The sequence below is a fragment of the Epinephelus fuscoguttatus genome, linkage group LG20 (assembly GCF_011397635.1).
Source record: "Epinephelus fuscoguttatus linkage group LG20, E.fuscoguttatus.final_Chr_v1".
NCBI lineage: Eukaryota > Metazoa > Chordata > Actinopteri > Perciformes > Serranidae > Epinephelus > Epinephelus fuscoguttatus.
In genome coordinates this window covers 39,220,530-39,491,378 of record NC_064771.1, presented here as the reverse complement: position 1 = coordinate 39,491,378, position 270,849 = coordinate 39,220,530, and the positions used below count along the sequence as shown (strand labels likewise).

The window sequence follows — 270,849 nt, the reverse complement described above, 5'->3', positions numbered from 1 at the left end:
CTCACCTGGACCTGCAGGTGTTTGTCCACCTGTCACATCACAGAGGATCAAACTCCGGCTGACGCCACACAGTTCGTGTTCTCAGCAGACTGATGGAGACTGAACATGTCTGAACGACGTCATCAGTTTCAGAGTCGACGTCCGGACTCTGTCTCCTGCAGGAGGCGCTGTCAGTTTGTGACAGTTCATGTACAAAATGTTAAAGAGCTGAGTGGTTATTAAATACACCCTCAGCCAATCACATCCTGACCCTGACACACCTCAGCCAATCACATCCTGACTCTGACACAGCTCAGCCAATCACATCCTGACCCTGACACACCTCAGCCAATCACATCCTGACTCTGACACAGCTCAGCCAATCACATCCTGACTCTGACACAGCTCAGCCAATCACATCCTGACCCTGACACACCTCAGCCAATCACATCCTGACTCTGACACAGCTCAGCCAATCACATCCTGACTCTGACACATCTCAGCCAATCACATCCTGACCCTGACACACCTCAGCCAATCACATCCTGACTCTGACACACCTCAGCCAATCACATCCTGACCCTGACACACCTCAGCCAATCACATCCTGACTCTGACACAGCTCAGCCAATCACATCCTGACTCTGACACAGCTCAGCCAATCACACAAAGCGTGGCATCAAACAGTAAAAAGTTCATGAACACGTAGACACGCGTTTTGGTTAAATAGTGACTGATCAAAGTATTTTTAATGTCATTGTTTTATTTCTGTGTGTCGGCCGCGGCTGCTCTGCTGAGTGACATCATCAATGACATCAGAGTCTAAGAGACATTTTCCACCAAAACTGTTCTTCTCCAAACACAAAAACACAAAACAGTCAGATACAGTCTGAGCTCTGCCGGAGCCGCCACGAAGACACGCATGTAGTTTAATGTTGACACGTGTTCGTGTGTTTCCTGTTTTAGTGTTTTTTAAACATCACTGCTAAACCTTCACATCAACGTCAGCTCAGCGTCGGAGCAGCAAACAGAAACCAGACGTCATTTGGAGTTTGGTCATAGTGTTGTCATGTTGTTTATTATTTTGTTGTGTTGTTGTCATGTTGTTGTTTAATGGTGCCATGTGGTTGTCATGTTGTCATGTTGTTGTCTGTTGTCATGTTGTTTGTAGTTTTCATGTTGTCATGTTGTTGCCATGTTGTCATGTTGTAGTCATGTTGTTCTTTGTTGTTGTCATGTTGTTGTTTGTTGTTGGCATGTTATTTTTTGTTGATGTCCAGTTGTTGACATGTTTGCTGCCATGTTGTTGTCATGTTGTTTGTTGTGTGGTAGTCATGCTATTGATATGTTGTCATGTTGTTGGTTGTTGTTGTCATGTTGTCGTTTGTTGTTGTCATGTTGTTGTTAGTTGTTGTCATGTTGTTGTTTGATGTTTCCATGTTGCTGCCATGTTGCTGTCATGTTATTTGTTGTGTGGTTGTCATGTTATTGTTATGTTGTCATGTTGTTCTTTGTTACTGTCATGTTGTTGTCATGTTTCCATGTTGTTGTCATGTTGTTGTTGATGTGTTGTTGTCATGTTGTGATGTTGTTGTCATGTTATTGTAATGTTGTTTGTTGTCATGTTGTTTGATGTTTCCATGTTGTTGTTAGTTGTTGTCATGTTGTTTGTTCTTTTCATGTTGTTGTTATTACGTTGTTGACATGTTTATAAATAAAATTGATTGATTGATTGATTGATTGTTAGTTGTTTTCATGTTGTTGTGTTGTTGTCATGTTGTTGTTGTAATTAGTCATGTTGTTGTCATGTGTTTGTCATGTGGTATTTGGTTGTTGTCATGTTGTTTGTTGTCATGTTGTTGTGTTGTTGTTCTTTGTTTTTCTCATGTTGTTGTTTGTTGTTGTCATGTTGTAGTTGTTGTTGTTGTTGTGATGTTGCCGTGTTTTGTTAGTTGTTTTCATACAGTTGTGTTGTTTTCATGTTGTTTGTCGTTGTCATGTTGTTGTTTGTTGTCGTGTTTTTGTCCATTGTTGTCATGTTGTTGTTTGTTGTCTTGTTGCTGTCATGTTGTTGTTTGATGTCATGCTGCTGTTGTGTTGTTGTTAGTTGTTTTCTTGTTGTTGTCATGTTGTGCTGATGCCATGTTGTTGTTTGTTGTCATGTTGTTTGTTGTCATATTGTCACATTGTTTGTTGTTGTGTTGTTGTTGTCATGTTTTTGTTTTTGTTGTTTGTTGTTGTCGTCATGTTGCAGTGTTGTTGCCATGTTGTTGTTGTGCCGTGTCATGTTGTCATGTTGTTGTCATGTTTTTGTTGTGTTGTGTTCATATTGTTGTTTTCATGTTGTTGTTATGTTGCTGTAATGTTATTGTCATGTTGTTGTTTGTTGTCTCCATGTCAGTGTTTTTTTGTTGTTGTCATGTTGTTTTCGTGTTGTTGTAATGTAGTTGTCATGTTGTTGTTAGTTGTTTTCATGCTGTTGTGTTGTTGTCATGTTGTCATAATTAGTCATGTTGTCATGTGTTTGTCATGTTGTATTTGGTTGTTGTCATGTTGTTGTTTGTTGTCGTGTTATTGTTATGTTGTTCTGTTGTTGGCATGTTTTTGTCGTGTCATTGTCATGTTGTTGTCATGTTGTTGTTTGTTGTTGTCATGATATTGTTGTGTTGTTGTCTAGTTGTTGTCAAGTTGTCATTGTGTTGTTTTCATATTGTCTTGTTGTTGTCGAGTTGTTGTCACGTTGTCATGTAGTTGTCACATTGTTGTCGTGTTGTTGTTGTCATGTTGTTTTTAGTCATGTTGTTGTGTTGTCATGTTGTTGTCATGCTGTTGTTTCTCTGCATGCTGCAGTGATTCAACAACATGCTGCTGGACTTGGCGGTGTCTCCACATCACCTGACCGTCACCTGTCTCTTTATGGCTCTCTGCAGATCGACCTTTAAAGAGTTCTGTGCTCGTTACCGTGGTGACCAGCGGTTTGATGCCCTCAATAGGAAGAAGGAACAGGAAGTACTCTTTCATCACTACATCACATCCTTAAAGAAACGAGACAAAGAGAACCGAGCCAGACTCAGGAAGATGAGATGAGAACACTGTTCTACAAACTATCTCAGAACCCTACAGAACCATCTAGAACCTTTGTAGAACCCATTCGGGACCTTCCAACACCTTTCAGGACCTTCCAACACCTTCCAGATCTTAAAAAGAAAGTAAACTCTCTTATTCGACCATGATGAGCAGAACCTGTGCTGGTTCTCACTGATGACTCCTGGTTTCAAACTACTGGCTCTGTTAGAGCAACCAAACAAGAACCACAGAGACCAGACTGGATCATATGGGAGAACCAGAACCACAGAGACCAGACTGGATCACATGGGAGAACATCTCCCACTGGAGGATCTGAGTCGTTCTGACTTTTTGTTTGTGGTTATAAAGATTTAAAGATTTTCAAGGACCAACAGCATCCGACTGGTTTGTGGATTCTGGACTGTGGTGGACTGACGTCATCTGGACCTGCTGAACTGATCCAGAACTTGACTGAATCCGACTTAGATGTTTGGAGATCTGAGCCGAGTTGAACTGGTTAAACTGGACTTCAAAGAGAAGTAGAGCACAAAAAAGAGACGTCTGTTTATCTGTCTGTTTGTCCTCTGGCCCCACTGGACCAGTTAATCAACCAATCAATCAATCAACCTTCATTTGTAAAGCAAGTCTCAAACAGGTTAATGATTAATAAGTGACGAGCTGATCAAACACTGAAATAACAGGAAGATGAGCAGACACCAGAAACTAAAAACAATTAAATAAGATCAATAAAAATGATTTAAAATAAAAAAAAAAATACAGACAGCAACAGATAAATTAACCTCTGACCTCTGACAGTAAACCATCATGTGTTCAGAATAATAACAGATTACATTAGGCTAGAAATAGGCATCATGGCAGGGTGTACAATTTCTCCATTAGCATTTACTATGGCAATGGAAGTAATCATCAGGGCTTCCAAGTGGGTGGTAGGTGGGGAGAGACGGCAGAACGGGTTGCATTTTCCACCAGTTAGGGCTTACATGGATGACATGACACTGGTGACCACAACAATGCCATGTACAAAGAGGCTACTAGTTAAATAAGAACCTCAAGTGGGCCAGCATGAAGATGAAGCCTAGTAAATCTAGAAGCATCTCAATACGTAGAGGGAAGTTAAGTGATAGGAAGTTTGTCATAGATGATGAGGAAATCCCAACAATTAGGGAAAAGCCAGTAAAGAGCTTAGGTAGGTGGTACAATGTGGAGTTGAATGATGAGGAACAGGTGGTGAAATTTAGGAAAGATGTGGCAGAAGGATTGGATAGAATAGATAAATCAGAACTTCCAAGAAAGTTGAAGTTGTGGTGTTTGCAGTTTGGGCTATATCCTAGGTTAATGTGGCCACTGTCAATTTATGAAATTCCAATATCCATAGTGGAGAGAATTGAAAGGTCGGTTAGCTCATATATTAGGAAGTGGTTGGGTGCTCCTAGGTGCCTAAGTAGTGTTGCATTGTATGGAAAAGGGATACTTCAGCTGCCAGTATCTAGTTTAACAGAGGAATTTAAATGTACCAAGGTCAGGACAGAGCTCTTGTTATCTGGGAGTAAGGACGTGGTAGTTAGGAGTGTGGTTCCAAATCCAACCAAAGGGAGGAAGTAGAACCCAAGATCGGCAGTTCAGGAGGCAGAGGCAGCTCTTAGGCATGCAGAGATTGTAGGTAATGTTCAGTTTGGCCGGGGAGGCCTGGGGCTTGGCTCAGGCAAACTGGTATGGAATAAAGCAGGTCTCAAAGATAAAAGAAAGCTGGTCATGGAACAGATACGTAGACAGGAGGAGATAGTAAGGGGTGCAAAGGTAGTGGCCCAGGCTAAGCAGGGACAGTGGTTGAATTGGGAAAGTGTAGAGAAGAGGAAGCTTAGTTGGAGGGACCTGTGGAGTATGGAGGAGAATCGTATTAGATTCCTGGTAGGGGCTACATATGATGTGTTATCAGCCCCCCAGAACCTAAAACTGTGGGTAAATGAGGACCCATCATGCCCATTGTGTTCAGGTACTGCAACCTTAAAGTATATTTTGTCAGGCTGTAAAGTTAGCTTGTCACAAGGCCGATATACATAGCGACTTAACCAGGTGTTGAAATGTTTAGCTGCAGGTATCGAAGGGAAATGAAGACAGGTGAATTCAGAAGGTGTTAAGGATAGGAGTTTAGTAATTCAGTTTGTCCGTGAGGGAGAGAAACACAGACGAGATAAGTTAGTAATGAGGCAAGGGTGTGGCCGCCTAGAAGGTGCTTGTGATTGGGAAATGCAAGTAGATTTAGGGGGAAAGCTTGTTGTTCTCCAGGAAATAGTTTGTACCGGGCAGAGGCCTGACTTAGTGTTGTGGTCAGTGAGTCAACAGATAGTTTATTTCATTGAGCTGACAGTTCCTTGGGAAGACTCAGTGGAAGAAGCCTATGAAAGAAAAAAGGTTAGATATGCAGACTTAGGAGCAGAAGCTGAGCAGCGAGGCTGGAAGACTAGGATTTGTCCAGTGGAAGTGGGGTGTAGGGGATTCATAGCAAGATCAGCTGTCTCGCTCCTGGGGGAACTCAGAGTGCAGGGACAGAGTTTCAGGAAGACAGTGAGGGAAATGTCAGATGAAGCAGTCAGGTGTAGCCAGTTTATCTATAAGAGAAGAAATAATGTCAGCTGGGGGCCAGCAGGGGGAACTACTAAACAGGGCACATAACTCCTTGAGATCAGGTGGAGAGATCCACTTCCTCTCAGGAGAAATCCAGGAAGAGGAAGTTTTAAGTGTGGGAGTGGCCTATTTTAATCCATTTTGTTTGAGGCCATGCGGCAAGGTGAGTGTGTTTGCTGATCCTGAGACTTTATCGATCTCCTTTAACTTTAGCTTACATTGTAGTTATGCTATGTAGCGTGTGAAACAGAGTATGGTGAATGTGCTAGGAAAGGTAGTATCAGCACTGTCTCTACCTGGAGCTCGCATGTACGGAGCCTGGTTTTGGTTGAAGGTGGCAGTGCTGTTTGGGCTGAGAAAGCCATGTGTAAGTAAGGTAAAGGAGGTTGTTGGGTTGGTGTGGGGAGCAATGAGACCTGGCATTAGGGGAGTGTCTCTGGGACGCCAGAGATCACTGTCTAGCCTCCTGGAGGTGTCGTGGGACCAACTAGATGAAACACTGGTGAAAGGAGGTTCCCACCTGATGACCCCAAAGACATGTTAGTTATCACTGCTCACTGGTCTGTATAGTTAAGCCTTGCCATAATAGCTTATCATAGGGCTTAGGAGGTTATTCACTGAGTGCTGATCCTTTCTCCAGAGCACAAACTTCTTGTGTTTATTTGAACTACAAACAAAAACAGTTTATGAGAAATCAACTGCAACCGGAAAAAAAAAAAAAAAACCAATTCGACGGTATAATTGATTATGATACATTCTAAATTGATTGAGTGGTGTCAGTCATGTGACAGTGGTGTCAGTCATGTGACAGATCTCTTCTTCCTCAGTCGACAGAATTAGTTTCATTTTTAAAAAAAACCGTCACAGTGAAACAAACAGAAAACATAAAATCAGCTCAGAGAAAGGAAGTAAAATAAAAACAGAAACGTTCACACACACACGTTCACGCTGAGGTCACAGAAACAGAGACATTCACACACACACGTTCACACTGAGGTCACAGAAACAGAGACGTTCACACACACGTTCACACTGAGGTCACAGAAACAGAGACGTTCACACACACGTTCACGCTGAGGTCACAGAAACAGAGACGTTCACACACACGTTCACGCTGAGGTCACAGAAACAGAGACGTTCACACACACGTTCACGCTGAGGTCACAGAAACAGAGACGTTCACACAAACATTCACACTGAGGTCACAGAAACAGAGACATTCACACACACACGTTCACGCTGAGGTCACAGAAACAGAGACATTCACACACACGTGCACACTGAGGTCACAGAAACAGAGACATTCACACACACGTGCACACTGAGGTCACAGAAACAGAGACGTTCACACACACGTGCACACTGAGGTCACAGAAACAGAGACATTCACACACACACGTTCACGCTGAGGTCACAGAAACAGAGACATTCACACACACGTTCACGCTGAGGTCACAGAAACAGAGACATTCACACACACACGTTCACGCTGAGGTCACAGAAACAGAGACATTCACACACACGTGCACACTGAGGTCACAGAAACAGAGACATTCACACACACGTGCACACTGAGGTCACAGAAACAGAGACATTCACACACACACGTTCACGCTGAGGTCACAGAAACAGAGACATTCACACACACGTTCACGCTGAGGTCACAGAAACAGAGACATTCACACACACGTTCACGCTGAGGTCACAGAAACAGAGACGTTCACACAAACATTCACACTGAGGTCACAGAAACAGAGACATTCACACACACGTTCACGCTGAGGTCACAGAAACAGAGACATTCACACACACGTGCACACTGAGGTCACAGAAACAGAGACATTCACACACACACGTTCACACTGAGGTCACAGAAACAGAGACATTCACACACACGTGCAGCACACTGAGGTCACAGAACAGAGACATTCACACACACGTGCACACTGAGGTCACAGAAACAGAGACATTCACACACACGTTCACACTGAGGTCACAGAAACAGAGACATTCACACACACGTGCACACTGAGGTCACTGAAACAGAGACATTCACACACACACTTTCACACTGAGGTCACAGAAACAGAGACATTCACACACACGTTCACACTGAGGTCACAGAAACAGAGACATTCACACACACTTTCACACTGAGGTCACAGAAACAGAGACGTTCACACACACGTGCACACTGAGGTCACAGAAACAGAGACGTTCACACACACCGTGCACACTGAGGTCACAGAAACAGAGACATTCACACACACGTTCACACTGAGGTCACAGAAACAGAGACGTTCACACACACGTGCACACTGAGGTCCCAGAAACAGAGACGTTCACACACACGTGCACACTGAGGTCACTGAAACAGAGACATTCACACACCGTGCACACTGAGGTCACAGAAACAGAGACGTTCACACACACGTTCACACTGAGGTCACAGAAACAGAGACGTTCACACACACCGTTCACACTGAGGTCACTGAAACAGAGACATTCACACACACGTTCACACTGAGGTCACAGAAACAGAGACGTTCACACACCGTGCACACTGAGGTCACAGAAACAGAGACGTTCACACGCACGTGCACACTGAGGTCACAGAAACAGAGACGTTCACACACACGTGCACACTGAGGTCACAGAAACAGAGACGTTCACACTGCACCTTCCAATTGTGCTGCAGTAAAACCTGCAGCAGGTTTTAAAAAGACTTGTTCTTATCTGGACCAGAGAAGGCTCATCAGAACTTTATGAAGTGGTGGAGCTGAGACAGGAGAAAAGGACAGCATGGGACAGGAGAACAGGAAAACATGGGACAGGAGAACAGAAGAACATGGAACAGGAGAACAGAAGAACAGGAGAACGTGGGACAGGAGAACAGGAGAACGTGGGACAGGAGAACAGAAAAACATGGGACAGGAGAACAGAAGAACAGGAGAACATGGGACAGGAGAACGTGGGACAGGAGAACAGGAGAACGTGGGACAGGAGACCAGTAGAACATGAGACACGAGAACAGAAGACCATGGGACAGGAGAAAATGAGAACGTGGGACAGGAGAACATGGGACAGGAGAAAAGGAGAACGTGGGACTGGAGACCAGTAGAACATGAGACAGGAGAACAGAAGAACGTGGGACAGGAGAACAGAAGAAAAGGAGAACGTGAGACAGAATTTCTTGTTGTAAGATGTGTCCCTGTATCAGCAGACTGAGGCAGCAGAATTAAAATCAGTGGGAGTCTCAACCACTGCTCCTGAATCGTCACGTTTATCACGTGTAGCCAAGGAAGTGGATTTAAAATAGTCCCAGACCAGATCAAGGTCAGCCGTGTGTGAAACACCAAGGTCACTGTTAAACACACAAAACATCAGGACGATGGTTTGTTCTCATAAATCTATATAACCTGGTTTACTCTCAGAGATCTTTCAGTCGCTCACAGACAACCTGTGTTTGTTAAAATCAGATCGAGTCGTGTCTAGTCCCGTGTCCAGATTCACTCAGTCATTAGAGTCACATGTGTCCTTTAGTGAGGATGAGGATGATGATGATGACCACTCCCAGTTGAGGTCTCCGAGTAAACCAGCTTAGAGTTTGTCCAGTAATGAGTCAGCAAGTGAGGCTGAAGGTAGGCAGTAACAGCCGTTCTCTAACATGAGAGCACTTTAATTCAGATTTATCATGAAATGGATCCTCCTCCTGTTTTTTAATGTGTGGGCGGTTCTAAAGACATCTTAGATCCATCAGTGTTGATCATGTGACTGCTGATTTTCAGCATCACTCAGACTCTTATCTTATTAACCAGCCTGTACACAGTGACGTCTCTCATAGGAGAACGTTCTATCTGTCAAACCACGATCTTATTTTATTAACCAGACTGTACGCAGTGACGTCTCTCAGAGGAGAACGTTCTATGAGTCAAACCACGATCTTATTCTATTAACCAGACTGTACGCAGTGACGTCTCTCAGAGGAGAACGTTCTATCTGTCAAACCACGTTCTTATTTTATTAACCAGACTGTACGCAGTGACGTCTCTCAGAGGAGAACGTTCTATCAGTCAAACCACAATCTTATTTTATAAACCAGCCTGTACGCAGTGACGTCTATCAGAGGAGAACGTTCTATCAGTCAAACCACAATCTTATTTTATAAACCAGCCTGTACGCAGTGACGTCTATCAGAGGAGAACATTCTATCAGAGTCGTCCCATGTTCTTATTTTATTAACCAGCCTGTACGCAGTGACGTCTATCAGAGGAGAACGTTCTATCTGTCAAACCACGTTCTTATTTTATTAACCAGACTGTACGCAGTGACGTCTCTCAGAGGAGAACGTTCTATCAGTCAAACCACAATCTTATTTTATAAACCAGCCTGTACGCAGTGACGTCTATCAGAGGAGAACATTCTATCAGTCAAACCACAATCTTATTTTATAAACCAGCCTGTACGCAGTGACGTCTATCAGAGGAGAACATTCTATCAGAGTCGTCCCATGTTCTTATGTTATTAACCAGCCTGTACGCAGTGACGTCTGTTGTGGAAATTCTTAACCGATTCTCTGCTGCTGGTGAAGAATGAAAAAGAGACTTCTGCCGGCCGACAAAGTTTTTATTCTCTCAGCTGAGAAAAGGTCAATCAACATGTGAGCGAGCGGTCAAGATGAAGAAAGACCCTGAGCAGGGGGAGAGCTAAGCATTTATACCTGGAGACCGCCCCTCAGTGGCCTGGGAGCGTCCTTCAGGGGTCTTCACAAAGGTCTTTGAACAAGTTGCTCTTTGTTACCTTTTGGTCTGCTGTAGGGACCAGCATCCCCCCCCCCCCCCAGGGTGTTGTTTCACACTTGGGGCATCCTGCAGGGTTTTACATGTCATTGTGAGAGCAAGAAGTCTAGACACAATACACAAAATGGATGTATGCTGTGGAGACCAGCATTCCCCCCAGGGTGATTTTCCACACCCGGGGCATCCTGCAGGATTTTACACGTCATTGTGAAAGTAAGAGGTCTAGACACAATATGCAAGATGGGGACGTTAAATTTACAATCACAATTCCCCTTTTGATTATCTATTAATCAGTAATAATAAACACAACAGTGATTAAAAAAAACAACAAAAAAAAACCATAAAGCAAATATTACAAAGGTTGGTCACAACTTGAATATCCGACACATTAGTTCACGTGGATTTAAAATGCATCATCATAGCAGTTGTTCAGAGGGGAAGGGAGATACAATGTCAATAACAGTAAAGGAAGGAATAAAAATAATAATCATCAAAAGGGAGGTAAAATAAAACAAAAGTAAAGAAAACAAAAAGAAAGAAAAGAAATGTTTACCAAATGTCATCATCAAATTCAGAGTCTGAGCTGGAGTAGTGAGGCAGATCAGGGACAGGAACTGAAATTGAAATTTGGTGGTCACTATTAACGCTCGCATGGACATACGTGGAGGATTGAATTATCTTCCTGGTAAGTACAGTAGGCAGCCATTTCAACACACAGGGAGTTATGGTGCAGAGTAAAAGAAAATAATTACCGGTACAATCATTGTTAGGAACCATGATGACCATTCTTGACCCCAAACCTTCAACCAAGAGAACCATGAATCATCTGCAGCTGGTGGGGCCTAATGGCATCTTGCATGTGTTTGATAATGTTGGTGATGTTCTCGTATTCATCAGGAACATAGAAACAACAGGAGGCATTAAGTATCTTGCAAACACCTCCTTTTTCAGCAAAGATGATATCAAGAGCAAGTCTGTGTTGAATAACTGCTGTTCTAATTGCAAACATTTCAGTGTTGACTAAAGTAAGAGCTGCTTCAGTTCGGTTTGCCAGAGAGAGAACAGACCAGGCCAGTCCATTAATTTTGTTCAGGGCTGCAGCGGTTCCCCCTCCTAAAAATAGAGACCAGCCAACATTGGCATTGGGGGAAGTCCAAGGATCAGCCAAAACATAACCGTCATATTTTGAGGGGACGCCAGTGATATCTCTGCGATCTCGAAAATGTGTGGTGGACTGAATGTTAGTGATAGTGGGAACCTTCTTAAGGAAGACTGTTGTATCTGTGGTAACTATTGATGGGTGGCAACAGCCAGACCATTGAAACTGAGGTGGCAAACCATGATAAGCTTTTCCACCGCAAGACCACATTATTCCCGGTTGGGATGAAAGATGTTTAAATGGACACGCAAATCTTGTCAGTGTGTTATTAGGCCACCTATGGGAGCAATTAGTTGATGCCGTGGTGTTTACAAATATTTTAGTTTGACAGCTTGACTGTCCTAGATGAGGCCCTAATGATGATGCCGAACAAACACAGGTCTCTGCATGTTGTAAGGGAACATCAAATGCCATGTTACTGGGGTTGAGGAGTCAGTGCAGGTGATATTGGGGTGTGCTGTAACTGAGACATTTTCCCTTAGTTGTTGGCCAGCAATCAGTAAAGTCATCATTCCCAGAGGGACAGTACATTTGCCATGTTCTTCTCTGCCCCAAGGTTCCTTCGTGTGACCTTGTGACACAATTTTTGCCGTGAGTGGTCTGGCTTGCCATCTGGTTGTCAGAGAATGACAAACCCAACAGTCACCAGGGATCTTCAGTTCCTTTTGTGTAAAAGGGCTAAGGCACATGCATTGTTGTCGTTGCACTGCCTGAGGGCTTGCTGCACTGTGTTCCCTCTGTGGTCCATGACGTTTAAATTGTCTGGGTGGTGGCTATCTATTTCAGGAGTTGGTGGGATGGACTTAACATTTGGCAACATGTTAAGTGGAGCGTCATGTGAGTGCGGTGGCCCATTGACCACGATCCTGAGTTGCCTGTACATATCGGAGTTTGGATATTCGATTCCACACCAATATGTACCTGCATCAGTTGGTCTGACATTAGAGATGACGATGCGTGCTCCGTTGGAATGTGGGATTTGGTCATGTTGAAACGAGTCTTTGTTTGGGGCAAGGATTTTGCTCGTGGCTGCCACAACCAAATGCCAATCGCGCGGTCCACAGGGATCTCTGCACAGGTATTTGTCATATTCGGCATAATATGCACGAATTTGACCAAATCGCAGACTTTCAGGATAGATGTTGCAAGTGAATGTTGCACTCTGCCCTTCAGTCAGGGTGACAGTCTTGGCGGGATCATATGTGTAGGCTTCTATCAACATCGCTGAGCATGATAGGAGCAGGATCAGGTGGTGCATGATGTGATTCGATGGGATGAGAAGGTTGTTGTAGTTGGTTTCCCACGTCTAGCTGGTGTCTGCTGCATTCACGGAGTTGTCCCTTGTTGTTCTCTCTGTGTTCGCCCGCTCGCCACGCCGCCACGTCCACGCCGTCCGGGTTGGCAGTTGAATTCCTCCGTCGGCTCAGGGATCCTCCTGCAGTGGCTGGCGTGGACCCACGTTGCTCTCTCAGCGACCTTTACAGCAGTGTGCGTTGTCAGGAGTATCTGGAATGGACCTCGCCACCGCCTGGAGTGCCAGTGCTTCCTTCTCAGGTCCTTTATCACCACCCAATCACCGGGCTGGAAATCATGGAGTGGGGTGGAGGCTGGTGATGGGAGGGCTGCTTTCACCTGCTGAGAGATGAGAGAGAGAGAGGATGATAAGTTTTTGCAATACTGTAACATGTCATCCTCACAAAGGCCAGTGGAGGGGAGTGGTCTGGTTACAGGCTCTACTCCTAGGGATGGAGGTCTGCCAAAAAGAATTTCAAAAGGACTCATGTTTACTCTGGACCTTTTCCTCATTCTCATGTGTAATAGAGCAATAGGCAGAGCTTTAGTCCATGGCAGTCCTGTTTCCTCACAACATTTGGCTAATTTGGATTTCAGGGTGCCATTTTCCGCTCGACAGCTCCTCCACTGGCAGCGTGATATGAACAATGTTGTCTGAGATCAATTGCAAGGAATTTACTGATTTGGGTTATTGGAATTAACAAAGTGTGAACCATTGTCACTGCTCAATCTTGTTGGTATTCCCATCTGGGAATTATTTCAGTTAACAGAGCCTTTGCTACCACTTGGCTGCTTTGATGTTTTGCTGGAAAAGCTTCAACCCATTTTGACCACATGTCAACCATCACCAGGCAGTGTTTCTTCCTTCTGCTGGTGACAGTTCTATGAAATCCATCATTATATGTTCGAACGGCCTGTTTGGTGGTGGGTGTGCAGCGTGTGTCATTGTTTTGTTCTTACCTGCATTATGTGTCACACAAACCATACATGATTGGCAAAACTTCTGTGCGTAAGCTGAAAAACCTTTGGTGAACCAATGTTGAGTCAGGGCATCCAACATTCCCCCTTTTGACACATGATCCATTCCATGTGTCAGCTTTGCAAAATGGGGAAAGAAGTGTTTAGGCAGGCAGGGTTTGTTATCGGGCCCCACCAAACGCCCTCCTCTTTCTGCATGGCACCACAGCGTTTCCACAGCGTCTTTTCCTGTGGTGTGGCAAAGGACTGCAGTGCTGTGAGGAGCTGGGAATAGAGACTGGGGTTGAAACAAATGAAGGATTAAAGTTGGCGGGTTGGAGTGCAGCTCTTTTGGCAGCGGCATCAGCTCTTGCGTTTCCTAGAGAGACGGAGTCTGAGTTGTTAGTGTGAGCAAGACATTTGCAAACAGCAATTGATTTTGGGAGCAGGATTGCATTCAGAAGATCTGCAACCTTGTCATGATGGAGAATGGGTTTTCCGTCAGATTTTAAGAATTGTCTGTGTTTCCACAGAGTACCAAAATCATGCACAACGCCAAATGCATATCTAGAATCAGTGTAGATAGTTACTGTCTTGTTGTGTGCCAGTTTGCATGCCTCTGTTAATGCTATTAGTTCTGCCGCCTGTGCAGAATAGTGAGAGGGGAGTGAATCTGAGACAAGAGTTTCATGGTTAGTGACAACAGCAAATCCAACCTTGTTGTCCAGTTTGTGGATCACGTGAAGCAGATCCATCTACAAAAGAACCAGATCTGGGTTGATTAGTGGAGTTTCTTGTAGATCTGGTCTTGGAGAGCAAACCTGTTGGAGGACGGTTACGCAGTTATGTTCCTCTCCATCATCTGGTGTGGGAAAGAGAGTGGCAGGATTTAACACATTACATCTTTTGACAGTGATGTTAGGCATTTCTAGAAGTACCGTGTTATATCGTAACCACCGTGCTGTGGAAAGATGGGAAGTTTTTTGTTCAAGCAGAATCATGGACACAGCGTGTGGAACTAGGAGAGTTACATCAGAATAGCCCACAATGTCTCTGGATGCCATAATTGCTTTCTCCGCGGCAGCCACAGCTCTGATGCATCTTGGGAGGCCCGCTGCCACAGGGTCCAGCTTAGAAGAAAAGTAAGCTACAGGACGTAGCTTGTTCCCGTGATCCTGCAGCAGAACAGAAGTCATACACCCATTCTTCTCATCTACAGTTTGAGTAAAAGGCCTAGTTGGGTCAGGCAGACCCAAAGTCGGAGCGGTTTGTAAAGCAAACTTCAGCTTAGTGAAAGATTGTTCAGCCTCAAGAGTCCATGTGATCTTATCCTGTGACTGTAGATTTTTTTTATGAATGAGGGAAGAGAGTGGGGCTTCAAGAATGCTGTAGTTCGAATAAACTGTCTGCAATAAGAACACATGCCAAGAAATGACATCATCTGTTTCTTTGTGATGGGCTTGGGAAGGTTTTGAATCGCCTCGATCCTCTTTGGTGAAAGCATCTTACCTTCAGAAGTGATGACATGACCTAGGAAAATGACCTTCTCCTGGACAAACTGAAGTTTAGACAGGCTTGCCTTGTGGCCATTGCTTGCCAGACGTTTCAAGAGTTTGACCGTGTCCACTTCACATTGCTCTCTGGTCGGACTGCAGATCATGAGGTCATCGACATACTGTAACAGGGCAGTGCCTTGAGAGAGAACAAGAGATTCAAGACTCTGTCTGAGAGCTTCATTGTAGATGGTGGGACTTTCACAATAGCCTTGACATAGACGAGTAAATGTGTAGCCTCGCCCATTGAAGTTAAAAGCGAACCAGAATTGGCTTTCTGGATGGACAGGAACACTAAAGAAAGCATTAGAAAGGTCCACCACTGAAAAGAATTTTGCATTAGATGGAACTTGAGACAAGATGGTGTAAGGATTCGAACGCTTTGGGGCTCTGGGTTGGACTGCTGCATTCACTGCTTGTAGATCTTGAACAAAGCGCCACTCCGTCGGTTGGTCCTTATCTCTGATCTTTTTCACAGGGAACAGAGGTGTGCGCACTGGAGAGTTGTCGCAAGGAACAATTACTCCTGCTGCTTTAAGAGACTCGAACACTGGTGTTATACCATCAATGGCTTCTTGCTTAAGTGGATATTGAGCTTTGCAAGGTCTGAAGTCTGATTTTGGAGTAATGACAACAGGTTCACAGTTTTTTATGAGGCCAACGTCATACTTACTGACAGCCCACAGTGTCTTTGGGACTTCCTGTAGGGCTGTAATAGCTGCTGCTTGTTCTTCAGACATAAAGGAAAAACATTTAGAAGTGCTTTGAGGTACCAGCTGGATTTTTCTTTGAGTGTGCACAACAGATGTTAAACTTTTATAGTAGCACTGCAGTGTTGGTGAAAAGAAAATAGATCGATCAGATGTTTCTTGCCAATCGGCTGCGCTGACATGCTTTTACGAATGGGCCCAAATCATCCCAGTTATCTGATGTGTGTTTTGTGAGTGCGATGTGTGGCACGGAATGATTTAGAGTGTACACATCACACTGAGCTGGTGTGAGGAGGACTGATATAGCGCATTTATGTTGTGTCCAATAAATGTGTATTAGTGTAAGTTCATCAAATTTGTCTCTTAACCAGTTTTCCTCATATGGTTCATCAAGTCCTGATGACACATGAGAGGTGCAGTGAAGGTCCTCTGGTGTCATGCAGTCTGTTGCATCTGTTAAGACCCTCTTTCTGGCTTCTGTAACAAGCTCAAAGGCAGTTAAAGGTTGCAATTTCCATTGATATGCATACTGCAGGTCTAAGGTGTGGTTAACAAAAAGGTGTGAGAAATTTGGCTCTAGGTCAGATAGTCTGTAGACCTTCACGCCTGCTGGTGTTGAGATCAGACAAAGGCCCAATTTGCACATTAAGTCTCTGCCCATCAGATTGATGGGACAGACTTCAGAAAGTAAAAATGCATGCTTGAAGTTGGTATGTGGTCCATCCTCACATTTAAGTGGGACAGTGATGTTTTCTCTAATTGTCTGACCTGATGAACCAACAGAATACACATGATTCCCACTCAATTTTGGTTTTGTAGTGAGCTGTAAGGCTCTTATCACAGAATGCGTAGCACCTGAGTCAACCAAGAAGACAACATTTTGTTCTGAAATGGTCAATGTGTGTTGTGGAAATCTTTTGAAATGATCAGATGTGTACTGAACATATGTTAAAGCAATTGCATGTGTGTTGGCTGAGCTCTGAATGGATTGTGAGTTAATCTGCCCAGTATGTGTGTGTGGTGCAGTACCTTCCCCCGATCTCACAGGTTGGTTGGGCTTGTCAGCAGGAGTCCATCCCTCTCTGGCAACCCCTGACCTTCGTCAATCTGAAGCTCCTTCTGAATTTTGTGATGAACGTGCCGGGCAGTTACGTCTCCAATGTCCAACTTGTCCACAGTGATGACAGACATCGTTGGGGGAAATGCTGGATCTTTTTTCCAGTTCTTGCCCTGGTCGCGCTTCTCTCTTTTGTGTCCGTGTCCTCGGGCTGTATTGTACATGGTTACTGCTGCCATGTGAAGCTCTTTTGTGTTGTCTCTTCCTTTTTCTTCTTCTTTGAGATTATTTGGTCATGGGCATGTATGGCGTTCACGGAGTTCTGACAGGCGTGCATCATTCCAACCAATGCACGAACTTTTAACAGCTGAGGCAACTTCTGGTTTAAGCCCGCTCAGAAAATAATTGCTGAGGTGAATTTCACACCTGGAGTATTGCTTGATACGTCAGACTGTTCAAGGCCACTGTATGTGCTGAATATTTCCGTCAGGCGAGTGAGATATTCGTCAGGGTTTTCACCATCTCTCTGTTTGCAGGCGGTGATCCTCTCCATGTGGATTTTGACAGGGAAAACTTGAGTAAATGCTTCACAGATACGAGTGACAAACTCTCTATACTGAGCATTTGATTCATCTTCCCAGGTGATGTGCTTACACCGAATGTCAGCCTCTGGGAATTTTCCAGATATTTTCTTCCAGTCTGTGGGTTTCATTTTGGTGATTAATAGTCTCTTTAGTTCGTTTGCAGTTGGTTTAAACTCCTGGCAAACGTGGAGAATTCCTCAGCAAATTGTTTACCTGATGCTGCGGGGTTGGGCAGGTGTTGTGAGGCTGCCGTGATGTCGGCGGAGGTCCAGGCCCGGAAAACCAATGTTGCTCCTTGTGGTCCAGACACTTCAACCATGGGCATGTTGAAGGCTGCATCTTGATTGGGATTGCGAGTCTGTGTGCAATCGGAGATGAAAGACCTTCTATTGAGTTTTGTGGGGAAACAGGCGCATCAGGATGAGCTGCTCTTGAGTTGGTGTTCTGCTGTGTTCTGCTGTCCGCTTGTTCTTCTCCGCTGGGTGTTGTAGAGCAGTATGGTGGTGGGGCTGAAGGGGAGCTGCCGTCGAGGTCTGGGTCAAGCTTCAAAGCCAACTGTGGATTCAGAGAAGAAGAGATCTGAGTCTTTTGTTCTTTTGAGTGTGAATCTAGCATTTCGTCTGTTTCTTTTTTCACACATAAAAAAGGCAGCTGCTTCATCACTGTCTTTCTATTACGACTTTCTGCTTCCTCCTTCCACATTTTTAAACATTCCATTTGGCTTTCCATTAACTCTAATTTCCTTATAGAAATTTTTCTTTTGCTTCTCATTAGTTGCTCTTTTCCTTAAGTTTCGTTTCTAATGTTGTTACGTTTTTTACACTGAAGGATCCCCCTACTGGGAATTCAAACTCAGTTGTCCAGACATTTAAGTATTTTAAACTTTTATCCCCATATTTCCTTCTCATTACATCCACAACCGGACCCTCCAGAGGCCGAGCCTCAACGGAGTTTCTACTCCCATCCCGAGTGAGGAGACCGTGCACGGCAAACAACACAGACGTCTCTGTGAGGATCGTTTCGTTTCTAAGGCACAAACAATTTAAAGCCCACATCCAACTGGGACTGGAACCCAAGGATGTTTCACACAGTTAACTGGGACTTTCACCCAAAACTGCTTCACAAGGATTCCAACTGGGACTTTCACCCAAGGATTCCTACGGTCAGGGCGCTTAACCCTGACGTCACGGTTGTGGATAAAATAAAGAATGAAAATATTATGTCGAATTAAACCCCTAATTTTTGGAAAGAAAGAATTTAAAAGTCAATGTTTCAGTGCTCACCAGATGAATTTTCGCTAAATTGAGTTCGTGGAATCCCAGCGACGATCTGGGGCGTTTGCAGTCAGTCCTCCCTTCTCAGAAGAGGACTTGAGGTTGGAGGCTGGAAATCTTTTCCTTTCCAGGATGGCCTGTCACTGTCCGCGTCCCGTCCCAGACGATCGCTCGAGGGATCCCACTTCTGACACCAAATTGTTGTGGAAATTCTTAACCGATTCTCTGCTGCTGGTGAAGAATGAAAAAGAGACTTCTGCCGGCCGACAAAGTTTTTATTCTCTCAGCTGAGAAAAGGTCAATCAACATGTGAGCGAGCGGTCAAGATGAAGAAAGACCCTGAGCAGGGGGAGAGCTAAGCATTTATACCTGGAGACCGCCCCTCAGTGGCCTGGGAGCGTCCTTCAGGGGTCTTCACAAAGGTCTTTGAACAAGTTGCTCTTTGTTACCTTTTGGTCTGCTGTAGGGACCAGCATCCCCCCCCCCCCCCAGGGTGTTGTTTCACACTTGGGGCATCCTGCAGGGTTTTACATGTCATTGTGAGAGCAAGAAGTCTAGACACAATACACAAAATGGATGTATGCTGTGGAGACCAGCATTCCCCCCAGGGTGATTTTCCACACCCGGGGCATCCTGCAGGATTTTACACGTCATTGTGAAAGTAAGAGGTCTAGACACAATATGCAAGATGGGGACGTTAAATTTACAATCACACGTCTCTCAGAGGAGAACGTTCTATCAGAGTCGTCCCATGTTCTTATTTTATTAACCAGCCTGTACGCAGTGACGTCTCTCAGAGGAGAACGTTCTATCAGTCGACCCATGTTCTTATTTCATTAACCAGACTGTACGCAGTGACGTCTCTCAGAGGAGAACGTTCTATCAGTCAAACCACAATCTTATTTTATAAACCAGCCTGTACGCAGTGACGTCTATCAGAGGAGAACGTTCTATCAGTCAAACCACAATCTTATTTTATAAACCAGCCTGTACGCAGTGACGTCTATCAGAGGAGAACATTCTATCAGAGTCTTCCCATGTTCTTATGTTATTAACCAGCCTGTACGCAGTGACGTCTCTCAGAGGAGAACGTTCTATCAGAGTCGTCCCATGTTCTTATTTTATTAACCAGCCTGTACGCAGTGACGTCTCTCAGAGGAGAACGTTCTATCAGTCGACCCATGTTCTTATTTCATTAACCAGACTGTACGCAGTGACGTCTCTCAGAGGAGAACGTTCTATCAGTCAAACCACAATCTTATTTTATAAACCAGCCTGTACGCAGTGACGTCTATCAGAGGAGAACGTTCTATCAGTCAAACCACAATCTTATTTTATAAACCAGCCTGTACGCAGTGACGTCTATCAGAGGAGAACGTTCTATCAGAGTCGTCCCATGTTCTTATTTTATTAACCATCCTGTACGCAGTGACGTCTATCAGAGGAGAACGTTCTATCAGAGTCGACCCATGTTCTTATTTTATTAACCATCCTGTACGCAGTAACGTCTCTCAGAGGAGAACGTTCTATCAGAATCGACCCATGTTCTTATTTTATTAACCAGCCTCTACGCAGTGACGTCTCTCAGAGGAGAACGTTCTATCAGTCGACCCATGTTCTTATTTTATTAACCAGCCTCTACGCAGTGACGTCTCTCAGAGGAGAACGTTCTATCAGTCAAACCACGTTCTTATTTTATTAACCAGACTGTACGCAATGACGTCTCTCAGAGGAGAACGTTCTATCAGTCAAACCACGTTCTTATTTTATTAACCAGACTGTACGCAATGACGTCTATCAGAGGAGAACGTTCTATCAGAGTCGTCCCATGTTCTTATTTTATTAACCATCCTGTACGCAGTAACGTCTCTCAGAGGAGAACGTTCTATCAGAATCGACCCATGTTCTTATTTTATTAACCAGCCTCTACGCAGTGACGTCTCTCAGAGGAGAACGTTCTATCAGTCAAACCACGTTCTTATTTTATTAACCAGACTGGGCGCAGTAACGTCTCTCAGAGGAGAACGTTCTATCAGTCAAACCACGTTCTTATTTTATTAACCAGCCTGTACGCAGTGACGTCTCTCAGAGGAGAACGTTCTATCAGTCGATCCATGTTCTTATGTTATTAACCAGCCTCTACGCAGTGACATCTATCAGAGGAGAACGTTCTATCAGAGTCGACCCATGTTCTTATTTTATTAACCAGCCTCTACGCAGTGACGTCTCTCAGAGGAGAACGTTCTATCAGTCAAACCACGTTCTTATTTTATTAACCAGACTGTACGCAATGACGTCTCTCAGAGGAGAACGTTCTATCAGTCAAACCACGTTCTTATGTTATTAACCAGACTGTACGCAGTGACGTCTCTCAGAGGAGAACGTTCTATCAGTCAAACCACGTTCTTATTTTATTAGCCAGCCTGTACGCAGTGACATCTCTCAGAGGAGAATGTTCTATCAGTCAAACCACATTCTTATTTTATAAACCAGCCTGTACGCAGTAACATCTCTCAGAGGAGAACGTTCTATCAGAGTCGACCCATGTTCTTATTTTATTAACCAGACTGCACGCAGTGACATCTCTCAGAGGAGAACGTTCTATCAGAGTCGACCCATGTTCTTATTTTATTAACCAGACTGTATGCAGTGACGTCTCTCAGAGGAGAACGTTCTATCAGAGTCGACCCATGTTCTTATTTTATTAACCAGACTGTACGCAGTGACGTCTCTCAGAGGAGAATGTTCTATCAGTCAAACCACGTTCTTATGTTATTAACCAGACTGTGCGCAGTAACATCTCTCAGAGGAGAACATTCTATCAGAGTCGACCCATGTTCTTATTTTATTAACCAGACTGTACGCAATGACGTCTCTCAGAGGAGAACGTTCTATCAGAGTCGATCCATGTTCTTATTTTATTAACCAGTCTGTACGCAGTGACGTCTCTCAGAGGAGAACGTTCTATCAGTCAAACCACGTTCTTATTTTATTAACCAGACCGTACGCAATGACGTCTCTCAGAGGAGAACGTTCTATCAGTCAAACCACGTTCTTATGTTATTAACCAGACTGCACGCAGTGACGTCTCTCAGAGGAGAACGTTCTATCAGTCAAACCACGATCTTATTCTATTAACCAGACTGTACGCAGTGACGTCTCCCAGAGGAGAACGTTCTATCAGTCAAACCACGTTTTTATGTTATTAACCAGCCTGTACGCAGTGACGTCTCTCAGAGGAGAACGTTCTATCAGAGGAGAACGTTCTATCAGAGTCGACCCATGTTCTTATGTTATTAACCAGACTGTACCCAGTGACGTCTCCCAGAGGAGAACGTTCTATCAGTCAAACCACGTTTTTATGTTATTAACCAGACTGTACGCAGTGACGTCTCTCAGAGGAGAACGTTCTATCAGAGTCGACCCACGTTCTTATTTTATTAACCAGCCTGTATGCAGTGACGTCTCTCAGAGGAGAACGTTCTATCAGTCAAACCACGTTCTTATGTTATTAACCAGACTGTACGCAGTAACATCTCTCAGAGGAGAACGTTCTATCAGAGTCGACCCATGTTCTTATTTTAATAACCAGACTGTACGCAGTGACGTCTCTCAGAGGAGAACGTTCTATCAGTCAAACCACGTTCTTATGTTATTAACCAGACTGTACGCAGTAACATCTCTCAGAGGAGAACGTTCTATCAGAGTCGACCCATGTTCTTATTTTATTAATCAGACTGTACGCAGTGACGTCTCTCAGAGGAGAACGTTCTACCAGAGTCGACCCACGTTTTTATGTTATTAACCAGACTGTACGCAGTGACGTCTCTCAGAGGAGAACGTTCTATCAGAGTCGACCCATGTTCTTATTTTATTAACCAGACTGCACGCAGTGACGTCTCTCAGAGGAGAACGTTCTATCAGTCAAACCACGTTCTTATGTTATTAACCAGACTGTACGCAGTAACATCTCTCAGAGGAGAACGTTCTACCAGAGTCGACCCATGTTCTTATTTTATTAACCAGCCTGTACGCAGTAACATCTCTCAGAGGAGAACGTTCTATCAGAGTCGACCCATGTTCTTATTTTAATAACCAGACTGTACGCAGTGACGTCTCTCAGAGGAGAACGTTCTATCAGTCAAACCACGTTCTTATGTTATTAACCAGACTGTACGCAGTGACGTCTCTCAGAGGAGAACGTTCTATCAGAGTCGACCCACGTTCTTATTTTATTAACCAGACTGCACGCAGTGACGTCTCTCAGAGGAGAACGTTCTATCAGTCAAACCACGTTCTTATGTTATTAACCAGACTGTACGCAGTAACATCTCTCAGAGGAGAACGTTCTATCAGAGTCGACCCATGTTCTTATTTTATTAACCAGACTGCACGCAGTGACGTCTCTCTGAGGAGAACATTCTATCAGAGTCGACCCATGTTCTTATTTTATTAACCAGACTGTACGCAGTGACGTCTCTCAGAGGAGAACGTTCTATCAGTCAAACCACGTTCTTATGTTATTAACCAGACTGTACGCAGTGACGTCTCTCAGAGGAGAACGTTCTATCAGAGTCGACCCACGTTCTTATTTTATTAACCAGCCTGTATGCAGTGACGTCTCTCAGAGGAGAACGTTCTACCAGAGTCGACCCACGTTTTTATGTTATTAACCAGACTGTACGCAGTGACGTCTCTCAGAGGAGAACGTTCTATCAGAGTCGACCCACGTTCTTATTTTATTAACCAGCCTGTATGCAGTGACGTCTCTCAGAGGAGAACGTTCTACCAGAGTCGACCCACGTTCTTATTTTATTAATCAGACTGTACGCAGTGACGTCTCTCAGAGGAGAACGTTCTACCAGAGTCGACCCATGTTCTTATTTTATTAATCAGACTGTACGCAGTGACGTCTCTCAGAGGAGAACGTTCTACCAGAGTCGACCCATGTTCTTATTTCATTAATCAGACTGTACGCAGTGACATCTCTCAGTCACATGTTAAAGTTCTTTAACCGTTTAAACTCTGTGCAGTTTGATGCCAAAGATAAAGGCTCAGACAAACAATGGAAAGTTCTACTGACTCAGTCACAGCTCAGTTGTTGAACGTGTTTCCTGTCTGCGGTGTAGAAATGTACAAATCATTTAGTTGACAAACAGAGACGGTCCTTAGATTTATATCTTTGACCTGCCATGACAGATGAGAACACAGAACATGACGGCAGCCGTCACTATGGACATGACTGTCACTGTCATTTAGACATTTCCAGGGCGATGACTGAAACTGACCTGAGGCCTGTTTGATGACAGTGAACACATCACAGAACATACAACTGAAACCAACGTAGACTCTGTGACTCCAGAGGGTGGACGGGTTCCGCCAGGTTCAGAACATCAGACTGTGAAGCTCCTTCAGTTATTGACTGATTGAATGACTGATTGATTGACTGATTGAAATGCACCCTGCGAGTGGTAGTTGTCTTCTTTCCTTCTTTATGTCCAGAGACGTCTTGTAGTTTCGTGTTCTTATCAAAGAACAGATATTTTAAAACTCAGAGAACATGAGAACATGAAGCAGACTGTTACTGCAGGAACATGAAAGAACCCACAGAGAACATGAGAACATGAAGCAGACTGTTACTGCGGGAACATGACAGAACCCACAGAGAACATGAAGCAGACTGTTACTGCAGGAACATGAAAGAACCCACAGAGAACATGAGAACATGAAGCAGACTGTTACTGCAGAAACATGACAGAACCCACAGAGAACATGAAGCAGACTGTTACTGCAGGAACATGAAAGAATCCACAGAGAACATGAAGCAGACTGTTACTGCAGGAACATGAAAGAATCCACAGAGAACATGAGAACATGAAGCAGACTGTTAGTGCAGGAACATGACAGAACCCACAGAGAACATGAGAACATGAGGCAGACTGTTACTGCAGGAACATGACAGAACCCACAGAGAACGTGAGAACATGAAGCAGATTGTTACTGCAGGAACATGAAAGAATCCTCAGAGAACATGAAGCAGACTGTTACTGCAGGAACAGGACAGAACCCACAGAGAACATGAGAACATGAAGCAGACTGTTACTGCAGGAACATGACAGAACCCACAGAGAACATGAAGCAGACTGTTACTGCAGGAACATGAAAGAACGCACAGAGAACTTGAGAACATGAAGCAGACTGTTACTGCGGGAACATGACAGAACCCACAGAGAACATGAAGCAGACTGTTACTGCAGGAACATGAAAGAACCCACAGAGAACATGAGAACATGAAGCAGACTGTTACTGCGGGAACATGACAGAACCCACAGAGAACATGAAGCAGACTGTTACTGCAGGAACATGAAAGAACCCACAGAGAACATGAGAACATGAAGCAGACTGTTACTGCAGAAACATGACAGAACCCACAGAGAACATGAAGCAGACTGTTACTGCAGGAACAGGAAAGAACCCACAGAGAACATGAGAACATGAAGCAGACTGTTACTGCAGGAACATGAAAGAACCCACAGAGAACATGAAGCAGACTGTTACTGCAGGAACAGGAAAGAACCCACAGAGAACATGAGAACATGAAGCAGACTGTTACTGCAGGAACAGGAAAGAACCCACAGAGAACATGAGAATATGAAGCAGACTGTTACTGCAGGAACATGAAAGAACCCACAGAGAACATGAGAACATGAAGCAGACTGTTACTGCAGGAACAGGAAAGAACCCACAGAGAACATGAGAATATGAAGCAGACTGTTACTGCAGGAACAGGAAAGAACCCACAGAGAACACGAGAACATGAAGCAGACTGTTACTGCAGAAACATGACAGAACCCACAGAGAACATGAAGCAGACTGTTACTGCAGGAACAGGAAAGAACCCACAGAGAACATGAGAACATGAAGCAGACTGTTACTGCAGGAACATGAAAGAACCCACAGAGAACATGAGAACATGAAGCAGACTGTAGGAACATGAAGCGTTGATGGACAGACTCCGGCCCCTCATCAGCTGACCTCTTTCATGTCTGACGTGTTGTTTTTATGTTTGTTTTTCACAATGCTGCTGTAAACAATATATTTTTGACATGATGTAAACCCCGCCCCCTCACCTGTTAGCAACATGATAAGCTGTGATTGGACACGCTGTGTGTCCAGGTGTTCTGACTGGATGTTTTTTAGTGTCCTGACTTCTCATTGGACAGTGTCTATGTGTTGAGATGACCTTTGTGCTCTGACGTATCATTGGCTGTTGTTCATGACGTGTTTTAATTAAACTGTTCTTCAAACACACCTATGTTGTTGTTGTTGTTGTTGTTGTTTACAAGTGAACTTCCTGTCTCAGGACATCTCCTCAGGTACCACTGCGACCTGCACTGATGGTGCATGACAGAAAGGTGTAGAGGAAGTTTGAGAGCTAATCTACTGCGAGTGTGTGGGTTCACCTGTTCCTCATCACCCTCAGTCAGTACATTTACCTCGGCCTCGCAGACACTCGTTACCAGATTGTTCTTAGCCACTTATGCAAGACTCTCACTTTATGCCGGACTGACTTCCTGTTGTCGATCCTGCCGGTCTCTGACCTGCCTGCTTCATCTGATCCCCCCTAAACACACCAGACTTCTGCCCCCGACCACCAGATCTGCTTCCATGTCCTTGTTTCCTGTTTGTCTGAGGCTGCTTGGTGTTTCAACCTGAATATGACCCCACAGTGTGAGTCTTCCAGTCTGCTTACCTGTGGTTTCCCGGTTCCAGAAATTTTCATCATGTCACCACATGCGCCAGTGTGTGAGCTGTGTCCTGTGAGTTCCCATCTGCTGGCTTCTCAATCCTTTGCCTGACCTTAACCCCTCATCTGGCCTCAACCCTTCCCCTGGACACGACCTTTCCCTTGGACATGACCCTTCCCCTGGCCTCAACCCTTCCCCTGGACACGACCTTTCCCTTGGACATGACCCTTCCCCTGGACACGACCCTTCCCTTGGACACAACCCTTATCCTGGCCTCAACCCTTCCCCTGGACACGACCTTTCCCTTGGACATGACCCTTCCCCTGGACACGACCCTTCCCTTGGACACAACCCTTATCCTGGCCTCAACCCTTCCCCTGGACACGACCCTTCCCTTGGACACAACCCTTATCCTGGCCTCAACCCTTCCCCTGGACACGACCCTTCCCTTGGACACAACCCTTATCCTGGACACAACCCTTCCCTTGGACACAACCCTTATCCTGGCCTCAACCCTTCCCTTGGACACAACCCTTCCCTTGGACACAACCCTTATCCTGGCCTCAACCCTTCCCTTGGACACAACCCTTCCCTTGGACACGACCCTTATCCTGGCCTCCACCATTCACTTGGCCTCCATCCTTTGCCTGGTCTTGAATCTTCGCCTGGTCTTGACCCTTTTGCTGTCCCCTGCAGGTTCTTCTGCTTGGACTGAGGACTTCCCAGGTTCTGGATCTTTTGCCTCCTTGACAAGTCCCCTGGCAGCTCCTCTACGGTGCCGTTGCCTGTTATTGAACTGAACTGTGTTTGCTGTCAGACTAACGCTACCACTCACCTGCCCGACCTCTTGGTTTCAGTCTGCCTGCCAAACCTGTTGGGCTGCCATGAACAGTGTGCAGAGACTCTGCTGAGTGCTGAACCGCTCTGTGATCTGCTTCCTGTCCCTGCTGTGTGACATCAGTAAACATCATCACCACCTGTTCCTGGTCTGCTGCCTTTAGATCCACCTGATAAACATCTCAGTATGTCATGTGACTTTCACCTGGCAGGTGGTAGCAGTCCCTCCACAGTCTCCTGTAGCCAGTGTGGGTGGAGTCATCTATAAAAAGAGGAAGTACATGAAGCAACGGTGCAGAAAACACCAACTTTGACTTCCTGTGACTTTTACTTTGAAGGGGGAGCTGATGGACGTCTGATCACAGGATCACGACCTCCAGCCACATCACAGGAAGTACAATGGGGTGATAACCAATCACAGAAACAGACAGACAGTCTCTCTCTGTCTCTCTGTAATCACAGTAATTCAGCCACCAGTTGTCTTTCGTCTGTTTCCATGGAAACCTGAGATCATGATAGGAGAAACAATTATGGGTTGTTAGAGGAAACACACACACACACACAGACACACACATTAAATCCAAGAATATCGTCCAACAAACAAAACACGACACTTTGTCTGTCTGTCTGTCTGTCTGTCTGTTGTATTGTATCTGAAACAGTGTTTTGCTCCTCCTGTCTTTGTCCACGTCTTCATGTCCTCAGAGTGGAGATTTTAAACAGGAAGTTCACTGACAGGAAGATTTTAAACTGGAAGTTCACTGACAGGAAGATTTTAAACAGGGGGTTCATCCCAATATCCCTCCTCGACTCCTCCATCCTCTGTCATCGATGACTTGACTGGGAAATTGATCGAGACTCACATCTTGTAGGACGTCTCAATACGTTAAATGCACTCGGAGGAATCGAGGAGTCTAGGAGAGAGGAGACTTTCAGAGGAGAGGGAAGTGAGGATACACGAGAAGAGTCTTTTACCGACCGACACACCTCCTCATTGGATATTATTGATTGGACAGCTGATCAGACTGATCTGATCTGAACATCAGTTTCATACAGAGTGAAGACAGAGTGAAGAGATTAAACTCAGTGTGTCACTGACAAGTTTGATATTTGATTTGTTTTCTGATTCATCAAAAAGAAACTAACGATTTTCTGTCAGAGAGCCTGTCTGTCTGTCTGTCAGCAGAAACACTTTAAAGGGATAGTGCACCCAAAAATGTAAATTCAGCCATTATCTACTCACCCATATGCCGAGGGAGGCTCAGGTGAAGTTTTAGAGTCCTCACATCACTTGCAGAGATCCAAGGGGAGAGGAGGTAGCAACACAACTCCACCTAATGGAGGCTGACGGCGCCCCAGATTCAAAACTCTGGGTTGCGTTTGACTGTGCAGGACAGGTAACGTTATGTTTAGTTTGCTTCTAATATAACATATAACGTTATATGACAACACAGCATCAGTTGCTAACGGCTAACGTTAGCCTACTGTAGCGTAGCCTCTGAAACATTAACGTTATCTTCCTTGTGTGTTTCCACTTCCTAGTGACGTTAACACTACTATCTAACGTTAGCACTGTAACCTTATTATAAAACTCATCAGTCATCACTCCAGGGTGGCGTTTGACTGTCTTGGTTGTAACGTTACACTCACTCTCCTCTTCCGTGTATCTAACGTTACCATGACAACGCCTACATCTAGCTAATGAGGACGTAATGGAGGAGGGGGGAGTAGGACTGTGGAGGGAGGTGGAGTTGCAGGAGGAGGGGGGAGTAGGACTTTGGAGGGAGGTGGAGTTGCAGGAGGAGGAGGATGGGACTTTGGAGGGAGACGGGAGTTGTGGATGTTCAATTTTTTTCTAAGTGCTTTGTGAAATGCAAGAAAGGTAAGAGTAGCTTTGATTAATTAAATAATAAACTTTAGACTTCAGATCAGTTTGTTCAGATGATACAAACCTTTATTGATTAGCTCTGGTTTCAGACAGACGGAGCGTGTTGTCGTGTGTCACATGTTCTGTGATCATCTTTTATTAAGTTATTAAGTGTAATAAATCACAGTTCATTCAAATTCTTAAAGTTTAAAATATACTGTTGTTTCAATTTTTGTCATATTAAAGAAGGACAGAGCTTTTTGAACTTTAACCGTTTTAAAGTAACAACAATTAATAATAATAATTAATTTTAATATTCACAAGTATTTTTACATATTTATTGTTTGACTCATTAAAATGTTCCAATGTCTGTTCTGATCCTGGATCAGTTTCTGTCAGATTTGAGTCTGTATCAGTGTGGTGTCCTCTGTGATGAGGACAGACGAGACTATGTCTGTGTCTGAGCAGATTAAAGACAGTCCTCGGGATGAGACACGGAGACGGTTCAGTGTCCTCGGGATGAGACACAGAGACGGTTCAGTGTCCTCAGGATGAGACACGGAGACGGTTCAGTGTCCTCGGGATGAGATACATAGACGGTTCAGTGTCTTCAGGATGAGACACGGAGACGGTTCAGTGTCCTCGGGATGAGACACAGAGACGGTTCAGTGTCTTCAGGATGAGACACGGAGACGGTTCAGTGTCCTCGGATGAGACACGGAGACGGTTCAGTGTCCTCGGATGAGACACGGAGACGGTTCAGTGTCCCCGGGAAGAGACACGGAGACGGTTCAGTGTCCTCGGGATGAGACACAGAGACGGTTCAGTGTCCTCGGGATGAGACACGGAGACGGTTCAGTGTCTTCAGGATGAGACACGGAGACGGTTCAGTGTCCTCGGATGAGACACGGAGACGGTTCAGTGTCCTCGGATGAGACACGGAGACGGTTCAGTGTCCCCGGGAAGAGACACGGAGACGGTTCAGTGTCCTCGGGATGAGACACGGAGACGGTTCAGTGTCCTCGGGATGAGACACGGAGACGGTTCAGTGTCCCCGGGAAGAGACACGGAGACGAGACACGGAGACGGTTCAGTGTCCCCGGGAAGAGACACGGAGACGGTTCAGTGTCCTCGGGATGAGACACGGAGACGGTTCAGTGTACTCGGGATGAGACATGGAGATGGTGATGATGGTGATGATGATGATGAAGATGATGATGATGATGAAGCTCTTTAACAACAGTAACATGCAGATAGAAGATGAAGACGTCCACCTGAGACAGACTGAGACACTCTGTGAGACACAGCTGATTATTATCAGTGTCTGTGGTCAGTATGATGTGTCAGGGCTTCAGAGACATGAGGATGATGGTGTGATGATGATGATGATGATGATGATGAGTGTCCAGCAGAGGGAGACAGAGCTCAGCTGGTTCAGCTCTGTGTCTCACTGAAGGATGCTGGGAAGAGGAGGAGGAGGAGGATGAGGATGACGCCAGCAGAGGCTGCAGAGATGCTAACAGCATCGACACACAAACACACACTGACATGAGCTAACTGCTAACAGAGAGACACAGAGACAGACAGAGACAGAGGGACAGACAGAGGGACAGACAGAGACAGAGGGACAGACAGAGGGACAGACAGAGACAGAGGGACAGACAGGGGGACAGACAGGCTGGAGGGAGGCTGATGCCGACAGCACACACAGAAACACACACACATTAAGCTGCAGTGAAGCTAGCTACTAGTTAGCATGCTCAGGTTAGGAAGCTAACCTACTGACACACACACACACACACACACACACACACACACACACATGCACGCACACACGCACGCACACACACAAACAGCAATGCAGTGTCCGAGGCTTCCTATTGGACGGTGAGTGATCTACATCTTTTCATGTGTGTGTGTTCAGTTAGGCCTTAACTGTCAGTGTGTGTGTGTGTGTGTGTGTGTGTGTGTGTGTGTGTCTGTTTCTGTGTCTGTGTCTGTGTGTCTGTCTGTCTCTGTGTCTGTGTCTGTGTGTGTGTGTGTCTGTTTTTGTGTGTGTGTCTGTGTGTGTGTCTGTTTCTGTCTCTGTGTCTGTGTGTGTGTCTGTTTCTGTGTCTTGTGTCTGCGTGTTGATGGTGTTGCCACAGAAACAGTCATGTTGTGCTGCTGTGCGGTGTGTCAGTTGCTGTGGCAGCGTCAGGTCACCTGTCAGAGGTTCACCTGTCCTGCATCAGTTTTATCAGGAGGCGTGTCCACAGAGGGCAACTACTACAACTACTGTTACTGCAACTACCGCTGCAACTACTGTTACTACAACTACTGTGACTGCAACTACTGTTACTGCAACTACTGTTACTGCAACTACTGTTACTACAACTACTGTGACTGCAACTACCGCTGCAACTACTGTTACTACAACTACTGTGACTGCAACTACTGTTACTGCAACTACTGTTACTACAACTACTGTGACTGCAACTACTGTTACTACAACTACTGTGACTGCAACTACCGCTGCAACTACTGTTACTACAACTACTGTGACTGCAACTACTGTTACTGCAACTACTGTTACTACAACTACTGTGACTGCAACTACCGCTGCAACTACTGTTACTACAACTACTGTGACTGCAACTACTGTTACTGCAACTACTGTTACTACAATTACTGTTACTGCAACTACTGTTACTGCAACTGCTATTACTGCAACTACTGTTACTGCAACTAGCTACAGTTACTGCAACTACTGTTACTGCAACCTAATTACCTCAACTGCTAAAACTGCAACTACTGTTACTGCAACTACTGTTACTGCAATTACTATTACTACTGCAACTACTGTTACTGCAACTAGCTACTGTTACTGCAACTACTGTTACTTCAACTGCTAAAACTGCAACTACTGTTACTGCAACTGCCATTACTGCATCTACTGTTACTACAACTACTGTTACTGCAACTAGCTACAGTTACTGCAACTACTGTTACTGCAACTAGCTACAGTTACTGCAACTACTGTGACTGCAACTACTGTTACTGCAACTACTGTTACTACAACTACTGTGACTGCAACTACCGCTGCAACTACTGTTACTACAACTACTGTGACTGCAACTACTGTTACTGCAACTACTGTTACTACAACTACTGTGACTGCAACTACCGCTGCAACTACTGTTACTACAACTACTGTGACTGCAACTACTGTTACTGCAATTACTGTTACTACAATTACTGTTACTGCAACTACTGTTACTGCAACTGCTATTACTGCAACTACTGTTACTGCAACTAGCTACAGTTACTGCAACTACTGTTACTGCAACTAATTACCTCAACTGCTAAAACTGCAACTACTGTTACTGCAACTACTGTTACTGCAATTACTATTACTACTGCAACTACTGTTACTGCAACTAGCTACTGTTACTGCAACTACTGTTACTTCAACTGCTAAAACTGCAACTACTGTTACTGCAACTGCCATTACTGCATCTACTGTTACTACAACTACTGTTACTTCAACTGCTAAAACTGCAACTACTGTTGCTGTGACTAGCTACTGTTACTGCAACTACTGTTACTTCAACTGCTAAAACAGCGACTACTGTTACTGCAACTAGCTACTGTTACTGCAACTACTGTTACTGCAACTACTGTTACTTCAACTGCTAAAACAGCGACTACTGTTACTGCAACTAGCTACTGTTACTGCAACTACTGTTACTTCAATTACTATTACTACTGCAACTACTGTTACTGCAACTACTACTGCAACTACTGTTACTGCAACTACTGATACTGCTGAGGCACCTCAACACACTAACACTGCTCCTGACACTGTCAGTACTATTAACTGTAGTGTTGCATTGTACTCATAGTGTTGTTGTTGTTGTTGTTATTGTACTCATAGTGTTGTTGTTGTTGTTGTTGTTGTCCTCATAGTGTTGTTGTTGTTGTTGTTGTCGTCATAGTGTTGTTGTACTCATAGTGTTGTTGTTGTTTTTGTTGTTGTACTCATAGTGTTGTTATTGTTCTCACAGTTGTTGTTGTTGTTGTTGTTGTTGTAGTACTCATAGTGTTTTTGTCCTCATAGTGTTGTTGTTGTTGTTGTTGTTGTTGTCCTCATAGTGTTGTTGTTGTTGTTGTTGTTGTTGTTGTCGTCATAGTGTTGTTGTACTCATAGTGTTGTTGTTGTTTTTGTTGTTGTACTCATAGTGTTGTTATTGTTCTCAGAGTTGTTGTTGTTGTTGTTGTTGTTGTTGTTGTTGTTGTCCTCTTAGTCTTGCTGTCGTTGTTGTTGTTATTGTACTCATAGTGGTGGCGTTGTTGTCCTCATAGTGGTGGCGTTGTTGTCCTCATAGTGGTGGTGTTGTTGTCCTCATAGTGGTGGTGTTGTTGTCCTCATAGTGGTGGTGTTGTTGTCCTCATAGTGGTGGTGTTGTTGTCCTCATAGTGGTGGCGTTGTTGTCCTCATAGTGGTGGTGTTGTTGTCCTCATAGTGGTGGTGTTGTTGTCCTCATAGTGGTGGCATTGTTGTCCTCATAGTGGTGGTGTTGTTGTCCTCATAGTGGTGGTATTGTTGTCCTCATAGTGGTGGTGTTGTTGTCCTCATAGTGGTGGTGTTGTCCTCATAGTGGTGGTATTGTTGTCCTCATAGTGGTGGTATTGTTGTACTCATAGTGGTGGTGTTGTCCTCATAGTGGTGGTATTGTTGTACTCATAGTGGTGGTATTGTTGTCCTCATAGTGGTGGTGTTGTTGTACTCATAGTGGTGTTGTTGTCCTCATAGTGGTGGTGTTGTTGTCCTCATAGTGGTGTTGTTGTCCTCATAGTGGTGGTGTTGTTGTACTCATAGTGGTGGTGTTGTCCTCATAGTGGTGGTATTGTTGTCCTCATAGTGGTGGTATTGTTGTACTCATAGTGGTGGTGTTGTCCTCATAGTGGTGGTATTGTTGTACTCATAGTGGTGGTATTGTTGTCCTCATAGTGGTGGTATTGTTGTCCTCATAGTGGTGGTATTGTTGTACTCATAGTGGTGGTGTTGTCCTCATAGTGGTGGTATTGTTGTACTCATAGTGGTGGTATTGTTGTCCTCATAGTGGTGGTGTTGTCCTCATAGTGGTGGTATTGTTGTCCTCATAGTGGTGGTATTGTTGTCCTCATAGTGGTGGTATTGTTGTACTCATAGTGGTGGTGTTGTCCTCATAGTGGTGGTATTGTTGTACTCATGGTGGTGGTATTGTTGTACTCATGGTGGTGGTATTGTTGTACTCATAGTGGTGGTGTTGTACTCATAGTGGTGGTATTGTTGTACTCATAGTGGTGGTATTGTTGTACTCATGGTGGTGGTATTGTTGTACTCATAGTGGTGGTGTTGTTGTACTCATAGTGGTGGTGTTGTCCTCATAGTGGTGGTTTTGTTGTACTCATAGTGGTGGTATTGTTGTCTTCATAGTGGTGGTGTTGTTGTCCTCATAGTGGTGGTGTTGTTGTCCTCATAGTGGTGGTATTGTTGTACTCATAGTGGTGGTGGTGTTGTTGTCCTCATAGTGGTGGTATTCTTGTACTCATGGTGGTGGTATTGTTGTCCTCATAGTGGTGGTGTTGTTGTACTCATAGTGGTGGTGTTGTTGTCCTCATAGTGGTGGTATTGTTGTACTCATAGTGGTGGTGTTGTTGTCCTCATAGTGGTGGTATTCTTGTACTCATGGTGGTGGTATTGTTGTCCTCATAGTGGTGGTGTTGTTGTACTCATAGTGGTGGTGTTGTTGTCCTCATAGTGGTGGTATTGTTGTACTCATAGTGGTGGTGTTGTTGTACTCATAGTGGTGGTATTGTTGTACTCATAGTGGTGGTATTGTTGTCCTCATAGTGGTGGTGTTGTTGTCCTCATAGTGGTGGTGTTGTTGTACTCATAGTGGTGGTGTTGTTGTACTCATAGTGGTGGTATTGTTGTCCTCATAGTGGTGGTATTGTTGTCCTCATAGTGGTGGTATTGTTGTACTCATAGTGGTGGTGGTGTTGTTGTCCTCATAGTGGTGGTATTGTTGTACTCATAGTGGTGGTGTTGTTGTACTCATAGTGGTGGTGTTGTTGTATTCATAGTGGTGGTATTGTTGTACTCATAGTGGTGGTGTTGTTGTATTCATAGTGGTGGTATTGTTGTACTCATAGTGGTGGTATTGTTGTCCTCATAGTGGTGGTGTTGTTGTACTCATAGTGGTGGTTTTGTTGTACTCATAGTGGTGGTTTTGTTGTACTCATAGTGGTGGTATTGTTGTACTCATAGTGGTGGTGTTGTTGTATTCATAGTGGTGGTATTGTTGTACTCATAGTGGTGGTATTGTTGTACTCATAGTGGTGGTATTGTTGTCCTCATAGTGGTGGTGTTGTTGTACTCATAGTGGTGGTTTTGTTGTACTCATAGTGGTGGTTTTGTTGTCCTCATAGTGGTGGTATTGTTGTACTCATAGTGGTGGTATTGTTGTACTCATGGTGGTGGTTTTGTTGTACTCATAGTGGTGGTTTTGTTGTACTCATAGTGGTGGTATTGTTGTATTCATAGTGGTGGTGTTGTTGTCCTCATAGTGGTGGTATTGTTGTACTCATAATGGTGGTATTGTTGTCCTCATAGTGGTGGTTTTGTTGTACTCATAGTGGTGGTTTTGTTGTCCTCATAGTGGTGGTATTGTTGTCCTCATAGTGGTGGTATTGTTGTACTCATAGTGGTGGTTTTGTTGTGCTCATAGTGGTGTTGTTGTTGTCCTCATAGTGGTGGTGTTGTTGTACTCATAGTGGTGGTGTTGTTGTCCTCATAGTGGTGGTATTGTTGTACTCATAGTGGTGGTATTGTTGTCCTCATAGTGGTGGTTTTGTTGTACTCATAGTGGTGGTATTGTTGTACTCATAGTGGTGGTTTTGTTGTACTCATAGTGGTGGTTTTGTTGTACTCATAGTGGTGGTGTTGTTGTACTCATAGTGGTGGTGTTGTTGTCCTCATAGTGGTGGTATTGTTGTCCTCATAGTGGTGGTATTGTTGTACTCATAGTGGTGGTTTTGTTGTACTCATAGTGGTGGTTTTGTTGTACTCATAGTGGTGGTATTGTTGTACTCATAGTGGTGGTATTGTTGTACTCATAGTGGTGGTTTTGTTGTACTCATAGTGGTGGTATTGTTGTGCTCATAGTGGTGTTGTTGTTGTCCTCATAGTGGTGGTATTGTTGTCCTCATAGTGGTGGTATTGTTGTATTCATAGTGGTGGTGTTGTTGTCCTCATGGTGGTGGTGTTGTTGTACTCATAGTGGTGGTATTGTTGTCCTCATAGTGGTGGTGTTGTTGTCCTCATAGTGGTGGTATTGTTGTCCTCATAGTGGTGGTGTTGTTGTCCTCATAGTGGTGGTGTTGTTGTACTCATAGTGGTGGTATTGTTGTACTCATAGTGGTGGTATTGTTGTACTCATAGTGGTGGTATTGTTGTACTCATAGTGGTGGTATTGTTGTCCTCATAGTGGTGGTATTGTTGTACTCATAGTGGTGGTATTGTTGTCCTCATAGTGGTGGTGTTGTTGTCCTCATAGTGGTGGTGTTGTTGTACTCATAGTGGTGGTATTGTTGTACTCATAGTGGTGGTGTTGTTGTACTCATAGTGGTGGTATTGTTGTCCTCATAGTGGTGGTGTTGTTGTCCTCATAGTGGTGGTATTGTTGTACTCATAGTGGTGGTATTGTTGTCCTCATAGTGGTGGTATTGTTGTCCTCATAGTGGTGGTATTGTTGTACTCATAGTGGTGGTATTGTTGTATTCATAGTGGTGGTATTGTTGTACTCATAGTGGTGGTATTGTTGTACTCATAGTGGTGGTATTGTTGTACTCATAGTGGTGGTGTTGTTGTCCTCATAGTGGTGGTATTGTTGTACTCATAGTGGTGGTATTGTTGTATTCATAGTGGTGGTGTTGTTGTCCTCATAGTGGTGGTATTGTTGTACTCATAATGGTGGTATTGTTGTATTCATAGTGGTGGTATTGTTGTACTCATAGTGGTGGTATTGTTGTATTCATAGTGGTGGTATTGTTGTGCTCATAGTGGTGGTGTTGTTGTCCTCATAGTGGTGTTGTTGCACTCATAGTGGTGGTGTTGTTGTACTCATAGTGGTGGCGTTGTTGTCCTCATAGTGGTGGTGTTGTTGTCCTCATAGTGGTGTTGTTGTACTCATAGTGGTGGTGTTGTTGTCCTCATAGTGGTGGTGTTGTTGTACTCATAGTGGTGGTATTGTTGTCCTCATAGTGGTGTTGTTGTTGTCCTCATAGTGTTATTGTTGTTGTACTCATAGTGGTGGTATTGTTGTGCTCATAGTGGTGGTGTTGTTGTGCTCATAGTGTTGTTGTTGTACTCATAGTGGTGGTGTTGTTGTCCTCATAGTGGTGTTGTTGTTGTCCTCATAGTGTTATTGTTGTTGTACTCATAGAGATGGTGTTGTTGTGCCTCATAGTGGTGTTGTTGGAGTCATAGTGGTGGTGTTGTTGTGCTCATAGTGGTGTTGTTGTTGTCCTCATAGTGTTATTGTTGTTGTACTCATAGAGATGGTGTTGTTGTGCTCATAGTGTTGTTGTTGTTGTCCTCATAGTGGTGGTGTTGTTGTGCTCATAGTGTTGTTGTTGTACTCATAGTGGTGGTGTTGTTGTGCTCATAGTGGTGGAGTTGTTGTCCTCATAGTGGTGTTGTTGTACTCACAGTGTTGTTGTTTTACTCATAGTGTTGTTGTACGCATTGTGTTTTTTTTTGTTGCACTCAGTGTTGTTGTTTAACTCATAGTGTTGTTGTTATTGTTGTTTTACTCATAGTGTTGTTGTTGTTGTTGTTTTTGTTGTACTCATAGTGTTGTTGTACTCATAGTGGTGTTTTTGTTGTACTCATAGTGTTGTACTCATAGTGGTGTTTTTGTTGTACTCATAGTGGTGTTTTTGTTGTACTCATAGTGTTGTTGTACTCAGTGTTGTTGTACTCATAGTGGTGTTTTTGTTGTACTCATAGTGTTGTTGTACTCATATTGGTGTTTTTGTTGTACTCATAGTGTTGTTGTACTCATAGTGTTGTTGTACTCATATTGGTGTTTTTGTTGTACTCATAGTGTTGTTGTACTCATAGTGGTGTTGTACTTGCTGTACCATAGTGTTGGTTGCATAGTGTGCTGTACCCCAGTGTTGCATTCATAGTGGTGTTTTGTTGTACTCACAGTGCTTGGTCTGCACTCATAGTGGTGGCTGGTTGTAAAATTCAGTGGTGGTGTTGTTCTGTGGTGGCTGTTGTCCCCAGTGGTGGCATTGTTGTCCTCATAGTGGTGGTATGTTGTACTCATAGTGGTGGATTTGTACTCATAGTGGTGGTTTTGTTGTACTCATAGTGGTGGTATTGTTGTACTCATAGTGGTGGTATTGTTGTACTCATAGTGGTGGTTTTGTTGTACTCATAGTGGTGGTATTGTTGTGCTCATAGTGGTGTTGTTGTTGTCCTCATAGTGGTGGTATTGTTGTCCTCATAGTGGTGGTATTGTTGTATTCATAGTGGTGGTGTTGTTGTCCTCATGGTGGTGGTGTTGTTGTACTCATAGTGGTGGTATTGTTGTCCTCATAGTGGTGGTGTTGTTGTCCTCATAGTGGTGGTATTGTTGTCCTCATAGTGGTGGTGTTGTTGTCCTCATAGTGGTGGTATTGTTGTACTCATAGTGGTGGTATTGTTGTATTCATAGTGGTGGTGTTGTTGTCCTCATAGTGGTGGTATTGTTGTACTCATAATGGTGGTATTGTTGTATTCATAGTGGTGGTATTGTTGTACTCATAGTGGTGGTATTGTTGTATTCATAGTGGTGGTATTGTTGTGCTCATAGTGGTGGTGTTGTTGTCCTCATAGTGGTGTTGTTGCACTCATAGTGGTGGTGTTGTTGTACTCATAGTGGTGGCGTTGTTGTCCTCATAGTGGTGGTGTTGTTGTCCTCATAGTGGTGTTGTTGTACTCATAGTGGTGGTGTTGTTGTATTCATAGTGGTGGTGTTGTTGTACTCATAGTGGTGGTATTGTTGTCCCTCAGTGGTGTTGTTGTTGTCCTCATAGTGTTATTGTTGTTGTACTCATAGTGGTGGTATTGTTGTGCTCATAGTGGTGGTGTTGTTGTGCTCATAGTGTTGTTGTTGTACTCATAGTGGTGGTGTTGTTGTCCTCATAGTGGTGTTGTTGTTGTCCTCATAGTGTTATTGTTGTTGTACTCATAGAGATGGTGTTGTTGTGCTCATAGTGTTGTTGTTGTACTCATAGTGGTGGTGTTGTTGTGCTCATAGTGGTGTTGTTGTTGTCCTCATAGTGTTATTGTTGTTGTACTCATAGAGATGGTGTTGTTGTGCTCATAGTGTTGTTGTTGTTGTCCTCATAGTGGTGGTGTTGTTGTGCTCATAGTGTTGTTGTTGTACTCATAGTGGTGGTGTTGTTGTGCTCATAGTGGTGGAGTTGTTGTCCTCATAGTGGTGTTGTTGTACTCACAGTGTTGTTGTTTTACTCATAGTGTTGTTGTACGCATTGTGTTTTTTTTTGTTGCACTCAGTGTTGTTGTTTAACTCATAGTGTTGTTGTTATTGTTGTTTTACTCATAGTGTTGTTGTTGTTGTTGTTGTTTTTGTTGTACTCATAGTGTTGTTGTACTCATAGTGGTGTTTTTGTTGTACTCATAGTGTTGTACTCATAGTGGTGTTTTTGTTGTACTCATAGTGGTGTTTTTGTTGTACTCATAGTGTTGTTGTACTCAGTGTTGTTGTACTCATAGTGGTGTTTTTGTTGTACTCATAGTGTTGTTGTACTCATATTGGTGTTTTTGTTGTACTCATAGTGTTGTTGTACTCATAGTGTTGTTGTACTCATATTGGTGTTTTTGTTGTACTCATAGTGTTGTTGTACTCATAGTGGTGTTGTACTCATATTGGTGTTTTTGTTGTACTCATAGTGTTGTTGTACTCATAGTGGTGTTGTATTCATAGTGGTGTTTTTGTTGTACTCATAGTGTTGTTGTTGTTGTTGTACTCATAGTGTTGTTGTACTCATAGGGTTGTTGTTGTTGTTGTTGTTTTACTCATAGTGTTGTTGTTGTTGTTGTTGTTGTTGTTGTTCTACTCATAGTGTTGTTGTTGTTCTACTCATAGTGTTGTTGTTTTACTCATAGTGTTGTTGTACGCATTGTGTTTTTTTTGTTGCACTCAGTGTTGTTGTTTTCCTCATAGTGTTGTTGTTGTTACTGTTTCACTCATAGTGTCCTTGTACTCATAGTGTTGTTGTTGTTGTCGTTGTTTTTGTTGTTGTTGTTGTTGTTATTGTTGTTTTACTCATAATGTTGTTGTACTCATAGTGGTGTTGTTGTTTCACTCATAGTGTTGTTGTACTCATAGTGGTGTTTTTGTTGTCTTCATAGTGTTGTTGTACTCATATTGTTCTACTCAGTGTTGTTGTTGTTGTTGTTGTTGTTGTACTCTTGGTGTTGTTTGACGCATAGTATTGTTGTACTCATAGTGTTGCTGTACCCATGGTGTTGTACTCATAGTGTTGTTGTTCTTGTAGTATTTTCTGTTACAGTACTGTTATAAAGCTGTATGTTTGTCCTGAAGTGAAGCTGACCTCAGATCTGTCCATCAACAGGAAGTAACAACTCAGACATGAAATAGGGTTCTGGTTTATTAAAACTGAATTGAGAGGCGGTCTGCAGACAACGTGAGTTTAATATACTGAAGTAACAACAACAACTTTATCTGTCATTATATCAGCAACCATACAATAACACGTCAAACTCCCTGTGGAGCACAAAACACGTCAACAAATACATAAAAAATTAAAAAAATAACTAAGTAAAAACAAGACACAACAAGAAAATAATTGGCACAACAATAATAAAATAATGTGTGTGTGTGTGTGTGTGTGTGTGTGTGTGTGTGTGTGTGTGTGTGTGTGTGTGGTCACACACATTGTAGTTATTGATCAATCAATCAATCAATCAATTTTATTTATAAAGCCCAATATCACAAATCACAATTTGCCTCACAGGGCTTTACAGCATACGACATCCCTCTGTCCTTATGACCCTCACAGCTGATCAGGAAAAACTCCCCAAAAAACCCTTTAACGGGGAAAAAACGGTAGAAACCTCAGGAAGAGCAACTGAGGAGGGATCCCTCTTCCAGGACGGACAGACGTGCAATAGATGTTCATTCAACAGCTCTCAGGTAGACTCAGGTGTCTCAGGTGTTTCTTCATCTGGTTTTGCAGGTTTTTATGGTGTGTAGCGCCTCCCAGAGGACAGACGTGTAAACACCAGATGTCCAACGTGAGAAGCATCTAACAGGAATTGTTAATGTTGTTTCCTACAGGCAGCAGTGTGGATGTCTTTCAGGTTGTGGAGTTGTGTGTTCAGTTCAGTTCTGATGTTTTGTAGGAATGTTTTGTCTGGAGCTGTACAGCTGACACACACTGAGCCCTGAGCAGGACGCTGCACTGCCGCTTGTAGCCATCTTAGTCTGATGAACGCGAAATAAACCGTACTGCAGCAGTCAGCAGGATTCATTAACTCTGTCATCACAACAGCTGAGAGGGAAAACAGTTTTTCCAGGAGACCTCCCGATTTGTCCGAGGACAAAATGAGGACTTCAAATGAACTTCAAATGGCTTTGAAAATGAATGTTTAGGGTGGTTTTAGGACAGGTTCACTCATGGCCATAGGCAGCAGTGTTAAGCCAGGCAGGGGAAAGACAAACTCTCTTAAAATTAGCAATCATCACTATTTTGGTCCAGCCACTCTATTTCATCATAAACAACCCAGAAATGGGGATCAAAGTGCAAAATACCGGTCTTCTCCTTTAAAGAAAATTAGAACACAGACATGAAACACATTTTAAGATTTAATGTGACCTAAACTTTCATTAGATATCTTAAGACACACAGCTGTCACACATAGAAAACAGTCGATATTTGTCTCTGTTAATTCTGACCAAAACAATTTAAGGTAACTGAACTCTAACCATGGATCAGATGATTTTTTTTTTTTTTTTTTAAATTTTTCCCCGTTAAAGGGTTTTTTGGGGAGTTTTTCCTGATCAGCTGTGAGGGTCATAAGGACAGAGGGATGTCGTATGCTGTAAAGCCCTGTGAGGCAAATTGTGATTTGTGATATTGGGCTTTATAAATAAAATTGATTGATTGATTGATTGATTGATTGATTGATTGATGATTTAAGGTAACCAAACTCTAACCACAGATTAGACTATTTAAGGTGACCAAACTCTGATCTGTGGTTAGAGTTCTGTCACTTTAAATCGTCTGATCTGTGGTTAGACAATTTAAGGTAACCAAACTCTAACCACAGATCAGATTGTTGTGGTAGGTGATGTCACAGTGACTGAGGTGTGTGTTCATGGTTGTGTATTTGTGTGTTGACAGGTCCAGATGTAGTCAAACTTCAGATTGACAGACAGCTCTTTGGGGGGGCAGAGCCTTCAGGTGGTGGTGATGTCAAAGAGAGGAGCAGGGGTGCGTGGGAAGGGGGAGCGACCTGATGCCATGGCAACTCTTCAAGCAGCCAATGAGGAGCTGAGAGCCAAACTGACAGACATCCAGATAGAACTACAACATGAAAAGAACAAGGTAAGGACTACAGAACCCAGAGTACTTTTGTGGTCACCATTACCCTTACTGCTGCTGGTGTTGTAGTTCTCATGCAAATGTTAACCCTCAGGTCAGCCGTCTGGAGAGGGAGAAGAGTCAGGAGCTGAAGGCGGAGCATCACCGGGCGACGGTTGCCGTGACAGAGCTAAAGACCAAACTCCATGAGGAGAAGCAGAAGGAACTGGCTGTTACTAGGGAGACGTTACTACGGCAACATGAGATGGAGCTAATGAGAGTTATCAAGATCAAAGATGGAGAGATTCAACGTCTGAACGGACTGGTGCTAACACTGAGGGACGGATCCACAGACAAGGTGACGCATCTGATCCACATCTGTCTGTCTGTCAGTCTATCTGCACATCTGTCTGCACGTCTGTCTGTCTGTCTGTCTGTATATCTGTCTGCACGTCTGTCTGTGTCTGTATATCTGTCTGTGTGTTTCTGTCTGTCAGCACATCTGTCTGTCTGTCTGTCTGTATATCTGTCTGTATAGCTGTCTGTCTGTCTGTCTTCATATCCATCAGTCCATTTTCAGACTTTGGTTTAAATAAAAACAGACTCCAGCTCTCAGTTTTACTTTACCACAAAATAAATTAGCTGTTAGCTTCCTTTCGCTGTTAGTTAGCACAACTATTAGCATGACATAAGCACAACTGTTAGCACAACTATTAGCACAACTGTTAGCATGACTATTAGCACAGCTGTGAAGGTGGAACATTTGCAAGCTGCAAAATACTCAAAAAACACCTTTCAGGGGCCGTTTTCATACAAGTTATGTGATGAGGAAATCTTGATTTGTGCTTGTTGTGTGCACGTCATAATGATGTGTTCATGATGAGCTCAGGAGGAGTTCTGGTTTATATGATCCAGGACAGGCGCTCGATCCTGAATTTACTGCTCTGTAAATGTTCTGGAATCACTGCTGGACTGACTCCTGTTGGGACTCCAAGCTGTCAGCCAGTTAATGAAACCAGTCTCATAAAATACACTAAACTATCAATTTGGAACTTTGATTGATCATTTCATAAATAACTGTCACCAAAATGACCTCATTAATGGTGAAGACAGGACGATGTTCAAGTTCTTGATGAAGCAATTGCTGATTCAGAGTTACCCAACATTAAAAAGATGGTGTTTGATTCACAAAGACAACAAGCAAATCAAAACACACACATCCTAACGAGTAGCTACATACACCTGTGTGTGTGTGTGTGTGTGTGTGTGTGTGTGTGTGTGTGTGAGACAGAGGTTGTCTGCTGTGCGGAGACCACGTTCAGGTAAGAGTCTTTTCTGCTGATGCTGCAGGAGAGAGGTGAGAAGGTGGAGGAGAGGTGGAGCAGGTCCTCCTCCGAGGAGGAGCCAGATGGAGAGCATAAGCTTCTCTATTAGTGGGCTTAGTGACATCACAGGTCACATGTCACATTAGTGCCCAATCGCGTTTGAAGCTGGGTCCATGGGCAGGAAGTCACGCTGAGGTGTGACATGAAGCATCATGGGAGTTTGAGTGCCAAATGGCTATCCTTTGTCTGATGAACAAATGAGGCTAGAAAAGTTATTTGGATGGGTCTGGGTTCACATGTCCAGTTTGTTCATGTGTCCAGTTTTCTCACATGTCCAGTCCTCCTCTTGTCTCCAGGTGTGTGGGATAATTTAACTCCTCCTCTTGTCTCCAGGTGTGTGGGATAATTTAACTCCTCCTCTTGTCTCCAGGTGTGTGGGATAATTTAACTCCTCAGGAGTGAAATAATGTTCAGATTCTTTGTACTCTTGTCCCTCAGGTGAGGAGTGCCCTGCTAGCGGAGGTGGAGGAAGCAAGGAGGAGCTGGGAGGCAGAGCGGTGTCGCCTCCAGCAGGAGGTTCAGGAGCTGCGAGGAGCAAAGAGGAGTGCTGAGGAGGCTCTGACATCAGCTCAACAGGCCTGCCAGGCCCGAGCAGCCGAACTGCGATCAGCTCATCACCAACACCAAGAGGAGCTGAACAAGACCAAGAGAGACTGTGAGAGGGAGATCCGCCGACTGGTACGAGTCACTGTCACACACACCCCACTGTTTACACACTCACATGACAATGCCCTGGTACCCCCACCCCCGGCACCATGGTCATTATGTCTATACAGACCATAATATCCTTTCATTTTGCCATGGTAACGATGGTTGAATTCTTGGAATGTTCCTCCTGACTGAATGAAGCTTCAGAGTATCTCACAAAACAACCTTCAGCTTCAGATCAGAAATAACAAACTTTGAAACATCACTCGAGTTAATAAAGTTTCAATCAGCTGAAATCAGAACAGATGACAGCATTCACACACAACTCTGCACTCAGTGAGGACACACACCCAATAATGACTCCATTATTACAGAGAAAAGAACACACAGACTGAGACTGACACAGAGTGGTACCACACAACCAAGAGTCACACACTGATGGGTACTACACACTGTACACACTGTATCTACACACTGTGTCCACACACTGAAGCTCACTTCCTGTTTTCTGAGTTTTGCAGTAACATGTTTATCAGTAACAACAGTAAAATGCAATTTGTGGTTCAATAGTTCCCATTCATTTAAAGAGACACTCTTTGTTCAGGCTGAAGTTTCAGACTGAGGTGTCGGACTGAGGTTTCAGGCTGAGGTTTCAGGCTGAGGTTTCAGGCTGAGGTTTCAGACTGAGGTTTCAGGCTGAGGTTTGGGACTGAGGTTTCAGGCTGAGGTTTCAGGCTGAGGTTTTGGACTGAGGTTTCAGGCTGAGGTTTCAGGCTGAGGTTTCAGGCTGAGGTTTCAGGCTGAGGTTTTGGACTGAGGTTTCGGACTGAGGTTTCAGGCTGAGGTTTCAGACTGAGGTTTCAGGCTGAGGTTTCGGACTGAGGTTTCAGGCTGAGGTTTCAGACTGAGGTTTCAGGCTGAGGTTTCGGACTGAGGTTTCAGGCTGAGGTTTCGGACTGAGGTTTCAGGCTGAGGTTTCAGGCTGAGGTTTCGGACTGAGGTTTCAGGCTGAGGTTTCAGACTGAGGTTTCAGGCTGAGGTTTCAGACTGAGGTTTCACGCTGAGGTTTCAGACTGAGGTTTGAGGCTGAGGTTTCGGACTGAGGTTTCAGACTGAGGTTTTGGACTGAGGTTTCAGACTGGTTTTGGACTGAGGTTTTGGACTGACGTCGCCGGTGCAGCGCTCTGTTTCACTGACGAGTTTGACTGTACAATAAACTGCTCCATCAGTTTGACAGTGAGCTCATCACTTTGTTGAGGCACTCCATCGTGATTGAATCGACTGAATTTACTGAAATCAAAACACAGTGAGGTGATTTGTCTTGTGCTTTGCTCAGAGAGAGAAACAAGTGAATGATGTCAGTCTCCTAACAACCTAAAGTATGACAAACAACTTTGTGGTTTTCAAGGTCCATGTGGTTCTGAGGGTCAAAGACTCAGATCAGGTTCCAGTTATTCTGAGTCGAGTCAGGACTGGTTTTACTGCTGCATGTGTCTGTGTCCACGTGTCTGGACCCTGATGGACCCAGGCGTCGCCGCTGTCGGCTCTGATCACATGTTTTTATCACAGAAGGAGAAAATAGTTTGTGTGTAGAAAACAGAGGGGAACAGTGAGGACAGAAATGGAGACAGTTTTTTGGTAATGTCAGTTTTTATTATAAATTTGTCCCTGAATATAAAAACTAAATATTTTATGGGCTTTACTCGACGCTATTTTTATCTCAGTGTTCGCCAACTGATCCAGTGAATCAGGCTGCTGGTGTCCTCTGTCTTCTCTGTCCGAGTCGAGGATGTTTTAGACCCTCAGGTCTGTTCGAGTCCTCCATCGAGTTGGGTTCAGCCCCGCCCCTTACTTGTGTGTCTGACTAACTCCGCCCCTTACCTGTCTGACTGACCCCTCTGAGCTAACCTGACTAACCCTGTCCTGACTAACCTGTCTGTCTTCTGTCTCTAACTGGTCTGTCTGTCTGTCTGTGTGTCTGTCTGTGTGTGTGTGTGTGTGTGTGTGTGTGTGTGTGTGTGTGTCTGTCTGTCTGTCTGTCTGTGGTTCTGTGTGCAGATGGATGAGATAAAGCTGAAGGACAGAGCTGTCAGTGTTTTGGATAAAGCCCTGGGGCTGCAGGCTGGACACGCCCACCGCCTCCAGCTGCAGACTCAGGCTGCCGAGCAGCAAATCGCAGCCCTGAGAGACGCACAGAGGGTGGGACTTAACCACCCAGGCCAAGCCCTTAACCCCGCCCCTAACACTTCTCCTCACATTGTAAGCTCCGCCTCTGCTCACACTGCATGAAATAACTTCACTTCATGTCACAGTTTAACCACAACATGTTAACTGGTCATCATCATGGTGAACATCAGGCTCCCCCTCCTTCAGAACATGGATATAAAAACATAGACGCCTCATTGGCTGCTGGATCACACGTCAGTGGTGCTGCCATGTGGGAGAGGGCAAGTCTTCCTGTAAAGAAATGACAGTAAACAGGAGCTGCAGTTTTGCTGGATAAAAAGTTTCTCAGCTCAGTGAGTCGGTTTTATATTTCAGGGTTTATGATTTAAGTTTTATTCAGTTTGTAGTTTCTGCTGGACGCTGAGTGGAGGAGTGTCAGACTGACATCAGCTGAACTACCTTACATGGTGAATAACTCCATCATTTTAGAACGGACACCACAAGAACACGTGTTCTTTGTTTAGATTGAATAATGTGTGTGTTTAATTTGCTTGCAACAAATAATGGCTTGCAACATTAGCATGCTAGCTATGTTAGCTTTGGCTGATTGCTAACATGTAGGAACAAACTTCTATGATCCATCGTCTGTTTGAGAACGTGTTCTTGTGGTGTCCGTTCTAAAATGATGGAGTTAATGAGCAGACATCATTAGTTAGCTAGATTAAAAGTTGTCTACTTCCAGACGTCTTCACAAACATTAACCAGGACAATAAAAACAATAACATTATTCCTCACAATGATGAATTATTATTCACCATGTATGGTAGTTCAGCTGACATCAGTCTGACACTCAGCGTCCAGCAGAAACTACAGACTGAATAAAACTTTAAATCTGTTGCAGATCATAAACCCTGAAATATAAAACCAACTCACTGAGCTGAGAAATAAAAACAATACAGAATTTTATATCCAGAAAAAACTGCAGCTCCTGTTTACTGTCATTTCTTTACAGGAAGTCTTGCCCTCTCCAACATGGCAGCCTCGCTGACGTGCCACTGTAATGGGCTGACAGTCAATATGGCGTCTTAGTTTGTATGTCTATGCTTCAGAGTCATCATGACATCATCGAATGCATGATCACTGCTCAGTCTCAGTAAGGACTCAGTTGGATCCTCCAGTCCTCAGTATCCCACAGTCCACTGCTCCCTTTTCACTGGACCAATGACAATCCTCCATCTTTAATTTGAGATTTGATAAACGGACAGCGACAGGTGCAGTGAACGGATTCTGTCTGGTGATGTCACAAACTGTGACTGAAATCACAAACTGTGACATCACCTTGCCTGCAGTGACCAGGATGTTTTCATGCAGAGAGCTGACGTGATGACGTCACTCTGTCAAGAGCTGATGTGCATCAGTGCTGGTGAATCCTGACGTGTTTGGTTCAGACACCGCCGATGTGTGTGTGTGTCACTCTGTACGGTCCACCTCTCTGCTTCCTGTGTGTCTCTGATTGGACCGTAACAAAGCGCCGCTGCTTCGTCTGTCTGAAGTTTAAATGTTTGAAACACTGAACTCTGTCAGATGATTAAAGTTCATACTCTGATACTACAACACATCCTGTCACAGGTAGAATCCATACTGCTGTCATTTATTCTACAGTCAGACACAGCTGTGTTATTGGCTGTGAGAGAAGAAGTGCATCCTGGGAGTCGTAGTTGTCTTCTGTCCTTCAGTCTTTATGTCCTCACACATCTTCACGTTTTTATGTCCATCAGCAGCACAGAAATGAAGCAACACGGTTACTGCAGGAACCTGAACTCTGTGTGTGTGTGTGTGTGTGTGTGTGTGTGTGTGTGTGTATGTGTGTGTGCAGTCTCAGGAGGACCGGGACACTCGGAGGTTTCAGTTAAAAATCGCAGAGCTCAGTGCTGTTGTCAGGAAGTTGGAGGATCGAAACGCTCTACTGTCTGAGGAACGCAATGAACTGGTAACAAACACACATACACATTATACACAAACACACACACACACACACACACACACACACAGAGACACACACGTTTCTATACATGTGAGGACCCCCACTGACATCATTCAGTTCCTAGACCCCAAACCAGAACTAGAACCTTAACCAACAGAGTCTGGACCTTCAAATGATCCGTGTCCTCACAGTGTAGAAATGTCCTCAGGATGCAGACGTGTCCTCAGGATGTAGAAATGTCCAATGTAGAAATGTCCTCAGGGTGCAAACAAGTCCTCACAATGCAGAAATGTCCTCAGGGTGCAGAAATGTCCTCACAGTGTACGTCCCTGACAAAAGTCTTGTCGCTTATCCTAGTTGTAGGAACAACAAATAATAACCTGACTTGTAGTTGGATCAGTTGGGATCAGAAATAGCTTATATGAAAGGCAAAGGCCTTTAGATTATGCTTATTATACCAAAATAAAGTTGTGTATCATTCATTGAGTTTTATCATTTAATTAGGACAGAAAGGTCAGATTTTGCTTGGACAAAAGTCTTGTCGTGTCTTTAAACGATTCAACCAATCACAGATTAGAGCTCCACCTGTGACAAATACTGTAATTAGCACATTCCCAGGTGTGTATAAGAAGAACCCCAGCACACCAGACCTTCATGTGAAGTGCAACCTGACCGCTGACAACATGCCAAAGATTCAACCACAGACCAAAGTGCTGATCTTCAAGAGCCTAAAGACCAAGTCTGCTGCTGAGGTGGCAGACATCTTCAGTGTATCCAAACGTCAAGTGGGGAGGATTAAAAAAAGATTTGAAGAAACTGGTGATGTTCATGACAAGCCCAGGTCAGGCAGACCCCGTAACACAACTGTTAGAGAGGACCGTTTGTTGCTTCGGCAGTCCAGGGCCAGCCCTTTTTCAACTGCAGCAGAGCAACATCAGAACTGGTCACCAGAAACCCCTGTATCTACCAGAACAATTTGTTGAATTCTCTCACGCAATGGTCTCCATGGCCGAATTACTGCTCACAAACCAGCATTAAACAGAAGACAACAAAAGAATCGTGTTGCATTTGCCAAGGCCCACAGCTTGCAGAAAGGATGGACAGTGGAAAAGTGGCAGAAGGTTGATTTTTCTGATGAATCATCCATTGAACTGCATTCCAATCGCTGCAAATACTGCAGAAGACCTGTTGGAACCCGCATGGACCTAAGATTCACCCAGAAAACAGTCAAGTTTGGTGGAGGAAAAATCATGGTTTAAGGTTACATCCAGTATGGGGGTGTGCAAGAGATCTGCAGAGTGGATGGCAACATCAACAGCCTGAAGTATCAAGAGGTTCTCGCTGCCCATTACATTCCAAACCACAAGAGAGGGCAAATTCTTCAGCAGGATGGTGCTCCTTCTCATACTTCAGCCTCCACATCAAAGGTCCTGAAAGTGAAGAAGGTCAAGGTGCTCCAGGATTGGCCAGCCCAATCACCAGACATGAACATTATTGAGCATGTCTGGGGTAAGATGAAGGAGGAGGCTTGGAAGATGAAACCAAAGAATCTTGATGAACTCTGGGAGTCCTGCAAGACTGCTTTCTTTGCCATTCCAGATGACTTCATCAATAAGTTATTTGAGTCACTGCCGAGACGAATGGATGCAGTCCTCCAAGCTCATGGCAGTCATACGCGATATTAATTCTTTTTCCCAAGGCACCATGACTTTATGTTCTGATGTTATTGGAGCATGTTTGTGTATTCAAAATAAAGTATCATTTCTACAGTACATTATTTTTGTATGCGACAAAACTTTTGTCCAAGCAAGATCTGACCTTTCTGTCCTAATTGAATGATAAAACTCAGTGAATGATGCACAACTTTATTTTGGTATAATAAGCATAATCTAGAGGCCTTTGCCTTTCATATAAGCCATTTCTGAATCAAATTGATCAACTACAAGTCAAGTTATTATTTGTTGTTCCTACAACTAGGATAAGCAACAAGACTTTTGTCAGGGACTGTAGAAATGTCCTCACAATGCAGAAATGTCCTCAGGATGCAGACATGTCCTCACAATGTAGAAATGTCCTCAGGGTGCAGACATGTCCTCACAATGCAGAAATGTCCTCAGGATGCAGACATGTCCTCAGGATGCAGAAATGTCCTCACAGTGTAGAAATGTCCTCACAATGCAGAAATGTCCTCAGGATGGCGACATGTCCTCACAATGTAGAAATGTCCTCAGGGTGCAGACATGTTCTCACAATGCAAAAATGTCCTCTGGATGCAGACATGTCTTCAGGATGCAGAGATGTCCTCAGAGTGTAGAAATGTCCTCACAATGCAGAAATGTCCTCAGGATGGCGACATGTCCTCACAATGTAGAAATGTCCTCAGGGTGCAGACATGTTCTCACAATGCAAAAATGTCCTCTGGATGCAGACATGTCTTCAGGATGCAGATATGTCCTCACGATGTAGAAATGTCTTCACAATGTAGAAATGTCCTCAGGGTGTAGACATGTCCTCACAATGCAGAAATGTCCTCAGGATGCAGATATGTCCTCATGATGTAGAAATCAGATTTAATCATATACATTATTTGCTGTTGTTTCAGTGTTGGCCATTGTGGCCTTCTTATGGTTGTATTGTCCTAATGTTGTCTTGATGTTAACTGTGGTTTGTCTTTTGTTTTTTTGTTTGTTTGTTTGTTTGTTTTTTGGTTTGTTTTTCTTTGCTGTATATTGCTGTATTGATTGTTTTTGTCTATTAGTTTCTGTTTTTGTGTATTGTTGAGTTCATGTTTGTTATATGTTTGGACCCCCTCGAAAACGAGATGATGCATCTCAAGGGGTTATCCAAATAAATAAATTTCATTCAAATGTCCAGGATGCAAACATGTCCTCACGATTCAGACATGTCCTCACAATGTAAAAATGTCCTCACAATGTAGAAATGTCCTCAGGATGCAGACATGTACTCACAATGTAGAAATGGCCTCAGGGTGCAAACATCCTCAGGAGGCAGACATGTTCTCAGTGCTAAGATTAAAACTCAAACTAGTTCTCATCAATTCAGGCATAAAGACAAACTTTATCACCATAAATCCTCAGAATCTGTTTTATTTACTGTATTTTTCATAATCCAGTCAGACAACTCACATTTAAATGTTTAACTGCCTGAGCCAGCTCGCAGGCACCACTCCATTTTGTGTATGTATTCCTATTTTAGTGTTTTATGTATATTTATTATTGTAACCTGTATTTTGTAACAGGTGTGTATTTCAATGTGTATCTGGATGTGTATTTTGTAACAGGTGTGTATGTGAGTGCATCTGGATGTCTATTTTGTAACAGGTGTGTATTTGAGTGCATCTGGATGTGTATTTTGTAACAGGTGTGTATGTGAGTGCATCTGGATGTCTATTTTGTAACAGGTGTGTATTTGAATGTGTATCTGGATGTGTATTTTGTAACAGGTGTGTATTTCAATGTGTATCTGGATGTGTATTTTGTAACAGGTGTGTATGTGAGTGCATCTGGATGTCTATTTTGTTACAGGTGTGTATTTGAGTGCATCTGGATGTGTATTTTGTAACAGGTGTGTATGTGAGTGCATCTGGATGTCTATTTTGTAACAGGTGTGTATTTGAATGTGTATCTGGATGTGTATTTTGTAACAGGTGTGTATTTGAATGTGTATCTGGATGTGTATTTTGTTACAGGTATGTATTTGAGTGTATCTGGATGTTTTTTTTGTAACAGGTGTGTATTTGAGTGTATCTGGATGTGTATTTTGTAACAGGTGTGTATTTGAGTGTATCTGGATGTGTATTTTGTAACAGGTGTGTATTTGAATGTGTATCTGGATGTGTATTTTGTAACAGGTGTGTATTTGAGTGTATCTGGATGTTTTTTTTGTAACAGGTGTGTATTTGAGTGTATCTGGATGTGTATTTTGTAACAGGTGTGTATTTGAGTGTATCTGGATGTGTATTTTGTAACAGGTGTGTATTTGAGTGTGTATCTGGATGTGTATTTTGTAACAGGTGTGTATGTGAGTGCATCTGGATGTGTATTTTGTAACAGGTGTGTATTTGAGTGTATCTGGATGTGTATTTTGTAACAGGTGTGTATTTGAGTGCATCTGGATGTGTATTTTGTAACAGGTGTGTATTTGAATGTGTATCTGGATGTGTATTTTGTAACAGGTGTGTATTTGAGTGTATCTGGATGTGTATTTTGTAACAGGTGTGTATTTGAGTGTATCTGGGTGTGTATTTTGTAACAGGTGTGTATTTGAATGTGTATCTGGATGTGTATTTTGTAACAGGTGTGTATTTGAGTGTATCTGGATGTGTATTTTGTAACAGGTGTGTATTTGAATGTATCTGGATGTGTATTTTGTAACAGGTGTGTATTTGAATGTGTATCTGGATGTGTATTTTGTAACAGGTGTGTATGTGAGTGCATCTGGATGTGTATTTTGTAACGGGTGTGTATTTGAATGCATCTGGATGTGTATTTTGTAACAGGTGTGTATTTGAGTGCATCTGGATGTGTATTTTGTAACAGGTGTGTATTTGAGTGTATCTGGATGTGTATTTTGTAACAGGTGTGTATTTGAATGTGTATCTGGATGTGTATTTTGTAACAGGTGTGTATTTGAGTGTATCTGGATGTGTATTTTGTAACAGGTGTGTATTTGAGTGTATCTGGATGTTTTTTTTGTAACAGGTGTGTATTTGAGTGTATCTGGATGTTTTTTTTGTAACAGGTGTGTATTTGAGTGCATCTGGATGTGTATTTTGTAACAGGTGTGTATTTGAGTGTATCTGGATGTTTTTTTTTGTAACAGGTGTGTATTTGAGTGTGTATCTGGATGTGTATTTTGTAACAGGTGTGTATTTGAGTGTATCTGGATGTGTATTTTGTAACAGGTGTGTATTTGAATGTGTATCTGGATGTGTATTTTGTTACAGGTGTGTATGTGAGTGCATCTGGATGTGTATTTTGTAACAGGTGTGTATTTGAGTGCATCTGGATGTGTATTTTGTAACAGGTGTGTATTTGAGTGCATCTGGATGTGTATTTTGTAACAGGTGTGTATTTGAGTGCATCTGGATGTGTATTTTGTAACAGGTGTGTATTTGAATGTGTATCTGGATGTGTATTTTGTAACAGGTGTGTATTTGAGTGTATCTGGATGTTTTTTTTGTAACAGGTGTGTATTTGAGTGTATCTGGATGTGTATTTTGTAACAGGTGTGTATTTGAATGTGTATCTGGATGTGTATTTTGTAACAGGTGTGTATTTGAGTGTATCTGGATGTGTATTTTGTAACAGGTGTGTATTTGAGTGTATCTGGATGTGTATTTTGTAACAGGTGTGTATTTGAATGTGTATCTGGATGTGTATTTTGTAACAGGTGTGTATTTGAGTGTATCTGGATATGTATTTTGTAACAGGTGTGTATTTGAGTGTATCTGGATGTGTATTTTGTAACAGGTGTGTATTTGAATGTGTATCTGGATGTGTATTTTGTAACAGGTGTGTATGTGAGTGCATCTGGATGTGTATTTTGTAACGGGTGTGTATTTGAGTGTGTATCTGGATGTGTATTTTGTAACAGGTGTGTATTTGAGTGTATCTGGATGTGTATTTTGTAACAGGTGTGTATTTGAATGTGTATCTGGATGTGTATTTTGTAACAGGTGTGTATTTGAGTGTATCTGGATGTGTATTTTGTAACAGGTGTGTATTTGAATGTGTATCTGGATGTGTATTTTGTAACAGGTGTGTATATGAGTGTATCTGGATGTGTATTTTGTAACAGGTGTGTATTTGAGTGTATCTGGATGTGTATTTTGCAGCTGAAGCGTCTCAGGGAGGCAGAGAGTCAGTTTCTTCCTCTTCTTGACAAAAACAAACGTCTGAGCAGGAAGAACGAGGAGCTGGCTCTCGCGGTGCGTCGTCTCGACAACAAGCTTCGCTTCGTCACCCAGGAGAACATGGAGATGGTAACTATGGTAACCCCTGACCCTGTACCTCGACAACACACTGACAAACACCGTCTGAGTTCTGCTTCAGTCAGAGAGTCTGACAGTCAGTTCATCCGACTGTAATTCTGAATCTAAAAAACAGCATGCATACCATCAGTCTCCATGGTAACAGACAGTACAGCATTTGTACCATCAGTTTCCATGGTAACAGTCATGCTTGTTGCTGTCCACAGAGGAGACCGAGTTCTTTAAACGACCTGGACCGAAGTCATTCCACCAGTTACCATGGTTACAGTCAGGATGAGAGAGAGATGGAGTTTCTACGGTTACAAGTTCTGGAGCAACAACACATCATTGACGACCTGTCCGCGTACTTTACTACCGCCTGCTACTACTACCGCCGCTACCGCCTACTCGTTACCGCTACCGCTGCTACCTGCTACCGCCACCGCTGCTGCTGCTACCACTGCGCTACCACCGCGGCCGTTCCTGCCACGCTGCTGCCACCGCGCGCCGCCTGCCGCCGCTACCGCTGCTACCACTGCTGCCTACCGCTACCGCGGCCGCTGCCGCGCCGCCGCCACCGCTGCTACCACTGCTGCCACCGCCACCGCCGTCCTGCCGCCACGCCACCGCCACGCTGCTGCCACCGCCACCACCACCGCCGCCGCCGCCGCTGCCACCGCCGCCGCCACCGCCACCGCCGCTACCACCGCCACCACCACCGCCGCGGCCGCCGCCGCCGCTGCCACCGCTGCCTACCACGCTGCCACCGCCACCGCCGCTGCCGCCACCGCCACCGCCGCTACCACCGCCTGCCACCGCTACCGCCGCCGCCGCCACCACCACCGCCGCCACCACCGCCGCTGCCCGCCACCGCCGCCGCCGCCACCGCCACCGCCGCCACCACCGCTACACACCACCGCCGCCACCACCGTGGCCGCCACCGCCACCGCCGCCGCCACCGCCACCGCCGCCACCACCGTTGCCACCGCCACCGCCGCCGCCGCCGCTACCACCACCGCCGCCACCACCGTGGCTGCCACCGCCACCGCCGCCGCCGCCACCACCGCCGCCACCACCGCCGCCACCGCCACCGCCGCCGCCGCCACCGCCACCGTTGCCACCGCCACCGCCACTGCCGCCGCCGCCGCCACCGCCACCGCTGCCGCCGCCACCGCCACCCTACCACCACCACCACCACCACCGCCACCGCCACCACCGCTACCACCACCGGCACCGTTACCCTGCCACCGCTACCGCCGCCACAGCCACCGCCGCCAGCCACCGCCGCTACCACCACCGTGGCCGCCACCGCCGCCCGCCGCTGCCACCGCTGCCACCACCGCTGCCACCGCCGCCACCGCCACCGCCACTACCACCACCACCACCACCGCCACCGCCACCACCGCCACCACCACCGGCACCGCCATCCCGCCACCGCCACCGCCGCCAGCCACCGCTCTACCACCGCCACCGCCACCGCCTGCCACCGCTACCACCACCACCGGCACCGTTACATCCCGCCACCACCGCCACCGCTCTACCACCACCACTACCACCGCCACCGCCACCGCTCCACCACCACCGCCACCGCCACCGCCGCCACCGCCACCACCACCACCGGCACCGTTACATCCGCCACCACCGCCACCGCTTCCACCACCACCACCACCGTTACCGCTTCCACCACCGCTGCCACCGCCACCACCGCCACCGCTCACCACCACCGCCACCACCACCGCCACCGCCACCGCTCCACCACCACCACCACCGCCACCGCCACCGCCACCACCGCTCACCACCACCACCACCACTACACACCGCCACCGCCGCTGCCACTACCACCACCACCGCCGCCACCGCTCTACCACCACCGCCACCGCCGCCACCGCTACTACTACTACTGGTACTGTTAATCCTGCTACTGCTTCTACTGCTACTGCTTCTACTACTACTACTACTCCTACTGCTACTGCTAGTGCTACTACTACTGGTACTGTTATTCCTGCTACTGCTACTACTGCTACTGCTACTGCTTCTACTACTGCTACGCCAACAAATCATTGATGATGTGTATGAGGTACTAATCCGACAAGTATTAGTACTGATACTGCTAATGCCATTTCAACATGACATTATTTATGACCTGTCATGACACATGACATCATTTATGACCTGTCATGATACATGACATTGATGACCTGTCCACAGTAAAAATACTCTGAATTAAACTGTGTTTGCGTTTTTAGGCTCTGGAGACGGCTGGTTATGTAAAGAATGTTATCGTAAGTACTCTGAAGTACTGCAGCTATACTTTCAACTGCCTCTGATCCAGGACACACTTCTCTTCTTGAATGAATGAATGAATGAATGAATGAATGATATTGCTGTGTGTCCTGCAGGAGAGAGACATGTTGCTGAGATACAGACGTCAGGAATCAGTGAGGAGGAAACGAACCTTCAGAGCCTGCAGGGTTAGTGTTACTTATCCTGCTAATACTACTAATACTACTAATACTGCTAATGCTGCTAATACTGCTAACGCTGCTAATACTAATGCTGCTAATACTACTAATACTGCTAATACTGCTAATGCTGCTAATACTGCTAACACTGCTAATACTAATGCTGCTAATACTACTAATACTGCTAATACTGCTAATGCTGCTAATACTATTGCTGCTAATACTACTAATACTGCTAATTCTGCTAATGCTGCTAATACTATTGCTGCTAATACTATTAATACTGCTAATACTGCTAATGCTGCTAATACTGCTAACACTGCTAATACTAATGCTGCTAATACTACTAATACTGCTAATACTGCTAATGCTGCTAATACTATTGCTGCTAATACTACTAATACTGCTAATTCTGCTAGTACTGCTTATACTACTAATATTGCTTATACTACTAATGCTGCTAATGCTGCTAATACTACTAATACTGCTTATACTACTAATACAGCTAATGCTGCTAATACTACTAATACTGCTAATTGTGCTAGCACTGCTTATACTACTAATAAAGCTAATGCTGCTAATACTGCTAATGCTACTAATACTGCTAATTCTGCTAGTACTGCTAATAGTAGTAGAATTTTGCTGCTGAACCTTTTTAATCAAAAACATTAACATTTTATTGAGATTAAAAATTGCAGGGTGAGACATAGTAGACTCAAAATGGCTGTTGCAACTTGCAACTCGCTATTATCTCAGTATATGCATCAGCAAATATCAGGTAATGGGTGTTGGTTGGCATTACACAAAAACAGAAAGACAAATTAACAGTGACAGTATAAAAAAATTTAAAACATAGAGAAATTAGTTTTATTGTATTTTTTATACTTAATACAGTGAAAAACATGTATATCATATTATGTATGATGATAAAAAAAAAAATAAATAGAACAAGGTTGAAACTCTTGTCTGTCTATTGATTTCAGATACAGTGATTACAAACAGCAGGTCAGTAAAAGCCGTGGCAGGTGAGTGGCAACTGCCTCAATCAGCTGTAGTTGTTGCGGCAGGTCCGTAAAATCCGTGGCAGGTATAATGAAATTCCCCACTTTGAGAACCACTGGGTATCCCTACAGACAGTGGCAAGTCCGTGGTAGGAGATAGAGACAGAGAAAGAGAGAGAGAGAGAGAGAGAGAGAGAGAGAGGTAAACAGCTGTTCACCACCCCCACCCACCACCCCTGTGATTTTGGCATTCATAAATTCAACAAATATTTAGTGCTCTGATAATGCTACATTCTTTTGTGCCAAGTCTTAATGGTTAAATCACTTTTTATTATCATTATTTTTTATTAAAAACTATCATTTAACCGCCCCATCGTCACTTCATCCAGTGGCAGCTGCTTTAAACAGCTGTAGTTGCCGTAGCAGGTCGGTAAATGCCCTGGTAGGTGAGTGGCAAGTGCCTCAAACAGCCTCAGCTGCCGCGGTAAGTCAGTGGCACCTGAGGATGCCACCGGAAGTTGCCACGGCAAACAGCTGTAGCTGCCGTGGCATCTGAAGTTGCCACCAGAAGTGCCACGGCTAGCTGCCTCTGTCACAATTTGCGCTTGCCCCTACTGACAGCTAGTACTAACATTCAACCGACAGTGCACCTGTTCATACTGGTGTTGTGGTCTCATCAGACTGAATGTCAGTGTCTTTATTTTAAAGCTCTGATGAAGTTCATGTGTTTGTTTTTGTGTAACTGGACCTCTGATCAGAGGTTCTCTACAGACATGTCAGAAAGACCTCAACAGTCACTGTAACACACTGATCATTCTCATGTTCACATGTTCTCCTGTTCACATGTCCTCCTTTCATCATGTTTTGTGTTGTTCCTTAAAGGTCATAGAGACGTTCTACGGTTATGATGAAGAGGCATCGGTGGACTCTGACGGATCATCCTTGTCGTTCCACACTGACAGAACTCCAGACACTGAACCAGATGAGGTACACACACACACACACACACACACACACACACACACACGCACACCTGGAACCTGTTTAGGGTTGTAGTGGATCAGAGGATCCAGAACCTCTCCAGGGATCAGAGGATCCAGAACCTCTCCAGGGATCAGAGGATCCAGAACCTCATCAGGGATCAGCCGTGGTTAAATGTATGACCAGAGTGAAAGAAACAAATGTTCTGCTTTGTGAAAACATGTTTTTATCTCAACGCCTCCTGTGTTAGTCCAACCATCTAGGATGAGAACTCAACTGGTTCTCTGTGACCGCCAACACGTCTGAGTTTCATCAGACTGATACGCTTTTATCGTGTTTAACATCAGACGTCCTGAAAGATCGTATTTATTAACAGACAATGAATTAAGTTCATTATCAGGTCTCCTACGAAGGATTATCTTCTGTCTGACTGGTTCTGGTTCTGGTCTGACTGGTCTTCACTGGTCTGACTGGTCCTGTTTATGTGTTTCAGGTGTGTGTGCGTGAGGAGTCGGAATTCCGTTACCGCCAACTGACTCAGGAGTATCAGGCGCTGCAGCGAGCGTACGCTCTGCTGACAGAGACGAGCGGAGGACACTACGACCCTGAGAAGGAGATCAAGGTAACACAACCTCTGAGCAAGGCACTAACAGATCAATGGTTCTGTTCCCTGTAATGAAGCAAGGCACTAACAGGTTGATGGTTCTGTTCCCTGTAATGAAGCAAGGCACTAACAGGTTGATGGTTCTGTTCCCTGTAATGAAGCAAGGCACTAACAGATCAATGGTTCTGTTCCCTGTAATGAAGCAAGGCACTAACAGGTTGATGGTTCTATTCCCTGTAATGAAGCAAGGCACTAACAGGTTGATGGTTCTGTTCCCTGTAATGAAGCAAGGCACTAACAGATCAATGGTTCTGTTCCCTGTAATGAAGCAAGGCACTAACAGATCAATGGTTCTATTCTCTGTAATGAAGCAAGGCACTAACAGGTTGATGGTTCTATTCCCTGTAATGAAACAAGGCACTAACAGATCAATGGTTCTGTTCCCTGTAATGAAGCAAGGCACTAACAGATCAATGGTTCTGTTCCCTGTAATGAAGCAAGGCACTGACAGATCAATGGTTCTATTCTCTGTAATGAAGCAAGGCACTAACAGGTTGATGGTTCTATTCTCTGTAATGAAACAAGGCACTAACAAGTTGATGGTTCTGTTCCCTGTAATGAAGCAAGGCACTAACAGATCAATGGTTCTATTCTCTGTAATGAAACAAGGCACTAACAGGTCAATGGTTCTATTCTCTGTAATGAAGCAAGGCACTAAAAAATCAATGGTTCTATTCTCTGTAATGAAGCAAGGCACTAAAAGATCAATGGTTCTATTCTCTGTAATGAAACAAGGCACTAACAGGTCGATGGTTCTATTCTCTGTAATGAAGCAAGGCACTAACAGGTTGATGGTTCTATTCTCTGTAATGAAGCAAGGCACTAACAGGTCAATGGTTCTATTCCCTGTAATGAAGCAAGGCACTAAAAGATCAATGGTTCCATTCTCTGTAATGAAACAAGGCACTAACAGGTTGATGGTTCTATTCTCTGTAATGAAACAAGGCACTAACAGGTTGATGGTTCTATTCTCTGTAATGAAGCAAGGCACTGACAGGTTGATGGTTCCATTCTCTGTAATGAAGCAAGGCACTAACAGGTTGATGGTTCTATTCTCTGTAATGAAGCAAGGCACTAACAGATCAATGGTTCTATTCTCTGTAATGAAGCAAGGCACTAACAGGTTGATGGTTCTATTCTCTGTAATGAAGCAAGGCACTGACAGGTTGATGGTTCCATTCTCTGTAATGAAGCAAGGCACTAACAGGTTGATGGTTCTATTCCCTGTAATGAAGCAAGGCACTAACAGATCAATGGTTCTATTCTCTGTAATGAAACAAGGCACTAACAGATCAATGGTTCTATTCTCTGTAATGAAACAAGGCACTAACAGGTTGATGGTTCTATTCTCTGTAATGAAGCAAGGCACTAACAGGTCAATGGTTCTATTCCCTGTAATGAAGCAAGGCACTAAAAGATCAATGGTTCCATTCTCTGTAATGAAACAAGGCACTAACAGGTTGATGGTTCTATTCTCTGTAATGAAACAAGGCACTAACAGGTTGATGGTTCTATTCTCTGTAATGAAGCAAGGCACTGACAGGTTGATGGTTCCATTCTCTGTAATGAAGCAAGGCACTAACAGGTCAATGGTTCTATTCTCTGTAATGAAGCAAGGCACTAACAGGTTGATGGTTGTATTCTCTGTAATGAAGCAAGGCACTAACAGATCAATGGTTCTATTCTCTGTAATGAAGCAAGGCACTAAAAGATCAATGGTTCCATTCTCTGTAATGAAACAAGGCACTAACAGGTTGATGGTTCTATTCTCTGTAATGAAGCAAGGCACTAACAGGTCAATGGTTCCATTCTCTGTAATGAAGCAAGGCACTAACAAGTTGATGGTTCTGTTCCCTGTAATGAAGCAAGGCACTAACACGTTGATGGTTCTATTCTCTGTAATGAAGCAAGGCACTAACAGGTTGATGGTTCTATTCTCTGTAATGAAGCAAGGCACTAACACGTTGATGGTTCTGTTCCCTGTAATGAAGCAAGGCACTAACACGTTGATGGTTCTATTCTCTGTAATGAAGCAAGGCACTAACAGATCAATAGTTCTATTCTCTGTAATGAAGCAAGGCACTAACAGGTTGATGGTTCTGTTCTCTGTAATGAAGCAAGGCACTAACAGGTTGATGGTTCTATTCTCTGTAATGAATCAAGGCACTGACAGGTCGATGGTTCTATTCTCTGTAATGAAACAAGGCAGTAACAGGTCAATGGTTCTATTCTCTGTAATGAAGCAAGGCACTAACAGGTCAATGGTTCTATTCTCTGTAATGAATCAAGGCACTGACAGGTCGATGGTTCTATTCTCTGTAATGAAACAAGGCACTAACAGGTTGATGGTTCTATTCTCTGTAATGAAGCAAGGCACTAACAGATCAATGGTTCTATTCTCTGTAATGAAGCAAGGCACTAACAGGTTGATGGTTCTATTCTCTGTAATGAAGCAAGGCACTAACAGGTTGATGGTTCTATTCTCTGTAATGAAGCAAGGCACTAACAGGTCAATGGTTCTATTCTCTGTAATGAAGCAAGGCACTAACAGGTCAATGGTTCTATTCTCTGTAATGAAGCAAGGCACTAACAGGTCAATGGTTCTATTCTCTGTAATGAATCAAGGCACTGACAGGTCGATGGTTCTATTCTCTGTAATGAAACAAGGCAGTAACAGGTCGATGGTTCTATTCTCTGTAATGAAGCAAGGCACTGACAGATCAATGGTTCTATTCTCTGTAATGAAACAAGGCACTAACAGGTCGATGGTTCTATTCTCTGTAATGAAGCAAGGCACTGACAGATCAATGGTTCTATTCTCTGTAATGAAGCAAGGCACTAACAGGTCGATGGTTCTATTCTCTGTAATGAAGCAAGGCACTAACAGGTCGATGGTTCTATTCTCTGTAATGAAGCAAGGCACTAACAGGTCGATGGTTCTATTCTCTGTAATGAAGCAAGGCACTAACAGGTCAATGGTTCTATTCTCTGTAATGAAGCAAGGCACTAACAGGTCAATGGTTCTATTCTCTGTAATGACACACGGATGATTTTAATAATGGCATTATTGTTTACATGTTTACATGTTTACATGTTTGAGAATATAAAAACATAAATCTGTGGTAACTGTCACAGGAAGGAGAACAGTTTATTTCTTCAGAGGTGAAATGAACCTCAGAACAGAACCAAAGAATGATTGGTCCATAAACCAGGTGAGAATATCATCTGCGTTCTGATTGGTTCCAGGGTAGACTCCAGGAGAAAAGGGGTGTGTCTTCCTGCTGATCAGAGGGGCAGAGCACCAATCAGAGCCAGAGAGAGGTAGAACAAACAGTAGAACTTAGAACAGAGTGTCCAGTTATGTTCCATGAAGAGCCGATCAAAATCAGATGAACCAGAACAAACACACACAATCAATATAGTCAGTATAGTAACATGGCTGGGCACTGAGGAACCAGGTGAGGAAAGAACCACCTATGGGGAGCTCATCCACACTGAGAGGTGTCACAGCCTACGGCCACAGGGAGCACCGCCACAGAGACCACTCCGACCCAGACAGACCGGGGTGGACTCCACACATGGTGCAGAGCCTCCCAGTCCTCTGAACCTGAGGGATCTCCAGGACGACGTCCCCGCCGGCAGACCGGACACACCTGTCAGTGTGGAGGATTTAGAAAAAATTAAAGATTAAAAATAATAACAATAATGATAAATAAATAAAAGAAGATTTAGAAACTTAATAATAATAAAATGCATAAAGATTTAAAAAATGAATAATTTAAAAGCATTAGAGATTAAAATAACATATAATATAAGAATTAAAAGAGTAGAAGAAATCAGTTAAAAGCCAAACTAAAAAGGTGAGTCTTGAGCCTCCTTTTAAAAACATCAACAGTCTCTGCAGTCCTGATGCTCTCTGGCAGGCTGTTCCACAAGTGAGGGCCATAATGGCTGAATGCAGCCTCCCCATGGGTTTTTGTTCTGACTTTTGGAACAATTAAAAGGCCGGTGTCAGAGGACCTCAGGAGTCACCAGGGTTATAAAAGCAGGTCAGATAAATAAGAAGGCCCAAGACCATGAAGACATTTAAAAACTAATAAAAGAACCTTAAAATCGAGTTCACTGAGATCATCAGATTAAAGCATCTTAAAGAACAACGTGTCTCGTGTCTACCAGAGGGGATGAGTTGGACAACGTGAATGTTGTCAACTGTCTCAGTGTCCTCTGTGTCCTCTTGTCCTCACGTCCTTACAGGTCAGGGTTAGTTGTCCTCACATAACTGAGAGATGATCCTCTGAAAGTGACAGACTTTAATATGTAAACCTACGTGACAGCAGGTGGATCATCATCATCAGACCAGACCTCACACCGCTCAGTCAGCTTTAACCTCGACTGTTTGGACTGAGAGTCAGGTTCCACAGTTCTCCATCATCTCCCTGATGATGTCACGTCTTTCTGATTAAAGGCTGAGTTTTTGGTTCTGTGGTTTGTAAGAACTTAGTAAACTTAGAAAGTTCCACCACACAGCCGTGTTCAGGTGTTCTCATGTTGTTTGTTAACAGATATTAAAGATGAGGAGGTTCCTTCACTCAGTACAGAGTCTACTGAGAACCATGCACTGTGTTCCCCTCTGCTGGGGGCGTGGCTTAATGCACTCTGTCTCCATGAACCTGTGACATCACTGATCACATGATCATTTAAAATAACAACACGCAGGCTGTTGGCTCTCTCTGGTCCATGACTGAGCACCGCCAAGGTAGAACATAGAACATAGAACGTAGAACGGGTCTCTTCAAGGTCTGAGCTGTAAATAATGTTCATTTAAATCCTGCTGACACTGCTGTCTGTCTGTCTGTCTGTCTGTCTGCCTCCTGTCTGTCTGTCTGCCTCTCTGTCAGGATGTGAAGTGGGTGGAGGAGAAGCAGGCGTTGTATCAGAGGAATCAGGAGCTGGTGGAGAAGGTAAAGCAAACTGTCACACACATGAACCCATGAAACAGATGAACACATGAAAGAGATGAACACAAAACAGATGAACACATGAAACAGATGAACACATGAACACATGTTGACAACAGTCAGTGTGACGTCTCATTGTTCTGACATCCATCAATGAGCTGAGAAACACAAAAAATGATCGTATTTTAAAGTTTTCTTCAGGTGACAGTTCATCTGTGACATCTGTAGGAGCAATACCTTTAGAAAATGTTTGCACTCGTAATAAATTTAGGGGCACCATTCGTCATGTGCACTTACCAATCATGAATCAGTCTCAATACCTGGGTTATGAATTCTCTATACAGTGATCTTAGTTCCTGCTTAAAATAAATATCCACAGACAATGATTTAATGAAGATTTATTTAGGGCTAAATGTTTAACAACTGAGTAAATGAATAGTAAATGAGGATGATATGAAATGACACAAAATCAACAGTATGTATAAATGGATTAAGACAAGAGGTAACACTTTTGTCAGTTATTCAGTTTGCCGATAGTGAGAGAGAATGTATGACTATAGATAAATTGGGGACGCAGGGATGCAAAACCATTTATCTAACGAAACGAAATTAAGATCAGAATAACTAAGTCTCTGATTCGACATCAACTCTTATCACAACACAGCAGCTGCATCAGGTGAGGGGGTTTTTGCCTACTTTTAGCAGCGCTGAATCAGGTGGACGTTTCTCAGAGGACCCCGGACTGTCACTTTGTGGCTCCCAGGCTTCCCAGCAGAACGAAGCCTGCTGGAGCACAGTGGTGGAGGGGTGGTTGAGCCTGACTGCAGTGTCCTTCAGGTGGTCCTCAAACGTCAATTATTTCAGGCTGCAGAAAGTCTCTTGATTTGGCAAAGGAACCACTGCTTTGCGGACACTTAGACAAGTGGCTGGCAGCACTGGATCCGATGAACTTCTGATGGAGTTACAGGTCGAACAGTAGCTTATCTATTGGGCTGTGGCTACTCGCTTATAATAATGTTGAAAACAATTGCGTCAGCCGTTCGATATTATTATCAAAGTTATTATTAACGCGTATAAAAAATGTTGCAATTGGCTGGCTTTGTCGCTTCAGGTAGAATATTACTGAAGGCACAGACAAAAAGAAAGAAAACTCAGGACAGACAAGACAATCCTGGACGTGTCGAGCAAAACTTAAAAGTTTAAAATATTTCGATCATAAGAAAAGAAAGGGTTACGCAGCAACCGTGTATAAGAGTGTAACAGGTCACAGCATAAAGAGTATAACTAGAAGGAGGGACGGCAAAAGAAAGAAGAAGAAAAAAGTAAAAGTAAAATAAAGTAAAGGAACAAAGTAAAGAAGAAAGAAAAAGATGCGCTGAGCTCAATAATTTTATCCGACCAGATTGAGTGGGCGTGTTTGAGGCAAGGAGGGTCTCTTAGTTTAGACATTACTTTATTTCAGGTCGCCAGACTATCACAGGGCTGACACATAGAGACAGACAACCATTCACACTCACATTCACACCTACGGACAATTTAGAGTTATCAATTAACCTGCATGTCTTTGGACTGTGGGAGGAAGCTGGAGCACCTGGAGGAAACCCACGCTGACACAGGGAGAACATGCAAACTCCGCACAAAAGGGCTCCCACGCCCGGGATCGAACTGGCAACCCTCTTGCTGTGAGGCTACAGTGCTAACCACCGTGCCGCCCCGGAGGAAACATAATTAACTTTATTTTGTGAGATTATATACTTTAACATGTTATGTGCGATAGACACACACTCTTTCCATTATGGTCAAAATTAAATTTAATATGATTATTATACCGCATATATCAGCGGAACACAAGTGTAAATGTTTCGTGCACAAACAAACTAGTCTACAGTTACTTCAACATACTAAATGAGAAAGCACACAGTAATAAAGACAAGCTGATTAATTAATTAATATAGCTATATCTTAACTCGAAATATAATATGGGATTCCTACGGGAACCCTTCTTAACTATCATCACAAGATGGCAGTATGACTCCATGTTAAATGAGGAATTAAACACATGAAATTACAACTCACTCATACTATGACCTATAAGAGTGGGGAAAAAAATCATTCAACTAAAAAAACAAGGATTATGCAGTTATAATGTTAGAACATGGATAAAATGTATAGTTTACTTTCAAGAAACATTTCAAGTTGGTTAACAAGAGAAACTTAGTCTCTGCTCAGGAATTCATACTGAATTTACGATTCACACACCTGTTTCTTATCTCATCGTCACCAGGCTGAGAGTAAGATAGAGCTGGGGTGACTTTCATAGATGTGTTGGATAAGCGATAGAAGGAAGAGAGGATGTAGTGAACTTAAAAGCATAGTTAATGTCTGGCTTAGTTGTCAAAATGCTGGATTTTCTCAGGATGGTATTCAGCAAACTGGGCTCTTGATGGTTTCCAGTTGACACCTTGACCCCTCTTGACCCCAGGATGACGGTGAAAGAGTTCATCAACTTTGAGATGACACGGGCAAAGTTCTAAACATTTGGCCCTCAGAGTAGCCCAAGTCCATTTCCTTACAATCTAGGTTTTGAGAAGGTTCAGAAAGCTGTTTTTCCTACACAGTGTTCAGCTCACTGTGATGAGCTCACTGTGACATCATTCAGCTCACTGTGACATCATCATTGTGACTTTAATGGATTCAAATAAAGACTAAAAAAAGATAACTCACTGACTCCATGGCAACAGTTAGAGCATGATGGGAGCTGTAGTTCAGTTAGAGCATGATGGGAGCTGTAGTTCTCAGAGTAAGAGTATGAGTGTGTCGATAAGACAAATGATTATAATCAGAGTGAATGAATCCATGAATGCTGATTGTTTCTGTGTTTTCACATGACGGAGACTCTGAATATTCTTCATATCAGATAGAGACAAACAGCATCATGTGACATTATCTGATATCATGTGAGATGATGAGACATTCCCCTGACCATATGTTCCTGGTATGTTACAGGTCAAGCAGATGGAAGGGGTCGAGCTGAAGCTGGAAAATGACATTCAGGACGTCAGAGATCAAAACGAGCTGCTGGAGTTCAGGATCTTAGAGCTCGAGGTAATGACTGTCACACACCCGTAAACAACAACAACAACCTGTTATAAATGTCACAGACTGATGAGTTGTCTCTGTTTCCATGGTTACAGGAAAGGGAGCGACGCTCACCTGCCATCAACTTCCAACAACTTCATTTCCCAGAAGGCCTCAGTCCTCTCCAGATCTATTGCGAGGCAGAGGGAGTCGCTGTAAGTGACATCACACCTGAGCTTTAAACATCTGAGTAGTAATAATAATTAATAAAGCATGATCAGATGTTCCTTCAGACGATGATGAAAACTAAATCAAGAATAAAAACAATGAGGAAACTGTAAAACAGTAAAATATTAAACCGAAGTCATGAAGTCAGACTTATACTGTTTACACTGATGTTTACAAATAAACACACACGTACATGCTCTGTGCACGAGCTTCAGCTCACACATGCACATTAACACGTATCCATACACAGACAGGAGACACTGGGACTGTATAAATATGACATCCTAAACACTGACTCAGACGTTGATGATCAAATCTCAACAGGAAGTACACTCCAGAGTTTGGACCACAACTGTAAACTCACCAGTAAATTCACCTGTAAACTGGGGTGTCGGTAGCGTAGTGGATAGTGCCGGCGCCCCATGTACAGAGGCATCGCCTCGCTGCAGCGGCCACGGGCTCGAATCCGGCTCACAGCCCTTTGCTGCATGTTAGTCCCCACTCTCTCTGTCTCCCCATTTCACTCTCTGTCCTGTCAATAAAGGCAAAAAGCCCATAAAAATAATCTTTAAAAAAAAACTCACCTGTAAACTCACCTGAGTGACTCAGAGTACTGATGCGTTGTCCTAACAGGTGTCTCCTTGTTGTCCTTCAGGACATTGTGATCAGTGAACTGATGAAGAAGTTGGACATTCTGGGAGATAACGCCGTAAGTGTATGTTGAATTTATTTTGTATGTGTTCTATTTGAACTCTGTTCTTTATCATGAGAACCAACAGATCTCAGATTGTCCTGTTTGTTTGGACCTAACCCTGCAGCAGCTTGCCTATCATATTAAACATATGGTCTGAATCTGTCCCTGCTGTTCCACTGATGTTTGACTCAGCTGATGGAAACATGTTGACATGTATGTTAGTTACCACCAGAGGTCGGAGGTCAGAGATTGAGTCATCAGAATAACATGACACACCTGTGACTCATCAGAATAACATGACACACCTGTGTGATGAGAACCAGGCTAAAAAATAATCACACACTGTTAATCAGCTCCTAAAATGAAACATCTCAGTCAGACAGATGTTGTCAGTCATTAACTCCTCTTTACTTTAAATACAGAGGCGTTTCATCATCATCATCATCATCATCATCATCACAATGAACAGGAAAAAATACTCTGCACTAATGTCACATACAGTCTTGTGGTACCTACAAGGTTAGTTAAGTCTCGGCCGATGGGGAATTTTTGGAGACTGTTTTCAGTGTTATCAGATCACAGAGTCTCGTTTATGTCCCGCTGACATGTCACTGTCTCACAGACACCCGCGTCTTTCACATAAATGTGCTCGTGGCTGATATGAAAACCCAGAGCTGACTGAACTGGTTGAAATCAGCTGTGTAGTAACTGGTTATCAGACGGACGATGTGATGGGTTAGTCAGACAGATAACCAGAAGGTATTCTGGGTAAGATGAACATGGTACAGACCTCTGGACGGTGATGGAAACATGTTGACCTGTTGTTGACATGCTGTTAATGTGTTGTTGACATGTTGTTGACATGTTTGTTAGTTTATCATCAGGACCCTCTAATGTTGTCTTATCACTTATACATGACACATGGTGGACAGATTTCACTCAGTCATTGTTATTGACATGTTGTTAAAGTGTTGTTGATGTGCTGTGGTTATGTTTTTTACCATGTTGTCGACAGGTGGTTTACACATTGTTGACATGTTTTTGACATGTTGTTGACGTGTTGTTGACATGTTTTTTTTAACATTTTGTTGTTGACCTGTGTGCCTGCAGAATCTGTCCAATGAGGAGCAGGTGGTGGTGATCCACGCCCGGACTGTTCTTACTCTGGCTGAAAAGGTAACACTCACTTGAACACTGTCCACCAACTGTCCTGACCTTTGACCCTGTTTAAACATACTGTCTGTCCCCTGATGGGAAATCAGTGATGTCACTTTCTGACACACTTTCTAACAGTTTCCCCTTTTTGTTCATCTGTCTGTCTCTGTCTCTCTCTGCCTGTCTGTCCACATCTGTCTCTGGTCAGTGGTTGGAGTCCATTGAAGTGACGAAGTCGGCTCTGCAGCAGAAGATGTTGGACATCGAGAGTGAGAAGGTAAAAACTTTACAGTGACCTGATTCTTCTTCTCCGGAGCCTTTGTGCTCCACTGTCTCTCAGATTAACTCATATCACAGCGGTGCCTGGACAGCGTGACGTGTGTGGTTGTGCTGCTGCCGTGGTCCTGCCAGATGCCTCCTGCTGCTGCTGCTGCCATCATTAGTCATTAGTCATACTTCTACTGTTATTATACACATATGACTATTGTCACACATGTATACTGCCAGATATTAATACATACTTTCAACATATTGTACCACAGTAGCCAGAACTATAACTATAATATTATTACTTTCAATAATGTTGTTGTAAGCTACTGTCATTACCATCTGTCCTGCATCTCTCTCTCTCTCTCTCTCTCTCTCTCTCTCTCTCTCTCTCTCTGTCTCATTGTGTCATACGGATTACTGTTAATTTATCATGCTGATCTGTTCTGTATGACATCTATTGCACGTCTGTCCGTCCTGGAAGAGGGATCCCTCCTCAGTTGCTCTTCCTGATGTTTCTACCGCTGTGAGGGTCATAAGGACAGAGGGATGTCGTATGCTGTAAAGCCCTGTGAGGCAAATTGTGATTTGTGATATTGGGCTTTATAAATAAAATTGAATTGAAATTGAATTCATTTCTTCAACATGTCAAACACTTAAATCACTAAAATCAGTTAGTGTTCAGTAACAAGATGTCGTCTTCACTATTCGTCAGATCAGTATCGTTAGTATCGTCAGTATCTACTATTCTGTTTTAAGTTTTCTTTGATGACATTTCATCAGAAAGTGACCAGATCAACTGATAAGTGACACTGTAGTTTATGGTCACCATCTTACCCCTGAACCCATGAGGACTAAGCAGAAGGAGCTCAGTTAGAACAGTGTTCAGCAGCCCAAATATAGTATTTTAGATTTGTCTTCAGTGAGTTGGAGGAAGTGTCTTTGACATCAGTAGTTGATGTCCCTGAGACATTTTTATAAAGACCTCAGTCTGTCTGTCCTGGTTTCATAGACACACAGAGTTGAGTGTCTTCAGTCTAACAGTGGAGAGAGATTTCATGCTCAGAGGAACTGTGTAAATATACAGAACAGAAGAGAAGCTAGGACAAAACCCTGAGGTACTCCGTTCTGCATCATGCCAGCAGATGATAAGTTTCTCAGAGAAACTGTAAACTGTCTGAGAGACAGGAGCTGAACCATCAGAGAACAGGGGGACCGTCAGACGTCAGATTGACATTCTGTGATTGACTGTATCAAAAACAGAACTTCAGTTTGTTTAACAATGTTGTTCTGCACATGTTCAACCATGTTGATGCGAATCGTTTATTTGGGTTCAAAGTTTCCGTGTCACATGAATCTGTTGCCAGTGGAGGAAGACAGAGAGTTGCTAGTTTGATTCCCAGTAGGTGTCACAGTGACCTCTGATCTCTGTGTGTTGTCTGTAGGATCTGTTCAGTAAACAGAAGGGTTACCTAGACGAAGAGTTGGACTACAGGAAGCAGTCAATGGACCAGGCTCATAAGGTCAGTGTGAACAGCTGCAACAACCACAGCACAACGTACAATTGTGAACAACAACAGTCTGAGGGGTTTGTTTTTAGAAATGTCACTGAAGCACCAAAGTTATATGAAGGACCTGCGCAGGTTCAGGGTTTAGCTGATCCTACAGAGTCCAGCAGCAGGTTCAGGGTGTAGCTGATCCAGCAGACAGTCTGACGTTGGGATCAGACTTCCTCATGTTTCCATCCTCCTGTCTTTAATTACTGCTGTGACTTTGTCTGAAGACTCATTGAACCAACCAAAGTTTGTCATGTTTCATTTTTTCACCACATCTGTGACATCATTTCTTTCTCACTCATTTTGACACAGTTCTCTGATCAAACGCCATCATAAACAAACGTCTGGAGTCACTAATGGGTCATTTATGTGAAAACATAAAAGTAAAACCAGAATTAGTAACGAGATACGACTCTTGACTTCCTTTACAACATAGTTTCCTGACAGAAGATGAAGTACAGTAAGCGTAAAGTCTCAGTCAGATTCACGTTTCCACCGTCTCACAGAAGCTATGATTTTTTTAATGTGTTATTTGACACAACATACAGTTGACTGCAGGGCTACAGGGTTTACCACCAGGGCCACAGGATTAATCTTGATCTTGAGTTATCTTGATCTTGAGTTAATCTTGGTCTTGCATTTATATTGATTTTGAGTTTATATTGATCATGAATTAATCTTGATCTTGAGTTTGTATTAATCTTGAGTTAATCTTGATCTGGAGTTTTCATTGATCTTGAGTTAATCTTGATGTTGAGTTAATATTGATCTTGACTTAATCTTGACCTTTATGATCAGATAAAATATTTTATTATTTTAAAACGTGCTGTCGTTGACTCAGAGGATCCTGGAGCTGGAGGCCATGTTGTTTGAGGCTCTGCAGCACGAGGAGGAGTCCAAAATAGAGGGATTAAAGATGGAGGAGGGTCGTCTGTCTGAAACACTGACGGAGACAGAGAGGGAGGGGCTTAGGAGAGCAATGGACCAATGGAAACGAACTTTGATGTGTGAGCTGAGAGAAAGAGATGCACAGATCCTCCGAGAGAGGATGGAACTGCTGCAGCTCACACAACAGGTAAACATATAAACAACATGTAAATATATAAACAACAGGTAAATATATAAACAACAGGTAAACATGTAAACAACAGGTAAAAATTTAACCAAGAAACAGTAAACGTATCTTATGTTTGTTGTGTTGTTGACATGATGTTTGTTTGTTTATCTGACAGAGGAACAAGGAGCTGGAGGAGTGTATAGAAGCACAGAAGCGACAGATCAAAGAGCTGGAAGAAAAGGTAGAAACCAGTAGAAACACAGTGAAGTCTGGTTCTGGAGGGAGACGTTGTTTTACTGTCAGAGTTTAGCAGGTCTTGACACATGTTCACTGTAACAGATGAAGCCTGTAAACAATCTGTCACTTTAAACTGACGCTTCATTATCTTCTTCTTTTTCTTTCAGTTTCTATTTCTGTTTCTATTCTTCTCATTGGCCTTTATTCTCTGGTCCTAACAGCAGCCGGTGAGTCACACCACAACATGGTTACTGTTGAACAACACACGTAACTGCAGGCCAGAGAGTCTGCGCCAGGTAAACAGGGTGTACAGGGTTTATCCCAGGTGAACAGGGTTTATCCCAGGCGAACAGGGTTTATCCAGGTGTTCAGGGTTTATCCTAGGTGTACAGGGTTTATCCAAAGTGTTCAGGGTTTATCCTAGGTGTACAGAGTTTATCCAAAGTGTTCAGGGTTTATCCTAGGTGTACAGAGTTTATCCAAAGTGTTCAGGGTTTATCCAGGTGTACAGGGTTTATCCAAAGTGTTCAGGGTTTATCCCAGGTGTACAGAGTTTATCCAAAGTGTTCAGGGTTTATCCAGGTGTACAGGGTTTATCCCAGGTGTACAGAGTTTATCCAAAGTGTTCAGGGTTTATCCCAGGTGTACAGGGTTTATCCCAGGTGTACAGGGTTTATCCTAGGTGTTCAGGGTTTATTCTAGGTGAACAGGGTTTATCTCAGGTGTACAGGGCTTATCCCAGGTAAACAGGGTTTATCCCAGGTGTACAGGGTTTATCCAAGGTGTACAGAGTTTATCCTAGGTGTACAGGGTTTATCCAAAGTGTTCAGGGTTTATCCTAGGTGTACAGAGTTTATCCAAAGTGTTCAGGGTTTATCCTAGGTGTACAGAGTTTATCCAAAGTGTTCAGGGTTTATCCAGGTGTACAGGGTTTATCCAAAGTGTTCAGGGTTTATCCCAGGTGTACAGAGTTTATCCAAAGTGTTCAGGGTTTATCCAGGTGTACAGGGTTTATCCCAGGTGTACAGAGTTTATCCAAAGTGTTCAGGGTTTATCCCAGGTGTACAGGGTTTATCCCAGGTGTACAGGGTTTATCCTAGGTGTTCAGGGTTTATTCTAGGTGAACAGGGTTTATCTCAGGTGTACAGGGCTTATCCCAGGTAAACAGGGTTTATCCCAGGTGTACAGGGTTTATCCAAGGTGTACAGAGTTTACCCCAGGTGAACAGGGTTTATTCCAGGTGTACAGGGCTTATCCCAGGTGAGCAGGGTTTATCCCAGGTGTACAGGGTTTATCCCAGGTGAACAGGGTTTATCCAAGGTGTACAGGGCTTATCCCAGGTGAACAGGGTTTATCCAAGGTGTACAGAGTTTACCCCAGGTGTACAGGGTTTCCCCAGGTGTACAGGGTTATCCCAGGTGAACAGGGTTTACCCCAGGTGAACAGGGTTTATCCCACGTGTACAGGGTTTATCCCAGGTGAACAGGGTTTATCCAAGGTGAACAGGGTTTATCCCACGTGTACAGGGTTTATCCCAGGTGAACAGGGTTTACCCCAGGTGTACAGGGTTTATCCCAGGTGTACAGGGTTATCCCAGGTGTACAGAGTTTTCCCCAGGTTAACATGGTTTACTATTGGTGCACAGGGCTTATCCCAGGTATTCAGGTTTTACCCCAGGTGTACAGGGTTTATCCCAGGTGTACAAGGTCTATTCCAGGTGTTCAGAGTTTACCCCAGGTGTAAAGGGTGTACTACAGATGTACAGGGATTACCCCAGGTGTACAGGGTTTACCCTTGGTGTGCAGGATTTACTAAAGGTGAAAAGGGTTTACTACAGGTGTGCAGGGCTTATCCTAGGTATTCAGGGTTTACCCCAGGTGTACAGAGTTTACCCCCGATGTACAGGGTTAAACCCAGGTATGCAGTCTTAAGGCCCGGGTACATGTGACTGTCACTGTATTTAAGCTCTACACATCAGATTCAAAGATGTTAATATGTCAGTCTCTGTTTCAGTGTCTGCAGGCCTCCAGAGTCCAGCAGCTGAACAGTCAGCAGGCTCGGCTCAGTCCAGATCAGACCAAATGACAAGAGGATTCAGAAAGATTCAGGGTTTTGAATCAGCAGTGTACTGAGTGAGGCATGTTGGCTTCACTGCCACAATGACCTGCCTCTGGCTGCCGTCAGCCAATCAGAGCAGAGCCCATCTGTCAGCTGACTCCAGACCTACACCATCACACCTCACTGATGAAGACAAGGATGGTTTCCACGACAACTGTTGTGTTTCAGACAAGTAAAAACCACAACCAGCAACATGCTAACGAGCTTCCAGTTAGCTACTGTTTACCAGGAAGTTTTGGTTGAGACCCCCGACATACAGCCGGCAAACATATTCTAGCCTTGGGAGGCAGCTGGAACAAAGTGGTGCTGGACTTCATTCACTGTTAGCTAGGCTAGCTCTCCATACAGTGTTAGCTCAGCTAGCCCTACTTCATATAGTGTTAGCTCAGCTAGCTGGATGTCATACAGTGTTAGTTCAGCTAGCTCTCCTTCATACAGTGTTAGCTAAGCCAGCTCTCCTTCATACAGTGTTAGCTCAGCTAGCTCTCCTTCATACAGTGTTAGCTCAGCTAGCTCTCCTTCATACAGTGTTAGCTAAGCTAGCTCTCCTTCATACAGTGTTAGCTCAGCTAGCTCTCCTTCATACAGTGTTAGCTAAGCTAGCTCTTCTTCATACGGTGTTAGCTCAGCTAGCTCTCCTTTATACAGTGTTAGCTAAGCTAGCTCTCCTTCATACAGTGTTAGCTCAGCTAGCTCTCCTTCATACAGTGTTAGCTAAGCTAGCTCTTCTTCATACAGTGTTAGCTAAGCTAGCTCTCCTTCATACAGTGTTAGCTCAGCTAGCTCTCCTTCATACAGTGTTAGCTCAGCTAGCTCTCCTTCATACAGTGTTAGCTAAGCTAGCTCTCCTTCATACAGTGTTAGCTCAGCTAGCTCTCCTTCATACAGTGTTAGCTAAGCTAGCTCTTCTTCATACGGTGTTAGCTCAGCTAGCTGGACGGCATACAGTGTTACAGTTGACTGACCAGTTACTGAGGTTTCAGCGTCAGACACAAAGCTCGATTGATCACAACAGACATTCAGTAAAGTGGTTGCTAAGTTACCTTGATGAGTTCACATTATAGAATCACAGTAGAAAACATTATGAACGGTTGTTCTCACCTGTCCTGACATCAGTTCAGTTGAAGTGAACTTTGTTCTGATTGGCTGTCCCCCATGAGGACTGGAGTTCAGCTCATAGATCTAAGGTTACAGTGTGTAACCTTCATGTAGTGTCAGCCCACCTGAATCATCCAGGGACCAAAAACTGATGAAGGCGACTCTTCTTCATGACGTCAGGACGTGTACTGGAGGTCCGAGCTGCAACCACAAATACAATAACAACTGAACTGAATGACGATTTGATCTGAGGAAACACAGGTTGAAGTTTGAGAGACGAAAGAAATATTTGATTTAATAATAAACCTGATGCAGTTAAATGACATCCCCAGGTTTATGGTGATGATGTCACAGTGTCACAGGTTAATGATGGAGGAAAGTACAGCGTCAGTTCTGCATAGACCCAACTGAATATAATGGAGGATCACACACATACATACATACAGTACAGGCCAAAAGTTTGGACACACCTTCTCATTCAATGCGTTTTCTTTATTTTCATGACTATTTACATTGTAGATTCTCACTGAAGGCATCAAAACTATGAATGAACACATGTGGAGTTATGTACTTAACAAAAAAAGGTGAAATAACTGAAAACATGTTTTATATTCTAGTTTCTTCAAAATAGCCACCCTTTGCTCTGATTACTGCTTTGCACACTCTTGGCATTCTCTCCATGAGCTTCAAGAGGTAGTCACCTGAAATGGTTTCCACTTCACAGGTGTGCCTTATCAGGGTTAATTAGTGGAATTTCTTGCTTTATCAATGGGGTTGGGACCATCAGTTGTGTTGTGCAGAAGTCAGGTTAATACACAGCCGACAGCCCTATTGGACAACTGTTAAAATTCATATTATGGCAAGAACCAATCAGCTAACTAAAGAAAAACGAGTGGCCATCATTACTTTAAGAAATGAAGGTCAGTCAGTCCAGAAAATTGCAAAAACTTTAAATGCGTCCCCAAGTGGAGTCGCAAAAACCATCAAGCGCTACAACGAAACTGGCACACATGAGGACCGACCAGGAAAGGAAGACCAAGAGTCACCTCTGCTTCTGAGGATAAGTTCATCCGAGTCACCAGCCTCAGAAATCGCAAGTTAACAGCAGCTCAGATCAGAGACCAGATGAATGCCACACAGAGTTCTAGCAGCAGACCCATCTCTAGAACAACTGTTAAGAGGAGACTGCGCTAATCAGGCCTTCATGGTCAAATAGCTGCTAGGAAACCACTGCTAAGGAGAGGCAACAAGCAGAAGAGATTTGTTTGGGCCAAGAAACACAAGGAATGGACATTAGACCAGTGGAAATCTGTGCTTTGGTCTGATGAGTCCAAATTTGAGATCTTTGGTTCCAACTGCCGTGTCTTTGTGAGACGCAGAAAAGGTGAACGGATGGATTCCACATGCCTGGTTCCCACTGTGAAGCATGGAGGAGGAGGTGTGATGGTGTGGGGGTGTTTTGCTGGTGACACTGTTGGGGATTTATTCAAAATTGAAGGCACACTGAACCAGCATGGCTACCACAGCATCCTGCGGCGACATGCCATCCCATCCGGTTTGCGTTTAGTTGGACGATCATTTATTTTTCAACAGGACAATGACCCCAAACACACCTCCAGGCTGTGTAAGGGCTATTTGACCAAGAAGGAGAGTGATGGAGTGCTGCGGCAGATGACCTGGCCTCCACAGTCACCGGACCTGAACCCAATCGAGATGGTTTGGGGTGAGCTGGACCGCAGAGTGAAGGCAAAGGGCCAACAAGTGCTAAACACCTCTGGGAACTCCTTCAAGACTGTTGGAAAACCATTTCAGGTGACTACCTCTTGAAGCTCATGGAGAGAATGCCAAGAGTGTGCAAAGCAGTAATCAGAGCAAAGGATGGCTATTTTGAAGAAACTAGAATATAAAACATGTTTTCAGTTATTTCACCTTTTTTTGTTAAGTACATAACTCCACATGTGTTCATTCATAGTTTTGATGCCTTCAGTGAGAATCTACAATGTAAATAGTCATGAAAATAAAGAAAACGCATTGAATGAGAAGGTGTGTCCAAACTTTTGGCCTGTACTGTATATATATATATATATATGTGTGTGTATATATATATATATATATATATATATATATATATATATATACACATTTATTTACATGCATATATATGTGTGTGTGTGTGTGTGTGTGTGATGATTTCACGCTGCTGGTGGAGATAAATAAATAAATAATTATCACGTCTGATATCAAACTATCTGATAAAATTAAACAGAAGTTTAAAAATAAAAATTGAGCTAAATAAAAGGAGAAAAAGGAAATGTTTAAATACAAAGTTTAATTATAAACAACAACTTCATATTTTGCAGTTTGGTTCATTTTCAGATTATATTCATGTTTCTTTTTTCCATCACAGTTAAATTTTCCTCTGAAGCTTTCACTGTGTTTCAGGACTTTTATTTTGTTGTTCCTGAGCTGAACTCTGACTGATCATCATCAGAGTCAACAGAACATTTATTTATTTACCATTAAAAATGTGAATGATCTTATGGGAGTGTTAACTGAGGCAGGTTCAGAACCGAATCGATCTGTTCTGGTTTTAAAACCTGGACCCTGCTGTTGTACTTTTATTATTCCAGATGATATTTTTCTATCTCTGCTGTGAGTCTGAGCTCAGTGAACATCTGACGAGTCGGCGCTTTGATGTGATGACAGATTAAAATGGTGGAAACGAGACTGAAGACGAAACTGTGTATGACGTTTTTTTTCTCCTTCAGATTCTGATTGTTTTTATCATTTGATCCATTATTTCTTTTTAATTTCAGGAGTCTCAATCAATCAATCAATCAATTTTATTTATAAAGCCCAATATCACAAATCACAATTTGCCTCACAGGGCTTTACAGCATACGACATCCCTCTGTCCTTAGGACCCTCACAGCTGATCAGGAAAAACTCCCCAAAAAACCCTTTAACGGGGAAAAAACAGTAGAAACCTCAGGAAGAGCAACTGAGGAGGGATCTCTCTTCCAGGACGGACAGACGTGCAATAGATGTCGTACAGAACAGATCAGCATGATAAATTAACAGTAATCCACATGACACAATGAGACAGAGACAGAAAGAAAGAGATGGCATGCAGTATGGCTGAGTTAGCAAGATGCAGTAACAGGACATGTGTGTGAGAGAGAGAGAGAGAGAGAGAGAGAGAGAGAGAGAGAGAGATGGGCAGACACAGGCAGACCTGGCTGCCCAGAGAGGACAGGTTGTGTGAGCTCTGTCCACACAGACAAGTGGAGACAGAGACACACTTCCTGTTGCACTGCAGCAAGTATGAACACATCAGAGCCGACTTCCTCTCAAAAATAAAACATAAAGTCACTGACTTTGATTCTCTGCCTGATCAAACTAAAATGCAACACATCCTTGGAGAGAACAGAGTCAGCAGCTTAGCAGCAGCAACATATGTCAGGTTATGCCACAGCCTGAGGGACAACCATCACAACACCTGACACACCTGTCTATATTTACAGTCCTTGTAACTCACAATCTACATTTTTCTTTATTCATTTTTTTTCTATATTATATATTGGTGTATTGTATTGTAGATTGGTGTATTTTGTATTATATATCATATATTTAATCTTTTTTTTATAGTTTTCTGACTTACTTTTATTATTGTACTTTATTTGTAAATTTTAATGTCTTTGGCAATATTGTTAATCTACAATCATGCCAATAAAGCTTATTGAATTGAATTGAATTGAGAGAGAGAGAGAAGGAGAGAAGGTGCCCGGTGTATTATAGGGGGGTCCTCCGGCAGACTAGGCCTAAGTCAGCCTAACTAGGGGCTGGTACAGGGCAAGCCTGAGCCAGCCCTAACTATAAGCTTTATCAAAGAGGAAAGTCTTAAGTCTAGTCTTAAATGTGGAGACGGTGTCTGCCTCCCGGACCGTAACAGGAAGATGATTCCACAGGAGAGGAGCCTGATAGCTGAAGGCTCTGGCTCCTGATCTACTTTTGGAGACTTTAGGGACCACGAGTAACCCTGCATTCTCAGAGCGCAGTGTTCTGGTGGGATAATATGGCACTATGAGCTCTCTAAGATATGACGGAGCTTGACCATTTAGAGCTTTATAAGTTAACAGTAGGATTTTAAATTCAATTCTGGATTTTACAGGGAGCCAGTGCAGAGAAGCTAAAACAGGAGAAATATGATCTCGTTTCTTAGTTCCTGTTAGTACACGTGCTGCTGCATTCTGAATTAGCTGGAGAGTTTTTAAGGACTTACTAGAGCTACCTGATAACAGAGAGTTACAGTAATCCAGCCTAGACTTAAGACTTTCCTCTTTGATAAAGCTTATAGTTAGGGCTGGCTCAGGCTTGCCCTGTACCAGCCCCTAGTTAGGCTGACTTAGGCCTAGTCTGCCGGAGGACCCCCCTATAATACACCGGGCACCTTCTCTTCTTCCTCCTGCTGCTGCTGCCATCATTAGTCATTAGTCATACTTCTACAGTTATTATACACATATGACTATTGTCACACATGTATACTGCCAGATATTAATACATACTTTCAACATATTGTACCACAGTAGCCAGAACTATAACTATAATATTATTACTTTCATTAATGTTGTTGTAAGCTACTGTCATTACCTGCATCTCTCTCTCTCTCTCTCTCTCTCTCTCTCTCTGTCTCATTGTGTCATACGGATTACTGTTAATTTATCATGTTGATCTGTTCTGTACGACATCTATTGCACGTCTGTCCGTCCTGGAAGAGGGATCCCTCCTCAGTTGCTCTTCCTGAGGTTTCTACCGTTTTTTCCCCGTTAAAGGGTTTTTTGGGGAGTTTTTCCTGATCAGCTGTGAGGGTCATAAGGACAGAGGGATGTCGTATGCTGTAAAGCCCTGTGAGGCAAATTGTGATTTGTGATATTGGGCTTTATAAATAAAATTGATTGATTGATTGAAACCAACAACGATCCTTCAACTCTGAGATCACGTCTGATGGGCCGATCCTCTTCATCCTGTTCTTGATCGATTGATCTGCTCATCATTTATCTGTATCAGTAGGTGTACCTAATAAAGTGACCACTGAGTCACATCCCTACACTGTATCATGTATGTGCTGTATGTACTGCGTGTGGTTAACCCTGTCACTTTCTGTCAGACAGGAAGTGACTGATCAGTTTAAAACACGAGAGCTTCATGTTCACATGACGATACACGCTTCATTACGGTCCACTGAGTCTGTGAGTGTGTGAGTGTGTGTGTGTGAGATAAAGTGAATGTGACAGGCAAAGAAATCCAGTTCAGAGCTGCAGAGCATCAGCAGTAATGAGCACTGACCTGTGTGTGTGTGTGTGTGTGTGTGTTACAGTGTGTGTTACAGTGTGTGTTACAGTGTGTGTGTTGTGTCTATAAAGTCAGACAGTTAAAGAGCCGACAGGACCCTGAGTCTTTTTGTGTTTATTGGACCTGAAATATTCAGAGCACTCGCTGTGATGTCACATGATGATGTCAGAGTGAACACCAGGATGATCTTCAGTCAATAATCAATAACAACTGACAGCTAATCAATCAACAGTTGAGATGTCTGTCAGGCTCCTGCAGTACCAGTCGATAAGACATCTGTGGACACAAAGACTGAAGGACAGGAGACAACTACGACTCCCAGGGTGCATTTTAATCAGTCAATCAATCAATCAATCAATCAATTGATCAGTCAGTCACAGATCTCCACGTTGTTTCCTCTCTGCAGTGACCCTTCAGCCCCTCAGTTCTTTGGAGGAACCTGGAGAAGGTGTTGTTACAGTTTCTGTGAAGCTTAAAGGTGTGTTTCCTCTCGTCTGGTGGGCATGACAAAGGTGTTAGCCAATCAGCAGCGACGGGTTATAAACTAAATTCAGGTGGATCCTTAATTATTCTTCATCCAGTTCTTGTTTTTCTTCACAGATGTCTTGGTGAAAATAAAGTTCCTTAGGACAGAAACGACTGAACGCCACCGTGTTAAAATGCAGGGCGCCTAGAGAACCATTACAGAACCATTACAGAACCATTACAGAGCCATTAGAGAACCATTACAGAACCATTAGAGAACCATTACAGAGCCATTGCACAACCAAGAGAACCATTAGAGAACAATTACAAAACCATTACCAAACCATTACCGAACCATTAGAGAACCATTACCGAACCCTTTCCAACAGGAAGCAGCTTGGACACGTGGGTTGTTCAGACTTGTTGTTCTGTGTCTCTGAAGCTCAAACAGTTTAAAGTGTTTCTAAATGAAGGAAGCAAAGAGTTCTTGCAGCTCAGTGGAACACAGGTTCTCATGGTTCCTCCCCTCCCCCATGGCCTCCTTTTCCTGCTCCTCCTCCTCTGGTCTCCTCATTTATTGCCTGAGATCTCCGGCCCACCCTCCTCCTCCTCCTCTTCTTCCTTGTCTCGTCTCGTCTCATCTCAGATGTGTCCAGGATGTCTGAGAGGAGGTGTTCTCAGCAGGAGGACGACTGCTCCTCCCTCCTGTCCCGGCTGGGCTCAGACTCTCCTCGCCCTCGGATGAAGTATGGCGGGATGTTCTGCAGCGTCGAAGGAGCCTTCGAGAACAAAACCCTCAACTTTGAGTCATTCAGTCCGCAGACGCAGCGACGCCGCGCCGCTCGAACCCGAACCGACAGCCATGAAGGAGGAGGAGGAGGAGGACAGACTGTGGTATTTCCCTCAGGACACGCCCGAGAAATCTACGGCAAGAGAGAGGTTAAAGAAGACTTTTGATTTTCAGATTGTTTTTCTCTGTTTAATCAATAAATAATCAGATAAAGTCGGTTCATATTCAAATACTTTAAAACAAATATTAAATATTTGAAAATGTCATTTTATTGATTTTGAGCTGAAACTTTGATGAAATTCTGATTTCAGATTTTAAAATAATGAATTGAACGTTTCCTCGTCAGAGTTCACAGACACAGCGCCGAGAAACAAAATCCAGATAATATCTTCACACACCTCAGTTAAAATATCGACTCCAGTGAAATATATACAGATACGATATACTTAAATATATATAGAAATATAAACTTATATATAGACAGAAATATATACTTAAATATAGACAGATACTATATACTTAAATATGTACAAATACTATATAAACAGATACTATATACTTAAATATGTACAGAAATATATACTTAAATATAAACAGATACTATATACTTAAATATGTACAGAAATATATACTTAAACAGATACTATATACTTAAATATATACAGAAATATATACTTAAATATAAACAGATACTATATACTTAAATATATACAGAAATATATACTTAAATATAAACAGATACTATATACTTAAATATATACAAATACTATATACTTAAATATAAACAGATACTATATACTTAAATACAGAAATATATACTTAAATATAAACAGATACTATAAATATAGAGAAATAATATAATAATAATAATAATAATAAACATTATTTATATAGCACCTTTCATACAGGGAGGTGTAGCTCAAAGTGCTTTACAACAAAATAAAAACAGACAAATACAATTTAAAAAAAAACCACAAGTGCAAATCCTGCACAATGAAACCAAGAACAATATAATATATAAAAGATAAAAATAAAACAGCAGAATGTATGGAAGCAGATAAAAAATGTGTAGGATGTGGATAAAAACTGGGGAATAGTGACAGTTAGTTGAAAGCAATGTTGAATAAATAAGCTTTTAATTGTCGTTTGAAAATTTTCACAGAGCTTGTATCTTTTATATCCTTGGGTAGTGAGTTCCATAATTTTGGTGCATAGTTAAAAAAGGCTGAGCTGCCAATTTTCTTATTAGAGTAGTTTGTATTTAAAAAGCCGGCAGCAGAGGATCTAAGAGGACAAACGACAAAGAATTAGTAATGTAGGCTGGTCCCAACCCATTAAGAGCCTTAAAAACAAGTAAAAAGCACTTTAAAATCAATCCTAAAAGATACTGGAAGCCAGTGAAGGTTAGCTAAAACTGGGGTGATATGCTCTCTCTTTCTTGTTCTAGTTAACATCTTGGCAGCAGAGTTCTGAATTAATTGTAATTTGTCAATGGATTGCTTTGGAAGACCGGTGAAGAGAGCATTACAGTAGTCAAGTCTGCTTGAAATCAGTGCACGTACCAGTTTTTCGGCATCTTGTTGGGATAGGAATGGTCGCACCTTTGAAATATTTCATACGTGGAAAAAAAGCTGTTTTGGTCACCTTCTTTATGTGAGATTTAAAATTTAGGTCTGAGTCAAGGATAACACCCAGGCTCGTGACTTCAGACTTAACCTGCACAGCCAAACTGTCAAGTTTGGAAAGAATTATCTCCCGTTTTGCTTGGGGACCAACTAATAAGATTTCTGTTTTGTCACCATTTAATTTAAGAAAATTGGTCTGCATCCACTTGTCTACTGCAGCCAATCCAGATGTTAGATGACAGATGGATTGGTCATCACTTGGGTCTAGTGAAATATATAGTTGGGTGTCATCTGCATAGCTATGGAAATTGAGGTTATGTTCTCTGATGACGTCACCTCATGGAAGGATTTACAGTGAAAAAAGCAGAGGACCAAAGCAGCTACCCTGAGCAACACCAAACGGTAATTCATGTATTGATACATATGTCTTGTACATGATTGATACATGATCTCCCATAGTAACAAAAAACTTTCTTCCCGTTAAATATGAGTGGAACCAATTTAAAACACACCCAGAGAGGCCAGCCCAGTTCTCAAGTCAGTCAATAAGAATATGTACTTAAATATATACAGATACTAAATACTTAAATATATACTTTAATATAAACAGACACTAAATACTTACATATACTGTATACAAAAATATATACAGATACTATATACTTAAATATATACAGAAATATATACTTAAATATAAATAGATATTATATACTTAAATATATATAGAAATATATACTTAAATATAAACAGATACTACATACTTAAATATAGACAGAAATATATACTTAAATATAGACAGATACTATATACTTCCATACAAAGTAAGTCTAGTCTAGTCTAGTCTATACAGGAATATATAGGCTACTTAAATATATACACATACTATATACTATAAACAGAAATATATACTTAAGTATAGACAGATACTATATACTTAAATATAGACAGAAATATATACTTAAATATAAACAGATACTATATACTTAAATATATATAGAAATATATACTTAAGTATAGACAGATACTATATACTTAAATATAGACAGAAATATATACTTAAATATAGACAGAAATATATACTTAAATATAGACAGATACTATATACTTAAATATATATAGAAATATATACTTAAATATAGACAGAAATATATACTTAAATATAAACAGATACTATATACTTAAATATATATAGAAATATATACTTAAGTATAGACAGATACTATATACTTAAATATAGACAGAAATATATACTTAAATATAGACAGAAATATAAACTTAAATATATACAGATAATAAATACTTAAATATATATATAAATATATACTTATATTAAATATAGACAGATACTATATACTTAAATATAAGAAGATACTATAGTCTAGTCTAGTCTATACAGGAATATATAGGCTACTTAAATATATACACATACTATATACTATAATATAAACAGAAATATATACTTAAATATATACAGATACTATATACCTTTATATATATAGAAATATATACTTAAATATAGACAGAAATATATACTTAAATATAAACAGATACTATATACTTAAATATATATAGAAATATATACTTAAATATAGACAGAAATATATACTTAAATATAAACAGATACTATATACTTAAATATAGACAGAAATATATACTTAAATATAAACAGATACTATATACTTAAATATAGACAGAAATATATACTTAAATATAGACAGATACTATATACTTAAATATATATAGAAATATATACTTAAATATAAACAGAAATATATACTTAAATATAAACAGATACTATATACTTAAATATAGACAGAAATATATACTTAAATATAGACAGATACTATATACTTAAATATAGACAGAAATATATACTTAAATATAGACAGATACTATATACTTAAATATATATAGAAATATATACTTAAATATAGACAGAAATATATACTTAAATATAGACAGATACTATATACTTCCGTACAAAGTAAGTCTAGTCTAGTCTAGTCTATACAGGAATATATAGGCTACTTAAATATATACACATACAATATACATCATCAGTAGTTATTGATCTGCAGGATGACATCATCAGTTGTTATTGATCTGCAGGATGACATCAGTTGTTATTGATTAACAGGATGACATCATCAGTTGTTATTGATCAGCAGGATGACATCAGTTGTTATTGATCAGTAGTTATTGATCAGCAGGATGACATCATCAGTAGTTATTGATCTGCAGGATGACATCATCAGTTGTTATTGATCTGCAGGATGACATCAGTTGTTATTGATCTGCAGGATAACATCATCAGTAGTTATTGATTAACAGGATGACATCATCAGCAGTCACTGATCAACAGGATGACATCATCAGTAGTTATTGATCTGCAGGATGACATCATCAGTTGTTATTGATCTGCAGGATGACATCAGTTGTTATTGATCAACAGGATGACATCATCAGCAGTTATTGATCAGCAGGATGACATCAGTTGTTATTGATCAGTAGTTATTGATCAGCAGGATGACATCATCAGTAGTTATTGATCAACAGGATGACATCATCAGCAGTTATTGATCAGCAGGATGACATCAGTTGTTATTGATCAGTAGTTATTGATCAGCAGGATGACATCATCAGTAGTTATTGATCTGCAGGATGACATCATCAGTTGTTATTGATCTGCAGGATGACATCAGTTGTTATTGATCAACAGGATAACATCATCAGTAGTTATTGATTAACAGGATGACATCATCAGCAGTCACTGATCAACAGGATGACATCATCAGTAGTTATTGATCTGCAGGATGACATCATCAGTAGTTATTGATCAGTAGTTATTGATCAGCAGGATGACATCATCAGTAGTTATTGATCTGCAGGATGACATCAGCTGTTATTGATCAACAGGATGACATCATCAGTTGTTATTGATCAGTAGTTATTGATCAGCAGGATGACATCATCAGTAGTTATTGATCAGTAGTTATTGATCAGCAGGATGACATCATCAGTAGTTATTGATCAGTAGTTATTGATCAGCAGGATGACATCATCAGTAGTTATTGATCAGTAGTTATTGATCAGCAGGATGACATCATCAGTAGATATTGATCTGCAGGATGACACCATCAGTAGTTATTGATCAGCAGGATGACATCATCAGTAGATATTGATCTGCAGGATGACACCATCAGTCAAAAGCCACTGATGAAACTGTTAAAAGTTTTTTTTAACTCAGTTGTTTCAGTTCTTTTTAGACATAAAGTGAGGACATCAGAGACAGACCGGTCAGATCACTGCCTCTCCTCACTGCCCTCTGACAGCCAATAAGCAGCTGGCAAATTAAGTAGGCTAGTTCTGGGATGACAAAACAAAAGCCTATGCAGGTTACACCTCTAGGTACAGAACAGAGAAACATCATCATGTTGAGACTGAATGTTTTAAATTTCAGATCAGTTCTTTATGATGGTAAAATATGTAACGTCTGACTGGACTGTCTGAACTTTAATCACTAGGCTATGTGTTTTTACTGAGGTATCTCTGTCAGGACCTGCAGGTGTACGAGTAATCAAGTATTTCACCTGTGGTATCAGCGGCCTTTTACTTCGAATTACAAACTTTTTTTTTTTTTTATCTCTGTGAGAGATTGCTTTCAACACACAGACAAACATTTATTTAAGGGACTGTTCATTACAGATTGAAGCGGTTTTCATTTCTTTTCATTTTAGTGCAGATTTTTAAATGAAACATGGAAACAAATCACCAAAATAACACCATGAGACAGAAGCTGTAGAAACATTTCTACAGACACATCACGTGAGACGAACATTTCTGGCATGAAAAAAACAAAACAGAACACAAACAAGAAATCTGATGTTAAAACAGTGAACCGGCGCTCAGGACTTTACTTTGAAATTCCACACCGGAAACCGGATGTGTGTGTGTGTGTGTGTGTGTGTGTGTGTGTGTGTGTGTGTGTGTGTGTTGTCGGCAGCGTGACGTCAGAGCCGACAGGGGTAACAATAGCAGGCTGTATGTGTGTGTGCGTGTGTGAACGGATCAATCAGCCGATCACAGATCGATCAGGATGTCGTTCCAGACCAAGAAGAACAGCGCGAGACCCGCGGTAGGTCCAACCCGAGCCGGGCCGGACCGGGCCAGACCGGGAGATAGGGGCGAGCAGCGGCAGCGGTGGGCCGGTGAGGCGGGATGCTGCAGCTCTGCCTGCCAGTTACCGCCGATACAACCACACCGGGCCGGGCCGAGCCGGCCTGCAGAGCCGCTCCGCTCGGCCCGGTTCAGTCAGCCTGCAGCTGCTGCAGAGCCGCTCCGCTCGGCCCGGTTCGGTTTTATATCTATTAATTAGTGATCAGATTATTGAAAAAAAAAAAAAAATTGGTTGAACCAGTGAAAATGTGATTTATGTTAAAAGCATGTTGCGTTCAGGAAGACTAGAACATTTCAGCTTTGTCTTGTTTTGTCATTTGACTTCATGGAAATAATAATATTTAAAATCTCTCCACAACACCACCTGTCAATCATCACTCACCTGTGTGACATCATTACCCTGTATCAGTGAAATATAAATTATAAATGATGTTTCATTAGATAAATAATAATCAATAATCTGTAAATGAAGGTTTGGAGCCGTGAAACGTGTCAGTCAGTGTTTGTTTTTATTTACACTGAATGTTGCCTAATGACGAATGGCAGCGTTTCAGAAACGCAATCGACTTCTAAAAATCACGTCAATCAGGTTCTTTCAAAATGAAAGATCCAGTCAGGCTGTAACCACGACGACTTCGTCTTTGACTTCCTGTTTCTGAAATGTTCAAACAACCCAGCATCCTTTGTGTCTGTTTCCAGGGCGACCGTCTGATCATCAAAGGAGGAAAGATCGTTAATGACGACCAGTCATTCTATGCTGATGTCTACGTGGAGGACGGAACCATCAAGTAAATACGATCATGATATTGACGATGATTTATGATTGTGTGAAGCAGCTTTATTCAGGCTGTAGACCCCACCCACTGTCTGTGACACCATCAGACTTCCTGTTTTGTTTCCTGATCAGACAGATTGGTGAGAATCTGATCGTCCCGTCTGGCGTGAAGACAGTGGACGCATACGGTCAGCTGGTGATCCCCGGAGGAGTTGACGCCAACACCAACCTGCTCACTCCGCAGAAAGGCCTGAATCCGGCTGACGACTTCTACCACGGAACCCGTGCCGCTGTGTCCGGAGGAACAACCACCATCAGTCAGATAACCAATAGCCTAATCAATACTGATCAGTCAGGCTGAGTCACAGCAGAGCAGTCCTAACACTGACACTTGTCTTCACAGTGGACCACGCGCTGGTGGAGCCGGGGACGAGTTTACTGACGGCGTTCTATCAGTGGAAGGAGACGGCAGAGCAGAGGGCGTGCTGCGACTTCTCGCTTCACCTGGACGTCACACGCTGGCACGAAGGGCTGTACGAAGAGCTGGAGACGCTCGTCAAAGATCAAGGTCAGGGGAAGGGTGAAACTACACCCATGGAGGGTGGAAGTGTGGAGAGGTGGAGGTGTGGAGGGTTGGAGAGGTGGAGGTGGTGGAGAGGTGGAAGTGTGGAGGGGTGGAGGTGTGGAGGGTTGGAGAGGTGGAAGTGGTGGAGAGGTGAAAGTGTGGAGGTGTGGAGGTGGTGAGAGGTGGAGGTGTGGAGGGGTGGAAGTGTGGAGGGGTGGAGATGTAGAGGGTTGGAGAGGTGGAAGTGGTGGAGAGGTCAAAGTGTGGAGGGGTGGAGGTGTGGAGGTGGTGAGAGGTGGAGGTGGTGAGAGGTGGAAGTGTGGAGAGGTGGAGGTGGTGGAGAGGTGGAAGTGTGGAGAGGTGGAGGTGGTGAGGGGTGGAGGTGGTGAGAGGTGGAGGTGTGGAGATTTGGAGAGGTGGAGGGGTGGAGAGGTGGAGATTTGGAGAGGTGGAGGTGGTGAGAGATGGAGGAGTGGAGAGATGGAGGAGTGGAGGTGTTGTGTGTCTCTGTAGCTCCTCACCTGTCCTGGTTGTGTCTCAGGTGTGAACTCCTTCCTGTTCTTCATGACCTACAAAGACAAATACCAGAGCTCAGACTCTCAGGTGAGCTGCAGTGACATCATCAGTGTATGTTTGTTTGTTTGTTTGTTGGTTTTACTGAGATCAGTCACAGTTAGTTTGTGTCAGTGTTTCCTCGTCATTAAATTTCATCTGCTTCCTGTTTTTGTGGTTTCAGCTCTACGAGGCGTTTGGGGTCCTTCGGGATCTCGGAGCTATCGCACAGGTCCACGCTGAGAATGGTGACATCATCAATGAGGTAACACGCCCTGACTCAGTAACAGTAACAGAGTACAGTAACAGTTACAGAGTATAGTAACAGAAACAGAGTACAATAACAGTAACAGAGTACAGTAACGCTAACAGTACAGTAACAGAGTAAAGTAACAGTAACAGAGTACAGTAACAGAGAAAACAGAAACAGAGTACAATAACTAACAGAGTACAGTAACGCTAACAGTACAGTAACAGAGTACAGTAACAGTTACAGAATATAGTAACAGAGTACAGTAATAGTAACAGAGTACAGTAACAGAGTAAAGTAACAGAAACAGAGTACAGTAACGCTAACAGTACAGTAACAGAGTACAGTAACAGTTACAGAATATAGTAACAGAGTACAGTAATAGTAACAGAGTACAGTAACAGAGTAAAGTAACAGAAACAGAGTACAGTAACACTAACAGTACAGTAACAGCTACAGAGTACAGTAACGCTAACAGTACAGTAACAGCTACAGAGTACAGTAACGCTAACAGTACAGCTACAGAGTACAGTAACAGCTACAGAGTACAGTAACAGAGTAAAGTAACAGAAACAGAGTACAGTAACACTAACAGTACAGTAACAGCTACAGAGTACAGTAACGCTAACAGTACAGCTACAGAGTACAGTAACAGCTACAGAGTACAGTAACAGTTACAGAGTATAGTAACAGAGTACAGTAATAGTAACAGAGTATAGTAATAGATTACAGATACAGTAACAGTACAGTGACATGATGACCACAAACCATCAGCTGTTCATGTTTTAAAGTTAAAGTGTTGTTTTGTTTCAGGAGCAGAAGAAGCTTCTTTCTGTCGGCATCACTGGACCTGAAGGACACGTTTTATCTCACCCTGAGGAGGTACGCACACCTGTAATAGCACCTGTAACACACCTGTAATTACACCTGTAACACATTTGTACCACACCTGTGATACACCTGTAATTACACTTGTAACACACTTGTACCACAACTGTGATACACTTGTAATTGCACCTGTGACACACCTGTCATTACACCTTGTATTCCAGGTGGAGACGGAGGCAGTGTATCGGGCCATCACCATCGCCAAACAGGCCAACTGTCCACTGTATGTTACCAAGGTGATGAGCAAATCTGCTGCTGATGTCATCGCCAAAGCCAGGAAGAAAGGTGACATCATCTTCCTACGACTCTATGATCCAATTTTTTACTTTCACCTCTTTATTAAATGTGGCACCCAGTGACACCCCCCCCCCCCCCCACCACCACCACCACCTGTCCACAGGGACTGTCCCATGAGACTCTAAAGACTCAACCAGCATGTCCAGAGTTTATCAGGGTGAATCTGAGGGAGGAAGAGTTCCTCAGTGTGTCTTCTTCAGCTACCACGGGGTGGCACAGAGTCCTTCACCAACATCTACCTGTTTCTGTCCTCAGGTATGGTGGTGTACGGGGAGCCAATCACAGCCAGTCTGGCCACAGACGGCTCTCACTATTGGTCCAAAGACTGGGCTACAGCTGCTGCCTTTGTCATGAGCCCGCCTCTCAACCCTGATCCTTCAACTCCACAGTACCTGACCTCCCTGTTAGCATGGTCAGTATGACTCTACCTCCCTGTTAGCATGGTCAGTATGACACTACCTCCCTGTTAGCATGGTCAGTATGACACTACCTCCCTGTTAGCATGGTCAGTATGACTCTAACCCCTGTTAGCATGGTCAGTATGACTCTAACCCCTGTTAGCATGGTCAGTATGACTCTACCTCCCTATTAGCATGGTCAGTATGACACTACCTCCCTGTTAGCATGGTCAGTATGACTCTACCTCCCTGTTAGCATGGTCAGTATGACACTACCTCCCTGTTAGCATGGTCAGTATGATTCTACCTCCCTGTTAGCATGGTCAGTATGACTCTAACCCCTGTTAGCATGGTCAGTATGACACTACCTCCCTGTTAGCATGGTCAGTATGACACTACCTCCCTGTTAGCATGGTCAGTATGACTCTAACCCCTGTTAGAATGGTCAGTATGACACTATCTCCCTGTTAGCATGGTCAGTATGACTCTAACCCCTGTTAGCATGGTCAGTATGACACTACCTCCCTGTTAGCATAGTCAGTATGACACTATCTCCCTGTTAGCATGGTCAGTATGACTCTAACCCCTGTTAGCATGGTCAGTATGACACTACCTCCCTGTTAGCATGGTCAGTATGACTCTAACCCCTGTTAGCATGGTCAGTATGACACTACCTCCCTGTTAGCATGGTCAGTATGACACTACCTCCCTGTTAGCATGGTCAGTATGACTCTAACCCCTGTTAGCATGGTCAGTATGACTCTAACCCCTGTTAGAATGGTCAGTATGACACTATCTCCCTGTTAGCATGGTCAGTATGACACTACCTCCCTGTTAGCATGGTCAGTATGACTCTAACCCCTGTTAGAATGGTCAGTATGACACTACCTCCCTGTTAGCATGGTCAGTATGACTCTAACCCCTGTTAGCATGGTCAGTATGACACTACCTCCCTGTTAGCATAGTCAGTATGACACTACCTCCCTGTTAGCATGGTCAGTATGACTCTAACCCCTGTTAGCATGGTCAGTATGACTCTACCTCCCTGTTAGCATGGTAGCAGGTACTTACTGTGTGTTTCTTCACCAGTGGAGACCTCCAGGTGACGTCCAGCGCTCAGGCCAGTTTCTCCACGGCTCAGAAGGCTGTTGGTAAAGACGACTTTACTCTGATCCCAGAGGGAACCAACGGGATTGAGGAGAGGATGTCTGTGGTGTGGGACAGAGCTGTGGTGAGACCTGTTGTCGTATTTTTCATGTGAACAACTGCATTAAACTGTTCTTGATAGACTTGTTAGTCCTTCAGTTATTTAGTGATTTGGTTATTTGTTCCAGTGTTCCAACAGTCTCCAGCTGGTTAAAATAAATCTGTCTCTGCTGCTGCCAGCCAGTTGTTTACAGTCCTGTAATGTTATCCCCACCCCCCAACACTCAGAGTCAGACCTGAGACTGACCTCTGCTGGTGCTTGATGTGAGCTACACACACTGAGAGAAATGGGCGTCTGTTATTTTAAAATCACTGTGTTGAGATTCTGAATATCCTGATATACCATAAGACTGTGATACTGCCCAAACCTATGAGCTAGCCTCCTCGCTAACATTACGTAAGCCTGCTGAATCAGGACCATCAGTGACCTCATGTTAGCTGATGTACAGACCTGTTACAGTGAGATCCTTCTGTGAGGATCAAAGATCTGAAATGAATAAAACACAGATCTGTACATGAGGTCACTGTATCAGCAGAACGTTTCCATCAGTGATGACCAGACTGAATTTCACAGAGCAGCTTCTTTCTGCTGACTCCGATCTCTCCTCTGGTGTCTATCTGCAGTCGACGGGGAAGATGGACGAGAACGAGTTTGTTGCAGTAACGAGCACCAACGCTGCCAAACTCTTCAACATCTACCCTCGCAAAGGTAAAAGGCAAAGACACTGCGTGGACAACATGTTGGGACATGAGTAGAGGACATGTCTGAGGTGGTACCTCAACTGCACCATCCTGTACCTGTCCACCTCAGGACGTTCTGTTGTATCCATGCATCGAGCCGGCGGCAGTGATGTTTGTGATGTTTGTTTGTGATGTGTGTGTTCAGATGATAGAATGTTCTGTCAAGGATGCTCAGACATCTAATGATGTGTGATGACGTCTGATGACATCACTGTCCTGTGTGCAGGGAGGATTGCTGTGGGGTCGGATGCTGATATCGTCGTCTGGAATCCAAAAGAGACGCGAACTGTTTCTGCAAAGACTCACAACCTGGTAACAAAACATCGATCTTCATCATCCATCATCATCATAAACTGACCATCATCATCATCCTCAACTTGCTGCCTGTCTGTGTGTAGACGGTGGAGGTCAACATCCTGGAGGGGTTGGAGTTTCGAGGCGTGGCGTCGGTTGTGATCAGCGGCGGACGAATTGTTCTGGAGGATGGAAAACTGGACGTGACAGAAGGTTCAGGACGCTTCATCCCTAGGAAGGCTTTTCCCGACGCCGTCTACAAGAGGATCAGAGCCCGCAGCAAGGTGATCGACGGGATAACTAGTTAACCACCTGACCTGCTGGTTGACCAGTTAACTAACTGAATCTATCAGAGCCCGCAGCAAGGTGACCAAACTACTACTAATCAGTTAACTGACTGGTTAACCAGTTACCCATCTTAAACTCTGACAGAGGATCAGAGCCGGCAGGGATATGACCCACTGATTAACCAGTCAACTAGTTAAACACCTGATCAGCTGGTTAACCTGGTTAAGAAGATGATCCAAGTCCACACCAAGGTAAACACACAACCAACTGGTTAACTGACCACCTGGTGTACCAGGAAAGCAGCTGGCTGTCCGAGACGATCTGTGCTCACAGCACAATAACAAAGTTAACCATCTGACCAACTAGTTAAACACCTGACAAACAGGTCAACCAGTCAGAGTTCACAGCAAAGTCACCAACCAACCAATCAACCAACCGGTCGATCTCTTGACTGAGTGTTTAACCAGATAACCAGCTGACAGCGTGATAACAAGGAAGTTAACTGACAGGCTGTTTACAGGTGGAGGTCATTGGTGCTGATTGGTTCAGCCTCTGTGTGGCTGATTGTTTATTATTATTAACTGATTATTGATCAGTTTATTGATCGATAGTTTGTCAGGAGTCAGATTTTCTCTCCTCGTCTCAGATGGCTGAGGCTCGCGGCGTCCCCCGTGGAAACTACGATGGTCCGGTCCATGATGTCATAAGCATGACTAAATCGGTCCCGCCCACTCCGACCACCAGGGGGCCACCCTGTCCCAAAACTCAGACCAGCCTCCGAAACCTCCATCAATCAGGATTCACCCTGGCAGGTAGTGTTCACACACACGCACACACACACACAAAGAGGACTGCAGATGAGCAGATGAGATGTCAGCACTAATTCAGATCATTATCTCCTCCTTCTCTTTCTTCTTCTTCTTCTTCTTGTCCTATCCAGGAAGTCAGATTGACGACCACATCCCTCGTCGCTCTGCTCAGAGGATTGTGGCGCCGCCTGGTGGACGATCCAACATCACCTCTTTATCTTAAAACTGTCACTTTTAGTTTTTGTCACTTTAAATAGAAACAGCCGAACCAACCAGTCCTACACCCTAAAACAGTAATGCTTCAATAACTACTGCTCCACCCTACAACCACCCGCTGCGAGTAGTAATCACCACATTGCTTCCACTTGTACAGCTCCTACTGAATACTATGAAAACACTTAGAGTACTAAATCCTGCAGTCATGGTACTTCAACTAGTGCTGAACCCTACAACTCAACTATCAGTTATAAGACCTACAGTGAGTACTGATACTTGTACTTTTACTTGTATAAAACAACAACCATCCAACTAGTACTACGTCATAAAACAGTCGTACTTCAGGGACTACTAAATCTTGCTATCATGCTAGTACATTTCTAAAACAAGTACTACACTCTTACAAGTAAGTTCTAAACCCCACAAAATGTTTTACTTCAAGTAGTGCTGAATGTTACAAAAAGTACTTTATCCTACAATTACCACTTAATCCTTTTAGAGGCGTACTTCAACAAGTGTTAAACCCTAAAACTAAATCCCAGAATCAAGCTGAACAAACCCTGAAACAGTAGAACAACCAGTAGAACAAACAGTAGAATAAACAGTAGAACAAACAGTAGAACTACAGTCCTACAGATCCTACTGAATCCTATGAGAACCCCACATCTCGTAGTAAACCCAGTCACAACAGTACTTCAGACTGAACGCTGCACCTACTGTACTTTAACTGAAGTAGTACTGAATGTCTCAACAGTCGTACTACAACCCAACACCTGGTCCTAAATCCTACAGCAGTGGTACTTTAACCAGTACAGAATGTTACTGATGTGGTTTAAAGAATCAGCCATTTGAAGTACTTCTGCATGTGTACTTACTTTAACCCTTTCACACATGTACTCAACATCATTTCCTCTCATCATTATCATCACCCCATCATCACGTCTCTGATCCATGCACCAGTAGTAGCAGTAGCAGTAGTACTCGTGATAATAGTGGTAGTAGTATGACCCTGGGAAATACTTCTGTTTCCTTTAGTGGTCTTTTATTAACAGTACAGAAGTTTTCACCTCACTTCACCATCAGACATCTGAACACAACCAGTTCACTCCACTAACTGGGTTTACTGGTTTTACTGGTCTCATCATTCACTGTAAATTAACCTCATTTCATCCTCTGTCCTCAGAGGACAGTCCTCAGAGGACAGAGTTGACTCCAGGAGCCGTATTCACAAACATTCTGAGACAGCTTTTGAGAGCTATTAACTTAGCCTAAAGTTTTTTAGTAAGGAGTGATTTAGGAAAGTTCTCAGAGCGAGGAAGGGACAGAAACTTTTATCTTAGCGAGGAGGTGTGGTTGACCCTGTTAATAGGTATGACACATACTTTCAACAGATGTGATTGGTTTTCAGAGGCACACCCTTTTGTGAGCCTGTAAGGTGAGAGGACACCCAGTGGACATGACATGAACTGCGTCACCATATAAGTCAAAGTATGGAATTGTTAGTGTGATCACTGTAGTGAAGGCTGAGACAGACCCAAGTCATCACTGCTGCACTGTTGTGTTTTTACAGGTATGTCAAATAACTTAGTGATCATTTTATTTCTGGTGTTAAAGTGTGAGGTGGGAATGTGTGTGTATCCCTGATGAGATCAGCCACAAATCAAATCAATCTAATCTGTAGCATTTCTTTTACTCACTGTCATTCAGCGTTTGGAGAATATTTCTCTGACCTTTTTGTGTTTCCACCATTTCTGCTGTCTGTAAGAAACTCTTAAACCTCTTAAAAGTCCTCCTCCCTACTCCTAACAGTTTTCACCGTAGGAGCTCTTCCAAGGTCTGAGATGCTCTGTGAATACCTTTAATCTTTACCAGGACTCTTAGCACGAGGACGCTTTGTGAGTACGGCCCCAGGTCTGTTCTGTAGTTTCATTCCTCAATCTCGTATTTCTGACCCACTTTAAACATGAGACTGTTGTGATGATAGAAGTCTGTGTTGTTCTGTAGTGACGTCCGTGTGTGGTGGAGTAACGTGATGTTGGACTGCAGGGTCGGACCCGTCAGGACCAAGGTTTGATTCACTCATAAACTTTAATCGTTGATACAGTCAGAAACAGAATTTCAGACGAACACTGTTCGACTTCCTGTCAGGTTCAGATCATGAACTGAATCTAAATGGTGCTAATAAATCCAGTACCAGCCTGCAAGTAGCCCCCGCCCCAAAGCCACGCCCCCAAAATATCCAAAACAAACAAACAAAAAAACCTTCCTGTTCTCTCTGCGGACCAATCGCACGAGCTGGACTCACTAGAACTTTCTCACCAGGCACATCAGCCAAAACATTTCCAGCTTTGAGGGTTTGTTTCTGTGAAGCGTCCCACTGCACATGCTCATTAGTGTTTCTCCTGCTGGCCCCGCCCACACAGATGGGTAAACCAAGTGAGCTGCTTGGTAGATTTAACGTCATGACCTCAGCCCAGCCACATCTCAAACAGCTCCACATTTATCAGATGATGTGCATCAGATTCTGACCTTTGAACTTTGAGTTTAAAGTGTTTGGCATCAGCCGATGATCCCTGCTGTCAGTTCAGACCTGTGGAGCCCTGACGGAGACGTGGGGGAGGAAAGAGAAAAACAAATACTTTTAAATTCTCCTGAGAAATTCTTTGGCAGAGAACTGAACTCTGCGGAGGGTGAAAATCTGGACTGTCTGAAAACCAAAGAAGAAGAAGAAATTTGTCGCCTTCTGAAGAGTCATTCATCCTGACTCAGCCGAGATAGGCAACACGACACGGTCCAACTTGTTTCGTCCAGCATGCCAAGCTTGGGCCGATGTTGGACCAGGTCACTTTGGCTGCTGGGGAAACACAAATCAAATTAAAGAACAGCTGAGACAACACAAATACAAAAAACATGCAGAGCTCTTTTGCCTCAGTCATAGAAGTGCCCATAGCAACCACCATAGCAACCACAGTTACCCCGAAATCAAAAAGACATGTCTGTCCCCCTGTAGAGCTCTCTATCAGCCTGGACCCTGCCTGATTCTCTGAGTGTGTTACAGTGCCACACTCAGATTGATATTCTGTGAACGGACGGCGGCAGCGGTTCCTCTGATCGTTGATGTGTTGATGAGTTTACGTTGGGGGCGGAGTCAGTTTAAAGGTCAGTGTTTCTCATTCAGACGCTACAGAACGTCAGGTGCGTCAGAGTCACACGCTGTGACGAAGCTTCAGTGTTTGATGAGAACAGGTTGAATATTTCTCAGGAGAATATCAAAGGTTTTATCTGTTTTACCTCCCTCATGTCCCTGCAGGGACTCTGTAGTTACCATGACAACATTTGTTTGTACCATGTGACCTGTACCCTAACCTGATTGAGGTTTCTGACCTGACGGAATCGTCTCTGAACACATCCATGATCTGACCAAGCTTTCAGAGGATCAACCAAACCTACCACTGTCCTTTGACCTCTGACTGTTCATCCTGTGATGTCACAGCTGCAGCGCCCCGCCCCCTCCTGCTGTTTGACCTCTGGTGACCTCTGAACAGATTTTTAACGTGTGTTTGATTTGTAAAGACTTCATTTTGTATTTTTTACCGTTTTGTATCCTAACAGTGTTCCTGTTCGTGTTAGCGTCAGTGATCGTTGTACTCACATACAGTTCAGCCTCCATGTGGCGCACATTAGCCATGTTGGTGTTGCTATAGTAACAACATGTTCCTGTGAACAGGTGAAATGTGGCAGTGGAGAACAGACATGTTTGTGTGTTACAGAGAGTTTCAGATTGAAGCTGCAGACAGCAGCTGGTTAGCTTAGCTTAGCTTAGCTTAGCATAAAACTGGAAACAGCTGTTGTCTTCTTGTCACCATGTGGTTGCCAGGCAACCAACAGGACTCTCAGAGGTGTAGCTGACATGGTGGCCGACATGGCGGCTGTGCTCCTGCAGGCTGAACTGTCTCTGTAGCAGTGCGTTGTTTTTCTGTCCTCACAGATGCACCTGAGCCAACATGGCGAACATGTCCTCTGTGTTTCCATGGTGATGGTGCGTCTGTCGTTGTTCCTGTAGTGAATGTAAAACTCTGTCATGTTGTGAGAAGCTGCATGAATAAAGTGTGAAGAGAAACAGAGCCGAGTGACACATCAGTTCTTACACATCACATGACTCTGAGTCCTCTGAGGCTCCACCCACATCAGTTCCGGTGTTGGACTCGGTAGCGTGTCGACAAAAGTTATTCATTGAAAGGCGAGAGGGTTAAAACTTAACTTAACTTAACTTAACTTAAGGACAACAGACTCTGTCTGTGCGTAGAGAAGAAGAAAGAAGAAGTGTTGAATGTGGAGCTCCAGAAATATCTAAACATAAAGCAGTTGATTTTCACAAGGTTCAAGAGTGAAGAAGGTGTTGACTCTTTATTTGTTCATTTATTTATTGCCATCAATTTTGTGTATGTGTATATGTACACCAGTATATATGTATGTATGTATATATATATATATATACAGTACAGGCCAAAAGTTTGGACACACCTTCTCATTCAATGCGTTTTCTTTATTTTCATGACTATTTACATTGTAGATTCTCACTGAAGGCATCAAAACTATGAATGAACACATGTGGAGTTATGTACTTAACAAAAAAAGGTGAAATAACTGAAAACATGTTTTATATTCTAGTTTCTTCAAAATAGCCACCCTTTGCTCTGATTACTGCTTTGCACACTCTTGGCATTCTCTCCATGAGCTTCAAGAGGTAGTCACCTGAAATGGTTTCCACTTCACAGGTGTGCCTTATCAGGGTTAATTAGTGGAATTTCTTGCTTTATCAATGGGGTTGGGACCATCAGTTGTGTTGTGCAGAAGTCAGGTTAATACACAGCCGACAGCCCTATTGGACAACTGTTAAAATTCATATTATGGCAAGAACCAATCAGCTAACTAAAGAAAAACAAGAGGCCATCATTACTTAAAGAAATGAAGGTCAGTCAGTCCGAAAATTGCAAAAACTTTAAATGTGTGCCCAAGTGGAGTCGCAAAACCATCAAGCGCTACAAACTGGCACACATGAGGACCGACCAGGAAAGGAAGACCAAGAGTCACCTCTGCTTCTGAGGATAAGTTCATCCGAGTCACCAGCCTCAGAAATCGCAAGTTAACAGCAGCTCAGATCAGAGACCAGATGAATGCCACACAGAGTTCTAGCAGCAGACCCATCTCTAGAACAACTGTTAAGAGGAGACTGCGCGAATCAGGCCTTCATGGTCAAATAGCTGCTAGGAAACCACTGCTAAGGAGAGGCAACAAGCAGAAGAGATTTGTTTGGGCCAAGAAACACAAGGAATGGACATTAGACCAGTGGAAATCTGTGCTTTGGTCTGATGAGTCCAAATTTGAGATCTTTGGTTCCAACCGCCGTGTCTTTGTGAGGCAGAAAAGGTGAACGGATGGATTCCACATGCCTGGTTCCCACTGTGAAGCATGGAGGAGGAGGTGTGATGGTGTGGGGTGTTTTGCTGGTGACACTGTTGGGGATTTATTCAAAATTGAAGGCACACTGAACCAGCATGGCTACCACAGCATCCTGCAGCGACATGCCATCCCATCCGGTTTGCGTTTAGTTGGACGATCATTTATTTTTCAACAGGACAATGACCCCAAACACACCTCCAGGCTGTGTAAGGGCTATTTGACCAAGAAGGAGAGTGATGGAGTGCTGCGGCAGATGACCTGGCCTCCACAGTCACCGGACCTGAACCCAATGGAGATGGTTTGGGGTGAGCTGGACCGCAGAGTGAAGGCAAAGGGGCCAACAAGTGCTAAACACCTCTGGGAACTCCTTCAAGACTGTTGGAAAACCATTTCAGGTGACTACCTCTTGAAGCTCATGGAGAGAATGCCAAGAGTGTGCAAAGCAGTAATCAGAGCAAAGGGTGGCTATTTTGAAGAAACTAGAATATAAAACATGTTTTCAGTTATTTCACCTTTTTTGTTAAGTACATAACTCCACATGTGTTCATTCATAGTTTTGATGCCTTCAGTGAGAATCTACAATGTAAATAGTCATGAAAATAAAGAAAACGCATTGAATGAGAAGGTGTGTCCAAACTTTTGGCCTGTACTGTATATATATATATACATATATATATGTGTGTGTGTATATATATATATATATATATATATATATATATATATACAGTATATGTATACATACATAGCTTGTGTTCCTACATAGTTTAACAAAGCAAGTCACATTTGTCATCAATGGAATTAATTTAATTAATTAATTTAATATATTAGAGTAGGTCTACAAGAAGTAATTAGTGTACAGATTTACATACATACTACTACATTACTACATAACTGACTAATATTAATTTATGGAGAAGAGGTGGGAATAAATAAGTTTGTACTTCATGTAAATCAAATCATCACATATTGTTTTCGGTTTCCTTTAGTGACCTGTTGTTTATGTCTGTTTACTACTGTACGATTATTTTGTTTACTTGCTACTGACACCTTCAAAATAAACTACCACTGCCTGTTGTGTGTACTGTGTGTGTACTGTGTGTGTACAGTGTGTACTGTGTGTGTACAGTATGTACTGTGTGTGTACTGTGTGTGTACAGTGTGTGTACAGTGTGTACTGTGTGTACAGTGTGTGTACAGTGTGTACTGTGTGTGTGTACAGTGTGTGTACAGTGTGTACTGTGTGTACAGTGTGTACTGTGTGTGTACAGTATGTACTGTGTGTGTACTGTGTGTGTACAGTGTGTACTGTGTGTGTGTACAGTGTGTACTGTGTGTGTACTGTGTGTGCAGTGTGTGTACTGTGTGTGTACAGTGTGTACTGTGTGTGTACTGTGTGTGTACTGTGTGTACTGTGTGTGTACTGTGTGTGTACTGTGTGTGTGTACAGTGTGTACTGTGTGTGTGTACAGTGTGTGTACTGTGTGTGTGTACAGTGTGTACTGTGTGTGTACTGTGTGTGTGTACAGTGTGTACTGTGTGTGTGTACTGTGTGTGTACTGTGTGTGTGTACAGTGTGTGTACTGTGTGTGTACAGTGTGTACTGTGTGTGTGTACTGTGTGTACTGTGTGTACTGTGTGTGTGTGTACAGTGTGTGTACTGTGTGTGTACAGTGTGTACTGTGTGTGTGTACTGTGTGTGTGTACAGTGTGTGTACTGTGTGTGTGTACAGTGTGTACTGTGTGTGTGTACAGTGTGTGTACTGTGTGTGTGTACAGTGTGTACTGTGTCGCCCCCTGCTGACGCTCTTGTCACCAAAACACAAGAAATGGCCATCCAACAAATTACGCATGCGCAGTAGTCGGCGCTTTAAAACAAGTCTCGAGGAGGGAACATGAAGGCTCGCGCAGGTGGACCTGAATAACAGTCGAGGTGAGCTTCACACACAATAAATACATGTTGAGAAAAACACGTCTGTCCGATAGTAAGTGTTTCATGACGGGGCCGTTTTAATCGCTTCGCTCCGGACGCGCATTTTGTTGGTTAAGCTAGCCGGCTAACGTTAGCCTGCTAGCTTAGCTGTTATTGTTTTTCATGATTTCGCGAGAACCAAAATGGAGGAGAAGGCTGCTGCCAGTGTCCTACACAGCCACTCCCGAGTCCTTGTTTGAACCCCTCACTCTGAAATGTCTGCCCTCGCGCACCAGTGAGAGTAAGTCTTCCTAACATTACCAGTTTGTGTCCCAGTGTGTGTTTGTACCTCAGTGCTAATGTAGCTTAGCTTCAATTTCTAACCGGGTGAGCGATTTTAGGAAAAGGATGCCCGGGATCAGGCTCACTCTTGCTGCGTTAGTTCTTCGGTTTGTCCAAACGTTAGCTGTTACATCTCATTCCCAGTTCAGAGACCGTTTTTGTCCTTTATTCAAACAGGCAACAGTAACGCGACACATGTCTTTATTCGTCTTTGTCTTGTAGGACAGCGGCTGCTCAGTTCTCATGGGAGGTGTCTGTGGTTGAAATGCCCCGCCGAGGCGCTGCAGGATGAACAGTCGCTGTGTTCGCCATGACTTTGAGGTCCACGCTGTTTCCAAATACAGGATTCAAGCAGGACGCTGACACCATCGACTGTGACAAAACGAGACCCGTGAGCCTCAAGAGAGAGTCCTGCGACTTTGTTATAGATGTTCATAACGCACACAGGGGCGACATAAAGGACTTAGACCAGAATTACATGACAAGCAAAGTTTCCCTCGCGGCCACAGCTGCAGAAGTAGTTAAAGGAGACAATAAAACTGTGGGGATATTGTCCCCTGTCAGACAAATGGGGGGTGAGGGAACCCCAGTGAAAGGTAAACCCCTCTCTGCTGACAATATGGATAACCCTCAGATGGCTGTGAACAATAACCCCAAGGATGCAGGTGCAGATGATAGTGTGAAGGGGGTCGTCCCCGGAGTCCTTGGCACCGCATCCATTGAACTCTCCTCTGAGGGGAAGTGGAGGAACATCAGGAAGACCCCTGCCAATCCTCACACACAGGCCAACTGCCTCCGGCAGATTCTCCTCCTCCAACTGGACCTCATTGAACAACAGCAACAACAGCTGCAGTCCAAGGACAAGGAGATAGATGAGCTCAAAGCAGACAAGGAGACAGTATGTTTACATTTTTATTAACATATATTGGTGTGTTATATAATGTGTTGATTTTCAAGGCAGTTAAAGTTACATTTCTTTGTCCCTGTCTTTGTTTGCAGTTGCTCGCACGTATTGAGCGCATGGAGCGTCGCCTGCAGCTCACAAAGAAGGACCCACCGCGTGACAAACGCCTTTTCCAGCCCCTGGAGCCATGGACCCCTGACAAAGAAGATATGTGGGACCTGGATGTAGAGGAGAGTCCACAGCCCAATGCAGCCACTCAGCTCCCCTTTAGTCGCGGTGGCAAAGGTCAAAAGAGGTAAATTTAATATGGGCTTGTACCTGCTCATGTGCTTTGTGGTATCAAAGCACATTAATGAAATGCATGAAGAAAAGGAGACAGTCTGCCTCTGTTCATTAAAATGTTATAATCTAACTTGCCCTGCTAAGACACTCAAAATAAGTTATTCAGACTTAAAATTCTTGTCACATTGTAGTAACTCTAATTCTTCTCTTTGCATGTGCAGGAAATCTTGCTTTGGAGATGCAAAAGCCCAGAAATCACGAGGCAAAAGTGCCAAGCTCAGCCCCCAAAAGCCTGAGATTCAGCCCGGCTCTCCTAATCAAAGAGAGCTGCGCAGTAAAGAAACCCCAGAGAAAAGCGTTCCCATGAGGTCAGGGGCAGAAAGGGACATTATGCTCCCGTGCAAAGAGGAGCCGGAGCAGAGCTGTCAGATTGAAGACCTGCCCTTCATGTCTACTACAGAGATGTACCTCTGTTGCTGGAACCAACCTCCTCTGTCTCCTCTGCGGGAGACTTCCCCTAAAAAGGAGGAAGAGGTGGCCAGTGAGTGGACTCCTCATGTAGTACATGATATGCTGATTGTTTGTAAGCGTAACCTATATCCCATCTTTAATCACTATATCCATCAAATGTCCTCAACTCACTATCTCTGAATAACTTCCTGTCCCTCCTTTCTTCCTCATAGTCCCGTCTTGGAGGGAAAATCACATAGAGCCTTTGGAGGAGGACCCCTCCTTTAACCCCCCCGAGGTGAGACGCTAATAATTCTGCCTCTGGAGTTTGAAAAGTTGTCTCACATTAAATCCAAATGCATTTGAATAACGTGTGTGACTTTGTCTCTCCATCAAGCCGCTGGACGACAATGTGTTTTTGAAACGCCACTTGAAGCTTGAGTTGGATGAGAAGAGAAGGAAAAGGTATCAAACACTGACTTAAGTTATTTGATTTAAGACTTGAATAATATGTAGTAATAATAATAATAATAATAATAATACATTTTATTTGTTTGGTGCCTTTCAAGGAACTCAAGGTCGCCTTACAAGTAAATAACAGAAAACATAAGAACAGTACAATAGCAAATAATAAATACAAATAACAAACATGCAGAATATAGAAATAGCAAAATAAATGTAGGAGTAATAAATATAGAGAAACAGAAAACCGACAGATTGATCGAAGACGCTGGGGAGCCAGTTGGCACATTTACCACATAACCCGATGTTGGAAGAACATTAGCCTCTTTTACACTGCCAGATTTTCAGCGAATGTTGGGCCGTTTTGCCGGCAAGCTGCGAGCGTTTAGACACACAGAGCCGGATTGGCGAGTTGATCCGAGGTGCCCAATTTTCCTCCTCGTAGGGTAGACATATTGGTGGAACCCTTTTAAGTTTAAACAGACCGAGGCAGCCTTCTGCAACGGGAGGAGCTGTTGATGACTTGTGGGAGGAGCTGTTGATGACTTGTGGGAGGGGCTGTTGATGACTTGTGGGAGGGGCTGTTGATGACTTGTGGGAGGGGCTGTTGAAGACTTGTGGGAGGGGCTGTTGATGACTTGTGGGAGGAGCTGTTGATGACTTGTGGGAGGAGCTGTTGATGACTTGTGGGAGGAGCTGTTGAAGACTTGTGGGAGGGGCTGTTGATGACTTGTGGGAGGAGCTGTTGGTGACTTGTGGGAGGGGCTGTTGATGACTTGTGGGAGGGGCTGTTGATGACCTGTGGGAGGAGCTGTTGATGACTTGTGGGAGGAGCTGTTGATGGCTTGTGGGAGGAGCTGTTGATGACTTGTGGGAGGAGCTGTTGATGACTTGTGGGAGGAGCTGTTGATGGCTTGTGGGAGGAGCTGTTGATGACTTGTGGGAGGAGCTGTTGATGACTTGTGGGAGGAGCTGTTGATGACTTGTGGGAGGGGCTGTTGATGACTTGTGTGAGGAGCTGTTGATGACTTGTGGGAGGGGCTGTTGATGACTTGTGGGAGGAGCTGTTGATGACTTGTGGGAGGGGCTGTTGATGACTTGTGGGAGGGGCTGTTGATGACTTGTGTGAGGAGCTGTTGAAGACTTGTGGGAGGGGCTGTTGATGACTTGTGGGAGGGGCTGTTGATGACTTGTGGGAGGAGCTGTTGATGACTTGTGTGAGGAGCTGTTGATGACTTGTGGGAGGAGCTGTTGATGACTTGTGGGAGGAGCTGTTGATGACTTGTGGGAGGAGCTGTTGATGACTTGTGGGAGGGGCTGTTGATGACTTGTGGGAGGAGCTGTTGATGACTTGTGGGAGGAGCTGTTGATGACGCCGCACGTGCGAGCCACTGGCGGTGGATAAACAGGAAACAGCTGATAGCAGGAATTAGCGAGCAGCTAGTAGCAAGAGGGAAACAGGGCCCTAACACCACAAAACAGCCCATGAAACATTAACATCTGAGCAATGGTTAAGTGTACTGCACTGTAATACACACTGAATTAAGTAGTTTGATGTTGGCAAGCCTGTAATTTGGATATTAAATACATTTTATAGTTACAATAGCACAAAAGACCAATTCATCCTTTATTATCTACTGGCACTAGATCACTGTCTATGCAGTGCAAGTTAGAGGAAGACTCTTCCCAAACATCACTGTTTTATTATGATCACAGTTCATTTTTTTAAGATAGACATAAGAACAAATATATTGATTGAATTTGTGACATGATAAAGCCGCCGGCCGTCTGTCAAGTCTGTAAGACAGCTTTCTCACTCATTCTTTCCTCTTCGCTCTTATTTTTTTGATCTTCTGTGTTTTCAGGTGGGACATCCAGCGAATCAGAGAGCAGCGCATGTTTCAGCGTTTGCAGCAGCGTATGAACAGGAAGAAAGTCGTCCCAGAGACTGAGCCAGAGCTTTCTTCCTTCTACCCCGACACTGAAGATGGTATGGCTGCCTTACTTTATATTTTTTAAAATCTATTATTTATTTATTTATTTATTTATGATTTGAAATGGATTCAAGAGATTTCTAACTTGATTCTTTTTATCTCTGCCAGTTGAAACTATAGTGATCACTCCCTTCTTGCCTGTGGTTGCATTTGGCCGGCCGCTGCCCAAACTCTCACAACAGTAAGTTTGTCTTTAACTCTGCCGCATGACATCTCACTGTATGATCAGCTCAGGCTGACATGGTCCATAAAGTCTATGATTTGTCTTCTCACTTGATGATTCTGCACTGCAGGAAGTTCAAAAACACATTTCCAAAAATGGTTAGAAGGTGATTAAAAAATGAATCAATAAAACAGTAATAAGGGTGAGAAAACCAGTGGGTGAGAACAGCTGTCAAACTATCTCATTTATGATATATTTGACAATCTGCTGTTTATTAGCAGTGGCTGAAATATTCCAAAAGGTCATTGTAGTTGTTGCAGTGGGGTTGTATGAGGTACATAATCAGTGTAATGTTTTTACCTTGCTGTCAGTCCTCCAGCAGGGAATGAAGCCGTCTTCAAAGTAGTGTTTTCACGATACTGGAATTTCTAACTTTGATACAGTACCTTGAAAAAATATTATTATCTGATGTGTTTTTGATACCATGGGGGAAAACTGACACTGAGGGCAAATCTTTTATGAAAATATAAATGTAACACGGCTATAACATGACAGCGATGACTTTTCTTCTCTTGGTTAGTATCAGAGAACAGCAGAATGACTCCGGCTCTCCCACACATTCATTTACTTGTGGCAGTCCACCATGATAACGACATCTGCTGCTATGTATTGATTTTTAATTTTTGGAGCTGGACTGATGATCAGGAGTGCTGTTGGATATATGTATACCATTCAGTGTGTCACTGTGCCACACAGAGTGCACTCTGGGCCCAGATGCAGCAGAATAACGCCAGGCACAGTGAAAGTGAAACTTAACTGTTCGTTGTGCTGAGTTTAGAAGTTTGCAGTGAGTGCGTGAGTGGAGGGGCTATGGCTGTGGCTCAACTCACTGTCAGAGAGCGATAAAGAAGTATCAGTAGTATTGACACTGAGGAAAATAAGCATTGAACTGTTTCAGCTATTCTGAATATATGTTTAAACACCACTTCAGAGCTGCCAGACTCCACTGACAGAAATGTACATGTTACCCTGCAGAACACGGGAGCTGCTGGTCCACCGCCGCCTCCATCAGTCAGTTTGTTTATATTATATTTTGTGACTTTCGCATCCAAACTAACGTGGCGTCCACAGCAGTGCGGTGCTTAGCGTCCGTGCTGGTCAGAGGAATATAGTGTTTTTTTGCAAGCAGACAACCAATGAGCAGAAGAAAACAATACAGTATTTCTACTTGCAGATACGAAGAGTATATATATAAGAGTATTGTGGGGTTAAGTAGTTTTAACAGCCTGATTTAAAACCTGTTAAGTTCTCTTTGACTATTTTACATTGTGAAGGAGGGATGTGTAACAGAGGTATACATTATCAAACTGGGAGACACTCCAGTACATGTTCTTTAAGTTGGTAAGGAGAACAGGAATTCTAGAAGGGATCTATTAATTTGTCAGTGTCTGTGACTGTGGCACATATGGGATCCAGGAGAATATAGTTAATGTAGTTAACCCTTTGGACCCTAGGCGTTTTTGGGGTATTTTTTACTGCCTTTACTTTTAAGCTCATATCACAGTCATTATAAAGGCTACATACACATGCTATATCTTGTTTTTTTTACATGTATCTCAGCATAGCAAGTTGGAAGTTGACATATTCTGCCATATATGAAGAGGGGAGACTCTCTAGAATCTGGCAATATAAGAACCATGATGCTGGGACATTCTGTCACTTCACAGCTGTCCAAAACATGTGGTTTGTGCCAGGCGGACATGATTGCCAGCATTTTTTCATTCTTGCAAGAAATTCCATTGACTCATTCACAAATCAAACATGTGTTTTATCTGAAGGAAACATGCAATATTTACATCTAAGATCATAGAAAAATAGTCAACCAAGTGCAATGATGTCCTCCAAGATAATATTTGCCACTTTGTTTGCAGTAAAACAAATTGTGGAGGTTTTCTTTTCGACATGATCTTGACTCACTTCTCTGTGCTCTGTGCTGCTCTTTGACCTGACCTGAACATGACCTGAGGTTACGTCGTGCATGCGTAATTAGGCTACAGTTGTCTGGGTGCGCTGATCTTCTTATGGATGCTTCAGTCATTGGAACAAAAAGCACATTGCAGAAATGTTTTGTCATACAAAGTTTGATGGAGTGTATTGGACCATATATTGGACAGTATAGAGATATTTGCATCTTGAAAGCCGGACTACAAATGTGGATAGACAGGGAGAAACACACGCAAGCCTAAGACGTGGTAAGATACGATATTCCTCACTATATGAAGTGACTGATAACAAGATCTGTATAATGGATTGTAAAGAAATTCGTCAGGTTTTTATCTCGTAGATAATTGATCTGCATTTATAGCGTGATGGGATGACAGCACAATGATGTGTGTGGTATCAGTGGAAAGCTCTGCTCCTGCGCTTTCATGTGATATACATGGCATTTCTGTGCACAGAGCTGTATGAAAGCTCTGCTATACATAATTTTAGTGTAACTTTATCATTGTTTACTGACAAGTGCTTGGTCTTGTTGGAAAGCTGTGGTTCCGCTGTTTCAGGTGATATGAGAGCTTCTTGCTATGACGCACGGTTGTGGACAGAATCCATAGAGAAGAACAGGTGTGAATTTGGATGCACTTTGCGTCGGTCGGGCCCATAGGGTTAAGGTGTTAATATGTTGCAGCGTCATCATGCAGAAACCTGTCGGGTCATGTGAGGAAACCTTTGTAGAAGGGCTGGGGAAAATCGTATTTTGACGCTAAAACATAGGAACTTCATTGAAAATTTGAAGGTTTGGATTTGAGTTTACTCCTGGGAAGCTACAGGATGATGAACTTAAAAACATAATGGACCCATCCTTTAAGTTTCTATACTAACATGTTTATTCTTCCACCAGGAACTTCGAGCTGCCTTGGCTGGATGACCGAAGCCGATGTCGCATCGAGGTGCCCAAAAAACACACTCCTCACCGGACCTGTCGGAAGTGAAACCCTGTTGTGTGGCGTTGACAGCGGAGAGATGCCGCCCCGTGCCCAGATTAGAAAATGCTATATTTGTCTTGCCTGGGGGGGGGGGGACGACAAGTCATCAGTCGCTATGTACAACTGCTGTTGCTTTCAGTCTGAAGTTTGAACGTTTCCCCACTGACCAGCTGATCTCCTGCAGAATATTATAGAAGGATGGGAGACAGCTGTGACAGTGGGTGTCTCATTTTGATTAAATGCCTGATGCCACAAGATTACAGTCCCCGTGTTAGCCGCTGTTAAAGATTACAGTTTGTATCCTAAAAAAGTGTATGAGCAGTTATGTGCATGTTCTGCAACATGTTTAAAATACATTGTGTATCAGCTGTGCCATCCACAGCTGATTGATTTTATCACAGCAAAGTGGAGTTTCTGTCACTTTTAATGCAGACGGAATAAATTGACTCTAATCTTGAGCGCATTCATGCAAGGTGGAAAAATACCCATTGGTTGCCATTTTTGACTGAAATGTGGAACTTGAGCTGTTCGCCAGGAGCAATATGGCGGCAACTTTTTGGTTCTGGGTCGTCCTACCACACTCATTCTCCCTGCCTTAGAGGGGAAAAAAATGTCAAACTCTGACTGTCTCGTGCTGTGTATTGCCTATATCGTTGTTCACGCACAACTTCAAATAAAATTTTATCAATGTTTAGTGTGATATCGGGAGGTGTGAGCCACACTCAGCATGATGTCATGAAACAAATGACAGGTTTAGCCAATCCGACGTCAGAAGAAGTTACAAAAAGCAACCCAATGATTGTTCTGTGTTCCTGGTTTGCTTTATGAAAACAACAGCACGGATGATTGGACAGGTGGTGACCCAGTGTTCTGTTTCTTTATTTTCAATGTGAGTTGCATGGGCTCTATTTAGCTGTTTAAAAGAAAAACATGGTAGCATGGCTTCACCCCAGAAAGAGACTAATCTCTGCTCATTGGGCGACAGAAACTACAAAATATTGTTGAAAGCATGACTTTTGGCTGCTCTGTCCAGTGAGAGCTGCTGCGTTCATCACAACAACACCTGGTAATAACAGTCTTGATCTTTGGTGTTTCCAATCTTTACAATACGCTTACATCCAGTAAATATTAGGCAAGTTGTGTGTATGCATTTGGTCTCTTCAGGATTCAAGGGAACCATTTTAGAAGATAAATAAGCTTTCTAGCCGTAGTTCTAGCGATGTTCACAGGTATGCTCTTTAACATGCTGCCAGTTAATCTCTCCCTCTCTGAGTTCATCTCAGTCGCAGTGTTTCATTTCTTCCTTTGTTCATACATACGATGCAACAGCTTTCTGCAGCTTCAACACTTCGACTGCCAGGTGTATGTGTAGGCATATTTTGGAAATACAAAGTTAACTTTTTTTCCTGTACATAGCTTCCAGAAACAAATGTACATAAAACATGGCTGTTATTTTTTTATTATTTAACGTCGGACGTGTTGAGTACATTCAATATTGTTCTATGATTGTATGTTGACAAATTGACAGTTTTGAAAGTTACATTTTTTTGGAATAAAATTAACATGTCTACGATATTTGGATTTTGGTTTTGTTTGGGTTATTTTTAGGTTTGATGATTGATATAATAGAATATTTTGATATCAATAAATACAAACACAAAAAAGAAGTTATTCAGGAATGGTGACTCAGATATACTCTGACTTGCTACGTCACCTTTTAAATCCCCCAGTTTTCAGTTTATTGGAAAATGGAGTGGGACGTGTTTTTTTGTATTTTTTTGTTTGTTTAGTTTTTTTGTCATATGTGTCTTTTTTTGGTGATTTTGTGTCTCCAATGCGGTTTTGTGTTTATTTGTGACCATTTAGTGTCTCTTTGATGTCATTTAGTGTCTCCTCATAGTTACATCTTTCTCCTCATGGTCATATTTTTCTCCTTGAGGTCATTTTGTGTATCTCCCTCTCTGGCGCAGCCGAACAGGCGAGCTGGTGGCTGTGGATTAAGAGGAAAGATGCCACTTGGGCTCCGAAATATCACAAAAGCAAGGTTCAAGGGAGTAGAAGAAGAGGGGGCGCACCTGGGACGCCAGGTGTTGCCGATGAGCCCTCTGGAGGTGCCTATCATTGAAACACCAGTGAAGGAGGGGACCCACCTGATATGATCCCAATGAAGCTCTTAACCTCACTAGCCGTCTCTGCTGGTCTCTGCCTTCCCTCTGCTCTTTACTACCTTTCTTAGACAGCATGATTACTGCCACTCATAAGTCTTTAACACAGATCTGTTCTCTCAGGCTGAGAAATACTTTCTCTAAGAAACTGAAATTCAGACAACCAGTTAGTTTAATCTGGAAAAAAATGTTTATTCAACAAAGAAAAACAAAAACAGGAAAGTTTCCCAAGAAAAAACCAAAATGCCGCTGACTCTTACCAAAGTTTGGTGAAAATCCTGCCAATCTCAAAAACACCACTCCACCACAGTCACCAGGCTGGAGAGCCTTTCCACTGGAGAAGAGTCAGCTGCACACACCTCTCTCTCTCTATCCTTTATGTATTTGTGTAAAATAAACTGTGCCATTAGTAAATTCAGACAGATATGATGTTGAGATGTCATCTGGACCCCAACGATCGTCACCACCCACAGATAAACATAATCAAAAGTCAGCAGAGAGCTACAACAGCACATTTTATATGATGATGATGATGAAGATAAAGAACGCTAAACCAGCCTCATGTACAAAAAGTGCTGACATAGAATATCTGCCATGTTACCGTCTTTCATTTGGTTCCATTGTAGTGTTAATTTAAAGTGGGAAACGAGGTGCGTCGAGGAGTTGGTATTCACACAGACTGCGAAATACATTTTCACTTTCAGACAATGTGTCACGTGGCATTTTCTTACATGAGAGACCTATGAAGGATAATGACCCTTGTAGACTTTTACTTTTTGTCTTTTGATAAAATACATAATACACGCATAAAATGAAAACAGCTCAAACTGAAAGCCACACACCTTCATGACACAGCTGAGTTGGCAGGTGTTCTGCCAGTTATACCTTCAGAAGACTCTAAACACAGAGATTGGAGTATCTGTATTAACACAGTGTCTGACACTTTGCTGTAGGTTTAAGTTCTCCTGAGGTTATTCAGCCGCTCCTCCAGATCAGCGTCAGCGTCGGCCAGAGCGGCTTGGGGCTCGGCTTTCTTTCCTCCGGCCACCGACAAGCTTCCTCCAGTGCTTGGGAGATCTGAAATGAGCAACGCAATGGTCGTCCAATGATGTCACAAATGTGAAATACCAGAAAGAAGACAAAGGGAACACGGGAAGGATTCAAATAGTTGTGCTCAACGTGTTGGATTTTCTCACCTGACAGCTGATCAGACAGATTGAGACCCAGCTCGTCCAGAACTTGGGACACGATGGCGTCACTGTAGTGAATGCAGAACATACACTGAGTTAGTTCAAAGCTCAGCAACCTTAACTATCAATAGAGCCAAAAATAGACCAAAAATAATTGTAAAAATCTGCTTAGAGCCACAAAACATATGCAAATCTTATGGTAACCCAGTCGACATTAGCACAAGGTGACTGCTGCAGAGGGCTGCTGATGATTATTTGGTACTTTAACTGTCTAGTGTCTGCGGTGAGAGCAAACAAATCTGTCAAAGCACCATTAAACCCTCTAATTTCCTTTAAGACTTCTATTTTCTCTGAATTGAAATCCACTGCTGGCCTCGCTGGGGAAGCTCAAGATAAGTTACTATAAAAGTTTGTCAAAGTTCAGAGGAAAAGGCGGTCGACGTATGACGCACATTTTAGTTGACGAAATGTTCAAAACGAAGGAATACTTTGCACAATTTTAAACAGGTGTGTGGGCGAGGGATGAGAAGAATAAGACTCTGCACACTATATATATCAAACCTATCTATTTTAATGCTGCTGCACAGTTTCGGTGATGAGACCTCCGTCAGGCAAACGAAATGTTGAAACTTTTTTTCTCTGGAGCCCCTGAGTTGCTCAGGCCCTGTTTAGACGACAACGGTTTCTCTTAAAACGTAAAGTCTGTCCTTTGCGTTTTAAAAAACTTCTGCATTTATATGACGACGTTACTGAAATGATCCCCGTTCACACAGAGTCGCAAAATCTACTGGAAACGCTGTAGTACGCACACCAGGCCAGTGGGTAGCAGTGCATGATGCCGTGCGCCTGCGCTGAAGTGCCTTCCTCCTACAACCCGGTGATTACAAACCAAAACAAAGAAGACACAATGGTGAAAGCATGCACAGATAACTTTGTCTGGATGGACGACGAGGTGGAGTTGCTACAGTAACAGATCTACACTTCACTTCAAATCAACAGGGTGAGCAGCACAAACAGAGCTCTGCATTGTTGTTGTGACAGTCGGCGTGCCTAGTGACTGGAACGTAATGCGCATGTGTGAAAAGATAGTACAACACATAAACCCCCATAAAACCACAATGCAGTGTTTTTACACTTGGTTTTTGGAATTTATTGTGTTAATTATTGAGCTTTAGAAACATGGACATTGGATTAAGGACGTTGTAAAGGATCGTCTGCACGCCTCTTTGTCACCTGGCAACCATTTTTAACTTCTTTAACAAATATGGAAGCTGAAAAATTGTAATGAAACATGCTGTACTCTCCTAATTATGTCACACAGGTTAATTAATCTGTCATCATTTATTTGTTTTTCGTTCTTGTCTCTTGGATTTCCTTTGGCTGGTCTGGCTTCCTGTGTTTGCTCCTGGGTTGGTGGGTGGGTGGATGGCGTTGTCTCTTTGTCCTTGTTGGTTCAATGTTTGTTTGTTGACGCTCTGTGCATCTTTATTATCAATACCTTGTTTAAAAAGAATTGATGTTTTCTTTCACTCCTTTGGTGAGTAGTGACTTTAATGAATGCTCACTGTTAAATAAAGATGGTACCTAAATGTGCAGTGACAGGTTTGTACAAAAATAAGTGTTTGGATGCGTCTGAGTCGCTCACCTCTCCTCCTCATCATCCTCATCACCCATGGCGTCGTCAATAGCGTCGTTCATCATCTCCTCCTTCATTTCCATGATTTCACTCTGTTTTTCAAATTCCATCATGATCTTCTGAATCTGAGGCAGTTTCAGCTGTGGAGGAAAAAATAAATATGAGTCAGCATCAGGAGGGTTCTTTGTTTATTTCCATCAAACAGTGTGTCTGTGATTTCTTGGACGGACCTGTTTGTTCATGGTGGCCATGGCTTTGGTGACGCCTTTCATCGCCAGTGCCATGCTGTTGTTGGACTTGAGCGTCTGTATCTTTAGACTGACGGCCTGAATGTTGGCTCTCATCATGATGAACTTCTTGACGTAGCGCCGCGTGCGAACTAAGTCTTTCGCCATGATCTTGACAGCGTCCTGCACAGATTAATAACAGCACACATCACGGTTAGAGTTACATATTATTCTCTCCTCATGAAACACAAGTTATTTTTCTTCGTCTCACCATTTGTCCTTGTTTGGCCAGTTTCTTTATGTCAGCGATGATCTTCTTCTCCTGTTGCTCCAGTTTCTGTCGCTCTCGGTCCAGGTCTCTCATGGCTCGGTTGAGTGCCCTCTGATTCTGCCTCAGCATCTCCTCCGGAGTCTTCCTTCTCCCAAACAGTTTGTCCATCTGTTAGAAAATACCAAAAGTAGAATGTCAATAAAGGCAAGCTGAACAGGTTCTGTTGAAAACTAAAATACATTATTACTGACGTGATTCATCAATTAATCCAGTGGTTCCTAACCTCTTTCCTGAGGGACCCCTTTTCTATCATTATAAACTGACGGTCCCGACTATGGGACATATCTTATTTCATATTATATTTAATGCATGGCAGTAACAGCTGTGTAATCAACCCAAACAGTGAAGGCAGTAACTTTATATTAAACAAGCAATTTGGACGAATTTTAGCAGATTATTTTCTGTGAACATTGCATCATATTTGTAGGAACTTTTTATACAATTTTCTGTCTGTAATATGTTTTTATGTTTGTTTTTTAACAATCACACACACTTTATAGGCCTCTCTTTGACAGATTCAGTATTTTCTTCTCCTGATAATTGCTGCATGTTCTGTTAGCCCTTTGGTCGGTTAAACTGCATACTTTCCTAACGCAGGTCGAGCCTGTTAAACAGAGTGAAGACTCTGTGACTTCAGCTTGTGCTAAATTCTTCACCATATGTTTACCCTGTGAGAATTACAAGTTTATATCTTCAGTAATAATCTAAAGTTTAACAATGCCACTCTGTTTTCTTCACATAAATGATCGTAGGCCTGCAGTATATTTAAAAAAAAAAAAAAAAGGTTTCTTAATCTCTGTAAAATCAAGAACGGGCCTGGCAACCCCCACGTGAAGCTCTGGCGACCCAGAAAATGGAAATTTGTGTTTTGAAACTAACTGAAATAAAGTCAAGATTCTCTGTCCAGCTGGTAGATTAGCAAATGTACACAGTATATTAATCGATGAGTTTAGTATCACAGTGAAGCTTCAAACCGGTGTATTGCTGCAACCTTACGTGTAAGACTTTAATAATTGAGATAAAGCCTGTAGGAAATAAGTGACGACTTTACAGCTCATTGAAATGAAGGATTATTAACATGACAGGTGAATTTGGTTTTGGTCTGTTTGGATAACAGATCAATAATCAATGATTATCTGTCGATCAATCTGATGATTATACGAAATATATTTGTTCTTGCTGTTTCTCTAAAATGTCAGATGATAGAAAATAATCAGTTTCCCAAAGTCCAAAATGACGTCATCACGTCTTGTTATGTCAACGGATTTTCACGTAACCGCCACAGAGGAGCAAAGAAACACATTTAAGAAGTGGAAATCAGAGAATATCGACTTTTATTCTTTAAACTGATTAATCTATTATCAAATCAGCTGGTCACTGATGTTGATAGTTGACAACAGGTCTGACTGATCGTGAGGAAAAAGTAGTTTAGCTGAGATTTAATGTGTAAAACTGAAACAATTAATTGACTGACAGAAAACTAATCACTATTTGTGTGTGTGAGAGACTCTTCATTAGTAAAGTGACTGAAGTTATCAGATAAACGTAGTAAAGAAGTAACGTTACAGTGTGTCCCTCTGAGCTGTAACGTCAGTGGAGTATAAAGTACTGTAGTAAAGAAGTAACGTTACAGTGTGTCCCTCTGAGCTGTAACGTCAGTGGAGTATAAAGTACTGTAGTAAAGAAGTAACGTTACAGTGTGTCCCTCTGAGCTGTAACGTTAGTGGAGTATAAAGTACTGTAGTAAAGAAGTAACGTTACAGTGTGTCCCTCTGAGCTGTAACGTTAGTGGAGCATGAAGTACTGTAGTAAAGAAGTAACGTTACAGTGTGTCCCTCTGAGCTGTAACGTTAGTGGAGCATGAAGTAACGTAGTTAATGTACTTGTTTCTAACAGTGTGTCAGCCATGTTAGCGCTGCCATGACCTCATGTTTCCTGGATAATATTACTCAGCGGTTCTTAATGTGACTGGAGGCCTGTCACAATCTCGGTTCAGCCCTGTTTTAGCTGCTTCTGTCTCAGACCTGTCCAACATCTTCTGATGTAGCGCCGCCATGTCAGATTGAACCCGGCTGTGAGGGAGCAGATCCCCGCAGTGTTTCTCTCACCTGGTCGTTTGATGGCGGTGATCCGTAAAGATGTTTAAAGCGTCTTCTCCGACTCCGAGTCGAGACAAATTTGAACGATTATTTGTTTTCTTTCCTACACTTCCGTGTTGCGATAGTTTCACTTCCGGGAAATGACGTAGCCACGTAGTTTCGAGCGTCAAGTTGAGAGTGGGTGTTCACGCGGCCGGGGAGGAAACGGAAGCTTTCAAAATAAAAGATGAGGCTCGATAGGACACTTTTATTGATCCCCAGCGGGTTGTTGCTGCAGAACGAGGACAGAAAGAAATACAGATTATTAATAAGTAAGTAAGTTAGTATGATACTTAATAATAAGACGGACATAAACTAATAAGAAGTTTAGGGTAGAATGAGAAACTATTAAAGAGCATTTGGAGACAAAATGAATCGTTCATATAACAGTGGTGTGATTAATATGTAAACAGTATTTACCAGACTAACATATAATATGATATCATAGCATACGGTGCAAGAGTTAATGTAAATTAACGTATAGAGAAAGTGATATGAGACATAATCAGTGTTGGGGAGTAACTAGTTACATTTAACTAGTTACATGTACTTAAGTTACAAAACAGGTTCTATTGTAACCAGTTACAGTTACTGAGAAAAAATATGATGTTAAATTACACTTACTAATCAAAATGTTGGTAATTAAAAAGGGGTTACATCCGAATATATTCTTTTCTTTTTTAGCTTCACTGCCCAGAAACGTATTATATTGTATTATTTTATATTATAGAAAATGTTATAATTTGATCAACCTTATATAATATTTTATTGATTAAATTATAAGTTTTTAATTCTTCTTAAATTTTTGGCTTATAAACACTTTTTATTATAACTTTGAGTGTGTTATTAGTATTTATTATTATTTCTTGTATTTGTTCTGTATTCATTTTGATGATGTGATATGTTGCTAGGTTAGTTACAGATTTATTTCAAAACTTTTCCCCTAAATGGAAAAGGTTTGTGCCAAACACTTGTAGGCTTTTATTTTATAGGTAAAAGCACGCTACTTCCGGTTGTAATCTCGCGTTATTTACGTTGCCGGATTGCACATGTGCGACTGAACCAAAGGCCACAGACGTGTCAGCTATGGAGGGAGACAGATGGTGTTGATGGCTGAACAAAGGAAAGTCCTTCCGACAGATTCTCAGTAAAATCTGCGGACTCATCATTTCTGGATTGAAGGATCATTATCTCTTCATCATTAGCTGAGTCACGTTTCTCTGAGGCAGTCCCAACTCTTACTGCCTCTGGACACATCCAGCCACTTCAATATGTGGGTGTTGAGTGTTGCACATCAGCACAAGTTGCTCCTCGTTGGGACTAGAAGATTGCACAAGTCTGCATTATTTTTACGAGTGGGCTGTTATCATGTCTCAGCCTCTGTCCTGCACCCACAGGACAGCAGCATCAACCCTGTGGTGAGGAGACGACACAGTGTGATAAATACTTCCGGTGTCCAACACAAACCTGTTGTACCAGATGGAAGGCGGGATCATAAAAGGTCAGTTCAGAGTAAAGTGCGGAAGAATGAGACCCCAGTGCTGCAGAAACCAAGTAAGAGGAGGGGGGGGGACAGCAGAGTGTCATCTGAACTCAGAAGACTGAGTCTGGAGGATTTCCCCGAGCAGAAGGAGAGGATGGAGGGTCAGAGGTCAACACTGGACTCCAAAGCTGAGAGCTATGAGGTGCTGTTTGGCGTCGCTCCCTGTCTCTTGGCTCTCTCTCAGGGCAGAAGGAAGGCCCAGAGGCTGTTTGTAAAAGATGGCGAGGCCTCTCACAGGGCGTCTGTGTTACAGGTGTGCGAGGAGGCTCATCGGCAAGGAGTACAAGTCCAGCGGGTCAGTAAGAGGGATCTGGACAAGATGTCTTCTGGGCGAGTGCATCAAGGAGTATGTCTGCAAGCAAGTCCTCTGAGCTACCTCACAGAGGACAGAGACTCTGCACCCAGCAGAGGAGACGCCCCTCTCTGGCTCGTCTTGGAGAGAATTCAGGACCCGATGAATCTTGGCGCCATCCTGCGCTCGGCTTACTTCCTCGGTGTGGACAGAGTTGTCAGCAGTCTTCGCCACAGCTGTCCGTTGTCTCCAGTGGTCAGCAAGGCCAGCTCAGGCGTCATGGAGGTGCTCGAGGTGTATGGGTATGAAGACCTTGAGGACATGCTGGAGTTGAAGGTGGCTCAGGGCTGGCAGGTGGTTGGCACGGTGGGAGCTGAAGCACAGGAGTCCCAGATTCCTGTCACCCAGTGTGCAGACTTTCACATGACTAAACCCACGGTGTTGCTGATGGGAGGTGAGGGGGAGGGACTGTCCCAGCAGCTGCTCTCTCTGTGCCAAACTCTCCTCACCATCCCAGCTGGCAGAGAGTTGTTCCCAGGTATAGAGTCTCTGAACGTCTCTGTAGCTACAGGCATTCTGCTGCACTCCCTGCTGTCGTCCAGGAGCTCCACCACATGATGACCTCCATAAACACCTGTCTGTACTCTGCAACAGAGGCAGGAAGGGAACTGACAAGTAGACATGTTGATGTATGTGAAACTGAACACTTTACTGCAGTCTTCAGATACGGCTTAAAAGGTCCAGTGTATAGGATGCAGGAGGACATATTGGCAGATATGGAATATGATAAGTATGTTTTCTTTAGTGTTTAATAACCTTAAAATAACAATAATTAAGCAATATCACACGAGAGGGAGTGATGTTGTACTGTGATATCGTCACAGCTGTGATTCGGTCGTAGGCACGAGGCCGCATTCCTCACCGCTAGATGCCACTAAATCCCCTAAATCTTACACACTGAACCTTTAAAGGACAAGGACGACAGTATTCTGTATTTGTCTCCTGATAGTAAATTCAAATAATGAATGTATCTACTAACAAGCACTGTGTGTGTGTCAGAGGCTGATATATCCTCTTCCTCTGTGCTGTAGAACTCCATTGTTGTCTATTAAAACTATTAAAACACACCAGAGAGCCACAGCATATACTCATTACCATGAAGGTACACACTTGAAAATATTTAGACTCAATCCTGCAGACATGTTCCTACTGCCACTAATACCCCCTAGAGCACCAAATGTGAATTAATCCGCTACTGAAAATAGTCCCCAACAAATGCACAGTTTCCTCCTGTTTGAGTAATGTTTGATAAAAATGACAGTGCTCCGCAGTTTAAATGAAACTATATATTTGTGACACAACGTATTAAAGGTATACTATGCAGGGTTGTTGGTTGATGTTTGTAACAGTAAAATCCAACCACAGATTCACTCCTGTTTGGCATTTGGCCTTTCTATATCTGTGTTTCAGTGCTGTGTCTCTTGGATGTGTGCTGCTACCTTTTTATAAAGTCCTGCCCTTACCTGAGTGCTGTGGGGTACATGCCCTTACCTGAGTGCTGTGGGGGTACATGCCCTTACCTGAGTGCTGTGGGGTACATGCCCTTACCTGAGTGCTGTGGGCGTACACACCTGTAAACGTCCCAAACACAGAAAGTAAGACAATATAGGCAGAGGGCAGAGTTTATTTGTTTCTTTTAGACAAAATCCTGCCTAGCTTGTCTCTATCTGACTTTCCGTCAGTGACTTAGGGACATCTAGAGGTATTGTGAGACAGACAAGACATTCAGTCTCGAGCAGGATTTGTTGACAGTAAGATGAGTTTAGAATAAGACTGTTCTTATCCATTAAAATGTTGCACTGTTGCCTAATTGGAATAGTTAAAATTATCATGTGTCTGAGTGTTTTTTCCATTCTGTATGAAAAACAAATTCCATGTACTCTGGGCTGTGTGCCCATTAAAGTAAAGTTAATGAGGTCTAAACAGCTGCAAATTCTATTTTTAATAAAATACACTTGATCATATTGACTCTTGCACGTATATGTCAGGTTTTCTATTTGTTTCTGTAACACACACACTCACACTATCGACATGAACTGTCAGGGTCATCTACTGCTGAGGGCACCAAGGCCATGTTCAATGGTCATTGATATTTAAGACTGATTCGGGTGCAGTTATTAGCCAGAAAAATAATTAATTAAGAAACAGGTTGGTGTTTCTCCACCACAGTTACACTGCATGGCATTGTGGGGATTTTTGAAACCCGGCTGCAGGTCTCTGCTCCCGTTCTGAAACAAAAGCATGAGTGAGGTCCAACACTGATGTTCGATGATCATGTCTGGATCACAGGTGGTTTATCAGTTCATCTGGGGTCCGTTTCACAAAGCAGGTTTAGTGAAAACTCAGAGTCTGTTAACCCTGAAATGAGGGAAACTCTGAGTTTTCCGTTTCAGAAAGGGAGGTGACTCAAACCAGAGAAAGAGGGGTAACTCTAGCCTGTTTCAGAGAGAGAGGTAACTTAAGCTCTCGGTCAGTTACCATAGTAACAGACTCTATGAACCTAACCTGGTCGGGACCAGGTTTTTCTCAATGAACCTGGAGTTTCTCTCTGTCTCCGCCCTCTTTCAGAGCCACACACTCCATTTGATTTCCTCATTCATTCAGTCAGCAGGCGAGTTTTGGCGTAGCCTAGTTCTGCCGTCTGTCATTTAAAAATCATTAAGAAAATCAGAGTCAGTATATTAGAAGTCCATCAGGCACAGTAGGTGGAGACTTTTTTCACTAACATGGCATGTCCTTTTGATAACGATCCCGTGGATGAAGGTGCAGCATTACTGCGCAGAGAATTAAATATTCGGGAGATGGTTATCAGACCGCGCATAGATGTTTTAGCATTTCCACACAATTATCTTTTTGAGCTGTACCGTTTCACGTCACAGTCCATCATCTACATACACAACCTAATCCGTCCTTACATTTGCAACATCATCAATCGTAGTCATGCTCTCACATCCCAGCAGATATTGTGTGTTGCGCTGCGTTTCTTTGCAAATGGAAGTTTTTTGTACAATGTCGGAGATGCTGAGCACTTGAGTAAGGCAACTGTATGCAGGGCGGTCAGAAAAGTGTGCTGGTTTTACGGCATCTGCCTTCTTTCTGTTGGCTGAGTAGAAGTCTGTGTTAGTTTAAATAGGCTTAATTATTTAACAGAACATGATATAGATGAGAAGACATTTATGTGTGTGAAAACAGCATTATGTTGGGGATACAACAACTGCACAGTCAAACAGCCACTTAATATTTACTTTACAATGTAAAACATGATCAAAATGAGGTACCCCCATGAGATTATGCCGAGGTCTTACCTGTTTGAACAATGTTTTTATATTTCATCCTAAACTGCTGCCAAGTGCGCTTCTCCCCCGCGGGATTGCACCTAAATGAAATAAATTAATAGGCTACCATTCAAGCAGTTTCCCCTGTAATATTATTGTGGTTGCAAAGGACTACATTTAAACTTATGCATTGACCCGAGCAGCAATGTTCTCCCACGCCGTCTCCCTCTCTTTTGCAGCTGCAGCAGTGTTGCACTTCTTTTTGAAAACATGTGCAAACTCTCCGTATGAGCGCATTAAGATTTCTAATTCTAGTGGGGTGAAAAACGCAGCCCTCCTCTTCCCCGTTGCCATGGTGACTCGTCGAATCGGGGCTCCATTGATGCTGGCTTTTTATAGTCGTGGTGCACACACTTAACTCCAGGTGAAACTACTCCGAGTTGATTAAACTGATTCACATCAGCTGTTCTGGAACCGGAAACTCAGAGTTTCCTATCTCAGAGTAGATCAACTCAGAGTTCAGGATTAGACTCAGAGTTTGTTGAACCTGCTTTGTGAAACGGACCCCAGGTGTTGGACGGGGTTGAGGTCGGGAGTCAGTCAGTGCAGGCCAGTCAAGTTCTTCCCCACCAAACTGGGAAACAAAGTCTTTATGGATCTGGCTCTGTGCACAGGAGATACTGTCATGTTGAAACAGGAAAAGGACAAACACAAACTTCTGACAGAGATTGAAGGACACTGTTGTCTGAAATATAACTGTTTGTTGGACCATTCAGATTTTACTTCATTGGAATTAGAGAAAAGTCACCTTAGATCAAAAGTACACAAACTTTTCTCCATATGTTTTTTACTTGTGTTCTTATTACAGATGTATATTATTATTTTTCACTTCTGTATTTCTCTGAACTTATTCTGTCTTTATGCTGCTGCAACACCTACATTTTGTCCTCAGGGGATCAATAAAGACTTCTCTTACCTCACTTTACTTGGACCTTACTACAGAACTATCCTCTGGGAACTCCTTTTACTATCTGTGATTGTATTTGCACAACTTGTATGTTTTCTATTATTGCACCATATGTCTGGACCTTGTTCTCTACCTACTTTTGAATGTTGTTGTTTACACCTTATGTCCATTTCTTTATTCTTTTGTTCTGCACCAGAGGGGACCAACAGAACAACATTTTGTTCCTCTGTGTACCGCACTGTATTTAGATGGATGACAACAAAGTATTTGCCATCTCTTCGCTCTCATATCTCTGAACTAGACAAGAGCTGCAAACAAAACCGCCATGGGTTGTAAGGCCCTGTATGTTTCTGAGATGGAGTCTCCTGGATGTTTGTGGCCATGTGGTCCTTGTCACTCTACATTACGCTTGTCACTTTATATCAGGGGTGTCAAACATACGGCCTGGGGGCCAGAACCGGCCCACCAAAGGATCCAATCCGGCCCACTAGATGACTTTGCACACCTAATGTAGATGCACATGAGAAGGCTGAGAGGTTTCAGGAGCAATTTAAAACTTCAGATTGTAAATGGTTTGTAAGGCAGGGATGTCTTATCCTGCTTCTTCAACAGGTTCTACTTCAGTGGAAAATCATGAATAAAAGCACATGTGATGAAAGTGAGTAGCCGACTGACTGAATGTGGAAAAACACTTAATTTTTCTGAGGCTATCACAGGATGTTCATCATTTGTTTTGTAAAAAAAAATTAATGAATGTTTTCAGAATGGACTTCTTTACACTAAAAAAAGGAAAACTTTTAGAGGGGTTGATATTTATAGGTTATTATGCACTGGTTTAACTGGTCTGTGTGTGGCCCCTGAACTAAAGTGAGTTTGACACTCCTGCTTTATATTATACTGTCACTTTATCTTTATATACTTTTACTTACTGCTTTACAAACTGTTCACACCTCTCCATATGTATAACACCATTATTATTATTATTATTATTATTATTATTATTATCTTGTATATACATTTACTACATTCCTGTTTACATTTAGTTTTTTCATTTGCAATATTGTATACACATTCATATTATTTTATTTATCTATATATTTTAAATGTCACCTTTTATGTCCTAGATTTATATTTAGTTTTACTTGGGGGTTTATTTTCCTTTGTCTTAAAATATATATATATATATATATATATATTATACTATACAATATTATACAATATATGTGTGTTTAAATTATCACCGACATACAGTATTTGTAATTGAAAGATGTATATCGTGTGTAGCCTATAAGATAAGATAACTTAAGATAATTCACATTACAGCAGCTCATAGCACAGATAGAAAAGCAAGTTGAATGGCAATAGAATACTGATGAATAAAGATAAAATACAAAAAGATATATATCAGAATAAGAAAAATATAAAATGTGAAGTACTAAATTTAGACACAACTATACACTCAATGCCATTTACACTATATACACCTTTCACATATAGGTTTTATTTCTATTTTATCTTTTGTAATTTTTTTACCCTCTGTTAGCACACAATCACTCCTCCCTTTCTTTGTCTGATTCCAGTTATTGTAAGGTGTGAGTCTCATCTCTTATCTCGTCTTAATGCTGAGAATTATGTGATGAGAATAATAAACATGAGCTTGATTTTTTTCTTCTAATAAAGTACAGAAAATAAACATCTGATTTTCTGGAGACCTTGAGAGCATTTTGCTGCAGCCTTGCAGACTCTGTCCACATGGGGGCAGTGTGCACCAGCAGAGCTCCCGAGCAGCCAGTGTGATGAGTGAGGAAGAAGAGCAGCGCACACAATGCACTGCACGGCTGACAAGGGTTGTGTCTCCCTGATTTTCACGATAAATTTCCAATTCAGTGGAAACTTGTGAAGGGGGCAGCACCGGAGCCGTCCTCCTGTCCTCCGTGTGTACCTGCACTCTGGATTTTTTAGTGAGAATACGACATCTTTGACCGGAAACGTCGGCGAGTGGTCCAACTAATCCTAAAAACATTGGATTACACAGTGAAGGCTGCATGAAGGAGCTGCCCAGCCCAACGGGGGCTTGGCCGACACCCTCGTTTATGGAAATCGACACCGAGGCTTTGATATTTGGGCCTTGATTTTTTTCTTTATGATGGAGGTGGCACGAGAGAAGAGTTGTGTGTAAAGACGCGACGTGTTAGTGTTTAACGGGCGATTGGTTGTAAAAGAAAACCCGTATTCTTCCTGCTTCCTCTAAAAAAAACTGAAAGGTTCTTGTTTGTGGCTAACAGCTGGATCGGCTAACGCTAGCTAGCCACAGTGCTAACGTTACGTCTTTCTTTTGATGCGAATTCAACCGTTACTAACGGCCATCAGCGTTTGGGCAGGAGAAACATTTGTTCTCTCGGCTGCGGCATATTAGTTAGCTTCACAGTAAACTGTCCGACGTGTTGGTCTCTCCACACACGAATTAAGAATATAGTTTTATTCTTAGGTCGCTGGCTGAATATATTCTAACGCATTGAGTTAGCCGTGTACATGCTATCCCAATGAGCATAAGCTAATTGGCATTTACATCATTTTAACTCGAACAGACAGCTCGTTTTACTCGTTTTATATTGGGAGTAATTTACAGCAGCTGTCAACAATAACAGTTCATATTAATATAAAATAATGTCCCGGTCAGCGGTGTGTTGATACAACACCGGATCTCTGGGTTATTGGCCTTGCTAACGGACTAGCTAACCGTATCGTTTTTGCTAACAGGCAAATAAATTTGTCAGCGTGAGCAGAAATCTATGAAATCCTTCACGCAGGAGTCGCGTTGAGTAACGCCAGTGTTGGTGTAATCTTCACCGGGACACTGATCCGGAGGCCTGTTCGTCTGTAACACAGATTCACTCGTCTTTTTTTGTTTACATGACTTATGTGGTTATCGGTTGGATTTCATGCTAGGTGGCTAATGCTAGCTTTCTACGAGACACAATCAGCTAATATGTCCTGACATTTGTGTGTGTGTCGTGGATGTTTTAAATCCCCATGTGGAGCTAACTTTGCGTTCAGGTTCATTGAAATGACACTAAAATTTCGGCGAAAGAAAGGCGCTGGTGCCGATAGACTGTTGTCAGAGGACGGTAAATAATAGCCACTGGTTCCATTAACGCCATTTTAACAGAGGCTCCCTGCGAGGGCCTGTGTGGTGGTGTTGTATTTGCGGTTCGGTGCCCTTCCTCCGGACCGGGACTTGAATAAAGTGCCTTTGGTCTCACTGGAGTTACAGAAGGGAGGACTGAACATGGAGGGCCCGAGCCGGAGCACTGGATTCAGGCAGAGCCGACGGTCCCGTTCACAGCGCGACAGGGAGCGGCGGCGGAGGAGAGTGGACCTGGCCGAGGAGCGGGCCACATCCCTGTCCTCAGGCTCCGAGCGGGAGGCTTGTGGCACCAACAGTGTGCTGGGGCCCGGTGCGAGAGAGTGCCGGCCCGGCTTTGGGAGACACAGGCCTCCACGTCGGAGGAAGAGAGAGTCTGTGTCCTGCGAGGAAGACATCATTGATGGCTTCGCTATTGCGAGCTTTGTCAGCCTGGAGGCACTGGAGGTAAATATCTGCCTTTCACGTCTGTACACCCATCTGTCAGTCAGCTGTCAATCACCACACAGCTTCGCTTGTACACGGCAGTATGAACACGTTGATGGATCATCTTAATATAAAGCTTGACAGACAGTTAGCACAATCACTTGCGCTAATTAAAGTAATCAGAACAAAGTTTATCACCAGGTAGACTGGTGTTTGGTGCATACAATAATCATATTGAGAAGAAATAAAAATAAAGGCAAGCTACTGCAGAAGTCCAGTACATTAGCACAGAACAGAGAATTACAATAGAAACATGTCAATGATACCATGACATACTAAAACAAACTGCTGTACAGTTGTGGCAGGATACGCAGATGGTGACAGTAAAGAGAATATGTGCACTGGTCCAAGATGTGCCTTGTAATTGATTGACATTTATGCTTGACTACTTTAATCTTTGTCCTCTTTACTCCTCTTCATCTTGTCAAATCATGCATTTTTCCCCTCCAGCTAAAGGTGGGAAAAAGCTTCAGATTGAACTCCTCAACTCTCGACACTATTCCCTGTGTGGAGAAAGCAATCGGCTCAGGCCAACCCCAAAGCCCAAGGCGTCCCACTGATGGGTTCTGGAGAGGCCTCAATTATTCATGTTCTAATTCAGTGAGGTGTTGATGAGCTGCCAAATAGCTTTCAGACTGAGAAAGAACTAATCCACAAGAAATCATTTTAAACGGGTGTAACACCACAGATTGTGTTGTTAACATACTTGGAGCACAATACTTTTCATTCCTAATGTTCGCAGACAGACAGGCAGGCAGACAGGCAGGCAGGCAGGCAGGCAGGCAGACAGGCAGGCAGGCAGGCAGACAGGCAGGCAGGCAGGCAGGCAGACAGGCAGGCAGGCAGGCAGACAGACAGACAGACAGACAGGCAGACAGGCAGGCAGACAGACAGGCAGGCAGACAGACAGACAGGCAGGCAGACAGGCAGGCAGGCAGGCAGGCAGGCAGGCAGACAGACAGGCAGAGCATTGGTCAGTGTGAAGTTTCCACCATGCAGTAAAAGCTGTAACACCAAATATGTGTAGATAATTAAATTGTGTTGTAATGTGACCCAACTGACATTCTGATGAAGAGAATATCTAACATTAGTTAATCAGCCTCCAGGGTGGGTCTGACGGCATTTACCGCATCAGGACAGGAAACCAAATTATTTGTCAGTAGGTTATGTTGCAGAAGTGCCTCTTCATACGCTCACAGACAGACGGTTCCACTATTCTCCTGGGTGACTTGATTTTACAGTCAAATCAACCAGTGAATGCCAAGATTGTCGGTCAGTTACCATCTGAAACTGCTAATAGAAAATAATTAAATATACTAGCAAAAAAAGTGTTTTTGGGTGGAATGTGGCAATTTCCTTTTCTGAATTTCTAACTTCCTGCCTGAATTTATTAACAGCAGTAACTGCCTGCAGTTATTCTCTAGAAGATAATTGGATAGAAAAGAAGTAAATAAGAATAATAGTCACCAATTGAAAAGAAAAGCTGAGGTGAGCTTCATGTTGAGTTGTCTTCTCTTCAGTTTATTAATATTTATTTAATTCCAGATGAAGGTATCTATTACAGCTACTGTATTTTTCTTTAATAAACAGCATAATCTTAATAACCTTAAAGGATCCAACCAAACAGAATAATGACAATATGAGACATTATTAAACTCAGTTATTTTTAGTTAATCTGACTTCCATCTGGATTTAAAACCTTCCAGAGTCGTAGTTGAAAACACGCAGCAACATCACCTTGTATTCTCCACATGTTATTCCAGTGGATTGCACTTGTTTTATGCATTGGACATATATATTGTCACCTGTACATCTCTCTCATGGCAAACAAACCCTTTTCCATGATGGTTTTCTCCACAGCTCTCTTGTGCTTCAAAGAAACTCTCTGTACTTAAACTGTCTTTTCATGCAAGTCACTGGTTCCCAACCTGTCGCAGCTTTCTGACTCTTTGTAGCCAGGCAAAGCCCACTGCTGACCTCTCATCACAGACTGGTTGTACCTTTTTAATTACTCTGTTACATTTGAATATTTTTTGGGGGGAGACCATAAGTTCCAGTATTTCACCAGAAAAGAATAAAACAGAAGAAGTAATCTTTTATTTAGCTGATGTGCCTTTTCTTTCTTTTCACCAAAATATTAATCATCTCACAGCGCTTCAGATTTATCCTCTGACCCCCTGAGGTCGCTATGTGGGGCTCATGTTCTGTCCTTTTATTGTGTCAGAGAGGTGTTGCTTTTCTTTGGAGGTTATAAGGTTTTTCTATTATTTCTGTTCTTCTATATCTGTAAATGGGCTGGACAGAATATTAGAATCTTATTTTAAGAACAAATATACCACAACCACTTAACACCTTCTCAAAACACACCATAGAATTGAGTCTACACACAAGCAGCTCAAGTCTCATGCAGGCCGCTGTGTTCTGGTGTTTCTATTTTTGCGATCACTCAGAGTAGAAACTACGCAGAAATTAGGTCTGTCAGGACATTAATTGGCATGTAGCTGGCCTGTGGTCTTTGCCCTCAGGCATACACATTGATGCTTTCTGCTAGACATGTAAACACTGATTATTTTTTTGTCTTTCTCAGATGGACTGTTCTCTGAAGCCCAGTCAGCGCACTGATATGCTGGGCCGGAGGAACAAGGGGAAGAGAGGGCCGGAGGAGAACGGTGGAGGGCCGCTGTCAGAGCCCGAGGAGGGAGCCCCGCACAGCTACTCCAGCAGCTGTTGGAACAAGAGCAGAAATAAGAGGAGAAAGATAGAGGTGAAGGGCTTGACTGTTTTGATCGCATCCACCTTCATCTTGTCATGTAGGATGTTGAGCTAATTCCTAAACAAATAGTAATGTTTACACTTCTGTCGTGCTGTTGAGCTGTGTATCCTGCCATGAAAATGAGCCGCCAGTAAAACTGGTTTACAACTCCTATCATTCAAGGGGGTTTGCCTACGACGCTGCGCAGGGTGATTCCTTACAACCAGGAGTCTAGAAATATTTTACCTTCTTTAAGTAGAATCACTTTAATTGATAAACATTTATTTAAAACCCATTTTAATACTGAATATTCTCTTTTTCTAGGGACACCCTTTGGAAACTGGCTACATTGTAAGTTTGGTTTCTTATCTCATGGTGCACATGAAGCGCTGATGTGTCACTGATGTGTCACTGATGTGTCACTGCCTCACAACACTGAGCAGCATCTCTGATCTAAAACTGAAATATTCTAATAGATGCAAATCTGAACGTTTCTTTTTCTGTCTTCTTTCAGTGTGACACTGAGAGTGATACAGGAGACAAGGTGTGTACTGCTTACCTCTTATCTTACTGATGTTAATCGTTGGTCATGAAGGTGTGACACAACAAGATCATTTGTAAAGCTACTTATTTGTTGGGTCTGTTGATGCAACGTTAATACATTATTAGGAACAGCTGATTGATGTGTTGACTTTTGTCGAGTATAAATGAAATGAAATCTTTGTTTTGCGTGTCCATCCAGGCCTCCGACAACGACATGGACCCGGTCTTCACAGTCAGTACGAGGAAAGGTACGAGAAATTCACATGTATTTATGAAACAGTGAATTGATTTCGTCAGTGGTGCCTCACAAGCCTACAGTTAGATGGAAACAGAAAAATACCAAAGGAGCCAGATTGTTTTCAATTCTTGTATCATTACATCTTGATTCAGTGGAACACTGGCACTGAATAATGCACACACACATTAAATGATCAGGAGGTGCAGACTACACTGTGGCTTGAAAGATCAGGGGCTGCTTGCACCAACAGGGCTGTGCCTGGTCTTAGGCTGAGTTGTTCATAACTAACTGTTCTAAGTCTGACCTAGTAGTTAATGCTGGCTGCACCATCCAGCCTTCTTCTCACTAAGACCGGGCATAAGTGTTATGTCTAGTCCAGAGCACGGGTAAAGTTGAAGTCTTGTCCATTTCTATAAATCAGCAGCCTGAGACACAATAGCCACAAACTTTAAACAGTAACCCACATTAGCTTTTTATCTAACTTACAGACATGAACACGTCTTTTCCGTCACCTCACCTTGTTGAACAAGTCACCAAACAAACCTGTGGCAGCTTCTAAACTCAGGCCCATTCAGACGCTGGTTTGGTCCTTACTCTTTAATACCACTGCTAATAACACACTGTCCGTCCATGAGTCATAAGGTACAGTTTCTCCTTCTGTGTTACCTGTGCAACTCCATTAGGTTTTACTTCCTGTTTTCTCCTCCATAATAAATAATAAATTATTAGCTGCACATTAGTGAGACAGTGGCAGACAGCAAGATGGCCACAGTCACACTGATGTCACACTAATGCACGTTGCCAAGAGCAGGCAGAATTGAGGCTAGGCTTGAGTTTTGGTATTCCATGGTGTGGGTTTAGTCAAAAATCATAATATTCCAATTTACCGACTTTCCTTGGGTCTGTTTCAGACCAGCTCTCAGTGCTCTTGGAGCTTAGGTTTGGGCTCATCTTTTGAACATGTATTTAGATCCTAAATTTGGACCTGTGAAGATTTCTGATCCAGTTTCACATTGTTGGTCCATCTCTGCACATGTTGGATCTCTCACCTTGCTTCTGTCACTCCACACTGTAATGTTCAAAACAGGCAAAATGCTGACTGATGTTCTCGTCTTTAGTTGTGGAGCCCACCCCCTCAAACATGGGCACATCTGTGGGCAAAATCTGCCCGCCTCTCTCGGCCCGTTGTGGTGGCGCCTCACGGTTGATGGTGACCCCGAGAGTATCTGGCCTGGAACGAAGTCAGGAGAAAAGCCTGGAGCAGAATTTCCCAGAGCCGGTTTCTTCTTCTACCTCTTCTGCCCCCTTCTCTCGCCTGCCTTCCCCAGTCGCAGCCCCCGGCACGGTCCCCCGGTCCAGCCCGTTCAACGGAAATGGCAGCCGCCACAACGGCAGCCCGCCACTCTCCAAACCCAAACCCTTTACTTTGCCTGGACGATCTCACTCCATCTACAACATCAACAGGTATACAGCAGAAAAGTAAAAAAAAAAAAAAAAAAAACAACTATAAATAAATATAAAGATTAAAGTAAAACAAAAAAGATGCTAACTGTGACACAAAAAACTAATTCTGTGATTCATGATTCATTATTTCTACTTTCTTTCTTCTCAGGAGCAACACCCCAGTCAAACCTCCCTCATCTGCTTCATCTGTCGCATCTTCCTCACCCTCCATGCGCCCCCCGACTCCCTCCACCAGTGTGTCGCTGCCCTACAACAGGGGCTTAGGATCCTCAGGGCCCCTCCGACCCCCATCCCGAGCCAGCTCTGGGGCCTTGTTCACATCCTCACCTGGCCTGCCTCCCCCTCCACCTCTGGTACAAGGTCCTGGCCACTCATCAGCAGCAGGTACAGTCAACAGGAACGCTCCTTCTTACGGCTGTTACAGTCTGTTGGTCAGTTGTAGCTGCTCATGAGAACACAGTGACTAGTATGTTACTAAAATAAACCAAAACCAGACTTCCTCTGGCAGTCGTCTGGGTTCGTCTGGGGTGTTGAGGAAGTTGTGTATCGATACACTGTGGTGTGATCATGTCAGAACTGCATTCCTTCTGTTAAACAGAGGCAACATGTTGCACTGTATTGTATTTGGAGACTTGTTAAGAAGCACTTTAAACATGGCAAATGTGTTACTCTTGTGTCCGTTAAAATGAACTCTAGCAAGTGTAACACAGGCACTATAATTTGGCCCTTCGTTAAACTTAAAGCCACTGAAAATGTGCCTTTGGCAAGTAGTAAAAATGCTTAAGTAATGTAATGAATTGATATAGTTCAAGTGTGTGTGGGTGGAAATGAGTTTCCACTTTTATTGTGATAGTGTATGAGTAAGTTAAAGTCGTATCCGTTTTAAGAAAAACAAAGCTGAAAGGGGAAATCAGACTCGACAGTCCAAGGATGGACCTGCAGCTGCCTGAATACCAACTCAGATTCAGCCACACCAGCACAAACTGCCAGATCAGTAAACTTTCTGTCGCTGCCTGCTGTGAGTTCTGACGCTTGGGTTTGCACCGGCTGAATTTGAGTTGCTACAGGTGCTCCTGAGTGAGTCTCCAGAGCTTCTAGTCTCCTACCTGTGGGGAGCGGCGGAGGCACTGCAGGATGCTAGCTAGCTTATTCTTGTCTCACTTGAGGCCAGATGAAGAGTGAAAGAGCGGGGTGAGGGGCTGAGTGAATCAATGCACTGGCTCTAAAATCTCTATCATGGAATAATGTTTTACATATCGTGAAAAAGAAAAGAAAAAGGAAAAAGTAACTAAAGGCCAGTGTTGATATCTGGGCAGCCACAAAAATAAATCAGTGTTTGGGAAACAGTAGCTTGATAAGCTGGTGCTGCCAGATGTGGCAGTTCACTTGAAAAGTATATTTTTATTCATTCTATTGTTCATGTAAAATACATCTTAGGAAGTAAGTGCAGTTTATTTTATAACACCTTTCACAGAGCAAGGTCACAAAGTGCTAAACTGAAATAAGATTGTTAAAAATAAGGCCATTAAAACAGTAAATGGTTCATTTACCACTTTGTTTGCAGTATTTGATGCTGCTGAAATAAAAGCCAGACAGACTGACTGACACGTTGAGTGTATTGTTTTTAGAAAGGGTCTCTAGAAGGTTATGAATTAACTTCTTCCCGTGGTTTAGTATAAAAAGTAAATAAAATCAAAATAAATGGTAATATCAAATCACAATACTTGGCGCCCAAATATCATGATAGTAACAAATTAGGAGACAAGCATATCGCCTCAGCCCGAGGGTGTGGTATCAAAACAGAGTGTGTCATTAAACATCCACCAAAAATGTGAATGAAAATAAACTTTCATAACTGTTAGAAAACACACAGCTCATGTTGCTGTTGAGACAATATCAAAAGACTGTGGCTCAAACATTAGCTACAGATCTCAGAGGCTAAATGTTAGCAACATCCAAAAGTCAAATACGCTCTAATGCAGTCTAATGACAAGCCTGTAAGTCAGCTAATATTACTCATCTTTACCTACGGTTAGCAAAGTACATGATCAGTCCATATGTTTGGCATATCAGGGACGTGATGTCTGGAGAGGGAAAGGCTGAAGTGGTGGAGAGAAGCTCCAGCTAGAGCTGCAGGACAGAGCTGTTTTGTAAAACCCATAGCTTTCTTGGCAAAATTACTGAACCAGTCTTGGGGGAAATGAGAGCTGTATGTGCTGCCGTTTTTGTGGACGACTCTACAGCGGCTCACAGAAAACACAGACCACTGTTTCTCCAAGTTGGAAAATAAAAGACTGACACTTTGTCATCTTCACATGACCAAAAAAAGGGAGTAGTCAGACATAGGTGAGATAAAGTGAGCTATCTCATGGCAAGATGTTACATAGAGATGAGCCGGCTCAGACCAGAGTCCTGCACTGGGTCCCCGACGGGTATCCGCAGAAACAGCTGATTTGCAGGTGGTTTTTAAAAAAACATTTTTTCCCGGGTTCGGATCTGGGTGGAAAAAATAACATGAGGGTCAGATCGTGGGTTTTAGATAAACACATCAGTCATTAGTTCGGTAAACTACAGATAATTATCTTGGTCGCCTCCGCTATTTCGCAACGGTCATTGGTTCAGATGTTTACACGCGTTTCACCATCTAATAACACAATTTGTGATTGGACGACAGAATCAACATGGCTGCCACCGTCTAACAAGCGGTAATTATTTAGGTATTTGAGAAGTAAGTGGGTAAAATGTACAACTATCACTTTATAATGTTTCTGAAGTGTTTCCCTGATGGATTACTTCTCTCCTTGATGGATTCTAAAAACACGTGACGGCTCGTAACTGCTGAACATCGCTCTGGACAGAAAGTAAGTCTGTTATTACACATGTAAAGTTCCTTTACATAGATTAAAAGTTTAAAAGCATTAAACGTAACAAAGGACTGCTTTTACACTCGTATGGGAGAAGAACACAGAGGGTTGATGATGGAGCTGCAGTCAGGTTTTTATTGTGAGAGCTGCTTCATTCAGGTGGTTGTTTACTCACTGGCACCTTAACTGTGGCGATATGCTGTTCAATATTCAGCCAATATGACCCAAAATGATTACTTTAAATCCGGGTTACGGGTCGGGCTGCGGGTCGTGTTTCAACGGGTCGGACCGGGTTGCGGTACTAATTGGCCTGATCCACGGGTTTGCGGTTTGGGTGCGGGTTTGTACGTCGCCGGGTCGGGCGGGGTGGATCTTGAAAACTGGACCCGTGCAGGACTCCGGCTCAGACTCAAAGAGGCCAACTGAGCGGGAGCACAGAGGTTTTGTTGCACCTGTTTTATGATTGGTTTGCAGAATTGTATTTTTTTTTTTGTAGTAAAAGTCTGAGCGTAACCATGGCCAATACAAACCCACTAAATTTACAAATACTTCAATGACAGCACACTTTGTAGATGCTTACTTTTATGTCTATAAGACCCAGAAGGCTGTTGTGGATTTGAGTTTCCAGTGGCTTTAAATTCAACAGTTACTCTGTGGAGTTGTGATTTGTTTTACTTTCATTAATATATTTTCTTTTATTTCCCTCCACTGTAGACCAAGAATTACTGCGTCAGAACTTGAATCCCCACTTCTTGAATTCACAAGAACGCGAGGGCAGACGCAGCGTCCCAGGGGCTGAAAACAATGCAGCAGCTGCAGGCCGCGCCACTCCTGGTGGTCCATCAGCAACGAGCTCCGGACCGGGCTCATCAGGCCGGACGTCTCAGAACCAGCCGAACATCCCGCACATGGCCTTCCAGTTCCATCAGCACAACCACCAGCACCAACACACACACACGCACCACTTCACGCCCTTCCTGCACCCCACAGCTACCGCACCGCCTCTGGTGAGATGCTCTGCTGAACATCTGTGTCATACAGCAAATTCCAGTGTGGCTGGAATGTGGACCGTATTCATGTGTTTGACAAGTTTCAACCCATACGATGCTTTTTGTCTTTCAGTTTGATAAGTATACAGGCAAAGTGGACGGGCTGTACCGACACCCTGTGAGTACTGTCTGTTTTTTGTCTCATTATGTTGGTGGTGATAATTTACAGAATACTATATAAAACATTTTAAAAGAAATAGATTTAAAGTCTTCAAAACTGCATTGATTTAACTTGTATACATGTTTGTGTGTGTCATGGTAGTTCTTCCCACAATACCCGCCGCCTTCAGTGCCGAGTATCCAGCCTGTGATTCCTCCCACTGGGCCTTTCAGCTCCTTGCAAGGAGCATTTCAGCCAAAGGTGCGGAAAAACTCTCTCTACATCTTTGTGTTACTTATTCCTAGGTAGCCCACTAGACGTCACATTGTCAGAGTAAATCTCACATTACCTGGTGTGATTATTGTCTCCATGTTGGTCACAGTGACCGTCCATTTGGTCACCCACACAGGAAGAACGCTGATGAAAATGTGAAGTGTTTGATAACAAGAAGGGCTTTCCAGATAATATCACAAGCATTTGAGGGTAATATAGCATTGACTGTGGCTGCACAGTATTGGGAAAAAAATGACTTGCTCACTCATTTTTCAGGTTGAGTTCAACAGACTTCTCTTGTAGATTAACGTTAGAGTTACCTTTCCAGCCTTGTGGCTACAAACTGTAGTTGGGAGACCGTTGGTTTCTTTAGGCTAACTCAGTTAGCTTTACCCTGGCTCATAGCTTTTACAGTACGGCAGTTCAGCAGTGACGAATGGTCCGGGGACGTTGTGATAACGTTGCATTAAACAGATGCTTTATTTCTTTTGTACAGTGAACAGAAAATCTGGTCTTGTTTCTAGTTGTTACACTAGAAACTGAGCTGCTGTCGAGGGCTGGTATTGGTACTGTCAATGGAGTGACCCAGTACCAAGTAGTACTGAAATGTCTCCAGTCAAATGAGTCTTACATTGGATCATTTTTGCCCCTGGGGTTTGATCATGTCTTCAGACATGGAGCTGGTCTCCTCCCGGTCAACGTCTGCCTGGTTAGCACGAGCTCACGCAGCAGCAGCAGCAGCAGCACCAGCAGCAGCAGCAGCAGCAGTTGACACACGCACCACTGAGGCGTTAAACAGTCCCAACAAACTCTTTAAATCTGTTAAAAACCGTGAGATAATATTAGCAGTGTTATGCTAACAGTTAGCCCTGTCACTGTGTGTACAGCCTGCAGACTCTCTCTAGTTTACACTTCAGTGGGTCTGCAGCACTTACTGGCCTGGTAACACACACACACACACACACACACACACAGGAGAGTCTCACTTCCCACAGCAAACGCCACCACAATTCATCTCATACACATGTAACCTGTCTTAAAGGGAAAGGCGTGACCGGTATCACTAGTCATGGAAATTGGGAACTGTACCAGTTTTCCTTCTGTATCAAGCAGCTAGAAAGTTGTAGCATGATGTGTTTGAGTTAATTTGCCGTGACATCTCGCTTCCTGCGATGTAACTGTTGTCTATGCCCACACTGCATCATATGGTGTATATATGGTGCACCACTAGCATCAGAAGCACAGAGGCTTCATAATGACTCCACCTTTGTAAACTCATATCCTTACTTAGTTTTCAAAAAGTGATTTCAGAAACTGAAAGAGAGAAGAATGTCAGTTGTTACTCAGACCTGTAGGTCAGTAGGTTATGGCTCATGTGTTGTGTTGTGCTGTGTGTGTGACAGCCTCTTGTCCCTCAGGGAACGGGTCCTGATATAACCGCACGACTTGGGGTTGTGCCTCACCACCTGCAGCCCAAAGACCCCAGGGTAAGGACAACATGCTCATTCAGAACCTGAAGTTAGAGATGTCCCTCTTTTCTGTTTGCATAAAACTGTGTAGTAGGACAACCAAAGTATAAGTGAGGATGTGCTGCAACATGGGGCCAGTGATGAAGAGTGAGATATGTGGATTAAAAGTGGTTTTTACACTTGTGTTTTCTTGTAGCTAACTGATCCATTTGGGACATCGTTGAAAGTCAGTAATGTAAGCAAAAATAGATGTTTTTGAATCCCTTTGGCTCCTTAAAATCTTCAGCCTGTTTTACTTTCTCACTGCTTCACTCACTCTTTGCACTAATCTCACTTGTAATCTTGACTGCTACTGGTCTATGCTCTGCCCTTGCACACCCAGTTAGATATTTCAGAAGCCAGAAATTACCACGTGGATAATGTATGTGGTTGTTCTTTCCCCCCGTGATTTTCTTGTGTCCTTGCTTATGCATTTTTCACTGACTTTCCATATTCCCAAACTGAAACTGAGCTCTAGCAGGCAACTTTATCTCCACATGGAAAACATCAACCTTCTGTAGTGGCTAGACGAGATATTTCTAAACCACAGGAAGAACATCTGACTTTGTGTGCAAAGGCTTTAAAGGTGCACATGCAAGATTAATGGAATAACATGGTAAACCCCTGTGATTTTTGTGCTGTGCAGAAACCAGGAAAGTGGTGTGCTATGCATGTATATGTGGCCTGGATGATTCTGAGTCATCAGAAAAAAGTAAAGGTAAGTGCTTCTTAGTGAAATCACAAGTTGTACTTTCTTAGATTGTAAATGTTGTTCATAAAAGATAAAGTAGTCGTGTCCCTGTGAGATATTCACTTGTAAACAGAGAAGTAAAAAGTGTTGTCACCACTGTGAACGTCTGATTAACTCTTTTACCTACCTCTGTCAGCTGATGCAGGCTGAACCTCACAAGCTGGACTTCCGTAGTGACCTGCTGGCCCGTCTTCCTGGAGCTGGGGGACTAGGCCCCCTGGGGCCCATGGGAGGAGCCCTGCCTCCCACTCATGATCTGACCAGACCTCCCAGTCTGTTCTCAGCTGCAGGTGCATGTCTAAATACTTTGGTCTCTTAAATCTGGGGTAGGCAGTTTTCTGGGAAGGCAGAAAAACAGCAGAATTTGCAAATACACCCCCTTGTGCAGCTCTTCTCTTTGTCATAAGCCCCTCCCACCAGGCAAGCATGGGCATGGGCATATGCACACGCTTCATACAGTCACCTGTGCCAGTAGTAGTCGTTCATAATAGTCATCCCGATGCCATTATATAGCAGCAATGCTATGAGAGTTATCATCCTGTTTTCTGTGCAAACTTGTGAAGCCCTTTGAGAGGACACACCGTGATTGGAGGCTCCAGCCAGCTACACGCACGTGAACATGAATCAGCTGCAGCCATGAGCCTTTGACTGAGGTTTTATTTGGTTCATTGTCCGTCTCTCTTTGAGACTCTCTCGTTGATAATTCAATCTCTCTTTATTTGGTTTGCTGTGCAGTGTAGGCAGTTTGTTTCCAATGGTGGATTAGCAACTTTGTTTGCAGGATTTTTGGCCATTGAATCAGGCTCTCACCATCTGAAGGGATTTGTAGAACAGCCAAAAGGAACGCCCTCTCTGTGAAATGATCTGTGATCGGCCAGAGTCTCCTGTCACGGGCTACATTTTCCAAAGCCTGAGAACAGATCCAAGAGGAGGTGCAGAAGCCTAGTGTTCTCTCAGACCGCGTGAATTACAATATGCTCAAAGTTTACTATGGGATTTTTGCCCAATGATGCCAGAACAAACGCTGCCTACCCCAGCTTTAAGAACAGCTGACAGAAAGTGAATTTATTGTTGTAGTGTAATGTTCTGCATTACTGAGAGATGATATTCATATTCAGATTTTGTAGGATATTTTCCCTTTGGTGTTGTATTTTAGTATTTTACGCCTGCACACAAGATTTTATGTAATTTCTTAAAGAGCTCATCAATTCCTTCTCTCACCACGCGTCATTGCATTTTGATTGGCCCTGTCCTCACATCCCTGAGGTTTGTCAGCATTGCCATGTTGAGTCACAGCATTACGTGTGTGAGTAGCTTGAGTTGATAAGTCGTGACATTTTCTTTATTTTACTACTACTTGTTTCCCTCAGGGGCAGTCAATCCGTCCTCAGCTCCTTTCATCTCCCCGTCAGCGCCCCACTCCTCTTTCCTCACACCGACTGCACACTTGGGTAAGAGCAGCTTCTGTAACCACTTGTGCACTACAGCCAGTGTCTGGCACTTTGATTCACTCCAGATTTTACTTTGACCATTCATAAATAAATGAAACAAGGTTGTTTGTTGAGTTTCCATTATGTTAAGTGTAGCTACAGTTGTGACGCAGTATTTTTAACATTAACTTGTGTTTTAGATCCGTATGGCCGATCCCCACCTTTCACCCCACTGGGAGCTCTTGGTTCTGGTGCCTTTGGAGGACTTGGAAGCCCAACGCTGGGTCAGTATTACTGTATAACTATTCTTAAAACACAAGACTTGCGGGTTAGTTTCAGAAATGTTCAAACGTCTGTCTTAATACAGTCGTCACACGTCGTGTATGCTGAAAGAGTAAGTGGGCATTGAGGCCATAAACATGAGGCTGCACTGGTGCTGGTGTGCAGCTTCAGGTGCCTGTCAAACAATGAAATGTGATTCACCAAGTTTGCTTTGTGCAACAGATCTGTGAGTTTGAAGGCTTATCAGATGCCAAAACATGCACAGTGATTTAAAATACTAGCAGACTGAATTTTTCAAGCGGCAGCATGACATCACGTTTTATCTTTCAATCACGAGGTAAACTGTTGAATTACGGCGCCCACGTTTTTGTCCAGTGTTGTGTTGGCCTCTGCAGCACCTCACCGAATGGTGTCTCATTATGTTGCGTCTGTAGAACCAGTAGTCGTTAGATGACACCCCTGCGTTAGCGTCCCTGCTGAGTTATCGCACTGGCTTGATGGAAATTAAGGAGGAGGCTGTGTTCTTTCACGCAGGGCTCAAAGATATTGTTATGTAACATTAATATGTCTAAAAAAAAACCCAACTCGACCAAACAGTATTCCAAATATTTCTTGTCGTACTCAAACCCAGAGAAATCCGCAATTTTATTCAAGGTAATTGAGCGTTTCATTTGGTCGCCTGTCAATGGCGTCACATCCCCTTTACCCCCTCTACTTGCTCTAAGTTCTGGGGAAACACATTAAAGACCAGATGATTTGTTGTAGTGAGGTAGGCCTTAAACAATGTCACAGCATCATACTCATTACAAGAAAAACAGCATTTTTATGTCACACTATGATGTGCTACTATGACTATGACATGTCAGCTGATGCGTATGGTAAATTTGTGCTGTTAGAATAACTTTATAAGCTCACTGATCGTTGTTTGAAGTTGTTTTGACCTCTGATAACAGCGCTGGGCTGCTCAGTGATTGAATTCCTTACCTAATGTGAGCAGTAACTGTGAATAAACACATCATGAATGAAACTTAACTTTAATACATTAACTCATCCGTGAACGTAATTTCTACCTGAGACAGGTCAGACAGATTGTCATTGGCAAAAGAGGTGTTAAACAGTTATGTCTCCCTCACACTGCTTCACATTGTCTTCAAAGTCTGTCTTAAGTTATTGTTTAGATCAAGAGAACCTTATTGACAAAAATGACATACTGTGTTGAAGACAGCTTTATTGGCCGTCACATTCCATAATCCCTCGGTTCAAAAATGCGTTCTGAAGTTCAGCTGATGCTGATGTGGGGCTTTAGCAGTAAAGAGAGTCAAATCAAGTCCTCTTTTTGTTGTATACTGGCAACGAGAAAGTACCTTCCCGCCATGACTCACAGAGGAAATGCTTCGTGGGGAAGCACACAGATGGAATTTGTACTGCTACTCCTGTAGGTGCACTATTGGGAAAACTCCAACTGTTGACGCCTCATATTTGCATCTGCAGAGATTGACAGTACAGTGGCATTAACAGGGATCACGCCACAGCCAGTGTGGATAGGAGCAATAACTACTGTACGCAATGAATCAACATACATTTGGCATAATGGTGAACTTTGTATTAAACCTATCCTTTCAGTGTCACTGCACTGACACAGCTCCGTCTTTACTGGCAGTTACAGTATAAACACGTGTGTTAAAGGGTAGTCAAGGTTTGTGATTACAACCCGTTACAGTAATATTCTGAATTAATGAAAAGTTCAGTGGTTGCCTTTGATTAAGTCAAAGAAAAGAACGTGTGTGGGCAGAAAACAATTAGTCCTCTCACCCACGTAGTGCAATATTTAGTGTTATTTAAATTCATAAATTGGTAACACAGTTGTCTGAGTGGGTGAATATCATAAAACACACAACCTGGCACGTATACTGTGATCAGAGAGGCTCTCCTTATTCTGCTGATGAGACATAATGATGCGCTTGTTGCGGCTTGTCAAGTTGCACCTTTGCTGCTTCGCCACTTAAGTCTGTTCACAACAGAATAAGTGATGCATTTTTACAGCATGGCTGTGGTTTACATGCAGGTCGGCATGAGCCGACAGCTGTAACTCTGGCTAGTTAATTTGTTTGGGGGTGTTTGGTCCTCCATAGACACATCTTTGTTGCAGAATTCTTAGGATCAAAATAACGATTTGCAAAAAAAGCTCATACATTAATACCATAAAGGACGGACGTAAACATCTGCAATTTAAATTTTGTAATGAAATCATTTGTTACTACAGATTATTGTTGTATTATTTGTAAGTGCTGTTAAAGGAAGGAGTTAATCAACTGTACATGTACATTCTACAGCTCCTGTGGTTTGGGTTGTACAGCTAACTGTTAGCAGTAATGAAAACAGGAACTGGGGGAGGCGGCTGCTGGTTATCTTCCTCTTGTGCTAATATGAATGAACAATTCACAGTGAGCAAGAAGAAGCGAGAATCAAACAGATATTGTGTTGTGAGTGTTTATTGGGATGGGGCAGTCGTGCATGGTGTAACTGTAGGACTTGAGTAGTCTTCAACAGAATCCTCACAAAATAAGTCTTGACATATCGGCCTTCTCAGAATTCTGTCACTAACTCTGAACAACTTTAGTGGATATTTTGTGAGGAGCATGTTTCCTTTCTTCCTTTACTACTACCAGCGCCTTTGATCTACGTCTGGGTATTGTTTGATTTTTTTTATTTATTTATTTATTTATTTTTTTTAAATCCTGCTGCTCATATATATTCTTGAGGTTTTTGAACCAATAATCAAAACAGTACATTTTTGCTGGCGACATTCCTTCATGTTTTTCTCCCAAAACATGTTCAGATGCATCTGGATTACAGCATCTTCTGTGCAAGCAGCCATACAGGAACTTATCCTAAATATATGCAGTGTAAAATTTACAAAATTATTTTGGGAAATCAGGAATTATCTGATTTAGTACGTAAACAAGACTAAAAATGTGCCTGTGCACTCAGTGTAGTATCTTTAGCTACCTGACAGTCTTTGTTACTCTAACACAAGCTGCTCAGCGGAAAGATGTGAGATTAAATACTCTGAACTTGTCTTTACTTTGGCCAAGAATATTGTCATCACTCACAACTCAGCTGTCATTAGTTGCCTCTATGCTTCCTGTTCAAGACAGGAATTTTGCAGTGTTCGCTGTTCTTTACAAAAGGTACGATCGCGGACAGAGTTGTCTCACCTTGAAGCTGGTAGCAGAGGTAGAAACAGTGCCAAATGAACGTCTGTGTAAAAGGGACAGAGGATGAGCTCAGCCACCTCAGCGACTGTGCGTAACGCTTATTGCTGTTAGTGTTTATAAAGCGCTGCGGATGTGTATGTTATATCTCACACTAGAGGGCGCTCTGGTTGTGTCACATGTCGTGCCGTCACACCTCTTTAGCCTCCAGTATGGCAGTATGCTATTCATGTTTCCAGGAGACACACCCTTTTTTCTTTTATAACACTACCTTGTCAACAGAAAGAACATGTTGATGATGACCTGATAATGCTTTAACGTCAAGCCACAGTGTTCAAAACATATTTTCACTGGCGGCCTCCATTTTCTCACGTCTGCACAGATGTCTCTCACATGACGAGATCTACTTTTGTTCATAGTCTCGATGGGTAAGAAGGAAAACATTAAAACTCTCCAGAAAGAAAGAGAATAAGAGAAGAAATATTAAATTTATACACTTGCTTATTTGATCATTTATGGATTAAATCTCATTTAAAAATGTTCTTTATAGATTGTGAAAAATATATAATTAGGTATATTACAGAATGTTGACTATAAATGAAGTTATTCTTAAATGTATTGATTTCTGTAAAATGTAAGAGACTAGAAGGGGCAGCAGCTGAGTTCAGAGGTATGAGAGCGATCACTAAACTCGTTTTAGTGGTGGATGACTCCAGAGCTTTCTATAGGGCAGGTGACTCCCTGCTGAATGTTAGCACTACACTGACCACCTGTGGGTCCTGGGGACTCACTACACTGACCACCTGTGGGTCCTGGGGACTCACTACTGTACACTGACCACCTGTGGGTCCTGGGGACTCACTACACTGACCACCTGTGGGTCCTGGGGACTCACTACTGTACACTGACCACTTGTGGGTCCTGGGGACTCACTACTGTACACTGACCACCTGTGGGTCCTGGGGACTCACTACACTGACCACCTGTGGGTCCTGGGGACTCACTACTGTACACTGACCACCTGTGGGTCCTGGGGACTCACTACACTGACCACCTGTGGGTCCTGGGGACTCACTACTGTACACTGACCACCTGTGGGTCCTGGGGACTCACTACTGTACACTGACCACCTGTGGGTCCTGGGGACTCACTACTGTACACTGACCACCTGTGGGTCCTGGGGACTCACTACACTGACCACCTGTGGGTCCTGGGGACTCACTACTGTACACTGACCACCTGTAGGTCCTGGGGACTCACTACTGTACACTGACCACCTGTAGGTCCTGGGGACTCACTACTGTACACTGACCACCTGTAGGTCCTGGGGACTCACTACTGTACACTGACCACCTGTAGGTCCTGGGGACTCACTACTGTACACTGACCACCTGTAGGTCCTGGGGACTCACTACACTGACCACCTGTGGGTCCTGGGGACTCACTACACTGACCACCTGTGGGTCCTGGGGACTCACTACTGTACACTGACCACCTGTGGGTCCTGGGGACTCACTACACTGACCACCTGTGGGTCCTGGGGACTCACTACTGTACACTGACCACCTGTGGGTCGTGGGGACTCACTACTGTACACTGACCACCTGTGGGTCGTGGGGACTCACCTCACTGACCACCTGTGGGTCCTGGGGACTCAACTCACTGACCACCTGTGGGTCCTGGGGACTCACTACTGTACACTGACCACCTGTGGGTCGTGGGGACTCACTACACTGACCACCTGTGGGTCCTGGGGACTCACTACTGTACATTGACCACCTGTGGGTCCTGGGGACTCACCTCACTGACCACCTGTGGGTCCTGGGGACTCACTACTGTACACTGACCACCTGTGGGTCCTGGGGACTCACTACTGTACACTGACCACCTGTGGGTCCTGGGGACTCACCTCACTGACCACCTGTGGGTCCTGGGGACTCACCTCACTGACCACCTGTGGGTCCTGGGGACTCACTACACTGACCACCTGTGGGTCCTGGGGACTCACTACTGTACACTGACCACCTGTGGGTCCTGGGGACTCACTACACTGACCACCTGTGGGTCCTGGGGACTCACTACTGTACACTGACCACCTGTAGGTCCTGGGGACTCACTACACTGACCACCTGTGGGTCCTGGGGACTCACTACTGTACATTGACCACCTGTGGGTCCTGGGGACTCACTACTGTACACTGACCACCTGTGGGTCCTGGGGACTCACTACACTGACCACCTGTGGGTCCTGGGGACTCACTACTGTACACTGACCACCTGTGGGTCCTGGGGACTCACCTCACTGACCACCTGTGGGTCCTGGGGACTCACTACACTGACCACCTGTGGGTCCTGGGGACTCACTACTGTACACTGACCACCTGTGGGTCCTGGGGACTCACTACTGTACACTGACCACCTGTGGGTCCTGGGGACTCACTACTGTACATTGACCACCTGTGGGTCCTGGGGACTCACTACACTGACCACCTGTGGGTCCTGGGGACTCACTACTGTACACTGACCACCTGTGGGTCCTGGGGACTCACTACTGTACACTGACCACCTGTGGGTCCTGGGGACTCACCTCACTGACCACCTGTGGGTCCTGGGGACTCACTACACTGACCACCTGTGGGTCCTGGGGACTCACTACTGTACACTGACCACCTGTGGGTCCTGGGGACTCACTACTGTACACTGACCACCTGTGGGTCCTGGGGACTCACTACACTGACCACCTGTGGGTCCTGGGGACTCACTACTGTACACTGACCACCTGTGGGTCCTGGGGACTCACTACTGTACACTGACCACCTGTGGGTCCTGGGGACTCACTACACTGACAGCTTACAAACATCAGTGGTGTGTTTTGACCTATTGATCGTAGGCCGAATAAATTTCAATTTAAACTGATAATTCAGCAACAACCAGCTTGTTGTTGATTAACATTTCCTTTGTACATGCTGCATCAAAAGGTGTTCAAGCCATGTGAGCAAATTTAAAGTTTAAAAATGGATCTGTGTCACTTCACAGTTTTTACTGTTTAACTTTGAACTTGAAAGAGCTGTGACATGATACTTAGGCTCACCAGGGTAATATGAGATGCTAACAACAAAGCAGAGATTTTACTTCCACGATAGCTATAGCAGTAAAATATTTAATTTAAATGCTGCTGTTTTTTTTATTTCCCTAACAAAGAATATATGTTTCTGGTTCGCAGCAGGATCTGTGTTTGGCCCCAAAGATTCACCAGCGAGTGTCGTCGGAGGCCTGTCCACACCCAACCATCACGACCCATGGAACCGTCTACACAGCGGTCAGTCTGGGTTCCCTCCTGGCCCCAGCTGGGCGAAGGGGCCAGACAAGCGGGATGAGAGGGATCGAGCGAAGGACGTGGAAAGGAGAGACGTCCCTCACATCAAGGATGAAAAGGACAGGTATGGTGTTCAGCTGATTTTAATACTGGAATCGATTTGATTTAATTAAGATGCTGTGGTATTAGTCTGCAGTTAATACCCACGTTACCCTGGGCAGTGCTGTGATCGCAATCTGACAGTGAGACTGGGACCTGTCAGCTCACAAAAACAAATCCACACTAAAACAAAATACAAAATGTCAACAATTCTGTCATGTCTACAACCCTTTACTGATATAAGTGTGACACCGTTTACATTTGCATTGCTGCAGGTTACACATACACATTTTTTATGTGTCTGAAAATTAATTTGTTGCTTGTAAATTAGATGAGATCATAGCTACAGTAGGTCATTACAGGAATGCCCACAAAAAGTCACATTCTTTTACACCAAGGGGGAAAACCAAGCATTTGCTACATGCTGAAAAGTTTCTCTGCATCTCAAATGAACTTAAAATCAGTGTTTCCCTTGTTTTTGTGTCTCAGTGACTAATGGGAACAACCTCTTATGATATTGGCCCAGTGTTGACTCAGACAGTAGTGTCTAGTCTGCAGTGTGACATATTCACACCGTCAGTTTACATCCACTAAAATAACTTGTTTTTGCTACTGACAGGCTCAGATTATTATCATAAGTTTAGAAATGACAAGATTATCAGAATGATCCCTACAGAAATAGACCTTTTTGTTAAAGAGTAGGATTCTTTTCATCAACCAGCCACAAAATCGCTATCGTCAAACCCGCCAGACTCCATTTAAATAAACAGTTATTTTATCATCGTTATTCACACCTCATTCAGAGACAACGGAGACAAAATAAAACTCACAGAAACCGTCTTGGTTCATCTTTCCACTGTTCCAGTCATCGCCAAATCTGATGTTGTTGAAATAACCCTTATTTCAGCCAGTTAGGTGAAGTGAAAACATGCTGCCTCTATACACACTAAAATTACTGATTATTTAAATGGAGCCTGGTGATTTCAGGGTAACGGTGAGTAACTGTCACCAATCATGTATGGAATTCACTTGGTAACATGGTAGTCTATTCCACAGTAGCATTTATAGCTGTAGGGCATTGATATTAAGGAAACTAATGAGATCTATTTTCTAAATTTTATTTATTTGTGTATTTTTTATTTCCTCCTTTTTAATATAGGATTTAATTGATTGGTCGACCAAAATGTGACAAAGCTTATGAACCATTCAATAAAATGCTAATTACAAAAATAGGTGTTACTGCTGCCAGTTAAAGCTTCGGTTATAAATCCATCTGTTACATACTGTTTATGTTTTTATAATTTACATCTAAAACCATGTAGTTAAAGTTGATACACATGAGGATTGGTGTGAACGCTTCCCACTGTCTAACTGTTGTTGTGCACGTTATGTTTTGCAGAGACAACATGCTGTATGGCCGACAACCTGTGAGAATGTCTCCAGTTGCCCCTCCCTTCAAACCCCGCAGTAGCACCCCAGTGTCCCACATTAATGGCCACAGCAGCGCCCTGGGGGGCGGCGGTGGGCCTATTGAGGACCTGACACGCAGCTTGAACAGAGACAGAGACCGTGAGCGAGACAGAGACGGGGATAAGAGGCCGCTGCCAACAGTGTCTTCACGGGGGCCTCCTCTTGGCTCTTCATCTTTAGTAGCAGATAGAGACAGACCACGGTCTTCTTCATCTTCTGTGCTCACTACTCCCCCGCCCTCCAACCGCTCAGCCCCGTCCCCGATGGACCTTTACCCCCGCCCAATGGCCCCAACAGCACATAGCCTCCACAACGAACCCTCACACTCCCAAAGAGACGGTAACCTCCCTTCTTCCTCCGCAGCTTCTGCCTCAGTCACTTCTTTGTCTCAGGCCAAGAAGTCTGACCGGACCACAACACCCGTCTCCAAACCTCCGCTGCTTCTCCCTCCAGTCAAAGTCAAAGAGGAGCGGAAGGAGGAGCCAGAGCATATCCCCATCACCCTGCCTCCCCCAGCGCCTAACCACAGCTTTGACCGCCCCAACAGCCATCCACACCACCCTCGTTCTGGTACCCCTTCCTCTTCCTCCCTATCGCTCACTCCCACTCCTGGTGTTCCCCTCATGCCACCCACTCCAAACCCTTCCTCTCACCTTTCCCTGCTGGATCGCTCCAGGGCCATTGAAGCGTATCTGGGGAGCACAGGCGCTGCGGGTTTGGTAATGGGCCCAGGAGGAGACCGTTTCCACCACGGTCCAGGCCAGGGACCATCACAGGGTCCACACAGCTTCACGTGGGACCCCTGGAGGGAGCTGGCAGCTCAGCAGCAACATCAGCATCGTAGAGAAGCATTGGCACTTCGCTCAGACCCTCACCTAGCCCTGCGATCCGATCCACATTTGGCCCGACTGCTCCAGCATCAGCGCCTTCTGGAGGCAGAGAGGGTTGCGGCTGTAGCAGCTGCGGCCGCAGCAGCCAACCCTCACCACCCTCCGACATCTACCTCTTCTGCCTCCACCTCTGCTGTCCGCCAGGAGTTTGGCCTAATGGCCCCTCACTTTGACCGCCCTCCTCACCTCGGACCCCCAGGAGGAGGACTGATAGATGAGGAGCAGCGGGCCCAGATCCTGAGGGAAGACTTTGAGCGGGCTCGCTACTTTGGGATGCACCCACACATCCCCACTGGCCCTCATCTCTCGAGCCCCTCTCATGCTGCTACTGCCGCTCACCTGGAGCAGCTCCACCCTGGCCTTCTCTCCCACTCGCTCCCCCACGGAGCCTCTCCTGCTTCCCAGCACCACGCTGGCCTCTTCGCCCGTCTCGGCCATCTAAACCCCCACCACGTGCCCAACGGCATCCTGGCAAAGACCCCTGCAGGCTTGGTGGGAGCTCTGGCGGTGGGGGCACCGCCTCCCCTCATTCCGTCCATCACCAGCCGGTCGTCCACACCTCCCCGTAGACTTGGAGGGCCAGGTGAGCTGACACTGTACAGCTCCCACAAAGACGGAGAGTCCAGATAGTACAGGGACTACACTGGAGGAGATTAAGGGAAATGTCAGGATCACTGTGCTGCTCTCAACCTGCCCCCCATTCCTCTTGCAGACTACTAAACCCTGCCCTCCCAGTCACACACCCAAACCAGCTCCAGCCCCCTCCCCCAGGAAGGGTAACCATGACTGGCTGGAGGTGATGGTAGGGAGGGAAATGCAAGACTCATCAGTGTGACTTGGAATATGCGCAATGGTTCTATCAGTGCAATTTAAAGGTACATGGTTTCTGTGCATCCTTGGTGTATTTTTATTTTATACTGGCTGTTGGTTATTACAGTGGTGGATTTGGAAAGCTGTAGGAAGAGGACAGCTCTTCTTTCATTGGTCAGGTGAATTATGATCCATGCTCTTCAGCAAGCCTTTTTCCGGGTGGATTGGAAATGACTTCCAGAGGGATGTACACTGTGAAATCACGTCAAGGGTTCATCCTCAGCTTGGTTAACTCATGGGATATTATTATAAAGCCTTCCTCTACATGAATCAACCCTGATTAGGTGGATGAGGGTTATTTTAGAGATACAGTGGTAAAGTGGTGCTTTCTGTTCTGTCTTTGTGTCTTCTTGTCATTGTGGAAAGACAGATTATTGATGAGATCATTCTAATGAAGATCGGTAAGCATCGCACCTCAGTTTCCTGCTTTACCCCAAAAATTGAACCCCTCAGCTTCACTCATAATGAGATTCAACCTTTTTCTTTGGCTATTATTGTTTTTGTTTTCAAAGGATGAATGGCGAAATGAACTGTGCTACACTGTGTGAGTGAACACAGAACTTTAGAGCTTCCTGTAACTGTTTCCCACTCTCCTCTTGACTATATGAGCAGGACCAGATTATAGTAGTCTAGAGAAATTGCCTTTGTAATTATTATTCTTAACATTAATTATCTTCTATAATAATAAATATATTCACTGTTATGTTATTTGTCTTTGTTTCGGGTATCAACCAGTACTCTCTCCCCAGGTAGTAATCTGTTTCAGAAGACAAAGCATAAAGGCTCGCGTCACAGGAAACTGTTTCGATGCTTGTGAACATTAAGCCGTCTCCATCGCAGCCTCCGGCCTCGTCACGGATCTCATCTACGACTTTATTATGCTGAGAGGGAGGTTTGCCTGTGTGTCATTGGTTGTGTGTTATATCCATTTGGGACTATGGGAGCCTTGTACATTGAACTGTCGAGTTGTTTCATCAATAAAAATAAGTTATATACATGGATAAGTGGGACATCTGCTGAAGAACTGAAAAAAAAAATATAAGGACTTGTGTCACAAGACAAGTAAACAGTGGGTATCCTGAGAGGGAAAAGACTGGGTCGATTATTTTAATATGACCATTTTATACCTTTCAAACCCCTCCCCTAGAGACCACAAAGATTAATTATTAAATGAATTGTTGTTTATTCTGGCGTGTGGCTCTTCTGTTCTTTTAACACCAGGAAAGCAACTGTCATTTTTGTTGCTGATTTACCTGCCAGTTATTTTCTTGATGTATTGGACAACAGTGAAAAATACCCAGGTTGACACATCAGAGAAGACGAAGCACATATTTATGTTTTAGTTGTGAATTTCTGGCCTTTTTATTCAAAGAGATGAATAATTTTCTGTCTGTTGACCAACTGTTTCAGTTTTATATTTAGTATCAGCCAAACTACTTCTTCACATAGTGACAGATTATCGCTGACACGAGAATTTCCCGTCCATTTATCTGATACACAAACAGACCAAAGGACATTCTGAAGCACCTGTCATATTAATAATCCTGTGTTTAAAGCAGAGCAGGGAAGCACTTCACTTTTCTTCAGGCTTTATCTAAGGTAAGATCACCGTGCCTCAGATGTCCAGGTTCCTCTATCATAAATGTATTCCCAATAACAAACATTATATATCATAACATGTAGCCAGAAGCAAAATGTGACCAAGTACATTTTATCAAGGACTTTATTTGCATGTCACTTCACACTTGTACCCCACTTCATTTTAAAGGGAAATATTGTACCTTGCAGTTCACCACATTAACCTGACAGCTTTGGTTACTTTACACATTCAGATTGTTGCACACGTAACGTGACAAGCTCATAAAATCTGTTTTGTCATGAATGAAACTACCAAACCGTCGGTACAAATACAGCTGAAATGATTTGTTGATTCCTCAACTACTTCTTCACAGATGTAAAGATTTGCAGCTTCTTTTAATAAATGTAATAATATTAAATATACTTTGAATAATATTAAGGTTTCAACAAATGAAAGTGTCACTTCGGGTCATTGTGATGGCATCTCCCACTGTTTACAATAGCTTTTAAAAACTAAAATCAATGGAGAAAATAATCTGTTTAATTAATGATGAAACTTATAGTTAATTAACAACAGTGAAAACCTGCTTTTACATTAATGCACAAGTAATAACAATCTTTATTATATTAAACAGTATAAAAGTCACAGGAGACATTTTTCTGTATTGAGTACTTTTAATAGTTTAAGTACATTTCCTGATTATAAGGTAAGAAACTAAAACTTGACATATATATCTATCTATATATATATAGATAGATATAATCTGAGGGAAGGTGATGTGCAACAGCTGAAAATAGAGTCAAAGATAATAATAATAATAATGTGCAAATCCAAAACACATATAATATAATCAATGCCAAAATTGGTTTAAAAGTAACATTTCAATGCAAGACATTTAAACTTATGTTTTTTGTGTCGCCTAGTACTTTTACCTTTAAGTTCATTTCCTGTTTATATTTGAATACCATTGCATAAGTTATTATTTCAGTGCAACACTGTAATATTATTGGGTTCAGAACTGGGTTCTGGCCTTTTATAGTTTACCATTGTAATATATGGGAGAGTTAACACACAGTCTCCTCAGTAACCCACCTCTGCTCACCACTGCTCATTAGTTTTTACTTTAATTAGTTTCTGATACTTACATGCTTTTAAAGGTAATATTTCTGATGCAGGACTCAGGCCTCCTTGCAGCAGAGTATTATCTGGTATTAGTACTTAAAACACTTCAAACAGCCCACATGTTGTAATGATACTGATATCCTTCTGTCAGAAACATTTTCAGTGCAGGCTTTTACTTGTAACAGAGTATTTTTACAGTGTGGTATTTGTACTTTGACTTCAGTAGAGGATCTGAATACTTCATCACCATCTGTTTGTCGCCGTAAAGATCAAACTCTATTATATTTGTATTACATCTCTATATTATTACAGACAAAACAAAGAGTGTCACTGCTGCTACTGTCACTTTACCTGGAAACGTTTGTCTCCATATGTTCTTGTGTAGTTTTTACACCATTCATTTTTTAGCCTTTCTTGAAAAACATAGCCTACCTAGTGTTATTTCTTATTAACTTTCTCTCTCTCTCTCTCTCTCTCTCTATATATATGTGTGTGTGTGTGTGTGTGTGTGTGTGTGCACTGCTGCACTCTGTGTGCTGCTTCAACAGCAGAGTGTCTCCTCTGGGGCTCAATAAGGTTTATTATGTTGTTAAAACTGAACAAAACGATCTAAATGTGTCATATTATAGTCGCTTCATGTCAGTCGTGGTAATATAAGTCTATCGATTATAAAGTCTGCTGTTAATAAACCGATCAAACTACAATAAGTCCGGAGTCTCGCCTCTGACAACAAACTACAATCAGAGACACCAAAATTTCAAGTGGCGCGCTTGACGGTATCTCGCGAGATTTCCCCGAGTTGTGTACTTTGTCAGCAGCAGCGGTCCTCCACCATTTCGCTGCGTAAAGTCTCCTCCCCGCGACCGCTACATTCTGCGCCGAAACCCAGTCTCTCCCGGTCCGTATTTTAACTTCTTCCCACAGACCTAGTGGTACCTCGTTGGGTACCGGGAGACAGTTTGGATTACTGGCATCACGGATTGAGTGCGATTTTACGCGGATGACGACTCCTTCAACGAGAATTTAGTAAAAGAAAATTGGTCGGAAATTTCAGGTAGGTGGGAACTTAAGATGGCGGCCTTGGAGAGGGGAGGGGGGCAAGGAGGAAGTAATGGGGGGATTGAAGGGGGGGCTCGGACTAACGAAAGGACACAGTCAGACTGCGTTTAACTTGGTCATGTTTTTGTGAACATACTGCGTTAAAATCTTGTGACACCACGTTCAAATCGAGACCGGACACCGGAATAAAAACACACAACGCCGAATAATTCCCAGTTTAAGCCGCGCTCAGGTAAACTGGTCACCGTTGAACAACCACTTCCTTTCCGTCGATTGTAAAGAGCCAGCCGTGGGACCGTTTGGGTCCCCCTAAATCCCCCGTATAATCATTGCAAAATTTATATGGAACTTTTATAACATTGATCCTTCGCTCTTTTTTATATCTGGTCAGTCAGTGACACGTATTAGCGCTGGAAACGGAATAATTTTAACGTATTTATTTTCATGGAAACAAGATTTGACCCCACGCAATGACGTCACGAGCGATTGTCCCCCTCTCTGTATAGTGCATGATGCACAAGCGCGTTTTAATGCGACTTTTCAGATGTTTTTTTGTCTCACAGCGAAGTAACTTCATGAAATGTGTCGGCACAAACGGGCTTGTTTCAGGGCTGGAGCATTACATAACTGCGGGCGGGGATGGGGCGCCTGCGCATCAAAATGAACGCACCCTTTACTAAACTCTTGTACCTTGCTAGTTAGTTAGCAGCCTTTCCTTTTTTAGTGCCACCCAAGCAAGTGTTATTGTGGAGAGCTAACGTTAGCCAGCTAACCCTAACCAGCCAGACCGGTCGCGTTTAGGCGTTAACGTGTAACCAGCTCAATGTGTGGCTTTAGTGCAGATCACGAGCCAAAGCTGGTGGTTTTATTAACACTCACACAGCTTTCATCTCATGCACGCGGCCAACACACACACACACACACACACAGACACCTCCTGAATAAAGGTGCACTTTGTCGAGGTAGATAATCATCTACAAGTTCACGTAGCTACAACTGACCACAGTGAATTACAGCCAGATTTACGAGAAATGAATGAATGAGTGGAGGCCCGCGCGCTCGGTCACCCGGCTTTTAGCATGAGAGCGCGTGCTGCAGATTCCCTAACATCTTGCTGTGGGCGACTGCAGCAAATGCAACTTGGAGCTAGCTAACAGAGCGAGCTAACGGAGCTAGCTAACGGAGCTGCTCGGTTAGTGCTGCTTCACTGAGTCAGTCTGTGCCTGCTGCAAGATGCCCTGAAACACAGCCGTGTATGTGCTCCTAGCAGCTGGCTAGCCTCAGCTATCTGAGTGCCGCTGCTGCTCTCGTGACGAGACATGTTGCTCATCGTCCCACACATTGAGATTCTTGTGTTTACCAAATGTCTGATGGAGTTAATTCTAGCATCTAGCATTGGTTCCTTTATTGCAAAACTCTACAGCAGTGATGTTGTATGGCTAGCATAGGGTCATCCCTGTGTTCCCAGTGTCCAGTGCCCAGTGTTCCCAGTGTCCCGTGCCTCATGACAGAAACTAACATTTTATGAGCTTTGCAGTTCACATAGTAAAAGAACTAAGGGATGTCAAGTTCACAATCTGTTCACCAACTGTGGAGATATGAATGTCTGAAGTCAAGAACACTGTCCCACAAATTTAAGGGTGCCGATTTCAGAGTGTAACATCAGATGGCTGTAAGTCAGTCAGTGTGTGATATCAGCGTGTTGAACCAGGGAGACATACATTGAACATTTGACCTCGGGAAAGAACATTGCTGAGAAGATAAAACCCTTTGAAACGTCTTCTTAATGAATCATTTTCGGAGGATATTGAGCCGGGGAACACAGGACCCTGGGAGCACAGATATGCTCCTGCACTACATCAGAGTTTTTAATGGTAATGTGGAGATTTGCAGTTGCTCGATTGGTTGAAATAATGAAGTTAACATTCGTCTGTATCTCTGCCTCCTCAGAATATGTGGAGGGGACCCTAATTTCAGCATCCTGGAAGTAGAAAGCACAGAAGATCTGTGTCTCACACCACAGACAGGTGAGAAGTTGTTGCTTTGCTCACACATTTGATGATGGACTTTTCTTTTGTCTGAGATTTTGATCGTGGAAAATAATGTTTGAATGTAGATGTGTGTTTTGCTTAAAGGAGAATACACTGTCCTGTACTTGAATTTAAAAGGCAATAACACAGCAGCAGCAGCAGCAGCACAGATTTCATTTGTGCTGAGTTGTTTTTTTTCTGTTCCCTGTTCTGTTTCAGCCTTTACTTTGTCCAGACACTTTTGTTAACAGCCTGTATCACCCACAGGTGCAGTGTGTAGCCGGGGCAGCACAGAGGAAGGAAGCTCTGGGGAGGAGGCGGTGCGGCAGCGTGCCTCTCCGGCTGTGGATGTGCTGGGTGGCAACCCCCAGGCTGCACAGAATGTGGCTGGGGAGTCACCTCGGCATGCCCCGCAGCCGGTCGCAGCTGCCTCCCGCCCAGTCCCTCCGTTCACCAATCCGTCCACTGTGCCACTGCCGGAGAGCAACGACTCAGCATTCCTCGGCATGGAGAACGCCCCTCAGACCAACTTGCCTGAGACTCTCCCGATCAGCGGCGACTCCAAGGACAGCATCTCAGAACAAGTCCCTGCCGAGGAGAGCGCTGTCGGACTTTCAAGGTCCTTGCAAACATCCCTCAATGAGGACTGTAGTTCCTCCGCTGAGATGCAACGGCTTCCAGCTTCCCTTTGTCCCCCTCTCGCCACAGATACACAGATTGACAGCACAGTACAGGAGTTGCAATACGGGTCACAAACTGATAACGAGAAAAGCCACTCAATTAGCCAGACAAACCAGATTCAGCCACCTAGACAAGGTGCTGGACTTGTGGTTATTACGGGGACAAAGGAGAAACAGTCTGTCACATTGGAATATAAACCAGAGACTGGAACAAACATGGAACTTGGTGGAAAAGAGCACACAGGCGGAAATATTCTCCCTCAACCCCAGTCTCAAATCTGTTTCACGGCCTCATCTCCATCTATCCCACAGTCAAGTGTTAAAGTCCAAGACACCACAGAACACGGGGTTACGGAGCAGCCTGACAGGGACCCACTTGTCCACGCAAATCAAAGCAGCCATATACCTCCGCCAGGGCAGGCAGGTGGCCGCCAGGACTCAAAATCGTCTCCGCTCCCTTTACCCTCACCTGTGGACAGTGAGATTAAACAAACTGACCTGTCAAAAACACAACCGGAAATCATCAAAGAGATCTCAAATGATGCCAGAGAAACACAGAAACAAAATTCTTTGGAAGCAGTTGAGATGTTTGAGCATGTTAAAGAGCTTGTTGACACTTCTCACAAAGAAACACAACCTCCCTCCGCTGAAATACTTGAGACCCCAAAGGCAAGAGAACCGATTCCTGGATTATACACTTCTCCCGGGAAAGGAAGCTCAGTGTCCGGCAACATCCAGAGGGGCTGCCATCCACTGGAAGGAGAGCAGGTGGAGAGAAGCATGAGGGAAGAACAAACTTACCCCTCCTCATCCGACTTAACAATGGTGCCAGAGTGCTCCTCCACACAGGAGAGTTCCTCCAAACCCTCTGTTGCACCGCCACTGTTTGACACAGGCCTGGTTGTTTCACTGCAGGCGGAGCAGGTTGTTGAAGCAGAAACATCTCATCCCTCCGACCAAGTCCCCACAACAGAGACGCCACTCACTGCTGAGCTTGTGCATTCAGCTGAAGCTCAAGAAATTGTTGTTGTCAGAGAGGAGGCTCATATCAGTGGGGACTGGTCTAACATGCACCTGAATCAGAGTTACCTCCTGCAGCGAGAAGACGGCAGCGTCTGTGAAGCTGCCATTGTTAACGAGCTGAGCTCTGAACTCTCTACTGGGGAACCAAAGCTGTATGAGAGTGTTGAGGCAGATATTGAGTTAGACTCACAACCCGTGGAAGTGTACGAGTTTTGCACCCTGGTTGAGGAGGTTGCTGAGGAAACAGTCTGTGCCAGCAGTAGCGCACAGATACCTCACTCTCCAGGATATGAGGTGAACTTATTCAACGCATTACTGGAGCACTCTGAGGAGGACCTTGAACCATCTATTCACACAATTAATGAAAGTGGCACTGTCATTATTTCCCAGCAGCCCTTGCCTTCGTTGCCTGATGCCAATCAAATACAGGCGAACAGTAATTCCCATAATTTGTCCATACAAAACACAAGGGTAGCAGCTGTCGGGCAGCATTTGGTATTAGATGCTAACCAAGCTGTTGAAGTGGCTAATTCAAGTGAGGTTTGCTTAGTTGAAGTAACTGCTGTTACGTCTGACTCATTCGCTGTTGAACAGACGGGCACCAGTCCACAAATCGTGACATCTTGCACACAGGTCAATGCAGCCCTCTTGGACCAAACAGAGGTGAGTGATTCTCCTGTAATTCAAATGATTCCCCAAAAACAGAAAGCAGAGGCAGCAACTGGTGCACTCTCTTTCATATCCCCGGTGGTTACTGGTGAGGACGTACCTGTTGCTGTTTCACTACATGTTCAGCCCTCTCTAAATCAGACTGTTGTAAGTGCCACAAAGCGTGAGGCCTATGTTTCTTCACTCGAAGGGACCAAAGACACCCCTGCTTTGACAGAGACTCCATCACAGAGTGTCCAGAATGTTGCTGTGCCCGCAGGAACCAAACCAGAGGCTCTCTGCACCACTCACTCCTCTGGTGTTATAAATCCAAAGCTGCTCCTTCTTAAACAGGGAGAAACTCCTCTCCTGATACACCCACCCCCCCTTTTGGCACAGGTGTCCAAGCAGCAGAGTGCAGCCGGCAATCTGGCCAATGCCCACAGCTCTTGGTCTGGCACAGTGTCTGAGGAGTGCCTTCCCCAAACTGTCTCGGACTCTTTATGTGCGCCTGTGGCTCCTAGTGGCCATAAAGATCAGACGCAATGCTCTGTCAATAAAACTTCAGTGTCAGCAGCCCTGCCTGTCAAGGTACAGCAGCCCATTATGAGCGGTAACTCGCTTCAACTTGGCCAGACTGCAGCTGTCACCCCCACAACCTCAACAAGCAAATCTGACAAAGAGGCCTTAACTGTTACTAAAACTTCAAGCGAAGCAAATCCTGCGTCCCAGGATGTTGTCACCCCGACAGAAGCTACGACGCCTAACGCCCTTTACATGCTCTCAGCATCCGTTGAAAGAGACAGTGCAGTCATGGCACCAAGCAGTCTGGATGACCCTGCCAGCCAACCGGACTCGCTCTATGTTGAGGAGGAGGGTGACGACATGGAGCAGGACGAACCAACTGAGGACACTGAGGCTCAGGAGCCCACTTCAGGACAGGTCAGCAGTCCAGAGGAAGGCAGTGATGAAGAACCTGATGAAGACAAAACAGAAAGTGAGATGACCACCCACAGCTCACCACATAAGGTATTGTCATCAAAAATCATCTACATATATATATATTAAATCTGTTTTATGTGAGACTTAGAAAGTTGCAGAGGAATGACAGTTGTGGATGAAGAGGCAGCGAGGCAACAGATCTGAACATTTGGGAAGTAACTCTAAACAACATGAAACACTCAAGTAGAGCTGAGCTGAATATTTTGAAGCGTCATTCATTACTGAGACATTCAAATTCTAAATCAACATTCGGATGCTGCACATTTTACATGTCTATTCGTTTTGTTTAAAGGTCCAGTGTGTCAGATTTAGGGGGTTTAGTGGCATCAAGTGGTGACGACTGCAGATTGCAACCAGCTGAAACTGCTCCATGTTAGAGTTCCTTCAGTGTTGACTGTTGAGGAGGTTTTTAGTGGAAGCTGCATTATCCGCAGAGCTTTGTTTTCCTCCCCAACACAAACGAACCGTGTGATTAAAACACTATGTTAACACTAAATAAAGCAGTTTCACGTACTGTGCGGCCTGTTGGAGACGGCCGTTAGCCTGGCACCTCCTGGCGTGTGCTCACCTTTTGTCTTTGACAACTTAAAACTCAGATGCTCAGGAGGTTTTTACCAGGAGCCGAATTATCTCCAGGGGTCCCTTGCTCTCCCGAACAAACAGGTCCAGTGATTTAAACTGGTAAAAACACTGATAAAAGCAGTTTCAATTTTTAAAAGATAAATGTGTTCTTTTGCTCTTCTCCTGGAGGGGCTGTGACCTGAATGTCTCTGTCTAGAGTCAGTGTTTGGTTTTTCTGTTCTGGGCTACTGTAGAAACATAGCAGTGCAACATGGTGATCTCTGTAGACAGGACCTGCTCCCTGTGTAGATTTATATATATATATATATATATATATATATATATATATATATATATTACCTTAAAATGAGCCGAGATATATGTGTGTGTGTGTATCGGCTCATTTTAAGGTAATATGAACAACACGATTAAACACTAAAGATAACAAACTTACTGTATCATATTCACTTCTGTCAGTATATCCCCCTAAATCCTGCACACTGGATCTTTTAACCTGGTATTTCTACATTTTGAGTCGTGTATTCCAAACATTTCTAATAAAAAGTCAAAAAGTCAAAATTGATTAAAAAACAGATGGACGTCATCATTTCCAAAAATCACAATATTTTGCTACAGTCCGTGTTAGCCTCTCATGAACCTCACAAAGGGAGGCATTTTGTCATCGTGGTGGTCTAGCAGCGATCTAAGAGCGCCATAACATCAATTCATGAAAGAAAGTTCATTTAATTAAAAACAACACTTAACTCATTTCATCTGTTGATTCACTGTGTTCAAATTGAGGACGTTGTTCGAGGATTTTTCACTTATTTTTGGGTGATGTCTTCATAAAATATGAAAACAGACATTTGAAGATTGATTTAAAAACCTGTAAAAAGAGAACAGGACATTCTGTTCAGGCTGACATCGAAGCTCTGGGCCTCATCATAATACTAAATGCTTTGTCCTTGAACGCCAAGGTAAAGCAGTTGTGTCAGACTCCAACGAAATGAGGGCACAGCTGAAGTGAAAACAATGTTGATAAATGCCAAAAGTGTATCTGGACATCTGGTACATCGTGACGAGGAGGGAGCAAGATGTGTTCTCTTGCTGTTCCTTTGTTTGTCGTGTTTTTACCTTCTAATGTGAACGATCTATTAAGTGCCGCACTGAAGTTGAAGTCAGGTCGCATTGTGCAGTCTGAGGAACAAGTTTTTACGTCGTAACTCAGTCTCTTAGGCTGTGGAGATGTGCCACACTCTGTAGTTGTGATGAATTTGGGGTAAATATTGGTTTTATTTAAAGATGCTTATTGCAATTTGTAACGCATAAATATTTTCAGTTTGTGCATCAGAGAAAATAGATTTAGAGGAGAGGAAAAATACACAAAAATACAAACATGATAATGAGACACTAACTTAAATATAGTGTGTGACGGCTGTCAATCACCACGGACAAAGATTTTAACTTGGCTGAAAACATATGTTGTCACACTGTGATGTCATAATGCTTCTGTAATTCATCTCAGGTACGCTGGCATGTCTTTACTGTCCAAGTGCACATCCCTCTGCATGTAGTCCATGTTGATGTCACTCGTGTGTTTCTATTATTTAGTGATTTATTTCTCTTAAGTTGGCCGCATGCTAAGCCATGTGTGTTTTCCAGCATGGACAGAGCAGGACAGACAGAAAGGCACTGTTCCTAAAGGTAAGTGGTGGCTGTCAGACACCCACATAGTTTCCCTTTCACCGGGATGTTCACGAGCACTTCCTAGTCAGGCGCTGTCACTGCTAATGACGGGGGGGCATTTTGACTTAAAGTGGAAACAGACAACACAGTTCACATGTATTGTTATTGTTGGCGCTGCTGCCCAAAAAAAACACTACATCACTTTCTGTTTTCCTCCGAGCCGAGCAGCGACCACCAGACACGCTCACTTTGGTTGTTCCATCGCCACCATTTCCACTGCTGGGGATAGTAACTGCAAACTTACACTGATCCTTTTTGGTAACCGCTGATAGCTACCAGTCGCTGCCGGGGAAAACAGAAGCGCTATCCTCTTCCTGTTTTGGTTGTGCACTAGTTGACACACTTTCTTTGTGCCATAAATGGAGCCTGGGGAGATTTTACCCAGTGGCAGACAGGATTACAAAGTGAAAGCGAGGCTTATAGGGAATTCATCTGAACACAGACAGGGTCATCATTCTGTAGCCATTACATTGTGCAGATAACATTTACTTGATAATGATAAGTTAACCTCTTCCACTCCACAGGGATGCCTGCGTCCTCGGCTGACATTAGTGTGTTTCAGACACTGTAGCAGGCTGAGTTTTGAAGAGTGAAGATCCGGACTGGATCATACGAAACTAAGGAAATCCGGGCGGACCGGCCGCGTCATGCTAGCTTGTAGGGAAGGGAGCTAAAGAACAGCCTAGGTGTAGGCTAGATTTTGGTGAAGGTCAAACTGGCATGGCTGTCCCTTGACCTCTCACCTCAAGATAAGTGAATCTATGGGTGCCCATGAGTCTCCCCTGTACAGACGGGCCAACTTCACTCTGATCCCATGCAGTGTTTGTATGCAGTGCATATTTGTTTTCTTTTCAATTGTGTTTGAACACGTTTGCACACTGGGGCCACTAAACAGTCTTAGAATTGCACAACTAGGATATGAGTGGAAACCGAGGCTCTTGGGTATTCAGTGAGTCCAGTTTCGTCCATGTGTGATGATGTTAGCTCCTATTAGCAGCCATTTTATTGTATTGATTGACATCACTGTATAAAATGACCTACTGTGACCTCAAGGATAATCACAGCCTCGTGAAACTTTACAGCCACAAACTAGAGACCTGGAGCATTCAGTTTAACAGCTTAAAAAACTTGTCTATTTCCACTTTAAAAAGACGTTCCTTTGACGTCTGCTGTGTTGTGATTGTAATCCTGCATGAGACCAACGCTGACAGAAAGTCACTGATGACTAGTTCATAATTCTGGAGTCTTGTGTAAACGCTTGCTCTAACCTCATTCATGCATGTAGCTTTTATCTTAGTGAATCTTACTGCTCTCACTTCGCTATGCTCATGTTTCAAATAAGGTCCTCTTCATCTTCTTCCTTGACCCTCAGGTACGCCAGTGGATAGCAGACAGGGTCACCGCAAACTCCTCCCCTGTCTCACCCTCCACCTCGTCATCTTACCCTGGCCCCTCACCCACCAGTGATTGGTCCACCCCACGACGGGAGAAGTCCTCACCTCTCCGGGGTCCTCATGGGAAGTTTGTTTCTCCTTCTTCTGTTGGCGGCTACAGTTCCTCCTCTTCCCCACCGGATCAGGCCACCCCTCAGCGACCCCGTGGAGAGCGTCACACAGACATGGCAGAGCTGGCTAAACATGTGAGTGTGACTGTAGGAAGGCAACCGCCTGAGCGAAGAAGAACTAACGATGTTCAGTGAATCAGAAAATATGATATTTTTAATATTCCACAGGTGGTTTGAGGTGTGTGTGTGTCTGTGTGTGTGTCTGACACGTCACGCCACGTCACTCTTTGACTTCATCCTCAGTTTACTGAGAATAATTGTGAGTTCAGAGATTATTTGCTTCGTGCCTGAAGGCTTGAATATGGCATTTAGGGAGTCCAAATTTAAGACAGCTTTTAATCGAGACTTGAAGCATCCTGGAGCAGGACCTTAAAGTATCCGGACTCCGCTGCACTCACAGATTCTCAGACTTTGCTGGTGCATTCAAGGGAAATCTGTGAGTGTCCAGATTCACAAGTTATCCATTCCACAAGGGGCCTTAAGTTGACTTTCTGCAGACTTCACCAGAGTGCGCTGATTGAATCACTGTGTTGTAGCTTTTCCAACTGCTGACTGAAAAAACAAATGGAACTTAATATGAACGTGATTGTTACTCCAGTCATGTCGATCAGAAGTAATACTCGCCCACATCACGATAAAGAAATAGAAGACATAATCAAAATGCATTTTATTATGGCAGCCTGCTCTGTACAAGCCGTGCAGTGTGATGTCAAATAAATAGACTAATCACCATGACGTCAACAACAACAATCAGTTCTGAGTAAACAACTGGCAATAGATTTGTAGAGTTATGGAGAAATGTAAGATCTGCTTGTCATTTTGAGCCGTAACTGTTAAATTTAAACATAAAGTTAAACACAGTGGTCTGACCCACCTGACGTTTCTGCCGTACTTATTCTGTGTACTGTGTTGCTTTGCGAGCAACTTAAACCAAAACCACCACTTTTTTTAGGTGGGACACTTTTCACGTGGCTATAAACTAACTGATTGAGGTGGCGTTTGCTCGGTGCCATTTCTTTTGATGTGTGTGACGTGGGGAGTTTTTGTAAACAAACATTGTGATTCAGTCTATGAGCTGAGAAAAATGGGCGAAAAACAACCAAAGGAGGTCCTTCAATGGAAGTTAAACCCAGTTTATTCAGTCATACTCTGATCCTTGTGTACAAACATTTCTGCATTTGAAAGTGAGTAAACTGTAAGTTAAAAGAAATTGCATATATTATTTTGTCCACGCACAAAAAGCAAGGAGAACAACAATTACATGTGCTGCAGCAATTACAGCACACTCTACTGTATCTACGCACAGCGCCCTCTCACAAATGAAACTAGATGGATGAATGAAAGTACACAAATGGCAGGTCCTGCCTCCTGTGAAACACTGCGGCTCGCGCGCTACATGAACACTTAATTTGCTGTAAGTTGTAAATGATTATTTTTTGTGCTGGTGCCAGACGTGTTCACATACACGTACCAGTGTCATCTCTGTGGTCATCATTGAAGCAAACAACCTTCTGACCTGGTTTTCTGTGTGGCAGACGCACACCTGCACACCTGCACACCTGCACAGTATCAGAATGAGCCAGCATCACACTTTCTATACCTACAACACCGGAAGCTTAGGTCACCACACTTACTAAATTAATGTGCTACTTTAATTACATAATTCTGTCATTACAAAAGATTGAAAAAGAAAATAACGGTCTTTTAACAATTAGATAGTTGTCGTTCGAATGTTTCCGCAGCGACGAGTGACGCAGGTCTGTGTGAGGTCTGTGTATCAGCCTCTGTTATAGCCTTACAGTCTCTCGCCATCGCAGTCTTGACGTGATGATGGTGAACATGTCACCGTACGTAGTCCTCAAAAACACTTATAACAATACCCTTTGATTAAGATTAATCCTCATTAGGGTCAGATGAAACTTTGGACTCATTTTCTTTATCAACAGCTGCCCATGTTAACGATCTGTAATCAGTTAATTATTATTTTATATCTACCTTTAAATAATTCAAAAGAGATAAAGGCAATTAAAATGATGGGAGGAGCCCAAACTCAACTCAACCCAACTTGGACCTTTGACTTAAATGTTTTTACGTCACCTGTGCCCAGCTGGATTCTAGCAGAGAGCTGTGCAGTGCATAATCAACATGAAGACACTACCGCTCTCACTCCAGCTGTGCGCCTGCAGTCCAGACGGGTGCTGATCCTTACAATCTTATGATTTGATTCAGAATTGATTTTCTATTCAAACTGATCCATGACTCAATAAATAGAAAGGGGGGCAGTATTTTTAGGCTCTTAGTCCAGTTCACTATGTGCTGAACCATTCACTCGTCTCTTTAGTCCGCAGAGAAGAAGAAGAGAAACTCTGTGAATGAGTGAACTGCATCAGATTGAGACATGTATTAATGCTATATATTTCTCTCTGCTGCAACAGTACAGCCAGGGAAAGTCGCTGCACAGCTGCACATTGAAGGTGACATTAAACAGACTATGGACTGTTGAGGTTCTGTAAAGTGTTGCAGGAGTTTGGTGCTCCACTCTGCTCAAGTTACTCTCTGTGTGATGAAGAATTCAAAAGTACTTCTCCTTTCAAAGTCAGTTATTAAAGTTCGCGTCCACCTGTGATCTTTTCTGGGTTTTTCAAATGGAAACGCCCACTCAGCCGTGAGCAGCAGACAGCAGTGATGAAGGTTAGAGTGCTGATGATGATGATAATAATAATAATTACTGAAAGGGTTAGTCTGGGTTTGTATGAGGTATTTATCCATAGCCAGTGTTATATTTTTACCATTTGGCCTCGCAGTCAGACAGCCCAACTGAAGTCAGGCAACTGGAGCTGTTATATCATGTCTTCTTAAAAACCACCAGACTCAGTAATTTTACTTCATCGAACGCTGGAGTCGCCTTGATTGTTTACTTTGTTTGTGTTACTGTGGGACTTGTTGGTCCGAACTTATGTGCCTTCCTCAGCAGTACATTGCTCAGCTTCCGTGCTAGTTAGGGGGTTAGAGAAGCTAACCTGAAAGATCGATAACACACACTTGTCAAAGAAGACTTGGTTCAGTCTCGAGTGTTTGTATGTAGCAATGTCGTCATGCAAACACACGGGAAAATGTTTGCAGAAGGGATTATGAGTGCTGTGTCGTAGGCAACTGGACACGCTTGCGTTTCTTGAAGATGTTTCACCTCATCTGAACTGAACAAACTGAAGAAGCCTCTTGGATGAGAAGTAAAACGTCTTCAAGAAATGCAAGCAAGTCCAGTTGCCTACGATATAACACATTTGATAACCATGACCTGAGAATCTTCATCGACTCGTTTGAGAAAACAGCATTCTAATGCTAAAACAAAACTGATTTGACCAAATTTTAAATGTTCACATTTGAACACAAAAGTAGAATTACAGAGTAGAATCACAGGGAAGCTACAGAGTGATATAAAAACCTTCACAAACAAACAAAAATATGTGGACTCACCCTTTAAGTTATAAAATCCAAAATGTGCCCAGACACCTTTTTGAAGATGAACTACAAGATAACTCTGGTGTGTGCGTCTTGTTGTCCTTGTTGTGCTGGCAGGATTTACTGAGAGGGTTTCTTTGGTCATTGTGTGTCCTTGTAGGAAGCAGACATCGAGCATCGGACCCAGGCACTGAAGCGAGAGGGCTTTTGGTCAATGAAGCGTCTAACCCGCCTGACAGAGCCGCCAAGACCCAAAGTTCACTGGGACTACCTGTGCGAAGAGATGCAGTGGCTCTCTGCTGACTTTGCTCAGGAGCGAAGGTGGAAGAGAGGGGTGGCTAGGAAGGTAGGCTGAGTCTATGTCACAGGATGTTTTCATGCCTGTTTTCATTTCACTATGTTGCTTGAAGCATTACGTGGACTGTATTTCTGATGATGTGTATATGTGTTGTGTTGATGTGTTATTAGGTGGTACGGATGGTGATGAGACATCACGAGGAACTGAGGCAAAAAGAAGAAAAGGCCAAGAGAGATGAGCACGCTAAGATCAGGAGAGTTGCCTCTTCTATCGCAAAGGAGGTCCGGGCTTTCTGGAGCAGCGTGGAGAAGGTACAGATGATTCACAGAAACCAAGCAAACAAAACATTCTGCTTCGCTGCTCAGCAGTGGAGTTTGAAAGGATCATGGCCCGTGTTTGATTGTTTTTATTACAGAAATAAAATGCACTCTTCTTTTCAGACCATAGAGCTCACACAGAGACCCACTCAACAAGTCAAATTACCAACAGTTTATTTAGTCTAATATTTGTCATTGAGGCTTCAGTTTAGCTTCTGTCAGTGTTTGGAATTCACCTTTAAGTGAATATTAATCTCAATCACAGTTTTAGTTTCCCACATTTGGATGAACAAGATCGACTGTGATATTTATGTGTTTAAAATGCGTGCTCTGTTTCGTTCATAAAAAACTCATCTTAATATCAAATCAAGCGCTTCCTACATTAACTTGGCAGCTGGCGCACTGTTTGGAAGTATTTTGGATTTCGAGTGCACGAGGCTTGTGTGTCCGCATCGCAAAGCAACACAACTAACTTGTTTAAGCATCTGAAAAAAACAGCACAAACTGCCGTACGATGGTGCATGACAGTCAAGAATGCTAATGCTAATGCTACATTATGGCCAAAATATATGGGACTCAGACACGGCACCACAACAGTACTTGTCCATTATAATCACCTCAACTACAGCGACCACAGAAGCTGCGCTTGCCCACACAGACATCGCATTCCTCAGTGTTATTTTTACACAGCCGTTAATAGGGCATTAACGACTTAGATTTTTTTCAGGTCGACTTATCTGTCAATAAAGTCAAAGTCGAGTCGACAAGTCATTTGATGACGTCATCGCATTGACACGGCGGAGGAAAGTGAAGTATCTCCACACATGTGATGTGTGTCTGAAGGCCCGAACATACTCAGGTGGAACATACGCGGAACGGACTCTGCGGAGGTCCGCAAGCCCTGTGCGCACAAAGCTCAGATTTTACAACCGCGCGGACTCCACTCCGCGCACCAGTGACTGTTCAGCATGTATTTTTCACATCGCTGGGATTTTTCACTGACATTTTTACAGGAAACTACAACGCGGAAGTGCGCTCGACTATGAAAGCTCGAATGACTGCAGACATTCCTCGCGGAGTCTGCTCCGCTTATAGTACGCCGTCAAGGAAAGTATCAGCGTAATCAGAGGCAGCGATTGCATTCCATACACAAGCACAGAGAGAGAGAGAGAGAGAGAGAGGGAAAAAACACACGACTTGTCGACTTGTGCCACTGACGTCGACACATCGACTTTTCTGTTAATGTCCTAGCCGTTAATATTTTCTCTGTAACGTGCGGCTCTGCGGCCCTCCAACAGGTAGAAACTATGAGTACAGTCTGTGTACCAGAGGCAAAACGAAGCAGCAGAGTAACCTTGTGTGTTTTTTACATTTCACGTTGAAATAAATCAGATGGCATGGTGGTAGAGTGGCTAGCACTGTCGCCTCACAGCCAGAGAGCTCCTGGTTCAAAGCCCAGGGTGGGGGAGCCCTTCTGTGTAGAGTTTGCATGTTCTCCCTGTGTAAGCGTGGGTTAGGGTTAGTGGAGCACAAGGTGAACACAGTGCTGTGTCCAGGAGATGAGCCAGTTTGATTTTGATGCAGAGCTTTGTACATTGGTAGGACTGTAGCACAGCATGAAAGTGAAAACAGTGCTCCTTTGATTTAAATGTGAAAGAGCAATAAAAATATTGTCCCTAAAACCTGTCCTGGTTATCATTTTGGCCATCATTGTGCAGCCCTGTGTTCAGAGTATTGGTGTCTTCACTTGTGTCCGTACAGGTGGTGCAGTACAAGCAGCAGTCCAGACTGGAGGAGAAGAGGAAGAAGGCCTTGGACCTTCAGCTGGACTTCATTGTCGGCCAGACGGAGAAATACTCGGACCTCCTCAGCAAGTCTCTCGCACCCACCAGACCTGTTGAAGCTGAACCTGAACCTGTCCCACAGACTCCACAGAAATCTGTGCCAGCTCCCGTCGATGAGGATGGTGAGAAGCAGTTTTTTTACATCCATCCTCCACCTCATCACAAACAGAGCTTACTGTCTCTGTGTTGTACTGTACTGTACTGACACAGCTTTCAGAGCTGAATCATTGGCTCAGACGGGGACGTTGTCATAGCTACACACCAATGATTGAATCTTCCTCAGCGTCCACAGCGGTAAAATGTTTCATGGAGACAAAAGCTCTTCTTCATGTTGAAGGTTATGCATCTCAGAGAGAATCAGCCATGTTCTTACACGTCTGACTACCTGGGCTCAAACACGTCTTCACTCAGAGGACGTTGAGTCTAATATTTGTCAGCACAGTAAAACGTTTCTTGGCACAACATTTTCACGGTACTGTAGCGAGCGCTGCTTGGCAACCGCCAGGCTTGAGACTTGTCAAACCTGTCAGACTAGTCTGCTGGCCATGTTATCAATGGCAGTTGACTCCTAAAGCACGGAGGTGACTTTGGTTTCAGTGAGACGAAGGACAGACTTGGCAGTGGTTCATGTCTGTGAGTCAGGAGTCCAGTCTCACTTTGATTTTATTATCTGACAGTGTTTTAGTGGTGATAAAGTGTCATGACAATCTGCTAAGCCATCAAGAATCACTGTCATTGACACTCAGACTGAAATTTCCTCTGAAACAGGCTGTGTAGGAGCTGAACCTCTGCCTGAGGCTGTGAGGACGAGAGGTGTAACAGCACACAGGAGCTGCAGTTCGATGCACGTTCAGTACAGTGAAATAAAATGTGTTAAGATACTTTTTTTTATTTATGTATTTCCCCTTGCTGGGGACTGACTGATGGAACATTTTGTCCACTGATGTCTTTGGTGAATTATTTTCATTATAAAAACAAGAGACATTTCAAACGTGTTTGCATTTGGCCCTGATCACACAAAGTGTTTCAGCAGCTGGAGGCGCCTTTTTGTGATTTTCTCTTTTAAATGAGAATGAAGCTTTTTGCTCGAGGTTTCTGCGTTGAGACGCGTCTTGTGTTTCTGCGCTCTAGGCGCCTGGTGTTTTAGCCAGAGCGCTCTGAACTCCTTGAGTTGGAAAAACTTAAACTCAGAACAGAAAAACATCCCATGTCATCTTTTCCCCACCATTGTCCAATGGGATGATTTGAGAGGCGGGGCTTCTGTGGTGGTCTCGACAACAAGTTTACAGTTGGTAAACAATGGAGGAGAAACTGGTGGTAGTGGTTGCTGGATACCCAGAGCTATACGACCTGATGATAGACAGCAGGTTGTCAAACTGCCGCTGAGTCATCCTAAAATCTGCACTACTGTCGTGCAAGCAATCAAAACCGCCTGTCACTCACAGGGGGAGTAAAAAAGTTACAAAGCCATAAAAATAGCGTATCATCATGCTCACCAGTTATCCCAAGCTCCGAGCTGATAATTCTCCAGGTATTGTTCCTTCTGTTGGAGTCAAAGTAGTACGACGAAGACAGGTCATATAACTCTGGATATCCCTGGACAAGACTGATCAGTCGCTCCTCCGTTGCTTGCTGCCTTTCACACCACCGGATGTTGTGAAGTCCGTTTGACGGAAAGGAAGAAGCAGGTCCGTGGAGCTGATTGGTTAATTCTTATCACATGACATGCAGTGCGCTTGCTGCATTCGAAAAAGTTGAGACTTTTCCATCTCTGTGTGCCGCGGACGCGCACAAAAAAACAGGTGCGTCGCACTGAATGCGCACCGCTACGGCGTCACTTTGGATTGTGAGCGCGCTTGACGCGTGTCTACATTGAAACTAATGGATTTGTGCGCGCCATAGATGCTACATGTGAACGGCCCCTAGGTGTCTTTTTTTCACTAGAGGCATTCAGGTTAAAACAAGGCAGTGCAGTGCGCCTCCTTTCTGTGTGATCAGGGCCGTCCACTGTTGAAACAGGCTGTGAAACAGGAGCATCTCATCATATAAAATTAAAAATACCAAAATACCTATAATTTGTGCATTTGGAGGTGTTTCTCAGTTAGTTCCACTTTGGATATATTTTAAGATTCAAAGCACCCAAAGATTCATGATCCTGGTGATCGGCACCTCTGGTTGATTCTGTTGGCATGTTGGATGTGTTTCAGTTCACGTGCCCACCAGTGTTGGGTTCATTACTCAAAACATGTAACTTAGAACTCATTACTCTTTTCTAAAGTAATATTATTACTTTACTGATCAGCCCCTGAATTGGTAATGTTTTCCTTTTGTCCTCAAAATTCAAACTGTGTGTGTGTGTGTCTGTGTGTGTGTGTGTGTGTGTGTGTCAGGGTAATCTCAGATGGATTTGCTGGGGGTCTTCTCCTGCCTCTGAATTAAAGCATCTCCAGCTTGATGCTTTCTGACGTGCACCTGTAACGATTATTGATAGATTAGATATGTTTTTTTATTTCCTTACAACTACGTACAGTGGTCTGAAAAAAAGTATTTATCAGTACAAAACTATTTTCTTTCCTTGATGCAGACAGAGACTTTGAGCCTCCATGTGAGGAGGAGGACGATGAGGAGACCATAGAGGTGGAGGAGCAACAGGAGGGCAATGACGCTGAGAGCCATCGGAGAGAGATTGAACTGCTGAAGGAGGAGGGCTTGCTGCCCCTCGACCAGTTACTCAGCACCCTCAAACTGCCAACGGTACGTCACAAACCTGATGGGACTTGGACTGTTGTCTAAAAGGAGAGAAACCACAGTTTGAAGTGATGCTGTTGTCACAAGCTCTTAATCACACTTACTTACATACAGCTATAGGGTTAATGTTCTCGCCATTGACATGCTGATCATCACACTGAATCACAGATACCAATAATCTGATTTCAAACCTGCCGGGATCATAAAGGAATATTCTGTGTTTGGTTTTTAAGCATTGTAACAGATTTGATGCAACATATCATGCAGGTGCTGAAACCAGTTTGAAGCCACATATTTGTGGGTAAAAAACAAAGGACAACATTAAAATTATCACCACAGCTGTTGTCCATGTTTGTTAGTGGGGATGCACCGAAACTGATTATTTATTTATTTATTTATTTATTTATTTATGTACTTATTTTTTAAGAATGCAAATAACTCGATGAGTTCTTTTGATCCAGATCCCAAATGTTTACATGTCTCTTAATCACCGAATCACTGGATTACACAGGAGTCGGGCTCAGATGAAGAATGCTCTGATGAAACCTCCTCATCGGTGGAGGAGGAAGAGGAAGATGGCGAATTCACAGCCAACGAAGAGGATGGTAAGGCGCTGTCAGGATAAGATACTGAAGTTGTAAATACTTGAACGTATCTTGGAAAAAGGGTCAAAAATATTGCACTGAATTACTTGAGATTATTTTCTGTCTTTTAATTCAAGTTAAGTGATGTCATATTTGTTTCCTCCCTCTTCCCATGTTCAGCTGAGGATGAGGAGGACACCATCGCTGCCCAGGAGAAGGTCGAGGGAAACGTGGATCACGCAGAGGAGCTGGATGATTTGGCCAGAGAAGGTATTTATGAATAAAATGGAAAGTGTCTTCGCTGGTGCTGAGAAGTCTCTTGTATTGCTGTGAAGTTGTGTGAAGTGCTTTCCCCTCGGCTGAAGAGCTGCTTCTAATAATGATTATTCATAAAGAGGAATTAGCGACTTCAAATCACTTCCAAAAATATTTGAACTGATGCTGATTAAATAGTTAATTTAAGTTAAGTTAACAAACTTAATAAACATCAAAATTAAATGACCACTTAATCTTTTGATCATCTGACATCTGGAGTCAACACACACAGTAGACCTCGGCGTCTATTTCAAGCCTGATCTGAACACAGTATTTTTGGCTTCTAGATAAACAAGATGTAAGAAATCATTCAGATGCATATATGTCCTCAGTGTTGACTTTGACAAGATGAGCAGCTTTTTACATGAAGAAAGCTGCTTCAGGTTTAACTGGCTCCTGAAACCTCTCAGCCTTCACAGGTGCATTACTATCAGGTGTGCAGGGTCGTCCAGTGGGCTGGATTGGACCCTTTGGTGGGTGGTTGTGTCCCCTGGCCGTGTGTTTGACACCCCTGAACTAGACTAACCATTCTGATATGTCTGTGACTCCTCATCTGAGTCTGGGTCCGACTGAGGCTCAAACATGTTTGGCCAATCTGTCCTTTAATGCTTTCACAAATCTTTTTGTTGATTTCTTTGACCAGATTTCTGGGCGTATACAATGACACATTAAAGATGTCAGTGTGAGCTGGTCTCTGGTTGGTACTCAGAACCTACAACACTGAGAACATGAACTGAACCCATGCTGTTAATTCTGATCTCCACCTGATATCCAAGTTTCCCTCCCACCCTTACTCCAAGTGATAATGATAGAATCAATATTTGAATTGAACATCTGACACATGATAATGGTAATAAGATAAGGGAAATGAAGAAATGAAATACAATACAAGATAATAATCCTTTAATGCTAATGCTAGCCTTCTTGATGTCAGCCTAGCACAAGCTGCACTGGAGGAGGTGAAACTGTGTTTGTCTAACGTTAATGTTAAATACATTAGTATTAGTTGTGTTTTCTTTATAACGTGTGGGAAGAGACTTAACATTCCAACACAAACTATTCCTGCATCTTCAACCTCCACAAAAACTGAATAAAGCTCCTTTTCCCACAATGGACTGTGTGATTTATTTCACATAAAAACCTTAATTATTCTGTCCTCTGTCGTTTTGGTAAAATTAATCCACAGTCCGATCTTTGTGCATTTTTTACGACGTATAGAGTCGACATTTTCTGATTATTTTACGCCCCGTAAGCATAAGTTCATTTAGGGGAGACAAATGACAAAATAAAACCTCAAGTTACTAAATCTAAGTTTAATAACTGATCCGTGCCTGTCCTTTTGATTGCTGTTTTAATGTAGCTGTGTGTTGTGTACATCCCGTTCTCTTGATGCCGTGACCTGTTTAAAAATGGGAGCAGTAAACATCCACCCTGACATCATGTCTCCGCTCCCCTTGTAGGTGATATGACTGTTGAGGAGCTGCTGGAGAAGTACAAAGGAGCGTACGCCTCAGACTTTGAGGCACCGTCTGCATCTGGCTCCAAAGAAAGCTCTGATTCGGAGGTGTCTGGGGATGAGGAGGAGGAGACTGAGGAAGATGAGAGTGATGTGGAAAGCAACACTTCCTCCTCAGGTAGGAAAACAACCTGCACCTAATCTCATGTAAATTGTTTATCTGCGCCCACTCTGGAGGTGTCGCAACATTTATATTTCCTTCTGCAAAATCAGATTCACCAGGAGACAGTGCAGAGGATGATGACAGTGAGAAGGATGAAGAGGAGAGTGAGGAAGATGATGATGATGATGGCTGTGGAGATGAAGGGATGGAGGTCTTGCTGAAGGAGGGAGACAACAGCCCACCCTCTGCTAGCTCACGGCCAAAGAAAGAGATCAGCCACATTGCTGCGACTGCAGAGAGCCTGCAGCCTAAAGGCTACACGTTGGCCACCACAAAGGTCAGTCATGAATATTCACACCAAGATTCTGTTCTTTGTTAGGGACACAAGAAAATCTCAGAGCGGAGGAGACCCTCAGAAATAGTCTAAGAAGAAAGACTCAGGTTAGTCTTTGTGTCCTCGGCACCTCTGAACCATCATTTTCTCATCTTCTCTCCAACAAAAGGTGAAGACCCCCATCCCATTCCTGCTTCATGGCACGTTACGAGAATACCAGCACATTGGACTCGACTGGCTGGTCACCATGTACGAGAAAAAGCTGAATGGCATTCTGGCTGATGAGATGGGTTTGGGAAAAACCATCCAGACTATCGCTCTGCTGGCTCACCTCGCCTGTGAGAAAGGTAACAAACCCGTTCCTCATGCTTTTGATATTTTTATACCGTTAAAATATAAACACAATATACATAAACTTAAATACCTAATAAAGTAAAATAGTGATATATAAAATAATACTGACAGTAAACCGAACCTGTAACAAAAGAAAACATTAATTAAAATAAAAAAGCAAATTAATAAATACACACACAAACATGCACATGTATAAATACATTTAAAAATTATATAAAAATATAAATATAATGCTGATGTTTATCACATCAAGTTGGCCGATAGCTGATACTGTTTTTTTTAATGTTATTGTTTATTTCTATGTATTTTATTATTTTATTTAACTCATATTTAAGTGTATGTGTGTGTGTATGTATATATATATATATACAGTACAGGCCAAAAGTTTGGACACACCTTCTCATTCAATGCGTTTTCTTTATTTTCATGACTATTTACATTGTAGATTCTCACTGAAGGCATCAAAACTATGAATGAACACATGTGGAGTTATGTACTTAACAAAAAAGGTGAAATAACTGAAAACATGTTTTATATTCTAGTTTCTTCAAAATAGCCACCCTTTGCTCTGATTACTGCTTTGCACACTCTTGGCATTCTCTCCATGAGCTTCAAGAGGTAGTCACCTGAAATGGTTTCCACTTCACAGGTGTGCCTTATCAGGGTTAATTAGTGGAATTTCTTGCTTTATCAATGGGGTTGGGACCATCAGTTGTGTTGTGCAGAAGTCAGGTTAATACACAGCCGACAGCCCTATTGGACAACTGTTAAAATTCATATTATGGCAAGAACCAATCAGCTAACTAAAGAAAACGAGTGGCCATCATTACTTTAAGAAATGAAGGTCAGTCAGTCCGGAAAATTGCAAAAACTTTAAATGTGTCCCCAAGTGGAGTCGCAAAAACCATCAAGCGCTACAACGAAACTGGCACACATGAGGACCAACCCAGGAAAGGAAGACCAAGAGTCACCTCTGCTTCTGAGGATAAGTTCATCCGAGTCACCAGCCTCAGAAATCGCAAGTTAACAGCAGCTCAGATCAGAGACCAGATGAATGCCACACAGAGTTCTAGCAGCAGACCCATCTCTAGAACAACTGTTAAGAGGAGACTGCCAATCAGGCCTTCATGGTCAAATAGCTGCTAGGAAAGCACTGCTAAGGAGAGGCAACAAGCAGAAGAGATTTGTTTGGGCCAAGAAACACAAGGAATGGACATTAGACCAGTGGAAATCTGTGCTTTGGTCTGATGAGTCCAAATTTGAGATCTTTGGTTCCAACCGCTGTGTCTTTGTGAGACGCAGAAAAGGTGAACGGATGGATTCCACATGCCTGGTTCCCACTGTGAAGCATGGAGGAGGAGGTGTGATGGTGTGGGGTGTTTTGCTGGTGACACTGTTGGGGATTTATTCAAAATTGAAGGCACACTGAACCAGCATGGCTACCACAGCATCCTGCAGCGACATGCCATCCCATCCGGTTTGCGCTTTAGTTGGACGATCATTTATTTTTCAACAGGACAATGACCCCAAACACACCTCCAGGCTGTGTAAGGGCTATTTGACCAAGAAGGAGAGTGATGGAGTGCTGCGGCAGATGACCTGGCCTCCACAGTCACCGGACCTGAACCCAATGGAGATGGTTTGGGGTGAGCTGGACCGCAGAGTGAAGGCAAAGGGGCCAACAAGTGCTAAACACCTCTGGGAACTCCTTCAAGACTGTTGGAAAACCATTTCAGGTGACTACCTCTTGAAGCTCATGGAGAGAATGCCAAGAGTGTGCAAAGCAGTAATCAGAGCAAAGGGTGGCTATTTTGAAGAAACTAGAATATAAAACATGTTTTCAGTTATTTCACCTTTTTTGTTAAGTACATAACTCCACATGTGTTCATTCATAGTTTTGATGCCTTCAGTGAGAATCTACAATGTAAATAGTCATGAAAATAAAGAAAACGCATTGAATGAGAAGGTGTGTCCAAACTTTTGGCCTGTACTGTATATATTTGACATGTACTTTGACACGTTACACGCGATAGGCACATACTCTTCTCATTATGGTCAAAATTGGTTCCAATTGAAAACAACCTATAGTGGCAACATATAATGAAAAACAAAATGAGGAAGCACATATTCATGTAAACAAGTTGATTAATGAATCTCAGTTATATTTCTACAACTTCAAACACATAATATGGATAAAATGTATAATTTCACTTCCAACAGACATTTCAGTTTTGTCACACAGAAACATTTGGTAAGAGAGGGGAGGGCGTGATTTCCTGCGGTGACAGGAAGGGACAGGATGTGGTGGAAAAAAAAGAAGCGTTGTTTCACGACAACTAGTGAGTCGTTCATCACCGCGTTTTGCCCCAAGGCTGGATACTTTAAGATGGCATCTGCAACTTGAGGGATCTCAAGTGACTTTTTACCTCCTTTTGGCCTAAGGATGGCTGAAAGAAGTTGTTGTCCAGTCGGGGTGATACCAGGGTGAGTCCTAAACATTTGACCCCCCGGTGGTCTGGTGGGTCTTGCTCATTGATAATACTGGTTCAAGGGAAGTCCAGAGAGGCTGTTCCTCTACACTCACCTTTGATCAGCACATCATGGACATTAAAAGAAGCCACCAAAGACTGTCAATCATCTGCAAACTCAAAGGTCTTTATGTTGCTCCACATCTACTGCTGCTACTATACCAGAGCATCATTCAGCCAGTTCTGTTGTGCTGTTCCATTTTTGCTTTCTCAACATACTCTCTGTTAAGAACCGGACCAAGCTTTCCAAAGTAACCAACACTGCTGCAAAAATAACAGGTCTCCCCACACCCACCCTCACTGAACCCAACAACAGGGCCATTACACACATCTCAGCTGCAATAGAACAGGATGCCACACACCCACTCAATGAACACTTAGCCCCACCGCCCTCAGGGCGAAGGTCCAGGACTCTGAGGTGCAGGACTCTGAGGTGCAGGAGGGTCCGCTTTGGAAGAAGCCTGATCCCCTCAGTTATCACGGCCCTTAACAGCAGACCCTGTTGAGTGTAATAACTGTGTGTGTGTCGCGGTGTTATTCCTGCTGTGTCTATTTATGGTTCAGTTTCATTGTTGGGTTGTCGTGACGTCGCACTCGTTGCTGTTGTTGCTGTTGTTGTTGTTGTTGTGTCAAACAAGTACATTGCTGTGAGGAAGAATTTCCCTTTGGGGACGATAAAAGTCAAATTCAATTCAATGTCATCTGATTTGCTGATAGGATGATGGAAGTCAACAATGCGAAAACAGCCAGACAACTGATCCAGATATTTGGCAGGTCAATCATCGCATCACTAATCGAAATAGATAATAATGATTAAAAGATAAAAATGCAAAGTACACACACACACGTGTGTATTAATATGCCCATAAGGAGCGAAAGCACCGACATAAACAGTTTTTGAAGCAGTGAGATGTTTCTTCTTTTACATCAGAGCATTGATATATTTTGTCACTGGACCTGTTCAGGTAACTGGGGCCCTCACCTCATCATCGTGCCCACCAGTGTGATGTTAAACTGGGAGATGGAGCTGAAACGCTGGTGTCCTGGGTTTAAAATCCTCACTTACTTTGGCAGCCAGAAGGAGAGGAAGCTAAAGAGACAGGTAATGAGTTCAGTGTCTTCAATTCAAACCTAATTATATTTAGCACAGGTGTGATCTCACTAGTTTTTTCCTCCAATTAACACTTTTTGGTGAAGAATTGTGATTTTCCTGCTTTAAGTGCCTAATGACTTGCTTTTCCTTCCACTACACGTCATGGCTCAGTTGGTTTTCTGGAAAACACAAATATAACCGTACTTTTCCCCCCAGGGTTGGACGAAACCTAATGCTTTCCACGTTTGCATCACTTCGTACAAGCTGGTACTGCAGGATCACCAGGCCTTCCGACGCAAGTCTTGGCGCTACCTGATTCTAGACGAGGCACAAAACATCAAGAACTTCAAGTCCCAACGCTGGCAGAGTCTGCTGAACTTCAACAGGTCAGCACAGCTGCGTTTTTTTAAATCCTCAGAAGTATATGGCTCTAAATAAAGAGTCAATGTGGTGTTGCTGCTTCAAACCTACAGAATTAAGGAGAGCCACAAGAAGTCAGCACTGTGGTTTCATCAGCTCTGTAAACATTCTGCGTCCGTGGCACGCCCAGTTGGACCAGCCAGGAATGATTAGTCCTTGTCTTGCATCCAGGGGTTGTTGATTAAAGCTCAGACATGTTTCAAGACATGCAACACTGCCTCTGCAGACATGAAGGAGCTGTCCAAATTCATCCTAGCTCATTCACTGGGTGTACTTTGTCCCTGACTCTTAAAACATTTGCACTCTGAAAGAAATGTTGGTACAAAGATGCATTTTAGCTGTAAACATGTAAACATGATGTTTTTTACAATCCAAACAGTCTCAGGTTTTAAAGGGATAGTGCACCCAGAAATGTAAATTCAGCCATTATCTACTCACCCATATGCCGAGGGAGGCTCAGGTGAAGTTTTAGAGTCCTCACATCACTTGCAGAGATCCAAGGGGAGAGGAGGTAGCAACACAACTCCACCTAATGGAGGCTGACGGCACCCCAGATTCAAACGTCCAAAAACACATCATTGAAACCACAAAATATCTCCATACTGCTCGTCCGTAGTGATCCAAGTGTCCTGAAGCCCCGACATAAAAAGTTGTTTGGAAAAACCTCATCTGAAATCTGTTTGTAGCCTCATTGTAGCCTGTAGCTCTGACTGCCTCTCTGGGCACTGCGCTCACTGTCTGGGGCCATTTTGACTTGACCAGGGACTTCACTACAAGCTGATTAGCTGTAGAAACAGGCGATGTCCCTTATTTTCAAAACCAGTCGCTGGCGTTTTGACCAGCTGAGTGTCAGGTGACACCATCAGCCGGCTGGAGTCGAGCTCAGACCAACCAGTTCACACTGTTGCAGCTTTTCTCTGCAACATTCTTAAACGATTTCATCTCGTCACAAATCATTGGTCTGACATGGGCTCAACACTCCTTGATTAAAATATGAAGTCACTATTAACGAGCACAGCACGGTTTTGTTTAAAGGTTGACAGAGATCAGTTTGTTAAAATTCAGTGAGCAAAGATGGTCGGATATCATTTAGTTGATGGTTTGATCCCCGGCAGCTCTGATCTGTACGCTGAAGTGTTTCTGAACAACACACTGAAACACAAATAGCTCCATAGGTGTGCAGGGGACAATTATGAGCATCAGCCAGATGAATCAATCATGTGAGGAGCAAAGGTCAGTTTCATGGATATCAAAACATGTTCAGGTACAAAATAAAGGTAAAGCACTGTCTCATACACACACACACACACACACACACACACACACACAGATGTCTTACAAATGTCACTAATGCATGCGTGATAGAAGCAGGTGACACTTCAGGCGAGAAAGCAGCTTTGATATAAATAATGTAATTTCCAGATCTGTTTTTCTCATTTTTAATATTTTGTTGCTCCGTTTGTTTCTTCTGACAAGCATCATGCGTCCATGTTGTCTAGAAGCACTGTACCCTGATATGATGCATCGCTCTGTGTGTGACATAATAACCCAGTTGACTGAGAGGATCCTGGCTTCAGCAGGAAATCACGCTCGTAGGCGGAAAATCTGAATAGGTGTCATAAGCAAGCATTATGTAGCAAGTAGCTTTGGACAAACTGGTGATGCTCATTGAAAAATAAACTGTCCTGTCTCTGTAGTACTTCATTTACATTTAAGGATTCCTCTCCATCTCATCTGTGAGCTGCTGTTTGTCACAAAACATCAGTGTGCATTCAGCTGCAAAGGACATGACATCATTCAGTATTAACCACGTTTGACTTTGAATGCATCGCCGGAAATACACCAGAGTGTTTAACTGTTTATCCACAGGCCTCAGTGGTGTGTGGATCTGAATGTTAACCAGCTGATCTTACAATTAGAAATGTTCTCTTCCCCTTTAATAATCAGACTAATAATCAGACTAATAATCAGGCCGTAATGATCAGACTAACTTGGTGTCATTTGGCCGGTGGCCTGCTCCAGCTGGTGGTGATGTCTCACAGTTACACAGAGCTTCAAAGAGAAGCTTCTGCACATGAGGAGACGCACACACTGTTTTATTACACACAAGCTTCTAGTCCTCGATCTCTTCCAAGCACACAGGGTACATGGAGACATGAGAGTACACAGGGTACATGGAGACATGAGAGCACACAGGGTACATGGAGACATGAGAGCACACAGGGGACATGGAGACATGAGAGCACACAGGGGACATGGAGACATGAGAGAGCACAGGGTACATGGAGACATGAGAGCACACAGGGTACATGGAGACATGAGAGCACGCAGGGTACATGGAGACATGAGAGCACACAGGGTACATGGAGACATGAGAGCACACAGGGGACATGGAGACATGAGAGCACACAGGGTACATGGAGACATGAGAGAGCACAGGGTACATGGAGACATGAGAGCACACAGGGGACATGGAGACATGAGAGCACAGGGTACATGGAGACATGAGAGAGCACAGGGGACATGGAGATATGAGAGCACGCAGGGTACATGGAGACATGAGAGCACACAGGGGACATGGAGACATGAGAGCACAGGGTACATGGAGACATGAGAGAGCACAGGGGACATGGAGATATGAGAGCACGCAGGGTACATGGAGACATGAGAGCACACAGGGTACATGGAGACATGAGAGAGCACAGGGGACATGGAGATATGAGAGCACACAGGGTACATGGAGACATGAGAGCACACAGGGTACATGGAGACATGAGAGCACACAGGGTACATGGAGACATGAGAGAGCACAGGGTACATGGAGATATGAGAGCACACAGGGTACATGGAGACATGAGAGAGCACAGGGTACATGGAGATATGAGAGCACACAGGGGACATGGAGACATGAGAGCACACAGGGTACATGGAGACATGAGAGCACACAGGGTACATGGAGACATGAGAGCACACAGGGTACATGGAGACATGAGAGAGCACAGGGTACATGGAGACATGAGAGCACACAGGGTACATGGAGACATGAGAGAGCACAGGGTACATGGAGATATGAGAGCACACAGGGGACATGGAGACATGAGAGCACACAGGGGACATGGAGACATGAGAGCACACAGGGTACATGGAGACATGAGAGAGCACAGGGTACATGGAGATATGAGAGCACACAGGGGACATGGAGACATGAGAGAGCACACAGGGGACATGGAGACATGAGAGCACACAGGGTACATGGAGACATGAGAGAGCACAGGGTACATGGAGATATGAGAGCACACAGGGGACATGGAGATATGAGAGCACACAGGGTACATGGAGACATGAGAGCACACAGGGGACATGGAGACATGAGAGCACACAGGGGACATGGAGACATGAGAGCACACAGGGTACATGGAGACATGAGAGAGCACACAGGGTACATGGAGATATGAGAGCACACAGGGTACATGGAGACATGAGAGAGCACAGGGGACATGGAGATATGAGAGCACGCAGGGTACATGGAGACATGAGAGAGCACAGGGGACATGGAGATATGAGAGTACACAGGGTACATGGAGACATGAGAGCACAGGGGACATGGAGATATGAGAGTACACAGGGGACATGGAGACATGAGAGTACACAGGGGACATGGAGACATGAGAGAGCACAGGGTACATGGAGACATGAGAGCACACAGGGTACATGGAGACATGAGAGCACACAGGGGACATGGAGACATGAGAGAGCACACAGGGGACATGGAGACATGAGAGAGCACACAGGGGACATGGAGACATGAGAGCACACAGGGTACATGGAGACATGAGAGAGCACAGGGGACATGGAGATATGAGAGCACACAGGGGACATGGAGACATGAGAGCACACAGGGGACATGGAGACATGAGAGAGCACAGGGTACATGGAGACATGAGAGAGCACAGGGGACATGGAGACATGAGAGCATGCAGGGTACATGGAGACATGAGAGAGCACAGGGTACATGGAGACATGAGAGCATGCAGGGTACATGGAGACATGAGAGCACACAGGGTACATGGAGACATGAGAGAGCACACAGAGTACATGGAGACATGAGAGCACACAGGGTACATGGAGACATGAGAGCATGCAGGGTACATGGAGACATGAGAGCATGCAGGGTACATGGAGACATGAGAGCACACAGGGTACATGGAGACGAGAGCACACAGTGTACATGGAGACATGAGAGCATGCAGGGTACATGGAGACATGAGAGCACACAGGGTACATGGAGACATGAGAGCATGCAGGGTACATGGAGACATGAGAGCACGCAGGGTACATGGAGACATGAGAGCACACAGGGTACATGGAGACATGAGAGCACACAGCGTACATGGAGACATGAGAGCATGCAGAGTACATGGAGACATGAGAGCACACAGGGTACATGGAGACATGAGAGCACACAGGGTACATGGAGACATGAGAGAGCACTTAAGTGTATATGGGCACTCAGTGACAAGCCCCAGTTTAAAACATATCAAATCTCTAATGCTAAACCTTGCTCTCAAGGGTGTTGTAGTCCTATGAGATGTATGTAAACGTTCACACTGATCTCTCCCCGTTACAGCCACCGGCGACTGCTGCTGACAGGAACGCCGCTCCAGAACAGCCTGATGGAGCTGTGGTCTCTGATGCACTTCCTCATGCCCCACGTGTTCCAGTCTCACCGTGAGTTCAAAGAGTGGTTCTCCAACCCGCTGACGGGAATGATCGAGGGCAGTCAAGAGTACAACGAGGGCCTGGTCAAGAGGCTCCACAAGGTGCTGAGACCTTTCCTGCTCAGAAGGATCAAGATCGACGTGGAGAAGCAGATGCCCAAAAAATACGAGCATGTGGTGCGCTGCCGCCTCTCCAAGAGACAACGATTTCTCTACGATGACTTCATGGCTCAGGCCTCGTAAGTTACTACACAGTTCTGCTGAATTCACAGATGGTCTGCTTCACAAAACATTACAATATTCCTCCCCAAGAGTTATTCTTAGAGAAAGCACACATTTCCCTATAACTTTATTTAAGGAGTTTTGCATTCATATAAACGTATACAACATGCACACACTGAACTCATACAGACATTGGCCCACATTGTACCCAGCCCCTTATCCCTCCCGCCTCCCCTGGGACAGAGAACAGTGACATTAGGCAAATTATCAAATCATAAAATTAAGAGGTGAAAGGGAAGAAGTTATAGAATAAAGAGAATTGGCTAATTATTATTTTTTAAATAAGAATAAAAAAGTAAAATATTTAAATTAATTTAATGTAAATGATTAATACAGCAATACTGCAACAAATCCTTCTGTCATGACGGTTTTAACATTAAGTTTTTGTTTTGTGTCAGAGAGGTGTTGATTCAACTTTATTACCTTTTGATTGATGTAGTTTGTCGTCCTGTTGAGCTGTGTTGCATTATACAGAAAGTTGATTCTGTTTTTTAGAGTTATTTACCGTCACTGAAATGAATGGGGTGGACAACATCATAGACAGCATTAGTTTTAGCTAGGTGTACCTAATAAACTGGCAACCAAGTGTCCGTATCAAATAAAGACAACTGTTTAAAATCTGTGTTTTCCTTAAATTTATTTTGCGAGACATTGAGGTTCAGAATAATTGATCATTTCTTTTGGTTTGTAAAATTAAAAACAGTCGCATAGTTTTTTTTTTTTTTACTCTTAAGTATTCCCGTGATCAGAACATGTGACACAGTAGGGCCAAGAATGAGCTGTTTGTTCGTTAGCAGTCCTTCTCAGAGCAGCTCCAGGCCGTTCCATTCAAATTATTTACCATTCACTCAGTTTCCTTTTGAAAATACTTTGTAAGCTCCATTGTGGAGCTCACAGTTAGCTGCTAACTGCCACCAGCTACTTTTTAAATCTCCTGCTGTGGGTCGCAGGCATAACACATGGTCAAAGCGTCACACCCGCATATGATCCAGTCCTGCTGGGTCTCCCGTTTATACAGACGCCGGCTTCACGGCGAGAAGACTCTGTCCCCCGATTCTGCGATTGTACCTTTTTACACAGCACAGCAAGGCGGAATAACAGTGTGAAATTCCCTCCTTGAAGAGACAGTGTAAATGAATACTAATATTTCTTGTATTGTTCACGTTACCAGCTCGCTCTCTCCATTCATCACCTTCTTTGTTTCTGATTGACAGGACCAGAGAGACGCTGGCCAGCGGTCACTTCATGTCTGTGATTAACATCCTAATGCAGCTCCGCAAAGTGTGCAACCACCCCAACCTGTTCGACCCTCGACCCATCCAGTCTCCCTTCATCACGCAGCCCATTGTTTTCCACACAGCCTCTCTGGTGCAGGACGCCTTGGAGGTCTCTCCTTTGAAGGTCAGCGTTACAGACAAACTCACAAAGCTTTGTTGACACGTGTTTACTGATGAAATGCAAAAAAACAACACACTATGTTTTTGTGTCCTCAGCGCTGCGACCTCTCTATGTTTGACTTTGTTGGTTTGGAGAGCCGTGTGTCCCGGTACCAGGCAGATGTCTTCCTGCCGCGTCACAAGGTCAGCCGCCAACTAATCCAGGAGATCACGGAGTCCCCTGAACCCCCACCGAGACCTAAACCAGTCCGCATGAAGGTCAACAGGTACGCAGCTGATACTTCAGAGACTTTAATAACCTCGTGTTGTGTAGGTACACTTCTCCCACAGATCGTTACATCTGAGTTTGCATCAGTGAACTAGTGGCACATCCTCTCATCTGTAACTGCACTGTGGAGCAGCTCGGGTTAAACGCTTTGCTAAAGGTCACCTCACAGTGTGCTCAGACTGCCATCGGCTCACTTAGCAGCCAACACAAGTGTATCAGGGTTATTTATGTTCATCCCACCAAAGTGATGTCTTTTCCTCGAGAAATGCAAAATATAAAGTTCAACACTGTGATCGAGGCTTCGACATGCAGCACAACACTTGTGTTAATGTTACATTGTTGTATCTGTCGAAGTGTTTGGGCTGGTTAACACACACATTCCCTTTCTTTGAATACTGAAATCTGTCCGTATTGAAAAGTACTGAAAAAAGCTTGGTTATATTTTAAGTCCTATTTCTCTGTATGCTTATTCTCAGCAAAGTTAAGTATCAACCTATCATTTTGATATTAGAGCTGAATCTCAGGTGTTGTATTGTCCGTGCTCCCAAACCTCCATTTAACATATTAAAAGTTAAAGTAGCTGAACTCGAACTTTGGATAAGCTCTAGTAGGAGTCACTTCAGTGACTTAAGTGTGGTTGTACCAAATAGTTCAAAGCTTTGAAGCGTCCATCCAGGGGGGGGGGCTTGTGCAGGGGGGGGGGCTTGTGCAGGGGGGGGGGCTTCTGCAGTGTGTGTGGGGGGGGGGGGCTTCTGCGGGGGAGATCGGACTCTGCGGTCGCAGAGAAGAAACTTGGATTGGACTCGCACACACTGCCGTTAGAGCCTTAATGTCCCGCTCTGTCGAGTTGATCCATGAGCCAAGGTATTAAAGTCATTGAGTCTTCACTCAGAGCAGCAGCTCCTGATGTCCTCAGAGGTGGATGGTCACGGAGGATGTTGTAGATAATGACCTCAGTTTTCTTGGCATTTAGCCGGAGACCAACCCAGAAAAGTCTCAACAGCAGCATCTATCTTGTCGACAGGGCTTTGCCATTGTTGTTGTGACTCCTCATTGGTTCTGGCGCCCCACTTAAGAATGCTTGACAACAGCGAGATTCCCACACGCGGCGCCGAGTCCCTCTGCAGTGCTCATTGGTCGTTTTATATTTTAACTGAGAAACCGCTGATTTTTGTCTCAATGCCAGACGAAGCACTCGACTCAAACACGGTGTGCTTGGCAGATTCAAGGGTCTGCACCCAGACAGTAAAGAAAGTTGATTTGATTTTAAAAGACTAACTCATGTAATCAGATGAATCACAGCATTAAAAGCTTAATTTGAAAATCTCAGCTGAAGCTTTGAACGTAAAGAATGACATTCAGTACTAAGAATGAGACACGAATATATTAATAACATTTTTGATGGTTTGTGTGTTGTTCTCTATTTCAGGATGTTCCAGCCGCCTCCTAAAAGTGATAATCGACCGGTCCTGCTGATGAACAAACCCACCTGCTCCGTGCCGCCTGCAGCACAGACCCCCAAACCTCCTCCAGTGACTGAAGTCACATCAACTCCTGCTCCTGCTCCTGTAGTACAGCAAGGCACGTGGTGAAGTGGTGAAGGGAGAAAATGATTCATCCCAGAAAATCATTTCATATCTTTTTTTATTATTTCTCTTTTTTCCCTTCAGTTGTGTGTTCAGTCGCAACCACGGCCCCTCGCCCAGCCATGCATCCCACCGCTCAAACTGCAGTGAGATCCAGTGCTCCAAAACCAGTGCTGACCGTACGGCCTCCCACTGCTTCCTGCACCGCCAGTATCCCTGCTCATCCAAGTCCAAACCCCAGCAACGTCCTGCCCCAGAGGGTCCTGCTCAGCCCAGATATGCAAGCTAGGTTGCCTTGTAAGTGCACACTGATGTTCAGTTGGTCGTCTCTCAGAACAGATAACGTACTTCCTTTAAAGCTCCACCTTGAATTATCATTGTCAGTTTGATTTAATATTTTATCAGAACTTTTATTTATTTTGGTGGTCAGTTGAGCTGCAAGAGAAGCCCACACCTTTTTAAATAAACCTATGCACATGTGCTTCCTCACAACCTTGACTTTGTGGTAAACTGAATGTAACATTGTCTGTAATCCACGTCTTCTATCTGTTCTCCTTCCTAAGCTGGTGAGGTAGTGAGCATAGCCCAGCTCGCCTCCCTGGCAGGACGACCTGTGTCGTCCTGCCAGGGCAGTAAACCCGTCACCTTCCAGCTTCAGGGCAACAAGTTGACTCTGTCTGGAGCTCAGATCCACCAAGTCCCAGCAGCGTCTCCACGCCCAGTTCAAGGTTCGTGTTAAACTGCCTCGTACTCACTGTGGGAGAATAAAGGAGTGTTTTTTTTCTGTCATTTTAAGTTAGTTATGCACTGAAAAGATTTAACACAACAATTTTTTAATGTTCACTTGGTCCTGAGATTTCATTGCAAGAAAATGCCAAACGACGTTGCAACATGCATCGCAACTTTTTACAGAAAGGTGTTTGTAAATTGGAGATTTTAGGCTGCAGCAATCTGAAGACTCAAAACACAGCATACACATCCAAAAACGATAAATATGGACAGATGGTGCTGGACAGAAGAACAAATACTAAATCACTAAAACAGGTCTGAACACCAGACGCTGCTCCTTGTGGAGATTTGAATCATATCATCAACAAGAGGTGAGGTCACAGCAAGCTCCCAAAACACCCACGAAATCCTGGAGGGATGGATTTATATACTGGTAGTTAAAGAGTTAAGTTGTTTTAAGATGGCTCCTAATATGTAATCTGGATATGTTTTGGCTGCACATCAGATGCCAAAATTAAAGGAAAGTTTGTCTTTCAGGTTTCAGCAGAGCTACAGAATACTAACATACTTATTCATACTTACTGTGAAACACACAGCATTGTACAGTAGCTGCTGCTGCTTCAGGAATAAAATAATTGAGCTCTAAAAGTGAAACGTGTTCGACAAACTAATTCGGTTGATTTTTTTTGTGCCATAATTGTGCAGCTGCATGTTTTCTGTATAAGATCTGGTCTCTTATTGAAGCACTGATTGTGTAATAATGTGGTGAGTGGAGAAAACCTCCCCGATATGATGCATTCTGTCTTGCTGCAGGTAATGTGATGCACCTGGTGTCCAGCGGGGTGCAGCACCACCTCATCAGCCAGCCTGCCCAGGTGGCTGTCCAGAGCGCAGCCAACACACATCCTGCAAACACCTCCTCCACTGCTCCGCCTGCAAACCGGCTGCCTCACAATGCCTCAGCACAAGGTTTTTAACCCTCCTCTCTCTTTCATGTTCTGCCTCTCAACTGACACATACAGTTATTAAACATTTCATTCAGTTATGCCTGAAAACCCTTAAAGTTTAATTCAGAGTATGAATTTGCCAAATAAATTGTAACTATTGACTTTTGCCTGAAGACAAAAATATTTTCAGTGTTTGCCTCCTTCTTATGGACGTTATCGTCTGACTGACACAGCTGATTTATGTGTCCCCAGTGCCCCCCGCCATGGTGAGCAGCCCCGGCGTCGTGAAGATTGTTGTGCGTCAGACAGCAGGCAAGGACGGCGGGCCTGTGCCCACCCTGGCTGTGGCCCCTTCCCCTCGTGTTGCTCCTCAGGCATCCCCTTCCCCGCACCCCCACGCCAACACAACCCCTGTCAGAAACACAGCTCCACTGCAAATTGCCCAGCGCACCCCTGGTCCCGCTACCGCCCACTACACCATGGCTCCTCCCGGAAACCCCAGCCCGACCCCAAACCAGCCCCACCCCCCTCGCCCTGTCCTCAAAGTAGTGCAGCCTCCTCCATCGAGCACAGAGCAGCCAGGTGAGAGAACGAGCTCCAGCTATAACTCATAACACTGTACACATGCATGACGAGCAGAACTGGGTCAGATCTTTATTTCCTTCCTCTCCAAATGTTCTTATCTACTCAGAGTACCAGACGTGTGCGGCGTGTCGTGTGCAGCATGTCGTGTGAGACAAAACATGCAGGGAAGTTTAGGCACAGAAAAGTCTCTCGAGGCTAGTTTAGTGTATTTAAAGACATTTTTTAAGACACACATATATATCCTCAGCTTTGAGCAATAATTTGTGTCTGATATGGTTTTATCATAAAAATGTTAAATCACCTGGTAGAAAAGTCTCAACGTGAAGTTTGGAAAAATCCAGAATCTATTAGTGGATTTACATAAACTGACGTAACTGGGTTACTTTTAGTTTCCTTCAGTAGGACAGTTTCTGAATGACCATGTAAGCGAAGAACCTAGTTTCCATAATTGGGGCGTAGCATCACTCCCTTTGCTCATATACAATTATAAAATAGGTGACGTGTAAGGAATCTCCCCGTCACAGATGACGCACACGGCTATACGCTCTGTGGAGAGAAGCAACATGCAAAAAGGCTTCACTGAAGTCAGGTGACAGTAAATCCTGACACACCAGCTCAGTTAATCTTTAAAGTTTTGGCTCAGGTTTACAACAGAAGTAGCAAATATAGAAAATATGTCATAAACATAAAATTAAAACCCTAAAATAGCGGCTGGCAACCTGTGCCATCCAAGATATCAAAATACTTACCAAAATAAAAGACACCATACAATGTGTAATAAAATACAAAATACAAGAGATAAAATGTCAAAGATGAACTACAGCACCAAAACTTAATTACCTCAATAATTTGTCGGCAGCCCGTTGCCTCATCGGAGCAGCAGCTCTTTACAGTCTGGGCTCTTTTGAATACCTCAGGATTTCTCTTTTCATGGAGAAACACAGGCTGTGTTCACCTGTGCAGTTACAAACTGTAAGTGCGATCTACAAAATGTCCCATCTGTTTAAAACCCAACGGTTTTTGTGAATTAGGTTTCAGACTAAACAGTAGACGTACCTGTCACCGTATTACTTCTGCCTTCACTGCTCTTTGATAAGTAAGAGGTGACAAGAGCCGTCCTCATCTGTGCTCGTGTCTATAAAGTCTTTCAGTCACTGGCTACACCTGCCTCACTCTCCAGTATCTGGGGCTGCTTGGCTGAATGGTGATGATTTCTCTGCCATGTGCGTGACAAGAGACTGCAGACAGGCACAATAATCAGGTCGTTACATGGATCAAAGTCTAACTAACACAAAATGCCCCCGAAACGTTTAAATAACTGTTTTCAGACCAAACAGCATCTTCTACCCAGTGGTGTAGTGGTAGTTGATGAGGTGGGTGTACTACTGGGTAGATAGGTAGGTTACCGATGAGGAAGTGGGCGTACTCTCCTATGTATTACAATGGCTGTTTAGCTGATAGGTGGGTCTACTGTCTCTGGATAGAAAAAGAAGTGGGTATATCTGAGTATACCTGAGTGTACCCTCACTACACCACTGCTTCTACCACTAATACACTTACAGTAAGTAAGAAGATTAAGATCTGGTGTCAGGGAGAAATCTTGTTACTGACCTGCTGCATGTTTACAAATATTTGGAGTCACCAGGTTATTATTATTCTCCAGGTCACCTTCTGTCTCTCAGTAACACTGTTAGCTGCACGTTAAAGCACTGTATGAATATGCATATATATATACATATGAATATGCAAATACATGCCTTCATTAGCTGGTCCTTTGTACTGCACAACAGTTCTTTACAACACTCTGTTTCTCCTCTGTCCTCCTCTCAGCTCCAGCTCAGGTCACCTCTTCATCCTCTGTGTCCAAGTCTTCATCAGCACCACGTGACGGCAGCAGCAGTCAGACACCAGTTAGCACCAAGTCCAGGCCCAGTACAGGAGCCAAAGCCTTCCCTCCTCCCAGGAGAGTGCCGCGTCCACCTCCTCGCTCGCCCTTTCACATGGTAAGAAACTTCTGCCTCCTGTAACTGAGCATCTACCTTTAGTTACATTCTTACCTTTAGTTACACTCTTCCATCTTTAGTTACATTCTTCCATCTTTAATTACATTCTTCCATCTTTAGTTACATTCTTCCATCTTTAATTACATTCTTCCATCTTTAATTACATTCTTCCATCTTTAGTTACATTCTTCCATCTTTAATTACATTCTTACATCTTTAGTTACATTCTTACCTTTGGTTACACTCTTACCTTTAGTTACATTCTTACCTTTAGTTACACTCTTACCTTTAGTTACATTCTTACCTTTGGTTACACTCTTACCTTTAGTTACATTCTTACCTTTAGTTACACTCTTACCTTTAGTTACATTCTTCCATCTTTAGTTACATTCTTACATCTTTAATTACATTCTTCCATCTTTAGTTACATTCTTACATCTTTAATTACATTCTTCCATCTTTAGTTACATTCTTCCATCTTTAGTTACATTCTTCCATCTTTAATTACATTCTTCCATCTTTAGTTACATTCTTCCATCTTTAGTTACATTCTTACATCTTTAGTTACATTCTTACCTTTGGTTACACTCTTACTTTAGTTACATTCTTACCTTTGGTTACACTCTTACCTTTAGTTACATTCTTACCTTTAGTTACACTCTTACCTTTAGTTACATTCTTACCTTTGGTTACACTCTTACCTTTAGTTACATTCTTACCTTTAGTTACATTCTTACCTTTGGTTACACTCTTACCTTTAGTTACATTCTTACCTTTAGTTACATTCTTCCATCTTTAGTTACATTCTTCCATCTTTAGTTACATTCTTACCTTTGGTTACACTCTTACCTTTAGTTACATTCTTACCTTTAGTTACATTCTTCCATCTTTAGTTACATTCTTCCATCTTTAATTACATTCTTCCATCTTTAGTTACATTCTTCCATCTTTAGTTACATTCTTCCATCTTTAGTTACATTCTTCCATCTTTAAGGTGATTTGTCTCATCACACATTTGAACAGATGCAAGATGTATGAAGTTTTGTTTTAGCATCTTGTGTTTCAGCTCTTCACTTTGCTAACGTTCACCCTCTCACTCGACAGTCATGGCTGGCAGACAGCCTCAAACAGCAGCGCGACAGCCGACTGGACTTCATCATTCGAGTCAACGAGAACCACTGTGCAGCAAAGCCCGTGTATGGCAGAGAGGTTTTGGACTTCCTGACTTTCCTCCCTGGTCCCCGTCCCTCGCCGGCCGCCCTGAGCGCTCAGGGGGAGTGGGGCCGCTCGGGCCACAGCAGCGCTCTCTACGCACAGCAGCACAACAAATACAACTTCTGGTTTCAGAGTCACGCTGTGAGAGAGGCCATCCACAGCATCGAAGACAGGCTGGAGCTGCTCAATGACATCATAGACAGGTAGAGAACTCAGCAGTCGATTGGCTGTCCTGCACGATAATTTTCAAGAGCTTCAACTAAGAGGAAAGATCTGTGACTTACCTGTAATATACTGTGACTTACCTGTAATATACTGCGACTTACCTGTAATTTACTGTGACTTACCTGTAATTTACTGTGACTTACCTGTAATATACTGTGACTTATTTGTAATATACTGTGACTTACCTGTAATATACTGCGACTTACCTGTAATTTACTGTGACTTACCTGTAATTTACTGTGACTTACCTGTAATATACTGTGACTTACCTGTAATATACTGCGACTTACCTGTAATATACTGTGACTTACCTGTAATTTACTGTGACTTATTTGTAATTTACTGTGACTTACCTGTAATATACTGTGACTTACCTGTAATTTACTGTGACTTACCTGTAATATACTGCGACTTACCTGTAATATACTGTGACTTACCTGTAATTTACTGTGACTTATTTGTAATATACTGTGACTTACCTGTAATTTACTGTGACTTACCTGTAATTTACTGTGACTTACCTGTAATTTACTGCGACTTACCTGTAATATACTGTGACTTACCTGTAATATACTGCGACTTACCTGTAATTTACTGTGACTTACCTGTAATTTACTGTGACTTACCTGTAATATACTGTGACTTACCTGTAATTTACTGCGACTTACCTGTAATATACTGTGACTTACCTGTAATTTACTGTGACTTATTTGTAATATATTGTGACTTACCTGTAATTTACTGTGACTTACCTGTAATTTACTGTGACTTATTTGTAATATACTGTGACTTACCTGTAATATACTGTGACTTACCCGTAATTTACTGTGACTTACCTGTGATTTACTGTGACTTATTTGTAATATATTGTGACTTACCTGTAATTTACTGTGACTTACCTGTAATATACTGTGACTTATTTGTAATATACTGTGACTTACCTGTAATTTACTGTGACTTACCTGTAATATACTGTGACTTATTTGTAATATACTGTGACTTACCTGTAATATACTGCGACTTACCTGTAATATACTGCGACTTACCTGTAATATACTGCGACTTACCTGTAATATACTGCGACTTACCTGTAATATACTGTGACTTATTTGTAATATACTGTGACTTACCTGTAATTTACTGTGACTTATTTGTAATATACTGTGACTTACTTGTAATATACTGTGACTTACCTGTAATATACTGTGACTTATTTGTAATATACTGTGACTTACCTGTAATATACTGTGACTTACCTGTAATATACTGTGACTTACCTGTAATTTACTGTGACTTACCTGTAATATACTGTGACTTACCTATAATTTACTGTGACTTACCTGTAATATACTGTGACTTACCTGTAATTTACTGTGACTTACCTGTAATATACTGTGACTTACCTGTAATATACTGTGACTTATTTGTAATATACTGTGACTTACCTGTAATATACTGTGACTTACCTGTAATTTACTGTGACTTATTTGTAATTTACTGTGACTTACCTGTAATATACTGTGACTTACCTGTAATATACTGCGACTTACCTGTAATATACTGTGACTTACCTGTAATTTACTGTGACTTATTTGTAATATACTGTGACTTACCTGTAATTTACCGTGACTTACCTGTAATTTACCGTGACTTACCTGTAATATACTGTGACTTACCTGTAATTTACTGTGACTTACCTGTAATTTACTGCGACTTACCTGTAATATACCGCGACTTACCTGTAATATACTGTGACTTACCTGTAATATACTGCGACTTACCTGTAATTTACTGTGACTTACCTGTAATTTACTGTGACTTATTTGTAATATACTGTGACTTACCTGTAATATACTGCGACTTACCTGTAATTTACTGTGACTTACCTGTAATATACTGTGACTTACCTGTAATTTACTGCGACTTACCTGTAATATACTGTGACTTACCTGTAATTTACTGTGACTTATTTGTAATATATTGTGACTTACCTGTAATTTACTGTGACTTACCTGTAATTTACTGTGACTTATTTGTAATATATTGTGACTTACCTGTAATTTACTGTGACTTACCTGTAATTTACTGTGACTTACCTGTAATATACTGTGACTTATTTGTAATATACTGTGACTTACCTGTAATTTACTGTGACTTACCTGTAATATACTGTGACTTACCTGTAATATACTGTGACTTATTTGTAATATACTGTGACTTACCTGTAATATACTGTGACTTACCTGTAATTTACTGTGACTTACCTGTAATATACTGTGACTTACCTGTAATATACTGTGACTTATTTGTAATATACTGTGACTTACCTGTAATATACTGTGACTTATTTGTAATATACTGTGACTTACCTGTAATTTACTGTGACTTACCTGTAATATACTGTGACTTATTTGTAATATACTGTGACTTACCTGTAATATACTGTGACTTACCTGTAATATACTGTGACTTACCTGTAATTTACTGTGACTTACCTGTAATATACTGTGACTTACCTGTAATATACTGTGACTTACCTGTAATATACTGTGACTTACCTGTAATTTACTGTGACTTACCTGTAATATACTGTGACTTATTTGTAATATACTGTGACTTACCTGTAATATACTGTGACTTACCTGTAATATACTGTGACTTACCTGTAATTTACTGTGACTTACCTGTAATATACTGTGACTTACCTGTAATATACTGTGACTTACCTGTAATTTACTGTGACTTACCTGTAATATACTGTGACTTACCTGTAATTTACTGTGACTTACCTGTAATTTACTGTGACTTACCTGTAATATACTGTGACTTACCTGTAATATACTGTGACTTACCTGTAATATACTGTGACTTATTTGTAATATACTGTGACTTACCTGTAATTTACTGTGACTTACCTGTAATATACTGTGACTTACCTATAATATACTGTGACTTACCTGTAATTTACTGTGACTTACCTGTAATATACTGTGACTTACCTGTAATTTACTGTGACTTACCTGTAATATACTGTGACTTACCTGTAATATACTGTGACTTACCTGTAATTTACTGTGACTTACCTGTAATATACTGTGACTTACCTGTAATATACTGTGACTTACCTGTAATTTACTGTGACTTACCTGTAATATACTGTGACTTACCTGTAATATACTGTGACTTACCTGTAATTTACTGTGACTTACCTGTAATATACTGTGACTTACCTGTAATATACTGTGACTTACCTGTAATTTACTGTGACTTACCTGTAATATACTGTGACTTACCTGTAATTTACTGTGACTTACCTGTAATATACTGTGACTTATTTGTAATATACTGTGACTTACCTGTAATATACTGTGACTTACCTGTAATTTACTGTGACTTACCTGTAATTTACTGTGACCACTTTAGGTTTACGTTTGCCATTCCTCCAGTGGAGGCTCCTCCCATCTCCATGCACTGCTGCCACCCTCCTCCGTCTCTGAGCCACAAGCAGGCCGTCTTCTCCACCTTGTTGTCAGCTCAGGTCGCTCCACTCACGGGCAGCCTCCATCGTATCCAGTGTTACATGAGGACCCAGTTCCCAGACCTGAGGCTCATACAGTATGACTGTGGTAAGATGTCAACATGAGTGTTGAAGCTCGCTGTTGTCAACTGGTTATTATTCAACTAGAAGTCAGAAAATATTCTTCTTAAACCAAAATGTTCCTGCTCGTAAAGGTCCAGTGTGCAGGCTTTAGGGACATCTGTTGGCAGACATGGAAAATAATAATCATGTCTATGTTTATATTTCTGTAAAATCACTCTTGTGTTTTTGTTCCCGTTTATATCTACATACGTAGCAGGGTCTCTTCCATGGAGTGTGCCATGTTGTTCCTACAGTAGCCCAGAATGGACAAACCAGACATCGGCTCTATAACTGGCTATTTAGGTTTTTCCATCTGCCTCACCACAGTACTTCTCCTACATGCTGCGCACATGGGAGAAGTTTCAGCTGAATCCTGAACACTAGACGTTTGAGCAGCTCTTCCAGGAGACCAGGCTAACTGTTAGCATCACACAGCTAATGTTACCCAATGGTTATTAAATGGGTTTAATGACAGAGTCGAGTTGTAGATTGTTGGGACCGTTTAACTGTTCGCTGTTTCTTATTTACACTAAAGCAAAGAGCACAGTCTGCTGTAACTGATGCCGAATGGTTGGACACAGTTTGGGTTTCGGGAAGCCGATCAGTGGGGCGTCCAGTTCAAAGACCTTTCTGAGCAGAGTTTCACAAAGCACTAAAAGACGCACTTTAGTACTACATGTTATTTTTTAGGAATTGTTGATTTGCAGGATGCAAGGTGTCCCGATGAATGTGTGTGTGTGTGTGTTTGGTATCTTTAAAATCCACTTGAGAGAAAGCGCTCATGAAGCAGCGTTGATAATTAGCACCAGACAAATGCAAAGCAGCTTCTAGATTTTCTTCACTCACCAGACACAAAAACACCAACAACAATTTAACGAGTAGATTTGGGGATTCACCAGCTACAGTGACAGACAGGGGACAAAAAGGTTAATTTCCAACCGTGTCATAAGGCACTGATCACTTCCGGAACCCCCTAAAACACTGGAGTGGATAGATGAATGAAATTTAAGTTACTTTGTCCTCTTCATCTTAAGAAAAACATTTTCATTAAATTCTGGAGCAGCTGGTTTAACTGTGTCAGGCCCTGACAGACAGACAGACTCTGTGGAGCTATCTGTTCACTAACTTTGTCATTTTCTTCTATTTTAGCAAAGCTTAATGATTTGTATTATATTTTCTCTCAAGTCTCCCCTGACACATTCAGTGCTGCTCTGTTGAACACATTTTATCTCCCTAAATGTTCTAAGTTCTTGAATTTTGAAGAAACATCTGTGGATTGCAAAGGTGATTAAAAAATAAGAAAGAATTAAAAATGAATACTAGTAACTGATATAGTGTGTCCCATACCTCATGATGTGTTCTGCCTGATTAATATTCTCTGCTGTTGGTGAAATAAATCATCTGTATTCCCCGTGTGTGCAGGTAAGCTGCAGACTCTCCACACTTTGCTGCGTAAGCTGAAGACAGGAGGCCACAGAGTGCTGATCTTCACTCAGATGACGCGCATGTTGGACGTGTTGGAGCAGTTCCTCAACTACCACGGACACATCTACCTCCGTCTGGATGGCAGCACGCGTGTGGAGCAGAGACAGGTCAGCGTTGACCGTTTTTTCAAATAACCACGCATGAAAATAGATTTTTAATTGCCTCCTCCAGATTACAGCAGAATATTTAATGTTTGTTTTCTGTGCGTCTTCTTGCTTCTCCTTCAGGCCCTCATGGAGCGCTTCAATGCAGATCGACGTATTTTCTGCTTCATTTTGTCAACTCGCAGCGGAGGTGTAGGCGTGAACCTGACGGGAGCCGACACAGTGGTGTTCTACGACAGCGACTGGAACCCCACCATGGACGCCCAGGCGCAGGACCGCTGCCACAGAATCGGCCAGACCAGAGACGTCCACATCTACAGGTGACGGCTTTTAACTGTTTAGAGTTCACATGTGTACAGCTGCAACATCTCTTTAAATTCTTGTCACACACGGTCTGTTTAAGGCGGCAGCTTCACTTTCATTTTGACCTTTACACGCTCGATTAAAGCAGGAAGTATCAAGTGATCATCAGCAGACAGTAAAGTGTTCAGATTCTGTGGTCAGTAAAAGGAACAGAGACTTCTGCCTTCAAGAAAAGTAATTCTACTTTCAAGAGTCCCCACACTCCCATTTTCCTCGAGGGCAGATGGCGACGTCACACATCAAGCCTTAGTGCTCAGATCAGATTTAATGCTCAGATCAGATACTGCTTTTTTTAAATGTGGCAGTATCAGAGTGTGAAGTGGTCTCGGTCCTGAACTGACCCACATGGGCTATAGAACAAACAGCACTCTATCGTATGAAGTAAACACACAGGCCACTGGATTCAGTGTTTAGTTTCATTTATAAGTTGATGTGTGGTGGAAGACAGCGAATGTGTGAGCAGATGATAATCAGGACAAAGCAATGGTCGCTACTTCTGTACGAAGGTGTGTGTGGACATTGAGTCGGAGCCAGCAGAGGTGGAACTGTGATAGAAATGACTCCATTGAAACTGATTTCATCCAAAATTTCAGGATGTCAGAGGCACTTATAACGACGTGACAGCTGGACTCTCGCCAGTGCAGCATTGTGACAAGTCACTCTAGAGCAGTGGTTCCCAAATGGTGGGTCGCAGTCCAAAAGTCGGTCATGGGCCCGTTCTGAACGGACCACAAGTGACTCGCAAACGTGTCAAGTTAGGAAAAAAAAAAAAAAAAAAACCTCTTGATTTATATAATTACAGTGAATTTCCAGCACAGAGCTTTTATTTTGAAGTGTTGTTTCCTGCTGTAGGGTGAGAGACTAACAGACAGACGTCCTAATGCAAGTATGATGCTGAATGTATTAAACTGTGGGACCCCAAAGTAATGATGAAGGAGAAATCTGCACCAGTTGGGAACCACTGATCGAGAGTGACGTAAAAATGTCGCCCAATTTCTGATACGACTGTTGAGGCTGAGGTCAACTTAACAAATATGTTTCCATGTGGGTGTGGCCTGAGTGATGACTCTGATCCATCTGTGTGTGCCAGTCAGCATGTTAATAGTCCCGCAAGCACAGCACCAGTCTTACCTGATGTCCACCCGAACAGAGTGAAGTCAGAATGTGACGGCACGAACAGCTGACGAGGAAACAACAGGACTGTAGACAGATGTTGTTCGACAGGAAAGAGGAGGAGGAAATGTCATTTGATAAACCTGTCGATCAGTAGCTGTGGCATTTAAAGGCCGTGGCGTTTAAAGGCCGTGGCGTTTTAGGGCCGTGGCGTTTAAAGGCCGTGGCGTTTAAAGGCCTTGGCGTTTTAAGGCCGTGGCGTTTAAAGGCCTTGGCATTTAAAGGCCGTGGCGTTTAAAGGCCGTGGTGTTTTAAAGGCCGTGGCGTTTAAAGGCCTTGGCGTTTTAAGGCTGTGGCGTTTAAAGGCCGTGGCGTTTTAAAGGCCGTGGCGTTTAAAGGCCGTGGCGTTTTAAGGCTGTGGCGTTTAAAGGCCGTGGCGTTTTAAAGGCCGTGGCGTTTTAAAGGCCGTGGCGTTTAAAGGCCTTGGCGTTTTAAGGCCGTGGCGTTTTAGGGCCGTGGCGTTTAAAGGCCGTGGCGTTTTAAAGGCCGTGGCGTTTAAAGACCTTGGCGTTTTAAGGCCGTGGCGTTTTAGGGCCGTGGCGTTTAAAGGCCGTGGTGTTTAAAGGCCGTGGTGTTTGCTTCATACTTCTGTACAATCATAAGTCCCCATGAAGAAGAAATGTGATCTCAACACATATTAATGTTTTTAATGTTCCTCTGCAGGCTGATCAGCGAGCGAACGGTGGAGGAGAACATTTTGAAGAAAGCCAATCAGAAGAGGATGCTGGGAGATATGGCCATTGAAGGAGGAAACTTCACCACTGCCTTCTTCAAACAGGTAGAACTGACTTTTTATTTTACTGACAATAGCCTTTGTTTTCTGGGTTCAGACACGAGCTCACTGCCCATGTGTGTGTGTGTCTGTGTGCAGTTTGCATCAGTGACAGATGGGACCTGGTCTTCAGTGCTGTGGGGTGTAACACACACACTTTGGTTCTGGATAGATGATGACAGAATACCTAAGGGGCATTATTAACAAACAAAATGAGCGACAAACACAACTCAATGCTTTTTTCTGTGGCCACGTCTACGACCTTACTGACATCTTACTTTGCATCATGTTGTATTTTATAAGTCTATTTTATTCTTCCTTTTTGGTGAGATACCACGAAAAGCCCTCTCTGGGTTTCTGCCTCACCTGTTTCTGTTTTACCTTTTCTGTTTCTTATTTATATCTAAATGTGTAAATAAACTTAACTTTAACTGAACTGTATGATCGTCCTGCCATCAAGAGGTGAACGTAAAAACTGCAAAGCGATTTTGGTTGAATAACCGAATGGACCACAGATAATATATTTTGAAAAACAAGTCAGTGGCCGCTGAAAATCCGTCCTGGGGCCATGATTGGCCTCTGGGCGGGACTTTCAATGTGTCTGTTGGAAGGTTACGGCAGACGAAGCTGCTCAGGTGCTTTTTGGGCGCGCTCCTTTAAAGGGATAGTGCACCCAAAAATGAAAACTCAGCCATTATCTACTCACCCATATGCCGAGGGAGGCTCAGGTGAAGTTTTAGAGTCCTCACATCACTTGCAGAGATCCAAGGGGAGAGGAGGTAGCAACACAACTCCACCTAATGGAGGCTGATGGCGCCCCAGATTCAAACGTCCAAAAACACATCATTGAAACCACAAAATATCTCCATACTGCTCGTCCGTAGTGATCCAAGTGTCGGGGCTTCAGGACACTTGGATCACTAGGGTTGTGTTAGTTTATCTCTAGTTTTCTTTGTGTGCAGAAACACCTCCTCCCCTTTCATTCAGCGTGTTAACATCTACCTTTTTAAGTAGCACCACTTGTGCTGTTTGAAGTGCGCCGATGTTTTCCTGTGAATGCAGTGAATATATGACTCCATCAGCATCACTGCTCTTTTTGAGCCTGTTAATGTCAAGACAGATCAAGTGCCTCCTTTTTCATTTTCCTTTAAGTACAGAGGACTGTTTTCCTTTCAGCTCAATATGACTCATTTTCACTTTGTTCCTCAGCAAACCATCCGAGAGCTCTTTGATATGAACGATGGGGAGAGGAGGGAGGTGGCAGTGGAGCTCTCAGTGCCCCAGGCTGAGGAGGAGGAGGCTGTCAACAAACAGAGCACCACCATTCTGGAGCAGGTTAGATGCATCACATTTATTCTGTGGAGGACGGAACCTGCCACTATCAAAAGTCAATCAATCAGTGACTTGATAAATAAATTAATATGGCATTAAATGCACCAAACATAATTTTAAAAATAAATGTAGGCATAAATTGATAGACTAATTTGCTTCTTTGTTTATTTGTATTAATTCCCCTCATTATTTATTTACTTACCTATTTAATTTTCCCCTTTATTTATTTTTATTAATTTTTTTATTACATTTTATTAATTTTTATTAAATGTAAACATTCTTTATTTTTTTCTAAAATATTGTATTTATTTTCAATTTATTTTAAAATGTATTTATTTGTGTAATATGTTACCTTTGCATTTTCCCAGGTATTTATTTACCCAAACTTGTTTATTTAATTCTGTTTTATTTTCTTTATACATTTTTTATTAATATCCCAGAAAAGGTAAAATATCAAAATTATTAATGACTGCTGTATTTTTTTTGAACTGATGTTGAATTTCCAAACTGAACAACCTCATCCTGGATCAATGTGTCAAACATATCAAACAATCAAGGCTTTTCTAACATGTATGGTTGTGTACCAATGATCTCTCACAGGCCCTGTGTCGTGCCGAGGATGAGGAGGACATAGTTGCTGCCTCTCAGGCCAAAGCGGAGCAGGTGGCAGAACTGGCGGAGTTCAATGAGAACATACCACTGGATGACGGAGGGGAACAGGAGGAGGTGGAGGAGCTCTCCAAGGCTGAGCAGGAGATCGCTGCTCTGGTGGAGCAGGTGAGTAATCAGCAGCACATTAGTTTGAGCACATTTGGATTTTACATCTGTCAGATAAAAACTAAATGTAATACGGTTTATATCCAAAACTAATCAAATGAATCTCTGTGACAGTGAAGACGGGGGTATATCTGCTGTATAGATTCATTATATGTGTATATATACTCACCATATGCTCTGCCTATCTGCAGCTCACTCCAATTGAACGCTACGCCATGAACTTCCTGGAAGCCTCACTAGAAGACGTGTGCAAAGAGGAGTTGAAGCAGGCTGAGGTAACGCCACATTTTTTTGATCCTGTTGTTTTAAAGTAAATATTGTTTATCCTTACACTGTATCTGCCTGTGTACATATACATAATATCCTTTATACTTATATTGTTGACATTACGACTGTGCAGCGTTAGTACTTACTGTGGAATAACATTTATATATTTATATATAGTATTAAAATACTCCACACCGTGGGTCTCATTCATGACATGTTAGTAAATCCCAAACCTCAGCATTGTTTGTCACTGTTGTAAATTAAAACACTATTAAAACATCTGAATACAGGCAGTCTGATGTTGGAAATAAGTTTAACAACAAGTGGAGCAAATCCACACCGTCTACATCCAACTCTCAGTTGGTGAACCCAGATTCAGGTTCACCAACTGCGCGGTGCGAGCGGAGACGGACGGCAAATTGCATTTTCCAAGTCCATGGGTCTTATTAAACCAAAACTCAATTTGAAATAATGTTTAAGTCTCCCAGTCGCATCTCTGATAATTAATGACATGCAGTTTGGGGCTGTGGCGTGTGAAGAACCTAATCTGAAGCTTAAATCTGCAAAATGCTGACTAAATCTAAATGTGTTACATTTCTAATCGCTTGTCATGTTTAACTTGTTTCAAAGGCATCTGTGTATTGTGAACATAACAGAGCACAGTGCGAAATAAAACTAATTTCTAATAATGACAAGCAACATGTCTGTGCAGTATCGTACTTACACAAACACTACGAGCAGTCAGAGGAGCAGCTGTAGATTTTGTTTGTACCTGCGAACAGATCGGAGCGACTAACATATTGGTGAATGCCAAAATACGTGTAAATTTCCTTCTGTGAACAGTTTACACACAAACTAGTTCTGCTCACGTCTCATGAATGAGACCTTGTGTGTTTATAGTTAAATACATCTTATATGTATTGCTGTTATTTGCTTTTGACTCTTGAGCTGCTACAACCTGTGAACTTCCTCGATGTGGAACTGATAAAGTCTTCATCTTATTTGTCCTGTGTCTGTTTAGGAACAAGTGGAGGCTGCCAGGAAGGGCCTGGACCAAGCCAAGGAGGAGGGCCTTAAGCTTCATGCTTCATCCGATGATGACGAGGATGACTTTTTGTCGCCGCCAGCCTCTGTGGAGCCTGCTCAGCCAGCCCGCCGTGGCCGTAAACCTAAGGACAAGGACAAGATTGTCACCTCAACAAGGACCAGCGGTCGACTGCGTGGGGCCTCACCTGAAACGGAACCTGAGCCCACAACCCCTAGAGAAGTGCCTGAAAGACTCCGCTGCGGTCTGAGAGGACGAGGAGCTGCCAAAGACACTGGTACTGTGTCAACCACCCCGTCCCGCACAGACCATCACAAAACCTCCTCGTCAACCAGGCTTCAAGATTCCTCCAAGTCGTCAAAAGCCTCATCTCCTGCCAGAGATCACCAGACCATCAAAACCAGGACTCTGCCAAACCGCTCCCATCCCAGTCCAGTGCCTTCCCCTCCTACGACCTCTCCCCCTGGAGGGAAACAACAGTGTGTTGGGGAGACCGACAGCAAGACCTCCAAAGCCTGCAAAGAGGAGAAGGAAGGGGAGAAGGAGAGGAGGGTGTCTGAGTCTTCGCTAGAATCCAGCTGCCCGGCGGACCATCAGGCAAAAGATGATGACACCAAAGACCACAGCGCCATGTCTCCCCCCTCCACCAGCTCCAGATCACCTCGCAAGCGTCAGTCAGCAGATGGTGAAGTCCTGCGGGGCCTGGTTGAAGACTCTCCATCGGCCAAAGTCCTGCGAAAACTTCCAGGGAGGTTGGTCACGGTGGTGGAAGAGAAAGAGCCAAGGAGGAGGAGGCGAAGAGGAAGTGGCACTGGAGGTGGAACTTCTTCAGAGGAGGCCACCGTGGAGGAGAACACTGCCGGATTCGTTGATGAACCAAACAAAGACAACACGTCACTGAGCCCTGACAGCAAAACAAAAGGGACCGTTACCAAATCTCCTCAGGACCAAGACTCTACTCCTAGTCCGTCTGTGCACCCACCGCCTGTCAGAAGTTATCCTCCATATTCCCCGTCCCATCTTTCTCCTGACATGCCTGTGCTGAGAAATCTTCCCGTGCGGCGCAGGCTGGAAACTGAATCTCGCATGGCTGCTCAGCTGGGAGAGCAACAGCAGCATCTGGGTCGGGGAAGGGGAGGAAACCAGTCCAGAAAAACAGACGTACAACCAGGCAAAGATGCCACTGCAACTTCCACAGACTCCAGTGTGAACTCTGTTGTGGCACCTTTGAAGAGAAAGAGGGGCCGGCCCCCTAAGACTCCCCCAAGGTTACCAGAGTCTGACAGCACAGTGACCCCTTCTTCACAGCCCACCTCGCCAAGTGACGAAGGGAATCCTCCTCTTTCCCCGAAACGTAAGAGAGGTCGCCCTCGCAAAGACTCCACAACTGCACCAGAGACTGTCAGTGAAGGACATAACTCTAAAAATGAGACCACAACTACTGGTATATCTGGTATATCCAAAACTGATGCTAGCACAGAGCCAACTGTCTCACCTCCCCATAAGTCAGAGACCCCTATAGCTGCTGTCGTCACTACAAGTCACGCCTCCCAGTCTACCAAAGCTGAGGGAACAGAAACCAAGAGTGAGGTTACATCCCCTTCTCCAAATCCAGCTAAAGCCCCCACAGCAACATCAACAACAGATAAAGCTTCCACACCAGTTGCAGCTTCAGTGCAAGTACCCACTACACCTGCACCCCTTCCTGTGGTTGCCTCCACATCAGCTTCAGCCCAATTCATTAGCTCAGCTCCAGCTCCAGTTTCAAGCCCAGACACAGCAGCAACCCAGGTGTCCCCCGCATCCTCTGTCCCACTTTCCACATCTACCACCATCCCAGTTACTGCTACCACCATCCCAGTTACTGCTACCCCCACTACCACGGCTCCACTGCCACCTGCTAGCACCATCACATCAACTCTTCCAGGTGTAAAACCAACACTTGTGGTTTCCACTGCTTCTAAAGCTGCCGTAGAGCCAAAACCTTCGGTTTCTACAACTGTGAAAACAACAGGACCAGATTCTGCCAAAACCGCCACAGTTGCCACTCCAACTGCTGCCACCCCATCGGCTGTGTCATCTCCTGCCACGGCTGTCAAAGCAGTTCCCACATCGGTCGCTGCTGCAACAATCACAACAGCCGCTAACGTAGTATCAAAAACAGTCAGCGTTACACCAGCAGTCACCACTACAGCAAAATCAGTCGCAACAAAAAGTACAACTGTGAAGGAATTGAAGCAAGTTACTGCTTTGTCATCTACGACATCTTCCCCAGCTGCTGTAACTTCCACCTCAGCTACCATAACCTCCACCTCAGCTGCTGTAACTTCCCTCCCAGCTACCATAACCTCCACCTCGGCTGCTGTAACTTCCCTCCCAGCTACCATAACCTCCACCTCGGCTGGTGTAACTTCCCTCCCAGCTACCATAACCTCCACCTCGGCTGCTGTAACTTCCCTCCCAGCTACCATAACCTCCACCTCAGCTGCTGTAACTTCCCTCCCAGCTACCATAACCTCCACCTCGGCTGGTGTAACTTCCACCCCAGATACCGTAACCTCCGCTCCAGCGACCATAACCTCCAGCTTGACTACCATAACCTCCGCCTCAGTTACTGTAACCTCTGCTCCAGCAACCGTAACCTCTGCCCGAACTTCCACCCAGAAGGTTTCAACTACAGTTGCAACCCCGGCAACAGCTTCCCCAAAACCAACCTCAGCATCCTCCTCCGCTACAGCAACAACCGTGACAGCAACAGTAAAAACATTCCAAGCTCGTCCATCAAACTCAACATGTCCAAGCACAGCTCCCACTGCAACTCCAACCATGTCTTCTTCTACAACTCCATCAGTAACAACAGTCTCATCTGCTGCAAATACAGCTCCATCTTCTCCAGTGCAAGCAAGGAGTAATGCGACAGCTACCAAAGTCCCTACCAAACCAGTCTCAACTTCACAGCCACCAACAACAACAGGTCCAGTGTCTAAACAGGCAACAGCTGTCCCAGTGGTTGGCACATCCTCTGCAAAACCTCCTGCTATACCAACCCCAACCTGCACTCCTTCCCCAACCACAGTGTCTGCCAGTGTAGCTACCACAGCCAAGTCTAAGACAGTTAAAGTAACTTCATCACCCCCAACAGAGGGAGTCCAAGTAAAAAACCCTGTAGCAGTAGCCCCCTCCAAAGAACACTCAACGCAATCAACCCCTGCCACAACTGCAGAAAAGACTGTCAAGATCCCACCTCCTGTTACAACTTCCACAGGTGCTACACCAGCTCCAGTACCAACAGTCACCACAGCTACATCATCCTCAGAAAAGTCTAGTACAGCTGCTACCACAAACATTGTCATGACTACCCAAGCATCCACTACCACAGCCACCCCTGTGTCTGTAGCAGCAGTAGCCACTACCACAGCTGCCACCACCAAAACAGCTCCCCTTGTGTCCACCACGCAAACATCTGCAGTAACTTCCCTGCAAGTACAAAGCTTGGATGTGTCCACACCAACCAAGACGGAGGCCCCACCCCAGGTAGCTACATCTGCTTCCTCCAGTGTTTCATCTGATAAACAATCTTCAGAGCCGACGCAGAAAGTGTCCAAGAGTGACCCAGACAGGGAGACAGAAATGGAGGTAGACACAGTGGAGGCTGGTGCAAGGACTAGCAAGGAGGATGATGACAAAAAGGAGGACATCTGCAAGTCTCAGGCTAAAAGGAGAAAAGTGGAGAGTTCCTCTGAGACCAAAGAGTCGGACAGGGAGGGAGCAGGCGGAGAAGCACAGCCTGCAGCTGCCCCTCAGAAAGAAGAACCTAAGCAACAGGCGGTGGAGCAAACTCCAATCCCGAAAAGGCCTCTCAGTCGCCAGAGTAGCCAGGAGTCTGCTCGCTCCTCCTCGTCATCATCTGGGTGCTCTACATCAACACTCACCCGTCACGCTCACCACAAGAGGACTTACGAGAACAGACATCCTGCCAAGAAGAGGCGGATGGATGTCGCATCAGAAACAGGGAAGGAGGAGAAAAAAGAAGAGGGTGGAGTGAAGGAAGAGGAAAGCAGCAAAAAGGAGCTCACCACCGCTCGGAGAAGACGTTCCAGGTCTTCCTCTTCCTCCTCAGACTCTGACAACAGTGAGAGCAGGAAGGAGCACCGGTTGACTCGCTCGGGGAAGCACAGGCTACAAGATCAGGAGAGGGAAAAGGGCAACAGCCGGCAGGGAAAGAAACCTGCGCCCAGCGCTGACAGAAATGCGTCAAACAACGCCAACACATCCACAGGTGGAGAGTCTGGCAGTGATACATCTTCTGTTAGGGTCACCAGGAAGTCTGCAGGATCTCAGCCTTCACAGGACAGTAAAGCTCAGACAAACAGCGCCCCCTCGTTGCCTCCTGAGCCCGAAGTTCTGGGGAAGAGGTGCTCAGCACTCAATGCGGCAGCCAAGCTCCTAGCAATGAAAGGCAGGGTGGATACCCCTGGCCACACCACTCGGAAAGACTCGGGAGCGAAGGCCACAGGGACTTCTCCTGCCTCCTCTTCTGACAAGAACCAAAAGCCTAAACGCAAAAGTGTACCAGCCTCCCCTCAGACTAACTCTGTAAATCTTACTAACAATAAAAGCAGTGGCAGCAAACCCTCAACGCCCAATCAGACAAGCCGCCCTGCGCCCCGCTCCACCAGACAGTGCCCCGGTTCTCTAGTTCCACCCCTGGAAGTGGAGTACAGGAGGTCTAAAGCAGAGGAAAAGGAAAGGGGGAGTAGGAAGTCATCAGGGGGAAAGGACGGTGAGACAGAGGGACAGTCTTCGTCCCGGGGCCACAGTGCCTGCAGCAGCATGAGCAGTGACGGCGAGGGCGGGCGCAGCAGCAGAAGCCGCAGCAGCAGCAACAGCAGCCAACGTACTCACAGCATCAGCTCTCAGAACACCGAGCACAGAGAGTCCCGCGCCGCTTCCTCCGGCAGCGAGCGCGAGAGGGATCGCAGCTCCGAGAGCAGAGACAAAAGAGACCAGCAGGGCCAGCGCAGGGAGAGTCGGAAGGACAGGAGGTCTCAAAAGCTCTCGCAGGAGGTGACCAGCAGTTCAGGAACAGAGGGGACGCCGGACAGGGTGCTGCGTAGTGTCGCAGCGCTCGCGGCAGTGCAGGCCCGGTCACCGGCCGCAAGCACCCGCTCCTCTTCTGGTCAACATCGTCACAACAAGACATGATCAGAGTGCCAAAGGGAAAAAATGGAAGCGAGAGTGCCGTTGTAGAGCACGATACGAGAGCATGTCATGACCTCCAAGGTTGCTGCTTTGTGTGCACTCTTAATGAATGCAAGGGAACTGAGTGCTGCACAAGCCAGGGACCTCCCTGCCTCTTGGGCCCTCTCCCTTTCCAATTGGAGCTGGTCCTCTCACCAGCTCAGCCATTGTCAGCTGGGGGAAGGCTCAGGGATGCCGGACTGAGAGTTAAAAAAAAAAAGTGGCACCATCGTTGTGCGTCCGTGAACGGACAGAGATGGTACAGTGGGTAAAGTCACCACTGGGACTTGAGGGGGGCAAAGGTGCAAGAGGTTATAAAGGAAAGTTGTTAGTTCACCTTATGTACTGTAATCATTTAAGACTGGAACACTCAGATCTTATGTGTTAAGATGGGATTATACAGCACCCTCTGTCAGGGTCGTAAACAAAAAGTCATTTGTGTGACGTTAAAAACTTGCGAGTGACCAGTTGTATTGTAAGTTGGAGGTTTTAGAGAGTTTGGTTTTGAAAATTTCGTCAGCTGTCCTGACTATTGTTTCTTTGTAGTCAGTTGATAAGTTATGCATATTTTATTATTTCTTCCAGGGTTTTGGGAAGAGACCAGATCTGTCAATGTGATCTTTGCTGCACTATGCTGGAGCTTGTCTTTGCTTGGGCCCCTTTGTTTGTCACGTCAGTTTCTGTTCATTGGATTCATTTTTAAATCCAGCCTTGCATTTTTCATTTGCACATCTGATATTGTGGCCCTCGGCTTTTGAGTACATTGTGGTGTAGTAATACGTTTTTACATCAACTGGTTCCTCACGATGCATCTCTACAGTCTGAAAAACTGCATTAATTGAAGTTGCGAATTGTCTTGAACATGTGCTCGTCACCACGACCCGGAGCAGCAGAAGCTAAATTTCTTTTTCCTAATCCTCCCAAAGGCATTTCTAGTTAACGCTCCACTTTGTCGTGTATTTATATTGAAAGGGCAAGTACATGTTATTGAAATTAAGAGTGCCTCTTTGGCCAAATGGGTTTGAACCTCAGATTGCCTTGTAAAGCACCTGAAGCAGGGGTGTTGAGCTTCTCTCCTTATTTAAAAAAAGCCAAAACAACAACAGCAACAAAAAAAGACAGAACCTGGAGAACATCAAGAGACGCACCCTGTGCATCAGTGCTACCAAATTAATGTTTTATTTTTCACCTATTTCTTTTTTTGTTTTGTCACCATCACGTCATTGCTCTTCGTTCATGTAAAAAAAAAAAAACAATTACTTGGACAAAATATGTGAATAAAATTACTGGTACAGTTCCAGATGACTGTAAATTGTCGATTTACTTTTGGACTTGTCGGAGCTATTTTGAGCAGAGGTGATATTTGGGGGCGGGGCGGGGGGCGGGGGATAGTTTATGGTGATGGTCTTATTTTTGATTTGTCTCTCTTCATTTGTTGCATTCCTTTGATCCCTTGTAATTCCACATTGTTTTACTTGAAAAATTAAGACAATTACAGTTGAATAAAAAGACCAAAAATTAGTTGCCATTTTTCATTGTGTTGAAGATTTTGTTTAATTGTGGGTGAAATACAGGCTCGGGTCATCTTAGTAGGTAAAAAACAAAACAACTGATACTGAAACTCACAAAACACTTTTCAATTGTCTGTAACAGCTTCTGTGTGACTTTAACACTTTATCATACAAGACACAAACAGAAAACAGAACATGGCAGAATTTTATTTAAAAACAAATCTATATTAAAATAAATGTGATGCAAAATTCAACAGCTGTAATATTACGCAGTAGTAAAGTCGCCGCCCCGTCCGTCAACCTTCTTCTTCTGCTGCCAAAGGAGACTCAAGTATGGAAGCCCATTTATGCCAGAAAAGAAAGATTAGCCTCATGCTGAAAAAAAAAAATATCCTGTAAATCATTATAATGAGAAATAGTCTCAAAATAAGTCTTAAAATAATGACTTTGTATCTCAAGGTAATAAACTATTTAAATTTACATCTTACTAATCTGGAAATGACTAAATATGACCTTGATCCTCAACGTGACGAGAAACGTTCTCAAAAATAATTTCTGAGTATACTGAGTCAGTATTTTGATAATGTTCCTGTTATTTTACAGTGCTGAGTCATTATTTCTAGAAACCCAAGTCATTATACGGAGATACTAACTCATTCATTTGATATTTAGTCATTATGTTTGAGATATGAACTCGTTAATTAAAGATACTAAGTCATTATTTTGTGATACTAACGTGTTAACATTGAGATCTTAAACATTTGATATTAAATCATTAAATTTTAAAAACTAAGTCATTGTTTTCAGAGTTTCTCATCGGAATAATTTACTGTATCAGGATTTCTTCATCACAACGCTAAGTTTGCACCTCATTGTTTGTGTACTGACAGAAATGGGCTTCCATACGAGAGCAAAGACCAGACGACCTTAAACATAAACATGTTTGGTTTATTTTTCTTCACAGATTTGTCACATTGTGGAGCAAAGCAGCCACAGTTTGTTTCCCAACATGTGTTTCCTGGTTAGTTTACACTTCCCCACAGAACTGAAGTAAAATCACTGAAGTAGTAACGTGGAGGACAAAAGGAGACTTTGGCCCAATGTGACAGACGAGTGAACAAAGTCTTGTCAGAGTATATGCATCACGCTCAGATGAAACACGGCTGTGTGAACTCAAACACATAGAAACAAATACAAACTCACTCCCTTCTTCACAATGTTAGTGCACAACATCACATTCTCACGTGGACGTCATGCTGAAGGCACATTGTGGGGAAATAAAAACATGGTGGTTGCAGAACTTTTCTCGTAGCAACAGCAGCTTACACAATGTCTGAATCATAAATACAAACTGATAGTAGGAGAAATAAAAGTGGGCCTCGGGCCTTTTGCTGCAGTGTTGACACACCGTCAAATTAAAACACAAAGCGGGGGGCTGTTCTTCCACCAAAAAAAACGATATCTGTATTTACACTTGTTACACATCGGCAGTTTGACACAACTTTCAAGTTTTAAAAATCATCTCAATCATCATCGTTATGTACAATTATATTAGTCTATTTGCCTACTCTATTCAAACTGTTGTTTGTGCCTCGAATTCATCCAGAAACAACAAGGTCACGAGAATCAACGCACAGTTTCCTGAGTACAGTACGATCAGCTCCAGTCGGGGGTTCAATACTGCATTGTGCTTTGCTCAAGGCCACTTATTTCCTCTTTGCTTTTTTTTTTTTTACGTAGGAGGGGAAAGGAGCGCTGACGTAACAGTTCACTAAATATCCTGGTGTGTGTGTCGCAGACCAGAATGTGACGGGGAATTTCCACAAACCAGCAGCACGACCTCGTGAGTGGATGTGGAAACGCAGACGAGAGTGTTGCCGTGTGTGAGTTAAAAGCACATTTCTTCTTTAAAAAAACAAAAAACAAAACATAGGCCCGTGATGAGGACAGAAGGTTAGATATGGAAGACAAAGATCCTGTACGTCAATATAATGAGACACTTCCTCAAAGCAATGTTTTCATATCTCAAAATAATGGAAAATGTTCTCAAGTTAATGACTCAGTCTGGCAAGAATAATAAATAATTATTAAAAAAAACAAAAATAAACTTTATCAAACTAACAAGAAACTTTCTCAAAATATTGTTTAAGTTTTCATTATTTTTGTTATAATAAGTTTGTAACTTTAAATCAGTGTCTCCAGACCACGACTTCGTATCTCAAAATAATAAACTGTCAACAAATGAGTCTGTTTCTCAAACGGATGAGAATTTTGTCAAAATACTGACTGACTATTTCAAAATGAAGAATTTTATTGAAATAATGATTTCGCAGAATAAAAAGAAACTTTCAAAGTCTTAATTTCATAAATCAAAACAGGCTGAAGTCAAAATATTGAGAAAGTTTCTCATGTTTCTGAACTCTAAAAAGAAGTCATTATTTTGAGACACTTGATCATTATTTTACAAAAGTCTGTCCTTATAACGACCTGCAGGATTCTGGCGTAAATGATCTTCCACAGTTTCAGAAACACGAAGATGAAATGTGGGAAGAAGGAAAAAAAAAAAAAAAAAAGCAGAGGGATGATAACTGATAAATTCACCCGAACGTCCTGTGGGCTGAAATTATTTACATAAAAGGTGATTTTTCATTTTTAAATGTGCTTCTGCTGAACCAGCCACCGACTCACACTGTTAGGTGCCGAAGGTGGTGACCAATGAGATGACTAGGATGAGGATGAGGATGGCCAAACAGATCGCTATCCAGATCTTTTTCTGCATTGGAAGAGACAAATTACAGATTAATTAATATACAAGCAACACTCACCAGGTGCAACCGCAAAGATTTTCTGTTTTCCAGTGAATCAAAGTGTGCGGTTCATGGTGTGTGTGACTCCACGTCATACCTTTCGTGCTTTCTGCTGATACGTGACGGCTTTCTCTGTGTTCTCTTTTGCCTTCTCCACGTAGTTTGATGACTGTTTGATGTTGTTTTCAATGCGGTTCACCATCTCCCCCTGTACAAGGCACAAACATCACAGTCACACACTTTTCATCCCCCCAAACAGAAACCTTCATCAGCGTTACTTTACCTGAGCCTCCACCTCCATGGCGAGGTACTGGAACATTTCGTGCAGGTCTTTGATGCTCCTCTCCAGCTTCAGGATCTCGTCGTGTCGGGACTCGATCTCATTCAGAGCCTGTTTTGTAGCTTGAGCATCGATCAGGATCTGAACACACAGCGCACAGTCATTGCTAGAAACAACAGGAAGTCGTGAGGTTTCAAAGTCTCAGCTGTGACCAGTGGTGGAAAAAGATCCTTTCCTGAAGTCAAAGCACCAGGTCAAGATAAAAACACTTAAAGTGTGACATCAGAGGGCCGCAGGACTCTTCACTATGAGCTACTAACACTACACACAGCACTACGAGCTGCACAGGGTTTCTGTCTTTGCTTACCACAGCTGTTGTCCAGTCTGAGCGACTAGAGAGACGACAACGGAGCACATCTGTCATCACTTCATACACAACACTCAAAGTCACTACGACCAGCTGCTGTTTGTTTGACTGTACGTGTGTTACTGCAGTTACTGTGTTGTGGTGTCCAGCATCACACTGCTGACACTTTGCCTTCATCTTGTGCGCACTCACATTTTGGGTGAAAACATCCGTCTGCCCGCTCTCCAGCATCGCGTCCAGCTCTTGGTCTGTCACGTTGGTCCCCGCTGAAAGTGAGAGGTGTGTTAGACGAGTGTTTGAGAGGTGCTGAAGATAAAAACACAAACACTTCCTCCTGTCAGTCTTTGTTCTGTGAACTCAACAAGATACAAGGACTGCAAAGCAGCAACTGACCATTGCTCTCAAAACTGATTAAAGGAGCAGTATGTGACGTTCAGAGCAGAGCTGTGGGGTGTGACAGTCTGCACATGGGTCTCAACATGGAAGTGGCTGAGCTGGTGGCTAGCGGCTAACGGTGCTAACTCAATAAACGATGCTAATAATGGCAACAGTGCTGACAGATCTAACGGTGTTAACGAGTGGGGAACTGTGTTTCTTCTACGACATATTACTGTCATATCAGTGCAGGCTGCCATTGGGACACACACATGCACTCACATGCACGCGTGGCCAAGCTCAGACTGGCTGAGAGCAGTAAGCCAGACCGGCTCGCCACAACAAACCATTGAGAAGCTCAGAATTTGGTCAAAATATCTTAAAGGACAAGATGGCGTCAGTCACAGTTCATTTCTTTGAACCATCAAATGTTTGGGATGTTTAAATGAGTGATGATGTGAACAAAATGGCCGCCGATTAATTTTCTGTCAAGAGACTATTCTACTCATCAACTGATCACTGCAGCTCGACAACAAACCATCTCTGTATCTTTATTTTCATTTATTTATTATCCTTTATACTTAATATTTATCATCACTGTTATGATGTGTTCATGTGTGCAGGGAGTTATTTACATTGAGGTACTGACACAAACTTAGATTTATGCATGCATCGAACATTTCAGTGAACATAATGTGGGCGGAAAAAAATACAAAATCAAATCAAAGCTTAATCCTCAGTGTTTTATTTGAACCATCCATGTTAGCATTCTTTAAGCAGCATATACATGTTGGTTTATAAAAACCTTCTTCAGGGCAGAAACCAATAAATTCACAAGATTTTATTCCATCTGAAAAGATTTTGGTTGTTAGACGTTGTTGTTGTTAGCTACAGTTGGCAAGATGAACATGGAGGAAGTGAAACCTGTGATCAGAACAGCCTCTCTTGTGACTCAGACTGCTCTCACTTCTGTGAATTTAATAGTGAACATTAATAAACCCCTGGGTGGTTTCTAACACACTATAATGTAGCTGTACGCAGACACAAGTGTTTACTGATGTATCTGTCAACAACTGTAGCTCTTCCTGTTGACACCAATCGGGTGCTGTAATAATATAAACTATATCTTCAAAGAAGAAGAAGTTGTTATGTCATCACAGTGTGTCATGATCCATTAATCAGATCACTCCATAGAGCTTCTAACAGCTACGTGAGGAGGTGAAAGTGTGAGCAGCAGAGAGCAACAGAAAGCAAAAGGAGATGACACATGCTAAACGTCATGAGACAAACTGAGAAGCAGGAAGTGATGGGTGAAGTTGACCACAGACCACAAAGCTAACACCACAAATCACAGCCGTGCCTTCGTGGACTCACTGATTTTGAGTTGCCTCTGTATCCTCTCCACGTTACGGTCTCTGTACTGGGCCTGGATGGTGTTACAGTGACCCATCAGCTCCACAAACTCCTTTGACAAAACACCGTGCTGGAGACAAAGACACACGCTGATCACGTTAATAACGCAATAAAAGCACGTCATGCAGCTGCTCACATGTGAAGTTATGTCCTTAAAGGTACTCAGAGTTCAGGCAGTTGGGTAAACCTGGGTCCGTTGCATCCGAATGTTGATGGGTATATATTTCCCATCATCCTCTCCCTTCTTCGGTTCAATACCTGCAGAAACACAATTGATGCGTGAGCCGAGCACACAAAACACAACATGAACACCTTGTTGACTTTTGATCCTTCAGCACTCACTCTTCAGTTTTCTCTGGATCTGACTCGCCAACGTTTTTATCTCCTCTCGAAGACTCTGCAGCTCTTTCTTCATACCTGCCCAGGCATTACAACATCATCATCATCATCATCATCATCATCGTCGTCAACACTGAGTGGTGACGTCTTACCAAGATGAACCACAAAGGTTTCTTATTGTTTGCTGTACAAGACTTGAAATGTTCAAATCTTGTAAATCATTGTTGTCAGGCACCTCATAAATATGATCAGTCCTCAAATCTGGATCGACCGTCGGCCTAAATGAACAAACTTACTCTCCTCCGGCAGCGCCACACCCAGCACAGTCTTCTGTTTGTTCTCCAGGTTAGACACCATGCTCTTGAGGCTCTGCAGCCCCTCGTGGATCTCTTGCGCCTGAGATTTGGACAAAAGAGTTTTGAAGTTTAGAGGCAACAACATATTAACAGTTGCATTTTTTTGTTGATTATTCAATTAGATATGAAAAAAAAAGGTTTTTTTAATCATTTGATTCATCTATGCAGCAAAAATGGCAAACGTTCTCTGATCAAGGATTTGAAACAAACGGCTGCTTTCCATCATTTTTATTGACTGTTTTCAGGTCGTTGGTGGGACCGAACAAACAGTCTCACACTGGGCTCTGTTGACTTGCAACAGGCATTCTCACATAACTGTCACATTTTCTAAACTCAACGATTCAATAATCAATAATTTAAATGACTTGTTAGTTTCAGGCCGAGGTACCGTGTCTTGTGTCAGAGCACATAGCTTTAAACTTTACCGCTGTGTATTTCCCTCACCAGTTAAACTGCAGATTATTTTCAGCTCATTTAAAATTCATTTGGTCTGTAAAATGTTAAAATGTCCATAAAACCTGAGGCGATGCCTCAAACCTGCTTCTTTTGTCCATCCAATAATCTGAAACACAGATATTCAATCTGCAGTCACAGAGGGTTCAGAACACGAGCACATGTTCACATTAGAACATTATGAACCAGTGAATGTATGGCATGTTTGCTGTGACATGATGCCAATAACACTGGTGCTTGTTCCTGACAGCCTCGCACAAGGACACTGGGATCAGCCCAGACTGACATGTTGTCAAAACAAAGGTTACGAGTGCAGACAGAGCCTCAGCAACACACATTCAGCTTCAGCTAAACATGCACATGAACATGGAGCGCTGCAGTCAACACCGTCTCTTCCTGAACAACAAGTGTGTCACGTAGACAGAACTGAAATGTGGAGGTTAAACTTTGTTATCTCAGGTGATCTGTCACCTGTACACTGATTCATCTTACAGTTTAATTAACCTTCACCTTTTTAAAGAAAGCTTCATTCTCCTTCTCCTCTTTGGCTGAAGAGGTTCCAGGTTTGATCATGAGAGCGCTGCCCTCGTCCTCATCTGAAGCCTCTGCATTCTGCGAACCACAGAAAAATACATAAATAAATAAATGTGAGGAGAATAAAGATATTTCCACAGTACTATAGCTCCTCCGCCCCATAGCCCCACAGAGCCCCACAGAGCCCCGCAGAGTCCCGCAGAGCCCCGCAGAGTCCCGCAGAGCCCCGCAGAGTCCCGCAGAGCCCCACAGAGTCCCGCAGAGCCCCGCAGAGCCCCAAAGAGTCCCATAGAGCCCCAAAGAGTCCCACAGAGCCCCGCAGAGTCCCGCAGAGCCCCGCAGCGCCCCGCAGAGCCCCACAGAGCCACGCAGAGCCCCACAGAGTCCCGCAGAGCCCCGCAGAGCCCGACAGAGCCCCACAGAGCCCCGCAGAGCCACGCAGAGCCCCACAGAGCCCCGCAGAGCCCCACAGAGCCCCGCAGAGCCCCGCAGAGCCCCACAGAGCCCCGCAGAGCCCCACAGAGCCCCGCAGAGCCCCGCAGAGCCCCACAGAGCCCCGCAGAGCCCCACAGAGCCCGACAGAGCCCCACAGAGCCCCGCAGAGCCACGCAGAGCCCCACAGAGCCCCGCAGAGCCCCGCAGAGCCCCACAGAGCCCGACAGAGCCCCACAGAGCCCCACAGAGCCCGACAGAGCCCCACAGAGTCCCGCAGAGCCCCGCAGAGTCCCGCAGAGCCCCACAGAGCCCCGCAGAGCCCCACAGAGTCCCGCAGAGCCCCACAGAGCCCCGCAGAGCCCCACAGAGCCCCGCAGAGCCCCACAGAGCCCCGCAGAGCCCCACAGAGCCCGACAGAGCCACGCAGCCGTGCCCTGCCCCGGCCTGCCACCTCCTAAGGAGACGGGGCTGTAACGGAAGTTGAGACGAACAGGTCGCTAAAGTTTCATTCAGACATTTAAACGGTTAAACTTTATGTTTTAATTTCTTATATTTGTGTCCTCTGTTAGTTAAAGCTGTCACTGTTGAACACTGACGTTAGCCGCCGTTTATCGACCAACTACAGCAAAGTGTTAGCAGGCTAATGCTAATGCTAACGTTAGCCGTTTACTTTGAAACTCACGTTTCCTAACTCTTTAGTTCGGTCCCGCATTGTTTGTGATCGCGAGGCGGCCGGTCAGGTGTCAGACACGATGCGACTCTGCGCCCAGGTGTGCTGAGTTGTTCCCGAGCACAGAAACACCTGTAAACAAAGTGTAAACTTTGATCCGCTGTCATTCAACAAGTCGACTACCAACACTTCTTCTTCTTCTTCTTCTTCTTCTTCGGGTGCAGCTCTGAACACTGAAGCTCGACTCACTGGCGACCCCTGTGACCGCAGCGTGTAACTGCACAGGACAGATGTGTCATTTACAGTTTATCATCATATTATTATTGGCTTGGAGATTTTTTATTTAATTCAGTTTGTTTAAATTTGATATAATTGAACACATTAAATTCAAGTCACGTTTATTTCTCACAAACACACTAACACACAACGTGCCTGTGGATATTCTCATTCATCCAGGTCATAGTTATCTCAGGACAATTGAACCGAACACAACTGGACTTAGTTTTGTCTTAGAAGACGTTTCACCTCTTATCCAAGAGGCTTCATCAGTTCATGCTTGTCTGACTAGGCTGGAACTAGTCTGACAAACTGGTGTGGAAGCACCCAGGTATTTAACCTCTGAGGAGGTCTCCACAAGGCCAATGAGCCAAACCCAGTAACACACTCAGACAAAGACTGGTACACCCAACAGACCGTACACCACACACTCAGAAGAGCAACCTAGTGTACACTGTCCAATGCAGTGAGGAATGCCCAGACTTGTACATTGGTGAAACAAAACAACCACTAAACAAACGCATGGCCCAACATAGAAGGGCTAACTCGTCAGGGCAAGACTCAGCTGTCTATCTACACCTCAAGGAGAAAGTACACTCCTTCAAAGACAGCAATGTGCACATTTTGGACAGGGAAGACCGATGGTTTGAAAGAGGTTTAAAAGAAGCCATCTATGTGAAATTGGAAAGGCCATCTCTCAATAGAGGAGGAGGTCTGCGACACCACCTATCCTCCACCTATAATGCTGTCCTTTCATCCTTGCCCAGGAGGTTTAACAACTTAACCTCTAAAAACAACGGTCGTTCACAAATGGCCTCATGTGACTCTAACGACTCCAGTGACAACGGCTGCAGCAGGAGTTTCAACGACTGTCGTTGACACACCATTGGAGCACTAACGAACCAGTGACATCATTGGCCTTGTGAAGACCTCCTCAGAGGTTAAATACCTGGGTGTTTCCACACCAGTTTGTCAGACTAGTTCCAGCCTAGTCAGACAAGCATGAACTGATGAAGCCTCTTGGATAAGAGGTGAAACATCTTCTAAGACAAAACCAAGTCCAGTTGCGTTCGATTCAGTTGCCTTGAGAGAGCACACACAATATGAGTGAAATCCTTTAGTGCCTGACTCCATGAAGCAACCAGGCCTAAAAAATGGCTTTTAATGTCATTTGAACATTTACTATAGAATATAATAGAGTGCATAAAATATTTTCCAAAGAAGCAAACCAATATTGCAGTAGCTACATTTCAGAGAAATGAAACTGTAAACATAAATTAGTATGAGCAGCAGTGGGTGTCAGAGGAACATATGATGTCTGACAGGTAAATAAGAGTTATAGCCTACACTATACGCAGTGAGTTATAGATGATGAGAGTCACTGGTTCAGGACCCGACTGGTTTAATAACAGCTCCCTCGTCTTCTGAACCGTGAGTTCAGTTCCAGCTGTGTCAGTTGTGAAATTGTTGTATAATTATGTTTTGTGTGTTTTTCAAATATGTTCTCAGCATGATTTTAAAAATCCTGCAATGTATAACTTGAAAAAAAAAATGCTAAGTAAATTGTACTTTATAATAATATACTTTATATAAGATAAAATTAATAAGAGGAACGTATTCTTATTTAAATATTATTACTTAGGCCTAATTATTATATTATTATTAAGTATTATTCTTTCTTTAAATTAATATTTAATTTAAATTTGATTTTTTAGGCCACTCTTGTGGCCATTGTTTTTAATGTGCTGTTTAATTTGTTTTAATTTTTAATTTTTTATAACACTAATAATAATGTTAACAACTACTAATTGCCCACTCTTTAATCACAACATAAAACAATACCTTGACAACTTGCTCATAAATAAATTAGTCAGATTGAAATGTGTGTTTCGGGCTGATCTAGTGAATTAAACACTTTCACAGTGAGTGTTTTATTCGTGGGTTTACCTTTGTTTTCACCTGACAAACCTGCAGCTGAGAGTTCCAGTGTGGTGCAGCCATAGACTGGTTGCAACATGAGGGTCCACGCAGTGTTGACGTCACTGCTGCTCCTGCAGATCAGACATTACTGAGAGCTCTACTTGACTCTGACAGACACAAGATGGCGCTGTTTGCCTGCACAAACTATGTCGCTGCAGCAAACATCACCTCCGGTGAAGCTGTAGTTTAAACTTAATATCAGGTGTACTTTTAAATCTTTGCCGCCGAGCCTGAACAATTAAATTTCACCTGAATAATAAAACCGTTATTGGTAATTAACAATGTGTTCATGAATATTCAAGTGTGCTGACAGTTCCCTCTTGTGGGCTATGGACAGGCCTGCTGGAGCCTGTTGGAGCCTGATACCTCTGACATGTCACGTGCAGGCCTTCAGATGATAAACCTGCACAACAATAAATAGTCCAGATGTGACTTTGTGATGTTTATCACAACATTGTTGAGAAGCTAAATGAATGAAAGGCTAAATATTTTTATACCGTAACTGACTAACTGATTATATCAAGAGAACCAGTATCAGTTTAAAACAATGTAGCTTCAAAACATAATGTTTAGTTTTATGGTTTCAAAGGATTTATAAGTTGCCACCAGTAAAAAGATTTTTTATGCTTGATGTGCAAAGTTTACAGGATTATTAACCCTTTAAATCCTCGTCCTTGACCCCTGACTGATGACCTTAAACTGTACTCAATCTGACAAATAAAAAGATCAATGACTTTAATCATCATTGTTTGTATTTAATTACTGGCAAATGGAAACTGAAGACAATTAGTATCTTTGGCTGGTGTGTTCAACCTTTTCCACTTACAGCCTATAGTTTTGTTTTTCTGATTGTTTGAAAGGATTTTATTTTCTATTCATTTTGTATTCAGTTAATCATCTTGTTATTCACAGTGAGACCCTTTGAGGGCCCTGACCTTAAGTTGGAAACCATTGTCTCGGGAATTTAAGGGTGTTAAAATGAAATTAAATTGCATCTGCTCCATTAATCACACGTTCTGTGTTCTACTGAACTCCTTTTAGAACATTTATGTTATTGTTTATATTTTAATGTTTCATGATGGCAAACTAATTCATTTTAAGAGACAGAAAAGGAGTATTTCTGATATTATATATTACAGTAATTATACTGACAAACAAACAAAGAAAAAGTTGTATTGGAAGAATCCCTGCTGTATTTGGTCATGAAGGAGGAAAAAGTGTTGTTGTCTCCGCAGAAATAATATAAAATGTATGTTTTATCCTCCTTCATTAATTAATAACTACTTTAACTAATCTTTGGGTGGAATGACATTTAATCAATTAAGATCGTTAATGTGAAAAATACTGACCAGGCATAAAGCTTTGAAAGGGCAAACAATGCAGCGTATTTCTGCAGATATTTCTGTTTAATCCAAATTACATCTATAAATCCATGTAATTAATGGCATTACGTAGTGAACTACAGGTCACTGTGCAGCACTATGAATCAGTTGTAGTCAACAAAGTTAGAGGAAGTTAAAGGTCCAGTGTGTAGGCTATATATACTGGCAGAAATCGAATGTAATATAACATAAAAATGATGTTTTCTTTAGTGTTTAATCACCAGGGAAAAAAAGAATCGTAGTTCTTTCGTCACTTTGGAACGAGTCCTTTATATCTCTACAGGGAGCTGGTCCTCGTCCATGGAGATCACCATGTTGCATCTCCGTGTTTCTACAGTAGCCCAGAACGCACAAACCAAACACTGGCTCCAGATCAGTGGCCTAGTGGTAGAGCGTCTGCCCTGAGATTGGGAGGTCATGGGTTCGATCCCTGGCCGGGTCATACCAAAGACTATAAAAATGGGATCCACTGCTACATCACCACATGATTCCTGAGCGCGGCACTGCTGCTGGTCGCTGCTCCCTCAGGGGATGGGTCAAAGGCGGAGAACAAATTTCACACACTCAGGTGTGTGACAATCAGTGGGACTTTAACTTTAACTTCACTTTAACTTTAAGATATGGCCATTTGCATTTTTACATTTTCGTTTTTGGCCCTTGTGGTTATCAGCCTCTCCACGATGAGAGCATCACAAAAACGTTTTTGTGAAACTGCTTTATTCAATCAATCAATCAATCAATTTTATTTATAAAGCCCAATATCACAAATCACAGTTTGCCTCACAGGGCTTTACAGCATACGACATCCCTCTGTCCTTAGGACCCTCATTCAGTGTTTAAATCACTGAGTTTATGAGTTTTGGTGAGGAGGAGACCTCTGCAGATAATTCAGCTCCCAGTTAAAACCTCCTGGACAATCAACACTGAAGGAAGTCTAACCAGGAAAACAAATTCAGCTGGTTGCAATCTGCAGTCCTCACCACCAGATGGCACTAAATCCTGATAAATCTTACACACTGTTCCTTTAAGACAGTGATTAAAACTAAAGTGAATTTAAAAGTTAAATGTTGTGTTTTGATTTAAAAACGTAATAGTCTAGCCTACAAGGTCTAGAGTGTAAGAATTAGTGGCATGTGTGAAGTTGTAGAAGTAAAACATGTCCCATGTGTCCAGGGTGAAGGCCAGTAGGCAGCAGGTGTTACAGTAAATATATGGATATAACATTTTAATTTTTCATTGCTGTTAGCCTCAAGTGATTTTTACATTTTCCAGTTTCTGACTCCTGCTGCAGGAGAACGCGAATTTCACTATGTAGAGCCAGTGTTCTGTTTGTCCGTTCCGGGCTGCTGTATGTAGAAACAACATGGCGGACTTCGAGGAAGAGTTCCCGCCTTACATACAGGGGCTCACTGCAGGGCGATGAAAACACACCTCCTCTCACTATCAGGTGATTATAAACTACTGAAAACACAGTTATAGATATTACATCACATCTCTGAACCCTTCACACTGGATCTGAGGTGTGTTTGGACCTTTAGTATATGTTACAGCTCCATCCACAGATACGCTGCTCTCCTTTATCAATTTATTCATATTGTTCTCCTCTCTCCCTTACACTCACTATGTGTTGTGATTAATGTGACATTAACGTCACAACTGCACATTAAAAAGCTGTTACTTAGCTCTGCGGAGAGGAGGCTTAATTAAACTACATTTCCCATAGTGCACCGGCGGGGAGCGTCGTGTCGCCAGCGAGCTGTCAGTGTTGGGGAGAGAGGAGGAGGAGGAGGAGTAGGAATCGGTCCAGCATCTGTGGAGCAGCGGAGCGGAGCGGAGGACGAGAGACACACATCAGCTGAAATGAGGAGATTTTAGCTCAACGCTTCGCCCACACTGGATGTTTAAAACTGGATGTTTAGAGACTGACCCTCCTCGTCTGCCGTAGATCAGCGCGGAGCTCTGACTTGATTCCATCAATGAGATATGTGGAGAGGCTCTACCGCCCGCTGGTAACGCAGAAAAACACAAGATGAAGAAGCAGTTCAACCGGATGAGACAGCTCGCCAACCAAACAGTGGGCAGGTAAGAAACACGTTCATGTGTGTGACATCATGATGTGTGACCGTGTCTGAGTCATGACAGCTGAAGCAGCAGTGTGTCGTCTGTGCTCCTGCCTCTCTCTCTCTCTCTCTCTCTCTCTCTCTCTCTCTCTCTCTCGATGGGCTGCTGCGGCTCAGCTGGGTTGATCTGCACAAAGCATTAACTGTCAGTGGAGGTCACAGTTGCAGTGTGGAGCGTTGTGTGATTGATTGAGCCCAGCAGGGGAGGAGCGCAGATGAGGAGGGAGCCGACATGGTACCCACGGAGCAGGGCTGCTGCTGCTGCTGCTGCTGCACAGGGCGGCCACCGGGCACCCTGCAGCTGGGAGTCAGGGCACACATCACCCATGATCACTGACATGTCCTCACGGTGACGTGTGTCTGTTTCACTCTGATAATCAGGGAGGTGTGACATCTGTGACAGACACACATGTTGGATCTAAACTGAATGGCTAGAAGGGGTGAAACATGGAAACATGGCATCCCATTCATTCCCAGGCAAAGCAGTGGGAGTTTACGTGTATCTATGATACGTGTTATATAGACAGGAAGTTGCTTGAGAATATTGTTTGAGGTGGAATTTGAGGAAAGGCCATGACAGTTGTCTACGTTTGAAAATCAAAGCATGGAGAAGTTTTTCTAACTGGTGTTTTTGCTGTGTCTTTATTAAGGGAGTAGCTCTGCCTGCTAGGCAAATGTGCTTGTTTGCTTTCTTTGCTGAGATTTCGAGGAGACGTTTGATACGTGTCTGTATGCTGAATACATATATATATATATATATATATATATATATATATATATATATATATATATATATATATTTATATATATATATAGATATATATATATATATATATATATACATATATATGTATATATATATAGAGAGAGAGAGAGAGAGAGACAGAGAGAGAGAGAGAGCTAGAGCTAGAGCCAAGTGCAGACACTGCAGTGCAGCCAACAGCCACTAGAGGCTGGCTCCAAAACAGAGTCAGTCTCCACAGACCCCTGTGTTAACATGCAGAAATAAACATGTTTACAGCCTCGGTCAGAAAACAGTTTTGGTCTCTGTAGCTAATTTCGATGTTCATGACAACTGAACAGGAGGTGAATTTTTATATGACTCTCCTGTTTACATTTGACCAAGACCCAAAGTTACCCATAGTTAAGGGTGAGGCTGCTTGAGTAACTCGCTGTCTGTGAAGCATCATCACAGTCTGTGAGTCAGGTCCACCCCTCACTGCTCCCCAGCTCCAGCCTCTTGTCCACATATGGTCACTTCTGGCTCCAAAAACCAAGATGGCGACGGTGGAAATGCCGAACTTGAGGCTACAAAACAGGGGTACACAAACCAGTGAGTGATGTCATCGTGGCTTTGTCTGTTATTTATACAGTCCATGGCCAGGAGACAGATGACCTAGCTTAGCTTAACTTCACATGAGCACTGGAGCTGAATGGTTAGAGGGGATAAATATGCAAACATGGCATCCCGTTGACTCTGAGGCACCTTTTGACAGGGTCAGGCTAGCTGTTTACGATGCTAAGCTAAGCTTATTTTCACCTGGCTCTAGCTTTGCAATTAGAATTCAGTAGGGAGGGGGCGTCGGTGGCTTGGTGGGTGGAGCGGGCGCCCAATGTGCAGGGCTGTTGCCGCGGGGGCCCGGGTTCGGCTCCGGCCTGTGGCCGTTTCCTGCATGTCACTCCCTCTCTCTCCCCCTCTCACACTTGTCTGTCCTGTCGATTAAAGGCTAAAATGCCCAAAAAAAAATCTTAAAGAAAAAAAAAAAAAAAGAATTCAGTAGAGATGCACGATATTTGTGGCTACCTGATATGCCAACATAACAACTCATTTGGCCCGATAACCCATACCAATATGGATATATCTATTTTTTTTCTTCACGTAATTTTAGTCATCACGTAGTCTTTTCTGTCGTGGCATTAACATCATATTACGCATACATACTCTTATTGTGTCGACCCACCAGCAGATGGAGACATCATATACTTTTCAGTGTATGTGATATTCATTCATTGTGCAAAATAAGAAAAAGCATGTTAATCGATTCTGATGACGCACCTAATTTATTGGCATGTTGGCTGATTCCAGTGTTTAATTTTGAAGCCAACGTCAGCTGATACTGATAACGTGCCAGTATTACTGTGCAACTCTTTTCATCTAACTCTCAGCAAGAAAAGTGCATTTTCTAAAATGTGTAACTGTTCTTGAAGATGATAGTATTAAGACTTTGTTACTGATTTCATGTGGCTGTTATGTTTTACTTTGAGTCTATCACGACACACAGGTTTGTGACCTAGTTTTTGTTTTTGGCTTAGTCTGAGACTAAAACAAAAACAAGATAGTTGGCAAAAATGTCAAATGACCTCAGTTTGTTTGTATTTAGCTTGAGTTGATTTGTTCAGTGCACTTGCAGAGAAAATCTGTTGAATGTTTGTCACTTGTTGACAGTTAGGAACATCTGGATCTTTTGTTTGCATACGTATGATACGTTTTTCAATTTATTTTGAGTGATCTGGTTCAGTGGAAGCATGTACATTTTGATTAAAAGAGGCCAAGGATTGAGCCCTGGGGAATGCCTATAAATGACAAGAGTTCCTGGTCACTCAAGGTAATTGATGGTCATTCATTTGTGTCCTTAATGCAGATGTATCTTATCATCTTTTTCTGACTTCCTGCATGAATGACAACCAAATCATCTGTTGCTGTGGCCCTTCATTGCTCTTACATGGACGTTTGACTCAATGGATACAAATGTGAGAATACAAAAAGTTCTCATAGTTTTATGGAGGTTTTTTGTACCAGATATATATGGCAGCAAGTCACTCTTTGAGAAGGGCCCCCTCTTGTACATGGGACCTTCATCTGCAAGCTGTACCTGATGATGGTGCAAAGAATTGTAATGACCTGAGAAAGTAAAGTAAACTGCTCCAAGACTAAATGACTTTTGCTGTTTGCTGTCAAGCTCCAGAGAAGTTTTTTTTTTCTTTTAAATCCTGGAAGTCCGAGTTCTTTTTAGTGCCTCACAGACTGTACTATTCAAACGTGGTGACATGTCACGGTTGCTGAATGTAGAAGTGATTAATCCTGGTAAATCCTGACTGCACGAATCTGCATGAGATAGTATGCAAATGTAAGAATACTTTAGATTAATGTGCTTAGGTTTATGTGATTTATTTGTTATCAGCGTGTCTGTTTTCCCCGCGAGGCTCGATGTTACGGATATATCTGGAGTTTTTTAATCTCACTCGGGACCTGAGGCTCAGTAAGTGGTAGTCAGAAAGTACATGACCCATTTTGGCTCTCGTAGTTTTATGGTACGCAAAGAACAACTTGATCTTGTGTCCTGAAACTGCACAGGTGAATGGCAGTTTTCTGTCAGGACGTCAGCACTGTCTTTGCGCCTACAGGCCAAGTTGGTGCAGGGAGATATCACAGCTCCAGCTGAAGAGGTGTAGCTGCAGCTGACTTCTCAATAGGTGTTGTTACGTCTTTGTCTCTCCTTCTGTTTGTCAACCCCACCCTTAGCTTGTAACTGAAAGCCATGTCATGTGTCAACACTGCACCTTTGGCAGTTGGGATCAAGTAATTGTTGCATAACCTTAAAGCAGATTGCTGCAGCTCGATCTACAAAGGGGAGCCGTCAAATCAGAAAACAGGTTGATCTGCAGCCTGTCACTGCCTGAGTATCTTGCTCCAGGTTTATTATAAAGCATAAATCACTGCAGTCATGTAAGTGCACTATAACCTGTTTGTTTTGCTTGGCTGACGGCGGTAACCGACGATGCTGGCACACCGAAAGGATTTTGTGTCAAGCTATCTTGTACCTCGCTCGCCCACACTCAGACTGCAGGCAGAGGAGCTGATACAGATCAATGAAAAAGGTATTACTGCAGCTAATGCCCAGCAGAGTGGACTTGGCAGAGGCATCAGAAATCCCCTGGAGGACATTTACCCCAAAAATTACTGGAATTGTGCCTTAGTGGAGCTCTGAGTGACAAAACAAAAGCTGTTATGCACTTTAACAGATAAAACCAACCAATTATTTGTAAGTATAAAAACATTAAAATGTGTGCGTGTGTGTGTGTGTGTGTGTGTGTGTGTGTGTGCACAAGGCCAGGTGGTTGTTTATTTCCCCTCACGCGCCTGAGAGCTGGAGCACCAGAGCCCAGTGAGGCGGAACATCCGGTAATGAGTTCTAACCTGTATCATAAGAAGCAGAACAGCAGGGGCAATTAGTCATATTTAGAGGGTAGAGGCTCCAACATGACGCCTCACCGCCGGCCACACAGGTAATTGGTGATATTCCCTCCATGACCTTGGCAGCTCGCATCACCTGGTTTGTGTTGAAGGTTGCAGGTTCCTTCTGGCTCACAGATTTAGGAATAATAAGCTACACAAAACAAGTGATTTAGACAGTTTGCTGTGTTGCCAGGTGTAAGTATGAATAATTATAAGCCATTATTTAACCTTTATTTGTTCAAATTATAAATTCTCTTTTCAGTGCTGACCTGGCCGAGACGGCAGCCAAGTTACGTCAGGTACACGTCGATTACATACATACATTAAGGTACAAAACAACACATCATGATAATAAGTAATAGCCCTTTGTGTGATCAATGAATCTTAATAAAGTCTGCACCAGCAAGGACCACGCTACAACAATATGTTGTTTCACTGTAATGCAAGAGGTGTTGAGGACTGGTGAATGGATCAAAGTGAGAATGACGTCTTCTTTTAGGTTGATCTGGGAGGATGTACTGGAGATCGGGCAGAGGGAGACTCAGTGTGTGGAGGTTCAGTCTCAGGCTGATTACAGGCTCCCCAGATGGTCCCTAGAATGAGACGTGGGAAAGGTTTGCACCAGACTGAATAAGAAGAGATGAGGGGAGGAAGGAACGTTGGTAGGGATGAGGTAGGGAGGATGATGGATGAAGGGAAGGGAAAGAGAGGGTGGATCTGGGTCGAGAAAATCTGAGACAACCAGAGCAGGTTAACAAATTAACTTCACATCATTTCAGTTTTTGCTGTTATAGTAAAATAACTGGCCATGAGGAACAAACATAAGCTGCATCCAGACAATATAATATCAACACTGCCAAAGAGTGCAGATCATATCAAGTTAGGATGCATAAACACACGAGTTTCCAAAAGAATAAAAAATAAAGTAAAAACAATTGTTAGAAGCAAAAGCATGAAGTAGTCTGGCACAATCCCCCCTGCACAATCCCAACATAATATCATTTATTAATGAGTGAGCATTAGAGGTGCTGAAGGCTGATTTGTGACTGCTGGCATTCACTTTGTGAGTCTGTGTGTGTGTGTGTGTGTGTGTGTGTGTGTGTGTGTGTGTGTCATCATGTCAGAATGTGGTCCTGGAGGCAATATTGCATTTCCAAGGATAGCGGAGGCATGACCCGCCCTACTCTGCCTTACTCTGCCTCTGACTGGCTTACCCTGACATTCTTACCCTAACCAGTCTCTTGTTGCCTCAAGCTAACCAACCCAACAACAGAGGCAACAAGTAGGAGACAGTCAGAGGGAGCTAAGCTTAGCGTGGCTCATGTCTTCACTAGATCAGGAAATGTGTCCTGGAGACACCTGTTGTAGTGAGTACTTTGTCAGGTGTTTATATGTCTGTCTGTCTGTCTGTCTGTGGACAGACTTGTATTCAGTGTGATGGCATCACAACAGTACAAGATGACACTTTGCAAGTGTTTAGTTGAGATCAAAATGAAGGCTGACTCCAAAGATGTGTGTTGTTGGAGCGAGGGCCCTGTAAGTAGGACAGGGACCATTGAGTGCCCACTCTATGCCCCTGTCCCCACCTTCTTGTACCTTCTTGTACATTTGGACAAAGCTGTGCTGCTGTTTTTCCCTAAGCTAAACATCTTCTGGCTCCAGTTTCATATTGAACATGCAGACATGAAAGCGGCATAAATTTTTTCCTCTAACAAAATTTTGAAAAGCACATTTCCCCTGTCGGAGCCATAGTATAGTTTTTGATTGTTTTTATTTTAGCCTTATCTCAACACAAGGTAAATCTAAAGAGACACATGCAGTGGTGAAAGTGAACACAGGGTGGAGCGTTCTTGTGTACGTGCATATTGATAAGCTCCAGATAATGGGATTCAGGCATGTGGAACGGGAAGCAAACAGTTTCTCACTGTGTTATGTTAACGTGCCGTAGCATTAGCGTGTAAACCTGAATTTGCTGAATGGAATAACAGTGACATATGGGCAGTGTTGTTGCCCCTCTGTGTCATGGTGAACATGTGTATATTGTATTGAGAATAAATGGACTGCCAAATAGAAAGAGATAACGCACACTGGACATTGGTTCATTGTTAGCCCTGAACACGTGTGCAGAAGAAGCTCACCTGTTCCTGTTCGCCTCTTAATGGCTTGTTTAGACATTTTGTTCTGTTAGAAGTCACCACATCCTCAGAGCACCATACTCTGAAAACCATGCCCACCCACCAAAAGGGGAAACAAATGGAGCAACAATATGCAACCACAGGCTGAAACCCTAACAACGTGCCTGTAGCTAGCTGAGGACCTGATCTCAGTGTCCCTTCTGTTTATCCTGCAGATCTGGGAGAAAAGAGAAATACTTTGATATTTACAACTCTCGTATTTGTTCCAGTCACCAGGTGATATCATCGTTTAACGTACCGGAGATCAAAACCAAGCCTTGCATAGATTACTTAGAAAGTTTGTTTGGTGTGGCTAACTTCAGGTTTTTCAGGTTTAGCTTGACCTTTAACCTTCAGTATGTGCTAACATGCTAGGACACATAGCGTGTCCTGAACCAAAGCACAGACTTGAATTTCAGCACTTGACAACATGGCTCAGAGCAACAGGTACAACCACGACAGAAAAGTGCTCAAACAAACCACATGATTCTTTCATTCCAAACCACTTCACTGTTCACTGATATTTCTGATTTATTGAAGCTATATTTTCAGTCTGATTATGTGCACTTGGTATTCCAAGGTGCATAATCAGTAAATAGTTATTTTCAGAAGTGAATCTAATCCAGTTGTAGTGCTTCTCTTCACTGAGTGTATTTAAACATCACCCACATGCTCATTTATTCCCCTCTCGTTTTCACTCTGGTCCAGAGATTTGATTTAGATCACAACAAAGGGAATTAGATTTAAAGTTTGGAAATATTTATCTGTTTTCTCTGCCTTTCTTTAGCATGAGAGCGACATTTGGAGCTCGTAAAAAGCCCGTCTGTCTTCATAGTTTTACTCAGTGCAGGAAAACACACACATGAGCATCCTGAAACTAATGAAGCATGTCCCTTCAGGACGACAGTGCTGCATTGCTCCAGTTAAGGATATAGGTCAAGAGAGGTTCAGACACAGTTAAATTCATCTCTAAAACAGTCAGCCTGCACCATTAATCCTGCGTAATGCTGCGTAAACTGTGCGACTGAATGAAAATGTGTAACTCTCTGTGAGCACAGCGAGGTTATGGCAGGAATGGGACAGGCTTAATCCTCTTTTGGCGCCGTCACTTCCACTGCAGAGTATTTTTAACTCATCTCCTCGTTCACACGTTTTTATGTGTTGCTGATAAACGAAAGAAGCCTGTTGTTTGACTTCACGGTTTGTGGACGCAGAAGTCTCTGTAATAAAAACGTGTTTCCAGCTGGAAATCAGAAAGTGTTTGTCCAGGTTTGGCAAAGGAAGCTGATGAATGTCAACGCCAGATAAAACTGAAAGCAGAAAGAAATCTATTAACGAGATGTTGGAAAATGGGTTTCTAATCTCCATCAACAGGCTGGGAAATTGTTTCGTATTGTGGCTGTGGAGCGTTGAGGCTGCAGGCGACAAAACCCAGAACGTATTGTTTGTTTTTGCTCCAATTGAGTCCTAAAACCATTATCAGCTGTCATTCTGTTAGCTCTGCTGATTGAAGAGAGCACACTAGATGCATGTTTTCCAAGGCAGAAAACAGGCATGCTCTTAATGGCTTCATTATTTTTGGTTATTCATTTCATGCACTATTGTTCCCCTGTCATATTCTGAGCTGCAGGAACAAATGGTGACTCTCTGATTGATGGATGGATCTGTGACCAGTGATTCTTGCAGGTTTTCCTGCTGCTGACGCTGGGCTTGGTTGTGGCTCTGATGGTCTCCCCTTCAGTGAAACCTGAGGAATAACTGGTGTAAGCAGCCACGGTTGTTAGGCTTTATTCGATGTTGTGACAGCAGGAGGGAGAGGGACAGGATGTGTTGCCCTGCAGTGCCCACAGACCTCTGCTTCTGTCTGTCACTGTTTAATCTGTCGCTGCTGCTCAGAGCAGAAAGATGAACAGTTGGATTCACGGAGGAGCAAAGTGCAGATATTTTCACCCTGTTTACACGTTGGCCGCTGTCAGGTTCTTTGGCACTGATCAGAGAGTGTGTCTGAATCCAAATGTGTCTGAGCGCTCACAGACTTCAGTCGTACAATCTTTGAACCCATCAGTCTCTCTGGGCCTCGGCCAACACTTCAGGGGTTCTGATCAGGGCTTCCATGGTCATTGAAAACCTGGAAAAGTCTTGAATGTCACAATCACATTTTCCAGGCTTGTAAAAGTTGCGGAATAAGTGAAAATCCTTGAAAGGTTTGGAAAAGTCATGGAAATTGTTGTGTAATTTGAGAGGTGATGTGTGTGCGTGTGCGTGTGCGTGTGCGTGTGTGTGTGTGTGTGGCATTCTGTGATCTTAGTCTATTTAGTTTATGTTTTTTTAGATTTTGAACTTTTTTTACTGACTTTTCAATGCACTGTCTGTCACTGATGAGAACCTAATAAATAAATCTTGTAATGAACCTGTTACAGTAATCTTTGGTTTATAACCCTCCACGTAATGCAACATAACAGCTGAGTTATTTTCTGTAGCTGTCATTGTGATGTAGCTCTAACATGCATTGATGTGTGATGACATTTTGTTAACCATCACATATGATTCTTCATTTGTCCTTGTGTTCTGACTCCCCCTTCATAAAGCTGAAATTGTGTTTGACTAAAGTTTGAGTGATGTGTTTGAAGAATGCTGGGCAAGACCGGCACTCATCAACTTCAGACGCTGCTGTATACTTAAATTAAAACAGTCAAATATGCAGTCTCGCAACCCATCAGCTAACATCAGCTAACATTAGCCAACATCAGCTAACATCAGCTAACATTAGCTAACATTAGCCAACATCAGCTAACATCAGCTAACATTAACTAACATTAACTAACATTAGCCAACATTAGCTAACATTAGCCAACATCAGCTAACATCAGCTAACATTAGCTAGCTAACATCAGCTAACATTAGCCAACATCAGCTAACATCAGCTAATATCAGCTAACATCAGCTAACATTAACTAACATTAACTAACATCAGCTAACATTAGCCAACATCAGCTAACATTAGCTAACATTAACTAATATCAGCTAACATCAGCTAACATTAGCTAGCTAACATCAGCTAACATTAGCCAACATCAGCTAACATCAGCTAATATCAGCTAACATCAGCTAACATTAACTAACATTAACTAACATCAGCTAACATTAGCCAACATCAGCTAACATCAGCTAATATCAGCTAACATCAGCTAACATTAACTAACATTAACTAACATCAGCTAACATTAGCCAACATCAGCTAACATTAGCTAACATTAACTAATATCAGCTAACATCAGCTAACATTAGCTAACATCAGCTAACATTAACTAACATTAACTAACATCAGCTAACATCAGCTAACATTAACTAACATCAGCTAACATCAGCTAACATTAGCTAACATCAGCTAACATTAACTAACATAAGCTAACATTAGCTAACATCAGCTAACATCAGCTAACATTAACTAACATCAGCTAACATTAACTAACATCAGCTAACATTAGCTAACATCAGCTAACATCAGCTAACATTAACCAACATCAGCTAACATCAGCTAACATTAGCTAACATCAGCTAACATCAGCTAACATTAGCTAACATCAGCTAGCTAACATCAGCTAACATCAGCTGATGGGTCCCAGAGTGCATTTCGGCCAATGCGTCTCACCTCTTTTGCTCTCCACTAGAGACTGGCAGAGTACTTCATTTGTTCGTCAGTTTTTGTTTAACGTACAGAGAGATCACCACCCATGCAACCTCCCACCTGTGAACATGACTTTTTTTTATATTTAAAATCTTATTTCATTGCAGAGCTGCGCGCAACATATTGCTTTGCTCAGCACCATCTTGCTCCGCTGTCACTTTATAAGTCTGCTGCTGCGGGAGTGTGAGCTCTCTGCTTGGCACAGTTGCTGAGGGTTCTCACACACACGATCACACAGTGACAGGGCTAAGCGTTAGCATCACATGGCTAACATTACATAAAAATAATTATTAGCAGGTTTGACTGCTGAGTCGAGCAGTTTTGGCGTTGTTGTGAGATTGTTAGGTCTGTTAATAGTGTTGGGTGTTAGCCACAGCTTCTGTGTTAGCTCATGCTGAACTGACTGAGAGGAGAGTGGCTCAGGACTCTGCTACGTCTGATCTATGTAACGGCAGCAACAGAAAGTTTGCAGATCTTTCTTATGTTAACTTTGAATTAATGGTTTAAAAGGCTCATTGAAGTCAGATTGCGCTTGGTTTCCATTATTGGCCAAAATACATTTCTGTTCTTATGTTAGAATTTTTAATTGTGAGTACTTGAATACTCTTTGATAATTTAATCTAGTACTCAAATATAGAAGTTATCTAAATTGCCTATCCCTATTCTCCACACAGAGTGCTTACCTACATGCAACCAGAGACCACTCAGATGCGACTGGTCAATACTACTTGGACTATAAACTCCAACATCTTGTCCCGCTGCTCACAGGTTCTGCATTTATCTGCAAATATGTTTAAAGAAATTATACATACCATGTTGTGTCCGAAGACTTGGCATGCTGATCATAAACACATCAAGCCTGCACAAGTGTCAGGCCTAAGACATGAAATTTTGTTTCTATGACGTGCCATACGTGATTTTGCGCTTCACAATGTTCATCCAGTGCTAACACAGAAAGTAGAGAGGCAGGGGGAGGTCGGGGCAGTAGATCATGGACAAGTAGCACATCACAGTTTGTGTCCTGTTCTGTCACAGGCCATGAATTAATGTTCCTGTTTTTATTAACTGTGTTTATCATTTTTTAATCAAGTGTTTTTGTTGTTTAATTTTGACAATAGTTTGCCTCAGCCACTATCTTTCCTCATCGACTGTAGTTTCCATGTGCAGGTGAGAGAATGTGTAGATTCCACAGAGACACTGGACGTCTTTGACATGTTCGTAAAGTATTCTGGTCTGCCTGCAGTCAGGGCAGTGGAGCCACTATTGTACCAGCAGCACAGCTACCAAGGCTGCAGCCTGTGGTTTACTGAAGACATCTATTATAGATGTTAACATTTTTGTACCAGTTTGTGTGTTACGGATTTTTCTGGCATGAGGCAGGAAGATCACGTCCTCATTTGTAATCTCGCCAACAAAACTCTGAACACAACACCAGAGCTGTTTGAATGAGAGACCACTGCTGTTTTACGCAGCAGAGGAGAGACAGATAATGGTTGGTATGCACAATAAAACTCTACTACTGCCTGTACATTAACACAGATACTATCATAGTCACATCTGACCCCATCCTCACATCAGGTGGGCTGATTCTGCAGATTAAAACAAGTTGCATATGTCTTCTCTCCAACATCAACACAAATATTCACTATAAACATGATACATAGCCCATGGATCATAATTATGCTATTATGCTATTATTTTCTTTTGAATCGTCCAATCCATATACTAAATATTGGTAGTATTCTACCATTTGTGGCCTTGGTTAAGACCATGAGTCTGCAGGAAAGTCCAGACAATTGGATTCAGCTGCTGTGTGTCTGTTTGTGTGTTGAAGGGTCCTCATGGGTGCCTTGTATCCCCACAGTCCCTGACCTCCTCCTGCCTGGACGTCTCACACTGTTGTCATGACCCTGTTGACATCCATCATTGCTGATCTTCAGTGTTTTGTTCTTGAGGAGAGATTTGGGAGCTCCTGTCTTCTACATATACATCAGATTAGTACAAATGGCTCCATGGAGGTGAACATAAATTATGCATAAATGTTACTCTCCTCGACAGCCGGACCATTCAGCTGAAAGATAATGAACCCATTTGTCAAACATGGTGCTGCATGTGTGCACTAATTCCAACAACATCCTCAGGATTTGATAATTGATTGCCCTTTATTATTCGGAACATAATTAGTATTCAAAGCGAGGCTGCTTTGCACGCTGCATACAGTGGGAATGATGCTGCCCTGAGAGCAAAATGAAATCATTTAGGTCAGTATTAATGGATGCCACACGCTGCTCAGGGTGAAAGGGTGAACAAGAGACAGGACTATTACCTGACTTTATGTTTACAGCATCTCTGAGGTGCTGCTGCACAGTGGGTGGGAGAGTTTTTATTATGAGCATCATTAGAGGCTTTACTGTCTGCCAGAGGAGACGTGCGCTCATACTGTTGTGTCTGCACGTCTGTGTGTGTGTGTGTGTGTGTGTGTGTGTGGGCTCACCTACCTGTCCAAGCCGTCCTCATTAATCATGGTGAGAGTCTGTTAATGAGGAATTCCTGCAAGCAGTTGGAAGCTGACCCTCTCCGCTAGCTCCACTGTAATCATGAGTCAATGAGAGATGCTAGCAGCCGGCTACAGCGACGAGGAGAAAGCTCACACTGAAGAGTTCAGAATATTATCAGAAATACAATATTAGATATTTAAGATTAAGTTTTTTCTTCTTGAGAATGAGATAATGTCAGGACATGGTTAGCTTAGTTTAGCTTAGCTTAGCTTAGCTTCAGACTAGGAAAAAGAGGAAACAGCTCGGCTGGCTCTGCTACCAAAATCTGTAAAGCTCATAAACATGTGTGTTGTTTGTTTTGCCTGTAAACAAACAGAAACCTTTTGATTTATTTTAATTCTTCACCAGGGCTGTGCCATATCATCTCCTTCACCATAATACCGCTATAGTTTTTAGCATCATATGAAAAATTCATATCATGATCCTTGCGATATTTCGACTTATGACGTATTGACGTCATACTGTTACCCACGGCAACAACAAGCATGGCTGAAAGTGAAATTATTGCCAACTCTGCGGTGGTTCCAAAAAGAGGAGCAGCTTCAGTAGTGTGGAATCAACTGTGCCGTCCTGAATGTTTTACTTCTCTTAGCGCTCAGAGGGAACTCATTCAGCGGCTCCTCTCTCGCCGTGTACACACGGGAGTCGGTGTCGTTAAATTAACCCTTTGGTTATCCCGGGATATTGACCTGTTTCTAAGGTATAACTTCAGCTACAGTCAAAACGCATTAGTCATATTTCAAGCAACACTGAATGCAACAAGGACAAATGTGCATAGTGTTTTATTTGGTGGTACTGATAATGGAATGACTCTCATGTTGATCAAAGAATGAAAGTAACATAAACTTTGCTGCAGCTGTGGTGAGGAATATGAAACACAAGGTTCATTGATCCGTCTGCTGAGAACAGCGTCATGTAAATGATTTTATTTATAAGTAGGTAATTTGCTGTTTTTTATTATGCTTCGACGGATTTCCATGTGAAGCTGGAGGCAGACGTCATGTTGTGTTCACATAATTTAAATGGTCAAACCTACAGTAGATAAATTTGACGGGCCAAAAGGACGTTACTGTTGTGCCACTGAGGGATGCACGATGATATCAGCATGCCATCTGTATCGGCTGATAGCGGCTTTAAAATAAAAACTATCAGAATCGTCCAACATGCTTTTTGGTATTTTGCACATTAAATAAATATTATACACACTAAAAAGTGTTGTATCTCAAGTCTCCTTCTGCTGCTGGGCCGTCACCATAAAAGTATGTATGTACAATATGATGTTAATCCCACGACAGAAGAGACTTGATGATCACTGACATTAGGTGGGAAAAATTAATATATTGATATTGGTATCGGACAAATAAGTTGTTAAATATCGGCATATTGGATATTGGCAAAAAAAAAAACAGCCCGAGTTTTGCATCCATGCCGACTCTGAGACGTGCATCCATGCAGAGGAACAATGAGGACTTAAGAACTTGCGCATTTCTGTATGATATATGTATTTTGTGCATGTCAGTGGTTTACCATTAGAGTGTTTGCCCCGTTCTCTGGCTGTTAAATATCTCTGGAAACAGGAAATAGTTTCGATGAGTATATTAACTCTAGTTAGAACACAGCAGCTAGAAGATCTTTAGTTCCAGGGTTACAGAGTAAATGCTATAACAGGATCATTGTGTAGGAAATAAGACATAAGTTAAATGAATAAAACATAAGTCGCCCCTGGAAGAATTTCAGTTTCTTTGTGCACTTGGTCAGGTTGTAGTTGTGGTGGTGTGTGGTGCAGACACGATGGTGTTGAACCTGCATCCTCACTGGGACAACAAGACTTCAGGATGCTTTGTTGTGTATGCTTGGAAATAGTTCCACCTTATAACTCCCCCTTAAAGCACACACTGGCAGTTTGTTTCTGTTATATTGTAAATAAGAGGATTGAAGAGGTGTTTTATAGGCGTGCTTTTTAAGGCTGGGTGTTTCCCCCTGCTCCCAGTCTTTATGATGAGCTCAGCTCCTGCAGCTGAAGAAACCCCCCAAAATGCTGAACTGTTTCTAGGGTTGGTGATATGATCTAATATCTGTATCACAACAATAATCTTGTTTTTGTTTTGAGAATACATTAGTGCGTGATATTTGATTCCTTGTGCTGGCTCACTTCTGATGTGTTCATCTTTAATATGATGTCAGCCATGGCTGCCTCACACTCTCATTCTTCACTGTCCTCTCGTCCTTTGCAGCCTCTCTATCCTCCAGTGTAAACTTTACTTTGTGAAAGCGCAGCACGTTCTGAAATAATGCTTTGACAGTTCCACCCTGAAGACAATTAGCATAGAAAGAGGAGGTGATGGGGTGGCTCCTTCTGACAGAAATAGCTTCCTCTGACACACAGGCTGAGGTGTACGATTATATATTCACCTTGTGCTACACTGAAGCTCAGAGGACCAGATCCTGTTTCAGATTTAATTACAATCCTGCAAATCAGTGGCAGTAGATTTTGGGTGAAAAGAGGAATAAAAAAACAGCAGCACTGACATGTTTTTTTTGGACTTGTCTGTCAGTGTTCTTCTGGGACGTCAGGGTTTTTGGGTGAAACTGAGGGAGTCACTAAGGGAGATGTCACTGTCAGTGGAGCATTATTGAAGTCACTGGAGTGTGATGATGGAGATGCTGCTTCGGGTTGTTGCTGAGCCACCGAGGAGCCGACAGACAGATGCACAACCCCCTCAGCTCTGCTGCTGGCATTTGAAAAAAAGAAGAAATAGTTCTACGTATTTGCAAAGTTTGGAAATCAATCAACAGGATGTTTGTGTGCTGCTAGTTTACTCACTAAAATAGAAACAATGACCCTTAAAATACTCTTAATCCCGCTCATCTTTTACCTTAAAATATAAAATGAAATGACAGTATCTGCCTCTGAGGTGTAGCTGGGTTCACAGTACCTCAGTACTTGTTCAAGGCTGGGAATGAACCCGATGACACTGCAGGGCCGCTCTCTTTTCACAGCAGTTTATTTTGCCAACTCTTTCAGGACGCTCGTGAGAAACTGCTGTTCTTAACTCTTCAGCTTTGATCTACAGACGCAGAGCAGATTCTAAAATCAGAATCAAGCCTCTTAGTGGTTTCTCTGTTGGCTCACATTTTGTCCGTTAGTGGGTTAATATGTTAAAGATGCACGTAAGGGATTTACTTCTCTTACTGAACACACGTATTGTTTTAGAAAAGGAAAGAGAGCTGGCAGCAGACCAAACATACTGTAGACGTGGAGAGATTCAGAGAATGGAAGGATGATCGAGGTGCAGCCCAATATGATCACGTGACTGTATCCTCTCTGACTCAGGCTCAACACACATGGAGCATGGTTAGCTTAGCCAAAGTAGCATCTATTGCAGGACCTCTGTGCTGGACTGTAGTGTGTCTGTAAGGTGTTTTGTGCAGTACTTCTCCTGACACAGTAGTCCAATGAGATGTGTGCTTTTTATAGTTTTCTAATATTGTAAACTGAAAAACTTTGTAAGCCAACGTCACGTCATGTCACGTCACGTCACACCACGTCAAATTGTTGCATTACATCAAAAACAAGACGTGAGGACGTCCAACCACAGTTGTTTTCCTGATCCTAACCAGTTGTGGTGCTAATTCACGAGATACCATACGACATGATACAACTTTATTGTCAGTGAGGGACTCTGTGCATGTGCAGAAGTATATGGACACCTGAGCAGCACACCTGGATGTGGTCTCATTGTAGCAGCAGTGGTGTGACTCTGCTGCTCTGAGGTCAGAGCACTGTGCAGAACAGTCACGTTCTTTCTTCATGGAGCTGCTTCAGTGCACACAGGCACACTGACTTGGTGAATCAAGAGAAGGACAAACACAAACTGTCGACACTAAGTTGGAAGCTCACTGTTGTTTAAAATATCATCGTACTGTCTGCTGTGACATCACTTGAACTGAAGTAAGGGCCCCAAACTATGATCAGACAACTCCAGACTCAGCGTGCACATCATGTCTACATACTTTTGGCCACAAAGTCTCCAAAAGACTTGCAGCAAAGAAAGCAAGTTGTGTGTGTGTGTGTCTGTGTGTGTGTGTGTGTGTGTGTGTGTGTGTGATGTGACCACATGGCGTCCCCCAACACACCCAAGTTACTACAGCAACCAGGGTCCCTCAGTTCTGTTGTCGCTGATGTTACCCACCCGATCACCAGCCCAGCCACGCTCCACCTTTTCCTGTGTGTCGACAAACACACACACACACACACACACACACACACACACACACACACCACTGAGCTGTCCTGGAAACATTAGCTCAGCTGTGACAGGGTCCCACCTCACTTTAAAAACAGCCCACAGCCTCTGGGGACTGTTAAAGCACCCTCAGCTGTGAAACCCGAGTGCTGCAGAGCCTGAGCAGGACAGGAAATGACATCACGGGGGGGGGGGGGGGGGGGGCGGTTGCAGTGTTTTCACTGTTGTAATGGATGCTAATTGGAAAGCTTGTTATGGAAATTCCACTCAAGTGACCGCATGTGATGCAGCGCGCTGATGTCTCATTCAGAGCTGTCAGGTCGAGTGCAGCCCAGCCGCAGAGCAAGGTCCCAGAGAAAACACAACGCGTCAACATCCTGTCATTCCCTGACGCAGACGAGAGCGCTCATGTTGATGAGGGACGGTCCGAGGCTGCCACGAGTAAACGTCTCTAAACTGTGATGGAGTGCAGCTCGAGGAGACGCTGTTGATCTGTGGAGTCAGAGGTTTTCAGACTGTGAGGCAGGAGGCAGTTATTCTGGGACAGGTGCATGCAGGTGTCCTAAAAATAACAGGAAGTTAGTTGTTGTGGTTTGGAGCATGTCAACAGCGCCAAGAGTTGCAGCGTTGTGTGTAACACACAGCTTATGGAGGCACTTAATGCAGCCTGATTGCAGCACTTTGCATCAGAAGTCGTACTCCTTCTCTGAGTCAGATCTGAACACACACACACACATTATACACGCATTATTATAATTAGTTTCACTCTTTAAGATATCATCACCTTCAGCATCAATAATCATGAGGAGATGTCTCGAAATCATCCGAAAAAGACTCCTCTCGTATTTGCAGAACTTGATACTCATCACGTTCTTTAGTTTCCTTCAGCATCACAGTAATGCAGTGATAGTTATCTGTACATCCATGGTTACTTTGCAGAAAAGAGCTGCTAATAGCTAATTCGTCAGTTTGCCAAGATGCAAACAAATGTAGGCTGTAGGTCGGAGCCCACACCCATTCATCTTGATTCTGCCCAGTGTGCCAGATTTTGGAAATCCCCTGATCTGTTTAAAGTCTCCTCTGTTGTCAAGCACGTTTAAAATCTCCCACTCAGCTCTGCTCACAACAAACAATGAAGCACCGAGCAGAGCGTCTGAAATTACCAGTTGGGTTGATGGAGGAGAGAAGCCGTGCTCGTTATTTACACATTATGGAGTGTTGCTGGCCGTCTCAGAGAGAGGCAGACACATTCATTTCCACTCTAATGGGAAAACATTTCTGCTCTTTCTCTTGTTGCTTCTCTCTGCCTCAGCATATCCGTCTTCAGGGAGATTTCTTACTGTCAGAGGTTTTGGCCTCAAGTGTGCAGCCAGGGAAATGGTGCAGCTGCATTGTTTTAATTTTATAGCTTTATTATTTCAATCAAACAGAAAACAATTCTGTAGATAATTGGAACTGTAATCAGTATCGTATCGTGTTCTCTCATATAACTCAGATAGTGTTTTTTTGTGTAGTTTCATGTGGTAATCTCTCATCCTCAACATGAGCTACTCAGCTGGTGAAAAGTTGGTTAGAGAATTTATTTTTCATGTCACTAACGATCATCACAGTCATCACTGACGGTCCACAGCCGGAATGTCAGGACTTGCAAATATGTAAAATCTGCTTCAGTGTGAACTGTGAAGGAATAAAATTGTGTTCTTTGCCTCCTCAAACATTCATCATTGTACACAGTGTGACAGTTTGATCCTTAAAAACACCCAGCTGTGTTAAAGGTGTGGCCAGAGAGCTTCTTCTACTGTACCTGTTGCCGTGTTGCCGTGTTGCCACCACTCCTATCTATGTCAGTTAAACTTTAATGGGAAGTCAAACCCTCGGAGCTCAGGTGTCACTGTCACTGCCTCACTGCTGACTGTGGTGTGAGATGAGGGGCAGGGAGTGAAGAGGACAACTTCACATGTATTAGTCCGACTACTGTGATAAGAATAAGATGTGACTAACGTGAGTGGTTGAGCTCCTCTGTCTCGTTGTCATCTCCACCACGTCTGTTGATATACTGCCCATAAATCCTGTGAAAACACTAAAAGCAATAATGAATCACACTGAAAAATACTGTGTGTATATCCAATGCCTGATACAGACTTTAGTTTATTCTGACTTGATACCACACACACCGTCCTGCATCCACAAATACACACTACAGCACCAAATGTGGATTAATCCACTGCTGAAAATAGTCCCCAACAAATGCACTATTTCCTCCTGTTTGGTTGATAAAAACTACAGCGACCAGCTGTTTTAGAAAATTACTGAGCCTTGTTTTAAAAATGGAACTGTATATATTTTTCAGGTGTTATTAAATCAATCAATCAATCAATTTTATTTATAAAGCCCAATATCACAAATCACAATTTGCCTCACAGGGCTTTACAGCATACGACATCCCTCTGTCCTTATGACCCTCACAGCTGATCAGGAAAAACTCCCCAAAAAACCCTTTAACGGGGAAAAAACGGTAGAAACCTCAGGAAGAGCAACTGAGGAGGGATCCCTCTTCCAGGACGGACAGACGTGCAATAGATGTCGTACAGAACAGATCAGCATAACAAATTAACAGTAATCCACATGACACAATGAGACAGAGAGAGAGAGAGAGAGAGAGAGAGAGAGAGAGAGATGCAGGTAATGACAGTAGCTTACAACAACATTATTGAAAGTAATAATATTATAGTTATAGTTCTGGTTACTGTGGTACAATATGTTGAAAGTATGTATTAATACCTGGCAGTATACATGTGTGACAATAGAAGATTTACGTCTTCAGCAGGAATCAGTGATCTTTGGGCTGAGCTCCACAGACACTGTAGGGAAGTCAGAAAGTGTTCAGTCAGACTAACACGTTGATTTTTAGTTCAGTTACCAGAAAGACGTGTGTATTGTGTGTGTCTACAAACCATGGACATAGTACATGTGTACGTTTCATACTTGTTCAGATTGCATGTGTGTGTGAGCTGAGTTTCTCATCAGGAGGAGGAGGAGGAGGAGGAGGAGGAAGAGGAGAGGAAGGTGGATGGTGTGACAACTAGGTTAGACTGCTGCCAAGCTGCAGACTGCAGCAGACCAACAAGGCCAAAAAAGCAGGTCTTTGTTAAACGACCATTCAGGACGTCCAGCTGTTTTTGTATTAACAGAAGTGATTGTTTTTAACAAGAGTTCGGCACAGCTGTGTTTGTAGCAACAAAAATAGGTGTTTTAAGCCAAAACTTGAGGTTTTCCCAACTCTAACCATGTATTTCTTGTGCTTAAACCAGCTCATCACACATTTACCAAAGTGTTGTCACAACACAAAGAAGCATAAAGTTTCCATAAATTCACTATGTATGAATCCTACAAACATACCCTTGGTTTGCAGAAACTCACAATGCCAACATTTTTTCCGGCGATAGGGGTGATTTTGGTTTTTTGGTCAGATTTGTTGTGAATAAGAAAGATAAAGGATACCACCAGCCTTATCATTTATATGTTTAAATCCTGTTTAAATTGAAATGTAGTGTAGTTTGTCTGTTACAATTTAACATAAAGATGCTGGAGCAGAACCTGATCCCGTCAAGTCTTCATTACAGTCTGAATGAAGTTGTTGACTCTCAGCTGTGAAGCAAACACACACACAAATCATGACACGGTGGATGGAGGAGATGTGAGCTTCATTTCTTACCCTCACCCTGCAGCGTATGTTTCAGTGAGCCCAGTGCCTCTCAGCCATAGATCTCTTCAATAGGCCTCAACCCACATGGCCTCGTTTCCGTGTAGGAATCCATGGCAACAGTTGAGTCATTTACTGAGGGAGCTGCTGGCATGATGATGTAAACATGCTGATAGTGTAGGTGATTTAACCTAGTGTAATCATGACGGAGGCTGAGTGAGGTCATTCTGGCTTTTAACTTGTGGATTTATGTGTCGCACAGCTTGAGATCGTCGTAAATACTCCCCTGCCTTGAAAAATAAAAACGCTTGTGGCTTTTCTCTTAATATTATGTTCCACTATGAAGTATCACAAACATACTGGCAGCTAAACCAATGTGCTGACTGAGTATTAATGCTTGGAATTTTAATTATCAGGTCGTTCAGGATTGGCAAAGACGAGAGCCAGCTGCAGTTAATCTTTAGGTTTTTTTTTAAATCCAGGAGTCTTTCCTCCTCTGCAGGAGCCCTCAAATGTCTTTAGTCTGCACACCTCATAAACAGCAGTAAAGCTGCTAAGCTGCTAACTGAGCTGTTCAGCCTAAACCACAGCAGCTGTCCATAATAACGGGTTATTTTTGGCCAGAAGTGGTGAACAGTGCTAATTGTCCTCATATAAAATGCAAATAGATTCTGCTCCCTTTTTAGGAGTTCACTGCTGTTAAAGCAAACCAGTGAAGAAAGTAGGGCAAACACACAGTTATCATCAGCCTGGATGTGGATCAGCTTTACCTTTAAAGCCTCACATATTTCCTGTATGTTTTCCCATGCAAAGCAATGCACCCAAATTCTTACATATCCCACGTTTCTGAAAAGCTGTGATCATGTGACCAGTGTGCTGATGGCAGCTTGTCATCTTCCATTCCCTGAAAAAGTCACCGCAACAAATATCAAAACAGAACTAAACTTTTAGCTTCTGAAATAATCAAAGAAGTTACGCTGCTCCTCATGCGTAAATGTGCACAATCGAACAGCAGCTCTGCTCTGCTCTGTGCTACGTTCACATTTAAGAGAAGAGAGAGTATTATTTTACCCACCTCCCATCCATCTGGGCGTCCCTGTGTCTGTAACAAGCAGAGTGTATGTGAGTTGTGAACGCACCCCAGAGGACACATCTCACTATCTGAATACTGCGTCCTGTAAAAGCAGGAAATACTTCACCATTCTGTTGGTCGATGGCACAATCGCTTTGTGCTGCCTCAGAGTAGCAGTACGCCAACAATGTGCCTGACCACACCTCATTTTAAGACCACCACGCCCATGGGTGCACTGATGGTACCTTTGCTACGAGCACAACTGCGTCAGACTGAAACCAGCAATGATCCTTGCACTGTGCTGTGCACCACTTTGTGCTGGGCATCAGATGGGAGCGTAAGACATGAACTTCTTGGTACCTTTCTATCAAACCAAACCATCTCTCTCTGCTCACTGACATCTTTCAAGTCTGACAAAATAAATCTTAGCTGCAGGTTCACCTGCCTGCTTCATTTCAACCTCATCCCTAAGGTTTACACTTTGAAATGATGCGTCACGGTGTCTCATCCTGCCCCAACATTTTCACCAAGAAATGCATCACATTCAGAAGTACAGACACAACGTCATGTGACCTTCTGAGTTATTAATAATTCAAGTCAGATGTTTATAGTGCAACGACAGAGGAGACTTGAAAGTGGAAATATTCTCACATGGAGATGGTTTTTCTGCTTAATACAGATCTGCGTGGCTTAAAGAAGAAAAACATCAGTTTTTTGGACTTTGTACAATACAGTTAATGCATGTTTCTGTCAGTATCCATATGAATGAATTCTTTCAGAAACATGCCGGCAAAATGTTCTTTGGTTTTGTGTTAGAGTGCAATGAAACACAGTTCTTGCATCACACTGCTGTAAAACATTGCAGCATATCCACTGACAAGCTCCCTGCATTGAAGCTTCAGGTCCAAACCACTGCACAAAGCAACAGACAGTGACTGACAACAGACAGAGCAGCAGTTCAGGTGGTGTGTCATCACTCAAACAGGGCAATCTCCGACGGGACTGAGACTGAGACAGTTGTTTGTGTTGACAAGATGCATCTTATTTTATCTCCATGCACTCTACGTACCCTCAGAAATAAGTTTTGTCTGAGAGCAATCAGCAGAGCAGCTCTGTGATAAGACGGCTTAGTGGCACACAAAGATGTCGCTGCCGATAACATGATGCCTCTGTAACGAGCGCTCGCACAACAGGGGTGCAGTTAGCCCCCATCCTGCTTCTTCTTGAGCCTTTGAAATTAATCTGACTCCATGTCTCTGTCATTTAGTTTAACATACAGAGGAGAGCAGCTTTCACATTGGCAGCTGATAAAACCAAGGAGAGATTGCTCTGATATCCGGGGGAAAGTTGTTGTTTCAGTCACTCATCAGGTGAAAACACAAAACATTTGCTGTATTTATGTCGTTTCTGTTTTTACATTATTGTAAAACAACCCTCTGTTCTGAATAAATAAGCTATCGTAAGGTGTTGCTTTGTATTTTAGAGGCTGTTGATAAATATTTATCATTATTTTTATTATTTTATACAATAAAAACTTTTAATCAAAATAATGTATGAATCTGCGTAGTGCCTTTCAGCCTTTCAACAGCACTGAAATTAAGAGGACTTTACGTGAGACTAGAGCTGCACCATCTGCAAAAAATAAATGGATAAATAAATAAAAACATGTTGCTGTTGTTTTCACAGATACGAGTTGCAACTTTAGAGGAAATGGTAACTTTTGCATTTCATTTTCGCTAAAAGAAATTGTTACAAAGCCACGTTCCCTCACATCTGGAATATGATCTGTAGGCTGGGGCGCCTCTGTACCCACAGTGCTTTGTTTATTATGGTATGTTGTTACTGCAACTCCTGTGGTGTGGATATTGAACTTGGCCATATTGAGATTTCAGTAATATTTTGGTTAATTGTGCAGCCCGACAAAAGACATAAAAGGTCGTGAAGCACAAGGCAATATCAAAAATGCAACACATATAAATAAGGTCTAAAGCAATGATATAAAACAGACGATAAAGATAAAATATGCATTAAGAGATATAAATGCACAGCAGCCCCAGATTTAAATGAAAAGTGATTAGGACTGCAACTAAGCGACCAATGAAATCTTGCCTACTAATAGCCTTTCTGGTCGACTCACATTTGGTGGACCCTCAGGGGGTGATGCCCTGATATAGATAAATATGAAAATTCATAGATTATTAAAAGACTTGTTGCTTTCAGCTCGATGCAGCTCTAGTTTTTAGATTCCTTTGGAAACAGTAACTGCAGTAATCTGCGCAGTGGACTGTTGACTCTCAGTGGGATCAGCAGCACTAGCATTAGCATTTGATTCAGTGTCAATACAAAACCAAAAGCTAAATGGAGCTTTAATATGCTCTTTGTATAAGCTGCATTGTGTAATTTAAATCCCACATGCCTACACAGAGGGATGAAGAGGTTTGCCAGGTACTTTATGACTCAGCAGCTGAGTCATGCAGAAGGGAACTCCTACTGAATAATTCTCAGCCGGCTGGCTGCAGGAAACACCCGGACTTCTCTCCTGAAACACAGAATTATAAACATTTATCCAGCGGCAGTTCAGGTCTCAGTGGGCAGACGGCTTAAAGTGTTTATGGATCGTTTGGTACACAGTTACCTTCAGACTTGGAGTGATCAGAAAGACGGAGGTTTGAGTGATAGATTTGTGGGTTTTAAGGCTTATCAGACGCCAAAACACTGCAGAGAAGTTTATAATAGTATGAGTCAGGATTTATTGTGCAATCAAGGGATGTTATCACAGCAGCAATCAGTTGATCCTCTGTCTCGACAGTTCATTGTTACAGAGCGGTGTGTTGTTAAATATATTAGGGTTCGTTTGCAAAACCAGATATCTGTTTTTATTTACTCTCTTAAATGATGTGTGTTTGTGTGCAGTCCAGGGAATATTGATCAGACTGGTGTTGGTTTAATCCTTCATTGAGCTTTTCATACACATCTTTTTGCGCGTTTATCACAGATGGTAGAGAAATGACAGGAAATGAGGGAGACAGAGATACAACAAAGATCCCTCGTTGGACTTGAACCTCTGCTCCTCCTCTTGGCTCTGTTTCCAGGCTTTAGAGAATCGCGCCAATGGCAGGAGACTTTGGCCAATTACAGGACATTTCCTAGAGAGGGCGTTCCTATTGGCCGTTGTACAAAAGCAGATGTATGTGCACATCCCAGATGGTGAAAGCCTGATTAAATTGTGCAGAATCCTGCAGAGAAAGTTGCTACTCCAGCAGTGGCAACAACTGCCTACACTGTACAGCAACCTTAAAAAGGAAGACGGACTGATCAGAAAGAGAGTCTGACAATAAACAAAATAAAACACGTGTCAATATCTGTGAAGTGTTTCAGAGATGGAAAGGAAATGTTGCTAATAGTTTAGCCTTCTGCTAACCGGAGCTAAAGACTCACGGCTGTGGCTTCAATTTCACGTTTATGTAGCTAACGTTATCTAGAACCTCGAATCAGTGTGTGTCCTCCACCTCACTGCTACGGACCACTTCACCGGGAGGAGAACAGCCCTGGAGACGAATTCCCAGCCAGCGGCCACAGCAGTCTGAATCAAGCCAGCGCAAACCCCAGCTTTAGGGGACCAGACCGACCTGACTCCTCGCCAGGGTGGGGTTGCACCAGTTTGGTGTATCTCTCTACTAAATTCAGGATTTAGTAATTACTAAACCACTACTAAACCCCTATGAATTACTAGCTAGTTTGCAACTAGTTGTTTACTAATTTCGGTTGCACCAGACCAGTTTACGCAATCCCGTATCTAGTAGATGCGTAAGTGGTTACCAGTCGCATGACGTGACGACAACAACTTGGCTACCCAATCAGCGTGCGGAGCAGAATGTACACAGGAACAGCTGGGCACAGCCGGCAAGATACTCCACAGTCTCTTCAGTCGGTAAGTAGCCTACCGTAAACGATATGTAATGTTATGATATTTCTGCCTCACCACGTCCTGTCTCGCTCCTGAGGGCAGCTGCACGTAGTCGTTGAGGTGCCCACGCAACCCCAGCGCCACCCGACGCACTGCCCGGCACACAGTACTTTTGTGGACTTGGATCGTGTCCCCAACCACATTCTGCATCGACCTTGTAGCGAAGTATCGCAACGCGATTGTCACTTGTAGCGACGGAGGTAGAGCCCCGTTTGACTCGGACCCGTGCTCAATTGCCGGAGCCAGCATGTCCGTGATCCGCATTATCTGGTCGAGCCTGAACCGGTACCGACAGTAAATATCGAAGTCATTGTACACATCCAAAGGGTGGATTCGGTCTCTCAAAACCCTTTTCCTAACGGCAGGTTCTCTGTTTTGTAGAGCAAGCCTCTCTAAACGAGCCATAGTTGCTGTTTTCTTCAGTTGGTTTTGATCCTGTGTCGGCAAACTAGGTAACAGTTACACAACCCTTAGGGTAGGTGTAAATATTTAGTAAACACTTAGTAATTACTAGCTCTACGTGATTCTTAGTAAAATTGGTGCAACCCATTTTAATTTAGTAATGACTAAATCTTGATTTAGTAAACACTTACACTTTTACTAAGGTTAGTAAACACTTAGTGAGAGGTGGTGCAACCGGCTACTGATCAGCAAACTTTCTGTTGCTGCCCTTACGCAGGTCACCCTGCTCTCTACCCGCCAAAGCTGTCCACAGTGGCCGGGAGCGAGGCATAGGGATGGGTGGGGTGCCTAGCTGCTAATTCTCGTCTCATTTGATGTCTGATAAACAGAAAGAGAGAGACTGAGGCAAGGAAGGGCTGAGTGAATGTGTTGAGTGCAGCTCTGCAATGAAATCAGAGTAAACAAATCAATGTATGGGAACGGGCAACATGGTGATGCAGTGGTTAGCATTGTCGCCTCACAGCAAGAGGGTTCCAGGGTGGAGGGTTCACGTCCCAGAGTGGAGGGTTCACATCCCAGGGTGGAGGGTTCACATCCCAGAGTGGAGGGGTCACATCCCAGAGTGGAGGGTTCACATCCCAGAGTGGAGGGGTCACATCCCAGGGTGGAGGGTTCACATTTCAGAGTGGAGGAGTCACATCCCAGAGTGGAGGGTTCACATCCCAGAGTGGAGGGGTCACATCCCAGAGTGGAGGGGTCACATCCCAGGGTGGAGGGTTCACATTTCAGAGTGGAGGGTTCACATCCCAGGGTGGAGGGTTCACATCCCAGAGTGGAGGGGTCACATCCCAGAGTGGAGGGTTCACATCCCAGAGTGGAGGGTTCACATCCCAGAGTGGAGGGTTCACATCCCAGGGTGGAGGGTTCACATCCCAGAGTGGAGGGGTCAGTGAGTTTCAAATTTAGTTTCCGTTCTGCATGTGATGTGTTTCTACTTAGTCTGGTACAAAAAGACGTGAAAAGTTGTTGATTCAACTTAGATTTAATGAACCCTTAGCTGAAATTGGTATATTCTGATTTCAGGCGGTTGACAGTCAACCTAAACTGAACACTTCGAAACACTTCGATCTTTGAAACAAGTCTCACAGATGCTGCAGTGATCCTTGTGTTCTACAGTTTGGCTTTGGCTAAGGATTGAACAAACTATTCTCTAAGGCTCGGCCATATTTGTGGCAAAGACAAGACTTTATCCTCACTGTCCACCACACAGCACTCCTGTAGACCCTCCTCTTCCTCTTAGGGACGACACATCTGTGGTTCATTGATGCCTGTACCTGCTGGGTTACAGACACATGCTGTTGATCATGCATAGAGATTTCATACTGCTCTTTGTCAACCTTTTGTCACCATGACAGCGGCTGTTGAGCTGATTTACCGTCATCATATGTTGGCTTGAAGGTCTTTTTGTGTACACAGCGGCTGCATCGCTGAGGCGTTCAGTCATTATTGATGCATGACGACCCTGAGGACGGCGGTTGTGATGACTGAGTGGGACGTTTGCATTTATCAGAAGGCTATTCAGTGTTTGCAGTGTGATGGTTATGGCGTCGGCATGGAAGGAAAACTCATATAGTGGAAGGTTATTGTAATGATTACATGTTAAATCATAATGCAATAGATCAAAGGCTGTTTGTAGGAGATACTGATCCATAATCCGTCATTTCTTTCATAAAGTTTACTTATTTTTTGTGTCTAAGGGCTTCAGGCAGCTCCTCTGGCTCCACTAACACTTCGCTGACTCAACCTGCACGTTACAACAGATACGAAACTCTATGGATCATTATGGATAACTGAGGAACTCCAGATTAAATATTGTAAATGTCACAGAATTGATCAAGTGATAGGATATTCCTTAAACTCTGCTCTGTATTTTCTGCATGCTCCACCCAGGCGCCAGTCCTCGCCTAAACTAAACAGGCTGTATCCAGTAGGTGACAAAACGTAAAACGTGCTCACCACTGTGGTGCTGTGCTCCTTTAAATCTTTATATATCCCAATTCTTCAGGAATATTCGCTGATGTAAACAAAGCTAAAATAATTCCTGGAGTGTGTGTTGAAGTGTGTGTGTGTGTGTCATTGTCAGCAGACTGTGTCAGTGTCCAGGCAGCCTGAAGGTACATGATGCAGGTGATGACTGACGCAGCCAGGCTTCCCCCTCCGCCTCGTCTCATCTGAACATCTGAGGATGGATTACTGCAGAGCTGCACCACACCACGCTGGAGCTGTGACGAGCATATATAATGGGAAATGTCATTTATGTAACGCTGTAAACAGCAATTAGTTCTGTGACTCTAAAGCAGAAAGGTTACTGTGCGTCCACATGGCTTTTATCTGCTGCTCTCACACATGATTGAATATTGAACTGGCATTTACAGTGTGTAGATAAACAGAGTCTCACCTGGAGATGTCTTTCTGGTTTCATTGTGTTGCAGTCACACACATGCAGCCGGCTGTTCAGTGAAAGCTGTCAACAAATTTTATCATTACTATGAAATAAAGTCTGTTTGGTGAAGAACATGAAGCATTCTGGGAGCGGTCCAGTTTCAGAGGATCATATTCAGAAAGTGCTTTTTGATTTTTAAAAGATAAGAGTGATAACGTTTGTCTTTCATCCAGCGCTCATAGCTAATTCTTCATGCCCACAATCATCAGCTGTCCGAGATCAGGAATTCTTTTGATTCAAGCACAAAGAGGACGACGTCAGCTTGCAACGTGTTTTTGTTGTGACACGCTTTCTTGCACATCTAGGCCTTCACTGCAGCCTCTGTGTGTGTGTGTGTGTGTGTGTGTGTGTGTCTAACTCTTCTTTAAAGCCACCACATATTTGTTTAAGATAAACAAGTCATTAGATAATGCAGTTGTTCGCAAACTTTTGCATTGTAGGTGCACGCAGGTTGTTGAAATGGGACTATTTGTTGGTTAAAGAAGGGTCACTTGTAGAGACGTTTCAGCTGAATCTGAAGCTTTATATCAGGTTTTAGCTCATTGTTTATTTTCATTGTCCGGCCCAAAACTTGAAACTGATTCACTCTCAGAGCTCTCATAACGCAGCTTAAGAGAAAAAGCTTTAAAGAGCAGCTGTGCACCTGCTCAGCAGCAGAGAGTCACAGTTAGAGACCAGCTGATGAACACAGTGGAGCACTTAGCAGGCACAGAGTCACATAATGCTCTCAGATGTTGGTGGAGACCAAAAACTGAGCTCTTCGAGAGAGACTGTTGGACTGACATTGACTGTGTGGACACAAAACCACTCTTATCATGTGACATTTTAAATTTCTTATATTTTCACGTATCTTTCCTCTCTTGCAAGGAGCACCTGTAACATAAATAATTTCCTCTCAGGGATCAATAAAGTATTTTTGATTCTGATTCTGATTACATAACAGCTGGATGGGGACGTGCGCGATTAGACGTTTGAACGATGAAACGTCTGCCTCCTCACTTGTCGGCACCAGAGATATTAGTCGTTAAAACCAATGAGTGTTTTATTCATGTACAAGGCAGCCACCCGCCACTAGTGGGCGCTACAGAGCCGTCAGACAGCAGTTCCCCTCCCCGTAGTAAAGCTCCAGTAGACTAAATTTTGCTGGTGCACCAGTGCTACCATGTTAAAAAGTTAATTCCCAGCCCTGATAATATTTTTGATTTCTGCCAGTAGGTGCCCCCTAAATCCTCCACACTGGACCTTTCAGCTTTATTTCCAGTAGCAAATCTTTACATTACTCTGTCAGCTGCTGTTTCGTAGCTGTGGAATAACTGTGTATTTTGCATGTTTTTTAATATGATGGTTTGGTTTTGTTGCATTTTGAAACATAATATAGGGGCAGCCAGTCGCCCGGTGGGAAGAGTCTCGTGTACAAAGGCAGTTTCCCTCCCGCAGCAGAAGCAGGCCTGATGCCATTCAGATTTACCGGCATGGTAAACAAAAAACAAACAAGAGGTGACTCCCGACCTCTGTCTTGAAGTCAGAATAATTGCATTAGTTTGTGAGGGTCCTCAGATCAAAAAAATCAAAAGTGTTTTTCATGAGAATGAGACCAAGTGGTGAGTTGTGTTTTAAGGAATAAAGTGGTGTTGTGTTGGTGTGCATGGTGCTGTCACCTCCTCTCTGATGCTGTCTGTCACAGACGGATCAAAGGGTATTTGAAGCCTAATTTTTTAACAAATAATATTCACACTGGTTTGAATAAACAATTTAATTGTGTTTCCTGATCTTTGCTGAGCAACAGTTTTGTGTGAAAGGAATTAAAGGCCTGTCCCAAATATAGGCCTGTTGAGTTCAGCCAATAACAGCCCGGGCTACTGTTTGAGACCAAAACTTTTTTTTGTATCTGCTGTAAATTTGTTTATTTCTGCTGTGAAGTTGAGCATTTTAATTTATGAGGATTCACCTGCTCTGGATCAGCCTCATGTGTTCATTAGAGGAGCTGCAGTTTTCGGCGTTGGCTTCATGTTTCAGCCTCGGAGGGTTCAGCTGGGTGACATGTAGTTAGCATGTAGAGAGGAACATGAACAAATCTCACTGTAGCACCCCAGCTCCTGAAACATGGCCTGATGTTTAATATTTGCAAAAAGATAAATGATACAGTTTGCACAAGCGTCAACATGTTTTATAGAAGCTGGCAGATTTAACACGTCAGTGCTACTGTTTTGTTGAAACAATGGATGCCTTGTTTTCAGACCCTCCTGCAGTGAAGCGCCCTCGATGACTTGTAGCTGAGAAGAGCAACATATGCTCCCTAATAACAGAGCAGGTGCTTTTCCCAGAGCATGCGGTGAAGCAGACTTTCTCTGGTGTGTTCAAAGTCTTCCTCCCAAACACTGTAATGCAGAGTGTTTTTCCTCTCCTTCCTCTCCACCCGCCAGCTCTGCTTTTGTGCTGAATTGCAGAACAGTAGCAGTTCTTATGGAGCCTCACCTCATGAGCTTTTGTCTCATGTCGGTCCAGTGTTAAACACGGTGTGTGTGTGTGTGTGTGTGTGTGTGTGTGTGTGTGGACAGATGAGGGGACCAGGGCATGCTGCCCGAGGGCCTCTCCTCTGAAGGCATCTGGTGCCCGGTTGGAGAGCCTTATGATGCCTGATGAAATCACAGCTGACATTTTGAAAACACAGAGCGCGCCCAGCACAGCAGATGAAGCGTGGCGACTGAAGGATTATGTTTGGTTCAGAGCCGAGCACGCTGAGATTTTCCTCACCTTTTTCCTTCCCTCTCTGCCTCCTTCTGTCCTCCATCTTTTTGTTCCTCCTGCAGCAGCGACCTTTTCTGGCTCATGATGTATGCAATCATGCTGAAAATTGAGAATGTTGAAGGGAGCTTATAATCCGGAGGAACATGATACACACACTGTTTGCTATCTGTTAAAATATTCAATGTTGCCTGATGCAGCGTTTCCAAACACAACACACGCTGTTGTTTGAAGCTTTCATCCTGATCAGCTGCGATAACAGCGATGAATATTTCACCGTCACAGAGTGTGGAATGTGGGTCGCAACGAGGAAGCGAGGCCTTGCGGGGAGCGCCATAAATATCTCGCTCCCTCTCGCTCTGGTTTTAATGGTTGTGCTTTATTAGGGGCTGTGTGTCTGCGCAGCTCACAGTAACAGGTCCAGGGAAAACCCAGAGGAGCCCAAAGAGCCCGAAGCAAGGTGTTGCTTCATCTACAGTCTGTGGAGCAAAAGAAATTTCTGCTTCTTTGTATTTCATCAGGCGTTTGTGGGCTTCCTTAAAATGATGTTTGTGTGGGTAAAATGCAGAGAGAGAGAGAGAGAGGTGAAAGACTCATGCTGTGCCTGTGTGTGTGTGTGTTCTAGTGTCAGAAGGAAAAAGGCACAGTGTGAGAGAGATGTTAAAAAAACCCTCACAAAGACGTCCTCTGACAGGGCCGCACGCTGAGAGCACAAAATGTTTTACACCTTCTTTTTCTCAAGGTGAATTCAGGTGAAACTCGTGATGCCTGTCGGGTTCAGCTTCTGAAATCTGCCTCATTAGTTCATAAGACGAAGGGACATAATTACCTTGATATACACTAATCCTCAAAGTTCAGTGTCAGGCAGGTTTACAGAGCCTAAATCCCTCTGGGACACTTTATGGTCACGCTTTACCTTCGACCAGTGGCTGACGTGTTCAGGAGAGTCACAGTGAAACTTGGTCCAGGTCCTGTTTCAGAAGGGAGAAATTGTTATGTTGCAAACAACTAAAAATCCAGCATTGCTCAACTGTATGTGATGCCGTTTGTCCAGAGAGGGCTCGTACAGTGTTTAGAAAACACTGAGTAAGAAATACAGTTTATAGGTCAGCAACTCAACAAGCTGTAACAACAGCAGAACAGTGTTGATGTTGCACAGCTCAAACCTTAAAGAAGATGACATCACAGGAGGGCGGTGTTAACAGAGAAACACTGTGTGCACTCTGAAACATTTAATTGACATTAAAGTGTTTGAATATGAACAAGACTGTTTAAAGTAAAGTAGGAGGAGGTGTCATTTTTTTAATAGAACATTCATTCATTTTGCAAACCACAACAATTTGTCCCCAGGAAGAGTTTCAAACTCATCTCCTGCACCAGTTTCTGGTGAAATGTCTGTTTATGTTCAGGAAAATATAAAATTCAGGCGATAGGTGAGAATTCAAAATATAAAATGATGCTGTAATGGAACATGATGCAGTCAGGCTGATGTTAATTATAATGTATGTAATCTAAATGTAAAAATGATGCATTGATGAATAGGTTGTTATATATCAGATATCAGCAAAACAATCCAGCATGGTGCGTCCCTGTTGCTTTCTCATATTAATTCTCTAGATTAAACTTTCTCACATGATGTTTTCTCTACACACATGTAGCCATGTTTTACTTTTCCATCCTGCTGTGTATGTGTGTTGTTTGGGGAAGCTGCCTCTTTAGATATTCAACCTGTGCACATCAACAATCAAGAAGCTTTTCATTAAGATTTCTGCTCATGTTCAAAACATATGCCACATATCTGTGTCTAGTTATAATAGTTTGTGAAAAAAGTTGAGAATAATGTCTTATAGTCTGCAGAACATGACTCTGTACTCTGGTTTCTACTTTAGACCGTCTGACAAACACAGAGCATGATCGTCCCTTGTGGAAAAATAAACTCATTCAATGGATTAATACAAGACGTGATTTGTCCCATAATCTTTGTACGCAGACCTGTTAAATTAAATTTGAGGGCTCAGACATAGGTCGGGTCATGTCCCTGCTGTCCATATGCAAACCTGCCTCCTTGTGTTAGCATGCTAACGTTTGCAGATTAGAAGCACACATGAAGTATAGCTGATGGGACATCACCATTCCTAAAACCACTCTGCTAGCATGTAGCATGTAGCATGGCTAACAAATGTGCAGCTTTAATTCTGTTCACAGAATCACTGAGGATGTGACTTTTGTAAAACAGCAGGTGCTTCAGTAGATATTTACAGATGGAGAGGACACCTGCATCACATTTACACTTTTCAAGAAGACCTCAGTGACACAGTAGCTAATGCTAACAGCTAACAGCTAATGCTAACAGCTAACAGCTGATCCGGTCACTTGATAAAAGAAAAGAGTTCCACTTGTTGTGTTGTGCAGGCTGTGGAAGTTAAACTAAATTAGTGAATGGCAGGGTAACACTGAGATCACACACACACACACATATATGTATTTACACACATATATTCAGCTGTCATGTCCAGCATCTCTGTGTGTTATCCCTTCTGTCAACACAGGATGTAAAACCACATTCCCGTGGTAGGAACGTCTCCATCTTGTCATGTCACACAGTCACAGTGTGTCGCTCTCTCCTGTCATTGTGTTGTCACTTCTCTGATATACACAGAGTTAATAGACGCCTTGGTGCAGCCTCACCCTTTGGCCTCATAACTCAAACAAAGACTCAGCATACTGCAGCGTGCTGCTGTCATCACAATTGGTGCACACTTGTTTCACCTGATGAACCAATTCAGTTTCGTTATTATGACCAGTTGTGTTGTTGCTTTCTTCTCACTGATGCAAAGTAATTAACCTCCTCCTGCTGCGTGTTAATGACGTGGGTGGAGGATATTTTAGACTATTATCAAGAAGCCTGCAGACGTCACTCACTCCAGTGTTAACTTTCCTAATTCTCTCTAAGGACACTTTGCCGATTTTCATCCAGCTTTGTATCATAATTGTGTGTGTAGTATGTGTACATGAACTGTGGTGAAGTTTCCAGGTCGGTAACTGGTGCTACAGATTGAACCTCTGCATCTTCATATGTTCCCCAACATGGACACAAAGAGTGAAGACGCTGATGGTAGGAGAGAGCACAAAGGTCTTTACAGTGAGGGCGTTATAAACACTGAGTGCTTCACATGGAAACAGACAAACAAGGCACTTTAGTATATGAGGACATTTAAAGCAGTTTAAAACACGGGCACATTTTTGCGCCCTGAAATCCTGAGATAGTTTTCTGTGTAGATGTGAGGTGGGCGCACTCAGACGCCACGAGACATCAGAGCGGCTCATAGCGTTTTCAAGCACCTGTGTTGTAGGACACAATGGCTGCACATAAACTGAGCTCTACTTTTGGATTGCAGCAGCACGCACCACGTCATGTTACAAGAAACAACCAGTCACAGCTGACAGATGTCTTTGTCTTTGTCCATAAATATCAGTTTGTGATACTTATGAAGTTGATCATGTTAGTGCAGAGCTGTCAGAGCGTCACATCAGACGACAGGCCTACTCTCTTAGAAACAGCTCCTGGAACAAGATCAGCTCTGCTCTCAGGATGTCAGCTAAACAGGCTGTATGATGCTTGTTAAGGTTGCTTAGCAACCTCAGTTGCAACCTGCTGCTGCGCTCTTAAAAACTGGCACATAAAGGCACAAGAGCAGCAGCCAGCGCCTGACCTTGTGTTCTCTAGGCTGTTAAAGAAGCGGACTGCAGACAGTCCTCTCCAACCGGGAACTGAACTCAAAGAAAAACGTATTGACGCTCTCTTCAAAGCCAGACGTCACTGAGAGACCTGTCATTTCTTTTTCACCTTGCTGAACACGGGAGCTGCTGCTCTGCTCTGCCTCAGGCAGTAGTAGGAGGGTTTGAAAGTCACTAACTGGTGTCTTGAGTCCGTCCTGACGGTCGTCCGGTTTTCCTTTATGACTGACGAATACGGACGACACTGTTTCTGTCACACAGGATCAGAACGTACGTGCTGGTTAGCTGTCGGCTGTAGACTTCGCAGTGTGTTCAAGTGCAACTTTTTGGGCGAGACACAGGTGACATGAGCCACACGTCCTCACTGTGACCTCGTCACATGTCCACTTTTGGTCATGGACTTTCCACGTCCACATATGACGTCCAAGGTACCCTGGGTGTGTTGGTTGTTGACGTTCTGGGACGCCGTGTCAACTTCAGCCTGTTACATGCATTGTCTGTTTTCAAAATACACTTCTGTTTTCACAGGAAATGTACAGTTTGATACAGTCTCTTTCAAAATAAAAGCACTACATCAGTACAACACCACCAACTGATGTTTTTTTTCCTTCAACACACACACACGTGGTTACGTTTAGCCAACGCAGTGACATGATGTGGTTCAGGCAAGAAGAACAGGTTTTGGCTTTAGAATCAGATGGGAAGCAAACACTGGCGTCCTGCTTTTGTTGTTGTCGTCCTGCAGTGTTTCCCTCTGACATGATGACGGCGACAGGCCGCGTATCAAGCCAACGTGAAAGGATGTCTTTTCCTGTCTGTGTTTAACACCAGAAGTCACTGACTGAGCGCCGATTCTCAGCGACTTCAGAGTGAGACTGGGTCGACACGAGCAACACAACAGTTGGCATGTCTAAGCCTTCAACAACATATTGACAAGGACAAACATGGTGACGTCATCACATGCACACACTGATGCATCGTTCACTGAAGCTCCATACCATAATAATCAAATGAACCGGCCATTCTGTTCAGTCCATTGAGGAAGCCTCATAAATCTATTGAATCACCTATAATTAGGTCCCAGCAGTGTGTGTATATGTGTGTGTGTGTGTGTGTGTGTGTGTGTGTGTACATACACAATATGTATTAGTGCATGTATAGTTGTAACAGAAGGCTCTGGTTAAGTGCTGACAGAGACTCAGTGTGTTTCCCATGGAGGCCATTATCCAGATGTACAGAGGACACATCACAGGCTGCATGCTACCACATATTCTATACACATGTCTGCACCGTCACATGGGAGGTGTGTTCTTGTTTCCTCTGTGTGTGTGTGTGTGTGTGAGAATGTACCTTCAGATCTATTTTTGGTTGTTGCCAGGCTCGCCATCATTGATAGAAGAGGACGGAGAACGTTGATTTACACCCACCACTTTGAATTAAGTGTAACTTCATCTCAAACACAGTGTGAGAGCAGCAGGACAAACGTGTCAGTGGAGGCTGTTTCAAACTTCTTGTGTAGTTGGTTCACGTCTTAATGTTACAGCATACAAATGTATTTTAGACAAAAGGCTGCAACTAATAATTTTCATTATTCATTAATAATAATAATAATAATAATACATTTAATTTATAAAGCACTTTTCATTTATAAATGAATCTCAAAGTGCTGCAGCACACAGTAAAAAGGTAGATGTATTGAAACATTATAAAAACAAATTCAGGCCCAGTCAAAAGCTTCTTTAAGAAGGAGAGTCTTTAAGCCTCTCTTAAAGGCATCCACTGTCTGTGGGGCTCTGAGGTGGCCGGGTGGAGAGTTCCAGAGACGAGGGGCAGCAGAACAAAAGGCGTGGTCTCCCATAGTGCGGAGCTTGGTTCTGGGCAGCTGGAGAAGGTATTGGTTTTGGGAGCGTAGAATCCGGGTTGAAGCTTGCTGAGTGAGTAATTCATTGAGATAATCCGGGGCATTTCCATGGATACCCTGATGGGTGATGAGAGCAAGTTTGTAGCTGATTCTGGTGGAGATGGGGAGCCAGTGAAGGGTGCGGAGTACGGGTGTGATGTGTTCATGTTTTCTGACTTTCAGGAGGATCCTAGCAGCACTGTTCTGAATAAGTTATAATTTTTGCAGACTTTTGCCAGGAATTCCCATTAGAAGGGCGTTTGCAGTAATTGAGCCTGAAGGAGACACAGGCATGGACTAGCTTCTCTGCATCAGAGAGGCTGAGAGAGGGACGCAGTTTAGCGATGTTCTTAAAGGGAAATTTCGGTTTATTTCAACCTGTCTCCTATCGTCCTAAATTTGTTTCAAGTGATTAGTGACATAAAAATAATAGTTAGCATGTTAGCCGTTAGCCTAGATACAGCCGTAGCATCAGACCTGTTAAAATGTAAGTGAACGGGCAACCTTCAAGTGCAAAGTTAGTCCACTAAACAAGCTTTTTTTCCACAAAGACCGCCTCATATCGTTAGGATAAATGTCAGAGAACATATAGAAAAGCACATGTAAATGTGTTGTCTTACCTTACCGGTGTGCTGCCATGTTTGTTTACCATTAGGCTGCAACAGAGGCATTCCTCTTCTGTGGGCACTGGGGCACAGCATTCACAGGTACACCACCAATCTCCAGAGCTACGCAGCCTTGCAGCAGCCATTCCTCCTCTCTCGTCCTCTACCTGTTGCGCCTCTCTCTCTCTCCTCCTCCGTTCTTCAATTTCACGAAGCTCTTCGTCAGTGTATTCTGGCTCAAATAAATAAGGGCGGCCATCAAACTCTGCGAAATCAAATTCCTCCTCCACAAAGTTGAAGTCTGGCAAAAAGTCAGCCATTATTCTATAAATCTTTCATAAAATAAATGAATGAACTTTTCAGGCTACTGTCCGGTTCTGCCTTCCAGCTGTTGCTGCTTGTTCTCACGAGATTTCAGGCACGGTATGAGATCGCTGCTTGTTCTTGTGATATTTCGGCCGCGCTTTGGGAAGCAGAGATAAACGGTAAACACACTGTAAGGTAAGACAACAACTCTGAAGACCACCTAAATGTGGAATGTTAGTATGTAGGCTTTCCACATCGAGAGGCGATGGCCGCCCTTATTTATTTGAGCCAGAATACACTGACGAAGAGCTTTGTGAAATTGAAGAACGGAGGAGGAGAGGGAGGCGCAACAGGTAGAGGACGAGAGAGGAGGAATGGCTGCTGCAAGGCTGCGTAGCTCTGGAGATTGGTGGTGTACCTGTGAATGCTGTGCCCCAGTGCCCACAGAAGAGGAATGCCTCTGTTGCAGCCTAATGGTAAACAAACATGGCAGCACACCGGTAAGGTAAGACAACACGTTACATGTGCTTTTCTATATGTTCTCTGACATTTATCCTAACGATATGAGGCGGTCTTTGTGGAAAAAAAGCTTGTTTAGTGGACTAACTTTGCACTTGAAGGTTGCCCGTTCAATTAAGTTTTAACAGGTCTGACACTACGGCTGTATCTAGGCTAACGGCTAACATGCTAACTATTATTTCTATGTCACTAGTGACTTGAAACAAATTTAGGACGATAGGAGACAGGTTGAAATAAACCGAAATTTCCCTTTAAGGTAAAATAAACAGGATTTACACGGATGTTTAATGTGATTTTCAAATGTTAGGTGAGGGTCCAGTCTCACGCCAAGGTCGGTAACTGTAGATGAAAGGGGGATGTCCTGGCCGGAGAAGGTGATGGTGGTTAGAGAAGATGACTGGACCTGATGAGGGGTGCCAATAAGTGTGGCTTCAGATTGGGAACAGTTGAGTTGGAGGAAGTTACGACTCATCCATGCCTTTATCTCCTCCAGGCAGTTGGTGAGTGTGGACAGAGGTGAAGATGAAGATGGCAGAGCAGTTGAAGGGGTTGGGTCAGTCCTGAGATACAGCTGAGTGTCATCGGCGTACGAGTGGAAAGAAATCCCACAGTGTCTGATGACACGGCCAAGGGGGAGCATTAAATCTGCCAGTTATTTGTGTGCTTAGTTAGAACGTGAAACACACATCACATTGTTAAATGTCATTTGTGGAGCAACAAATAGTCTAAAGCCTAAAGATGTTTGATTTTATTTTGATGTATGATGAAGGTTAACAGCAAATCTTCATGTTTAAGACGCTGGAATCAGCAAATCCTCGGCTTTTTACTTAAAACGTAACTTAAAACTCAGGTAATTGTCAGAATAATTGTCAGCAGTGTTCCTCCAGCTTTGTGTTTCCCCTTTTCCTGTTTTAACATGACAATAATTATGCACAATGAGAGCTCCATAAAGAAATGGGTTTCCACATTAGGTGTTGTTTGGGCAGCGCTCTGATGTCAGCTTCGTCCAAATACGTCTGGGATGAGCTGAAACACTGACTCTATTTAAAACAACAGAGAACAGATGTATGCGTGTAGTTCGCCACGTATCTTAAAATAAGATGTGTCTTCATGACGTTCTCAACAGATTTGCTTCCTGTCACAAGATGCTGTTTCTCTGGACCCTTGAATGCATTGACTTCTCCTCCAGGCTCACTGCTGCCTGTGTTCCTCAGCACATGACTTTACAGTAAATAAGACTTGTTGTCTCTCTGAGGAGGAAGAGCTTCATCATGTGCAGAATCTGTTTGCAGAGAGACGATGAGCTTGAGGCTGCTTGTATTGTACATGCAGTCTAATCTGAGCATCTGCATTTATACCCTGAACTCATCTGTGCTGTCACAGTGACCGTCAAACAGTAAACCTGTTGATGTACAGCTGTTGGACACTGTGTCAGAGAGCTGCATTGGTTAGTACAGTCAGGTCCGCTCATAAACGTCATTCATGCCACTTAAATATCTTTAAGAAACCCTGAAATCATTGATGACAGCAGGAGAAGTCACAGAGCAATACCTCCCCAAGTTCTTTCTAAAATGTGTTCCTAAGAAAAGTCCAAAGAAATGTCTCCGTGTTCTCAAACTCCAGAACTGTTCCCACCTGTGTTCTCATCATGTCCCTGTAAGTTGACAGAGCGTGCCACTTGATCAGGGTTGGATATTAACTCTTTGTCCACCTGCCACTCAATAGGTTATCACTGGTGTTTGGCTGGTGAGTGAAGCCAATCTAGCAGCACGCAAACAGGGATCGAGGGTGAAGTCACCTTGCTAGCTCCAGATCCTGCTCGCGAGTCCAGGTGTCAGGTGGAGGTAGACTCACTAAAGGCTGCTGTAAGCTCAGTCAGCCTATTAATAAACATATCGCATATATATGTCGCTGCAAACAGACTTCAATGGAGGCCGACTGAAAGACAACAAAAAGGTTAAAGAAACACTTCCATGTGCTGCACACAACTCTTTCTGCTGAGCTGTTGGTAAATAAGACATTTTCAGAGTCTCCTCCCTGAAAGGAATTTGTTGTGCACGTGCAGCAGTGGTTGTGTTTGTGTTTGAACCACAGATGGACACAGGGCACTTGGATAATGCTGCACAGGAAGTTTGATATTCTATAATTTTTCTCTGCTGTTGGGACGTAGTCAAAGGGAGGTTTACATTGGTGTTAACTTTTAGGTGAAGTGTTCTTTCATTGCTGAGATCTGGACTCATGGTGATTTCAACAGGGAACATTTCCACATCACAGCAGTTAACTTGGAGCAAAGTACAAAACTACAAAACTTAGACTGGAAACAAACTGGAACTCTCTGTATTAACGTCATGGTTTCTTTAGAGAGAAGCGGTGAGATTTAAAGTCTGTTTTCAGGGCAGAGATTTTATTAGCTGCCTTATCAGAGATCTGTCTGTACTTCAGTGCTCGTCACATCAGTCAGACTCTGCGTCTGCGCAGGAAACAGCTGTTGGACTAATTAATTTGATCTGACAGTCAAATGTGACATCAGTGTTGCAGTAATGCCTGGATCCACGCCTGCTGTCTCCTCCCTGTTCTGGGAGTTTCACATCTTTGTGTTTGTGTGTCTGCTCGTAATTCATGGCTCTGTGTGTGTGTGTGTGTGTGTGACTATAACATGATTGACAGTCACATATGTTCAGGCAAAGCGGTGACAGATGTACTTTCACCACTGCTGCTGTTTTATCTGTGTAACATTAATGATCCATTAACTCCTAAAACTTAGACTTTAGGTTTTCAGAGAGCCAGGACCAGATTACATCTGTGTAATAGATTACATCTGTGTAATAGATTACACCTGTCTAATATCTCCATTTTATTCTTTTAACGTTACTTGTTAGCAGAAATCATGAATGAATGAATGAATTATTACTTAACTCTGTTATGAATGTTCTGAGATGTTTAAAAGCAACATCACTTTAAAGAGCTGCATAATTCTTCTAGTGTGTATGTTTACACACACCTCTGGCCTGTTCCTCATGTGCTGTATAATAGATTTGGACAACCACTGATGCATTTGAGGATTAAATCAAATCCAAGTATTATAAAACATCACGTAGGAGCAAGGCTGTCAAAAAACAGCTGACCTGCCTGCACACTTTTTCAGGACCTGTTCAACATCCAAGCAGGATCAAAATGTTGTGTTAATTACTAGGGATGCACCAAATATTCAGTAACCAAATATATTCGGCCGAATATTGCAAAAAAACACACATTCGGTATTCGGTGGAATAAGTGAAAAGCAAGGCCGAATAATAGTGGCGTGTTTTGATGACACAATCAAACAGCGTGCGGAGACGGACGGAGTAAAATGTTGGCAGTGTGGCGATATTTTACTTCGTCCGTCACCGCACTCGCATTTGCGACTAAAAATAGTTTTGTGCGAGCAAAATAAATCATTCAGCACACTGTGTGAGTACAGATTTCAACCAGCAGCAGCAATACGGCAGCCATAGTGCTCCGTGGCACAAGATAAGGCTTACCGGCGACGGAAAAGTCCGGCTCCAATAATGTCCTCTTCTTGGCGTCATGACTGCCCAGAAGTACCTGAACAGCCGAGCCGTGGTGGCATGAGAACTGCTCATTGGTCCGACCATATTAAACCCATTGTTCTGAAATCATCATGATGCCCTGTGGTTAAGGTCTGGTTAGGGTTAGGCACAAAAACCACTTGGTTAGGGTTAGGGTTAGGACAAGATCATGGTGTGGGTTAAAATGAAAAAGAAAGTGAGAAACACAAAAGCTGTGAGCCTGCTTCACCTCAAGCCGGTCGCAGCACACCATCAAGGTACACAGTAAAATCAGCAGTGTTAATTCAACACTAAAAGAGGTAATTTTAACACTGAGTCAGTGAACATATGGTCCTAATCTACAGAGTGTAAAAGTTACACTGAACATAGTGTTGAATTTTCAGAGTTAATTTAACTCTGTTAAGAGTCAATATTTTACACTACACTACACTAGGGAGTGTTAATCAAATTTTACACTACGAGGAAAGTAACACCAAGAGTGTCATTTACATTTAACACTGAGTTTTTCAGTGTTGATCAGAATTTCCTCCTATCGGTCTACTCTTCATGAGTGTTAAAACCACTTAACACTAAGTTTGCAAGTAGTTACTCCCAACACAGTGTTGATTCTTAATTGACTCCTGCAAGTGTAACATATAATTTACTCATGAATTTACTACCTTTAAATGTTTATCCAACATGTTGATATTAAATAAACTGATTTTCAATAAAATGAAATATTTAATACATTTAGCAATTTCTAATTTACCATGCCCAGGAAGAAAAACAAACCACTGTATCCATGTCTTGATAACAATTTATTTAAAAATTAAAATAGAAAAAAATTACCTCCAGAATTTAGATCAAAACAAGTTTTCTGTAGGTTTTTTGAAGCAAGTAAATGAGCTTTCTCACCACATGCCACATAATAAAACAAAAATTCACTTTCTCTTTAGAAGATCATTTAAAAAAATTAAAATCTTCTCAAAAGACATGGTATATTTAAAGTTTGAAAATCTTAACCACTTCTCTCTACAGTAAAAACATGTTAAAAGTGCCATTTCAGAGGATTAACTCTAGCCATCTTCAACCTTGAGAAAACTTTGCCATCATCTGGAAACAACTATTCAAATTCTTAAAAAAATCTTATCAAGTGCAAGATCTGATTTTTTTCCCCAAGTGGAGAGACATGGAATATTTGGCCTCTTTTGAAGATTTTACAACCTGCTACCTCAATATATTGAGCTGCTGCTAAAGAACACCAGTCAAGTGCCACAAAATAAAATTCAGTCAACAATAGGTTGTAATTTAAATACTACTGGTAAAATGGATGCAAAAATATTCCATCTGTAACAATGTGTTTTAATTCCAAATTGGAGTGGAGGTAGATTTATTTTTATTTGTAAATTTACTTCTAATCTCTATAATATTTCAATTTGTCGCTGATTAGTTTACCTTTTATTCCACCAAGTGTTTTCTATACTTTAAAGAAGGACTTAACTGATTTTCAACTTTATGTCAATCCATGTTATCTATAAATCAGCACAGCTCTCCTTTAAGAGAAGTGACAGTCCTTGTAGAATTCAACTTTATAAGATCTTGGTTGTAATTGATCAGTATGACACCAGATGATAGAAAATTGTCTTTAGGTGGGATAAAAACACATTTTTAACCATTGCTAACAGTGACAAATGTACCTTTTATTAGTGGGAAAATACATGGAAGCAGGATTACTTCAGCCAGATAACTGTTAACTTTTGATTTTGATGAATGACTGACACCAATTTTTTTTTAGATGTTTAGAATCAAATATAAAATTTGGGTTATAGACATTCACTTTCACACACAACAACCAAATTACTCTGTTATATTGCTCCATCTCATCCTGCTACCATTTCCCACTAAAGAAAATATTTACAAACATCAACATCTTAAAATTTGAGTTCAGCTCTACTCAACAAATCTATACAGATCCATGTGAAAAATCGTCAACACTGCTTTAACTCTAGAAACACCCATCAATGCTGCATTAGATGGCAATATGGAACTATAAAAAGGGAGGAATTTGTTGGTCCATACGCCATTTGCACATCCATTGGTTTGAAATAGAGCAACTGCTGAACATCAAACACCTTAAGTGCCTGGAAAGGCCTAAGCAAAACTTTAAATGCATGGTAATGTTCATCAAAACAAATGGTTTCTGTTCCTGAACCTATAAGTGTAACTTGCTCATCTTTCACAATAATATTCTTGATCTTACAAAAAACTGGTATCTCATCAGCTACCTCAACACATACTATTAAGCCAGGGCGATATTCAGTGCCATGTTGCTTTACCCACTTCACTGACATTACATTAGAAGATACTGCAGTATTCAGCTTTGTCGCAATCTCAGGACCTTCTTTGAATTCACTAAGCTGCACCATCTTTCCTGGACCA

The 270,849-nt window shown here is 43.3% G+C and overlaps 9 protein-coding genes and 1 long non-coding RNA gene across 64 annotated transcripts in view; 8 read left to right on the top strand and 2 right to left on the bottom strand.

The window, feature by feature from the left end:
• tcerg1l (transcription elongation regulator 1 like) overlaps positions 1–3,066 on the top strand; it is an 87,363-nt gene extending 84,297 nt beyond the window's left edge. The window contains exon 16 of the mRNA XM_049564394.1: positions 2,910–3,066. Coding sequence (XP_049420351.1) covers positions 2,910–3,066 — 157 coding nt within the window. The remainder of the gene's footprint in view (positions 1–2,909) is intronic.
• Positions 3,067–6,009: 2,943 nt separating this feature from the next.
• On the top strand, positions 6,010–10,236 carry LOC125880584 (uncharacterized). 46 transcript variants are annotated; one of them, XR_007448091.1, is made up of 7 exons: positions 6,669–6,687; positions 6,811–7,310; positions 7,393–7,558; positions 7,725–7,808; positions 7,850–8,136; positions 8,179–8,219; positions 8,260–10,236. It is a non-coding gene; the product is annotated as an uncharacterized LOC125880584 (long non-coding RNA). The 46 variants fall into 46 exon arrangements; XR_007448111.1 differs by having other exon boundaries at positions 7,850–8,014; positions 8,096–8,136; positions 8,179–8,288; XR_007448112.1 differs by lacking the exon at positions 8,179–8,219 and having other exon boundaries at positions 7,850–8,014; positions 8,301–10,236.
• Positions 10,237–30,720: 20,484 nt separating this feature from the next.
• jakmip3 (Janus kinase and microtubule interacting protein 3) lies at positions 30,721–77,342 on the top strand. The gene is made up of 25 exons (XM_049564393.1): positions 30,721–31,416; positions 43,000–43,203; positions 43,295–43,537; positions 45,003–45,242; positions 47,271–47,471; positions 49,255–49,368; positions 55,220–55,375; positions 55,582–55,716; positions 57,601–57,636; positions 57,754–57,825; positions 59,700–59,804; positions 60,292–60,420; positions 63,986–64,117; positions 64,717–64,722; positions 65,304–65,423; positions 68,427–68,525; positions 68,615–68,713; positions 69,382–69,435; positions 70,531–70,596; positions 70,784–70,852; positions 72,288–72,365; positions 73,240–73,473; positions 73,631–73,696; positions 73,860–73,919; positions 75,706–77,342. The coding sequence occupies exons 2-24, from the start codon at positions 43,069–43,071 to the stop codon at positions 73,908–73,910; spliced, it is 2,640 nt and encodes an 879-aa protein (XP_049420350.1). The 5' UTR covers positions 30,721–31,416; positions 43,000–43,068; the 3' UTR covers positions 73,911–73,919; positions 75,706–77,342.
• Positions 77,343–89,073: 11,731 nt separating this feature from the next.
• dpysl4 (dihydropyrimidinase like 4) lies at positions 89,074–98,808 on the top strand. Of its 3 annotated transcripts, XR_007448073.1 has the most exons (16): positions 89,074–89,275; positions 90,016–90,104; positions 90,224–90,408; positions 90,495–90,659; positions 91,198–91,259; positions 91,393–91,473; positions 92,272–92,340; positions 92,511–92,631; positions 92,899–93,055; positions 94,131–94,272; positions 94,872–94,956; positions 95,215–95,300; positions 95,387–95,566; positions 96,217–96,382; positions 96,511–98,506; positions 98,600–98,808. XR_007448073.1 is itself a non-coding variant. In XM_049562948.1 (15 exons), the coding sequence occupies exons 1-15, from the start codon at positions 89,237–89,239 to the stop codon at positions 96,600–96,602; spliced, it is 1,719 nt and encodes a 572-aa protein (XP_049418905.1). In that variant the 5' UTR covers positions 89,074–89,236; the 3' UTR covers positions 96,603–98,808. The 3 variants fall into 3 exon arrangements, 2 of the variants coding, with proteins under 2 accessions (XP_049418905.1, XP_049418906.1); XM_049562948.1 differs by having other exon boundaries at positions 96,511–98,808; XM_049562949.1 differs by lacking the exon at positions 89,074–89,275 and having other exon boundaries at positions 90,031–90,104; positions 90,228–90,408; positions 96,511–98,808.
• Positions 98,809–103,842: 5,034 nt separating this feature from the next.
• msl1b (MSL complex subunit 1b) lies at positions 103,843–113,123 on the top strand. 3 transcript variants are annotated; one of them, XM_049562953.1, is made up of 9 exons: positions 103,843–103,988; positions 104,532–105,207; positions 105,309–105,508; positions 105,717–106,036; positions 106,179–106,243; positions 106,343–106,410; positions 108,273–108,397; positions 108,510–108,582; positions 111,464–113,123. In XM_049562953.1, exons 2-9 carry the CDS (start codon positions 104,620–104,622, stop codon positions 111,552–111,554), a joined length of 1,530 nt encoding a protein of 509 aa, XP_049418910.1. In that variant the 5' UTR covers positions 103,843–103,988; positions 104,532–104,619; the 3' UTR covers positions 111,555–113,123. The 3 variants fall into 3 exon arrangements, with proteins under 3 accessions (XP_049418910.1, XP_049418907.1, XP_049418908.1); XM_049562950.1 differs by having other exon boundaries at positions 105,717–106,078; XM_049562951.1 differs by lacking the exon at positions 103,843–103,988 and adding an exon at positions 104,126–104,268 and having other exon boundaries at positions 105,717–106,078.
• Positions 113,124–113,884: 761 nt separating this feature from the next.
• chmp2a (charged multivesicular body protein 2A) lies at positions 113,885–119,361 on the bottom strand. Its single transcript, XM_049563505.1, has 6 exons — positions 119,206–119,361; positions 117,038–117,205; positions 116,770–116,949; positions 116,549–116,679; positions 114,910–114,971; positions 113,885–114,790 (listed from the first exon to the last, which is right to left on the bottom strand). The coding sequence occupies exons 2-6, from the start codon at positions 117,203–117,205 to the stop codon at positions 114,669–114,671; spliced, it is 663 nt and encodes a 220-aa protein (XP_049419462.1). The 5' UTR covers positions 119,206–119,361; the 3' UTR covers positions 113,885–114,668.
• A 907-nt stretch (positions 119,362–120,268) lies between these two features.
• Positions 120,269–123,146, top strand: mrm1 (mitochondrial rRNA methyltransferase 1 homolog (S. cerevisiae)). Its single transcript, XM_049563503.1, has one exon. The coding sequence runs from the start codon at positions 120,507–120,509 to the stop codon at positions 121,686–121,688; it is 1,182 nt and encodes a 393-aa protein (XP_049419460.1). The 5' UTR covers positions 120,269–120,506; the 3' UTR covers positions 121,689–123,146.
• Positions 123,147–127,182: 4,036 nt separating this feature from the next.
• On the top strand, positions 127,183–152,819 carry fbrs (fibrosin). 5 transcript variants are annotated; one of them, XM_049562903.1, is made up of 18 exons: positions 127,183–128,964; positions 131,591–131,767; positions 132,080–132,106; positions 132,270–132,299; positions 132,498–132,546; positions 133,655–134,000; positions 134,149–134,384; positions 137,579–137,871; positions 137,987–138,031; positions 138,176–138,274; positions 139,705–139,773; positions 139,952–139,990; positions 140,441–140,512; positions 140,682–140,835; positions 141,916–141,996; positions 142,176–142,259; positions 148,695–148,911; positions 150,286–152,819. In XM_049562903.1, the coding sequence occupies exons 1-18, from the start codon at positions 128,662–128,664 to the stop codon at positions 151,874–151,876; spliced, it is 3,912 nt and encodes a 1,303-aa protein (XP_049418860.1). In that variant the 5' UTR covers positions 127,183–128,661; the 3' UTR covers positions 151,877–152,819. The 5 variants fall into 5 exon arrangements, with proteins under 5 accessions (XP_049418860.1, XP_049418859.1, XP_049418857.1 ...); XM_049562902.1 differs by having other exon boundaries at positions 139,690–139,773; positions 148,698–148,911; XM_049562900.1 differs by having other exon boundaries at positions 139,690–139,773.
• Positions 152,820–155,641: 2,822 nt separating this feature from the next.
• LOC125881320 (Snf2-related CREBBP activator protein) lies at positions 155,642–212,721 on the top strand. 2 transcript variants are annotated; one of them, XM_049564425.1, is made up of 34 exons: positions 155,642–155,871; positions 157,827–157,903; positions 158,174–161,286; positions 163,483–163,524; positions 164,939–165,205; positions 168,753–168,938; positions 169,061–169,201; positions 170,969–171,173; positions 173,636–173,805; positions 174,311–174,404; positions 174,564–174,653; positions 176,159–176,332; positions 176,428–176,654; positions 176,821–176,998; positions 180,499–180,635; positions 180,843–181,012; positions 185,674–186,003; positions 187,261–187,447; positions 187,540–187,709; positions 189,141–189,292; positions 189,382–189,594; positions 189,861–190,025; positions 190,840–190,995; positions 191,226–191,555; positions 193,389–193,561; positions 194,666–194,979; positions 198,425–198,627; positions 200,064–200,233; positions 200,354–200,550; positions 202,430–202,544; positions 203,748–203,873; positions 204,471–204,647; positions 204,839–204,922; positions 205,936–212,721. In XM_049564425.1, the coding sequence occupies exons 3-34, from the start codon at positions 158,413–158,415 to the stop codon at positions 211,162–211,164; spliced, it is 13,446 nt and encodes a 4,481-aa protein (XP_049420382.1). In that variant the 5' UTR covers positions 155,642–155,871; positions 157,827–157,903; positions 158,174–158,412; the 3' UTR covers positions 211,165–212,721. The 2 variants fall into 2 exon arrangements, with proteins under 2 accessions (XP_049420382.1, XP_049420383.1); XM_049564426.1 differs by lacking the exon at positions 163,483–163,524.
• Positions 212,722–215,266: 2,545 nt separating this feature from the next.
• Positions 215,267–220,951, bottom strand: stx4 (syntaxin 4). Its single transcript, XM_049564427.1, has 10 exons — positions 220,753–220,951; positions 219,612–219,713; positions 218,589–218,688; positions 218,296–218,370; positions 218,141–218,211; positions 217,915–218,023; positions 216,358–216,431; positions 215,802–215,939; positions 215,616–215,726; positions 215,267–215,484 (listed from the first exon to the last, which is right to left on the bottom strand). The coding sequence occupies exons 1-10, from the start codon at positions 220,780–220,782 to the stop codon at positions 215,404–215,406; spliced, it is 891 nt and encodes a 296-aa protein (XP_049420384.1). The 5' UTR covers positions 220,783–220,951; the 3' UTR covers positions 215,267–215,403.
• Positions 220,952–270,849: the final 49,898 nt, after the last annotated feature.

What these genes read in the sequence shown, in the direction of transcription:
- jakmip3 (XM_049564393.1), top strand. Translation starts at nt 43,069, where the DNA reads ATGTCAAAGAGAGGAGCAGGGGTGCGTGGGAAGGGGGAGCGACCTGAT. An exon ending in GAACCTTCAGAGCCTGCAGG is followed by an intron (nt 57,826 to 59,699) that starts GTTAGTGTTACT and finishes TGTTCCTTAAAG; the next exon opens with GTCATAGAGACGTTCTACGG. An exon ending in TTCTTACTCTGGCTGAAAAG is followed by an intron (nt 70,597 to 70,783) that starts GTAACACTCACT and finishes GTCTCTGGTCAG; the next exon opens with TGGTTGGAGTCCATTGAAGT.
- dpysl4 (XM_049562948.1), top strand. Translation starts at nt 89,237, where the DNA reads ATGTCGTTCCAGACCAAGAAGAACAGCGCGAGACCCGCG. An exon ending in ACCAGAGCTCAGACTCTCAG is followed by an intron (nt 91,260 to 91,392) that starts GTGAGCTGCAGT and finishes TTGTGGTTTCAG; the next exon opens with CTCTACGAGGCGTTTGGGGT. An exon ending in ATCAGGATTCACCCTGGCAG is followed by an intron (nt 96,383 to 96,510) that starts GTAGTGTTCACA and finishes TGTCCTATCCAG; the next exon opens with GAAGTCAGATTGACGACCAC.
- msl1b (XM_049562950.1), top strand. Translation starts at nt 104,620, where the DNA reads ATGACTTTGAGGTCCACGCTGTTTCCAAATACAGGATTCAAGCAGGAC. An exon ending in TCAAAGCAGACAAGGAGACA is followed by an intron (nt 105,208 to 105,308) that starts GTATGTTTACAT and finishes CTTTGTTTGCAG; the next exon opens with TTGCTCGCACGTATTGAGCG. An exon ending in CTGCCCAAACTCTCACAACA is followed by an intron (nt 108,583 to 111,463) that starts GTAAGTTTGTCT and finishes TTCTTCCACCAG; the next exon opens with GAACTTCGAGCTGCCTTGGC.
- chmp2a (XM_049563505.1), bottom strand. Translation starts at nt 117,205, where the DNA reads ATGGACAAACTGTTTGGGAGAAGGAAGACTCCGGAGGAGATGCTGAGG. An exon ending in TGGCCACCATGAACAAACAG is followed by an intron (nt 116,680 to 116,769) that starts GTCCGTCCAAGA and finishes TTTCCTCCACAG; the next exon opens with CTGAAACTGCCTCAGATTCA. An exon ending in TCTGTCTGATCAGCTGTCAG is followed by an intron (nt 114,791 to 114,909) that starts GTGAGAAAATCC and finishes TGCTCATTTCAG; the next exon opens with ATCTCCCAAGCACTGGAGGA.
- mrm1 (XM_049563503.1), top strand. Translation starts at nt 120,507, where the DNA reads ATGTGGGTGTTGAGTGTTGCACATCAGCACAAGTTGCTCCTCGTTGGG.
- fbrs (XM_049562900.1), top strand. Translation starts at nt 128,662, where the DNA reads ATGGAGGGCCCGAGCCGGAGCACTGGATTCAGGCAGAGCCGACGGTCC. An exon ending in CAGCTACCGCACCGCCTCTG is followed by an intron (nt 137,872 to 137,986) that starts GTGAGATGCTCT and finishes TTTGTCTTTCAG; the next exon opens with TTTGATAAGTATACAGGCAA. An exon ending in CAGTCTGTTCTCAGCTGCAG is followed by an intron (nt 140,836 to 141,915) that starts GTGCATGTCTAA and finishes TGTTTCCCTCAG; the next exon opens with GGGCAGTCAATCCGTCCTCA.
- LOC125881320 (XM_049564425.1), top strand. Translation starts at nt 158,413, where the DNA reads ATGGAGAACGCCCCTCAGACCAACTTGCCTGAGACTCTCCCGATCAGC. An exon ending in GCACCCTCAAACTGCCAACG is followed by an intron (nt 173,806 to 174,310) that starts GTACGTCACAAA and finishes TGGATTACACAG; the next exon opens with GAGTCGGGCTCAGATGAAGA. An exon ending in TGCTCCTGTAGTACAGCAAG is followed by an intron (nt 189,293 to 189,381) that starts GCACGTGGTGAA and finishes TTTTCCCTTCAG; the next exon opens with TTGTGTGTTCAGTCGCAACC.
- stx4 (XM_049564427.1), bottom strand. Translation starts at nt 220,782, where the DNA reads ATGCGGGACCGAACTAAAGAGTTAGGAAAC. An exon ending in ATGAAGCTTTCTTTAAAAAG is followed by an intron (nt 218,689 to 219,611) that starts GTGAAGGTTAAT and finishes TCCAAATCTCAG; the next exon opens with GCGCAAGAGATCCACGAGGG. An exon ending in CCATGGAGGTGGAGGCTCAG is followed by an intron (nt 215,727 to 215,801) that starts GTAAAGTAACGC and finishes TGCCTTGTACAG; the next exon opens with GGGGAGATGGTGAACCGCAT.